Source organism: Suillus fuscotomentosus (assembly GCF_016647785.1).
Source record: "Suillus fuscotomentosus strain FC203 chromosome Unknown F5891scaffold_34, whole genome shotgun sequence".
Lineage (NCBI taxonomy): Eukaryota > Fungi > Basidiomycota > Agaricomycetes > Boletales > Suillaceae > Suillus > Suillus fuscotomentosus.
The window spans coordinates 4,802-253,230 of NW_024539546.1; the positions used below are offsets into that span (position 1 = coordinate 4,802).

The following is a 248,429-nucleotide window of genomic DNA, read 5'->3' on the forward strand; positions in this document are numbered from 1 at the left end:
TCATCAAGAAACTTCCGGAGGGCTGCAAGCTCAACTGCAGATAGAGAATAAATGGTTCCGAGGGGCGGACTAGTTCCTTCCTCTAACTCGATTTTGAGATCATAGGGACGATGAGGAGGAAGTTGGCTAGCTTTGCCCTTATCGAACACATCCGAGAATTCGTGATATTCCGGAGGAATTCCGGACAGGTCCGGAGGATCGGATGAAAGGGAAGCGGACCGGAGGTCTACACCGGTCGGACGAAGGTAGATGCTGAACTGTTCCGATCCTTCCAATTTGCAGGCCCGGCAAAAGGCAACCGCATTGATCAAGGAAATGTTGGGGATGGTTTTATCAGCGGAGGTTCCGGATGTAGTCGGAGGAGGTAAATCTTCCATCGGAGGATGCGGATCCGGAGACGGAAGCGACGTCGGAGGTGTCGAAGGCATTCCATGAGAAGTCATTCGGAAATCGATGCTGCCCGAAACCCAGTCAATCAACGGATTGTGTAGGGTGAGCCAGCTATATCCAAGAACGATAAAACAAGAAGAATCCAACGGAGTAACGTAAAACGTATCGGAGGTAACTACACCGGACGGAAAACAGATAGGCAAATCTATAGCTTCGGAAATCATATTATTACAAGTACCATCAAACAAACGGAGAGAAAGCGGAGATATCGGATATGTAGGAATTTTATTTTTTCGGACGAAATCAGAGTCTATAAAACAGTGAGAGGAACCACAATCAATTAGTGAAGGAAAATCAGAAATATCAGGAAAAGTAGGAATAGAAACGTATGGACAAAGAGAGTTCGGATCGGAAAGAGAAACAGCATTGAGACGTAGCTCCGTTGCACGGGTAGAGTCAACGCAACCCTCATCCCGTGCGGAGTCGGGAGGGTTGCGGACTATTTTTTTGCTTCATCCGAAGCCTCCGGTTTGTCTTCCGGAGTTACTACTGCAGCGCGGCCTTTGGCAGCGCGCGAAGTAGACTTGGTGCATTCCCGAGCCGAATGGCCGGGTCCACCGCAGAATAGACAGAGTTTGTTATCCATCCGTCTCTTACGTTCTTCGGACGTGAGCTTCCCGTCCTTTCCTAACTTGGAGGTAAGGTCCGGAGGTTTAGAAACGGAGGATGATGCGGAAGTAGCGGGTTTGTCGGATTTGTACCTCGAAGGTCCGGACGAGTTGGAATTCGTCCGATCGGACGTGGTTTGCTTAGGAGGAATGGAGGTGGTGGGTTTAGTTTCGCGGGCGACTTCTCCCTTCCGTTCCCAGTATCGAGCGTCTATAGTCTGGGCAAGGATCTTGTATTCGGAAAGGGTGGAAGGTTTACCCATGCGACTGATTTCGTCTTTGATACGAGCCGGAAGTCCGTTATAGAATTGGCGTCTTAGGGCACCGTCACCCCAGCCACGGACTTGTGAAGCAAGACGCTGAAATTCAACAACATATTTATTAATGCGTTGTCCGTCACGCATATGAAGTTGCTCCAATTGCATTTCCGCATCTCCGGACGGATCGTGCGGTCCGAAATTGGTTTGGAGTTCAAGCATGAACGCGGAGTAATCATCCATCCAATCCGGACGATCATCGTCCTCGTCGGCTAGGAGATCCGGTTCGAACCACTCGAGTGCCATACCCTTAAGGTAGGATTGGGCGAAGTTGACTTTTGCCCGTCCGGAACGGAAGGCTTTGGGTTTGCTTTGGAAGTGGAGCTCGCATTGGACGAAGAATGCACGAAGCTTCCGAGGCTCAGTGCCATCGAAAGTATCGGGCTCACGGATCTTGACTTTAGAATCTTCGGACGAGGTCGGACGACGATTGTTGCGTGCGAGATTGTCGATGGCTTGAGAAAGCCGAAGCATGACACGGTCTTGTGGGTTTAACCCGTCAAATTCATCATCGTTGTCATCCGGTTCATCATCCGGATCACCTCCGAAGTCATCCGGAGGGTTTCCACCAGGAGTATCTTCATCGTCCGGAGGTCCTTCGTCATCCGGATCACCTCCGGCAGGAGTGCGCGTAGGGGTTTCCGGATGCGGACGATTCATGAGTTGCGAAATACTTTGAGCAGGACCGCGTGATACACGGCGCTGAGAGAAACTGGTGAAGGCGTTAACTACGGATGTCGGATCGCGTCGGGTGGACGAAAGTCCGACAGCGTGCAAAGCGGCTTGGTTTACTTTAGTAGGAGCCATGATATGAGTAAGTGTACTTGGAAAGGTGTGAGTTCGAATATACTGTTAAGGTCGTACTCTCGTAAGATCGGATCCGAAGGACTTCGGCCTCAGCTCGTACGCTGTGCCCCTTTCCCAAGTACTGTCCCTTATTTCAAAGTACTAACGATAACGCGTCCGAAGGTCCGGACGGGTCTCGTAGTATATCCGGAAGTCTTCCGGATATCGGAAACGCGTATAAGGCTAATCCGGACGTATCCGAACTAGAAACTAACAGAGTAAAGACTACCCGAAGGTAGAGCCGAGGATATAGACTATCGGAATCTATCCGAAGTCTCGGAGAGTGACAAGAGTAAGGAGAACTCAAGTCCGGAGGACAGAAAGAGGACAAACTAAGATGATATTCGAACTGAGGTACTACAGGACATATACACGAGTTTATATACTATGAGGATAACGGAAGTATCAGTAAGCAAGGGTCCGAGGCTATGTACGAAGCATGTGCAAAGGTTATCAAACGCGAGTCGGAAATGAGACATAGGTTAACGGATCAGTAATCATACCGGTAATAAGCATAACCGAAACACCGGGAAGAGGAAATACCGAATAGGCTGTGTTTAACGTTATATGAAACAGGAAATGAATTAGAAAGCTTATCGTAAATCGGATCGGAAGCGGATCTATACATCGGACCGGACCGGATCTCAGGGTCCGAAGTCCGGAAGAGAAGCGTGAATATATGGGATATGACAAGGTCCCGAGTCCCGAATTTCAGAGGTCGGGGCTCGGAGACCCGGAGCTCGGCAACTGTGTTGGGTGTCAGGGTATCCAGACCATTGGAGATAGCATGTGTCAGTATTTTGCGTTTCATGGTTTATGTTGGGTGAATATGGAATCGGGGATCAGGGACTCGGTATTCAGAACAGTGTCAAGTCCCAGGTCACGAGCTCCGAGTCCCGAGTGCCGAACCCCGAGTCCCGAGTCCCGAATTTCGGAGGTCGGGGTTCGGCGACCCGGAGCTCGGCAACTGCTGGGTGTGGGTTTCGGGACTCGGGACTCGGAGCTCATGACCTGGGACTCAACACTGTTCTGAATACCGAGTCCCTGACACCTGATTCCATAATCACGAAACATAAACCATGAAACTTAAAATACTGACAAATGCTATCTCCAATGCTCCGAGTACCCTGACACCCAACACAGTTGCCGAGCTCCGGGTTGCTGAACCCCGACCTCCGAAATTCGGGACTCGGGACTCGGGGTTCGGCACTCGGGACTCGGAGCTCGTGACCTGGGACTTGACACTGTTCTGAATACCGAGTCCCTGATCCCCGATTCCATATTCACCCAACATAAACCATGAAACGCAAAATACTGACACATGCTATCTCCAATGGTCTGGATACCCTGACACCCAACACAGTTGCCGAGCTCCGGGTCTCCGAGCCCCGACCTCTGAAATTCGGGACTCGGGACCTGGGTGTCCGGAACTCGGTATTCAGAACAGTGTCGAGTCCGGAGTCCACAATGTCGGGGTTCAGGGTTTTGTTAAATGTGTATGGCAATAACAAATGTTAATTTGAGCGTATTTATACATCTTCCCCCAGTCTCAAATATCACGTGCTGAGGTCCAGGTGTCGGGACTAAGTACCCCGGCACTCAGGACTCCCATATGTCAAGTCCCGAGTTCCAATTATCGAATACTGAGGCTTGCATCCAAATTATTTAGTCCCACATATCACTTGGGAAATGCTCGAAATTGAGTATTGAGGTCCGGATCACAATTGGTACATGGTATTCATTTGTTGGAATGTATATAGGTCACAATGCTTGCTCTTTGTTTGATCTTTCACACGCTGTATGGACCATCCACACTAGCCCATCCACATGATGGAACACCAGCATAAATATGAACAGCATCCCTCATATACCATGCCCAAGCAATCCGATCCCCTTCCACATCATACACTCCATGTCTCACAATCTTTCCGGAAAACGCAATCATACAGCCAGAATTGTACTTGAACTCCAGCTGAAGGTTTGGCATTGTCATCCGAGCATTAGAATAGTCCCCCACGGTGGTGAGAATGTCGAAGCATTCAGCAATGGACATGTGGTCTCGATGATGGGGGGTTTCCCGATTGGAAATGATGGAGAGGGTGTTAAACACGGATGCCCAGTACTGCAGGGCCTCCGGCATCTGTGGCAGATCCTTGCTTACTGCTATATTTCCAAGGTTTGACAAGGTTCTCAACCCTGCCCAGTACTGCTCAGGATGCATGACTCTGAGTGCCGCGGACACGATGGCTGCTGGCCTTGCAATGGCTTTGAGGATATTCTCGCAGGAAGGTCCCTTCAATGATGCAGATACCTCCGGATTGGACACATTCTTTGGGATTGGTAAGTATGACTGCCAGAATCACCATCTCATCAGATCCTACCTCGTGTCCCTGTTGAAACCATGCTGGAGATAGATTGATGCATCCAGGAGTTGCTCCAACATCTTCCGAGCCCCGGTGTAGAGAATCATGCCTCTCATGGTCTGATATGATAGTTTTCACTAGGAAGTACATAGCACGAACTTGTAGCATCACTCTGTGCGCTACCCGCAGCTATCTCTATATTAGGCGCACCATTCCCGCGCTTCGCGATGTATATGCGCGCGCGTTCCTGCGCTTGCGCGCCCTATGGCACCAGCCATCCAGAAGCATCCATCCACTGTCCACCAAGCTCCCTAGTACGTATATTTCCATTTCCTTTATTAGCATAGTTCCACCTTTATTTTTATCATGGATTCTCACTCATATATATCTTTACATACCTACTCGGTAGCACTTCGGCTCCGCATGACCGCGCTTAGGCGTGCTATATAAGCGCCAGCAGTACATACTATTAGGAACGGACTTTTACCTCCCAATTACTAGTTATCACTTACTTACTACTTAGGAGAATATAGTAGAAGTCTATTTGTCTATACTTCGCATCTCCCTTCTCTTTTCTTGCATTATATTATCACTTGAGTCTAGTCTTTATCATTTTCCGCATATGCGCGCGCGCTTTCCCGCGCTTCGCGCTAATACGCGCGCGTGTTCCCACGCCTTGCGCGCACCTGCGCTTTCTCGCGCTTCGCTGAAGTGCATACCTCTAGATCTTGGCTGCACTCGCTTCCCCTTTAGGGTCGAACGCACTTGTCTCCTCAAGTAACGCAGGCTAGGCAACGCACGACCTTCAACTATTATAGATACAGCTAGGAGCATTATTTGTTCCTCTCTGTATTGTTGTTTCTACACCGGTTGAACAACCTTTGATTAGTTCGCCAATTGCCATCAGCCCTTACACTTTTTTCGAGGCTTGGAGAGAGCAAATAGGTGGCCTCCCTGATTTCCTTCTGTAGGTTCCATTAATATTCGATATCCATCGAGTAACAATGTATATTACACACCTGGGTGGTGTCTGTCAGGGCGTCTGGGAGATACCATGCAATGATGGCACTGGATGCATCAAGAATTATTGCAGGTTCATCGACCAACCTTTTGCCTTCATGGCCAGGAGGACACCTCTCAAGCAACCTCACCTCTTTATGTTCATTATGCCCGGTGTCCTTCGGGGAGATCAATTTGCTATATCTTGCAATATCCATCTGCATCTGAACTGTCATGCAGGAATTTGAATGATGTTACGAACTAGGATAGTTCTAGAACAACAAAGGCTCGACAGAGCGTTCACGTTGTTGAGGTCTTTGTATAGCTCTTCAGATAAGAAGAGGTTCGTAGACTTTAGTCAAAGGAGTGCTTTGACAAAGAGATCGGTTCAGACGTCTTAAGATTGGTGGTCTTAAGTGAAGGAAGTTTTCAGGGTAAAACCTAGTAAGATTGAAGTGACGTTTCTAAGTAAAGTACACGTGCTTAAATAGGAAACTATATGCGCACGGACCAAGGCTACGGTGAGATAATAGTACAGAGGTCGAATGCGGAAGTAAGACCAAGAAAGGAAAGCTAAACTGCTAAGAACGTAAGGCATAATGGCAGATACGTGAGAAGTAAAGAAAGTAGAGCGATTGTAACATTACCCCCTTACTAGGGCTGAAGCCACCGGATTCAATCATCCTGGTTAGCGTAGTAGATAGGATCGTCCGAGTAATCGAGAGCATCTGGACCTTCGTCTGGTCCGGCTTTCATGCGTTCTAACTCATAGAGCGCTTCTTCTTCCCTACATTGGGCGGCATACGCGTCATCCAAATTATTCTCCCAGAGTGCGAGGGTTCGGTAGAATCCATCGTCCTTCCAGGTTAAGGAAGTGGGGGATTCCCCAGTGTAGTGCGGGCAGTAGAGCGAAAGATGGCCTGGAGATAATTCTCGACAGACACGGCAGTAGTATTCGGGGCAATGAACTTGCCTATGCCCGAGCGTCTTGCAGTATCTGCAAACGCGATTCTCATCGGGGTTAGAAGAGGTCGCTCGTAAGGGTGATGGACCCGGTTTAGGGCTAAGTGCTTCATCGGCGCTGGTGGCACGTTTCTTCCCCTTATCAGCACGGGAACGCTGGCCTCATACTCTCTTTCTGGATGGGGCGGTTCGTTGTATAGGATGGTGGACGGCAACATCTTGTCGCTCTGCCTCCGCGATTAGCTCAGCGGAAGTGGCAGGTTGGGTTCTTCCCAACGCTTGTATCGGTACGATTCCATCCGTAAAGGTATGCGAAGATAATGAGTTCGGGATGACGAGCGGGGGATGAATATGGAGTGTAGCCAGTGCGTCGGCTAGATCTTGCACCTCGTAGTGTGAGAGGCACTGATGATTTGGGTCAGCAGCGATTTCTTCGCGGGTGGCGGAAAATGCAGTATAAAGATGAGGAGGATGTTCGATGGTTTCTACGGCGGGAGCGGGGACGGGAATCGCTTGGGGATTTTCCTCTCTTAGGGATGCCATTATGGCTTCCGTTGTCTGCGCAAGATTGTTGACCGCAGCCAATAGCTCATTAGGAACGTTAGCGGGAAGAGTAGGTACGGCGTCTTGATAAGAGGGAGGAGGGATTCCATCTGTGGTTGCGGGGTTCGTAGGAGAAGGCGGGCGAGCAACTCCTGCGGTCTGCTCTGCGACAATGTGGATGACGGTTCTAATATCATCCTTAACTTCCTCAGGAATAAGACGCAAAGCAAAGTTGCGTATGCGCCTCTGCATATGCATGAGACTGTGGCGAACTGTGTTGTCTTCGACGAGGCGGCAGACTCGCTCGATGATTTCAGTGGCTCGGATGATGTTGATGAGGAGGTTAATGGAATGGGCATTTCTTCCGAAGAGAACTCTGGTGAGTTCGATAGCATGTTGGGGGCAGAGGAGTGCTGCCTCGATGAGGGTGAGGTCTTCAGCTTGGGTGATGAAGGTCTCGTATCGTTCGTCATTGGAATCAAGAGGGGCGGTATCGAAGGTGGAGTGGTATGGGAGCGTGTAGGTGGATGTGGGGAAGGGCATTCTGTTTGTAGGTTTTGTATTTGGGTGAGAATGATGTCGTCGAGGTACTGAGTAACCTCAAAGCGCGTTTCTGGCTTTATAGGCTCTAAGGGTCTCTTCGGCATTTTCCAGATTCTTTTCGGGGATCCACTCGTTGCTAGCCGAAGAATACCCTTTCCATGATACCAGATATCGACGGCGATTTCCGTTTCCTTTATGTGCGAGGATTGCTTCTATTTCATATTCTTCTTCTTCTTCGAGAATATCAGGTGGTGGTTCCAGGAAGTTCGGACCGTGTACGTCATTTTCGCGATAGGAGGATAGTTGCGAAGCGTGGAACGTAGGGTGGATCTTCCATTGCGGCGGTAACTGGAGTGTGAACGTGATAGCGGATAGTACAGCCGTGATAATGAACGGGCCGTATCTCTTGGGTGCCAGTTTCCGGGATGGGAGCTTTAGTCTCAGATTGGCAGCGGACAGCCATACCTTATCTCCGACTTTCCATGGTTCGTACTTCTGTCCGAAGGATCTTTCCGCCATTCGTTGCATAGCAATGTTATGACAGGAGATGGCTTCTTCTCTTATCTTTTGAAGAATTCTGACTCGTTCCTCAGCAGCGGGAACGTCCGATTCCGGGAGTAAGTGTGGGAGAGCTTTCGGCTCGTACCCCATCATGATAAAGAAGGGAGATGCATCTTTTGCGGAGTGTCTTCTATGATTGTGAACAAATTCTGCCATAGGGAGATGTTCCACCCATTCAGAAGGATTGTTCTGGCAATACATTCGAAGATACGTCTCGAGTTCCTGGTTTAATCGTTCGGTCTGTCCGTCGGTTTGTGGGTGGTAGGCAGTGGAGGGGGCTAAAGAATAATCTAGGAGTCGTGCAAGTTCGATCGAGAATCTGGATAAGAACTGTGGTCCACGATCGGAGATTACTTTGTCATGGAGACCAAATCTTTTGAAAACGTGTTTTAAAAATAGCTTCGCCACTCCTTCCGAGGTAATTGTTTTATGGCAAGGAGTAATGATCACCCCCTTACTAAGTCCGTGGTCTACCACGACCATGACACTATCAAAGCCAGATGAAACGGGGAGATTGGTAATGAGATCGACAGAGATCTGGGAAAAGGGGCGAGTAGCCATAGTACTGATAGGGTGTAGGGGTGGGGTTACAGGGTGAGTGTCCACCTTCATCTGTTGGCACGTAGCGCAGCCATCGACGTAATTGCGGATATAAGTGCCCATACTGGGCCACCAGGCTTCCCGCTTGACGAGTTCTTCGGTTTTAAAGCGTCCGGGATGTCCTGCGGAAGGGTGATCATGATGCTTCCGGAGTAACTGCGGTCGATGTGCGGGAGGGATATAAGCTCTATCTTTGTAGAACAGAATATTATCGGCGATACGCCAGTCGCTAAGCGATGATTTCATAGGAGGCAAACATAGGCCATTAAGGGCATCTTGCGCGGCAGAGAAGAGGGGGTCGTCAAGGGGTGCGGTGGAAGCAATAGCTGCTCGTAATTCATCATCGATTAGGCGGATAAACATGGAATCAGGAAGGAGGACGGCGTCAGCATTATCTCCCGATCCGTCGCCATGGTCCGGCCGGCGAGAAAGGGCATCTGGAACTGCTAATTTTGTACCGGGAACGTGATATAACTTTAAGTCGAAAGAAGTGAGGAGTAGTTGCCATCTGGCCTGTCTTCTGGATAGGCGCTCTGCTTTTGCGAAATAGAGGAGGTTCATATGATCAGTAAATACAATAACCGGTTGTGGATGTCCTTCGAGGTAGTGTCGCCAATGGGTGAGAGCGCGGATAATAGCCAACAGCTCGCGATCATGAATGGGGTAGTTTCTTTCGGCAGAACTGAATGACTGCGATAGGTATGCACATGGGTGATAGACGCCATTAGTGTCAGTCTGCAGCAATACTCCTCCTGATGCGACAAGAGAAGCATCCGTAGCGATGGCGAATTGATGGTGGGGATCAGGGTTCTGAAGAACAGGGTGTGAAGTGAAGCATTCTTTTAGCTTCTCGAACGTTTGCTGGCACAGGGGCGTCCAGGAGAATGAGACATCCTTCTTCGTTAGGTCGATAAGGGGTCGAGCTATGTCCGAGTAGTGGGAAACGAAGGTTCGGTAGAAGTTGCAAAAGCCCAAGAAGGATCGAACATCTTTTACTGTTTCAGGGGTGGGCCAGTCTTTGATGCCTGCCGTTTTCCCTTTATCCATTTCTATGCTTCCTGGCTTGATAATCATTCCAAGGTATTCCACTTCTTCCGCATCGAACGTGCATTTCTCCGGTTTAACAAATAATTTTTCTTTTCGAAGTTTGTCTAGAATGATGCAGGTTCGTTGTTGGTGTTCTGTGGTTGTTTCGGAGAAGATGAGCATATCGTCCATGTAGATGACGAGCCATCCTTCGTTGAGTTCAGTTCTGAACGTATCGTTCATATACGCTTGGAAAGTGGCGGGGGAATTGCATAATCCGAAGAACATGACCGTGGGTTCAAACAGTCCTTCTTCCGTGATGAACGCGGCTTTCCACCTGTCATCCGGATGAATCCGAATGTTATTGTATCCGGATCGAATATCAATTTTTGTGAATATCTTTGCGCCATGTAACCGTTCAACCAAAGATGACGGGAGTGGCAGGGGGTACGCGTTCTTGATAGTCTGGTCATTCAAGAAGCGGTAGTCCTGGCATGGTCTAAGTTCTCCGCTTTTCTTTCCTACAAAAAAGAATCCGCTTGCTTGAGGGGATTTAGATTTCGTGATGAACCCCTTGGCAAGGTTTTCTTCGATAAATCTTTTTACTGCGCTTCGTTCGTTGTAGGAAAGGGGGTAAATTTTGGACGTCTTGGGAATAAATCCGGGCTTCGTTTCGATACGATGATCGATACCGGGCCTCTCGGGGGGTAGTTCGTTCAAGCCGTTTTTTGCGAATACGTCAGAGAAATCATGGAGATACTTCGGTACCAATTCTTCAAAAGTTTTTTTCTTCTTTTCTTTTTCTTCGGAGGCGAACTCCTGTGCTTTGTTACTAAACTTGGAAGATTCTTCGACTTGTCGAAGATATTCTCCTTCGTCCGTAAGTTCGGTTAGGGATGACGGTGACGTACTCCAAGCGTCTTCTTTTGTATTGAACTTCTTAGTGAAGAAGGTTTTCTGTGGTCGAGAGGTTTGCTTGACATATTTTTGATTTCGGCAGATTTTTCTGTTGCTGGAAGGGATACCGTTTGTTTGGTCCAGTCTATAGCGGGGTTCATGGCTCGAAGCCAAGGGATCCCTAGTAGGATCTGGTCCTTGTCTCCTAACTTGGTAATGTTGAATTTTCCTATCATCATCCTTTGGTCGATTTGAACGATTAGCGTGCAGTACCGTTCTACTGGTCCGCTGCTGAAGTAGCTTCCATCGGCGGTTTTAATGTAAAAAGGGTTTTCGAGTTTCTTGGTTCCAATGTTATGTTTCTTCACGAAGTCCTCGGAGATATAGGTTCCCGATGCTCCGGAGTCAATTACTGCGGTGGTTTCGACATTTTTCTGACGCGTTCGGGATACGAGGGTTATGGGGACACGAAGTTCTTTCTTTTCACCAACTGTTCGTATTAGGCGTACAGGTTTTGCTGGAGATGCTATCGTCGATATAGGTCTCCTGTTTAAAAATCCTCATCAATTCTTCTAGCTTCTTCTTCTTCCTCTACCTTCCTCACTGCTGGGTAGGGGGCTTTCTTCTTCTGCGGACATTCCCGTGCCCGATGTCCGATCTGGTGACAGTTGAAACATTTTCCTGTCCTCATGTATTCTTGCTTGGCTTCGTCGGTGATCCGATCAATAACCATGGCGTCCCTATCTCTGGCTGGGATATATCTTTGATCTCCGCGACCGTTCTTCTTCTGGATTTGTCGGGAAGGAAACCTGCTTCTCCGAGCTAGCAATCTTGCGTAGCAATTATCCAGATCGACTACCGCAGCGATGTAGTCATCGAGGTTCTTGGGTACCCCTCCCGCGTTGAACATTTTAGTTAGAAGTCCTCCGTTGAGGCCGTTTTCGAAATGATAGATCATCATATGTTCTTCTTTGATCTTTGCTTGGGCGAGTAACCTTTTGAAGTCTGCAATGTACGTCTGCAGGCCTTCTGGGCCTTGTTTTAATTCCAGGAGTCGTGCCAATGCGGTCCCGGATGGGTCAATCGGTCCGAAGGCTTTGTCAAAGCTTTCGTTGAACTCTTTCAAGGTTCCATAGCCCTTCTTTTGTCCAGTTGAGTCGATGAATTGGGCTTCTGCGAGGAATTCTTCTTTCCATGACCTAGCATTTCCTTCGTTCATGAACGAGGAGATGAAGATCACTTTCTGAGTGTCGGTTTTATAGATTTCCGAGTTGATATCAATGTAAGCATTGCATGAGAGCATGAATGACTTGGACTTGTCTCTGTCGCCATCAAATGTAGGAGGATGGTTGATCTTGAATTCCGTTGTCTTGGATGAGGCCGACATGTTCAATGGTGGTACAGGAGTACCGAGGTTCAGGGCTTGGAAGGTAGGGGTGAGTGAAGTCAGGTTGTCGCCTTTTTTCTTCGCCTGCACTAGCTGTCTTGCTCAGTCAGGATCTTTCTGTTCTGGTTTCGAGGTTTCTTTGACACGTATGGATATAGGTGTCCTTCTGCACTTCAATCTTTTGTTACGAACTAGGATAGTTCTAGAACAACAAAGGCTCGACAGAGCGTTCACGTTGTTGAGGTCTTTGTATAGCTCTTCAGATAAGAAGAGGTTCGTAGACTTTAGTCAAAGGAGTGCTTTGACAAAGAGATCGGTTCAGACGTCTTAAGATTGGTGGTCTTAAGTGAAGGAAGTTTTCAGGGTAAAACCTAGTAAGATTGAAGTGACGTTTCTAAGTAAAGTACACGTGCTTAAATAGGAAACTATATGCGCACGGACCAAGGCTACGGTGAGATAATAGTACAGAGGTCGAATGCGGAAGTAAGACCAAGAAAGGAAAGCTAAACTGCTAAGAACGTAAGGCATAATGGCAGATACGTGAGAAGTAAAGAAAGTAGAGCGATTGTAACAAATGATAAATAGAATTTTCCGAATCTGCAGGAAGACCCACTGGGATTTTTAGATGCCTTTATGAGTACATCAGCCAAGCGATCGCACACCATCACCAGATCAGTGTCTAGGTTGGGGGAAGGTATGACTGGGCCTCCTCCAGTCTTCTCTGCCTTGAATTTCTGTTCAGTATATTCCCCTGCTTCATAAGTCACAGTCAGGGCCCAAGTGCGCCAGATGTTTATGCTATCAGGAGGGGAAGGGGAAGAACCGTTCATGCTGGATGTTAATCTTGGGAAATCAGATGCTGAATGCTGGATGTCCAGACTTTGGTGTTATAGGGGGTGGAGATAGAGAGGATCAGATAAGGGAGCCATGGATAATTTTGGCTGCTGTCAAAGATGTATTATTATCCATTGCTCAATGAAATACTACCTGATTGGAAGTGTGCTGGTCATCAGATATTCATTTGTCGACTCCCGGGTCCCGGTACTCGGAAGTCGGTACGGTTGACCCATATTTGGGTGGTCGGAATTTGGAGTCTCGTAGGGCAACACAAGCTTCGCACAGCCATGTCAGGAGATCACCTGCTGCTCCGGGAACTCGGTAACTTTGATTTATTACCTCCTCTGAGTACGGTTGACTCACATTTTGGTGGTCGGAACTTGGCTTCTCGTAGGGCAACACAAGCTTCGCACCCCGGATTCCACATTCTGCAAGACAACCTAAGCACCATCAGAGGCCATGTCAAGAGAGCACCTGCTGCTCTCTTCAGAAACATCTCAACTTCGGTTGGCCATTTGACACGGAAAGTATTAACTAAATTATGTGTTGAGTTCCGGGTCCCGGAACTCGGAACTCGGTACAGTTGACTCCAATTCTGGTGGTCAGAACTTGGCTTCTCATAGGGCAACACAAGCTTCGCACCCCGGATTCCACATTCTGCAAGACAACCTGTGCACCATCAAAAAGTATTAACCAACTTATGTGGTGAGTTCCGGGTCCCGGAACTCGGAACTTGGTACAGTTGACTCAAATTCTGGTGGCCGGAACTTGGCGTCTCGTAGGGCAACACAAGCTTCGCACTGCCATGTCAGGAGATCACCTGATGCTCCGGGAACTTGGTAACTTTGATTTATTACCTCCTCTGATTTGGTTGATGTACAACTACCTCAGCTCCATCATGTCTACAATTATGATGCACATGGGCCCACCCATCTATATTGTATACCACCCTCGGCCCACCGGTCTAATACAACATCCCATACAACACCCTCGGCCCACCGGTCTAATACAACATCCCATACAACACCCTCGGCCCACCCGTCTAATTTAATATGTGTCTGGGCCCACCCGTGAATGTGATAACAAGTACCTACCCATCTATCTCATACACATCTACCTTAATACACCCATCTGCATAATATCCAGCTACCTCAGCCCACCCGTCTACCTAATATTCATTTACATCGGCCCACTCATCTACTCTATATATTCCCTGCATGGGCCCACCCGCCTCCATTGGGAATAATTTGCCTCCCGGCCCATCCGTCATAGTCGAGAATATTTTTATCATGGGCCCATGGTCCGCTGGCCCGTATCATATGGGATATTATGCACGTCCGTTCCCTCATATTATATGGAGATAGGTCACTGTAGTATGTGTGCAGTCAACATATGTTCTTTGTATGTGATCCAATTTGATCCATCCTCAGCTAATTTTGGGACATTGAACAATGCAGAGTTGGAGTGGGGGAGCGTTGTGTCCATTGTAGCCGCACCAGGGCTCATAACCTATAGTGAGTTGAGGTGAACGCACATGGGAAGATCGAGTAGAAGAGAATGTATTATCTCAGTCTCAGTAAAAGGACTCTGTACATCGGTAGCTACCTACATCAGCAAACTACCAACTTTGTCTACAGAAAACTTAAATTTGCATTCTAGCTACAGCCAACCACAGAACGCCACAGTTCACACAAAGTTCACAGCATACAGTAGCTACAGCACCACTTACCTCCAGTCACTCACAGAGTCACAGTTTCTTCCAGACTTCGACTACTACAGGACTCAATTACAGTAATTTCAGTTTCAAGTTGCAAGTGTCATGGCCATATACACACTATACTATATATTATCCCAAGTTCAAGACAAACTCTTAATTGACTCGCTGGAATTATTTACATCACAAACTAGTAGTGCACTGAAAATTACGAACCAATGTAACAACATTTAATTTGGACATATAAACGAAATTGTAAGAATTCACATAGTACATATGTCAAACATAAAAGCAAAATGAGGAAAGCGCCAACGAATAAAATTAATCAAGTCAGATGGTGACATACCGCTCATTTTCTAAGTTGTCTGTGATATGTTCAGACACCGGTTCATCCTGGGATACCAGTATAACGAGCTTACCGGTGTGCAGATGTCCTTCAAGTCTGGATAGAGGAGCCTGAGTGTGATGAGCCCAACCATGCTTCTTGAAGACAACTCGCATATATCCTAATCCAAGGTCTGCATCATCCAACCTCTTCCCCACAACTTCAGCTTGGAATCTTAACAAGCTCGACAAAACCTCATTTTCTCATAGTATCGAATCTGCAAGGTCCTTCTGAGCTCGAAAAATGTCGTGCTTTGCTCTTACGAGGTCCATCATTAGGTTTGCTTCACCTTCGCATGAATCTTTGACAGACTGTTGAAATGCCGATCCTTTTGAGACTTTACAAAAATGTTGAAAGAATACTGACTCACCATAGCATTGAAATTCTCAATAACTTCCAATAGATCGGATACACCACTAGTGTGACAACTGGTGTTCAGATTTGAACAACATGGCTGGCGAGAGTCTCCATCACTATTGCAGTAGGCCTGGAGAGCATTTTGCGAGTATGAACCTGAAGCGCTGATTGATAAGGATTGTATAGTAGTAGTCATCGTACTCGCTCTGAAGAATGTTGATCGGCAAATGCCGGGCCCGTATACTATAGTATTAGTATACTATTATACTATCCTGTGACTTGTTTGGGACTTCATATCTTGACAAATTCAGCATGCCCGAAGCTTCAAGTTATTGTCCCTTGTGTGGAAAGAAATTCAAAGATCACTCATCTGTTGCTCACCATATGAGTCAGCCCTTATCTGGATGTAATACCTGGCTTGAGGACCTGATCCAACTCAGGCAATCCAGCCACTCCCCTCCAGAAGATCATCCTATGGAAGTGGACGACATTGAGCCTCACATATCCGAGTCCTATGAACCAGTGGGATTAATGGATTCTGGTGATGAAGGAGAGAGTACTGAGAGAGCGCCTCATGACAAAACACAGGATGAGAGCAACGACGTAACAGACCACTTTCCCAATCTCCCACTCACCTTCGAGGAAGGATACACATTTTTGAGCCTCTTCGACTCCGACGAGAACAGTATATATCGCAAGACTGAACCTCTATTATCCATTCAGCTGTCAGAAAGAATGGCAGGTTTCATTGTGGCTTCTGCACTCGGGATTAAGCATGGGGCATATAGATTCATTTCTAGCCCTCGAAATGGTCAGTGTTTCCCAACTTCAAGGTCATCTCTATGGCTTAAATTAAGAGTATCTAGATCAAGGACTTATCTTTATCGTTCCACTCAGCAAGAGAGTTACGGGGCCGAGCTGAAATATTGCCCAGTGGTCTGCGTTGGAAGTCGCAAGTGATCACTACAATGCATCCTATGAAGTCACCTGTTGTTCTGTACTGGCGTGATCCTCTCGAGTGCATCTCGAGTATCTTCAATCATCCATCGTTTCACGATCGTATGGACTACAGTGCTCACAGAGTATATACTTCTGGCAGAAAGTCTGCCGCGTATATACTGAATGGATGACAGGAGATCATGCTTGGGAAATGCAGGTGTGTGACATATCAAAGGGTGAAATCAATCACTCATGTCTCCTTGAAGTCTGCTTTACCTGCAGGTGCAACCCTGCTCAGCACAATTCTATCATCAGACAAGACTACTATCACTTCATTGACAGGCGATCACGTCGCCCATCCACTCCTCATCAGCCTTGCAAATCTCCACATGAACACACGCTCGAAATCATCGACCAACTCTTTCGTCCTCACTGCGCTTCTGCCTGTTCCAAAGTTTGTTCATAAGAAAAAGCGCATGCGTGGTGTGTTGCAGGATCGTCTTATCCACCAATGCCTCGACATCGTTTTACAGCCAGCTGAACATGGTATCATATTGTCTGACCCCATTGGACGTAGTTGTTATTGCTTTACTACCCTCACAAGTTATATTGTCGATACGCCTGAAGCAATGATGCTCTCGACTGTTGGGGGGAAAACATCTCCCATGACGATGACGATGTATAAGCAGTTTGGAGATAGTTACCGGCATGAACCTCAAACAAGATTGACAACTCTTGCCCAGCTTGCTGTTGTATGCTCACGCACTGATTCAAACGATCTTGAGGCATATTTCTGTGAAGCCCAGAAATTTCGCCTGAACGGTGTTGACAAGCCATTCTGGAGTGACTGGATATTTGCAGATCCTTGCTATTTTCTTACCCCCGAAACGCTTCATCACATCCATAAAGAGTTTTACGACCATGATGCCCAATGGCTCATTGTATCCGTCGGAGAGTCTGAAATCAATTTCCGCTTCTCTGTTCTACAGCCCATCACTGGTTTTCGACACTTTCGTGAAGGGATCTCGAAGTTGAAACAGGTCACTGGTCGTTGTCACCGTGACATCCAGCGATCTATTATTGCCCTTAGTGCAGATGCAGTGCCCCCCGGTGTCCTCGCTGCAGTACGCGCTGTAGAAACAACAATACAGAGAGGAACAAATGATGCTCCTGACTGTATCTAAAAAAATGATGTAGGTCGTGCGTTGCCTAGTCTGTGTTACTTGAGGAGACAAGCGCGTTTGACCCTAAAGGGAAGTGAGTGCAGCGAAGATCTAGAGGTACGTGCTGAAGCGAGGCGTGAGAAAGTGCAGGTGCGCGCAAGGCGCGGGAACACGCGCGCGTATTAGCGCGAAGCGCGGGAAAGCGCGCGCGCGTATGCAGAAACAATAGAGAGACTAGACTCAAGTGATGATATAATGCAAGATAGAGATGTGAGAATGCGAGATGTAAAGGAATAGATTTCTACTATATTCTGCTAAGTAGTAAGTGAGTAGTAAGTAGTCAGTTGAAGGAAAAGTAAGTTAAAGGTAGGAAAAGTGAGGTCCAAAGTTAGGTTGGAAAGTGAGTAGTACTATGTACTGCTGGTGCTTATATAGCGCGCCTAAGCGCTGTAATGTGGAGCCGAAGTGCTACCGAGTAGGTATGTAAAGATATATATGAGTGAGAATCCATGATAAAAATAAAGGTGGAACAATATGCTAATAAAGGAAATGGAAATATACGCACTAGGGAGCTTGGTGGACAGTGGATGGATGCTTCTGGATGGCTAGCGCTATAGGGCGCTCAAGCGCGGGAAAGCACGCGCGCATATACATCGCGAAGCGCAGGAAGTGTGCGCGCATGGCGCACGTTGCGCGGGAAAGCTGCGCCTCATATAGGGATAGCTGTGGGTAGTGCACGGAGTGACGCTACAAGTTCGTGCTATGTACTCCTTGGTGGAAACTGCCATATCATGCCATGAGAGGCATGAGTCTCTACAGCGCACTCATGCAATTCCGTTACCTTGTGCAGTCGACATGCATTGACAAGAATGATCTTAAGCTTATCTCCAGTGCACTGGATGAATTCCATGCAAAGAAGGACATGATTATCACTACTGGGGCTCGCCGGGGGCAACACAATAATATCATTGATAATTGGCATATACCCAAGCTTGAATTGATGCAGAGTATTGTCCCCAGCATTCGCAACAGCGACAGTTCCGAGCCAATGGACTGCAGACATCACCGAACACGCACATATCACTGGAGATTAAGGACCCCGCAAGATCTAGCAACAACAACAACTATGATCCGCAGATCTGTCATCATCTCGACCGAGCCGACAAGTGTCATCGATTTGAGCTCGCCACCAACCTTTTAGATTGTGCTCAAAGTTTTCCAGTGCAAGATGTCGACGTAGACCCCAAAGATGGCGATGTAGACATTGACGCTGACGAAAGTACTATTGAGCGTTTGTCTGTGATCCATTCATCTGGACACTCACGTCCCATCACCAACTATTTTTCTATTGCGAAGGTGCTCCAGCATAGAGATTCAGTACCATTACCTCTACGCTCATTTGTCGTCAAACACACGGCCTTCCATCTTTCCTATGATCCCGCCATTAGGAATGTCACTGTTGATGAAATTGCGGACAGGTTTGGTCTTCCTGATCTGTGATCAGCTATTGCTGATTATCTTCAACATGAGGCCACCTTTAGATACAATCACGTTCATCCGATAGGCGGTCCTAGAAGAGCTGGACCTATGGCCATACTTCCCTTTGATAAACTTCAAGTTTGGATCAAAATTCATCTTCAAGACATGGAATTTCATGATCCTTGTCGTATTCGACCTGCTCAGACACTGAACTGTGCACCACCTGGTGGCCCCTGGACTTGGGTCATTATGATACAGTCATTGTCTGGACTGAAGCAGGGTACTCTTGGCCAACTAGTGGCCTTTCAGGTAAGCCCCTGTCTGTACTGTCTAATGCTGCAATATCATCTGATCCCTATCTCCTCAGGTCACGCTGTAGCACAGCTTCGACTTATCATGCATCCCATTGCCAAACGTGGCACCCCTTCGACATGGAAAAATCAGTTTTTAACCTACGTTCAACGCTTTAATATCTCTGGTGATCGCGACCCGACCACACAGCTGTATTTGCTCAAGAGAGCAAAACGATCTAATGGGACTCATATGGGGGATGTTGTACCTGTCTCTCAATTGAGGGCACCTGTCAATCTCGTTCCGCACTTTGGCGCTATTGCGGACATGCGTCTCACTGCATATAATAGTTTGGAACACGCATCGGAGTTCTGGTTAAATCACTTTTGGGATAAAAATACCTTTTTTTCCTTTATCAGTGTAGTAATGTGTAGATGATCTATCCTCAATGGGACGAATCTTGTTACTTATGGTGCAAAGTGCTGTGCTTGCTAGCATGTCATTGTTCACTCTCAACAACCATGCCACGTGCATGCCCCCAGCCTCGATCTGTAGACTATGGGATGAAGCTATCATCTCTGATGTCTGCACCCAAGATTAACGATGTTCCTATCATGGATGTACTCACTGAAAGGGAACTCGATGGTTTAATTGTACAGGAACCTGATCCTGTCAATAATGGGCACCTCAGTCATGTACTTTCCTTGATATTCAAAAACTTTAGCACTACAATTCCCCTTGCAAACTCGCTTACTGTTTCTTTAAATAAAATACCCCTCTACTTTCGTAATCCCAGGATCAATCAAAAGTTCACCAACAAGGGCGAAACCGAGTCAGTGTCACTGTACGATACTGTGAATCACTGTTGGAACTGGGCGCTTCCGACACATGAGCGGCGTGCTAGCAAGTCACCTGACAAAAGTGGGCAGGATCTCAGAGAGGATGCAGAGGACGAGGAAGAAGAAGACAAAGGGGATGACAACGAGGATGTAGCAGTCGACATAGATGACGACTCACTGGCAGACCTCGGCAAGAACTCGCCTGATGTTGGCACAGCGCTGGCTGGACCAATGCCATCATCAAACAATGATGAGACAAACTTCGCAGGGTTCTTCAATGCTGTTGCCGTTGCCCTCGCTGCAGCAAATGAAAAACTCACCCATTTCAATCCCAGTGGAGTGGTACACACATGGAGCAGTGCGAACTCCACGCGCCCAGTCAAAGATGACGAAATCAAGCGCAAACCTGACCTGGCCTTACTAGATGATGTGGAGGCTAGGTGGGATACGATCAAGGCGGTATGTGAGTTGACATCCCAAAAGTACGTTGATTGTTGATCTACCTGTGCAAAAAATGTGAGCTGATGTTCCTAAGGTACCATCCTACCTCTACTATTGCAAAGACTATCGATAGCAAGGTGTACCTTCTTTTAAGGCACCAGCCCTGGAGACACTTTGTTTTGCTCCTCTCGGTTTGCAATGGATATTGAGATCTTTGTGTGCACCTGTATGACCACTCAGGTGGTATCGTAACCCCTTGCATCAATATTGACCGGGATCCAGACAGATTCTCACATACCTTCTCGTGCATCGTTTTCGGCAGCCTCGAGTGCATTGGGTATGATCCTACCATTAATATCTTTACCAAGACACTTCAGCCTGGCCAGCTCCAACAATCTTCCACCTTCACTCACCCTACCACCGGAGCCACCAAACACGATCCTAACCAACAGAATGAGAACATGCCTACCATCCTTGAGAGTGTGCCAATGGAAAGCGCAGATGATCCCATATCAGAGGGTCCTGAGCCATTGGTTCTGTCCAAAGAAGATTTCCCGCCTGACACTCTTGAAGATCCTAAAGACCCTCCCCTTGAAGAACTCCTCCTCCATGAAGGTCTCCCTATGCTCCTTCCTGTAGATCCCCTCCTCGCACCTCTTCCAGAGCTGAAATAAAAGATCATTGGGTTTTAGGGAGTAAGGAGGACGTGTTGAACAAGGTCACCATGTTGAACAACATGAAGGGGGTCTGTGGCGTACCTGAACTCATTGAACACTGGCTCATCGAGATCGCACCTGGGGAGGTTGACAAAACAGAGAAGTATCGCTATACAACAATGGAGAGTATAGCAGGTACCTTCCGCACTCATGTCCGGCTAGTTTTGAAGCCCTGTGTGCGACCATTGCATATGTTTCGCACAAAGGCAGAGTTAGTGAGTGCGATCCGGGATATTGTTATCAGTAAGTACACGCCATGCTATGATATACAAATTTTTGACTTACCTCTTTCCAGTTCAAAAGACAGCGGTTGAAGAGCGAGGTATTCTGCATCGAGATTGCAGCCTTAACAACACTATGATCGAAGACGATGGCAATGGCTCCCATGGCACGTTGATAGACTGGGAATTTGCTGTGCATATTCTTCAGGGCAATCGCTACCCTATTGGTGGTACGGTCAGTGTTTAACTTCCTGACACTGTTTTTGATAAACTCCTGCTCACAAACTGACCAGGGCACAGTACTGTTCATGTCGCAGAAGCTTCTTCACCAGCTCTCGGATGCCATTCCTGTGACATCTGCACAGAAGAGAACTCGAAAGAAAGCTTCACGTTCGAGACCACAACTGACTAAATTCATCAGACATACTTTTGCTGATGATCTCGAGTCACTCTTTTACGTCTTCGCCTGGATCTGCATCGAATTCAGGGGTCCCCTCGGGATGAAACGGGTTCTCAAGCCAAGGGACCATAGATCCGAATGGCTACCACGCGCATGGTCCACTAACTCTCATGCGGAGTGTGACAAAGCCAAGACAGGGTTCTTTTTCCACTTGGAGGATTTGCAGAAGCTCGAAACACAAATTCATCCCTACTTCAAGAATCTCGTTCCACTCGCGAAGGAATGGTATGGGCTGATGAGGAACAATGACAACCCGGATTCAGTACCCTTTGATGCTGTGCTCAAGATGTTGGATAGGCATCATGCAGAGCTTCCAAAGGACGAACCATCTCCTGAGTTGTTATTTGCCAGAACAATCCTCAAGCGAAAACAGCCAACTGGAGATGCTTCTGATCCCGCACGTGCAGTAGATCTAGGAGTTACTGAGTTACCTGATGACATGACCAGACACATGAAGCCAGCTGGAGGCAACATGACGATGGAAGCTGCAGTGCCCATCAGGCCGTCAAAGCGGAACAAGACTCGATCTACATGATATTAATACAACTGTAGGCGACCATAGATTTTCTGTTCCGAAATGCTTCGTACCTACATAATTATTCACTAGCTACAATGTATGTCTCCATATGTACTTTATATGTCAGAGTCATCCATGCCGAGTCAGAGCCATGTGAGATTCCCGCATCACCTAACTTCTGTGACTCAACGCCGATCAGCACGTTGCTACCTGCAAGCAACTCGACTCATACATCCGAAAATCACCTGCGATGACCACCGAACTACAACACGAAGCCCAAGGATAAAAGTGAGTGTTTAGTATGAATATTGCTCGGAGGCTTCCCACTCTTGTTATATTCCCAGCTCTACTACAAGTAGTTCTATGCCTGCGCAACGTGCTCGTGGTAGTCCCAAGAAACAGAAGACAAAGCGTAAAGCTGCAGATTCTGATCTTGGGAAGACACTCATTGAAGGGAAAGCAAAGCGGTCACGATCGCAGGCTGACACGTCACTACCAGCAAAGCCCCCACAGTCAATCCCTGACTTGGATGTGGTTGACAACTCGAACCTTTGATGTACTAATCGTGCAGGTGCTGGGAAGGGGGGTAGGAATAGTCAGCTTAAGAGAATTGGTGCCTTGTTGGATGCGCCTGGGCGGGCAACCAAACCAAAAGGCTCAACCACCCTTGATTCAAACGCTCCTGTGAACCCTCTCACTCCAATACCACCTAGCAAGGGTCGTGGGAGTCGCTCAAAGGTAACTTTTATTATACTCATAAGAAATGTTACTAATTAGTATGATACTATGTTGAAGGCTCCTCCACTGTATAGCGCCTCCCAGCCAGTGGTAGATTTCAGCGCTCCACCTTCAAGAAAACAAGGCAAAAAAGCCAAGGTTAGCTTCTCTTTTGTAGTTCTGTAGACTAACTGTTTATTTTTTAACTCTTTTATCAAGAACATTGCTGCCTCCAGCGTCAAGGCACCCAATCAACCAAGCTTTGTACAACGCGACGATGGTGAACATTTCGGGTTCTGTCCACCTATCGTCCCTTCTCACACAAAGCAAGTTCTCAATACCTCTTCAATCACTGCCAAGAGCGCTGGTCAGAAGCCCGCCACTACTCACGTTAACATTTTGTTGCAACCAGATCTTTCGAAGACGACCTCAGTTAACATGATGCCACATTCGCAAGCTGACTTATACGCAAATATAGATCCTTCTCTCCAGCCAATTCGTCAGCAAGCACAAGGTGAATCTAGTCATTGCGGTGCCTCCCTCCCGTCCATTGGCCAGGAAGCTCAAGCTGATGTCTCAACATCCGAGGATGACACTCCCTCTACTGATAATGCTGATGAAAGCGACGCTAATGAAGAAAGTGATAATGACGACAGCGAAATTGGTTGGGGAGGAGACCATGGGTGTCATAGCATGCATCCCGGTACAAGATTATTTACTAGTTATATCTGTCACTAACGAGTTACAGGCTTTTCAAAGGAAGGAATATCAGTATCCCAACCTCAGGCTATCACTCGACCCTCTGATTTTGAATTCCATCATTCGTGAGATGAAGATGAGAATGTTGCAATGGGATTGTTAGCAGTCGATGAGATCTCCAGTAGTGACGATGCTATGAATGAGGTATGTTCTTTCTGATTTCAAAGAGTTCGCTAACCACTTCTTGAAGCCTACCAAGCCGGACGATGTCTTACAGCGTCATCACAAGAAAAATGAATGTCCACGCCTCCCTGACCCCGCAATGCTTGGTCTCATTCATTGCCAAGAGACTCAACCCATCAATGCGAAGTCACGCAACTCGGGCGTTAAGGCCAACAAGGTCAAATTAGCCAAGTCCAAGGAATTGACTGAAGGCCCTAAGCTGACCCAACTTGGCTGGTATCCTCCACAGTGGAAGACTTTCCTTGAGGAGGTGAAAGCAGAGTGCTGTGCCCAGCACGCGATCGAGAATGCCTTCCTGGACTCCATCAAGGATTTGCCTCTTTCAGTCACCGAAGCACTCACGACATCACTCGTAGAATGGCTTGAAGCAGGTAATGAGGTGGAAGCGGGTATGTTTTTGCTTTCCTCGATGTATCTCGCTCATGAGGTCAACTAGGTATATGGCCCAATCACAAGACCGATATGGCCAAGCTGGTAAGTATGTCCATTGTCGCTTGTTCAATCCCTCATGCACTATTATTTAGCTATATGAAGACTTATCAACCTGGCGCTCCAACCTCAAGAAGATAGCTATCAGCATCATGCCCTCCATGTATAACCTCATCCCCTCAGCTGAAGTACCCCCTCAAGCTCGCACTGCCTGGGTCGAGAACACTGCCACAGAACTGTTGGACAAGTCTTTGTTTCTTCGTAATGGTGTAGATGAGCTTGGGAAAACTAACAATGCTGCTCACCCTGCACTCAAGGCAGCCGCCATCACTTTCTTCTACACTGGTTCCTATTGTATCGCTCACAGGAGACCCGATATCTTCAAAGAGGAGTTACCTTTGCAGTCTTTGGCTTTGGTTTGCACTGCGGTGTCTTCTTAGATAGATGATCTATAGATAAACACCTATAAAACAAATATCTCCATGGTCAGTGATTCAGACAAATACCAATGACTGATAACATGGTCATTTGTGGGTGGCTAGTTGTATACTACCCAAGGTATGTTCAGCTAAGGATACTTCTGCAAGATCAGTAATACGATGGTCAATCCAATCTATGGACTTTGACAGGAAAACAAACAAACAATGGTCAGCCCGACAGTATGGCAATGACCAAAAGAATATACAGGATTCTTCCTCAAGTTCCCTTTCAACAACAGTGCTTCATACCAACTATACTCCAAAGAAATGGTGCAGAATTACAATGATAAACCCCCTCAGCACAAAACAGGTAGAATCAAAGGTCAAGACTAATCAAATGCTTTATTGTAGAACTCTTAGCTCAATATTGAATGTGCTGTCAAGGAACTCTTCTTTGAGTATTCAAACAGACTCAGGAACGGACGTCCTTGGGTTTACTACCAAGTCCCCTCTTCAACAGCTAAAGCCTAGCAGGCACAGAATATCTTGGCTCAGTATCACTACTCAGATGAGTGAGGTCAAGCTTCACTATCAATTCCTAAAGTCTCCCCACTATGCTACTTCTGAGTCTTAGGTGGACGTAGAGACAACACGAATATTTTGGAAATATATTTCTGGACAAAGACCACCAAAGGTTGGTGAAAGTAAAAGAAAAGAAAAAGAATAATAGAAATCAGAATATAACTGTGGCTGTACCTTGCTTGTTGATTGTTGCACACAGTGAGCTCACAGCTGGTCGTTCAGTATGATGAGCTTGCAGTATTACTGTCTCTTGAGAATGTTCCTCTTAGTCTTAAGACAGTTCTTGACACTGGTACTGACACTTATCACACCTTACTCACAACTTAGTGTTGGATGGGCTGAAAAACACCCTACTATCTGCTGCTGTTCGCTTGTTATTATTTCAAAAACTGGGGTCATTATATACACAATAAATGTGGCTGTGCTACTAGTGTATTCAAGAGTCATCAAGAGTCATAATGAGTCATATATGCAAGGTGAGTCATAGTGAGTCATAGTAAGTATTTAGAGTGAGTCATAGTGAGTCATTGGGTATTGCTAAGTCATGTGACCTGTCTAACCCCTGATGACAAATCCAGAAAGAGAATAAGAAATGTCACATGATATGAATCCTGTGTGTGGCTGTCTTTGCTTTGCTTTGCTTTGCTTGAAGGGTGAAAATGATACGAGCCTAGTATTTAGGGGTTTACTAATGTTTTTCCAGGACAACATATGTGGGAAATATTTTTCACAGTCACCTGACATGCGTGGGATTTTGTCTGAGTCATCACCATGGCTGACTAAGCAAAACTCATCGCAGAATTAAATGTACTAAAATATTCAGGCTGCTGGCATACAGACTTGAAAAATAAAAAGAAAAGCAAAAAATATTCCCTTAGCCTCAGTCCAACTTCAGATAAAAGGAAAAGGATTTCATAATGGTATTTCAGGGTATATGACTCATGAAAGAGTATTAGTCGTCCATGCACCGAACCGGTTTGGTGCAGGTCAGCAGGTACTTTTTATATATATTTTATGTTATTAATAATGCGCTGACGCCAAATTTGTAGTACAACTGTGTCTTTGACGGGCTAGTCAAGAATGGCAGTGGCAAGTATTTTCCGAAGTTTACTGCCAAAGACTACTCCTCTGTCTATTGCTCGATGGTTGTTGAACTCAAGAATGTCATGAAGGATGCGTATCACGGCCCTAAGTTGACACGACAGCTTCATGAGTGGGCTGCAGAAGGATGGTAAGAAACTTTTTTCAAAATAAACGGAAGTCTTTCGCTAATTAAATCCATGCAGGGCGCAATCCTGCGGAGTTGACGGCAAGGACACATCAAAGCATCATCATTTGCGGGTCCTGCTTGATTAGATTCCGACCACTATTTTGCGATCATCATTCTCTCGAGCGTTCGCACATTCGTCATTATTACTAGTAGTATCTGCATCTGTGTTTCCGTGTTATCTGTGATTCAATATATTCATTTGGTTGTGTACATCTTTTACATGTGTGGACAGAACAGTACAGCTTTACAGGTTGGTGTGCTACTGGACAGTAGCACACAATATTTTTCATCACAGTTTCGAAATATTGCGCATGACACAATTTTCAGTAGGTATCTGTAGTAGTCTGTACAGGAACTAACAGAATGAAGTGTTATTGTAGTGAAGTGTACAGAAGGGACCAAGCTGTGCATCTTGCATGCTGTACAGCTCTGTACAGTTCTGTACAGAACAAAGTAGTTTGCTGATGTAGAAGAGAATGTATTCTAATGGTAATGTTAGCTCGTGTATGAGGGAATGAAAAACATAAGGCTCACATCTCAGTCTCGGTAAAAGGACTGAAATGTTTCTATGATGCAAACATTCTTTTAATATAAGGTAAAACGGTAAAACTCAGAGAGAAAAGATATCATTGTGAAACATATGAAAATGCAAGCCTTGGCCAATGTCATACCCAGGTACGTCGAATATGCTCATACCCCTCATTCCTAGTCCGACGCTCCCGATCGCAACATTTGTTATTAACATTCTGGGCATCAGATTCATTATCAAGTATTTGTGAATAGCAAGTGGTATTTATATGGGTGTGTGGGCCAGTTTTTTGCTGGCAGCTATTGTAGCTCTGCCTGGCCCGCATTTTTATGCGTGGGAATATCTGCCCATATGGTCACAGGGTCAAGGGCCTCTCTCCCAAAACAAATCTTGCATAGTGCAAAACTCCAAAACCGTGGCAAGGATGCGCAAATGTATCTACCAGAAATCTACATCCACTAATTCTATCGAGTCTAGAGACAAGTATTTAGTTGAATAGGCATTTGAGACATACGCTAGTTGGGGTCAAGTACGGACCTCACTCTACCTCCTTCCTCAATTTGGAAAATCATACACGAGAGTCAACCTCGGGCTGCTCCAATTCCGTTGGCAGAGTCCAACAGACACAATTCTCGAACATCGTACTGATTTGTACACAGTCTTCATTAGCATGCGTATCCCAAATGCTGATGATAAGACGTGGCACGATAATCAATGGCGCGGTATCCTTGAAAAATAGTACGAAACTCAGCATCACCGTCTTTTGCATGCATACATTAGAACATATCTCTGTGGAATGGCAAAAAATCATACCGTAAGGTGGGCCCATACTATCGCCATGAAGATTTGAGTCGCCAAATTCCTAGCATGATTCAATGAATGCTTTCAGGGAGCACAACAAACGAAGGGAACTTACAGGACAAAGTATAAGACATGATATCGGACGATCATCACCACGTAGGTGTTAGGCTTCATTTTACATTCCTGTCGTTCTTTCAGGTGCTTCCTGAGGACGGTAATGGCGAGAACAACCAAGCAAATATCATAGCATATGACGGGGATGGAAGCGTAGATCGCAGGCATAGGCCCGATGTGGAAGAAAGCCGTGCAGTACTTGATATCTGGGGTTATTATGATTTCCTGCACTGTACAACAGGCATCAGCTTGCAAAGAATTCAATCAAAATAGAAATTTACCTGAGATCGCCGAAGGTCGGCTCCATAAAAATGCATCCACCGCTATATAGAGCGCGACGATAGGTAGGAGCAACCCCAGTAGAACATAAAGTATGAGCTTTGATTGGTTATGTAGGGCGTAAAGACGCCAGACGAGGATGACTGCAAATGTAAAAATGGGAAGTGCGAAGGTGCGAGACTGTATGGATACGACATACCTTCCGCCAAGCAAAAATATGCAGAAAAACCCCATTGCATGAACACAAATATACCATAACCTATTTCAATTTGATGATAAGCAAAGCTAGTTTCAGTTGAATACGATATACTCACAACTAAACAAGAGGTCAGCAGCAGATCAGGCTGGCTGTAAAACGAACTTCTGACGTACGGCTGAATCTAGGTCAACCTAAAACCCTCTGAAGAAAGAATCAATATACTCACTACTTCAGGTATATAAAATAGACCTCCCCCTAGTCCTGGTCAGTCAATGATGGCTCATTTGGTATCACGTCACGTACAGGTGGCGCAAATCCTAGACGTCAGCGTTAACATCCAACGTACCATCCGAAGGATACAAACACCGCGACGTACATTGCAATGACAATACCAAAATATCGAACCTGACATAGCAACGAAAATGGGGAACCATGAAGCACTTTGGCAGGGTGGAGCTCACAACAAGGTATAAATATGTCATCACTGACCATTGCCTTTTCTGCATAAGTGGTCAGCTCCGGAACTTCATATCATTGGGGTTGAACTCTAACCCAAACGAACGTGACCTGCGATATATGATCATGAGTACTTGAAGACAACGAAACAACCCCCTCCTTACCTCTTTCCCAAACTGAAGCACTAGGTGATATTACGCTCAACCGTACTACAGGGTTCATGAAAGCTACTGACCGTAATCATAGGATATCAGGGTAATGATTGCAACTGGAAATGACTAAGTTCAGCACAATGATTCATGTTCAACAAGCTCTGACGAACCCGATATGCTGTTATTCCAGTCAAGAGCAAAGAGATATTCTTCTAGTCCTGACATGAAAATGTGCAGATTGAATGGCGAATTCAGAGAGTGGGGGATGGATTGCCTGCTGATCACCAACGTACGATACTTATAGGGCACATCGGAATCTCATTGACCTCTAAGGGTTGTGAACTTGTGGTATCCTAATGAAAATTGTACGACATACATTGTGCCGAGTTTGGGTCATACTTTTCCATTTGATGTCACAAATCACTGTCCTCGATAACTCGCTACCGACGGAAAGGTCGTAGGTATATCGACAATCACACGGCTGACAACTTGAAGGGTCACCCTGCGTCACCGGTGATTGTTACTGGTTCTTGGGCTAGATACTGTCAGTCCGACCCTCTTGTTAGGTAGCATTGGCGGTGCCTGTCTACCCCGAAATAGGTGGAAAACATCAAATGAAGCCCCATCACCATTCATATAAACTTGATAATGACCTAAGGTCAAACCTCGGAATAAGCGAAGGACTTGCAAATCCCAACATGTTGATGTTCGTGTGGCAAAGTGATCTCTTGCATGGACATAGTTACGATGTTTTCGAGGCAGAAACCGTGATCGGCGAGGTGCCCTATCTTACATGTATGAGAATATGAGTAACTCGATTATCTGCGAAACAGAAATGACAGCCTGGCCCTCAAGGTGGGAGTGGAGAGCAGGGACGCCAAGAGCGGCCTTGATCTACTTGTTCCAAGTAATTTAAGGAACCCTAACAGGGCTGGAGTTTGAACACCGTGGCTTGAAATGTGCCTGCACACCTCGTTCTAGCTCGACCCTAAACTTGAGCTTGATTTTGGACCCCATGCCAAGATCATACACGCGAGGTCTCATGTTGCGGTAGCGAAGTCTAACATATACAATCCTCGAACGATTGTGCTGAAGATACGGCCGGTTTGGGTACATGTCCGGGCGGACTACAAGTCTGTGTCTGGGATCAAATCTGGGTGATTGAAGCAGAGTTTATATGACAAACCTGCCCATCCACTTCTCGACCATCACGCCGCCACACAGCGCCCGCTGCCTGAAGTGCCTGCCGCCCGAAAAATGCTGGTTTTGAGCTCCCTAAGGTTATCAAAGTTGATGTGTATACTCGCGAACGTCCTCAACGATTTCAACTTCTGGCATCAGGTTCATCGCCAAGGGTCCCTTGTGTGGGAGGGGGATGGATATCTGGAAAGTGAGCGTGAAGCTCAGTCACGGTAGGTTTCAAAATTTGTGTGGTGGCTTGTTTGTGCTAAATCCCCATGTTATTCTCGCGATGAGTCTCTATCATCGTATCCCTCTGCATGAGTCCCTCGAATCCTTGCGAGGCCATTTCAAGTTTTAGCGCCAAGGTAATTGAATACATGTGCGAAAACGCGGGTGCAGATTGATCTAAAATGCGCTATCAGTAATTAAGTAGGGCCGTAACCTCCGACTGTCTCATCTTTTGGGTAGAGCAATTATCAATCCGCTTTATCTTGGCTCCGTCGCTCCTTTCCCTTTCCCCAGTAATATCAATCGCGATGGCTAGAAGGGCGGCTTATGTGACTCTACTCACAGCAACTAGCTATTTACCTGGCGTTCTGGTGCTCGATTGTACCCTTAGATCTGTGGAATCTGCGTACCCTCTTATTGTCATGGTCACTCCTACGCTACCCCAGGATGTTCGGAGTGTTCTAGAGCGAAGGGGAATTTCCATGAGGCCTGTTGAATCGCTGCGCCCTCCAGAGGGAAAGCATTCACTTTCGACGCACGACGCAAGATTCGCTGATACATGGACGAAGCTGAGGTGCGTGCAGATCAATTATGGAACTGATGGACCACTCATTGCAAGATAAAGAGCATTCGAACTGAAGGAATATGAAGTATCTGGTTCAGATTTTGTAGTGTTCATGACTTACACGTGTTTTGAGCATAGCGCGTCGTCCTCATGGATGCCGATATGATTGTGATGCGCAATATGGATGAGTTATTTGACATCGATCTCCCAAACAATTGGATAGCTTCTGCACATGTGTGTGCTTGTAACCCACGCAAACTGCCCCACTATCCTGCTGATTGGTATGCCATTTGACTTATCTGCCATTATAATACCTCATATTTAGTCTTCCAGGGTTCCCGAGAATTGCGCATATACTCCGTTAATCCACCCCTCTGGTTTAACTACTCCAGTGCTCATTACAGAAGCAAGCCCGCGTCCCCACACTCAGCTAAACTCCGGCATCGTGGTTCTCAATCCTTCCCTGGCTCTTGCAGAAACTGTTCGCAACCACCTTTACACTTCACCTCTAGTGTCAACTTGGTCATTCCCAGACCAAGACCTCCTGTCAGATTTATTTAGAGGAAAGTGGAAACCTCTTCCATGGTGTTACAATGCACTCAAGACATTGATGTTAATTCACAAACCGCTGTGGAGAGACGAGGAGATCAGATGCCTTCACTACATTTTGGCCGACAAGCCTTGGCAAACCAGGGTATCTGAAGATGATACAGGAGAATACGCAAAGAGTCACAGGTGGTGGTGGCAGAGGCTAGAGCAACTCGGCCAAGAGATGAAAGGGGAACCTGAGGACTGGAAGCTGGTGCTGGCGAACGTTGCACAGTAACAATACAGACAGATACTGACGATATTTTAATGTAAAATAGGTCGGGGTTCACACGTTCAGGGTCGCCATGCGACATGCACTTCGTCAGTCCGGAATCTTGAATACAAAATTACTTTCTGCAAGACGACTCCATAATATTGAGGCACCGACCTTTGTGTACAGGTGCTCTTTGCAAGAGGTGTCCTGATATCCCATGCGGTAGCTCAGTAGACCAGCCTGAGCAATCATGATGCCGTTATCAATGCAGAAACTACAAGTTCGTGAATAAGAAAACCATGTCATTAGTGCTTCAAAAAACTAACCGCTCATCGGTTGCAAACACCGATCCACCTCGCTCTTGTGCCATGATGCCCATCATTTCCTGCAGTCGTTCATTACCTTCAGGTGGATAAATCAGGTTGGCCATAACGGGTTAGAACAAATATCTTACAGCCAACTCCTCCGACGATAAGAACCTCTCTACTCCCGATATGAGCCATCGCTCGTTCTGTGATTTCAACAAGCATGGAGAACACCGTCTCTTGAAGGGAGAAACAGAGATCCGCGGGCCTGATAACATCTTCTGACTCTTCATCAGGTTCGCCTTGAGCCCGGTACCGACGGTCAGATGTGTAGGCTTCGATCGAAGTCAGTATGCCAGACAAGCTAACATCCATTCCTTTGGTAGTGTAAGGTAACAGGACGAGTCGTTTTCCCCTGGTTGTACGCCAGGTCAATGAAAATACCATGAACAGAAAAAAAGTAAAACACTTCTTCGCCTCTTGCTCAATGTTATATCCTGGACTTGGGTCGTTGCTCAGGTTTATCACTCTGGCAAACCTGTCAAGGCAGTTTCCAACAGCTATATCGAGTGTTTCTCCAAAGATCCGGTAGCATTGCCGTGAATATGCGATGACCTGTGTGTTGCCACCAGACACATATAGTACTACTGGATTCTGAGCTCCAGTGACTTGCCGTCCCATTTCAATATCTTGTTTGACAGCATCAGTGAAAGTCGCACACCGTGATTGGATATACCTACGTCCGACACAATGATTGACACCAACAAGGGGCTTCTCGTACAACAATGAGAGGGTGCGAGCAACTAGAGCAACAGACTGCAGAGGTGCACCCATCCCAGGGCCTGGAGGAACATTCAAACACGAAACTTCAAAAGGGATTCAGCTAACCTTTGGTATAACATATACAGTCGAGGTCATGCATCGTAATATTAGCTTTTGCAACTGCATCTTTAATCACCGTTAACGCCCATTCCCGATGGTGCTGGGCAGTATCTCGGGGAAGAAATCCCTCCCCAGGAGGTGTGATGTAAGTGTGCCTAACGTTAGAGAGCACTTCGGTCGATCCGTCGACAGCATGTTTGATGACTCCTGCACCGAGTTTGTTAGCTGACCCCTCTAATCCCAGTGCGACATAGGCCCTGCCTGACGAAGTCGGTGAGTGTTGTTCGTTATGAAACACATTAATCTCAACTTGGATTCTTGAGCGGAGACTCGCGACGACGGCCTGGCATTGTTCAAGATGTCTATCTAGTTCTCGTGCTTCAAGGTCTGGCAAAAGTACAGTCACAGGAAAAAGGAATCGAAGCTATGATACAAAGTTATTAGGCCTTGTAGACTAGAGTATGCAGTACTAGTCGCCGTCGACGATGACTCGGAACGATTGATGCGAATTATGTAAGTAGGTATCTAATACTACCCTAAGTATTCGGAAGAATCGCTGTCAGAGTCCATGGATGACTCGTCAACGTCGATGATCTCTTCAATGCGGCGGCGTTTTTGTGACGAGCGTGTAACAGGCAATTCCTGTTTAATCAAACGCTGAGATGACGAGGGGTTGATGTTGTTCTGTCCCATTTTTCGTGCCTTCAGTTTCTTGTAAAGGTCCTCCTTGAAATCAAGACATGTCAATTTGACGCAGGGAGCACGAAGTTCACCACGCTCATAAGCAGCCTTTATGCCCTCGACGGAACGTGAGTCTTTCGCTTTTCGTTGTGTGGTTTCGCAGTACTTGAATCGAACCTGATAGGCCAAAATTAAAGAGTGACTCGGATGACTTCGAGGCTAATTATACTTACTTTCTCCGAGAGCGTCAGCCATTCCTCAACAGTCAAGGGTTCAACACGATGGGCCCGATACCGGCCCATAAGTCTGTATTTGGTTTTCTCAACCCCAACAAAGAGTTCATGTACCTCCGGCTGAACAAAGTTATGAATCTCCTCCCCTAAGCCAACAAACATGTACCCGGCCATGCCAGGGTTTGTTGGACACCAAGGATTCTCCCACAAGTTCGGGCAAAGGTAGCTTGTTATACCGAATTTTAGGGCTAGAGACTTTGGCGTTGCGATGCTGAAGAGTTCATAAGCTGAAGCCATCAAGATTGATCAAACACATAAGTTAAGAGCCTACTTTGAAATGAGAGCTTGCGACCCTCCCCCAATATGAGTTGTTATAAAGGGTCTTGTAAAGCATACAGTTCCACCATCCGCAAGGTCAGGAATGAGTTGCGGCGCATTTTCAATAGCTCGCTTTCGAGGAGGTGGTAGCTGAGAGGGAGGATGTACTGCAAAAATATCCATCGAAACATCTTGTTCTTCCTTCAAGTTTCGATCACGAGATGGACCAGCTGTCGAGGGCCCCAGTACGACTGGTAATCTGGCGCCATTGGGCGTGCTACGGGGAGTTAGGAGAGGATTTGTATTCACGCCAATCTGCATGGAGTATTAGTTGCTGTGATATGATGATATGTTAGATAAAAATGGTCCTACATCCACGCGTACAATCTGTGCAGCTGCTTGAAGCTCACGCGCCAAGGCTGTTTTTTCGTTATTTAACTCCTGAAGTCGTTGCTCTAGTGTATTAGCCTGAAACACGTGTTAGGCTGTGTCGAATCGATCATTTAGTTTCAAAATCACCCTCTCTTGCTGCCTAGTAACATCCATCTTGGACACTTTCAATTGTTCATGTAACGCATCGCGATCTTTCGTTGCAAGCTGTAGTGCTGCATTCTAACAACGGCGAACGCGTCAGTACATAGAGTATTCTACTAGCAATCGGATCAATATGTATTCGACATACCACGTTCTGCAACTGCGTCATCTCAAACTCGAGTTTCGTGCTTCTGACACGAAGCTGTAGATGATTGGGCGAGAGGAACGTCAAAGAGATCGCGCCTACGTACCTCATCATTTTCACTTTGCTTCAATGCGTCCAGCCGGTCGCGTTCGGTCAGGTCTGCTTCTAAAGCTGTGAGTCTCTCGCGCATGACAGTAGCTTCCTTTTTCGCCTCGAGCAGTTGCCCCAGAGTTTCGACGAGGTACTCATTCAACTTGTTGAATTTGCCATCGTGCGCCATTCCAGAACTGCCGTCGATCAGTTCGGAGGAAAATTGAGCAACACGAAGAATTAGCAAGTGGTCACGAACAAGCCTCAGGGGGTGTACTGATAGTAATACTTCGGCTGTGTGAAGGTTGAATGAGTCGGACCATCTTCCGACTTCCATGAGTCTAGAACTTGAATACTAGGGGGCGCATAAATCCCGCAGGTGCACAATTTTGAGGCTTTATGCATATGCTTTCATCACGCAAGTCAACAGAAAAATAACGCGTGCATGTAATGAATGTAATCTAGTCTAGAAACAATGGGCAGACCTCAAAGACCCGAAAACATTGTACTTTTAAAGCATGAATGTGAGTGGATTCTCAAGGTAACCTTTGAACGCAGTCATCCAGCGAGCGCCTACAGCACCATCGACTGTCCGGTGGTCCGAGCTCAGTGTCACTTTCATCATGTTCACAGTTTTGAAACCACGCTCCTCCTCAGGAGCTGGGACGATTGTTGGCTTCGTGGTGCCAACGGCAAGGATGCACGATTGGGGAGGGTTGATGATAGCAGTGAAGTGTTCGATATCGTACATGCCAAGGTTGGACACCGTGAACGTGCCACCCTATCGAAACAATGAATTTCATTCAGTCGGCATGAAAGTATGTCACTTACCTGATATTCTTGAGGAGCGAGCTTGCCATCCCGAGCCTTTTTGGCGAGAGCTTTCGCTTCACTAGAGATGGTTGCCAATCCTTTAGAACCGACATCCTTCACAATAGGTGTAATCAGGCCAGTGGGAGTTGCGACAGCAACTGAGATATCAGCCTTCTTGTACCTAAGGGCAAGGTGAATTAGATCTGATACATTTATGTCCGCAGAAGTACTCACTGTCGGATGACCTCCCCGAGCCATGCCGAGTTAGCCTCGGGTACGTCATTCAACGCACATGCAACGGCCTTGAGTATGAAATCGTTGACGCTGAGCTTAGCAGCTTTGTCTTTCTCGCCAAGTGTTTTGTTGAAGACCTCCCGGAGCTTCATCGTTTTGTCCATGTTGATCTGGACGGTAAGATAGTAATGTGGCAGCTCTTGCTTGGACTGGGTGAGACGTGAGCCAATGACGCGTCGCATATTTGTGACTGGGGTGTCTGTGTATTCTGGAAGGGAAGCGGCAGGTGCTGAAGAAGTGGCGGCAACCGCTGAGGCTGCTGTCGCGGGTGGTTGGTACTTCTCGATGTCATCTCGGATGATGCGTCCCTCAGGACCAGTGCCCTTGACTTGAGCTAATGGGATGCCGCGTTCCAAAGCGATCTTTTTTGCAATGGGGGATGCAAATATCCGTTCGCCCTTGGCAAGCTCAGGCTTGGCCTGGGATGGAGTAAGCTTGGGAGCCTCCTCAGCTTTGGGAGGCTCAGGCGTGCTTTCCATCTTAGGTGGGGAAGGAGGTGCGGCTGAAGGCTCGGAAGCCAGTTGAGTCGCACCTGACAGGTCGTCGCCTTCTTCAGCCATGATAGCAATGGGCGAGCCGACAGCGACATTTTTTGAACCATCCGGGGCCTAAATGTGCGCAAGGCAATATGAGAGGACGAAAACTTGAAGCTTGAAGCTGACGTACGATAATCTTGGCAAGAATACCATCCTCCTGGGCCTCTACGTCGATGGTAGCCTTGTCCGTTTCCTGTAAACAGACATGAGGAACGGAATGGAAGCGAGGACAAGGTAAGGTGAACGAACAATCTCGAGCAGCACGTCACCGGCGGCAAATGTTTCACCCTCCGCCTTTTTCCAGGAGGCGATACCACCCTCGGTCATTGTGGGACTCATGGCAGGCATGGAGAACTTGGTCAGGGCATGTCTCCGTGCAGAAATGTGCATCTCTATTTATGATGTTAGTTGTGAGCAACATGAAGAAATAAGAATCATACGCCGTGAAAGGACGCGAGCGATAGAAGAGGAGGCCATTGTTGCTGAAGGAGCAGAAACACGATTCCTCGAGAGCGGAAGTATAGTCAGAGTGGGCTGAGATTTTTGAAGTATGTCACAGCCAAATAACGACAAACCCGATCGAACGACGCGAGTTAACTTAATTAATACCGGTCTCCCGACTTTTCCCTTGTACATCGTTCCACGGCAGCTGCTCGCTTTCGGGTTCATCAATTGATTTCCCATGGCATCCGATATCTTACTCCCAGGTCAACCGGTATCCCCCTCTCGTGGTCCAATACCAAAACTTGGAGGAGGTTTATACTTAAAAGATGGGCAAGTTAGAGCGAGCCTAGTTGGTGTCGCACATTACGAAGGATCTGTTGGTTAATTCTCTTGACGATCAAATCATACTCGATTTTCAATGTGTGCAGACCCTGGCAATATCTCGCGTACGAGCACATCCACCGGCAGAAAATTCGGTCGTACTAGGGACCGTCACTCGTCTGTCACCTTTGCAGGCGATGGTATCCATTTCAGTTGTTGATGGTGTTCCTCTACCGGCTGGTGAAGAATTTAATGGTGTCATACGCACTCAAGATGTTAGAGCTACCGAGAAAGACAAGGTGAAGATCAGCGATTGTTTTCGTGGGGAGATGTCGTCAAGGGTGTAGTGGTAAGTTAATCCAGTGAACACGGTAATTAATGATTCGCTCAATCATCGCAGATTTCTCTTGGTGATGCTCGCAGTTACTACATCACTACTGCACGCAACGACCTCGGTGTCATTTTTGCCACCAGTGAAGCTGGTAAGAGTCCTTGGTTCCATCGTGTACGAGTTCTAACCGACAATCTAGGGGCATCAATGGATCCTGTTTCGTGGCAAGAAATGAGGTGTCCTAAGACAGGTCGAATAGAAAAGCGCAAGTGCGCGAAACCTGAGACTTTGTAAATTAGATCTTTGCATTATGTAATCAAAATGTGGCACGGGTCAACCAAATGTTACACAGAAGTGTACAAGTCAAGAACCAAATTGCAAGCATTTCTCCTGTTTCCACAAATTTTCCTTTCTCCTTTGATATTTTCTAGTGGTTGTGTTTCTAAGTTGTACTTTATTTCTTTACAGGGTTCATGACGGCCGTTCTGTCTCCTACAGATGCCCTACGCAGAGATCCAATAATGGCCTCCTTAGAAGACAACCAGTTAGAGTACTCATACTCTTTTTGCCACACTCAATCTGGTTTCCTAACAATGTTCTTAAAACAGCTACTCCTCCACGGACTGGAAAGCGAAGTACAATGAGGTCGCCGATATGCTGGCAGAGACTCGTGCTGAACTCGATGAATTTCACACTTCTAGTAAAGAGCTTGAGGAGGAGTTAATCAAGGAAATAGACCGTACAGAGAAGGCACAACAGGATCTCAAAGTCAAGGTCGCAAAGACAGAATTAGACCGAGACGAATGGAAGGTATTTCTCCACGCGTCTTCCGTACCCAGTCCGCTAATCAACCCTTCACAAAGTCCAAATTCATATCGCTACAGACCACGTACAATACAACCACTACTTCCCTGCAACGGGAGTTAGATACACTCAGGCAGGAGTCTCAGAAATTGAAGATCAGATTGCGCGACCTGGAGTTGGGCAATGATGACCTCGAGAGAAATGAGCGCGTGGTCGCGTCGAGTCTGGCGGACATAGAAGCAAGATATTCCAAGGCGCTGGAGGAAAAGATATTGCTCGAGCATGAACTCTTTGACAAGGCTAATTTGGAGGAAGAACTACAACGTGTCAAGGATGAGCTACGAGGTATGTTATCTTGAACTGCATGGGGATAGAGCACTTACACTTTTCTGCTAGATTCATCTGTAGAAATTTCTATCCTCAAGGATCAGCTGATAGCTGCTCGCTCTAGGGCACCGAGCATTTTGACCGAAACTTCGGGTTCCACTACCGCTTCATCACTATTCCCTCCTCTTTCGACGGCTTCATCGGATGACAATCTGCTTAGTACTCCGCCACCGCCAGATCTTGAATTATCTGATCTTTCTTCCAACGAGAAATCCTCTATTCCTACCCCTACCCGCCCGCCTTCTACCGCTGCCAACTCAAATTATGGACAGTCCGTCTTACTCCAGCGCGCAGGTTTCCAGTTGAGCAAACACAACCCTAATACTTCCTCACCTTCATCAATGACTCGTTCGAACACCCTTCCAACCCTTGCTGCTTCACGCAACTCTCCTCGGACTCCCGCCCTTGTCCCACGGCCTGCCGCTGTTACTGCCAGTTCCAGCGTATCCAACATCACTGCCATACCCATGATGGCATCCAGGAGCAAGGGTGTTCAAATGGTTTCCGAAATGCGTGCTCGTGTCAGGAATCTAGAACAGAAGATTCATACACGTGTTCCTCGCTTACGGATGGGCAGCAATGCTGGGCGGCAGGGAGCGACAATGTCCACGATGGCCTCCACATCTACTATATCCTCTACATTGTCAACCAAGAGTACCTTTACACGCTCTGTGATACCGGACAACAAACTTGGAAGACCGACTCCACAGCGGCTTGGCGTAGACACTGTTTTGGCGAGTGGCGCGACCACTCCCAACCCTGATAATTCAGGATGGGTTCTCATTATGGACGATACTACTCCCTCTCCAAATAAGGATTCTGAGAAGGAACACGGACGCCCATCTAGTCCCTCGCCCCCCAGCGCTTTTCGCTGTGCAGTTCCTTTATCGGTATCATCTCCTATTTTTTCCAAGCCCAGTCAATTTGGCCAAAGCACAATGTCCCATAGTCGTCGACCTCAATCACGCCTCTCCGGAGCAAGCCTCAGCACTACTGCAACAATGAGTTCCATCCCTACTCCTTCGTCTCGCCCCGCAACTCCCACTTTTCTTCCCATTCCGATCTCCCGTCCAGCAGTCACTGGCTACAAGAAGTCCACCGGACCAGGGACTGGTCCGCACGGCGGTGCATACAGTCAACCGAAACGTTCCTCTATAGGTTCTAGCAATGCTGGGTCACCTACGCCTTCTTCGGATTCAGAGTTCCGCTATCGTGAACGACCGTTCTCATACAGTGGCAAAGTCCAGAAGGACTTGAGATCGCCACCACAGCTCCCTTTGTCGCACTCCAATGTTACAGTTCGGGCATCCTCTAGGATCCCATCCTCCGCCAGCAGTACCTCGATATTGTCACAGAGCAGGATTGGTCGACCTGCGGGTATCACCGGTGCATGGAAGAGCGGCGGATTGGAGCTTCCTAGTCAGGACAATAGCGGTTTACTAGAACCTGACAAGAAACCTCGGGGCAGGTCTGGGAGCAACGTGCTTAATTTTGGACGTGGCGGCGCTTCTTGACTTTTCTTCCTGAATCTCTCATTTTCCGTCTGTGATATGCTATGCTGACTTGGGAGTGGCGCACCCTGATGAACGTTTAGACTACACGCATCTTGCATTTTAGGTCTCGAAGACCACTACCCCATGCTCACTCGTTTTCGCGCACTATTCTGCAGGGTGTACCTGCTGATCCATGCCTCGTATGACATTCATGAACACAAACAGAACGAATACCCATTTACCAGCGACACTTCGCGCTTCTCCCCACTTCCGCTGGTGCCATGATACATTACTTGTTTATTTCTGCAGCCGATCTGTGCTCGTATTTTTTTCTTTCCATCTGTCATTTTATTTTTCTCTGCGGAATTGTGTGAATTATTCTTAATGATCATTTACGTAACCACAATGACAATGCTCTCCCCTTCGGGAACGTCCACTGCACAGTGACTGAAGTCTATTTGGACTGTACGCGAGTATCACTACCCACGCTCTGTATAATGTCTACACCCGGTCCATCTGAATCATTTCGCTCGCTAAATTCTCAACAAGTGCTCGAAGAAGATGAGTACACAGCAGCCTTGTCTCACATCATAGCGAGAGACTTCTTCCCTTCTCTCGTGCATCTCGACGCGACCAATGAATACCTTGATGCTGTGACATCGAGAGACCCCCACTTGATCAACGCATCCGTGCGTAGATTACAGGAAGTTAACAGTACCCCCGCCACCTACCGCGGACGACCGTGGCAGACACCGTCCGCAACGCCCTACGGTGCTGGTGCATCCGAGACACCGCTACACACGCCACGCGGGGAGCCAGTGACGAAACGCCCGCGGTACAATACAAGCATGAGTCTAGACAACTTCCAGGCACGGTACACCTCGGAAGACAACGCTAGCTTTACGCAGATTATGGATGAGGAGAACCGGAAGAGGAAGGAGAGGTGGGGTTGGGCATGGGAGGCACAGAAGAGAGTCGAGGATCAGAGGGATAGGATGATTGAGGCGAGGGAGAGGATGATGATTGAGCCTTCTCAAGCACCAGGTGTGAGAGAGAAGTTTGTAATCGAGGCCCCTGGTGTCGCAGGACTCATCACGCAAAGTGGAGAGTCGTCGAAGGAACCTGAAGGTAAAAGTCAAGATGCGAAGGACAATGATAAGGGAAAGGAGGTGGCCATTCTCAGTGAAGCGGCTGAGGAAGGCGAGTCTATGGACGTTATGGCGCCAAGGAAAGATACTCGTCCGGCTGGTGTTGATGGCTGGAATTTCAAGGTGCGTTTGGCTCAGATGATATTTTCAATTTTCATTTTATGGCTGAGGTACTGGATTCCAGGCCCGCAATTCTCTCATGTTCTCCCCTGACGCCGACATGTCTCCGTACCACCCGCGTACATCGAAAGCTAAAGCAAGCGATGATCTCGGTATCATAACGCATGTGAATACACGTCTAACAGAACAAGATGAAGGGGATTCTCAGTCGCGAGCTACATCTGCTCCGCCAAGTCCCACTCGCAGTCGAATTGATGCCGCCATCACTGGCACGCCGTGTAAGTTCTATCCCACGTCGGTCTTTTTTTTTCCTTCTAACCACCTCACTAGATCGACCGCGGTCCCCTATCAATGAATTTTCGCTTGTACCCAGCCTGCCTTCACCTACCGCTGCTGAGCTGGGCCCTTCTGCCGTTAATCAGCTCATGACATGGGGGACCCTCAATGCAACTCCACGGATATTGTCAAAGTCCGATGATCCAGCAGAAGCCTTGCCACTGCCTAGCACGCCTTTCCATATTGCTGCGCCGTCGAGCCGTGAGGCATTATCTCACAGGTTATCCTCACATGCTTCAAAAAGCCTTCGCGCGAAAGCTATTCTCCTTGGGGGGCCGACCCCAATTATCGGACGTACACCAGCCCGAGGAAGTTCCTCAAAGTCAGGTTCTATGGGCCCTCCAAGTTGGACTCCACGGAGAGCTGACGCGCCTGGCAATCTGACACCTGCAGCAAAAAGATTGTTGGATAGAACTACGATAGGTACCGCAGCAGCGAGAAGGGCGGAGGCGATGGGTCGAATGTCTGGCTGGGAAACGAGACAGACTGGGGAAAGGGATCTCAACCGTGTGCGATGGACACCGACACCGACAGCTCGGGGAGGATGAGACCTGACCCACGGAGAAGACAAATGAGCATATATCATGCATGCTTCTGGTGTTGTATCTAGAAGACAATGGAATGTCAAGACTGAGCAGCGTGTTCTTGAATTAGATGATGCTACAACGAACAAATCCACAATGACAACTACAGGAAAGTCGGGAGATGGAATTACGATGGATGTCATGATTCGGATATCTTGCGACGTTTTGTGACTGGTGGTGCATCCTTATCGATGTTCTTGATAGATTCCTTCGCCTTCGGTTCGCTGGGTGTTGGAACATTAGACTTGGGTCTCTTCTTCACTACAACACCCTTCAATGATTTCTTGACATCTTTCTTGGACGTCACCACGGGAACTTTAGGCTTCTCCGGAGTATCATCACTCTGTTTCCGTGGTTGTGCCATAGGCTGCGTAGGTTTGTTGAGGTCATTTTCCCTAGCTGCAACAGCTCTTTGCGGATTCTCAATGTCAGCGACGGAGAAATAATGAACGGAGACATACTTTCTGAAGTCTGAAAGCTCCTCGCCGTCCTGTGCTTTCCGGAGGCGTTCTTCTTCGGCCTGCTTTTCTCTGATGGAATCTAGAAACATAATCTCGTCCTCTTCTAGTGCTCGAAATTGATTTGCTACAATTGGGCAAGTCAAGATCACCATGAAAAGATATCATTCTGACTTGCCTAATTTCGTCTTCTCCTCCCATTCTTCCTGCTTCGCGGCCTAACCCACCTATTAATCCACCAAATGAAGAACAACTGTAGTAACGTACCCTGTTCGCGGCTAATTTCTATTCACGGTTCGATTTCAAGTGAACACTGGAGGCAAAAGCATTGCTACTCACCTCTGCTAGACTTCGACCATCGAACGAATCTTCCACAGGCTGTGGCGGAGGAACCTGTCCGAGCCTAGTATAGCTTCATGTGTCATTGTACTTTGAGTTAAGGCTGTATCTGCTGCGCACCTGGCATATGCTGCTTTCCACTGTTCGTCTCTGCGGGCCTTCGCCTCCTCTAGGTCGTTTTGAGAAATGAATCTTGAGCCGACAGGGCCGCTAGCTGACACTGAGGGAAAACCGTCCTCCATGTGTTAACCTTACCGATAATTGAATGACCCCAGGTGTAACCACATATAGTCGGCATCTCGGCACATTTAGAGCACTTTCGCATCACTTACCAGAATCTGTGTATAGCCGATGGCCTGAAAAACAACTGACCGGCATTCAATCTGCACTAGCTGGTCTCTAGGCCTCATTCTTTTTTCGTTCCTTCGCCCATGTCTCTATCAGCTGCCAGCACTCGAAAACCTCTATCGATTCCGTCAAATAGTAGTCTTGCAGCATCAGTCCGGAGTCATGCACTTGTAGTACCTTCAGCGACGAGAACCGTCGTTACCGCACCCCGTATGAATTTCTGAATGTTAATCGAGCGGTGTCGCTTACGTTGTCCCCTAATCTACGTAGCTTGGGCGCAAGATGAACCTCCTTCTCCCATAGATGATGACCATCATTTATATGATCAGAAACCATCCGACCTCGCCGCTTCTCGTTCGTCATTTGGAGGAGTAAATGGAACTTGGTCCGAGAATAAATCACCTTGGGGGACGTTTGCACGTCCTCGAGAACCTCAGGGAGAGCCTTCGAGTCAAGCGGCTGGCAAGATAGGTGCTGCCCACCAAAATAGACCACCCTTACCATCATACATGAATCCCCGGTCGTACAATGAACCCTACTTTCAGACAGCGTCTCCACTGGAGAAGGGAGCTGTACATTTTCATGCCGAGTCTTCTGCACCTTTCACTTTACCTTGCAATAAAACTCCTGGTTGGGACACGCCATGGGAACCAACACGCGATTTCCCTACGAATGATTATTCCAACCTTGGGATGACTGAAGATCGCTCAGATAATGAATCAGGAGACAGGTCTAACTCTGGGAGATCTAGGACGAAGCGCTTCAGAACTTTCATTCTTACGAATATATATGTGCCATTGGTAAGTGCAGTGCTATCTACTCACTTTGTTGTGTGTATGAATCTGCGATCTAGCTTTTTAGATTCATCAATATAACATTTACCACTGCGGCCCTTGCGGTGGCTATCAGAATACGTATCGTCGAATTGCAGTATAGTGTCATGGGAATCGTAGGAAGTTCTCCGTACGTCAATTCGCAGCTTGATAAGTGACAACTTGATGAACATACGTTTGCCAGAACCTTAGTAATTATATTTGCACCTTTGACTTTGGTCCATGTCATGGTGGCAATATATGCAAGTCTTTCCACCTTGATTTCTCACTGTCATCTCATTCCATTACAGCTCGAATATTTCGGTCGCCCCATGGGATTATGGCGAACATCTGCCAAACTTGCACACACCCTCCTCGAAGTTTGTTTCATCTGTGCATGGTCTGCGGCGTTTTCCCTCTGTTTCGACAATTTCTTCACCTCTCTTATTCCCTGTGCGTCAGCGAAAAGCATAGCTTGGTACGATGAACTCAGTCGGCCAGAGCTAACGCTTCCGAACCTTGGACGAAATGAGGGCGGAGTGGGAGATACGCTTTGCGACTATCAACTTGCATTGATTTGCCTGGTTGGGGTTGGCCTTGTCACGTATTGCATCAATATTGTCATCAGCCTCTTCAGGATTTTTGAGAAGGTCAAGTCGTATGCTGGCTTTCGCCCTACAATGCCGTTTTAGCGCACTACGTGGCTCGTACACCCTTCTATCCTAGATCATATCACGTAGATATTCATCGGATCCGTCATGTCATTTTTCTGTTTGCATTTCATGCTACACTTCATATATTCCTTCATTATCACGGACTACCAATCTAGGCGCTCCAGTGCGGTGTATTATATACATACCTATCTTCATCCACATGTACCATTGAAATGGATTCATTTGATTTTAGAGTAGCATTAAAGATAGACCGTTGAATTGGTTGATTGTAGAGTGCTAAGTGCCACTGGTACTGACATTCAATCTGTCTTCTCAAAAATTCACACGGCAACACATGTTGGCACCCACTGGATCCCTCGGGCCCTTCATTGAATAAGTGCGTATGCCCACCCAGTGCTAGTCTTGTTTCATCGATCATCCTTTGGTTCAGATGAACACCGTGTCCGACTCCGGCGGCGAGCCTTCAGAAGGCGTTCCTAGGAACACGAACACCAAGAATTACATCGTCGGCCTTGGTCTCCTCTTCGCGGTTGTCCTATTATGGACTGCGTCCAGTTTCTTGACGCAAGTAAGCAAATGAGTGCACTTCTGAGCAGTGATATCCATCAATTTCCTGCAGGACATGTATGACGACGGGTACCAGAAGCCATTCTTGTAAGTGTGATTCCCATCTTCGTAGTTGGATACATCCTTACGGTGATGCAGGATAACATACACTAACACTGCATCATTTGTGTTTTACTTGCTGCCATACATCACACGAAGATTATGGGCTGATCGGTGGGGTCCGCCCAAATCCACAAGGTAACTTTAAACGGTATTCCATCACTCTAATTGCTAATCGATACCGACTTCAGGTCAACCATAGATTATCAGCCGCTGGAGCAAGAGCTTGACATTGATGCAGAGCCTGCAGTAATTACATTGTCTATCATTCTTTCACACGACCCCTCTGACTATATCTAGGTGGAGCTGATAGCTCCAATTGATCAGGTCGATAGGTCGTTCACCGTGAAGGAGACCGCAAGGTTGGCACTTGGATTCTGCTTCCTGTGGTTTATTGCGAACTGGGCTTTGAACGCCGCTCTGGCGTACACCAGCGTCGCAAGTTCAACAATTCTGTCTGGTACAAGTGGTGAGTGTGTTTGTACTACTATTATTCATCAGCTGTACCAATACGTCATCCCTGGAAGGCATGTTCACTCTTGCTGTTGGACGTATGTTCCGCGTGGAAACCCTAACATTGATCAAGATTGGAGCTGTGCTTACTGCGTATGTAGTTAATTTCGTTCTCTCCATGTATGATTCGGCTCACCGGCTTGTAACAAGCTTTGTTGGTGTTATCCTTGTTGCTATTTCTGACGGGTCTCCCGATGGCCAACCAGAAGGAATAGGGCCATCAATAATTTACAAGGCTGCCACCTCATTACCAGTTTTGGGAGACTTCTTGGCTTTGATGTCGGCTGTGTTTTATGCTCTCTACGTCGTCTTTCTCAAGGTTCAGATTAGGGAAGAGTCGAGAATTGACATGCAATTGTTTTTTGGGTTTGTGGGATTTTTCAACATAGTTCTATCCTGGCCCATGGGCGTCATCCTGCATCTGGCTGGAATGGAGCGCTTTGAGATACCCACCACCCATAATGCTATTGTTATTATCTTGTTGAATGTGAGTTTCCGTCGTCAGTGTCTCAGTGTTGGGAATTTACATGGTTTAGATGTTTATCACCTTATCGAGTGACTACCTATACGTCATTGCGATGCTGAAGACCACGCCTTTAGTGGTGACAGTCGGTCTTGGTCTCACCATTCCTGTCGCGGTCATCGGGGACTCCTTCCTTGGGAAGCCTGCCGCTGCGCAAGTACTGGCAGGTGCCCTCCTGGTTGTTCTAGCCTTCATTGCAGTCGGCGTCGAGAACGCAAAGCCAAGCGAGGGTGGCGACCTCATTTCTGATGATTTCGTGGACAACGCTTGCGCCCAGCAGTCCCGGGTTCGGCTCGAGCACTAAGATCCTCTGTCCATCTTTGGATACTGTTGTATTTATTTGGAAGCGACATTGTCGCACGGTGCCGTTCATTATGCATAATTTTCTATTGACTGTACTGCTTAGATTAGATCCAAACTTAGAGCACTAAATATATGTTTTTTCGGTTTTCGAGGGTAATACTCCGGGATTCGGGTAAAACGGTGCAAAAACCGCTGATATCGCTAAATTTCGATGGACCGGCAAAAATTGCTTGTCAGAAGGAAGGGTCTATCCGACGGTGTTTCATTCCTCCCTAGTATCTGTTTACACTTATTAGAATCAGAAGCTTTCTGCATCTTACGTCATGTACTGCTTTGATTCAAATCTATCAAGATGGTGGGCAATGAGCCTCACTGCTACACATCTCACTGATATTTATTATAGCCTAGAGAGCGCAGAAAACGTATTTCAGCCCATGAACCTTCCGCTAAGCCTGCCCAGCGACAATTTGCAGTGCAAGAGAATGCGGTTGAAGCGGTCGAAGTAGGTGCCGCGGCAGAGATTTCAGTGCGTCTTATGACAAAATTTTGAATCTAATTCTGTGCTTAATCTCGACACTCGTCAGGGGGAAGTAATATTGCAAGAAATGTCCACAGCAGCTACTCAGCCTCGTCAATCAATAAAAAAGAAAGAGAAACAGCAGCTCAAACACGAAGCTTTCATTGAAAGTACGTTCTATATTTCCAACTATGATTTGTCTTCTCATCCTGTGTTTCAGAACTGAAATCGAAAACATCGCCATACTCGAAAGTGCAGAGACGCCGATTCAATAGACGGCAACGAGAACAAGTCGGCGGCGGACTTGATGCCATTGGCGCTGTTCTTTCTGCCATTGATATGAGTGACTCGCCAGAACAAGGCAGTCCAGCAGCCGAGGAGACAAAGGATGCTCGCGCTCACAAAGTTCAAACCAAAACGCTTCAGATTGGAGAGGGCAAGGGAATACCGCTAAAGAAGAACCAGCGAAAACGTGCTTTGTGAGTTCATACGATTTCCTCACTCTTACTATATGCTCGTATTAATCCGCTTTCAAGGGAACTTGAGAAACTTCGACAGCCATTGATACTCTCAAATCCACAGTACTCGTCAAACCTATTTCAGACGATCCGCACTCACGCGCAGAATACACTCGTGAAGCGTGTTGATGTCCCAGAGGCGCAATAACTTCAATGTACGATAATCTAAATGCACGAGAGTCTACTACTACGTTCATGACTATACCCGATATTCCAAGACTTTCACGGTGATGATGGATGGTATACGACCACTGGTGTAATGCCAATGTCCCCTATGTTTGCCATCCACGTAAGATGTCAGCGACATATATGCTTCTTCATGGGGGCGTTATCTAGCACATTGTTCGGGAAGTGCATGCATAAGGGTTTGGGTGGCGCACGTGAGTATGCTCATTTGAACCAAACCCATCTACATATCAACATTCATTCCAGTCGTATGCACATTAAGGATGTGCGCGTCAGATTTCAAGAACAAAGGTGTGCGATATGAAAACTGAAAGCGCTGACTTCCGACAGTGTCAAGTAGTACCGTGTGCTGTGTTATGGCACAAATTTCCAAGTGTGATCATTTGGGATATATAACCAATCACTATGTCAGCAGTGTGTTCGTATTGATAAAAGGAACGATAGGCTAGATATAGCTGGTGAGCACGAATATGTCTCCTTTTATGATGTTCCCAGACTGCATGGAGAGTACCGTTTCATTTGTCGCCGCTTTACGATTTCCAACGATACGATCTTAGACGAATCAAGATACCTTTGCCTCGTGTCTGTGCACGTTCGTTGTCGTAGATCATGTTCACAGCCCTTCAAAGACTGTGGTCCGGAACCCGTATTCTCCTGATCCGTCCTCGAACACCACAGGGACAATCTGCTATGGCCATACGCCAGGATTCTGCAGCATGCCAAATTAGGTGATTGTGCCTTTATTTCATAGTGGTTGAATGATTGATGTGACCAGACTGGTTGTTATGGACACAACTAGGAACTGATTCCAGGAAACTGCAACCCTTATAGTAGATAACCGTCTAGGCCTGCACTAGTATCTTGCTAAGCATTGCTGCTTTTCTCGCCGCTCGTTTGTCATCTTGGGCTTGCTATGTTATTCCTGAATCTGGCAGCAAGGACAACTTGTGATCTTAACAGCAAAGCCGCTTGCTGATTGAAGCAGAAACGCTCAGCTGACAGCGGGCACATTCTGAGAAAGGTGCACAGTTGACGTTGACATCCCGTGACGTTTTCCCTCCCCTACCGATGGCATGGCATACCTCTTGCTTCTGTTCCCGTCATTTCGCGAAGGTCTCTTCTAGTTCCGTCAAAGTTATTCCCTTTCATCCCTCGCCAAATGTATGCTCAAATACGCAACCTCCACAAAAGTCTTCATGACTCTCGAGTTCACTTGTCACAATGAACATCGATAATCGCTCGGCCCAGCATAACCCCGGAGACTGTACCTTCCTGTCTCTTCCCGTATGTTCACAATGCATTTACTTCACTCCTAACTTTGACCCCTTTCGTCGAACATGGCACATTGTGTTTCAGTGAGACACAACTGGATAGGTTTGTTCTTCAAGTTCCGCTAAGTTCCCAGTGAAAAAACCATATCCATCGGGTCAGCGTAAGTATCTTAATGTTTGCGTTGCCGGATCTGCTTTGCATTTCCATCTCGCTTTCTTTGCTTTTAGAAAAACTCGCTCGTGTATTACCATCTTTGGGCCCTACCCGGGCCATTGACTATCGGACCACAAACCCTGTCACAGCGGCTGTCAGAACAGCGCTGAGGCAAGTATCTGAGTGTGTGCAACGCGGACATGACGCTCACGACCTTGCAGGACCGCCACTGCATGCGCGCGCGACCGACGCCACGACAACATGAGCTCGGGGCTGCTGCATCAGTCCCCCTTCATTAACTAAACCATCGTGGAGTCGTGTATCATTGTACAAGAGGTTACAGCCTCTGCAAAATCTCCATTACATCAATTAGATAAGGTTTTTGCAGATGTGAATTACATAACCTACAAACTCGAATCAAACATTAACACTCGACATCGTATGAAATCCACAAGTTGTCTATTCGCAACACGGCACAAATATATCATGGTATGCATAAATAAGGTATATGCAGTGTGATACAGAAAGTAGCTCAGACTCAGGTATCTGGCTCATCCCCTGTGGGGCTCATTCCAGCACTCCAAACCGTACTGCTACTCCCACCTCCGCTCCTTCTGCTTCTGCGACTTCTCCACTCCTCCCCAAGGCTCCTCGGGGGTTCAGTAAAACCTCCCGGTCTACCTTTGGCAATCTCATCGATGAGCATTTGCTCATGCGCATCCAATGCCGCCAAAGAGTTCTCTGCCTCCGCTTGCTCCAGAGCCTCATGCGTAAGCCCAGACCGCCCATCACCAATGATGCCAAGTCCATACGTTGCTTGATGACTATTGTGTGTCGAAGGTCCGGAGTTGACAGACGAAGTATCGGAATGACCAGTAGTGGATCGTGACCTAAAGATTGAAAAGCGACTGGCTGTAGCAGTCTGAGGGCTCTCGGGGGTCGAATAACTCTTTTGAATGGACACCAATGGAGAAGAAGCAGGTTGCTCAATACCCATGAGTTTCATGGTTGCATGGAGCCGCTCTCTTTCCCGCCGATCCTCCTCATCTTCATGGGTCTCCAATTTGCGTGCGCTGGTCATGGGTGTGGAAGTTGATTTCAGCGTGAGAGGTCGCAAATTGGCTTGTTCGGGTTTCTTCTCTGCGCCGCCGAACAAAGAGAAGTTCTTCCAGTCGATGGACATAGAGCGTCGTTGAGATGTCTTCGGGGCAGAGGTATCGGAAATGGGAGGTGGTGACGATGGCATCTTCTCGGGAGCGGGAGCGGGGGTGGGAGCGGAATCCGAGGCGGCTCGAGAGAAAAAGGTTGATTGTGGTCGAGGTTTGGATGCCTTCGCTGGTGCACTGGCAGTGGTTATTACACCCAGAGAAGGAGACTTGGAATGCATGTTCGGAGACTTCTCATAGTCCACTGAAAGGACATGCTCGAAGCCTTCTTCTGCAATGATTCTGTCGATGATTTTGGACGCATATAAAGAAAGTGCTTTGTTGGCATCTTTGAGAGTCTTGACTTCTGATCGCAGGGCTTCGAGGTCTGCATTTGAGTCTGGCATGTCAGAAGTGGAGACTTTTCTGGTGTCCGCAGATACCCTCTTTCGCCTTCCTTTGCCATCAAGAGCTCGATCGCCATCGATGGTATCTCCGGAGAGAATGTCCTTGTTCTCAGCACGGCCAAGTTCAGCAGCCAGGTCAAGTCCTGGACCAGTAATAGGGAGGTCGGCGAGAGACTCTCCGCGCGGGGGAGAATGTGACGCCGAGTCATTCCTGCGCACATGACGTCCATGACGGTTTGAAGATGGCGAATCAGGTCTGAAACATTGCTCCAGATCATTATCCTCCGTCATCTCTTCCTCGACCCTGTCCAACACGCTCCTGCCCGTACTCCTGAGACTGCCTGCGTCGTCCACCATCACTTCATCGTCATCATAGCCGCCGTCCGTCGTGTTTGGGGCGCCACCGACTTGTTTTAAGAGATCAAATTGGCCGCTTAACGTCTTCTCTCGTAACAAGATCATGTAGCTCTCGTTGTCCTCTTGTAATTGATTGTTCACTCTCTTCAAATCCACAAGCTGTACTTGCAAAAGTATGAGAGTACTTTGCAAGGATGTATAAGATGTTGATAGTGTCGAGAGCTCAAGGTTGAGAGCAGTCATTTCAGCCGGTTCGCTTTCCGGATCGTTGAGGTCCTGCTTAGTAGAATAGTGGTGTTCCTCGCGATTTCTAGGGATGGCAACTTCTGATGCCTCTGCCTCCGCCTCAACGTCGGTGTCAAGGAGATCGGGGTGAGAAGAATCCGTAGTAAGCGTTGCATCGGCAGATCGGGGCGGTTCAGCAGCTTTGCGGGCTTGCGTAAGGGACTGAATCCGTGATCTGAGGTGCTGTTCGTTGTCATAAGATGCTTGTCGCTCTGCCTCGAATGTTGATGTCTACGATCATCCATGTGTGTATGAAGTGCGAGAAGAGATAAAAACGGACCTGCTCATTATATCGCCTTTGCAAATCTCGCTTCTCCCGTTCAAGCTCCCTGACTTGTGCCCGCAGCTTTTCAGAGACTTCGATACGGGCTGCCATCTCCTCTTCCATCCGCGCCTGATCGACGTACATTTCGTTCAAGCGAGATTCTGTCGTATTCAAGGCAGACATGACATTGTCGTTCTCAGCCGTCAGACTGGCAATCATCTGATCCTTATTTTGGACTTGGACGAGCAACTGATGTGGCGGTCAGCGAAGCACTCTCTCTCAGAATTATGAATGCACCTCTTCCTTCTTTTCGGTCTCATGCTTGAGAGCAACATTCAGCGACTCGCGAGACTCTGGTCCCATTGTTGGTGCTGCTTTCGTAGAAGAGCGGCGTGATACTGCTGCGCCCTGTGAATTTGGGACACGAACAGAAGCCAGAGCTGGACGTGGTATAGAAAGGCTCTTCGCAGGGGGAGGCGACGTTGCGATACTAGATGAGCGTCTGAAACCCGGTGGAGTGGCCCGAGAAGTTGGGGCGCTACTAGTATTCATGATGAGTTCAGGGTGGCGTAACGCTGGTATCTGAACACCCTAGAAAGCTATTGGTACATGAATCTGGCTTGCAGGCCAGCTGTAAGTTGATGCGCTGTGAGTATGTATGTGCTTGGTGAGATGTGCTTGGTTAAACTGTTCATGCGAAACCATGTCTTTCAAATCCAGAACGGGTAGGTGGGTGGTAAGAACACCGCCGCGGCACTAGTACATACATGATAGTACAAACGTCTTGTGGCACGATGCAAATCGAGTAGTAAGTGGCTCTCATCGACCACGGCATCTTTCAGTTCAGTAAGTCCGTTATATTATGTGTACGAGATTGACATTTCACTTTCGAACGCAGATGGCTTCCTTGCTAAACGAGATTCCTCGAGAGTCCCTTCAAAATGTAAGTTCACTGTCTCCGTCGTCAAGGGTAACTTAGCTCAATCAATAATTAGTTACTTTCCTCCGTAAGGGTATACGGTGAGATCTAGCACATCGCCCCATCTGATGTCTTTTGTGATCGAACCTCATCCGAGTCAGCTCCACCTCACATCTCAGCGCCTGCACCGCTGCTTTCATCCCTCAGCCGCGGAAATGTTATAGAGGTTCAGGGTCCTGCTTCATCAGGGAAAACCCATCTCTTGTATCATTTCGTACTGCTCTGCATTGCTCCGTCAAGGCAAATGTCCATCGACTTTGGGGGGAATGGATTGGCTGCAGTCATCTATGACACAGATGCATCGTTTGATGTCGCAAGACTCCATCAGTTGCTATTGGCCCGTTTGTCGCTTTTTCTCCCTTACAACATCGAGATGGCACGACGTTTAACTGAGGAATCGCTGCAACGTCTACATGTCTTTCGGCCAACTTCGCTCCTCCAACTCGCCACCAGTCTTTTACATCTTCCATCGTATCACAAGATCTCCATACCAGAACACGAAATAGGCCTTCTTGCCGTGGATTCAATGAGCTCATTTTATTGGACCGACCGTTTCATCGCGGAGCAGATGCGCAACGTGACCCAAAGGGAACCAGAGCCTTCATCAGTGAACCCACTCCAGCATGTGCTCACGGCACTTGGTCGACTTCGCTTGTCTCATGCCCCTTTCATCATATTGACCAATTGGGGTCTGAATCTCACCTCGCAATCCAGTGGACCGGTGACGTTCTACAAGCAGCACTTACATTCATTCCCTGTTTACTCTGAAAACCTTGACACGAGCGCTCTGCCCAGTTCGATGACGGGCGATCTTCCACCAACGCCCATGCCGCTTCCCCTTACGCACCACGTCACCTTATTCCCGGTATCAATACCTCCTTTTGCCCCAGAGATTTCCCTGGGTGATGCCATCCAACAGGAAGTAGATTATCGTAGAAGTATGGTACAAAAGGGGGAAATTACGGGTCTTGTCAGGACTACGGGAAGGGATGAGATTACCCGTTTGACTCTTTGCATCACACCCGAAAACGTTCATATCAGACACTCATGATGCTCTTCGCAACTTCTTTGATTGTTAGTCCGTGATACTAAGGTATTTGACATTATATACGGTTTGACTAGGTACTTCCACTTGTGTAGTGGAAGTAGTGATTAATATAAGTTGTGCTGCTACAGTTATCGATTGCGAGTGAGTTCCATAGCTAGTTGTGGGTAGCGTTAATAAAACAAGGTATAGATATAAGTTAGGTCCAAGATGATTACTTCAATTAGGATAAGATATAGCTGGACTGCATTACTGCAGAGAGGCGTAGATCTTGTCGAGTTCGGCTTGGTATGCGTCCTCAACAGCCTTACGCCGAATGTTGCCTTTAGTTGCAGTGCGAGGAAGGGATCCCGAAGGCACCACAACAATCAAATTCGGGTTCGTGATCTGCTCATGAAGGTAGCGCCGGGAGTGAAATTGGCGAGTTTTGCGGATGATGTCCCGCTTGAGCTTCCCGTGGTCAACACCAGGAGCAGGTTCAACAAAAAGAGCGGGTGACGGACGCCCGGTTCCCACGACAATGCATTCTTCGATGAGGTCACCGCAGGTGGCTCGAATATTATCTTCGATCGCTCTAACATCGTAAATTAATGGCTCTGAATCGCACAATACGTCATACGTACTTTGTATCGCACCGCAAGCTATTTTCGCTCTTGATCCAGTCATCATTGCGACCACGGAATGCATATGATCCAGGCATAATTTCTTGGAATAAATCACCGGTGTGGAAGTGACCGTCGTTACCGCGCAAAGACGCGTCCGGGCAGTCACCAGAACTGGAAAGAATAACAAGCTCCAACATCTGGGCTGACGTCTTGTGCCCTGACTCAATCTGAGTGTCGGTATCAATGGGTAGAAAGCCGTAATATGTTCCCGGTATAGGATGAAGAAGAGATGCATCCCGGCCTTTGCCACCTATAGATAGGAGCATCGCACCACATTCGGTGCTGCCGAAGAGGTTCTAAATCGATAAGGTCAAGCTGAGGATGAAAAAATGCTCAGATGAATCTCACCTTCATGTTCAATCCGTTTTTGTATGCCCAGTCCTCATCCTCCTGAGGTAATGATAATCCGCTGATTAGGATTTGATCGAGACTTTGGAGGTACCCTAGAAGTTTGCGGTTTTGCCGCGAGTTGCGAAGGTGAATGGAAAGGAATGTGGAAAACTGGTTCAGGCGATTGAGCTGGCAGTGGTGGATCATATCGATCAATTCTTCTGAAGAAAACCCAATTTTTGTCGGCTGAATTACGCAAGACCCATGTTGCAAAGCGCCAATGAGCACTAGAATCACGTCAGAAAATAAAGCATAAATGATTCGACGTAGGGCTCACTGAATGTTTGAGCAATGTGACACATGCTGCCCCTGGGAAAGAGTTAGGAAGGGAAGGGCAATGCGGGATAATGTACATACATCCAAACGGAAACATCTTGCCTGGACGGACTTATGGGAGTGCATGTCGCCTTAGCCTTCGCCACAATCGCATCGAGCCAGCGAGCATTACAAGGGACGAGTTTGGGGCTGCCTGACGTAGAGCCACTTGTATGGAAAATAAACACCGCTTTGTCAGGGTTGGAGGTGGCTCGTATGGGAGGAAGGTTATATTCGAAAGATGCCATGTCCCGCTTTTTGACCGCCAGATGGACGGGAAGGGGGAACGATGCAGTCGATGACTGGAATTGGGAATCCAATATCAATGCTTTTGAGCCTGCCCTCTTGAGCAGTTCAAGTACAACGTCAGGATTTGGCAAACGAATGCTGAAGAGCTGAGGGACATATCCAGCTCGTGAAAGGCCATAGATATGGAGAACATCCTGGTATGCCATTCCCGGTAGCCTGCAGTTACTACGTCAGCGACCTAGATTAAAGAGCAGGCTCGACAGACATACCATAAACCTATGACAGAATGCTCTGGTACGCCGTCAGACTCAAGTATGTGACGCCAATACTGAGCAGTGAACTCGACATCATCCTTGAACTTGCTGTAAGTTATTGACGACCAATCATGTACCTGACCAGTTGATAGATCTGATCGGGGCACTCTAAAGACCGGATCGTCTGGGTAAGAAGAAGCACTGTGTTCTAGGACTGTGAGGTGAGATAGGTAAGTAGACATCAAGGAGAGGAGGTGAGATGACTACAGGATATTTGGCCGGAGGGGCTTTTATATACATGCTGTACGAAGGCCCAAGCCTTGCGTCAGAGGATATCCCGGTACGGAGTTGTTTACGAATGCGGGTGATGGTAAAGCGTTGTTAGGCGTGTTGCGGATAGCCTCCAAGTCACGGCGATAGGTCAAATATTGAAACGATCGGGACACTGCAGTGCGAGTTGAACGTATAACCTGGCGCTAAAAAAGGATAAGACAAGTGAAACCCAAGTCAAGGAGTCGAGATCAGACCTGAGAAACGCCACGGGCGACGAAGATCGCCGTGTCAGACCCTGAATTTTGAAAGTAAATTGAAAACTCCAAATTCCAGGGGAAGAGATCGCTAGATTGGGGCCCTAGCATCTCGTGGTAGCTCGGCTCTGAAATGAAACGACAACAATCGCATCGCGCATCGGATTCGGAGTGTGCGATACACTGGATGGGATATGGCAAAGAGCGTTCCGCCATGGACGGAGGTAAGCAGATCACGTGAGGATTTATCTTTGGCTTGTCTAACGGGTCAAGCACAAGAAGAGACTTCACCGCCTGTGTTAAGTACAGCCCGAACTAAACCGCGTTTTGATCAATTACGATATTACCTGGCTCCAATCACTGACCTTGTATTCTTACCATCGTAGCAACTAGTTCTTGTCCCATCACTATGCCGGAGTGAAACCGAATGACTCGTTATGAATTGCCAACTGAAGCGGTAACCAGATTGAATGAAACGTTTTCGGCGGTGGCGAACACGAACCATTCGCTCGCAATCGAACGAAGATTTGAACGGAATGAGTCACCCCGTTCGCTGACTAAGTTGTGTAACAAATGCGTGGTTTACTTGGCAAAGTGTTTAGCGCCTTTAACGTGCTTCAGGGGTTCTGAGCTCTTCAGTCCGACGGCATGGCAGTCCCGCCCAAGGCTCACTCAATCTCTCCCTGAAGACCTGCAGATTGAAATAACCGACAAGGTAACAAGTACCTTGATAATTCTCGATACGTCACACCGTTCGGTACCTTCATCTGGTGAACCTTTGAGCCACTTGGAAGAAACTCTCAAACTGTGATCGCCTCCCTGACTTTGGCAATGCCCCCGGAGTAAATATATCATCAAAACCGAACAAGGTAAAGTTTTAAACAGATCAAGCGTGCTGGCGATGCCAAGGTACCAACGTGCGGTCACGCATCCGCTCGTCTGCCGCTGGGTGTTCTTGAATAACACACTGACGCTCGCTCGCTTCAATATATTAGGCACGAGGAAACCCGGACTGAATCACCCGCTATCACTTGTTATGCCTATGATCGCGGGAGACATCTTGTCCATATTCCAAATGCCCGGAAACAGATCACCGCTGGGACGCTGTGGGTTCACCTGTCCACCCACGTCGTCGAAAAATTCAATTAATTGAACGTGGTCATGAAACTCACATTTTTGGTGGCGTTGGGTGTTTCGACTCTGGAGTAAGGTGGGCCGCCTCCATCGGGCACTGGGTTCATCGGTGTGATTTTTCTTCCGCCTCCAGTGGAATCCGTTGTTCTTTGTGTCGATAAGCCGGCGAGCAGTCATGTCGAATGCGACATCACCCCCCTCTTTCATTCAACTTACGTTGATGTCAAATGTGTATCTGAAAGTACTTGTCACTCTCTGAAGACACGGGTCACCTGTTGATAGACAGTTCATCAATATTGTTTGTACCGCGCTGCGAGAACAGTTGAGGTATGATATATAGAATATTGCCATTGCTTTGGTGGTGGTCCGACTCCGAGTCAGTGACAAAGTTCGTTCGTCGCATACCGGAATTTACCGATTGAAATTGAACAACCTTTTGCTCTGGACGTTTGTTGCATGCTCGAAAGTCCATATTATTGACTCTGCAATTCCTGTAAGATCCCTTGCATTCAAATCGTTTACTTTCAGCGCTCACCAAGGTTTTACTTTCAGTCACGGTGGTCGAGCTTCACAGCCCCCCCAATTCTGGCTGTCGATGCTAGGGGGAGCCAGCCCCATCCACAGGCAGCATCTCAAGCAAGCCGTCCGAATCGGCCGCCACATTGCTCTCGGAACGCCATTTCATTCCGTCTGTCAACTTCACCATACAGCATGTTCCACTCGGGCAGTGACCCACTCCCAGGCACATCCACCAGACTGTCAGACCAGTGCACAACGAAATTTTCATCCCGCCCATGCTTATATTGGAACATCTCATCATCGCAGCCCAGACTCACAGTCTTTTATGAAAGCCAAGCAATCTTCCACCACAGGAACTCTGGACAGTTACCCGCAGGAAGTGGTAGCTGCCATCGATACGTGTCTCGCGCATGGAGAGTCGGTGGATTGCGAAGCTGTAAAAAAGATCAAGAACGTTCCTATCTACTCTCGGTATTTTACCAACAGGGAGTGTGTCAATCGTCTCGCCCAGGACGCGGTCGCGACTTCACGCCCACAACGAGCATTACAAATCCTGAATATTGCTCATCACTTTGGCTGTTACTTGAAACCAAATCATTACGAGGGCGTTGCCTATCATCTAGCAAGCCGAAGCCATTGGGATTTGATCCCCCTGCTAGTTATAACTGCCAAGCACCATTGTGGCCGTGCATCGGTCCGACTCCTCAATTGGAATATGCGCGCTTTCGTAGAGAATCAACGTTACGATCAACTCGACCACGCATTCGAGGAGTTCACAAACGCAGACCTCCCACCAAACAGGCGAACGTTTCATCTCCTTATTTCAGGTCACCTTCGGAACCGAAATTTGAATCCTGCAAAGCAGTACATGGAGAAGATGGCTGTCGCTGGGTTCCCCGTAGACTCTTCTACTCATGCTGTCATCGTTGCTGCCTATCGTTCTCTCGGAGTAGACCTGAAGGTGCAAATCCGTGCCTTCGAGGGTTTACGCGATCTAGATGGGCGGCAGTCCACTGTTGTACTCAACAGCATCGTCCAACAGCTTCTAGACTCGAGGGACGAAGAAGCAGCAGCGCGTTTTATTCTTGCATTCGATCTTCCTGGTGGACGCGGCCGAAATCCCACGGGATCTGGCAGTACCACCGGGCTCGTTGGCGATCCCGCTCCCGTAGACTCCCCTGCTGTAAAGCCCAATGCGGCTACTTTCTCAATTCTATTGCGCTATATGGCAAGAGAAGGCAAACTTTCGCGCATGCTCAAACTCCTGGACCACATGAAACGAGCCGGTGTCCATCCAGATCCCTCCATTCTAGCAGCCCTCATTCAAGGATATCTAGCTACAGGTCATAGTCGTGAAGCCATTAGTATCGTCGCCATGTTGTTGAACACACGATCTGCTGCTGCTGCTGAGGTCTTCTGTAGCATGATGCAGGTACAACCGCTGACAACACTTCCGGTTGATGTCCGGGGTGTTCCCTTGACAGCGCATATATTCAATGCACTAATGAGTGGATTACTTGACGTCATGGGCCTTCAAGCGGTGCGAGATATCTTGCGGACGATGCGTGCTGTTGGGATCAGTCCTGATAGTCACACGGTGGAAATTCTTATGAGTTTCCTCGAACGAGCACAAGGGACTGGTCCTCGTCAGTTGATACGTGTCCTTCGTTCATTTTCATCCCCTTCCCTTCGACCTACCATCCGACACATCCACATCATCCTGCGGAGCATCCTTCGTCGCGAGAAATTCATGGCTCACGGATGTGGGTGGGACACGACTGCTGCCAAGTACTCCAAGAAGCGAACTTACAAGCCAAAGTTCCCGGAGGGACGTATTCTGGACACCACTGAACACTATCATCCTACAGCCGGTCTCAAACTTCCCCGTCGTTTACGGTTGAAATCCTGGTTTGGACCGATCCTGCAGTCGGTCTCCCGGCAGGCTGTTAAAAGTGATCGTGCTACAATTGCACTTAGGCTGAAGCATGAGGCAGTTGCTGGGTCTGACATGGGGACTTCCCAAACTGCTTTCCGAAATATGTTGGATCAAGGGCTTCATCCAACCATCCACCATTACTCCACGCTTATGGACGGGTACGCGAAGATGGGTGACATCCAAGGCGCTAAACAAGTGCTTCGAGATGCACTTGAGGCTGGCATCCAGCCAAATGTGATAATGTACACCATTCTCATCAATGGCTATGGTCGCCGAGGAAAGCCAGAGGAAGCCATGCGGGCTTTCCGTGCAATGATTCGTGCTGGTATTGTTCCTGATGTGCCCTCCATCGACGCAGTTGCCCATGCATATTTTGCTGTGGGAGCATATTCAGTAGCAAGACGCGTCCTACGCGAAATGTGGGCACAAGTTCAACCATTTCCTCCTGAGCTGGAGCATGCCGATCTTCGCACACTAGCCGTGACATTCCGCTCCTATAGCTTGAACCCGGAACATAGAAGACGCAAATTGTCCATGCGTCAACAACGTCTGCTGCACTGGAAGATGAGGACAATCAAAACGGAGTGGATGCGATTTGAGCAGTGGTCAGGGTCACATTCTGATGGGCTTGATAGACGCGATGGATATTTGCATAAAGAGGGATAGGAATAACTCATTTATGCGAGTTGGGATGAATGTTCGTAACACGACGCGCTTAATACATATTACATACAGAATATCCACAAGCATGAGTTACCGAGCATGTGCAAACTTAGAATCTAGTAGTCGGAGTGCTTCTCTGACACCATCTGCATTTACCTCCCGCATTCTTCGACGTCCACACTCGATCAACACCTCTTGCGGAACGAGCCTTGGTGGCGAGGAGTGCTCTCTTTGCTGTTGACGGTATCGCTCATGTGGATCCGTCAGTAGCACCGAATGATGATCTGGTGCCGTGGATCCACCCTGATGAGAATGTCCTGCCATGAGTGTGCTACGTTCAGGCGTGATGGATCCTGGCGCCGGTGATATTACCACCCGTGAGCCAGTGCACTTGGATCTACGAGCAACCACTTCGGCCAATAATGACAGATCTGCGAATGCGACATTTGGGTGCGATTTGAGCTGACGCCAAGCATCGTCGGTCGGTATCGACGTCTCAGCGCGAGGTTCCGTGGACGAAATCATGGGCGCTATGCCACAAGACCCACACTTCATGATGTCACCACAGCAACCACCGACAACGATCTTGTCAGATTGGTTAGTTCGTAGAGGACAGTCGATGCAGGGTGACGTCGAATTGACGGAGTGTCCAATTGCCTGGCAGAACGCCTTTCCGAATGCGTCATCTGAACATGCCAAGCAATTAGCAGGGTCACCTGAACATTTGGCGGATGACAGAGGGACCGAAATCGGAGTCACAGAGAAGACTGGGTTTGCGCTCTGACCGGGCATTCGTCGACGTATTGGGACAGGCGCTTGATATGCCGGGAGGTTCTCGAGTATATTCATCTGGGAAGATGTAGATGCCCCTAGCTGCGTGGGTTGGTCCATAGGTGACATGGTGGCAGAATGATCATGTTTCGGTTTGAGTGATACGTGGCTTAAATCAGTGTCAGTGACGGCTTGCTGCATGGCCATCTCCCTGCAGACGCAAGGAACCTCTGGACTGCACAATACACATTGGAAGGAATCCGCTGAATCTTGTGTATCTAGTGCATCTAATGCTGGGACAGGCTCCGATGAAGAGTAGTTGAGCATGTGTGTGAGGGAGGGTGGGGGTGTGGGGAAAAGTCCTGAACGACCTGCTGAGGAGAAGCTGGCGGTAGTTCCGTCATCAGGAGAGGAAGCCATTGAAGTAGACGGAGGGCTATAGGAGGTGAAATGACTCGACATGCCCTGCGGCGAGTCCGTCGCCTCAGCCTCCATCTTCGCTCGCTTCTTGCTGTTGCGGATAGATCGTTCGGGGGACATGCTAGGTGACACGACCACAACATTCTCCCTGTTCCGCTTTCTGTCACCATCATTTGAATCTGCTTCCCACTCGAGACGAGCGATTTTTTCTTTCAGTATCTGATTCTCCCTTCTGAGCTCTTCGTTCTCATCCTTCATTTTCTTCGCAATGTTCTGGAGTGCGACATTACGCTCAATTTCTCCCTGTTCATAAGAATGGAGGCGAGCCTGTAGCTCAGCAAGCTGGGACTGCTTGCGCTCGCGAAATGCGCGTTGGGCGGCTCTGAAACGAGAATAAGCGGATGGTATCACAGAGAACTGCCTAACCCCTCACCTGTTTTGAACACGTCTACCTGCAGACTCCGAGTCCTGCAATCAATGTCAACAATCTGAAGTGCAGGGCAATAGGGAATTACTTGCCTCATCATCCTTTGGGGCTGGAGGGCCTGCAGAACTCTCCTTCTTGGGCTTTCGCCCGGGTTTGGGTTTGGCTGGGATCACCCACTCCTTTGACGCTGCAAATGGTTTTATTGAAACTAAGTAGCTCGCAATTGCAAATCAAGCTTACCTGTTGCCCATAGCGTCGAGGCCGATGTTGAGGCTGCCAGTGACGGTCCAATAGGTACCATGCTTGCAAAATGAGCGCTAATCAAATGGCAGGGGTCGTCAAGCGAGGAAACAAGATAACTTGGAAGAGTTATGACTTCAATGTAAAGCGTTCTTGCCCGATATTGAACGGCAGCCACAGTGCTCAGCGTTTGCGGCGACCACGAGGAAGAATTGAATGTTAGATTAGATATTGGATCGGTAGATTCGGTATTCGGTGGGGAAGTCCGACGGGAACCCAGTTGGGTGGTAACACACAACTATCGAGTGTTGACGGAACACCGCCTTGGACAGCCCCATGGACGAAGACTGACTACATGGGGTATGCGCATGGGAAAGCAACGTGTATACCTCCGACCAAATACATCAAACAAACATTTACTCCACGACCTCCTCTTCGATTTGCTCAATAACCTCATCAATCCACTCCTCAATCTCCTCCTTTTCCTCTTCGTGATGTTCGCCATTAAGTTTTTGTCCACGACTCCGCTTCTCTTCTGCAATGTCTCGCTTGCACCGTGCGCGCCATGCGTTCCACTCGTCAAGAAGGCGCTTGCGATGAGCGATAAGCTCTGCGCTGACATTGCTTTCTTCTGCAGCATCTTCCTCATCGAATGCACGGCTATATTCACGCAGGTTCTTGCGAATTTGCCGCTGTTGTTCCTTTGTAAGAAGACTGCGGGGCCGCGGTCTCCAAATGAATTGCTTAAAACGATCAAGAATGAGCTTTTCTAATTCTTGTCCTCGGAAGTCCCAAATAGCGTAACCGTTTTCGAGCTGCGTAGCACAAAATAGATCAGTACAACGCAGTGGCCAACGTAAATGCGACAGACCGTGTGTCTCCATGCGCTTGCACTGGTGGCCAAGTATCGCCCACTTGGGTCCCATTCCACATCAGTGACACCATAATGATCGGCAGAACCAAGTTGCTGAATGCCACTTCCCCATTCTTCTTTGACGTTTTGGCCTTCTCGGCGTTCTTCAGTGTTAAAATCCAGATCCCAGAACTCGAGTTCAGACTTGGTCGATGAACCAACTGTCGCAAGAACTACATGTCTACCTCGGGGAGACCAACGTATCGTATTACTTGTCCTTGACGTAAGCGTGCCTTGTAAAAAAAGGTCAAACGACAGAGCTAGGCAATGTTGATAGTACCTACGCAGCAGTTTGAAATCATTCTTGGTACGATCTAGCTGGTAGAAGCTGATGTCGGTTTTGATTGTAATTCCTGGCCCAGGGTTGCCGAGGTTTGGATCGTTGCTTGACACAATAGCAAATCGCTCCCCTTTAGGCTCCCAAGAGAAGTCCGTCACTGTGTCTATATGACATGTCAGTGAATGATCCGTCAAGGTCAGGGGTCTCTGCACCTTTCAACTCGACAACTTCAACGGGATAATCCTTCTCGCGGACCCGGAAAATCTCAAGATTGCAGAAAATCGATTTTTTGGTCTTGGTGTGACGGTCAACCTTGACACAAAGGAAGTCACCCTGATTTTGCCAATGAAGCTTACACTAGAATGTCGATCTTTAATAAAGGACCAACCACAGAAAAGACAGACAACACATGCCTCTGTGACGTTGAATAAGTTCTTTTGTCGTAGCACAGTGCGACTCGGGAAATTAATGAGGGTCACTCGCGCTGGTTGATTGGCAACTTCAGGCGTCCAGTAAGCAAGCATGTTTTCTCTTTTCTTGGCACCCTTCTCGGCTTTCACGGGCTTCTCTGCATCTTCCTTGTCCTTCTCTCCGTGGGGACACCATTCAAAGTCCACAACCCCCTCGATTTTCAAACTCTTTTTGTCATGAAGACCCATGGTTGGTAACTCATAGACACTGATATGCTGTCCTGGCGTTACACGAGCAACGAACTTATCATCGGAACTCCACTTTAAGGCGGGCCACTGCATTTGTTTTTTCATCGCAGGATCCTCATTCTCGTAAGCCGTGGTGGGGAACGTGCGAAGAAGGTGACCGGACTTGATCTCCCAAACGGCAATATTATTGCCCTCGTCCTCCGGAGAAAAGAATTCGGGACCTTGAGGAAGATTAGCGGGGACTGAGATAGGATCATGTGACCAGGTGACGATGTAATTTTCGCATGGAGAAAAGTCGATCAATTTGACGAGGGGATGTGCAAATCGATGTTGGGGTTCCCATGATGGTCCACCCCACAGGCGCACACCCTGACGAAAAAGCGTAGCGAAGTATGTACCAAGCGGTGACCATGAGGCGTAGAGTTCTGTCCAATTCTTTCAAAAAATTAAGTAGAAGCAATGATGACTAGGACGGCCACATACCTTTTTTGCATAGGCAATTTCACACTGCGAGGGCTTCCCATGCCAATGGATTTCCACGTCATCACCTCGGTAAGTCACATATTGATCACGTCCTTGAGAATCAGCGAGCCATGCTCGGAGATGTTCCTTTGAAGAGTGAGTCTAACATCTTGATCACGATAGGGAAGTCAAACCTTTGGACGGTATTCCTCTACTGCAGGTTCAACGTATGTTTCGTCAATGCTTGCATAGCGTTCGACGTCGGTGAATCGATTGATACGGAAAGTATGCTTCGCATCAAAAGGGTGTCCATTCATTGCGCCAGCCGCAAAGGCAGCCGCATCTGGATTTCCAAGGTCAACAAAAATAAAGCTACCATACTTTAGTTCTCAAACAGTATAGCAATAAAGCTAGAAGGAGCGTACCCTTTGGATTTTCCTGCTTTGTCGTCCCATGGTACGAAAATGTCATCTTGTTTGATCACAGCCCCTTTTCTGGAGAACTCCTTGGAGATTTTTGCGAGTAACTTGTCGAGCTTAGACCTGTCGATGACAGGTACGCCATCAACCACGATTATACTGTCGAAACCGTCGTCGAAGTCCACGCGATATCTGAGCGGAAGAAAATGAGTAGAATTTAAATTGAAAACGCAAGAAGCCCGCACTTGGCTTCGATGTCTGAAAAATCAAGCTCATCGTCGATAGAGTTGTGTGAAGTGCCGTTAAGACTGGCCATTTTATCTTGCTCGCTGCTCTCGTCGGCAGTAAAGTCTGCCTTCACAAAAATAAAGTTCAAGCGGAGTATCCTTTTGGGTGAATTACATAATTTCGATAAGAGGTTATCCCTTTTCTCAGCTTGACGGACTATCCTTTCGTAGTAATGAATATTAATGATGCCTCCGAGCCTCTGTGACATCAGTTTCGGTTGGTGGCTGCCTGCACTGAGAAAGGCAGCGCAGTCGATCAAACAACGTTTTGACAGCACCTTGGAGCACAATCGTGCTCTGGATGAATGCTCATCTATGTGTGGGACATCCGAGACACGTTCTACCTGTTCTCATCAATGATGATTAGATGTTTGAACGTTTAGGCCTCAGGCCTCTGAGCATACTGTATTAGGATGTAGGTGGTCCACGCTGAGCACTTACAGTACTAAATATGTAACATACAGTAATCCTCCACCGAAAGCTTCACTATTGTACCACGTGCATCCACTCATAAAATGATGGATCTATGAAGTGAGCCGTGAGCCCTTCATTCCCTCTTCAACCAGCTCGATTTCTTCTAGGCGCTTACAGTATGTCTGTCGAGAAAGATATCAATTCCGTTGATGCGAAGACCGGTGACCTTCGTAAGGTCACTGCGAAGGCCCACGAAGCGGAAATCAAGGTTGCAGCACACGACCTCAATAGAAGAGAGTCGCTCAGTGCATATTTTACCATCCTTGCTGCTGGGTTTGGTTTGATCAGTGACGGCTGTAGGTTTTGGCTTTAAATCGCTGATAAGTAACAGTTGGTCACCTTATCTATCACAGACCAAAATAATCTGATGACGATGAGCAACGTTCGTCACCATCAGGCACTGGTAATAGGAAAGTTTTTGATTTGATTTACTAGGTTATCTTCAAGGAATTATACCCAAATGACTACACCTCGACTGTGTCCACTCGTGTCTCAAATTCCTTGTTAGTTGGTGAGTGGTGGTACTAGTAGGAATGCGGCACGTATCTTATTTCGACATTATAAAGGTGCTGTACTTGGCCAGATATTTGTGGGTTTGATTTGTGACAGGGTGGGACGCAAAGTCGCCCTTGTCTCGACAACCCTGCTCATTGTCATTGGTGCTATCCTTGGTACTGCGGCCCACGGTGCGCACGGAAGCGCCCAGGGATTGTTTTGGTTCTTAACTATCGCTCGAGGCATCACGGGTGTCGTATGCAAATTTTTCATGATGCATTCTCCATGATCAATTTTGTTAGGGCGTTGGAGGTGAATATCCTGCTTCTTCCACGAGTGCCAGCGAAGCTGCGAATGAGACGGCACAGACAAATCGCGGTCCAGGTAAGTTTGTGTCAATTATCACAAGTATATATAACCTTAAGAAGCGAGCAGTATTCATCATGGTTACGAACTTTGTTCTATCCGTGCGTATACTCGTGCTATTCTGACGGAGATTTAAACAATTCGAATCAGTTTGGCGGCCCCCTCGCTGTATCTGTGTTTCTGATTGTCTTGTCAGCTGCTGGAGATAATCATCTAGAGACGGTCTGGCGCGTGTGCTTTGGTATTGGCATATTGCTCCCTTTGACCGTATTCTTCTTCCGTCTTCGGATGCTGAGCTCTAAGCTGTACCGTAAGGGTGCTATCAAGCGTATGTATAAATCTGCTTTGATACCCATTAAGTTTAATGTGATCTTAGGTCGCGTCCCATATGGACTCGTATTCAAGCGTTATTGGCGTGAGCTGATCGGAACTTGTGGGGCTTGGTGAGTCGTTCTCGGATCAAATGCACTGGTTTGCATCTCATCTTACAACCAGGTTCCTTTACGATTTTGTGAGCGTATTGTGGTTGTACTTTTCACAAATCTCACATCTTTCTTCCTTAGGTCACATTCCCTAACGGTGTCTTCTCGGGTACCATTATTTCCAGCGTTATCCACAATGGCAGCATAAAAGCGACGGCAGAATGGCAACTTCTTCTCGGAATAATCGCGCTCCCTGGTGTTTTCGTGGGTGCCTATCTCTGTAATAGATTGGGTCGAAGAAATACGGTGGGTGGCACCTCTTTGATCATAAGCGCACACTGATTTGTATTTAGATGATGCTCGGCTTCTCTGGATACCTCTTATTTGGCCTCATCATTGGACTGGCTTACAACAAGATCACGAAAATTATACCATTATTCGTCATTTTGTGAGCTATCTCATTAAATCCTGTTTTTCCATTCCTGACAGCTTCTCATAGCTATGGGCTTATGCAATCAGTCGGAAACATGGTATATTTGCAATTTTTATGAGCCCAGCGACATTTCGTCTCACATCTCTTAGGGACCCGGTGACATGCTTGGTCTGACGAGCTCGGAGTCATATGCGACTCCAATTCGGTATGTCATTCATAACAATTAGGTGATCCCGTGCAAAGTACAAACTAGTCAACAGCGGCACCTGCTACGGTTTATCTGCTGCTATTGGGAAGACTGGAGCAGCCATTGGCACTCAGGCTTTCACTCCCATACAGAATAATCTGGGTAAACAGTACGTTAAAAGTTTTCCTTGATGTGAATCCCCTCACTGAACTGCCTTCGAAGGTGGACGTTCATCATTGCCGCTATTTGTGGTGTAACCGGTGTCCTGATCACGTATTTCTGCGTCCCAGATATGACTGGGGTTGACCTCGCCGACGAGGACGCCAAATTCATGAAATACCTCGCTGACAATGGTTGGGAAGGCGAGGTAGGTGAAGACAGTGAGAAAGTATTCGCAGACCACCACGTCGCTGAAGCAGGTTCTACTGAAAGACTCTAATTGAAATACATACTTGAAGTCGTTACTCGGCGGTGTCCCCGGACTCCATTCGTGACGGTCCACTTTTTGTCTACAGCACTCAATTTTATGTAAAGTAATCGTTTAGCTACTTCACTGAGTATGTTCTTCCTATATACTTACTATACTAGCATATTCCAAGAGATACAACAAATCCGTTAATTAGTAACGTTCAGCGTGACGGCAACAAAATGAATCGGTGTCACGGCTACCAAACATTTAATTTAACAACGCGTTTTATTGCAGCTGCAGCTGGGCTGGGCTCATGGGGCGTCGCCGAGGCAAGATGGTGGTGTCTACCGACCCAACTATGAGTCCAGGATTCAGGTTGCACTCGTGGATGTCGCACATGGCAAGGTACTGTAAGAATATTTCCGCTCTTTCGCTACCCAGATGGGACAACAATTGAACTAACTATGCGAATCAATTAATCAAGGAACATCCTGACTATGCCAGTTAGCCAAGGTTCGCGGCCCAGAATCGCGGGACTTCTCGGTGCAAACGAACGAGTGCCGCCACGGTGGCGGCACTCGTTCGTTTGCACCGAGAAGTCCCGTTTCAACTTCCAGTGAGCTTCCCGTAACCTGCAATTCCTTCCAGCCTGGGCACGCACTACCACCACATTTCGCCGGTTCCAGTATTCCCGCACCACATTGACCATATTTCTTGGTTCAACCCCTCACATGCACATCCGGCGAATCACGGACTTCACATTCCAGCCTGGTATGTATCAATACCCACTGGCACATCTGCATACACTCTCAGCAATATTTACTAATTTACACTCAACTCTATAATTCTTCGTACATACTGTAGCTCACATATTTACTAGTGGCGTCCTCGTTGAAGCTCACGAATCGCGTCTGCTATTGTGCTAAGCATTCAGCCAGTGTCACCGTCCGTTACTATGTGTGACATCATGAGTGTGACTTACGAAATAGTGGACGAATAGAGTGTAACCTGAGAGCATAGTTTTCTGCCCGCCGACAGTTCCGCAGGGTGGACTAATACTGTGCTTTCTTTTTGAATGTCGTCTCCGCTACTACGGACATCACGCTCTCTGTGCTCATCGTGTCTTCGTTGGCAGCGTCACAGACTTTACTCGTCACAAGCAGCGTTCGCGACCTCGGATGTTCCAATAAGTGACCTTCAGCAGACAGAAACACTATCTGCTGGACCTAATAATGCGCTAGCGAAGGCAACAACGCGAAAGCCACCCAAAGCCCTCGGAGAAACGAAGGCAGGGCGGCTAGTGGATAATGATACACCCTCACAGTCTCGAAATCCACTGGAACCGACTCGTGTCGACCTATACCTCGCCTCAATACACGCTGCTGGCTTGGAACCAACCTTGGATGACATAGAGCGCTGCAGACCTAAGAGACATTCGTCACCGGAGTCGTCTCAATATGCAGAAGAGTATAATAATCTCCTGGACACACTTTGTCGGTCCTTCAGCAAGGACCAGCTAAGGAATTTTACAGAGTTGTATAACCTTGGCCCTATATGGACGCGTAGTTCCAGACGGAAAGTAGAATATGCGGAATCCATTATGGAGAAGCAGTGGAACTGGCCCTCTCTGAAGGAAATCGAGAGAAGGCGGAGGGACAAGACAGAGGTTGTTATAAAGAGTCAGTTTTGTTCTGCATATTGCTTACATGTTTCACTGACTTCCGTAGCATTCTCTGTCAACCCAAGTCAACTTTTTCTCATTCTTGGTAAAGGTAAAGTCTAATTAATTCACGACATTCCTCTTGTAATGGCTATGTTTCCAGATGGGGCCGACTTATTGCAGCTTTCTATGCAATATAACGTCCACATTTCGCTGGCTTCTAATCCACTTGCCTTGCGAGTGGAGGGATTCAGGGGCACAATGAAGCAACTCACAGAACACTTGAGTGAACTGAAAAAGGTAAGGTTGGTGAAATTCACGTCAGTGATAGGAAACTAACCTACCTCGAGGGTATTATTGATGAAATCATTGAACTGCCTTCAAAACAACCTATTCGTCAGGACCTGGTCCAACGCATATCACGTCTTGCTGGCGCTTACGTGGAGAACCTTGGCCACAAGGGCAAGGCAGGTTCTACCACCTGTCATCTAAGCAAGTATTGAAAGTGCAATTAGATCAGGATTTGTGCTAAAGACACCGACAAAATGGACACTGCAAAACGACTCGCTATCCGTGCTTCAACGGAGGTTAGCTGCATCATTATATGAATATCGGCCATCCTGCTAGACTGATGGACGGCTTAGACTCAAGGTGATCATTCTTCACCCCTCCTTTGCTACGTGCCAGCAAAGGCAACGCTCGAGCATTCCGTAGCGCCTTCCTTCATGCCACACACGTACTCTATCTACCCTTTCCTCTCCCCTCGGTCTTTACCTTGGACAATGATGAAAGGTGCATCTTTCCGGGTCCGCAGAGTTGCAGATTGGCTCGGTGGTACTGCCGTCGAAGATACGACGAAGACAGGTGGTTTGGCAGGCGGGCAAGGAAAGATGGTAACCAAAATTGAGTTAGCTTCTCCTTAAGCCAGCTCGGGATTTCTACTGACATCTTCTCGAAGGGAATCTACAGACCTTGAGGCATTGCTCTTCAGTGCCCCAAAGACCCATGGTCACGAGAGAGTCGTCTCCGCCTCGTAAGTGCTCACTAGACCAAGGGCGCTGTTTCTGACGTCACCGAAGCTTTGGACACATCGTTCTTGGATCTGCATCACCGACCGGACATAGTGTCCTTATTCCCCCTTTCAAGGGAAATTGGACATTATCAAAAATTCTCAAATGGTTGCACACTTCAAATACTGCGCTTACGTTTGTTCCCAGGTTTGTCCATTGATGCTACAGCCATCTCAACCATATGTTAATCTGGGCTTCCAGCCTTCCTGCTACATTATTGAATTCGCCACCTTCGAACCAAAAAGTCATTCACCGCGTCTTGTATCGCACGCTTCCAGAGTCCCGGCTTGAGAATAGCCTCCATCAGCAATTAATCAAGCTAGAATTGGAGTTTTCGACGTCAAACATGGGCGAGATCAAAGTAGCAGCATTTGAGCACAGTAACTCAGATCGCGAATTGGCGGGTGACTTGACTCTGGAACTCGATGCCGATCATGACCTTTCAAATTCTCTGGATTCATTCCAGGACTCGACCACTTCAGGAGGACCTTTGAAGTACGCAGAGAAAAACCCTCAAGAGGTGGTTGTCAACGTTTCTGAAGCAACGTGCCTGGAAGGCGTTGAATCCACGCTGGATATTATGATGCCTGATCGGTTCGTTAAAATTCCAGTCTAATGCGATATGGACTAATTTTGGGGTAGACCAATGGATGTTCAATTCACTGTCTCTGAACACGCATATGTTGGTGCAGGTGACCAGCCTCCGCTGCTTGTTGATTATACGAAGCAACTTCGACATTTGTGCGCTTCTCTCAATCATACTTTTCGTACTTGATCTCACTCGCCCCATAATTGGCAGTCTAACGTCTCAAGATCGAGAAGCAACTCAACCACAACCGCCTGTTACACTCAACTTTCGCGGTCGGATCTACTTCCTTCAGACTAGCTTAAGTGTGCGCAAAGTTACTGAGACACCCCAGCTGTCAACAGGCACTGGCGGGAACGCGGAGCAGTCTATTTCTGCGCAAGTCATAACAGAAAGTGTGCTGGACTTGGAGAGCAGCCAGAAGTTTACAACTTGTCAGGTGTGTTGACCACGAGATTCGGGTTTATGGTGGACTCATTTATATACTAGGTTACGCTTGATAACTCGGCAGGTCGTGAAGCTTGGACTCGGTTCCTCGCATCGTGTGACCTTATCAGCACCGTTTCAATCCCTGCTCAGGGTCTTAAGGCAGATCTCTCAGTCCCTTAGCTTACCATCATTGTATACACTAAACTAATCATCAATGCTCTCGAATCATGGATATGATGAATGGTACTGGCATTGCACGAAACTGGTTGTAGTATGGTGGTAAGTTGGTCATGCTCATCTTCGCTTTTTGTTTGCCTTTTCTCTCCGTTTTTTGGCACGTGTCTGTTCAACAGTCAGCTTGTGCAAGATCAACATACGAAAAATTTACCTCTTTTCTCATCCTTGCATCGACCATAACATAATGCCCCTTGACGCCTTTTGGTCTACCTTGGACTCCCTTGTGAGCACCCTTCGCAACCACCACTTTAGTTTCCTTCTTCTGGTTGGCTTTTGCAGTTCCTTTGCGCATAAGCTTCTCTATCTGCTTTGCCTTCTCGCGTTCGCTCATGTCTGATGTTTCATTCACACCTTCTGCCTTCTTCATCGCCTTCTCCAGCCGTTGTGTTGCCCGTAGTTTCTTTCTCCCCTTGGCCTCCGCGACCTTCTTGATTGGACGTGCATCTAGTGCGCGTTGACGCGTTCGCAGAGCAGCAATAGCCTCTTTAGTCACGGGGATATTTGGCTTGTAGTGTTTTCCCTCATCATCCAAGAACCACGACGGCAAACCGTCTTTTGCGTTGAGAGAATAACGGTTGAATCCGTCATTAAGAAGATGTGTTTTGGTAGTTTGGCGATTTACTAATCGCTGAGCAATGGACACAGATTCCGCTGTAGTTAGGCCATACTCTAGAACATGGGTCAGTGGTTATTAAAAACACCAGGTGTGCTCATCGCACGAACTTTTGATATGTTCCTTCTTAGCTTCATCTTGGTTTTCGTCCTCAGCATCCCACATTTCAATGTCGTCGTCGTGCTGCTGGGGCACAACCTCAAAGTCACCATCAGACGAAGCAGCAGGCTAGGTGATCTTATAAGCATAGAACTTAAAATGAGTGACTTCGGACGTACATCATCCTGCCATTCTTCCTCACTGCCATCATGCTGCGCCGATGCCATGTCTACATCCTCCTCCTTCCCTTCTTCACCCTCTATATCATCAAGACCCTCTACACCTCCAAAAAGGTCTTGGCTGAACCATACCTGGGAAGCACGACCCGCTGCGGTTGGCTCCTCTAGCTTCGTCACGAGCTTGACCTTCTTATTTGACTTCACTTCTGTCACTTGAGGTCTTCTCCTCTTTCGGCCTGGCGTCTCGTGTTCCTCGTCGTCACTTTCATCTGAGGAATCGTCATTGTCCCCCTTTGCAGCCTCCATTTGATCCCATCCGCCTTCCTCGTCGCTTTCACTACTTTCGCCATCCTGAATTCCACCCCATTCCTCCAGCATTCTGTTCCCCTGTCTCGCTTCTCTAGCCTTGAATTTTGAGTCGCGTTCCTTCAGTTTCTCTTGGTAAGCATCATATAGGTCATCCATTTCTGCCTCGAGCCGTGACGCCTTTCGATCCCTTTCTTCCTCAGAATCGAGGACCTCATCCTCTTGATCGTCCCCTGCCACCACCTCATCTTCGTCCTCATCCTCCGGCGTGTCATCATCCACCCGTATGATCCCAATCCCGCCTTTGTGTCTCAGCTGCCTTTCAGTGCCCGTCAAATCGAACATATCTTCTTGGCCTACTCCTAGTGAAGCATCGATTTGCTCGAGACCGATATCTAACGGGGCGGTCATTTGCAACTGCATTCGCTGGATTGTCTTGGTCTTTATCTCATTTGCACGACGACGTTCACGTTTAGTACGCGCAGCTGCCTCAACGTTCAATCTTTCGAGCTAATACACGAGTCAGAAAGATGAAAAATCATAGGCCCAGAGGACAGACCTCGTTTCGAATTTGCTGCTCTTCGTCAACTTCCTCGGTGATCTCGACGGTCTCTGTAACATCCTGCGTATCCTTCGCCTTGACATCTAACCCGATCTATGGGTAAACGTGAGTGACCGTAAACAAGTGAAACAAAACGGTACCACTGACTTCTTGACGAAGCGCAGTCCGCCACCTGAGTAGATTCTTAAAGTCACCCTTGCCGAGCACTTTCAAATCCTCACAGCTTGCCTGAACTTCGGGAGTGGTGATATCAAGCTGCAACCACCTGAAGAAACGTCAAAATGGCACGACAGAGAACTAATAGTCATACTCTTTTTCCTCTGGCAACTCAAAGGTTATTTTGTTGACCAGTCCGAGAACAGCTATTGGATCAGCACTCCGGATAAAGTCAGCCGCAGAAGCCTTTTTGAACAAAAGGTAGTCCCCGTCATCGTAACCATCACGTTTCCGACGCTTCTTTTCAGGTTGAAATACATTTGCCTGTGCGTTGTTTGCAGAGGTACCCTTGTCTGTACCGGACGCAATAGTAGTTGACAGGTCCTTGAAAACATGTCTGGGGTCCAAAAACTTGGGGTCGATGTGTTTGGGAGCAAGGAAGTCCCGGCAGACCACGAAAATCTCAGCAGACACATTTCTGTCTTTATGTAAATATCAAATACTCCTACCAAAATAACAAGACGCACCTGGATGACGGAGGCTTTGTAGCTTCTACCTTTCCAAAAAGCTGGTTGAAGACCCAAATCAGATTATTGTAGTCGACGCTTCGGAAAACTTTAGTGACAAATGTCCCGCCTTTGACGAGAAATTCCACAGCAAGTTTCAAACTCATCAGTACAAGTTCTGATTGGCTGTATGCGTCCTGTACCCATGCAGTACCGACGTTCGGTGCACCGTCATGAAGAACAACATCCGCCTTCCAATCCTTGATCTCGCTACGAATGAGGTTACGACACTGCGTAGTGGTAATGTCTGCAGCGAACGTGACCACACGAGGTATAGGTTTTATTGGTACAAGATCCACGCCTACAGAGTGAAATGATCCAATCAAGAGAGTCATTTTCAAGTGTCTGTAAAACACTCACCGACGATAACACTATTTGTCGGCATGTACTTGCTAGCCACCTGTAGCCAACCTCCAGGTGCTGCGCATAGATCAATGCAGCATCGAGCTGATTCGAGGAATGTGTATTTTTTGTTCAATTGAATTAGCTTGAAGGCTGACCGCGCACGATAACCTTGTTCTCTAGATGTGATGTGTTGGATAATGTGATATTTCTGATGATCTAGGAAATGCGTACTTTGCAAGCTTGTAATACTTGTCAAGCCGACCCTTTCCTGTCTTTTTTTGTGCTTTGCCCATGAGTAGTTGGATAGCTAGTACTGGCTGCAAGCACTTATACAGTCAAATCCTGACTTTTTTACATTAAACGTTCGGCAACAATATATGCACATTGATTACATCACCAACTAAAGTTCGTAGAAGCCAACACCTACAGTACTACTAGTGGTACTACTACTACTACTAGAGTACTCTTTGAAATGACGTTTCCCAACTCGTCTACACCACTCCTCCCGCGAAGTTCGACTTTTGTAACGCCCTCGCTCCTTTGGAAGGCGGGGGCTATCCTTGGTTAGCTATTCGGGGACAGCTTGTTGGCATTGTCTAAATAACGTTTGTCGTGCGGCGGTTGGTAATCAGCTGCTACAGGAATGGTTGCTGGCGCATTTGGTTCCCATGGATTGAAGCGCAGGCCAGGTATCACGCCTGATAGTTTGACCGCCTGGCAAACTGCGGCTCATTATGCGGTTTGCAACTCCTCGTGTACTATGACTCTTTTCTGACTTCGAGTGCCAAGATATTCAACGGCTTGGCCTTGTTTATGGTCTCGATGCATCCTCGATTTTCGACGCACAAGTTTGCTGGCCCTGCAATTGCAGGAGGAGGCTTTGTCTTTTCTGGCTCCATCGTAGCGCTTGTTCTGTGGAAGTGCGGCATCTCTCTTATACATAGTCAATGTCTGTGTTCTAATATCGCCATGCCATATCCAGATTGAAGTTCCTTGGACCTATCACTCCCTTGGGTGGTATATTTATGATTGCTGGGTAAGCCGAACAATACTTGCAGTACTTCCAGCACACGCTCATGCCGTCGTGTCCAACAGGTACATTACCCTGGCACTCTAGATCAGCTATTCCTTCAAGTTATTGCTTAGAATCATGATGTTCCCAAGCCTTGGCCTTTCTGTGAGCGATCGTACCACCCTGGTTTGTACGCCAGTAGATGATACTTCGGAAACATGACTACTTTTTCTCGTATCTTTTTCTTGTCGACAAATGTCCATACTCTCACTTCCAGTTGCGGTGTGAGTGTCGAAGTTTGCTTTTGAGCGTGGGGTGCTAGTAGGTTTGATTTAGTGCGCAATTCAAATCACCGGCTAGGGTTTCTTTGACTCTAGCCTTGTTATGCATCGTGTACTGCTGCGATACTTCCGAGTAGATGTGTCCTTTGTGGCGGAAACTCTTCAGGATAGTGGTGTGATCATACTGATACATGTCTCATCAACAGTATCGAAAAGGGGCACTGAGGTTTTGTTTCCACATCTCGTCAGTACTTAATTAATTAATCCTGTTTGCACGCCTGCTCCGGTTGAGTGCTGAGAAACGTTGTTCGCTTTGCGTAGTAACGCGAAATTCAGTGTCACGTGATGGACGCGTTGAGGATAGAAGAGAGACGTGTCAGCTCCGCTTAAAATGTGAGAAATAATCGTAGTGAGTACATCGTCACCCGGTCGACAGTTTTCGCAGCGACCCCTCCCGTGATATCCCCTACCAGCCCGCCCACTGTCACGCACGTCAAAATCTAATTATCTTAAGCGGTTTGAGACACCATCAAAAGTCTTTTTTACGCGTGAGTACTCGTTGCGTTGGGCAGGAAATATGTAGCGCTTAATAAGAGTAATCGGTACACATAGCCTAGCAGTCACCTGCCATGTCAGACACGCGACCTACTCTAAACACCTCGTTTTCATCTACTAGCACGTCATCTACGAACGCAACTCGCACCCTGAAGCGACGTTTGACGTCTACTTCGGACCTCCCTTTTTTCACGCCTGCCGCCGCATCATTTAAGCCAAAGCCATATACACCAAACGGCTCTTCAGTTCCTGTCCCGCCGCCGCCTAAATTACAGCCTTCTATGCGGACGCATTCAACGTCATCCTTAGTTCAACATATGCCTATGATGGATCCTTCCCTGTCTGACCCGAATATATTTTTTATTCATCCTCCGTTCGTTGCCTTTCCAAATGCTCACCTGTACCCTGAAGGCCTCTCCTACTCGCTGATGGCTGCGAATCCGGATTGGTTCTTAGATCAGAACGATTTTGTCAACGGGTTGTCTACCAATCCAGATGCAATCCCTTATCCTCCGCAGCTTGAACCGCCCAGAGGATGGTGTCCAGCCAAGAAAAAGGATCTCAAGGCTTTGGGCCCTGATGGCTGGCCCGAAGGTGAAGAGCCCAGGCTGCGTTGCACATTCTGCAGGAGAACGTATGCAGGGGTCAATGCAAAAAGTATGTGGAGGCGACACGTATATGAGAAACACAAGATTGCCATGTCGAATCGTCGTGAGGGACATGATCGTACTCGTGGTGGCCGCGGATCTGGCAGTAAGCTTATGCCCGAGAGTTGGCATTTCCTGATAACTAATTCTCATTTCAGGGGAACGAAATAACTATCACGATAAGGAAAATTATACTGATGATCATCGGGGTTCAAGGGGACCAGATAACAAATCCAGGAAGTCAAGAAACTTGTCCTCAAGGAATAGTATAACACCTACCCCAGACCCAGAGGATGATGACGATGCAGATGATGATGATTTCCCTGTACCCTCTGCGCCTGTCATTGAACAGAATGAGTTTCCTGCACTTTCGTCTCCTCCCGTCCTCAAACATGCAAAGCCATTGGACGAAGGAGTCACGCTAACAGATTCCTATAATTTGCGGGCAATTCAAATTGATGACTCGAGTGCATCCCCAAAAACATCAAGATTTGCTATCCCCATGTCTCCTTATGACCCGACATTGACACCATCGTTCCGCCATTCTCCACCGCGTCTTCCTTCAGACCAGCCCTGGCGCTTTCCGAGTCCAAGCCACCCCCTTCATTCTGGGGCTAGGGAGTTTTGCTTGTCGATGCTCGCGCGTGCGACTCCTGTAACGAAAGGTTCATCTGTTATCGATTCAAGCTCCCCAAGCACTGGTACGACGAGTGTCATGAATACTCCCTGCAGTACCACTTTCCGCGGAAAGACGCTCGGCGACCTTAGCAGCATATTCACCGAAGGAAGCTCTCCCATCATCTTTAGACCTTCACCACGCCACTTATTTTCTGATAATCGTTCGCCAGTGCCAGTCTTTACTCGCCTTGACTTCCGCAAACGCTTGAATGACTCCTCACTCGGCGGCAGTCTTCGTCGCAAGCTTGGTCATGACCGGAAAAAAACTGCCATGAACAATTCCTTTGACTTGCAGGGCGGCTGGCTTTCTGATAACTCGCTCACATCTTCGGTGAGCAGTGCAGCGATACCAAGCCCTGCCCGCTTAACCAGCGATGATCCCTTTGGGAGCCCGTTCAAGCCGCTTGGATCTACCTTGCGACACCCGCCCGAAAAGAGGGTCATATCGCCGCCTCTATCTAGTCCAGAGGCGGAAAGCCCAGTGATGAGACATTTCCGTCTACCGGACAATGAAACGTCAGAATCCAATGACGGTCTCGTTGGCCTAGGCATTGGGTTGATGGCACCGTTCGATCTTTCTACTTCAGCGGAGGAGAAGGATGAAGCGGAAGTCGAGGGAGTGTTAATTGATGTTGCGGATGATTTGGCACCACCATCAAAGAAACGCAGAGTGACGTTTGGTTAGCCTGAGTGATCTTGTTCGTTTGTTCTACCAGTTTTCGATCCGCTTTGCCTTTGTATGTCGTTATATCTGAATGGTTTCCGCTATTTATCAGCTCCAGAATTTTTCACTTGGCTTTGGCAATTGTTTCAGATTTGTACATGTACACCCGCCCAACCTACCTTACTTGTATACTGTTTTGCCTTGACATGTATTTGTTCCTACGGCCAGTGGCCGGGTTTCGCCCGGAGGGGGATCTCAAATCCACAACATGATTAATGTGATCACTACCCCAGCACCGAGATTTTACTTGGAAAGTACGTCGTTAACCGCTCCACCTAGCGTATTTATTACGCCATTGTGATGAACGAATGAAATACAGTACATTTGGTGCATGAGGATGTGAGAAAAAAGCGGAGATATGAACGAAATATTCCTAATTTAAGGTATTGTTGATCCATTTATTGTACGTTTGCGGAGAGGCACATCAAGGATATCAAGCAAGGACAGCCTAGTCGCACCGATTCCAGGTGCAAAGCATTCCCCCGTACATCCGTCGTCGGTCGTCTTGCCTCCTACCGTCTTTCAAAGTTAAAGGTATGTTTAAATCTGTGTCTTGAGCTGTGATGGCCTCTGTTTCAATTTGCTGACAGCCACAAACCACCCGGGCTTATCTCCTTGCGAAATTGGCAGGTCTATACAAGCACTCGCTTATTCTGCGGACACATTGCTTTCCTCGAGGGCTTCTCTTTCAGGCAACCAAGTAGGATTCAATCAGAATGCACAATATCAAATGTATGTCTTGCTTGTCTACTGTCGATATCAGCTAACACGACATTTAGGTGTTGTAGTCGGTGATGGTGCTGTTGGCAAGGCAAGTTCTCCTTCACATCGAGGCTCTAGCGTCGAGAGATTCATGAGTGATCCAGACGTGTCTTCTCATCTCTTATACCACAAATGCCTTTCCAGTGAGTTTTATGTGCTCTTGTGTTGGAGCAACGTTCAAGTTGTTTCATAGGGAGAATACGTGCCAACAGGTATGATCGGTGGGTGACCTGACAATGCTGCCGTCTCACTCAGTATCAGTATTCGACAACTACTCTGCAAATGTGATGGTCGACGGGAAAACCATTTCTCTCGGCCTATGGGATACCGCTGGACAAGAAGATTACGATCGTCTCCGTCCACTCTCCTACCCTCAGACAGATGTCTTTTTGATCTGTTTCTCGCTCGTCAGTCCACCTAGCTACGAGAACGTTAGAACCAAGGTGCGTCACTCTTCGTTCAAATACACTAACTGTTTTTGTTAACCGCAGTAATCCAGTGGTGGCCCGAGATTTCGCATCATGCACCATCTACTTCGGTGGTCTTGGTTGGCACTAAACTGGATTTGCGCGAAGATCCTGCTACCATCGAGAAACTCCGTGACCGGTAAGTTCTGGCATGCTACCCGAGACCTGTTCTTAATCCCAAATTACCCAGACGCATGCAGCCCATCCAGTACACGCAAGGAGTCTCGATGGCGAGGGACATTGGTGCTGTCAAGTATCTCGAATGCTCTGCGCTATCGCAAAAGGGCCTAAAGACCGTGTTTGATGAGGTTATCCGTGCTGTTTGTGAGCCTGCTTGTTGGTCCTCATCGCAGGACGTGTTTAACCAGACTTACAGTGAACCCTCCCCCGAAGGAAAAGAAGCGCAGTGGTCGTGGTTGTGTTATCGTATGAGAGTGGACTTGTTATTACCATGCTCATATAGATGGATTTTCTTTGTTTTATCATATCACGCCCATTTATGTTGTTGCTTCTGTTACGACCTATATGTTGCATCTGATGGGTTCTTAGTCATGATTGATATGCGGGAGCGTACTTAGTGCGAGTCTAAGTAAGATGTCGAGTGTAAATATTATGGTCCCGGATATGGTTGAGCGAGTTACTTTTGGGATTGTTTTAGGATTGACGTTGTCTGAGGTGGTTCTTCGACGTTTCAACACCTTTGGACCTGCACTTCTTCCATTGCTTCCACTAGTGGACCTTACTTATCAGTTGGTCCAAGTTTGCATGCTGTAATCACTCGCTATCATACTCTTTATCAAGTCCACGTTTCCAATCTTTATCGATGCCTAAAGCACCAGGTTCAGTCGGCTCGGGAACAGGCGGCGCTACTGTACTCAAGAGAAATCAGGTCCAAGACTTTTTTCTCTTTCCCTCCCCAAACACTCAAATCATCTTTTAGGCCTGCCATCAGTGCAGACGACGCAAATTGGTGAGTTTCAATATGTCATTTGAGACAGCATTCTGACCTATATCACTACAAGAAATGGTAAAGTCATGTCTAGATGAGAGCTGCCTTTGCTCAGATAATCATCCACCAGTGATGCCAGACGACCCTGCTCGACGTGTGTTCGCTCGCACAAGCATGCTCGCGACCATGCACAGCCCGGGGCAAACTTACCGGAAAGGCCGGAATGCACATTCGACGAAGGTACGCGTCATCGCTGGTAGATTGCTCTTGTGTTCAAATCTCAGATCAGTTGCAACAACGGAGACCCCATCTACTCCATCAGATAGTCCCAAGAACAGGTTTGAGCGATTGGAGACTCGGATAAGTACGTATATGGCTTGCTCAATTCGTAGAAACTCATCACCAAATTCTCGTCCTCAGAGGAGCTCGAGGCACTTTTAAGCCAAAAGGAGCAGGCAACATCCCCAGATGCTAATCCATCTAGCAGTTCGACTCTTTCGTCTATTCAGAATTCACCTGCTTCCATTCAATCTGTGCCATCAAATTCACGTCCTGGTTCGGCATCCACAATGAACTTCCCGAGCGACCTAGAGTCACTATTGTCACCATCTAATTTGGACATGAATGCTCAGACGGTTAACCCATACTTTTGGAATGGCAATTCACATCTCATTGAAGGTGCAAGCGCCAGGATCGATGCTCCCTTGCTTTCATCTAGCATGGGTACGTGTGGCGACCCCTCTTTCTTATAAATTTAGACTCCATTTCTCTTGGCAGACGTCATCTGGTCACATTGGCCTGTCAACCTCCCTCACCCAGAACTTATTCGTCATTTGTAAGTCGTTTCTCCGATCAATTTCTTCGGCTTATTGTTCGTACCAGGGTCGATATGTTCTTTTTGTTTCACCCGCACGCATCCCGCCTTTTCCACAGGGCTAACTTCATAGCTTCGCTATCATACCCGCCGGATCATCCTGATTTCCCCGTTGCACCTGTTCTACATGCCATATGCGCCGTCAGTGCCATCTACACTGCAGCTGGAGGACCCCGGACAAATGCTGCAGACTTTCCATGTAAAAACTTCATCTTTTAATTGTTCCAACGCCTATTTGGCTGACAATCACCTTTGTGGCAGACGAAGGACAATTTGCACAGCCGGACCTGCCTGATACATTTGCAGAGCAACAAGCAAGTCACGCTAAGGAAACGGTCGAGAAGTACTTGAACAGAGGTCAACACTTGGTGCAATGCGTGCAAAGTCAGTGAGTCTATGTGAGCGGCTGCGTAGTGACTAACTGTCTTTTAGCGTATGTTCTACTGACGTGGTATTATTGGTGTCACTCGAAGTCAGTTTATCTTCTATCGAATGTTCTCTTACTTACCAGCTTGTGGCAGATGGGTTGAGGTTGCTATGATTTACATGCCTTGTGAAATATCGCTAACTGCCTTTGATGCAGTTATTTACTTGCAGTGGCCAATCTTTGCGTGTTGCGATTCCGTTGGGACTTAACATTTGCCCTCCATTTCGTTCGTTACTTGGGAGCTCCCCAACAATGTCGATAATCTCGCCACCTCGCACTCCAATTGAGGACGAAATACGAAGAAATACCTTCTGGCTGGCGTACGCAGTTGATCGCCAGCATGGATCTGGCACTGGTTGGGCGCTCTCTCTTGATGATGACGACATCGCCCAAGTTTTCCCAGTCACAATGGAGCAGTTTGAGTTGGGGGTTAGTACAACACTTGCTTTTCTTCCTGCTAGCTGATAATCTACTCAGATACCTGTGAACTATAACGTGCGCCAGTGGTGTCACGTCAGAGAAGCGGTGCTTTTCCATCCCCCCGATATCACCGATTCCTTCACGTTATATATCAAGAGCACTATGCTTCTTTCTTTCGTCAAAAACTTCAACCACCGATACAGGATCAAATCGAATTTGGGAGACGCGAGATTCCTACCGGCAAGGAACTTTGCAACCCAGGTGTATGGAGATCAGCCAGATATTCGGTCATCCCCTGCCTTTCTGGAATTGGATCAGTTGCTCATGTCTTTCCGGTCATCGTTTCCGAGTAATCTGAAAGACCCATTCAGAAATGGACAGGTGGACACGCACTTATACACGACTTTCCTCACCGCACATGTGTGAGTTGTTGAATTTTTGTGACTACGCATCTAAGCTCATTGTCATACTTTCAGATCAATGATTTTACTTCATGAACCTCACGCCAGTTTAGAGAGGAATTGCACTTCCGCTGCCAAAATGCTCGAGAGTGCCCGTGCAATTCTTGAACTCATATATGCGATGTGGTCCACGAATTATGATATCGGGCTTTTGGACTATTTCTGCTCGGTATGTGATAGCTAACCTGAGGTCACTTATATCTCATCTATTTTGCTAGTTTTGCTGGTATCTTGCCGGTCAATGTTTTGGCCGTTTCCTCCGTGCTGCCCAGGAAGCTGCTTGTGTCCAACAAATAGACACCCTACGGGCAGAGCTCGACTTTGTAAGGTCAGTGGTGCGTTACGCATGGTGATTCCCTGAATAACAAACTCTTGGCTCAGGATGGCATTAAGCAAGATGGCCGAACGAGTTCCCCTCTCATGTACGTTATTCGGATGACTTTGCTTCCGGTACTCAATGTTATATTTTTAGACCGGTATCAGAGAATGTTGGATGCCGTGCATTTGAGTCTTGCGGACGGGAGACCAGTTTCTACTGTCAGCGATCAGCAGCTGCTTGCCAATGTCTCGCAGGCGAGCGCAAATCATCCCGACGTGGCATACTTCCTTAAGATAAATAACATAAATCCCCAGCCTTGACTTTTTCCCCACTTTTTTTTTGAAACCAGTTTGTCTCGTTATTAAGTTATCGCAATAAATAATGTATTGTAAAGTTTACCATGTTTTGCCTCTGTCCATGAAGTACTTTAGCAGCTACAGCTCCATGTACTTTCTTGTTTTTTTTTGAATCTTGATGTGATACAATTACGACAACGATCATGCGTTTCACTGTGTATGTAATTCGTTTAATGACCTTTGGACGTCCTGCCTGGCCAGACAAGCCTGGACGAACAATAGACTATCGATGTCGAACACTCTTCCTGCATTGGCATCAAGCTCCGAAGAAGTGCAGGAGTTGCCTGCTCTGAATTTCTTAGGTCCGCCCGGAACATATTCCCATCAAGCGGCGTTTGACGTTTTTGGTGATTCTGTCCGTTATGTCGCAAAGCAGACCATCACTAGTAAGTCGGTCTTCTCCTGGTCAATCATATCTGTAATGATCTATGGGATTCTCTAGGTGTCTTCGAGTCTTTATCGCCCGAGCTGCCCTTTGGTATCATACCCCAAGAAAATAGTACCAATGGGTCGGTGATCGAAACTTACAACCTACTCCGATGCGAATCCGCCGGTCGAGATAGTTTTGTGAGAGGGGAGACAAACCTATCGATCAAACACTCCCTGGTAGTTCGGAAAAATGTCAAAATCGAGGACATCGAACATGTTTTCAGCCACGAACAAGTGAGATCACATACGTCTCCCTTCTTGTATATAACACATCTTGATGCATCACTGCAGGCTTTAGGCCAATGTAAGGCGTTTTTGAAAGGACACCTTCCAAGAGCGTCGCTTGTGCCGACAGACTCGACTGCGAGCGCTGCTCGTGCATTGCTCAACGCACCGTCCGAGAGCTTTGACCCCTTCAAGAGTGCAGCGATCTGTTCAACGGTCGTGACTTCGCTGTTTCCTGGCCTGGAAGTGTTGCACACTGGCATCCAAGATGGAGAGTGTATGTGATGTTTATGATGCATCGCAGAAATGAGCTAAGATTTTGCAGCCAACATGACGCGCTTTTATATCGTATCCTATGGCGCCGACGCTCGGGTCCCATGGCAAACGCCACCCATCTACCAGAAGCGTGCTCTGATCCGTCTCTTACCTGACAGAGACTCTTTGGCATGGGATTTTTCCCGGGCGATCAAGGCACTCAACATACCCATCTCCCGCATAGACCGACGACCATCCCTATCTTCAGCCACCTTCCATGATGTATACTTTCTTGAAGTGTTTGCCGAAGGGGGAGAAGAAAGTGATATTACCTGGTTCGATCGTGTGAACCAGGCTGTCGAAAGATTAAGGCAAGGGGGTCTGGAATCCACAATTCTGGGCATATGGTAGTACAGATATTCGTGTAGGCCAGAATTACAAGTATATTCGTTTCATGCAAGGTCTACTTGCGCAATATCGTGTCATAATAAATTTTCGAAATCCATCCGTTAAGCACGCGAAGCCGAGAAACAGGAGAGCCTGAAGTTCACAATCTAGACCTCCCACCGATGCACATAGTTCAGGAGGCAGTACCCTTGATTAATTCATCGGCTCTTTCCGAACGAGGTATAAAGCGACATTTGAAGGGCTTGGGTCGGCTTATCGTGAATGTAAATAACTCATCTTCTGAAGGTAACGAGATGACACACCTTATCATGGAGGATGTGTATGCAACTTCAGGTACTATCTCGAGGCCATTCTCATCAATGCCTCTCTCGATCGAGTACACGGATAGAATGCACGCAATGGAAAACCAAATAGTTTCGTAAGCTAGCCAGCGTCCAGGGCACATCCTGAACGAAGTGAATACTTTTGGCTAAATGAAAGTGGTTTGGTAACAAACCGTCGTCCGAACCCGAAGGCTGGCCAAGGAAGCTTGTTGATACCAAGGTCATCGTTCTTCTTCTGGTCTGAGAAACGCTCAGGACTGAAAATTAACGGATCCGGGTAAACATTGGCGTCATGAAGGATTGCCCTATAAATTATGTATAAGTTTCATTATTTTTCATTTCATCGATGTTTGACTTACCAAACGTTGGGCAAGATCGAGGTGCCGTTTGGAATAAAATAACCGTTGTATTCATCATCTGAAGTTACAAGGCGAGCCAACCCCATAGGGAGTACTGGATTCCATCGCAGACATTCCCAAACAACGCAGTCAATAAATGGCAGTTTAGATCTATCAGCAAACGTTGGCAGGCGGTCCATGGCAAGAATGTCATCAAGTTCTTGCTGCGCTCGTGTCTGCACTTCGGGATGAACTAGCATCGCCAGAACGAAGGAAAGCAAGGTAGACACTGTCTGCAAATTCGAATAAGTGACGACCAAAGAACTTATGAATATTTGCAACGAACCGTATCCGCGCCAGCTGAGATTGAGTTAGAACATGTCCAAGTGCAATGAAAAGAATTACCAACCTGCATAGGAGATACCTGCCACGTTTTTAATTATGGTCTCATAGTCAGGATCCGAATTTACATCCTGTTCTAACTTCTCTAGTTCCTTTTGTGCAAAACACGGAATAGCAGTGCCGTTCGCCATGCGTTCCCTGACTGCCTGAAATGGTCGGTCGATCATGTTCTTCGTCATTGTGCGCCATATCAACGCTTGACGCTTGAAATGTGCGCCGGGCATGCGTGCAGGAACGTATTTTACTGCAGGCATGGATGCTAGTCAGTACTATTGATCATGGCTCGTGGAACCGACTTACAAAATGGAAGATAATCTACCAGAAATGAGCCAAAGATGCCTGCCATACCAAGACCCTGCATCGCTTCGTCTGCCAATGTGACGTAAATGTCACCTTTGTCTGAAACCTCATGTCCGTACGAGATTTTCATAACGATAGCCGCGGCTGTTCGGCGCAAGTGGTGAGCAAAATCATCCGGTGAATGGGCTAAATTTCGGAGAGTTGTATAAGTCTCCTTAGTGACGACCGAGTAATAATCCGACGTCAGCAGCCTGTGAAAGTGACGACGGAAGAGGGATCTGTCTGAGGGGCGAAAATTCGCTTTTACATGCCTGTTATAATAGACCACGTACGCTGTTTCCACCTCGGCCCGTACGGCATTGACGAAAAGAGCCAATCCCATCCCATCCTACGGCTTTCAGCCACGTATCAGTGATCGATTCACAGCAGTACTTACAGTTCGACCACCATAGTTCTGACAGGCCTGTGTTCTTTCATGATTACCCAAGAGACAGATCAAGTCGCAGAACGACTTGCCTTGAAGAATATTTTTTGCTCCGCCTTTCAAAAAGTTCCTCTGCTGCCTGTGCCGAGTTAACGACAATGATGGGGTTGCCCAGAACGTAGATATAGATGATGTCGCCTGTCAACGTTGTGGGTAGATAAGTTATTTGATAGACATGTTCCATGTGCCCTACCGTATAATTCTTTCCACTTGGCATAATGAAGCCACTGATAGCTGGACGGCAAATTAAGATTGCCAAACCAACCTGTGGGAGGACCAGGCGGTAGGGGCCTCTTCGCGGCAACTGTGGCAAGTAAAGTGCGTGGTAGGAACCATGCGAGTGCGAAGAGGGCCAGAAAAAATGTGGAAAGATCAGCGAGGGGGAGGCTGAATGACGACGGCATCATATTCTATGATGGAAGGGAAGATAGGCTGACGAGGCAGACGTGAGGATACGAATTGCCTCGCCAGCTGGTATTTTATCTCGGTGTGACGATCTGATCATTAGAGTTCTATGCAACCCTTAATAACTACGTACAGTTGACGTACAGATTAGGCGAAGCATTGCCCCTGATAAACCCCGTGACGTGTCGCTTCTTCTTTGCACCGCTTTCAACTTGTCAATAATGGCCACTAACCCATTAGCTGGCCCATCAGCCCTCAAGGATATCGTCCATCCTCAGTTCCACCAGAACAACTTTCCAGAAGAACTCTATGTAAAAAATGAACTTGGTCTCAAGCTCGACAAAGGTAACTCTCTTCGGTTTTTAATACCATCTCTTCCACTCACAGGTTCTTTCAAGACGATCAAATATGTCGTCTGTCCTTGACCCCAACTGGATGTCCATTGGGACCACTCCACTGTCCTTTACGTCATACAACGCCCTCTTCACAGAACTTTCAGCCCCCAAAGCAGTTACCCACACATCCTCGCGAACGAGAACGTTTAGCTACAGTCTGTAAACATTGGCTACGTGGTTTGTGTAAAAAGGGCGATGCGTGCGAGTTCTTGCATGAGTACAATCTCAGGCGGATGCCAGAGTGTTGGTGGTATGCAAAGTACGGTTATTGCTCAGCAGGAGATGAATGCCTCTATGCTCATCCCAAGGAACGCCGTGTTGAATGTCCTGATTACAAACGCGGGTTCTGCAAACTAGGTGTGTGCCTCTGTCAACTCGTCACGTCGGATCTATTAATCGTATGGTATTGCACGTAGGACCAACATGCCCTCGCAAGCATGTTCGCCGTGTCGCCTGTCAACTCTACCTAACCGGTTTGTGCCCCCTAGGTCCAGACTGCCCTCGTGGCCAGTGCGTGTAATCTATACTCATTCTTCTTGCTTGACTTCTTTGTCATTCCTAGTCCGAAACCTGACTTACCGCCACCAAAATCATACGAACCTCCATCACCGCCTTCAAATCGTGACCTTGGCCCGCCGCCACCAGGATATGGTCGGTATGCTGATTTCGATCGGGGAGCCATGGGTCCGCAGGCGACGTCGCACAGTGGAGGACCGAACGGTAGTGGACCACCTCGTAGAAATCTCGATGAAGTGCTGTGTTTCAAGGTTTGTTTCTATGCGTTTATTTTTAGAGGAAAATATTCATCATGCCCAGTGCGGAGAAAAGGGGCATTATGCCAATCACTGCAGGAATCGTAATGTACCAGGCAATCGCGGTGGTTTAGATCGTGCCAAGAGGTTCGGCATGGAAGATTGATACCAGGCACCCATTGCCTCGTGAATGTACTTTGTTGTGCCTCGGAATGAACCTGTCACCTTGAGAGAAACGACACACATATGTGCAAGCGTCACCAACTACACGAAGTGGCGACTTCCGTCACTCCAGGTACCTGCTGATCAGTGCACCTGAAATAATTCCCTTTTTCTAACAAGGTTCAGACCTTCCTCCTGCCGATGCCTAACCATGTCAAGTACGCCTGGGAGGGGCCATCTTATTTTCGTTGAAATGCAGCATTATACATACAAGTACTAGCACCGAGAAGCATCTTGGCCAGGCCGGAACAAAATCCATATGCGGGATATGAACAAATGTCGTGATATATCATGTCAAAGAGAGTTTCTCCAAGGTAGCCCCATAAATAAGTTGTGCGATTTAAAGCGTCCTCAACTAAGATTTAAGTTCAAGGTGTCATAAACTCCATGCGGCCCGTAGCGCCGAAACTGTCGTGCACTACTGTTTTATACTAGTATCTGGTACGGAAACGCTCTGATCACTAAATGATTAGGACTGCTGCAAGTGCATGTGCATGAGAGCTTGACAGACCATTCGCATTAATGTTTTGGTGTTAGCGATCCTAATTTGGTGGCTTATGTCATTGTTTGGCTGGCGACAACGGGGACCAACTTACAATTATGTAAATATTCGAAGCAAATAGTCTGATTAGGCTTGAATATTTGAATTAGAGCGTACTCCCACCGTTTGCCCCTCGCCTCCGAGCCCATTAAACTCTAGTAGCACAGTTCGGATGTCTCTTGTAGCCACGTTAAATGCTGATTCTATCTGGTTTGCTCATACGCCTTCCCAAGCTAACGCTCGGTCCAGCCCAACCTCATAGATTGTGTCATTGACTCTAGGGCCAGCCGAAGCTAGACTCTTGTAGCCACGTCAAATGCTGATCCTATCTGGTTTGCTCATGCACCTGCGTGTCATATGAAATAACCCAAGTGCGCTGTCAACTCTCACTCTCCGCACAGCTACCGCTTTGGCTGCCACGGTACTACCTATCCTCCGCACGCATCAAGAGAGACATCGAGGTGACTGAGGATTGCTATTGATGCAGTAGTAAGATACTACCTGTAACCTAGGGGGACTTCAATGGGTTGCAAATACAAAAGGCATTTGGCAACCTGTCAGGGCGGATTGAATGGATGGCGTTAACCAGAAGGTCGTTCTCGTGTATGTCTGAAGAAACTTGTGAGAAGCTGGAGTCTAGGTTGCTGTGAAGGGTGTTTAACATGACTCTGAGAATCGCTGGAATCCAGAAACGAGTACAGACAACATGTACTACACAGATCGTGGAATGTTTGTGCGGAAAATTAACGGGTCAAGGGAAAAATGGCGGCCGCCCTCCGTGACGATGACATAAGCTTCAAGTTTGTCACTTTCAAATTCCCAAAGGTCTGTCTGAGTTGTGCATGCGAATCCTGACCGGGACCTTTCTTTTGCTGTTTCCATACGATGGGCTGGCAGAAAACCTTTTCGCTTTCACAAAGATCCAAGGGATGTCATCTTGTCACGGATGAGGTTTACGCCCATATCACACCAGGTATCAAGGACGTGAAGGTACGACTAGTACTATTCACTTGATTCGGTCATTCCAACACCGGATCACATCTTGCACAGGTTGGGATGCTCTTCCTCTTCATGTGAGTGTAGCGTAGCCTGTATTTCGGAAATTATCAAACACTGTCAGCCAACACACGTCAGCCGCGCTGACGATCAATGAAAATTATGATCGAGGTCGGTTCTCAGTGAAGTACGAAGTCTATGAGTTAGTGCTCACCATGTTCGATGCTCCAGACTGTTCGCAAAGGAGAGACATCATGAAGCAGTAGAAGACGACCATGTTGGCTGAACAATTCAACAGATATGGACATGGCTCTGGATAACATCGTTCCCGAGAGTCTTAACTGGATGCACACGGACGAAGGCCCAGAGTAATTATTTCACGTTCACCAGTGCTTATTGATAATTAGACTCATGTGCGTGTGGCCTACAGTGACTCGTACGTCGCTTTATTGAATTTTAAAGGTGCTCTTTCACCAATGTAAATCCTGTTCTTTTAGCGTATCTCACACGAAGACATCCTTGATCGGTGCTACTATCTCGATCCCAATTACCGATGGCCGTCTGAACCTCGGCACCTGGCAAGGTCAAGACTCTTGCATCTGCAGAGTTCACTTAATTATTCACATCCGTTCATGTTCTAGGGATCTACTTGACCGAATTCAGACACGCAGCACATTCTAGGCGGATCGTTGCCACAGTTTTGTAAGCGAATTATATATCCTCGGGGTATTTTTAGCATTAGCTGACTTAAAAGATCAGATCATAAGTTGTTGGCAACATATATATGGAGCAATTGCAGATATTCCACAGTGATTATAAAGACCTATCGCACTAGATCCTGGTTACATACGTGCTTTTTTATCCCTTGTGGGTGATTTGGACAAACTTCGATTGGCTCAAATCGAAAGACTGCCTAAACCGATTGGAATCTATTATGATCTACATAGTCACGCGAGCTGACACCACGACGGTTCCATTGTTCCATTGAACATGAGGTTGGTGCGCCTCGCCTCCTGCGGGAACTTGCGCAGTCATGATTTTGCTCACCATTCGATATTAACGTGAGTAAGATTTTTGAATACAGCAAAAGATCGTACATCCCGTTGTTCGCGCGATAAATTTCCCTTCGGCACACATCATGTAACGCCCGCGCGAAGACGGCCAATTACAATCATTTCAGTCATCATTTGTCACTGTACCGATGCCGGCTCGCTAGAAGTTCTTCGAAGTGGGAGAGATCCTGTACTTCTTACGGTGGCACTCAGCCAAAAACGCTCTAGGGTGACGGGGCTAGCCACAGGAGTGCCGTTATGTACGCTTCAAGCATTGCTTGCCAGGAAGAAATGAGTGCCCCAAAACGCGTAACCCCTGTCATACATATTGACCCGACGCAAGATATACGTATTGTTGCCGATTCTTCCAAGGCTACCCAATTAAAGACTGGGTGGTTCCCAGTTGTCATCGCTTCTTTGCTTGCCTTGTGGCACGCATGTTCTTTCATTCCCTCGTACTGTTTCTTTTCTGCGGTGGACTCGGACTGCCGCAATGCTATTGCCAGTGCATCATTGATACCATCATGATGTCTTCTCCAACGATCTAACCCATCAGCAAGCTCATCACGGTCCACTACGTTCCTCATCAAATGTCACCTTGACGATATGATCATTTTTCTTCAGTGCTCACGCTCTCCCACGTCGAGTTATCTTTTTTTATTTTATACCGAGCTTCAGTATGACACCAGCAATGAAGTACCTCCGTGAGCGCTCCGAGTTGAAAGGAAATAATTGAACTTAATAGTAGAGGGCAGAGTCAATAATTGAAACCCTCCGTCTGGAATGGACCGAGTTGTGGGAACAGCCGGGGAAAGCCCCGCGGGTGACTTTCAGTAGGCAAATTATTCCTTTTGGAAAGGCACCGCTTCTTCGACAGTCCTGGCACTATGCTGTGTGCGTGTACTCACCAGTGTCGACGGCCTGTACACAGGATCCGGAACACACTTATAACAGCTATCAGCACCTGCAGGCATGAACGTTACATTAACGCACTTAATGTTACTATGAGTTAAAATGTATGTTTGCCTGCCATCGTTCGAGTAGGTGACGTACAATCTACAAAGAACGTTTCAGCCTCTTGCTTACCGGTTACATTCTTGAACCTCCTTGTACCTGAGATTATTAAAGGTCCGCGAGGCCGCTCACCCAAATAGTTCATGTAGTAGGAATATTTCAATGATGGTATCTCCATGATGCAAGTGCGAACTCATCGTCGACTATTGCACATTTGAATACTCACTCACTCCGAGCAGTTTGCTTATATTTCCCAACCACCGAAAAAGCAGAACTACTCGCTCCCCACCCACTACACCTTGACACAACCACAAACTCGGGTATCACTACCATTCGAGCACTAGTAATACATTAAGCACCAATATCATCAACTAGTGACTAATGCCGAAGGCAACCCCAGGCGCTAGCGCAACAAATCGCCCTGCACTTCGTAGGAACCAGGTAAGCACACGCCAATCTTTCCGTACTTAAAGTGGAATCTCTGCTATCCTTCAAAGGCTTGTCGGCCATGTCGAAAGAGAAAACTCGTGAGTTTATGATCGGCCGCCCTCGCTTGCCAAAGGTTGAACTCGGACCTCTAGAAATGTGATGCCGCCCGTCCCCACTGTGGCACATGTGTGAAGTGCGTACAATAGCTCTCGGTGTTCGGTACCAAGATAGCCTGACATGGCGGACATAAGGCAATGGCAGTCCCTCATAAGTGTGCCTGCACCGCCCGACTACGCGTAAGTTCTCTACGAATACATGTGGCTCGTGATGTTCACATCTAGATCTCAGGCACCCTGCAGAACCGCAGTGCGTTTATGATCCAGTAGATGGTCTCGCTTTGGCACCAGATACAAATCCTCTCGAAAAAATTCGGCTTCTGGAAGAAGAAGTTTGTACGTTGCATAGCCTACTCAACTATATGTCGGCTGAATCGCTTCCAGCGAAATTGAAGACTCAACTTCAAGAGCAACGAAACAATGGTCCGTCAGGACCATCTCAGCAACTACTACGCCATCTCGGTCAGTTCCGCCCTGGATCAGCATCGTCTTCCTTGAATCATGAATTCGGAAGTCCTGCCACTAGTTCTGTTCAAACACCGTCACTTCCTTACCCAAAAGACCTTATAATTCCAGGTCATATGGACGATTCTGATCCCCGTAACAACAGCAATAGTCCAGAACTTTACGAGGTTCGGCACAAGAGTTCCACTGACACCATTCTTGAAATAATATACTCCGGCTGGAATCCCGATCTCCCTGAGCGCAGTGTTTTAGGAGCACTAGTGAGGTTTGATGCTCTGTCTATCGCGTTCACTAAGGTTTCCATAGTATAGATGTGTTTTTCAAGTGCGATCCTTGTGGTCCTCGTATCCTTCATCGCCCATCCTTTCTTGCAGCCGTACGTCTGGATCCTAGGGATCCTTCCTTTCCACACTCGGCCATACTCCATGCAATAGTGAATCTGTCACTAATTTTAATCTTGGATCTCACTGACAGTAGTGGTAGTGTGCGTCAGCTTCCAGGTGGTCCTCCCGCAATGTGGCAATTTTGCCCGACGGCACGAGACGTGATGAATTTGCGGAGTTCCACGCAAGTAAAACTCGACAGTATATTGACAAAACCATGGCCACTGGCCAAGATATCTTTCCCGTCGTTCAGGCGTGCATCCTGCTTGCTTGGTATTTCTATCAAGAAGGACGATGGGTTGAGATTTGGATTTTTGCAGGATTCCAGACTCGCGTTGCCATACCTCTGCGGTTAAATTATCCAGGAACATTCTCGACTCACAACAGTGGATTACCGGGTGGGTATCTTGCTCCCCCGAGGGACCTCATAGATCTGGAGTCACGTCGTCGCACCTGGTGGACAACAATCATCTTTGACCGTATAGTGTCGGTCGGTGGATGGATCCATGCAATTGATGAGAGGGACATGGGGACCGAGCTTCCTCTCCGAGGGGAGGACTTTGACTCAGAGGTAAGCATTAGTTATCGTTTGTTTGAGAGCTCATAACGGCTCCGTGTTGACCTCACCCTTAGCAATTAATGCCTAGCAATCCTCAAGGCATGTGTACGGAAGACGTCTTTACCACACATTTGCCGAAATACACCGATTCGTTTCTACTCCTGATCAAGGCGATCATGGTGTTTGGTCGTGTCACAGACTTCAATGTCCGAGGAAACTTGCGTGCTCCGACTGCGCCTAGCAAGTTCCAAGACCCTTTCGAATTACCTGGCTTTGCGGATCTCGATCGACTTGTCTACAATGACTTCCTAGCTAACCTCCCAACCATGTTCAAAATGATGAGCGCTAACGATCTGCCTGGTAATCATGGCTCAGTGGACACAGACTTATATATGGTCCATATTATACCGTACGCGTAAGTGCTTTTGCCCTGCCTTCCTCTCGTGAATCCTCACATATCAACTTTTAGGGCTACGATTACACTTCATAACCCTTATTTTGACCTAACCGACTTGAATCGCATATCCACAAGTCGATGTATCAATGCAGCAAGAGCCATTCTTTCAGCCTACTTCAAGTTATCCGAGACTTCTTTGGATATATCACGATTGCACCCATTTGTCGTAGTGAGTTTTTGAGTTGTTCCGATCAGAAGTCATTCATTGTCTATCGCAGATCTGTTGGTACCTTGCCGCAGTCGTTCAAGTTCAGGTCTGCAAACACTTCATAGAAGTAGGGGATGAGGCAAGAGAAGACCAGGTATGGGGAGAAATCAACGTCTTGCGGTACGCTCTCGTTTGAAACCTCGTAGAACCTCCATTGATTGGTATGACAGACGAGCAATGATCAACTACGGAGTGAGATCTCCCATAGGTAGTACGTATATTTCTTTTATCAAAGGCTTCTCATTCACGATGGTGCAGCTCGCCAAGAGAAGTTATTGCAAGGCCTTATGAGAGAAATAGTACGATTGACAAGCCAGAAGCAGCCATTGGAGGTGGGGCTACCCCTGTATCCATTCTCTCATACCACATTGTTTGCGACGCCAACATTACCTGAAAATGCTCAGATGGCACCTCTGCCAAATCCCTCCATGTTACACTCAATGGAGTATGATTCCCCGATATTCATACGTGATTCGGGCTCACTAGATTCATACGGTCGCCCCGCTGAAAATTCACCTCCTATCCTCCCCAGCTGGTCCCCCCACGAGCTACAGCAGCCACTCCCTTCCGAGAGCGGAATAGTGCGATGGAATCACCGCATATGAGTTTACATCTCTTCATCTCGAACCATTACTTATACTGTTGACTGCCTTGGACTGTGCGTATATCCACTTATAATGCATTGAATTATTGGTAGCTGGTTCTCATTACGTATCGAAAGAAATGTCTCGTCGGTACATTAGCATCATACAAATTCGCGGAAGTCCTGTGATTGTCCTTTCCTTCTTTCGGCCTCCAGCATAGCGTCAAACTTGGCTTGCTCTCCTGTTCGATCATCCATTCCAGACGACGGTGGGTCGTTACTCGGCGATGATGTTGGGTATGGGAATCTATTCCGTTCATGACGTTGTCGGATAGTGTCCCATGAAGATACATAACCAGCAGAACGTGCGTTCGCTGCACGTATCTCTTCCCAACGATTTTTTGGTTGAGTTGCTTGGGGTGAAGGGGCTGCGAAAATGTCAGAGTGACATATAGCAGAACCAACACGGTTACTCGCCATCAGAATGAGGTAAAGATGCCCCCCAATTCTCCTCACTGACCATCTCCGGGCCATGCTCTTGACTAGTCCCGGAAGTAGTAGTGTTGTCCAAACGTGCAGCATCCTCTCGTATTCGTGACAGCGTGAAGCCCAACTGCCCATCGCCGCCAAGTCTGCGGTCAACATTGCGTAACGCTTCTATAAAGCCTGCGGGGTTTTCCAGAGCTTCTGTAAACTGTCTGTGGGCCAAGACTTGTCTGACCCCGCCAAAAACCAATCCTATGGCGGTTGCAGCGCCCGAGCCCCATGCAAGCTTTGCGTGGGACCACCTGGGACGCGCCATGGAGTACCCATAACCGAGGGTAGCGCCTGCAGCCCCGACCCCATATATCGCCTGTTCGTAAGGATGCGCGGTCAAATATGAACATGATACCGGAACAACAGACGAACAGGCCAGTGTCTGTGCCCCCCAGGCAGGAATCTGGTTGCTAGTTCAAAATCATGCTTTGTGATGACGCCCTTCTCTAACTCTGGCTGTAAGAGTTCGACGGCGCGTGACCGCGAGGAGAAGGTGGTTTTGAGCCACTGCTGGGGATATGACATCGTTGATACTAATAGTATTGGTGTCAAGGTGGTAATTATTATTGGATTTTAAAATTAGTTAGTTATGTAAAATATTTGGAAACAAGAACCTTGAGTATTTACCAAGTCGTTTACCGTCGGTTTTCTCAAATGGTCGATATCAACGCTCTGTATAGTCACCAGTATGTTACCGTGGTCAGTGATGATCCTGCGTGTTTTTTCCCCGTTTCACATCCCTTCCTGCCCGCGTTTATTGTCTGAATCATATAGGCAGCTCTCCAACTCCCTTCAGTCTTTGTTCCAAAGAAGCGTACCCATCCTGAATCTGTCAAATGCCTTCTGTTGCTGCAGTGTTGCACTTCTGTCGCTTATGCACCAAGTTGGATGCTGCACTTAACGGGGCTTCGTCTGCTCGTTATATTTCTTTTATCAAACATCTGTCACCCTCTGTCACCATCTCGTCTGTGCGTCATCTCGAGCTACTGTATGGTATGGAGAGGTTGTCATGGCTGCTCTCGTCGACCGTATAATGACCGCCTTGCTGACCAGGCCCTATCTCGAACCACGCACCAGGCCATTCCCTGAACCATGAACTAGTCCGACCGGCTCTCGAGTGTATCAAACAGGATCGAGGTCCATGACTGAGCGGGGCTGCCAGAGGCCTCTTCATGAAGCCTGCCAGGAAGGTGACGAAGGTCAAAGGGAAGTGAAAGGCCGATGGACCTGCAGGACATCCATCGCCTGCGAAGAATAGGGCAGGCTAGAGTAACTTACTCTGAGTAATGCCGCCTGAGGCAGCAAGTTTGCTTCCATTTCTTGGTATTGGCGGTCAAATCATCGTGTCTATCTATCTATCTAGTGGTATACTTCGTCTTCATTCATTGCGTTTGCCAGTGCGAGTGCTGGAGTTGGTCTTGATTTTGATTCTTGAAGGTAGTTTTCCCCCATTGTCCTAGTTCTTGTGTGGATAATCAGCAGTTACACTGCGATAATCTGCGTACTCAACGAGGTCGTTGTTCGTACGGCGCTATACCCTGAGTATTGCTTGAACCCCACAGTTTTTGCTTGCCTCAGAACATATGTGATGAACGGCTGAATGATTGTCTCCCAAAAGCGGAGTCAGGGTTGCGGGTGCGTAATCGCCGGTACCCATTTGTGGTTGTAATACTAATTCAACACATTCGAAGTTCCACCAAGGCCGGGCCAGGCTAATGGTCATGTTATCTTATCTTTGATACTTGAGTTCACGGAAATGAGAGGCTGGATGCGGCCCTTGCTCGTTTTCTTAGTTGGTCCAGTTGATAATGCCGCCTGTTCACCCTCAGATACTCGGTAAGTTAGAACATTCTCAGAAGGTACTCGAGACAACGCCATCAGGACATCCAACTCCTGCTAAACTCCCATCTCGCAATCCAACCCGCTCCTTCTGGATTGATTCTTCCCCGGATGCCAATCCGCTCGCTGGCCAAGGCAGCCAAGATCCTCTGCCTAGCGAGGCAGACATCTGCATCATCGGGGCTGGTTTCACTGGCTGTCGGCGTCGCGTACCATCTTATCGAACTCTTGAATAATGCCTCGCTTTCTATCAAACACCCGCTCAGTATCGTGATACTCGAGGCGAGAGATTTCTGTCATGTCTGTCTCTGCTGATTATGAGTTTTTTGTACAGTACTGACGTATTCCAGGCTCAGGAGCGACCGGTGCGTGGAGCCCCGTGTGTTTCTTGAGATTCTCGTGCAGAAAAGAACGTTTACAGGAAGAAATGGTGGACATCTTACACCGGCCGCGTTCACCAGGTTTGCTCAACGTCAGGCATTATTTGATACGGTCGAGGCAATTAAGTCATATGAACTGGAGCAACATACCACTTCTCTACTCGTCAAGATCATAGAGGAGAATGGCTGGGCGAGCGACGTCGACCTCGTAGAAGGTGGACACATAAGTCTCTTATTCACGGAGAAGGAAGCAAAAAACGCGCACAATGACTTCGATATGGCACGTCAAGCACAGCTCAATCTAGATGGTGTGGAATGGCTCTCGAAGGAGGAACTCGAGAAGGTGTCTGTTCTCGCTAGTCATAACCTTCCTAGTCTGATTCAACCTTCTCATTACTAGGAATATGGCGTCCCTTACCCAGGATTCCGCAGGCCAGGGTATAATGTGTGGCCGCTAAAACTCGTCACAAAGTTGTACCAGCACGCTCAAGCACACGCTAGGCAATACGCCTCCCTCAGCTTGCATACTCGGACGCCGGTGACTGCAGTCACGCATGAAACGACTTCCACCTATACAGTCGTGACGAACTGGGGTAGCATATCGTGCTCCCGTATCGTCCATGCTACGAATGGATATGCCTCTCACCTCCTTCCTTTCCTCGCGAGTCCAGATGGAATTATACCCGCTCGAGGACAAGTAATGACCACCCGTGCTTCTGTCGGTACTGATCAAATCAAGATATCGAGCTGGAGTGGAAACAAAGTAAGCCACTCCATCCTAGCACGTCTTTTCGTGGCCAATCTCTCTTTTAGGGGTTTGCATACTGGTTCCCCCGACCCGTAACACGCGACACCGAAAAACCGTTGATCATCATCGGTGGTGGCCAGGAAGCTGCGGCACCCAGTCGTGAGCTATATGTGGATGATGACTCTGAAACGCACCCTCTCGTTGGGAAAGCGCTCCGCGAGTTCTTGCCATCTGTATTCGAAGGTAAATATGACCCTCATTCGGAGCCTGAGATGGAATGGGTAGGTGCTCTTTCTACGTGGGTGAGGACATCCCTGACGAAGGTTTAGACTGGCATCACGGGCTACACGAAGACGGGGGATCCATTTGTACGTCCAAGTAACTCTTGCAAGTACTGTTGCTGATGTACCCCTCGCCAGGTTGGTGCCGTAGCAGACTTACTCGCAGCCAATCCAGATAGAGACCTGTACAAGAAACAGTACATCGCCGCAGGATATACTGGTCATGGAATGCCGCGCGCATTCGGTTGGTAAGTCTTACATTGTGTGGCTGAACTGTCTCGGGCTCAATTCATACATGACATGGTTTCTAGTGCCGAAGTTATCGCGCAAATGATTCTAGCTGAGATTTCTGATAAAGAGTGGAAGGAACCCGATTGGCTTCCACAACGTTATCTGACATGGAATAGACGAGTCGAGTAAGGTCTTATGGAGCACGAAGCACGAAGCTGGAAAGACCAGATGCGGGTTTGATTGTACGGGTTCATCACGTGACTTCTCTGTAGTTAGCTTGTGTAAAATATTTGGAAAACAAATTGTATGTTCTGGTTGTTGATGGAAATGTTCTCATATCAAAAATTGATTGAAATAATAGTCGTGCACGTTATCCTCGCGACTGTCGGTCACCTCTTTTATTGAATTACAGATCCGCCAAGCTTAAGCTTGCCTACAGGACTGATGCTCTAATCCCAGCCACTTAGAATCTCTCGCTCTATCAACAATGTCCGGTTCCATTGGTGTCCAATACAGACCTTTAGGTCGTGATCTAAAGTTACCTCCTCTACCACCAGATTCAGATTCACATGTATCACCACCGCCACCTCCCAAGAATATCGGCCTTGTACTAGATACTCACCTTGATGACAACGGTCCTCAACTACCTCCAATACCAAGCCTGGCATCTCTAGGTAACGCATCTTTTTCGCCCTGATTTCGTTCTAGGTACATATTCACACCGGCCACCAGGATTTGACTCGCCCAAATCTCCCGCAATAGCAGTTGGACCAATTGTCTCATCAATGTCTCCTACATCCCCTACCTCCCAAATAGAAAAGACGAAGAAATCTAGTCCTTTGACCGATCTTATCGAGAGCGAGAAGATTTATGTGGAGTACTTGACTGGCATAATACGAGTGCGTTCCCGAATTCATCACAGACTTGTCAAATTCATTGTTTCTGTAGAGGGTAGCCGCAGCATGGTCACGGTCCAATTTGCCACCACCAGAGCTCGATGTCATGTTTCGCAGCATTGAGAGTGTCTATAAGACAAATCGCACACTCCTCGCGGTAGGTAATGCATTTTCACGTGTACGATGTGGCTAACACGTGCATAGAAACTGAAAGAAATCGGCGCCAATCCATCCTCACCCAAAGCTCTGGGTGACCTCTTGATGCGATGGGTGAGAGTTTAGCACTAGGCAGACTTTCCTGCATTCTGAATGTGCTCCAAAGATTGATGACCTTGACCGACCTTACACGACGTACTGTCAGAAATTCTCTACTGGTTTTGATCAATGGGAGCCTGTCAAGTCAAATATGAAGCTTCCAGGCGTTCTCGAGGCGTTCTCTACGGCTAGCCCTCCCTCAATAGCTGCAATCCAGTCCTCTCAGCTAGCCGACCCATCGTTATGGACCTTGGATGCCCTATTTCTGTTGCCTAAGGGTCGTCTTTTATATTACAGGAAATTATACAACAGACTGCTAAGGAGCACCGTACCGGGCAGGAGCGACCATCGATTATTGACAGGTGCTCTTGAAAAGTTAGACGATCTATTGGAGACTTTGGACGGAAGATGTCAGGTCAAGGTTGGCCACAGTCCTCCCGCTTCCTCCGTCGCACTGCCGCCTGCCACATCTAACGAGAAGGCTGGGCCTATCGCTTCTCCAGCGATGTCTCCAGTGACAGATTTTGATGCAACGCACGACCAGCTACTTTCAGGTCAATTTGGGAGAGGAAATGTCAGCGCAGCTACATCCGTTCGTGGAAGCGGTTCGTCAAGCGGGTGAGCACGGACAATGATGTTATGCCGTCCATCATGTTGACATCAATTAGAGAACGATTTTCCCGGGAGACGGGGATGACATCCATTAGTCGTAACTCCACAGCAGCCATGCCTACATCCATCGCTAACCTGGAGAAACGATTGGCGACGGATATGACACTCGACATATTTACCATGGAGCCCAAGGTTCGTACATTCCCATGATGTGTCGTGGTGATCGCTGATCGCTGATTGCTTTACTTTAGCTCGTTCGTCTGCAAATGTCTCCGCCAACGTTGCCTTATGCTAGAGAACTTAAATTGTCGGCCAATGTTGTCGTCCATTTTACTCCTCGTTCGACAGGCGTGAACGTTGTTCACCAGCACGGCTTTGTCTTTATTCTATCAGATCTATTCTTGATATGTGAGGAGATGTCCTTGGACGACAGGATTGCAGCGGGTGTCGACGGTCCTGATATGCAGCTTTGCTACCCTCCACTTTCTGGAAAAGTCCTGAAGGTGACCGAGGTACCTGATCAAGGTGCGTAACGTGATCATCACACCGAATAAAATCTTAAAATATTGGCAGATAACGTACTTCAGATTTCCATCATGCGGAAAGAGACGCTGATCCTTGAGGCCATTTCAATGCAATCCCGTGACGAGATCATCAAGGAATTCAAAGAGTGTATCGATTTTGCAAGGACCAGTATGTGCATGTACCTCTGATTGCAACATCCCCTGCTGACATCTTGAGAAGTGTCTGGAATTGCTTCAGAACCAGTTCCCCCTTTGCCTAAAGGCCCCCCTGTATTACCAGTTGCTGATCTTCCTCTTGCAAATGAGGGATTTCCTTCGCGTGAGCAGGCTAATGACACTCAACAGGGTGTTCCACGGGAGCAGGTTGCCAGTTCTAGTGTGTTGAATGGAAGACCTGAGCTTCCTGAGCTCTCCTCTGCACCTAACTTCTCGAGGCCTCGCATCACATCACAACAGAATTTTGCCCCTCGCAAAACAAGCTTAGGACAATTTGCTCCAAGGCAAGTCGTGGGGGGGAATGGGAACATCAATCTTAGCGAAGCTGTTGCTATACCCCAGACGCAAAATTTCCAAGGCGAACAGAGGACGCCGTCATTGCAGGATGCTCCTTCTGGTGTCCCTCACCCTATGCGCAAGCCATCTGCTGGTCAAGGAGCTTCTACACATTCGCCACCTTCCTCCTTCGGTCTGGGTCAGGTCATGCCACCAGCTCGGAGTGCAAGCACGACCAGCTCTTCGCATCCCTTCCCTGATCAGGACCCCGGCATGGGAGGGGCACCTCATAGAGTGCACTCTCCTCCTACTGCTCAAGGATACCCACAACAACAACCCTTAAATCATCAATCGTCAGTCAATTCATCACGTCACACCTCGACGCAGTCTCTTCACCATCAACCGCCTCTCAATCATCAACCGTCTCTCAATCACCAGTACCCGTCAATTCATCAACATCTTCGCCCTCCACAAAGCGCACCCCCCCAAGCTCAATCTATGAACTTTTCTCAACAACCCCATCACGCTCAGCCATTTCCTTCTCGGTCTACGGGTCCTGGAGGTCCTCCTCATGGACTTCCTCCCCCTCGACCACCGTCTGAGCCGCAGCCGTCCTCCGGGAGACTCCATAAGTCAGCATCATCGCGGTCCCTCCGCTCTCAGTATGACTATACCCCAGGTCCAGGTCAAGCACCACCACTTCCTTCCTTACCTGGAGGGCTGCCGATACCATCACGACCTTATGGCCAACGTACAGATTCTATTAGTTCTGTGGGCAGCGGCAATAATGCTTCGATAAGACCCATCCTACCATCGCAGCAGATCAGTTCTAGAGCAAACTCGTTCACCGAATCAATATTCCACGATAATAGTCCTCCAACTTCACCGATTGAAGAGCGAAAGCCTCTGGGTCCAGCCAAGCCCACGATAACGGAAATGAAGTGCAGGGTCTTCCACCAGCAACAGCACGCGCAATGGAAGTCATTGGGCTCTGCGCGACTGACTCTCTATCATCAGCAGCCAACTAATGTCAAGCAACTCGTTGTCGAAGCGGGCTCAAAAGACAAGAAGAACATCCTCATCTCGACGATAGTGCTTACGGATGGCGTGGAACGAGTGGGAAAGACTGGTGTTGCCATTGAACTCAGCGATGCCAAAGGTGCACGGACAGGCATCATCTATATGATCCAACTTCGGAATGAGCAGGCTGCTCAAGAACTTTTTGATAAATTACTTGCAGGGTCGGACAGGTCGAAATAATTAGAGATATCATAAGTCGTTCCACTGGACCAGGGTCCGTGTGCCTATTCCCGTGTTCTCTTCATCCCTCCGTTTATCATACCAGGTTTTCTTTTACTTCTTCATCCCATTTACCAATGCTGGTTGGGATCCATTCCATTTGAAATACCCTAGACAGGTTATGCCATATACCTCCTCGACGTTGTAATCTATCATGATAAAAGGAGTTCTGCACAAAGAGAGACGTGATCACTTCCGCAAACGCCAATCTGAGGAAGACCTGCTTCCATGTCAGTGGTACGATGTGGGTTGAGGTAGCCTGCAACATTGATGCTGTGTTTGGGTGTGTCTACGAAGAAAATGTAGTCTAACAACATCAGATTCAGCAAGCGAAGGGGGACGGAAGAGACGAAGAAACCTAGCGTCGTCTTCCAGTAGTTTGTGTAACTAGTCCACATTGGTTCATGAGCTCCGAGTCTGGTCGGGGGCAAAGAGACTCGATCGCCAAATGTGTACAAATCACCTGGGGTGCCGTTGTCTCTCTGTGTCCTTTGACCTTCATCATATGCGCTCCGAAGCTTGGCACCATTGATGAAGAGTGATGTCAATTCAAGGTCGGACAGCAGTCCGTCTGATGAAGTGGCTACTCTGGAGTTATTGATGACCCTATCTGGATCAGCCTCTGAGCCATCTCCCTCTTCATCGTCTGCCTTCTTGGCAGTTGATACTATAGTGGGATCGATGGTTATATGAATTACACGAGACATATGCAAACACTGAGACTGGGCCTCAGTAAGCGAATCGCCGACGAGCAAGGAGTATGCCGGGTCATCGGGAGTGAAGTTGAAGTCTAGAATCACGAGGAAGTCAACACACAGTAATTCACTTCGAATTTAGCATGTTTACCGCCGGCGATGATGCAGGGCCAATGGTCAAGTTTCATAGACTGTCGGAAATGAAGGACTTCTCGAATGAGAATGCCGGCCTGCCTGTGAGCCAGCTCAGCGATATGTTCGACTGGCGAATGAACCGAAACACCTTGCCCTTTCGTACGTGAATCTGAAACAATAAACCAATATTAATGTGGGTTCAGTTGAAACATATAAATTGCACCAACGCAGGATGCCAAAACAGATGGGTGGTTGCGATGATGACACCTTGGTGATCGGCCCCGACTTCAGCTAATGCGACCATGAAACCGATATTTTTCGTAATGCGACTCGATCCGATACGTGTAGCGGGATGGGAAGAATCCTCATGCACTTCTTGCTTGTCGTACTCAATTATAAGTTCGTCCACTCGGCTGTATTTGTTCTGCTTGTAAGCAATAAGGCAGCCATGCTGCTTTCCAGGGCCTGCAGCATAAGCAAAGGAATACCCTGCTTGTTCTAGAGTAGAAGAAAGCTTTTCTAGGCGATCCACTTCCTGTGGGTGGCAGCACTCGGCATGGAAACTTGAACGTCTGAGATGGTTTGACGACTAACCTGCAAGCACATTATATCCGCAGAATGGGACAGAATCTCTGCATGTATCATAGGCTCCCTGTGAGAGGTTTTAAGGGCTTTTGAGCTTGTTGGAAATAGGTTCGAGCCTATCCTCGACCATCACTGAGCCTGAACACACACTGGGCGTGAACCAAACCACGCACGAATCAGACATTGAGCAAGAAGCTAAAGTATCGATGCATCATGGTTCCGAAATACAAGATGAAGATCCACAAACATTCCAGGACATGACCTTCATAGTGGACCGAGGTGCACTCTGAGTGCTTGGCAAAGATTTCCATAGCCTTGGAAGAAACATTGGAGGGAGATGAGCTTGATTCTGGGCATTCTGTTGCTGCAATTTCTTTGCTTCGCGCTGTCTACGTCGTTCCTGCCGCAAGAGCCAATTGCTCAGGCGTTGGCTTGTAATCAAACATACGCTTCGTCTCCATGAGTGGCCTTGAAGAACAGGCGCGAGAGAACGCAGGAGACAGCGTCATTTGTAGTCACATGCCAGTGTGTGAGCCTGAGCAGTATAAAATTGGACCCAAGTAAGTGCTGACGTAAAGAGCACTGTTCCGCTCAGAAAAATCTCGCATTGAGTGAATGCAGCGGCGACTGTTAACGGCGTCCCGGCTTTGTACAAGGGCTCTCTCTCGGAGACGCATCGGACTATCAAACCTATCGGTCCAACTGCAAACCGGCGCCAATCGCAAGCTCCCCTTCCTTTCCCCTTGCCGCTTCTTCCAATCATCCATCTCATCGATGCCACCTCAGTCTCTAAATGGTTCAGCTGCCCCGCACGATAACTTTGATGCTTATGGCAATTTCGACCTGATCAAACGTGTCAAGCTAGACTACACTGACGTCGTCGTATCAAGATGGCAGAGCCGTGTTACTGGTCTCACTATTGTGCATCTCGATTATGAAGGTATGCATCGTGTCATCTTGTTCGACCTAATCTTAATATTCTGGCTAGCGCCTATCGTCAACGGCTACTTCGTTGTGGGTACCGAAAGTCGGTGTCATTCCATCTTGTCACTGACGTCGGGGCTAACTTCGTGACAGTCTTCGATGACAGCGGCTGCCCGCACACTTTAGAGCAGTAAGTGGAGCGTCTAATGGATTTTCAAATGTAGCTTAATATTTTTGGAAGTCTCGTCTTCATGGGTTCGGAAAAATACCCATACAAAGGCATCATAGATCATTTTGCGAATCGCGGGTTTTCTCATGGAACCAATGCATGGACAGACACCGATCATACTGGTAAGTCTTTTCTGCAGTGCCGTATTCCTTCCTTCCATCGATCTTTTTCTCCCAGCGTATACCGCTTCAACTGCTGGAGAGCAGGGCTTCCTTCAACTTTTACCGATATATGTGGATCACATCCTCTATCCCACGATGACCAAGGCAGCCTTCTTGACTGAGGTCGGCAGTTTATCAAAGCTGTTGTTCGCGGACATACTGACACGCGCGCCGCGATTAGGTTCACCACATTAATGCAAAGGGCGAGAATAGTGGTGTTGTGTACAGTGAAATGCAGGGCCGCGAAAATACGTCGGGCGATCTTATGGGCCTACGGTTCGTTATTATGCTATACCATTGTTTTTACTGCTCATGTTCACCTTTCAGCTCACAACGTCTCTTGTACCCCCTTGGGAGTGCCTATCGTAGCGAAACCGGTGGACTCATGTCAGCACTTAGGGCACTCTCTGTCGAGCAAAGTGAATCAATCCCTCTTGGCGTCCATCCTTCACTAACGTCCTTCTGATCTTAGTCAGGGATTATCACGCCACTTACTATGTTCCGCATAATCTATCCTTGATCGTTACCGGAAAGCTTTCCACCGGAACAAAGTCTTTGTTGGCTGTAGTGCAGGACAAGGTTGAACCTAGTATTATTTCACATGGTCAAAACCATGGTCCCCGCCCGAGCGGTTGGAAACGACCCTTCTTAGAGACCGCTAGTGCCAACCGGTCTCCCATCAAGAAAATCACGAAGGAAACCGTCGAGTTTCCTGAGAAGGACGAGAGCCAGGGCGAACTTTTGATCATCTATACTGGTCCCTCGCCCAACGACTTCGTGGAGCGAAAAGTCTGTGGTCTTACAAACCTTCTGATTTGGAGCTTACAATCTCGCAGGCTTTAGACATTCTTGCTACATACCTTACATCATCGCCTGTTGCCCCTTTGAACAAGGAGTACATCGAAATCGAGTCACCGCTCTGGTGAGTATCTGGTTCATAATTCGGTGCGGTATTAGACTGACGACATTCCTTGTAAGTTCGTACATCTACTTTAGCGAAGACACTCGCGCGACAATGGTTGATCTACCGATCTATATTGGTTCAGTCCCTGTCGAAGCGTTGGATAATTTCGACGAGAAGCTTGTCGCAAGTTTCAAACAGATTGCCTTGGATGGTATAGATATGACGAGAATGTCCATGGTCATCAACCGGGATGAACGCCAGGTAGGTTGCCACCACCAGGTCGTGACCAAACATTGAAGTTATTGACGCCACCTAGCTTCGCAGCAAATTGGAGTCAGCTAAAGGCGACACCTTTTCAGGTGCCATCATAAGTGACTTCTTGTACGGTGCTGCGGATGGTTCGGACATGCACCCTGCCCTAGATGAAATCAATCATTATAGGACTTTACGGACATGGACTAGCTCACAATGGGTGGATCTCGTGCGCAAGTAAGTCATGATAGATGATGACCTCGACATAGCTCAACCACCATTAGATACATTATTGATCGCCCTTACGTTGTCGTCATTGGCAAACCTTCTGCAGCTCTGGCAGAGAAGCTCGAGAAGGATGAAAAGGCTCGCCTTGCTACTCAGCGGGAGACGCTGGGTCCAGATGGTCTTATCAATGCAGAGCGGGTGTTGGAAGCTGCAAAAGCTGAACATGAGAAGCCAATACCGACTGACGTTTTGACGTCGTTCCCTGTTCCGGATGTGAAGAGCATTTCCTGGATACCTGTTCAGTGCGTTCAAGAGCCTGGAAAAGGGCGGTCAAGTGCTGTGCAGAATTCTGGACAGTCTCAGCTTTCCAAGCACATCCAGTCTGATGGGTCGCCACTTTCTATGTTCGTACAATACGACCATGTCAAGGTAAAGGCTTCATAATCTCCTTTTGATCCTGACGCTCAAGACTGTCCAGTCCGACTTCGTTGCTGTCCATGCTTTCTTCTCGTTGGCTAAGTTGCCTAATAGGCTACGGCCCTACCTCTCGACTTATCTCTCCGTATTTTTCTCGCTCCCTGTGCAACGCGCTTCAGGAGAGGTACTCAGCCATGAAGAGGTTGTCAACCAGCTCGACGATGGCACAGTCTCGTATGAGGCTGTTCTCGGTATATCTGACCAATTTTCCGAATTAATGCGCGTCAGCTTCAAGGTCGAGACATCCCAGTACGAATCAGCCATCGCATGGTTACGTGATCTCGTATACAATTCGATATTTGACAAGGAAAGGTAGAATCTCGTGGTATCCGTCTAGTTTTTATGTCTCATGCGGTGTAGACTGCAAATTTCTGCTGCCAAGCTGGCGCAGTCGCTTCCGGAACTCAAGCGTGATGGAAACAATGTTCTGTCCTCTGTATGGGCCGAGATGCTTTACGATAAGAGCTCGACATCGCTCGCTGGCGCCATCCTTCCCCAATCAGAATTTGTGCCGAAACTTATCCAGAACCTTCAAGAGGATCCTGATACAGTGGTCGCGGACTTTGAGGAACTGAGGAAATACCGTACGTATCATGAAAGCATGACATGGAATTCATTCACAACATGACCAGTGACGGATCCCACTGGAGTACGGATATCAGTCACGGGTAACGTTTTGGACATACCCAAGCCAAAGAGCGTTTGGTCTAAACACTTTGGGGACCTTCTACCGGTACGTGTTTCTTTATCTAGCATCGGCGGCATCATTTCATGATCACGCAGGAATCCAAACTTGCTCCGTTGAAGCTTACGAGTCACACGCTTAGTGAATTGGGTAAGAATCCTGCAACCAAGGTGCAAAGAGCTTTTGTTTTACGGCTCTGCAGCATTCTTACCGGTTCCTGTTCTTAGGCTACCGTGGTGAGCTTGCCAACGATCGAAAGCTCGTTCGTCAACCACACTACGAAAGCAATACGAGGCTTCGATCATCCTGAATTCCCCGCTCTCCGGGTAGCTCTCGAGGTTCTCAATGCCACAGAAAGCTTCCTCTGGGTAGGTGAACACATCGTGAGCGGAACCGAATTTTACTTATTACATGTGTAGCGTTCTATCCGAGGCTCAGGTCTTGCGTATGGCGCCTACATTACTGTAGATAGAGAAGCTGGCTTACTCACATTCTCCCTCTACCGGGTATGCGGCTCTTGGGCGAACGATGAACTTTTTTGCTGATGATCTTTCAGAGTTCCAACAGCCTGGAAGCGTTCAAACAAGCAAAAGAGGTCGTTAGCGGACTAGTTGATGGGACCGTGTGTTTTATGTTTTCCTGATCATAATATTTACTGATCCAAATCAAGGTGGCACTGGAGGAAACCGCTCTTGATGCAGCCAAAAGCAGCATTGTCTATGGCGTCACCAAGAATGTCGCGACGGCTGGCCGAGCTGTACGTGTGTTTATTCGAGCTTAAATCATGCTAACAGTGGTCATAGGCTATCAACTCCTTTACTAACCAAGCTCTTAGAGGAGTTCCCCAAGACCACAGCCTGCAGATGCTAGAGAAGTACCAGGAAGTGACGAAGGCTGATGTACTTGCTGCCCTGGAGAAGCATATTTTGCCTGTGTTCGACTCGAAGCGATCTATGGTAACAGTGGTCACCGCACCTTCCAAGGCGGACGAGATTGCGGCCGGATTGACTGGTTATGGCTTCGAAGTTGAGAAACGGACGTTGGAGGTCGAAGCCGACGAGGATGGGAGTGGAAGTGAGAGCGATGGTGATAGTGAGAGCGACTCAGGACGATGAACGATAATTATACGATGAATCTACACAACATCCCTACTTACTCCCGTACTCTGGCCAATGATATCATTACTATTCTAGGACAGTCATCTGGGACTTCGGATCTGAGAGAGCGTTTTGAAGTTGGGGTCCAGTGCTGCCCAGTACTTCAATCATTTTCTGCTGCGCCTCGCCTGGCTTCATCTCTACTCCTCGCAGAAAGTCGTTGTCAACCAAAAATCGAACCGCTTGAGACAGGTTTGATACGGTGATGCGAATTTCAGGAAGAAGCAACTAATGAAATATATCAACTCGCAGTCCAACAGATAATGGACACAAGCACTACGTACACTCCTAAGCAAGGTAGGTCGTGACGCAAATGGATTTCGCGGCGGGGGCTTGGGTTGAGGTTGAGGTGGCCTTTTTATGGGTTTGGGTGGCGCTTGTGATTGCAGTTCTTGCTTGAGCTGTGGTGTTGAGACCAAGACTGCCTCTGCAGCTGGAGGACGCTTAGAAGACACAACTTCGGGAGCACCATCATCCGAACTAGAGTCTAGATCAGATCTATCCTGTTGTTCCGTAGGAATTGATGAGGAAAGAGGTGCTGCTTGGGGTTTCATCGGTGATGATGTATCTGGAGTCCTCGAGACAATGAAACTAGTGTGACTGCCACGACCCATTCCTCTACCCCTCCCTCGACCCCTTGGTTGCTGACCCCGAAATGACGAATCATCTCTTCTCCGCTTCCTTCTCGCTTGTAAGCCAATGTCTTCAGGTGTCAACTGGCCTCTCGCGATGGCTTCCTGAAACTTCCTCTTCTTGTCTTCCACCTTCTGTGTAGTAGGAAACCGGTTCTTGCGCTCTGCTATCCAACCATCGATCGCCTCTTGGGAGTCGAGGATTAAAGATGTTCCCTGAATCGCAATAGGTTTGCTAAGCTATGAATTAATTCAAAGTCACCAGGTAGACGGAATTCAAGTGAAACCTACCCTTTTAGACTTGGGTCGGTATCCCATTCGTCTTTTTTCTGCCATCCAGGGGGAAAGATAAAGTGGCGGTCCATCATATGTATCTCAACTGATTTCTTAGAACCAGTAAACACACAACCTTGACGAGTACAACGACAGTTTCCATGCTGGTACCAACTAGCATGCGCTTGGCCACTGGTGGAGTCTGGCCTTCTATCGTTAGTCCGCGCAGGGACATTATTGCTAGCTTCACGGGATACATTTCGCGGAGCACTTCCACCGATGGTGTGTTGAAGCATGTAAGTCGACGATAGGGTATATCCTTGCGCATTTATCGGAGGCTGCATAGCCTGCATATATGCCTGATAATAATGAGGAGACATTCCATGCTGAGCATACGGGTTAGCCAATGCCGCTGTTATGGCGTTTCCGGCCATCGCAACCTGGGAGGATGCATATGCGTACGCAGAATGCTCAGCATCCTCGTGCTGGTGTGCATTCTGAGGGTGACGAGACGAGCCAGCTTCGAATTGCCGGTGAGGTAGAGGAATCATGACAATCGATTCAGACTTATCACAAAAATTCAAAATCAAAGCGCGTTTTGCGCCCACGTGATCACAGTCTAACCGCTTCGGCCAAAGCCGGACGTTTTGACTTTTCCTTCCAAGTTGTAAAACGTTGCCTTTGCAAATCATGTCTTTCACTCGCCTTGCCCTTTGCAGCGTGACTCGCGCACGACCCGTGCTTGCGTCGTCCTCGAGACAGACCTGGGTATTTCGTGCGAACTACTCGGCAGCAGCAGGGTTGTCGAAGGAAACCATACAGACACGGGTACTGGACGTACTAAAGGGCTTCGAGAAAGTGGACGCAGCCAAGGTCTGAATGTTTTCTCCGATGACACCTTTTTTCCTGTTAACAGCAGTCTGTATTAGCTCACAACTTCGTCTTCATTCACGGATCATCTCGGGCTTGACAGCTTAGACGCGGTTGAGGTGGTTATGGCGGTTGAGGAGGTGCGTGGCCACGTCTATATTCACAGAGAATTCCATCAACACGTACTTCAACAGGAGTTTGCCATTGAGATTCCGGATGCGGAAGCCGATGAGATAAAAACCGTACAGCAAGGTGCGCTTCCGTTGCCCATTGTATACGGGCCGTCTACTAACTCTTTGTAAACGTCCCTTAGCTATTGACTATATTGCAAAGACACCAGAAGGTCAGGACATCATTTATCTTTGCAATGTATTTACTGACCTTCTTTGTAGCTCAGTGAGGGATTGGTAGCACAGTCATTAGCCAGCTCCTCTACGCGGCCCCACTCATTTATACAACTGCATTTTTTTCTATAACCGAATGAAACAATGTTGTGAAGCAATGTTGTCTGCACGTCGATTGACTTGTGATCAACATGTTTGATGATGACTGGTATCAACAACTGTCAAACGTATTGTTACTGTTATGCATGGACAGGGAGCTTCCGGTATGTAACCATATTTTCTGTCAGTGATGTGTAACATCCCCCATGCATTTGTCATGTTTATATGTAAGCACACTTAGGCGCCACCCAATCCTCAGAACGGAACATGTAGGGAAGAGTCCGGGTCTTGTTAGTGTGAATGACGTGAGGGTGTCAGGATTGAAGGAACCGAGGAAGATCCGAGTAATAAAAGGGTACCAGAAACCGTTCTCAAGTGCTCTCGCCTACTTATCAAAGGTTCGAGTTCGGCTGAGTGTTCGTAACTTCCAACATGTTATCCACATCTACATACCACATCCACATCACCTATTTTCCCGTGCGAGCACGATGTGAACCAGTGCTACTCATTCTCGCAGATTCGGGAACCCAGTTTGAGTACGAAGAAATTCCCCAGGTGAAGTGGGTAGAAATGAAGAAGGCAGGCCAAGTTACACCTGCGATGTTTCCATACGGTGGCGTACCTATTCTCCGAGTAACAGACAAAAGCTCCAAACAAAGAAGCGAATTTCTGCTTGGAGAGACTTCAGCTATCCTGTCTTACCTTGAGGAGATCGTGACACTGCCAGGAACTACGGTAAGTCTTATGCGTCCCTGAATAAACTGCACCAGCGCTAAAGCATCGATCATCTGACAGTTGAATAAAGACCTCCCACTCCAAACCCGTGCACGCACACAGATGATCAAGGAAGCATCTTTGTTCTTCACCAACAGAGTATGGGGATTGAGTGTGGAAGAGGTGATTAAAGTCACTGTGATGAGAAGTGAGCTGAGAAATAAAACCACAGGATTGGCTAGCACCACCATCACGAGATAAGATTTGGAAAGCCATCACCGTGCGATACCTGCGCAACACAGAAGCTGCACTCGGAGAACTGCAGAAGGAGATGAGAGTAGTGCCAGAAGAGATGGGCCCACTGACTGCGCTTCATGCAACAGTGGCAGCAGCCATCACATTTATAACGCAAGTGTTTCCATCTGTCAAGCGGGGGCTGGTACCTGGAGGGAATTTTCCGTTGTGCGGGCAATTATGGATAGCAGTCATGACTCGCCCAAGAATTGTTGCATATTGGAAGGAACATGCGATCGCCGAGAAGGCATGGACGATAACGGAGTACGGGACAGCAGAGTGGATTGCAAGGGAAGCAGCAAAGTATGACTCGCCGAGCTTGCTGGCCAAGTTATGACAGTATCAATGGATTCCTCAACTAACGTTGAACGTCCTATTATCAGATTCGCCGAGTCCACTACGCACATGTTTATAGGAGACCTACTGGACGCGTATCTTAATGTATCCCGCTAACGTAATTGTGTATCCCGCCTCAGCAAATGATTCCGTCGCTATGGCATAAAGTGCCCCACGGGCCAAGCGGGAGTATTTTATTATCAGAATATTATACCTGGAACATAGCTGGTGATGGAGCCTGCGAGAGAGAAAGAGCATGATGACCGACGTGCACTATAGTTCCTTGATTAATTTTTAGCAAACGTTCAAGTCTGTGATGAACGTTTAAACAAAGTTTCATTCGAAAGCTCGGAGATTGCCGAAAGGAACTGCATAGTTCTGGTCACAGTGGCTGAGACTTGCAAGTTCCCACATTCGACAACGACCTCAAGACCTTCAAGGTAAGAATCCTATCCGCCGTGTAGACGCTCCTGAACACGTATTTCTATCCCCTAGGTGAGCACGGAATATTCATGTCGCTAATTTCAAAGCTGAATCCGGCGCGTTTTGATAGACTTTGTAATGGCCACCTTCTCATCGACACCCATCGTTATTGATGGCAAGGGTCACCTCCTTGGTCGACTGGCCTCAATAATCTCCAAGCAGATTCTCTCTGGCCAGAAGATTGTTGTCGTGAGGTGTGAGGAGATCAACATCTCCGGCAGCTTCTTCCGCAACAAGGTATTTGGTCATTTCATTAAATTAGTCAATGAACGAGACGCATACACTTAAACATCTAGCTACGCTACCACAACTTCCTCCACAAACGCCATATTGTCAACCCCAGGAAATCTGGACCTTTCCATCACCGTGCTCCTTCCAAAATTCTGTTCCGTGCTATTCGTGGTATGATTCCCCACAAGACTCCTCGGGGTGCCACCGCTCTTGAGCGCTTGAAGCTCTTCGAAGGTGTTCCACCACCATACGACCACAAAAAGCGGATGGTTGTTCCTGAGGCTTTGCGTGTGTTGCGGTTGAAGCCCGGCCGGAAATACTGTACTGTTAAGGTGGGCTCAGTCGTTCAGTCGTATGACTTGGATGATAAACAGGGTGTGATTTAGCGTCTGTCGCACGAGGTTGGCTGGGGCTACAAGGATGTTGTGGACCGTCTTGAGGAGAAGAGGAAGATCAAGGCTGAGGCCTTCCACCAGCGCAAGGTACGTGAACTGGGCAAGCTTCATTGAACAAGACTGACTCAGACATAATGCATAGATTACAGCACTGAAGTTGCGCCAAAAGGCAGTTTCGGATGCGTCGCCATCCTTTGAGAAACTGACGACGCTGGGGTACTAGTTGGATGAGAGACTACTTCATCTTCTATGTGCTTGCGTTACTTTATGTTATGATGGTTCCCATAAGACATGCATGTAACTATGCGATCTCTGCTGAGCTGGCGTTTTTTTATGACGATGATCCTCCACCAAAAACACTTGCAACAGAGATGTAGTTTTAGGCATGCATATGATACAAATTGAAGGATAATAATTGACTTTGACAACAGTTTGGGAGAGACGACCTTGAACGTCATAATGAGATGTGGCTGTGTGATCGGACGGTAGCGGCACCGAAAAAGGTATCGACGACGGTGGCAAGTTTTGTTAATAAGTTTCGTTTCTTTGCATCTTAACCTCCATCATCATCATTTAAATAAGTTCGGTTTCCTCATCTCCACCCCCTTTCACTTCTCTCTCCCCCCTTTCTTTCAGCTCACAATGTCTGCTGAGTCTCCAGTTCGACACGCCTCTGGTAATCTCATCTTTTTATCTAGGGGTGATCTTTACAACTCATATTTGAATGTCACATCAGTTTCTCCCCCAGGATCACGTTCATCTTCTCCAGATAATGCTCATGACACATTGACTCTTCGTGCTCTTGTTAACACAAAGGAAGCTGGCGTAATCATAGGCAAAGGCGGGAAAAATGTCGCTGATCTTCGTGAGCAGACTGGCGTCAGAGCTGGCGTCAGTAAGGTTATCCCTGGCGTGCACGAGCGCGTCCTTACCGTTGGCGGATCTGTTGAAGCCGTTGCAAAGGCAAGTCAACACAAATATATACTCGATTTAGCGCTCACACGTTGTGGCTCATGTTTCAGGCGTACAACCTCATAATCTCCCAACTTGTGGCATCCAGCCCATCACCCATCTCCCTGTCATCATCATCGCCTCATACCTCAATCCGTCTTTTAATTTCTCACAATCTTATGGGTACAATAATAGGCCGCAGCGGTGGCAAAATCAAGGCTATTCAGGATGCTTCGGGCGCGCGCATGGTGGCGTCAAAGGAGATGCTCCCACAATCAACTGAGCGCATTGTCGAGGTACAAGGCGCACCTGATTCGATCGGCCGTGCCATCGAGGAGATTGGCAAGTGCTTACTGGAAGATTGGGAGAGGGGTCAGGGCACCGTTCCATTCCATCCTGGCGCTGGTGATGCCACCTCAGGTACGAGACGATCAGCTAATGGATATTCGGCTGGAGCTCGCAAGTCCAATGGAGATGTAGCCCGACGTTCACCACCACCTTCGCCCCATTCGCCTACCGTTGCACAGTCAACAGCCAATTTGCGTACACAGAACATCTCCATACCATCGGATATGGTTGGATGTATCATCGGTCGAAGTGGAAGCAAGATTACTGAAATTCGGCGGTTGTCAGGATCCAAGATTTCCATTGCCAAAGCTCCACACGACGAGACAGGCGAACGGATGTTTACCATCGTCGGTACTCCGGAGGCCAACGAAAAGGCCCTTTTCCTGCTCTATAATCAGCTCGAGAGCGAGAAGGAGAGGAGGGTCGGCAGAGAACAGCAGCAGCAAGAGGAGTAATTTGGCATACACACAATTCGGTGTCTGTTTTCGTATTGGAGACTGCTCAAAACTTGAACCTGCGTCTCTATTCGCACACGCGTACCATATGTATCATGTCCCGTCACCTCGCCACTTCTTGTCTTGCTGTTGTCGGCATACTGTCTCAGCCATACTCTGTTTCGTGCATCGTCTCACGCCATCGGTACAACGTGCTGATACTGTCCTCTTACCCGCCTGTGCATTCGTCTCCTTCCGTCCAAAACCCTTACACGTGTTCATATCTTTCTCTCGCCTTCTCCCTTCGCCTTCTTGCCTCGCTCTCATGCTTGTGTTTGCCCTCTTCCCCTCTCGTAAAAACTCGTCGCTCCCACTGTCATGCGTTACATACAGCATATTGTAGTACACATACTCACGGACGATAAATCTATGCACGTATAAGTACCTGCTGTTATACATACATATTGTTGTTCATTATCAGATCACGTGTAAGCAATTTTCGGTGGGTATGTACTAGGCAGCACTATTCATCGATTGCCACATCCTCTCGTGTCACTTGTTCCGAAGAATAAGTTGCGAACCTAGGCAGCCATGAAACATGGAGTAGCCTTTCGAAAATTCTCGAGGACATCCTCGCATCGGAATTTAATGCTACGGTGGGCAAACCAGTTCATTTTGGTTACGCTGGCGTTGAAAATACCATAGGAATCTTGTGACTTCCCTCTTCGAACACGAGCAAATTAGAACAACATTACCCAAGGCCAAAGACACTGCCAGGTTGGCAGAGAAGGCAAGACCATATTTTTATCTCTTGCAGTCCGCTCACGCGTCAATAGATCATTACGCTAGGGAAGAAGAACAACGAGACTTCGTATCGCCAGGCTCAAGCATTCATCTTGAAACCTCCTGTCCTCCCTAAGCTTTTCACTACCTTTGCCGAGCGTTATGCAAACAGGCCAGGGGGCTATACGCGGATCCATAGGCTCGATAATCGATTCGGAGACAATGCACCCATTGCTCTCCTTGAGCTCGTCGACAATCCCCATGACTTCAAATTGGAGATGACTGCACGCGCAGTAGGGCGGGAACTCTTGAATGAAAAGCTTCGGTGGGACTCACCCCGCGGCGTCGTCAACAGCGGTGTTCAAAACGCAGATATTACCGTTGCAAAAGAGCTGAACTTGGGCGGACTTGACAGCGGTGAACTGCGGCCAACGACGAGACGTAATCTTCAAAAAGTCATGAAATATCGAGGACGAGAGGCATTAACAGAAATAGGTGCCAAGGCTTCAGCTTATATTGTAAGATCTCAATTGTTGTCACTGTTCTTCATCCTGATTATATGCGAACACGCAGGAAACCATTTTGGCCAAGCCGGTCGCCGAAGCCAAAATGCAACTTCGAGCTGACTCCAAGGAGAAGGAGAAAGCTCGGAAACGAGGGAACCCCAACTTTGTGGGCAGCTTCCCAGTTTTGCCAGCCCGTGCAGGTGTTGCATTACCTGGAGAGACTCGGCCTGCTATGCGGCTCGTTCAAGGGGCACTCGGTCGGCCCGCTCGTTGGAAGGGCAGGCGTGCACTGGCATAATATATACCTCATGCATGTTTGATTACAATCTTAGGTTCTAATTCATGCATAATATTCGAGCTTGAGTACAACTCTTCAGTCTGCTCCAGATAGTCTGATGCGTGTTCATCTTGTGTGGCATAAGTGGTATGTGATCTTCACCATAATTGTAAGGACTCCTTATCCTTTACGCCGCAAACTAACACTTCTGATCAAAGGCGCAAGCCATTTCCGAGTATCGTTGGTGCGCGGAGATTCTACCTTTCACATTCGAGACACGTGCATGACTTTGCATAACGTTTCACACTTTCACATTTCACATTTTCACATACATCATGTGTCACGCCTCGTTGCACATTCTCAGAGATGGGCCATGGGCCTCAGCGCTCAGCTTTGTCTCCGTTCGCCTCACTCCTTCGTTCACGTATTCTCAGCTTGGCTATTGAACCACTCACGAAAGTATATAGTCCAGGTATGGACCCTTGTAATCGATAGCAGAATCACTTAGTGCTTTCTTTGCTCCAAGCAGACTTGGATCCGATGACTCCCAAGAGTCTCTGCCTCACTTCGTAAACCGCACTTAGTGCCTTCAAACGCGCCTCCTCTGTCTTCTCGTACTGATCATCATATATCTTCGAACTCATTGCCGGCCCTACACAATTGACATGCTGTGCACGATGCATAAAGTCGTGCGTGTCGTATTCACGTTGAACCGTATGTTTGGTACTCAGTGGCCTTTCATTCGCATGGTATTCTCTCCATGTAGTATTAGGCCAGCGTCCCGCACCCGTATCCAAATGCCCAATAGTTCGTACAGCAATGCACTGTGGAAACGCAGACAACTGCATAAACATAGATGGCTGCATGGTTTCAAGCTTCATCGCTACCAGCTAAGCAATTCATATACGATCACCGTGACGACAGCACTTTTAGGTAGCTGACTTTTTCGTCAAATACCACGACTTCAATATAATGACTCGTGAACAATACTAAAGACGTATCAGGAAAGAATTGCTAACAATACAGGACTGTCAGACGCTTTACTTACTAATGCACTCAGTCATCAACTTGACATCATCTCGTCGTCTCCCAACCCACCGGCCCTTCATGTGAAAGCACACACCAGCTCATCATCTTTGCCAGCATGAGCGAATGCATTAGTGGATGCTATTGCTCATGACTCTCACTAAGGTCATTCGACCTTATCCCATACTGTATGCTACGTTTGGATTGGACAGTTTTGTCTTATACTCCCCTTCATTGAAAGCCCATTGCTATCTCTGCTTACTCACATACTCTCCAAACGCACTGCAGCTGATCATACTCTCGCGCTGCCTCTTTATGACTTGCATGCGCCACCGGATCATCCTTACGTGCGGACGCCGTACGCATACTCAGCGCTGGTACAGCTCTATGCGAGATCACGCCAACTGGACTCTGCGAGTGTGCGATTTGCCCGTATGGGAAGCATATCACCATGGTGCCAGTTCGGGTGTGAGTGTCTGGAAACGCCACATCATCTATTTGCCAAGTGTCGTCGTTTCGCAGAAACGCGCAACAAGTCGTCGCAGGAAGTGGTTGATATAATTTTCATGCTTCTCTGTGAAGCAAAACCCACTGTTCGAACAACGGATGTTTATCTACACTCCGCACGGCGCTTGTTCGTGGACGGCGCTTCGGTGTGGCCCTTGCACGAGACTCGCTATCACTTGGGAACTGTACCTGCGATTCAACCAGCAGATCAGATAACCACTGTTGGCGACAAAAATAGCGCACGCGTGGCACGTTGCAAGTATTCGTTTGGCAGGGCAAATCTGGGGGATGTACAAGCGTATTACGAATCCAGTGGTCGAAAAGGCTGAGCGTGTGTGTGATTTGCCTATACATTTGCGGCATTTGCAAGTCACATTCATAATGGCTATGATCATGTGTATTTCGAAGAGCTGACGAGGCACATCTTTATGTAGTACCTGAGTTACATCAGTGACAGTAGCGTAGTCACCCAATTTATTTATCGTTTATCGTTTATGACTGAGCTTCGGAGCTCCGTCGGAACTTCTGGAAGGCGGCGAGGAGAACCGAGTTTCCACAAACACTTTTTCAACACCTATGTGTTTGTCAAAAGCGGCTTCCAACGGTACGGGATGAGAGATTATACTGAAAAACTAGGTGAAGTGAACCGCCTGAAGCAGGACGAAGAAACGCACAGTTTGCGGTCGAATTTGCCCGTCATGATGTTCCACCCATCTTCCTCAGACATGATCATCATCTCGTTTGCAGTCTCGGGAATATCAGTCTCAAGCATGAGCATCTCTATCCATCTGTGAGGTAAGGTCCTCGGCTCGTGGTATGTACCTGAGAACTGTTTCAAACGATATAAGTGGATGTGTTTGCGACGGGCTCACTACAGTCGAGTGCGACGTCAAGTCCTCCGGAGAATTATTTCATGGACCTTCTGACTAACGTCCTTGACCTTATCAAAGTCGATAAATTCGCAACCCTGCTCCTTTGCACGCTCCAGACGCTCTGGGACTTGGTCTATTATAGCGATGCTGCGAGATGCTCCCTTCAATCTTGCTTAGCGAACGCAGCATTGTCCAATGGGACCAAGACCTGCTCGGAGTTAGGTTGGAAACTCGACAATGTAAATACATTAAACCATATTCTGGGTCTTCTGACGGTGTCACCTTCCTGCACCCAAAATATCGCCCTTCTCAGGGGTTATGATCTCCCTGTGGTAGATGTAAATCTGGTTCACAAATAGTTGTGCCTGTCACTTTAACAACCAGGTCGTCCGATTCTGTGATGTCGAGGATAGGCATATCGATGATTCGAACGTCTGTCGCGCCGAATCATGCGAGGGCTTTCATAGTAGTTGAGCCATCTTCGTGAAGTTTGTATTCCAGTTGTACGACAGTAGGCAACTTTGCAAATTGCTTGGCATATATTCATCAGCAAACGTAGATGAGCCTATCCCACGCAGACTCACCAACTGTATTATGCTGGCGGTAACTTGCATGTTGTGTCAGGAGGTAGAAAGGCATGTTCAGGAGATGGTTTGTTGTAAATACGTGTCCTTGGTCATGATGCAATGGACTTCATACATATGACACTGGCTATGATCATTCTCACGCGACAGTCCGAGCGTTCAGCACGTATAGCCCGTGACATTATGATGGGGAGATTATCATGTCCGGCAAATACCATGCATGTTGCAGTGCACCTGGACCATCGGCGTGTTAATCCGGCCGACATCTCCACTTTATCTCAAGCCACTGAAAAACTTCACGCACTGATTTGTACAGAGCCTGAAATACAGCATTCACATCTATATCCCTGCCCAAAAGATCCGTAAAATTCCACTCGCCGTTGTCGAACCGGAGCAGGTTGATTACCCTTAATATGTCATCAACACAATGTCGATTGCACAATTTGGAAGGATGACAACAATAAACATTTGATTGCTTATCATCCTACGGCGTGAATTTCAATTGCAAGATGAGGTGTGTACCAGCAACAATAAAGAAATAAATTTACGTTACAAGATTACGTGCAAATGCTGATTGGTATCGTATGAAGGCTTCTGCCCCTCAGGGTATAGTATCTCATCAAAAGGGCTTGCTTCACTGGTTATTAGAGGTAAGACCGAATAATTGACAGGGGATATGGTAATTACTTACAGCATCGTTCCAAACATTGAACCGATAATCCCGCCATACTCGGTCAACGGTGACGCCGCTGGCGGCCGAACCCGTGGACCCACGTAAAGAAGCCCATGAGGGTGGGCTAGCAGCAAATAGATGCGATATTTCGCACTGAATATCTCGCCAGCTCCGTGCACTGTATACAATACATATGAGAAACGAACGATAGACTTGCCGTGCATACACACCTCACGTTGGCAACCTTGGAATGTGATTTGAGAGCATATTTATACATGGAACCAGCCTCGAGGACTAGGGTGAGGCTTTCTCCAGGGTGTAGCAGAACAACTGCGCTAGTGTTCCGGCCATAATCACGCAGTAACTGGATCGTTGCGCAGTCATGGGTATCGTTCGTGAAGTCGAGTAGGACTTCGTATGATTGTGTAATTGCAGGCATATTGTGATGGCGTTAGAAACGGAAAGTTACGGGAGCTCAGGTTTGTGTCGATAAGTAGAAGTCTTTGGGGATGGGGAGTGGAAAAAGACGAAAGGAGGACCAGACAGAATAGCAATATTAATTGACTTGAGGATGACACGCGAAGACACTTCACTCGGAGAAGCGTTGATGCGCTGGCCTCTTTTGTTTGCCTTACGGCACGCGGTATAGTCGTGCCCAAACACTGCCGCAGTGTTTAGACGTCGAATTTGAACTATCAAAAGATCAGGGCAACAAAAGCACGGTCCTGAATGAAGAGATGTAAGTTACGGTGAGTTTATGTGGCCTGGGTAGCATGAAGTTCCTGAAGTAAGGCAACGGTGACTCAAGAACAAATAAGTAGAGTCAGGCGTGTTGCCACGTTTTGCTTGTTTTATTGTCCTCGTGCGGAGGAATTGCGCAGGTATTGCGGCCTCCGATGCCTTGCGAACATGCCAGTCCAGGATCGGAAGCAGGGAAGGACAGATCCATGCTTAAGTGGTGAGGCTTGCGGATTGATGGATCGTTTTCCCTCCAAATGTCAAGCTCGGGATAATCTGCTGATCAACTTGGCTCACACCTTTTTCAGCAATTTATAATCACCTTAGTACTAGGACTAGTACGGTAACCAATGTTAATTCCCTTCGAAACTTTTTTACATATTTCAATGGTACTAATGAGCTTAGTTCAATTTCAGCCTTCCTACATCTTGGAAACCCTCATAATATGTCGACAAAAGGTCTTTCTATACGAGACTTACCTTACGACGTTCGTTTCCTCATCTATGAAGCCATCTTGGCTAATCACCTGTGTGTGAATCAAAATCGGCAACCCTCCAATAACCATATTCGTGTCCTTCATACCTGCAGGCAGATCTTCTATGAAGCACGCGCAATATTCCATAAGTATGTCTCCCTGCGAAACGATTGGGACGTGGATCACTACCTCGCTTATCTGGATTCCGAGCCCAAAGCTGCGCCCATAGTCCGTTGGGCCGATGTTGCCAACGATGGACGTGTCTCGGAGAGCATGCATGGTCAGGTATGTAACATTCTCTTCTTCTGCCTTGAATAGGGGGTCGTTAAATTAGCTATGTCGTCATTGACTAGACTGGCCCAGCCTCCCGGTTGTATCTTGTATTAGCAAAGTTCGTATCGCTCGAGAAAATACGAGTATTCAATGTTCGTCATTATCATCCCCACATGATATCCTGTAGGTGAGGCGCTAATAATATTACCTGCTGGTCTCAATACTCAATCCAGTACCATACCCAAGGTATCGGTTGAACTTCGAGGGTGCCATGTTTCCTGCCGCAAAAGGTCCCCAGCCCCTCTTGCAGGCATACGAACTTCACCTGGATCCATCCACAAGGGCGAATCCTTTCCAAACGATTCCTTCGAACCACATTCGTTCGCTGCGTTTATCAGGAGATTGTCGTTTCGAGAAAACACCTTTTCCCGCCCTGCGCCATCTCACCATTCGGGGCGTCACAAGCAATGCCTTTGACCAGATACGCTTCGACACTAGTTTTCCCAACTGTCAACTCGATTCCTTCATCCATGCACAAGGTCATCGACTTGGTTTCGAAATCAGAAATGTTCATCTGGAATCCCTCCTCGCGGGGCCCGGGTCATGCCTTCGTAAACTCGTCCTATTGGGCAGTAGCCGGCTCTCGAGTGCAACCATCGCTTCATGCCTCCGCAGTTTGCCCACGTTAGAGTACTTTGCTCTCTCATTGGTGACTGTCAACGAGCTGCGTGAAAACTTTATTCTAGCTCTGGGTCCCTCGCTCCAAGTGCTCAAGTTACAAATAACTCATGCGTGGTATGCTCTACCCCTATTTGAAGAAGAGCGAGTTATTTGTGATACGATAGAGGAGAGAATTCTGCTTCGGCACTTGCCCCATCAAGTGGTGCATGTCTCATTTCATAGTCAGTTAATGACCGAGCATGGCCGACAAGATAGGTGGAGGAACATTGCCGCTGCACAGCACATATCACTAAAGATAGGACCCTGGGAAGACGAGGAGGAAACATAATTTTGGAAGTGGAGCAAGAGATACCACGTCTAATATATAGTCGTAGAAATAGATCAGTCCATGTAGAGGAATGTTCGTTATAGAGGTATATCACAAACTTCACACAAACGTTCATGGGGGAGGAATACTACATATTCCGTAAGAAATCCACAAAGCAATGATGGAATCAGAGAATTTCCTTCTGCTACAAGAATGTGGTGGTTTTGACCATCTGTGGCGTTGGGCGACCGAAGAACCCTTAAGCTAGTAAAAAGGAATCAGCTTATAATGATAACGCTATTCGGGAGAACTGACAAACCCGCTCATTCAAGTCGACCACAGATGGCGATTGTGATGAGCGACCTAGGAATCAATACACACCGGGGTGAGCCTGTGTGGGTGCAGATTGCCCAGCCGGACTATCAGGGCCGTAGTAGTTATTAGCATATGGTGCAGGCTGAGGGCTCTGCATGCTTAAAGGGGCAGTTCGCGTCGATTGCTGCCGCTCAAATTGCGGCTGCGGTTCGGGGGGATAGGTCGGCGTGAGATAAGATTGACCATCGGCGTATCTTTCTTTCTGTAATGGAGCATTCATGGTTGATGCCGTACTTGCATTTCGCATATGACCGCGGCCGTCCTCGTACTCGGTAGATGCTCTGTAATCCCAAGGATCACCACGATCAGACATCGGAATATTATCCGTCAGTGGTTTTGTGGTATCATTGAGAGCGTCGTACTTCTCATAATCCCGTCTTTGGGCGGCCCCGTAAGATGAAACAACAAAGAGCAGATATGCCTGTGGAGCAACGATCAGCTGTGTACTGGAGTATCAGATGGTAGGTAAGCTACCTGCACAAGGGCAAAGAAAACCCAAGCACCGACCATCAACCCAACGTCAACCCAGGTGATGATGCCGCAGACGGTTTGACCCTCGGTAGTATTGCTACCGTTGGACGCTGTAGGATAGTATTTGTTCTCGCAGTTGGTCAGAGAAGTCGAGTGACGAGTGGCTGAGAGTATGACCCACGCCGCGGCAATTGCAAAAGCGGCAAGGGTGATGAGAGAGTGAAGAGTGGCATAACGGCGGAAAAGTATGTGTTTTTCCTAACGACGCAAATTTCAGCGTCGGCAGCTACATTGAAAGAACAACATACCTGGAATACACCTAAGAAGCCGAGAACTTGAATTGCAGCGCCCACGTAGCATACTGCTGCAAGAAGCGCTGGCGCGTATGAAGGAGTTGCTGCTCCAACAACTACGCAGAGACGGGTTACATACTAATAGAAATCAGAAGTTGGAGCAACTCACTGGAAGGCGTTCCAACAGAAAGTGTGCCAATGATAATCCCAAGAGCAAATTGTTCGATCAGCGTAGTATATATACCAGCTTTGACCAAGGGGATTGCGCAACAGCAGTACTCTCTAGCTTTCATTTTCGGCAGCACAACCCGGGGACGATGAAAAATGACCTAGAAGGTAAACGCTGCTTGGTAGGATCAAGTTACCAATATTCTCTGGCTGCTTTGCACAATTGTTAATTGCCTTGGTGTTTGGTCGAGAAGAGAAAGGAAGCGAGTTACCTTGGTGCGCACCTGTGCGCAGTGACTTGCGCTCATCGCCACAGATCGCTCCGTCCTGTATAGAATTCTCCCACGCCATCCTGCCACTTTAGCTGAGCTCCGGACAAGTTCTCTATCTTCTCTCAGCTTTTGCTCGAATTACCGTTGCGTCATGGTCCATATATTCTCCGTTTCTTTGCTCGCCATGTTGGCAGGTCTTGCTTCTGCAAGTTCTCCTCCAACACAAGAAGTTATGAACCAGCCGGTGCACACAATGGAGAGTTGGTCATGGTCCGATTGTGGTGAGACCTGTTTGATAGAAGCGCACATAAGCTATATGCTAAGTTTCTTCAGGCTCCCCAGCACACGTTGTTCAGTTGAAATCAATAAGCCTCTCTCCCGACCCACCCAAGCCGGGCCAAGACTTGACTGTCACAGTCGTGGGGACTGCTCAACAACGAATTGAGGTTGGTCTTGTTAATATCACAATGTCGGAAAATCTCATGTCTATTCGCAGAATGGAGCCTATGCCGACGTTGTTGTAAAACTCGGACTCATCAAACTTCTCTCGAAGACTTTTGATGTTTGTGACGAAGCGTAAGTTGGTTGTTGTTTTTGTCCTGGATTTTGATTGAAGTCAGATATAGACGCAACGCAAATGCAACTATCCAGTGTCCAGTCGAAGAGGGTGATTACACTGTAGTCGAAACGGTTGCATTGCCAAAGGAGATTCCTCAGGGTGCGCACAAGTCTATGTCTAGTATAGTTAAGCCAGTTGCTGAATTTTTGGCAGCCAAATTCACTGTCGCTGTGAGAGGTTACACTGCAGACGAGGACGACATGTTGTGCTTGGATCTTCAAGTCAATTTCATGAAGAGCCCATTCCCAAGATTCGGGTGGTAGATTGCAGTTACCTTCATCTCACAACGATATCCTTTTGCCTGTACTACAATATTTATTATGTTTAAACTGAACTATGTATCAGTCTTGTTATCAACGTTCTGTTTTTGATAAGCTCCTAAGGCCTAAATAGTGAATTAAGTCATGTGATGAATTTTGCCGACACATCTAGCAAAGATCAAGCGCGTTTTCATCCATTCTCGCTATTCGACATCATGCCAAAGAGCTCCAAAAAGAAGAAAGAGAAGGCAGTCGACTTCTCGGTGAGTTTTCACTCATCCGACCCTTTCTATTCATTAAACTTGTCGAACAGAAAGCTAAATTGAAACTTGGTAAAGGCAAGCAGCTACCAAGCAATGCGGTGGATACTTCATTCAAAGCCCGTAGTGAGTATTTGATTTGGTTGCATTTGTGGGTCGGGATGTATCTTATGGTTCAAGGCATTGTACTTCCTACCCAGAGTATTGCTATAGAGAAGGATGCTACACTTCCTACCACCAGGAGGAAACAGTCATTCGATGACCTCGTTTCGCTCATGAAACACTACAATGCAAATACCCGGAAAGGTATGTATCATTCGTTCGCAGCGAAAAAAGCTTACTGAATTCACAGATGCCATCTTAAGCTTCCGGGAGTTGTTTGAATTGCATCCTGACATTGTAGAATCCTCAATGACCGTACTACTAGGTGCTTGTGTCCGCTTGATTGGAGATGAGGTTTGTCCAGTGACGCGTTTATGGAAATGAAATTTAAGTATCTACAGGATGCAGGCGTTCGAAAGACACTGCTTTTATTCTTGAGTTGGTTGCTACCTCTTGTTTCGAAGGTGATGTACTACATGACTTATCGTGATCACTCAAATGTTTAAGCTGTTTTTATGCAGGAGGATCTGATCCCTCATGTTCCACTGCTCATTCTTTTCACTACATCAGCCCAGACCCATATCTACCCAGAAATCAGGATCGATGCCGTGCGATTCTTAGACTTGTTTCTTGAGATAGTTCCAGAAAGCGTGGTCGATGGCTGGACCCAAGGAAACTCTGGACACGGCAAAAGAGTTTTAGAGGGATACTTAGGGATATTGAGCGCAGGAACCAAATATGGTGACACCGAAGGTAGGGGTTACAAAGGTTTTGCAAACTCATGTAACTTCTCATCCCACAAAGGTGAATTAAAGGCAACATCAACTGCTAGTGTAGTTCTTTCGTCGCAGGTATGGCTAAACCATCAAGCATGCTACAGGATCAATGCTGACATGCATTGCAGTCGAAGCTCATCATACTGAAGTCACTTTCGGCATTTCTCACTCATGCGGTATCACAACAACTGCGACTGTCAAATCATGCAACTTCTAACCTGGACCCGGCCGCAGTCCCATTACCAACATGGTTCCTCGCTCCTTCTTTCCGCTCTACTCGGCCATTCATTGCTTACCAACGACTGTTCCGACCCGAGTCGGTTGATCGTCAACCTCAGCTGGACGCCGAGCACCCTCGCGATGACTTTATATGTATGCCGAACTTCGCGACTGACCCATTAGCCACGGCTTGGTCTTTAAATGACCTTTCTGATTTATCACTTGCTCAAACTGAATCATTGACTCATCCAAATAGTAATACTTCCTCTCTCATCGTGCGTCACCGATTATTCTCATCATTCAGTCTTCCATCAACGCCACATGATCCATAGCACCTGGCTCGAACGCTGTACTCGACTTTACTAGCTTCGTATCTTGATTGCGCTCCCATTGTCTTTTCACCTAGCGCGAATCCTCCTGAAGCAGAGCTCAACCTTCTTACCGTGACGGCGCGAATCATGAAGACGCTCTATGGATCAATATTGCAAGACAGGTTCTCGTTGAGCCACGCCGAGGAGGAAACCCTTTGCGACGAGCTAAGTACCTTGCTCGGTTATATGACAGGGTACTTTCCGTTCAGGCCTGCGCGCCGAGAAATCAAGGTAATGATTCGTCAATCTGGGATAAAGATTCCCCAGCTGATTGCAATCAGGTGGAACATGCATTCCAAGATCTGAATATAATCTACTGCGAGCTCACAGCACTATTGGTTCTCGTATCCTTCCGCCGACCATCAGGAGATATGTCACGCAAAGCCCGTTTTCCAACTTCTCGATCAAACGCTTTTTTTTCTCATGTCAAATATGAGGGCAAGTTAACCTTACAAGCCGGCCTGGTCAGAACATACGTCACTAGTCTTCTGCAAGGGGAAGACCACTCTGGGGCACAGATTTCAAGGCCGCTAATCCCGACGATGTACACCGCGCTGCTACCCACGATATGGGCTCTTCTAAACCAGCCGAAGGAGAGCCACACGCGGAGTCAAGGCGAGGCCCCCATAGACACCGTATTATCCGCGATGCTTGATCAAGCGATTAAGACGACATCGAAGTCTGCTGTCAAGGCGCTCACTGTGGAGTTTATAGCTCGGATTCTTTTGGTATGTGTTTTCCCTCACCCCTCTATGAAATGAATGAGTGACATCACTCCAAGCTCGAAACAGAGTCAGACTATTGCGGTCATTTCGATGTGCGCAATACAGGGGAGCAGGAAAAATTCCGAGAATGGATATTACACCTCCCAAAGACGCTTTGGGAGATAGGTCCTCACAACCTGGCTACTTCCGAGGTAATTTTTTAAGTTGAGCTTATTGCCATTTTTTCAGCTGACCGTCCTGGTTCTAGATAGTCATCAAATCATTGTTACGTCTTCTCCAGCGTGGCTCCATCATGATCAAACATGAGGTGCGTCCTTGATCGGAACGACGGGCAATTGACGAACATATGATCCCGTTCCTTTGTGTGTTTATAGGAAATCATCGGATTGCAAACCCGCCTCACGCCCTTTTTCATGATCACGCATCCTGTTCGCGGTCGGCTTCCTGGCCCGTTCACCAAAATCCCTACTTCTTCACTACTTATCCGAAGGTTAGCGGTGGACCTTGTAGTTACGATTCTCTCAGTCTCAACGAGATCGGAGGGGGAGGAGAGAGAGAATCTTATGATCGCAGTGGGTAGTGCAGTATCAGGTACCCCCGAAGAAGGCTATTGGCAGCAACTTGTGACAGCAACAGGGCTGTCGTGAGACCTGCAAAGCGGCTATGTTTACTTTCGGCCTACAGTGGTTTTTTGCATCACATGATCAGACTGCTACCCATAACATCGTTTGAGACCGCGGGGATACTGCGCCTTCCCGTTGGCGTGATTCGGTGTCTTTGCAACGTTTTTTCAAGGGAGCCTGTCAGTCACAGCCTTTCAGCCAGACTATACCGAATGGACCAATCATATTACCTACATTCATGTGGTAATTGCAATGCTTGGACAACGGCAGCGACGCGGAAATGAAAGATCATATTCGATTAATCTGATTCCTCGATTCTAGGACCGAGGGCAGAAGTATCGGGCATGAGTGACTATTCGCCTGACTTGGAGTGTCAAAATGTAGCCTAGCGGCAGTGCGGATGCGAAAATCGATGGCGACTGATTTCGGATGCCGTGTCATAAGATGGCGTATACTTGTGACACGAGTCATTCAACAACGGGATGTACAGGTTACATAGCAGGCGTCTATATTCCACTTTATGTTACAAACTGCACAATAATAAGACCTAAACCAAAGCTAAGCCTATCAAGAAGAAAAGCGCTGCAAGACCCAAGCAAGCAACAACCACTCATTCCAACCCATCAACTAGGTAAATAGGAATCATCCAGTGATCATAAGTACATAGCACGTGTGTGTGGGGTATATGGGAATGAGTAAAATCGATAGCGATCCCAAGCTCTCTGCTAGCAGAGAGGCGGCTGGCGCGAAAGCCATCGGAAAACATATATACCTTGGAGTATTTGACTGCAAGAATAACGAATAAAACATAGAAGACGTTATGGCCATTCGGCGCGAAAGCATGAAGGCGTAACGGGAGCGAGATGTTTAGCTCCATGACCAGTCGATGTCGATGCGTCCCAACGACTCATTCGCAAGTTCGCTGAATGCAGAGGGTGAGAAGTCAAGGTCTGTAAGCGCACAGCCCGTGCACCGGTCAGTGATCGTGACTGTCACACTCTTGCCCTGGTCTGAAGATAATGTCAAAGCATGATCGTTAAGAGACAGAAGGGACTTACAGCTAGCAGTGACTTGCTGGCCGCAGACAGGGTTGTTGTTAGGGTTCACACCATTATAGCCACTAGTTCACCAAAATAAGACCTCGGCTAGGAACAGAGAGTATGATACTTACGGGTAGGCGTCGAACAACAAGTGCGAGACAGCAGCGATGTGATCACTGTCGGTGTTTGTGATACCACACGCTCCAAGACCAGTCGCGTAGTATGTGCCTACCATAAAAAATAAGCCGAGAACCAGACAATGATGATGAAAAATTTACCCTGCCCAGCATTAATGCCGCTCAGGAAGCCACCCGGCGCACCACCACTGGATGCAGAAGTAGTCTGCGCAGCCTTGCTGGTGGTACTTGAGGAAGGCGTGGGCGTGGGTGTGGGCGTAGGAGTGGGCGTAGGAGTGGGAGTAGGACTGGAAGCTTCCTGGGTTGGCTCCGAAGCAGACGAGTAATGCGAAGAGTGGGAAGAGGAGTGGGAAGGGGTGACAACAGGTGATGGAGCAACGTTAACCGGGGCGCTTGTAGCAACAGCAGACGGGGAGGTCGATAGCGAGGAAGAAGATACAGTGGAGTTACCAGATGGTTTAGGTGCGCAACGTTTGTTCAGAGAACGTTTACGTGTGGGAGCTGACGGAGTATCGACTTGACCACCAGTGACTGCCTGTACGTCAACATGAGTGAGAGCGCGACGATGGTTAAAAACATCATTGGAGATGTGAGGGGAAGTGAGGGCAGCAGCCGAGAGTACAAGGGAGAGAAAAGCAAGGCACTTCGTGATGGGGGCCATTGTAATGAGCGGGGGAGAAGACTCTTGCTGGTTCGACTAAAAGGATCGACGGGTGACTTTATAGTAGCAGTACCAGCTATTAAAAATAAAGATTGTGGACAAGAAAAGACAGCCGACAACCAGGGAAAGAACGATGAAGAAGAAGCAAGTCAAACACCAAGATAATGTGTAAAAGGCGAGAGAAGTACCTTGAGTTAATATACATCCCACATATTATATTAAGTAATCATTTTAACAAAAAGGTTATGTATTTTTTTCTAGGTATCCACCCTGACCTAAAAAACTTATTGCCGGTCACAACCACCCTATTTTTGTCAGGTACCAACAATGACAAGGTCACGCTTGTAATGCCCTAAACAATGGCATGTAACCTCGCATTGTTCTCAAACGCTAATCCATTATTGGTCTAGCCCCTGTACAATACAAGGAAATTTATACACCGGAGCTAGCTTTGGCTGCATACATCTTCACTAATCCCGCACCTGCAATGCCCTCAAGACTCTTCGCGTAAGCATCCACCTGTCCTAGTAAGAGCATGCTCTCCAACCGGCTCGGCTCAGGCGGGATCCTGAACAACCTGCTTACATCTTCTTCAGGCAGGGCGTTCAATCCCTGCGCCACCCGCCGCGCATTCTCCTCTTTCCGTTTCGCAACATACGTCTCCGCACGAAGCTTCTCCCGTGCGATTTGCCTCGACAAATACGCGACATTGCCTTCTTCTGTCCGGTAATTATCGATCGCTTCGGCGACTTGTTCCAGATTCTTCGTCAGTCCCACATTGCCTATATCAAGCACTGAATAGGACGGAGGTAACGCTGACGTCGTTGCCACCCCCGGATGAGCATCCGAAAACGTTGAAGTCGAGGGAATCGCAAGCGTGTTCAAATACGAACTCAGAAGCGCATTTGTCCTAACTCTTAACGGGATCTCTTCAAGTATGGAAGAAAAAGTTAATCGATGGCTAATCAACCTATAAATCTCACTCAGTTAAATCGATCGAGGAGCGTGATCAAAACGAGAAAACATACCCGGCTGTACTAAAATTAGCTCTTCTGTAGGCATCCATGAATGCTGGCTGTCAGCTTGAATGCACGGAATGATGCATTTCCGCGTGCTGTCTGTGAGATATCTAACCTTGCTGTCAGCATGTGGCGTCTGCATGTCGAGCCACGTGACATTACCATGAACAACAACAACACCGCCATGTCTAAGCCTATCTTGGTGGATTGCTTGTGTATCTATCAGTGATTGATTGAAGAAAGCACCAAGCGAGGTTGCTTGGTAAAACCCTACGACGTTGTCGTCTCCTTGAACCTCTTTTAGCGATCGCAGCATGGATTGCTGGTAGCGGGCTACCATCAACAACGTTTTATTAGTGTTTACGATCCGTGGAGATAATAACGGGGGACCCACCAATGGATTTTGTCGCCTTTTCATCGTCGTCATTGTGATGATTCGGTAATGCAAACGAGTTGGACACCTCGAGGATGCCATCAAGATCAAGGCCTAACAGAAGCCCATGCGCGGTTGTTGAGAACGCCTCGCGACTGTGTTTCAAAATTTTGGTAATAACCTGCGATTCAAAGTCAGTATAGCATAAATAGAAGCTCGACGCGCAACTTCAAAAAGTAGAAGTAGTAGAACCGTCCATAGGTAAATGATGGGGACATAAGGGAGAGAGGATCCACAAAATTACGCACTATTCCATCAAGCTGGACGCATGTAAGAGGTATCTCAGCCTCGATGTCGATCGCCTTGGACATGGATGCAGGGATGGCTTCATACGTGGGGGCTGCAGGTGTTGGTGCGGCCTGAGGGGCGGGAAGTGAGGCAGCCAAAGCTGCAGCCATCGATGGAGCGGCCATTTTGGTTTCCTATGTAAACGATTCTGATGGTCTATGATTTGGACCGAGATGCTACTGTAGTCTTGCTTCAAACGACGGTCGACGGCAGCCGAAAAATGTTGCATAAATGAGTTTACGTAAGCAACGGTGGTGAGTTGTTCCGCCGCGGTGAACGGCTTACTAGTAGGCATTACTTAGTGCCAGCCTCTACTACTTACCACTCGATGTCCGTCTTCGGGATGTCTCGCTCAGGGAGAATAACGCTGTTGCTTATTATTGACGTTATATTCTTCTTCATTGAGCTCATTGCAGGTAAGTTGACATTCTGTAGTCTTACACTAGGATCCTCCTAAGAGAGAAACTCGCAGGTTATGCTGTTGGTTCGCTTGCCCTCGTCGCCGACAGTTTCCACATGCTGAAGTTTGGATTCCTTCAACTTACTCTGCCATGTAGCTAAAATCCCTCAACAGCGATGTGATAAGCCTTGTGGTTGCCCTCTACGCCATTAAGGTATGATGTCAATCGTTTCAGGCCATTGAATAATTCATAACCTCTCTTTTGTCTTTGAGTTGTCACAAAAAAGTGCCAACGATTCTAGATATTCTTATGGGTGGCACAGAGCCGAAATTCTCGCCGCTCTTGTCAATGGGGTTTTTCTCCTTGCACTTTGCTTCTCTATTGCGATGGAAGCCTTAGAGCGTTTCTTCAACACTCCAGGTGGGTGACTCCATATGCCATCAGAAACATTTCCTCACCATTTGCTCCCGCAGAAATTTCCAATCCTCGTTTGATTGTGATCGTAGGGTCCTTCGGTCTGGCGTCTAATATCGTTGGCCTCTTCCTCTTCCATGGTCAGTTTTGACGTCATCACCATGCTGATCGCTGCTCATACATTACCACGCCATGTTTAGAACATAGTCATGACCATAAGACCTCTCCGACCCCAACACGTTCTTCGAGCATCTCTCAGTTAGGACAAGTTGTAAACGATGATGTCACTTCCCCGAGAAAGATACCTGGACGGTCTAATAGCCATGAGCGCTCTGACTCCTATTCCTCGATGTATGGTCACCCCATTGCGACGCGTGCGTCCGTCGTGCAAGCTGCTCAGGACATAGCATCCCCTTCTCCGCACACGAGGCGATTAAGCACCTCTAGCCACGTGTTCGACGAGCGCCTCCCACTCCTCGGATCCGAAATAACCGAAGCGCCGCCTTCCAAGAGTAACACAGCCCACCATCATGGTCACGCGCATGGCTCTATGAATATGCGCGCCCTGGTATTGCATGTGTTAGGCGATGCCCTAGGGAATGTCGGAGTCATCGCTACCGGCTTGGTCATCTGGCTTACGGAATGGAAATACAAATTTTACTTCGACCCTATCATTAGTCTTGTGATCACAGCCATTATCTTTTCGTCTGCTCTGCCATTGGGTAAGTGAATTTTCCTACCTGTATCTTTGGCATCAACTCATCTGTCTCAGTCGAGAGTGCGTCTTTCATTCTCCTCCAAGGCGTACCGCCGGCTATATCACTGGAGGAAGTCCGGGAATCCATTCTGAATGTAGATGGGGTTCTTTCTGTGCATGAATTGCATGTGTGGCAACTCTCAGAATCCAAAATCGTCGCCTCAGTACACGTGATGGCATCACGAAACCATGACTTCATGCCTGTTGCAGCAGAAATTAGAAAAGCTCTTCATTATCACGGCATACATTCTAGTACTATTCAACCCGAGTACCATACTCGCAACCCAAACATGTTTCCAGAAGACCAACTGAGGGTGGGTGCCCTGCGTCGGATTATACTTATCCCCATTTGGCTGATCACCCTCAAGTCATCCATGGACTCATCGTGTTTGATACTGTGTCCAGCGGATCAAAACTGTGATCCGGTAGAAAACGCTTGCTGCCGTGAGTCCTCCATCTATCTGTCATACTGTCGCTTACACTTACCCTGTGTTGCCAGCTCCGCCCGTACCAAGCGTTTAAAAAACGTTTACCCATGCGTGTAGCACCAGTACCATGACTATTTATGCGTTTCAGACCCTTGTATATATCGTGATATTGCACGCCACTGGTGTGCGCGGAATCGGTTCTGGCGAGTATGTAATGCATGGCCGTGTAAAAGCTAGACGGCAAGGCGTAATTAGATTTTCGCAAGATAGATTATCATGAAGTTTCGTCTACATTATTACAGCTTTTTACATCACAAACACAGGAAAATTGGTGACGAAAGCAGGGGATGATCCCAGACGCTGCAAAATAGTTGCACTAGTAGACGAACCATGCTTCTGTGCTCGGAGGTCAGCTGCAAGCCGCCTCGCGATAGCGGCACTTGGTTGACCAAGTACAAAGCGCTGCTCTTCACATACTGTTTGCACCGCCCATTCGATGTGTAGTGCGGCGGTGAGGGCGGATGAAATGATTGTCACCAGGAGCTGTGTGTTCATACCCTTTTCTGTTGCCTGCTGTTGGTCTATGGCGGTAATAAGGTAGGGAAGAACGTTGTACATAAATATCGGAAGGAGGGGTGGCGCCGATGATAGCTGGCGCGGCATGGCTAAAACGAATGTCGCTAGGCGCCTGCACGTTTCCATCTCCCCTAGACTGGAAGCGACACTGAGCTCTGACCAGAGCAGATTAAGGAATGTAGAGGGTGAAGTGGCGGAAAGACACCGTGTAACGTCAATGCGAGGAGCCTTGTGGCGCCGAGCTAACGCGAGTGCCTCGTGGATCTCTTGCTTTGGGAAGTCCATCCATCTGGTGGCAGGGCTGATCTGATGATCCTCCAACGCCTTGCAAGATGCTGTGTCAGGTGATCAATTTAGCTGGCAGTTGTTTCAAACTTGTTACTCACGGTCTTTGTTGACTCCGAGGGTTTGGAAGCACGTGGCTCGTATAACGCTGATGTCCAGAACTGGACTCTGGGGGAAAGCTTGGATTCGTCTACTAGATAATAGTCTGAGACAGCTCGGACTACAAAGACGGCGGACAACGATGGGACAATGGGGAGAACATAAAATAGTTTGTACGATTGCGAGGTGAAGGGGAGCTATAAGCCTGCAGCGAAAATGTGTCGACGATGAATTCATTGATACTGGTATTGCACTTACGCTCTTTGCCCAATTTCAAACAACATAGCATGGATCACGCCAACGAGTGTCCACCGGAGCAACGGTCCAAGGAAGTATGACATACCGGTCTGCAGCGTGTCGTTATCAAGTCGGCTTTCGTGACGAGCCAGGGCAGCCTGCGAGAATAGTGTGGCGGAGATTTGCAGAAGGATTTGGGGTTTTGTTGTACTACAGGGAAATGAGACACAAATTTCATTGCAACGGCAGGAACACATTACCGGAGTAAGGCGTCATCAATCCCTTCGCTATTACTATCAAAAATCGCCTTGTACCAAGTGGCAAATGCGGATTTGTGTTCTAGGCTCAATTCATCCAACTGATAAACTCTCGAAGTGCATCGGAGAAGTTCTGTGCGGTACATCTTTCCGTCTTTGATGATTGGCGATGAGATCTTGACAAAGAATGTCAAGGAACAATCGTATTCCGATGACAGAAAACATACCCGGAATTTTGCCAAGACCATCTCTGCAAATAGAACTATATCGCCCAAATGGCTCACTGCAGTTTGTGGATCACCTATGAGTCGTTGTTAGCACGAATGTTGTAAGCTTCGGTGGCGAACATACCAACTGTTTCGCAATCATACTCCGAGATTATCTCCAGTGCATTACAAATCAAGTTTGAGATCTTGAGATGCAGTGATAGTATATCTAAGGCGAAATCATGGTGGTACAATGTCCGCGTTAGGTGACTCAAGTGCTCGAGATCCAGGGACGTAGAGTGTGACGTAAATCGCTGAAAAGTGCCTGATTAACGGACGGGATCAATCATGAATGGCCTCGCAATTACTTTCTGAACCACAGCAGCAAGATAGTAGTGGCTGCCAGGTTCTTGGTGAATTTTCTCCAGCAGTAACGAAGTGTCTTCTGGATCTGAATCTAAAGTGAGTTTTGAATCAAGATAAGTCTGCAGGTCCCGTCATCATCAGGAAGGAAAGTATGGTGTGATAATTTACTTCTATGGAACAGCCATGATCAAAAGCTTCTGACTGTAAACGTGTCCTGGGGTCGTTTACCATCATGGGGTCCATGGAGACCGCAAATGCATACTCGATAATTCCAACAGCTAGAAGTTGTTGAATGAATTCGCGAATGAGTGATCTATACCTTCAGAATGAGATGTTCGCACGAAGGACGCGGAACAACGATCAAACATACGTTGTGTTGTTATCCTGACTGGAATCGAGTCCTTTGCCTTGTCGGGCTACAGCGTCACATTGTGCCAATAGATCAGACCGTTGAGATAATGATAACAATGCAGCATGCATTGCAGCTCGCTGATAGAATCGTAGTTCATGCTAAGCCTTTACGACTTTCAAAAAAGATTTCGCTTACCCAATCTGCCTCTGTTGTTCCATGAGCTTCAAGACTTTTTTCGAGGGCAAATAAAAGCCGCGGAAGCTATAGATCATGAGTTGGTGGTAAGCTGTAATGATACTCACGGTGGCCTTGCACTGAGACTTACACGACCAACCACAAACGCTCTCCATAGAGAAAAGGAAGATTCATGATCATCCTTAGCAGAGCTTTGAGCGACGCAAGTCAGAGCAGCCACGAGTAGCTGCGTACAAAAGACATTCGGGGCCCATGACGTCCACCGCAATGTACCTGTCATTACTGCAACAGCTTCTAAATCACTTCCCGCTCCAAAGTCACAGGTACGGCATGCCACCTGTAAAAGATGAGTGGTGCTCGAGTTACAGCCCTGAAATACGTACAAGGCTTTGCAATAACAGACCACAGGTGACGGTATCAGTTTCACCATTGACACCATGGACGTCATTTTTTCCCATAGTCAACTGCATAGCGTGCAACATTTGTGCATCCCTGATGGCTTTTGCGTCATCTCCCATGAGCAAGCTCAAGGATAATACGAAGCCCTCTAATACCTGCCGGAGTTCCTGCGAAAGGCGCAATGACTGCAGCACATCATTCGCATCCCCGAGATAAATCATAGCTTGAGCGGCTGTTAACTGCGACATGTCAGTGACACAAGACAGTAGCAGGATTGCGAGTTCAGAAGCTGATACAATAAGCTGATGGAAGTTAGAAGGGGGAAGAGAGTGGGCAATCCGCAAAAGAGCCAGCGCATCTTGTACTTTGGAAAGTACAGAAACCTGGGAGTCCGCTAAGGGGATGATGGATCCTGCGGGTGATGATCCCGATGTGTAATGCGTATTAAGAGCTAAGCGGCAAAGCATATCCAGGGTAGACCCATTCTGAAGTTCTGGGTCCCGAGCAGCGCGTATGAATGTGGAGACGAAGACCGCGTTCGAAAGTAATCCGTCACTCAGAGCAAGCTGAAGGTATTCGCGAAGAGTAGGGTCTGCGGGGTACAAGCGATAAAGTTCAAGGATAGTATCTGTTCAACACGTATTCAATGCAGAGCCTGGATCATCAGTATGCAGACCACATACTGCTAATAGCGGTGCTAAAGTCGACACCGACATGATGTTGCTGTACAAGCAGTTTGCATAATCCCAGCCACTGAGAAGCTCCGGTACACCATTATAGCATGTAGTAGTACTACATGATAGAAACTACTCACCTGTTGCGGAGATACCCCGCATTGAAACGAATTCCTCGTCAACTCAGCGAGCGACATGTTACAGGTAAGAACTACTGTTGCCGCCCTTTAGTATTTGCTTGGTTTGTTTTGTTCTTTCACGACGTGTTCAGCGGAATACTGCGTCAATGTAGAAATAAAGCAGCGTAAGGATTCACGCGCAGGGACGATAGCCTACGCGACCTTCAGTAGCAGATTGAGCTGAGGAATTTGTGGCTGTGGACTATGACTTCCGAGTTGCCGACGCAGCACCTAGTTCCTTGTAATTCTCATCAGTTCACATCTCCATAGGATTTGATATATTGCCATATCTCAGAGACATAAGAAAAAATGCGGCCGTGGTTGAAGGTGCCCTTTGTTTGCAACTCTCAAGTAAACACGAAATGGTGAGAGAGCTTCACTCATGACTGTCATCGTATTCCAAACATTTGTAGTGATTCTACAAACTCGTCGCGTACAATACGTCGTCACAACTCGATCGTCAAAACCCCGAACTACTCTTGGCGGGTATAGATTCGTCACTCGTTGATTCTGTCGTCGGTGACGAGAATGTCTTAGACGCCATTTCCGAGTATCTTGGCTACCTTGACCTGACCACCAATGCTGGTCAACAAAGTTTCCTCGACACCTTCGCTCCGGAAACTCCGCATACTCGGTTTCATGGAAAGTGGCTTAATTCTCAACACATGCCACAGTGTCTCATTTACGATCTGTGGTGATGTCTGCCGAGTTGCACAAACAGATGTGTGTTGAATATTCGATGGTCTTGCTTCAATGTTTTTGCAAGACAATACTGTATTTCACAGTGCGTCTCGCCTATACGATTGCCGCGTATCAGAGAAACGGCAGCTCAGATCACTTTTCCCCTCGATGCCATGACTATTCCATGCATCACTGTAATTGGCACGCGACCCATATTTTGTTTCGTCTCTGTCACCGAAGCGCTCCGTGTTGCGGTTGCAAATGGCCAGTATCCCGAAGCTGACAACCGTGGAACGGTCATCAAGTGTGTCAGCTCTTAGGGCACACCGTCGAATCAGAGAAGGCATGGAGACACCAGAGTACAGGCGCGTTAGTTTTCAGCATCTTCTCGCACTCAAAGACCTTGTGAAAGTGTATAGGCTGACCTTCATTGTCTGACCGACGTTGTTTGTGTGCCTCTAAAAATGCTTCCTTGACCAGAGTCCTCCAGTTGTCCAGATGTGGCCTGTTGTGATAGTTAGCTTCTTCGTTCGACTGGTGTATTTACTACTCGGTATGTTCACGAGAGCGATGATAGTTCCTGTTTCTACCAGAGCTAGTTGTGGCTGTTGTCGCCGATATGTTGGCATTTACTAGCATTACTCTTTCTTGTTTTCGAATGGATTTTTTTCGCTTTTTGCGCGCTCATTACGCTGCTTGACCCAGGGAAGGAGGATTGTGTCGACCAAGAGTTAGCATAGTTAACAGCTTAAAGTAAAAGTATTTATCATAAATTTAAGAACTAGGGAAAAGGTGAAGGATTGGGCAGGAGGTTGAGCGTTGCCAGTATGTGTTGTCGCGCGGTGTTACCACAATAGGAAGCTGCGAGTTTCACAAGTTCCAAGAGCATCCTACATAATACATCTTGGCAACGTAGGCCATCAGAGAACTGTGAAGAAGATATCGTCCTTTTAAAATAATTCCCTCACTAGACTTTCGCTATCAGCCTCCGGGTTTCTTGTGGTGTAAAACGCAAGATGATGGACAAAACGCGAACGAGATTGGGCTGAAACAACGGATTATTAGCACGAACATATTAGGTGTTCTGCACTCACTCTCATCTCCTTGTGCTCTAAAAACTGCAATATCACGTTTCGAAGGTACTCCAGGTTAATGTCTTCATCGCCTTTGGACGGGGTGGGCGATGTTGGTCTAGGGGATGCAGCTCGCAATGGAAGATCAGAGCCGGACGATACCGACACGCGAGAATCAGTGTTCTCGGTCCGCGAGGTCCAATATCCCACTCCTGGATTGCGCTGACGCTCAAGTAGAGCAGCCGAGTTTTGCACCTTGCGGAGTTCTTCTCGGAGCGTCTGCAAGTGCTATGAGACAAAAGGGGAGTGAAGAGCTCGGAGAGTCATCACCTTGGTGTGACCACGCAGTTGTACTTCATGAGCCTTCAGGTTTTCAAGCTGGCTCTTGTAACCTTCGGCTTCTGCTTGAGCGTCCGAGATGCGAAGCTGGAACGACGCCTGTATAGCACTTGTCATAAAGAGCATTCTGGCGCATAGTACACAAACCATACCTCGGAATTGTTCATACGGTCAACCTGTAGCTGAAGTTCCAATGCACGACGCTGGTGATTCTGCACCTCAGCTGTTAGCTTCTCGATTTCAAATTTCAGTACCCCTGTAGTGCTCTCTTTCTCTTCTCGTAACTTTGCAGAAGACTGCAGAATCGTCTTCAACTCGTCCGTTTCTCTACTTTTATCGGAGAGCTTGCGACTCCAGTCCGCTTCGCTCTCTGTCCGCTCCTTCTCTGCGAGGACCAAGTTCCTCTTGATTTCTGCTAATCTGGCCTCGTACTTGGCTTCCATCGTGGAGATAAGCTGCGAGACATCTTCCTGTGGAGCGCCTGGCTCATGCGGTCGCGTTTCTTGTTCCCCTCGAAGATCTGAGATTTCCTCGGCGAGAAGAGTAAGGCGATCCTGTGCTTCCCTGAGCTGGAACTGTAGTTCAGTGTGTTGACCCTGGAGGGTCCCGACGTGGTGCTGAGAGGATTCCAACTCGGCCTGCCGAATCTGGAGTTGTTCGAAGAATGTCCTATTCTCCCTAGAAAGATTATTGACAGATGCTTCCAATGTAGCGATCTGTGACTTCTTAAGAGTCAATTCCGTTGAATGCGACATCTATATTGCAATTTCTTAGATCATTGACGAAGTTGCGACCATCTATACGAACCTTCAGCGCTGCAATTTCAACTTCAAATTGTGCGCGGGTGGTAGAAAGCTCCTTCTCACTGCGATCCTTGACAGCAGCTACCTCTTTGTCGAACTGGGTCCTTAAGCCTGTTACCGCTTTCTCTCGCTCTGCATTGACTGTGTCGATTTCCGACTGTAGCCTTGCTCGTTCAAGCCTCTCTTTGTCTCGCTCCTGCCTGTCCTTTTCCTTAGATTCCCCGATTTCCTTCAGCGCATCGTCTCTATCCTTCTCGGCTTTGACAAGCTTCTGACGCACAGTCTTGAGGAGGCTAATTGCCTTGACGCGTTTCTCTTCCTCTTCTTTTGCTACTTCTTTTGCTTTTGCAACTTCAACTGCAAGTCGTTCGATCTCGGCTGTTTGCTTCCCTGTTTCTTCTTCCATAAGAGAAGCTGAAGTTTGGGAGGCTGCAACGAGGGCTTCTGCTTCGTTAAGCTGTTGACGAAGCTTGTGAATCTGGTCCAACTGAGACCTGGTTTCAAGCCTGTGAGTATCTCTGAGCTCCTCGATACGTTCCTCTTGACCTGTTTTAACGAAAGTCAGCATTCTCTTATGGCGATACGAACAGTTCATTACGTGTCAGTTTTCCGTTGAGACGCTGTAGTTCATCTTGTGTAAGCTACTTAGACGGTTAAGAAACTAGAACCGAGCAAACATTGTGGCACGTTACCTCAATCTTCATGTTCATGTTAGACAAATAGTCACGTAGTACAGTTGCATCATCAGCATCCTCCAAAGGAGTCAATTCCCGAATGACATCATCTACAGCCGACCGTTCTGCATGAAGTTTTTTAAAAGATGTCGACATATCTTGAAAGAGTAAGCATGTACCCAACATACAGTCCAACCAACAACGTACCTGAAAACCGTTGTTCAACGAGTCTTAGACGTTCTTGAAGAGCTTCTACGTCAGCTTCGCTGCACTTTGACGAAGGCACAGTAGAAGGGATTTCTGGAGGTTGTTCCGTCTTTTCACCATCGCCATCGCCGTCTGAAGTAAGTACTTCTATTTGAATGGGAATATCGGCGTTTCCATCAATGTCTCCAGAATCCGAGTCTTGAGTTTTTGACACGTGCGAAGCAGATGAGTCCCTATGGATAGGAATATCGGTGTTGCCATCGATGCCTCCCGAATCCGAGCTGTGAACTTCTGGTACATTAGAAGCAGATGCATCTGTATGAACGGGGACATCGGGAGTGTCATCAATGTCTCCAGATTGCGAGTCTTGAACTTCTGACACATGCGAAGCAGATGCATCTGTATGAATAGGAACGTCGGCGTTGCCATCGATATCTCCAGAGTCAGAACCGTAAGCTTCTGTTACATGGGAAGCAGATACGTCTGTGTGGATGAGAACATCGACGTTGCCATCGATGTCTCCAGAATCCGAGCTGTGGACTTCTGACGGAAGTGCTGTGTCTGTAGCAGCGGGAAGATTATTAGGCAGCTGGAGATTTTCTTCTATCCCGATAGATGCTGATACGGGTTTTGGGGAACTGACAGAGTATTCTGTCACAGGTGCCTCCTCTACGTTCGGTGGCAGCGGAACCTGAACTAGAGCTTGAAGAACCTCTGTTGTTGAGGTAGCATGAGGACCTTCTTCACTAGCATCTTGGAGGTGATTTGCAGCGAGGGACAATGGTGAAGGATCTGCCGGGAGGTCGCTGGGGTGGGTGTCAAATACTTGCGGTGGAGGAGCTGCTGTTGGAAGTAATGCAGGGGAGGCTGGCAGAGGAATAGATGTGGGGGAGAGTGGATGCTGCGTGACAACAACTGCATTCGAAACCGGCGAAGCTCTCGACGATATAGCCGGCGATGTAGTATTAGATGCATCTCCGACTGAGAATGACGCGCGTAGACGTTCTTCGAGAGTAAATTTGCGTAGCCCAGGATCACTCGTACTGTTACTCTGAGTCTTTGAGATAGACGAAGAGACAGGACTAGATGATCGTGGACTCCAGGGCGCTGTGATGCAAATGATCTGCGCATGTTAATCAGTGCAGCGTCCGCGAGTTGATTTGTGGACTGCGACTGTCGCGTAGACTGCCCGTCAGGTGAACCGCTTGTGAAATGGTTATCATCGCTGTTGAGGTCTTGAGACCGACGGGGCTGCGGCTGCGCAAAGCTTTCCACTGCCTGCCGAAACTGTGAAAACATTAGGGACACCAGAAGTACTCAAACCTAACTGCAGAGGCAGTGGTGGCCGTCGCACTTGGTCCTGGACAATGATCGGCTCTCGAACAAGTCTCCCACGTGAGCGTGCCAAAGGAAACGTTCAGATTGCATATTTTAAGTTTGAGAGTACAACTTGCTATAAAACGAACAAATATTATACATGATTTTACGATGAAGATTCATTCGATAGTGTCTCTGCTTCCTTTCCCTTTCCATTCAACTGGGTGAGAGATGTAAACGACCCATTCAGTGAAGTTGAGCTCGGTAGTGACTCTGCAGTAGATGGCACCGGGGCCGAGCTAGCTAATTGCCATGAAGGTATCGACGGTCTACTGGCCAACAAGGGTATTGGTGTCGAAGGAGAGCTCGTCAGTGGAGTAGACCCGCGAGTAAGTAACAGAGCCTTGAGGGATTTGAGTTCTTGCTGCAGCTCAGAAAGAGACTCCTTTTGAGACTCTTTGTTCTTCTCAATCATCTGTGTTGAAATATGAGAGACGCAAAAATGACCGACATCGCCGGCCCTACCTTGGGAAGCATTTCTCGGATATTTTCCACTTCGTCACGAATTTCACGCATCTCGTCCCGCGTCTTTGACTCGCCTTCCCTCATTTCAACCACTACCGACTCAACGTCTTTGGTGACTTTGTTCACCCGTTCATTTTGTTCATACACCGCAGATTTGACGGCTTCGGTTTCTGCCTGGATTTCTTTCAAGAGGGCCTCTGCAGCATCAAATTGTGCTGTCAGTCCATCGCGGTCTTGTTCATATGCAGTCGCTGCTGGAGGAATAAGGTGTGGTTGAAGATGTTTCTAGGGCCAAGGTAAAAGCAAGAAATACGGAGTGATTCAAGTCGTTCACCTTGAACAGCGAAACGGCACCATACACCACTGACCCTGATATCACAGCAGTTATCTATAGTGACTATGTCACAACTTGCACCACAAGGAGAGTGAAATGACGCACGAAATAATCGCGCCAGTCCCATTGCTGAGAAGGATAGCTAGCTGGCCCATATGTTACATACGGTGATTGGAAATTATTCTGAGGCTGTGCCGCAGGCTGCGAGTGCGTAGGTTGGCTCGCCGCCTGCTTCATTGCCTCCTCGATCTCTGGTCCACTGAGGCCTTTTGCTTCAAGGAATTGGACACGCTGGGCAAGCGGCGCTTGTTGAGTCTGATATACCCAATGAGTGTTGTACACTTCAAGAAATTTATGACTTGCACACCGTAAAGTCTGAGAGGAATGAAACGGCACTACGGACGAGTTCGCGTCTATCAGTGTCTGCCATGGTGCTAGTAACTTATAAGTCTTTGAATACTATGCTGATTAGGAAAGTCTACTCCTTACGTGTTCTTGCGCTCCGAATTCATTCTCCGATCGTCTCCAATTTTCCCGCAGGACGTTGGACCAGAATTCTTTTGCAACAAGTATGTTTAGGTTGGCAGCTCAGCGGGGAATAGCGAACAAATTTGCTGGCTCTTCAAGAGGTATCTCATGCTCTGCCTCGTGTTCTCTACATGTCTAACGTTTCCTGGTTATCAAGCTCTGAGGGCTTCTTCACTGTATGCTCGTTGCCGGTGCTCAACATGGAAACCAACGTCTGGCCCTTTTCTGCCTTCGGCTGTAAGCTGGGGTATGATCATGCTTATTGGAGCAAATTTTCTCGTGTCTGAGATATTCTAACAGGCAACCGACGTGGCTATGCTGAAGCCGCTGGCAAATTCTCTCGCGACAAGCCCCACATGAACATTGGCACCATTGGTAAGGCTACTTTTTTTTGCATTCTGACGCGCTTTAACTTAGTTTGATCTTCAGGTCACGTTGACCATGGCAAAACAACGCTGACTGCAGCTATCACCAAAGTTCTCTCTGACAAAGGCGCTGCAAAGTTCACGGACTACTCGCAGATTGACAAGGCGCCTGAGGAGAAGGCTCGTGGAATTACTATCAACTCTGCGCATGTTGAGTATGAGTCTGATGGGCGCCACTACGGACACATTGATTGTCCTGGTCACGCTGACTGTTTGTCCTTCCTTGCCTAAATACGTCCCCAGTTTTATGCAGCTAATCCTCATAGATATCAAGAACATGATTACCGGTGCTGCACAAATGGACGGAGCCATTATTGTCGTATCGGCAACGGATGGTCAGATGCCTCAGACCCGTGAACATTTACTTCTTGCTCGCCAAGTTGGCATTAAGAAACTGGTCGTCTTTATCAACAAGGTTGACATGATTCAAGACCCAGAAATGCTCGAGCTTGTTGACATGGAGATGCGCGATCTGCTGTCAACTTACAACTTTGACGGCGAAAACACTCCCATTATCATGGGTTCAGCATTGGCCGCTTTGGAAGGTCGGGATGACAGCGTAGGGAAGGAAAAGATCCTTAGTCTTGTCCAGGCTTGTGATGAGTGGCTTGACGTTCCTCCTCGTCAGTTTCTTTTACATGCGGTTCTTCATTAGGAGAGTTGATTTTTTTTTTCATAGGTGACCTGGAGAAGCCTTTCTTGATGCCTATCGAAGGTAACATCAATATCATTGTTCTCAGGGCTTTGACATATTTACTCCCCTCAAAGATGTGTTCTCGATTTCTGGCCGTGGCACTGTTGCTACTGGACGAGTGAGCTTCACGTTAGGAACATGTATCCTCTGAGCTCACCTGTTGTACAGGTTGAGCGTGGTATTGCAACTAAGGGTGCTGAGGTCGAGGTCGTTGGTCTTGGCAACACTTTCAAAACCACATTGACTGGTATCGGTACGATCAATACCAATGCGTTATCAAATTTTGGATCTCTCATGAATTTGCAGAGATGTTCCACAAGGAACTTGACCGAGTATGAGACACTCTATCTTGTGATATGCGTCATGTTTATTTTTATCCATTTTTCAGGGTGAAGCTGGCGACAACATGGGTTGCCTCCTACGTGGTGTCAAGCGGGAACAAGTCCGCCGTGGCCAGGTTATCATTGCCCCAGGCTCGATGAAGGCTGTTAAGAAGTTCCAAGCTCAAATTTACGTCCTCACTAAGGATGAAGGTGGTCGCTACACCCCATTCATGAGCAACTATCGTCCTCAGCTTTTCCTCCGGACTGCTGATATTACCGTTGCTCTAACCTTCGCCGAGGGTACTCCTGACGCCGAGGAGAAAATGGTATGCACTATGCCGTTTTCTGATCTATTGCTTACACTTTTTTGTAGGTAATGCCCGGAGATAATGTCGAGATGGTTTGTGAGCTGGTCCACGATGTTGCCGCCGAGGCTGGTTCCCGCTTTACTCTTCGTGAAGGTGGCAAGACAAGTAAGTTCTGATTTCGTATGCTCCATCAAGTCCTAGCTGAACAACCACGATACAGTCGGCACTGGTATCGTCACGAAGATCCTGGAGTATGCATGAATGATACTAGATTATTATATACTATTCTGTCGTAATCCTTGCTTTTCTTCACTTGTAGTGTTGTTGCATCCCCCCTCAGCATCATGTTCAAAAGTAGACTCAGCTCATTATGCACTCCATCTGTCGTTTATCTACGTGGCCGCCTTGTAGCCACTATTGGCGATTTTCCCTACGGCTGTCCGCCACCCCTGATCAGGAGTAAACGTCGGTTGTTTGAAGGTTCTAAAATGCAATGCCAAGATTATTTGTCTCACACCTCACACCCCCACTTGCATCAGCTACCTTACGCTCGCTTGCCTCAGTAACTTAATTATGTTCTCTACGATCAGACAAGCTGCTCGTGCGCGAACGATGTCCTTGACGACTGCGAGGACAAGTCCCTCGAATATCATGCGCATTCCAGGTTGTCGGACTATCGTTAGTGAGTGAAACCCACCACCCGCCGAGTGAACCCTTATCTGACAGTCTCGCCTAGCAAAAAAGTATACCGAGGAGCACGAAGTCGTAGCTTTTGACGATGAGACTGGATTGGGTGCTGTGTCTATAACGCATCATGCGCAGGAGAGTCTTGGAGATGTTGTGTTCGTGGAGCTTCCTGCCGTAGGCACGAAAGTTTCAAAAGGCGGTAGGTACCCGTTTCCTGTGAACAGGTGAACAACGCGCTAAAACTCATTTGTAGACCAGATTGGTGCAGTTGAGAGCGTCAAGGCAGCCTCGGATATAGTTAAGAGACACTGATTGCTTTTTGGCCCATAGCTCATGAATGTTCATTTACACAGTATGCACCAGTATCCGGCATAGTCACTGAGGTGAACGAGGCCTTGAATTCTGAACCTGGACTCTTAAACCGCTCTCCCGAAGAAAAAGGTAATCTTTTTTACATCCGATTGAGTTATAGCAGAATCATTAACATGAGGCTTGCAGGTTGGCTTTGTAAGATCAAACTTTCTGCTCCCGAGGAAGTGAGTGGTTCACACGTTTCTGTAAGGATTCTAACAAGCAGCTTATTGTAACAGATCAATACACTGCTCACGCTCGAGAGCTACAAAGCGACTTGGGAAGCGTGAATCGCAATACTGAAGGAGTGACTATCTACCTTCTATTTGGTCTGCCTGCAGGAGACTAAGTTTGACCAACAATACAAGACCTGGCCTCAACTGCCATACCTTTGTTATTACTTATATTATCATAGATGTTTAGAAATCATCAGCTCTTGCAATGCATTCTATCTCGAGTACCAGTATGGATTGTCAGAATGAGATGGTAAGGTAGTTGATGAAATTCATGATGATGGTTCGTATTTGTATTTCTCTCCACGAGCTTCCATACGTTCCTTGGCTTCCCTTAGGGCCCATGTTTGTATGCTGTATAGATCAAGTTGACTGATGAACGAGCTGGCTCAGCAGAAGAGATACGTCGCCCACCTTGTGTCAGGCTTGTAGTACAATAATACTGCAGCCATTGCCATAGACCCGAACATCCCTACATACCAGATGTTTTCCCACTCCTCTTTCACTCGCTTTTGTCCTGGTGCAGGAGGCTGAAGCGCTCATCTCGTCAGCTTCCCAGAGGTCCTGAATAAACGTTACAAACATCACCTTTTCGCCAAAAAGCAAACCGCTAGGCTCGTTGAATTGTGGTGGGCCATGGGATGCAAATCGCCTGCCTGCTATGCGGCGTGGTACTTTCACTTGAAGCGCACGCAAAGATGAGGTCGGGGGCATGAGGAATATTGACTTGAAGTTGACCGACTCCAGTGTCCCTCGGGTAATTTCGAGGTGGATTGGTCTAAATAGATGCAAACACGGCTTCATGGCCGCCTACTTCTGGGCACTTCTGAAATTTTGTGCCTTCATGCAGTATTTGCCTAGGCCTCAATATTAATCTTTATGATGTCTAGAAAGCAGCATTAATACAATCCACAATACTGAAAATTTCAGCAGCCCAGAGAAGTTAGCAAAAGAAATAAAAGTCCTCAGTTGTCTGAGGTATCCTTGTAATTTAGCGCTTGTTTCGTGACTGGATTAATCGAGAAAATAGATGATGATCCTAGACTACGTGTAGTCTCATTTGAGTATTATCTTTCTGATTGATGCAAGCCTAGGCGCCAATGCAAAGCAGGATCAGATGCCATATCTGTTATAATGTATGGCTGATCCGCACGAATGCATCTCAGACTTGGAACAACATATATTGTATCGTGAAAAGCCATCGATAGCATAGTGGTGCAGCAGAATCGGAATAGATAACTTCCAGGCAAGCCCGAAAGATGTTGTGGTATAAGTTTCGGAGGCGGAGGTGACATGCAAGCGGGAAGATTGTGACATAGACATCGACGGTTCGAACAACAAGAGCGACTAAATTTACTTCCGGTCAAGAATGACAGATATTTTTTGCATATACCTGTACCCCGAATGGGTCCAGGGGCCAGGAACTTCGTTACCAGGAGTCAGACCATATACTTAGCAGAAGGAAGGCAATTCTTCATGTTCAGAGTACGCACAGGTTGTAGTTACGCTCAACAAATTCAATGGACATCGCGGCATAGACTTGGTCAAAATAACGTAGTCGCAATGTCATCTTACACAGACAACAAAGTCAAAGCAGAAAGCTATTGGGCTGCGTATTACCCCCACCGCACACCACAATCACGATTACTCTACACCGTATATCAGTATTTGAGAATACCGGGTGTTATCGATAGAACGAACCTATGTTAGTCGAACGCATCAGCGTCTTCAAAGATGCATCAGGGAATCGCTGGAGAATGCGACAGGGAAATGTCTCTGGACGACTAAATAACAAGAGCTCAGCATACCACTCTCGGGGCCAGATGAAATTCTACAAACACTGTGAAACCAGTGGTGAACTTCGGAACGACTGGGATGTCCATTCCATGTTCATCAAGAGCATTGTGGACCGAGAAAAAAGCCAGGAAATTTGCCATCGCGATCCAGAGTGAGGCGTCTACGACATGCCGTCCCACACTGCCGGTGACCAGTTGCTTTCAACAGTGGGCGAAGGAAAGCGAATAGATGCTCACCAAATCCGGCGACCCCAACCGAAGCCTAAACGCATATTGTCGTTGTTGAGAGACCCATCTGCTTGGAAAAATCTTTCCGGTTTGAATTCGTTAGGACTGGGGTATTTCGTTGTATCGTGTGTCATTGCCCTAAAGGTTTCGTTATTTGGATATATCCAGGATAAGGGTAGTGGGAACTTTCCATGCATTTGGAAATACAGCAACACCTAACAAACTGGTCGTCAGCGGCTATTATCAAATCAGCACGAGACACACCTTTAGGGATGAAATAGCCATTGTAGATGTCACTGGTTGTTGTTGCGTGTGGAACACCTGCGAATATTGTCAGAGGATATTTGGAAATGATCTGTGCTTAGGACGAACCCATTGGAATCACTGGGTGCCACCTAAGTGTTTCACGCAAAACAGCCTCTAGGTAAGGCAATGCTGGTCTATCATTGAAATTAGGGAGTCTATCTTTGCCAACGACTCGATCAATCTCCGCCTGCGCTTTAGCTTGTACCTCCGGGTTGAGCACCATAGCAAGAAAGAACACAAGTAACGTGGCAGTGGTCTGAGTCGAGGGTTGCAGACTGATTATGATTGGCAAATGAAGACCAGAAGAAACTCACTGTCTCAGTCGCCGCTGAAGACAAAAATAAGCATCGAGAGAAAACAATTCGTCAACTTGCATACCTGTGAATGCAACGGAAGCAGCCTCCTTAACTGCAGTTGTATAGACGTCGTCCTCTTGACTGGTCTTGTTCAAAGCATCAGCTACCAAGCACGGCCTCATGTCATTGGCAGACTATCAATGATTCGTTAGTTCGATGTACCTCCACTAGTGGTGTACTTCACCATCCTCTCTTTGACATATTGAAAGGGTATCTCCTTCACATCATGGCCTGCTTGGATACACTTGAGTGATGCTTGCTTAAATGTGGCACCGGGAAACCAAGCAGGTAGCTTCAAAACTAGAAGGGTGATTTAGTTACTTATATGCAGTCACAGCATGTGCGAACGTACGGAAAGGGAATGTTTCCATCAATGTCATAGCAGCTGGCGCGAAACCATCGACTATAAGTTCCCCATACTTTGTAATGGCGTGGGCAACGTGGTCGTCCTCGGCTTTGGCTTCACAGTCGTATATTATAGACAGCATAAATGTCAAAGTAAACCTGATAAGAATCAGCTTCAGCGCGAGACCGAGCAAATTGTCGCGACCAACATCTGAAAATGGTTTGGATAATTGTCAGGATCCTGTAGAAGACTGGACAGCATCTTGTGGGCGGAACGGAGTTGCACGGCTTGATGAGCAGGTGTAGCAGCTTGATGAAATACCTGATGAAAGATTCGTCGGTGAAGGCGCCACCTGCTTGTCATCAGACACCCATCAACATATCAAAGAATAACCCAATTATGTACCTGTTTCCATATGGCATGAACCCCATGTTGAAATCTGAAGCGAAACTGACAACGTGTTAGTGGTTAATGCCGACTAACAATCCAGGATGCAACTCACGCTTCGTAAACAATTGATTGGGGTCTATCTGAATATATGCTTGAACGCCGTTCAAAGAGGTCTTTAGCGACCTCCTCAGAATTAACGACCATGACAGGCTTGTTGAGGAGACGAGCATAGATGATGTCACCTAAAGAACAAAATGAGCTGTCATGGACGGATCCTAGCCATGATGTACCAACCATATGTGGATCTCCAGGCATTGAAGGTCAGCCAAGGCCGAGCGGAATCAAGACTGAGAACATTTCCCAGTACTGGAAGGGGAGTAGGACCAGGCGGCAGGGGAGGATGCGATTGATTGAGCCAATATTTTCGATTGTAGCTTAAGACAGCTACCATCAAGGCTGACACTGCCAAGTAAAGTCCGGGTCCATTATCGAGCATCGTTGGATGAGACTTGCTATCCAATAGGTATTCAAAGGAGGAGGGTGCATTGAAGACTAGGTCAGCTTGAAGTATATATCACATCCGGCTCAACTGAGCCAAACAATTGATCTGATGCAGGATGTCAAATGTACTATATCAAGTAAGCTGGCATGTGAACTGCCCCCGAGGACGACGAGGTCCACACTACAAAGAGTTCCTCTGCATATTAGCGCTGATTGTACGTCAAGATTTATCTTCGTTGCGGCAAGAGCGGAAGCGGGTTTCAAACATTCATGAATGCATCATGGGCTTAAGGCGCAAATTGACAGCAACGAATGAGAATGATCTTATATGAATCAAGAGTAGGCAATTACTAATTAGCAAAGGAGCTGTGACAGAGCTTGATGATTAAAAGGGCTCGCCTTCATCTAACATGACACGGTAAGCCATAGTACATTGCGATGTTTGAATTCTGGAAATCCCATTGAGAACAGAAGGACAAAGTCTGATGTTTTTCGAGAGCCGCGCCACAGATCACTCGGCTTGTCTACGTGCTCGCAAAAATGTCCTAGCAAAGTCTGCCAGATAAGACCGAGCATGTCATCTAGCTGATTGGACCTGTACGGCATGGATCTTCTGGATCACATTCTCGATTGGGAGGCGTTCTGGCGCCTGTAAGATCTTCGAGACATCGTTCAACGGCATAAGTCTTGCTTTGGGTACTTACAAGAGGAATGTGCTCGAATATTGCGCCGGGTGGAGTCAAGCTAGTTCTCGAGTTCTGTTTCCTTATGACGAAGAACCCTTGTGCATGCCCCTAATTGATAGTCATGTGAACGCTCGGCGTAAAGCATCTGGGCAGAAATAGCTCCTCCACGACGACATCGATGACCCCCAAGCTGTGATGCTTCAGAATATTAATATAGCAAGACTGCCAACCAAGCGGATCTATATCTAAGGCACGAACTTGAGTCTATACATATACGAGAGATGTCGGATCATACGCTCACCTTCATACATTGAGATGGTCGCAAGAAGTCGTAAGCCGCCGAAAGTTGTCGCATATGCTGGCCGTAAACCATTCTACAACCAAAAGTGAAAATCGAGATAGGACTCGGAAGGTCAGCGCTAGCTGCGCAAAGAGTGACCCGTTACCAGAAGCACGCCGGTACTGTGTATCAAACCTAGCCAACTATCTGTAGTGGCACTCGTGCCACATGTGGCGGGGTAGGGGTATTCGCACCTAGGGCGATGTGCCCGCAATGTAGCGGCGGAGTGCATGACAAGATGGCTTGAGGTGCGAGTTCACACATGACAGTTACGCGAATTGCTTCCGCAGAACCGAGTTCCGTCCTTGGATCTATAACATGAGTAGTTCCTATAATTAAGAGTGATATTACCAATGATCACGGTATAGATTTGGACAAAATGACGTAGTCGCAATCTAGTTCCTCGTCTTGCCAGTCACCCTCCACATATCCAGGTGAACTAGGATCGAGATCAAAGCTAAATTCATTGGTCAATGAGGTGCAAGGGATGTAAATAAAGTGAACACACCCCAAAGATTTATAGAAAGCAGACGCAGCATCATTGGCTACTATTTATGAGGATAGGGCAAGTTGAAGCTGTGTATCGGAGCTTACCTTTAAAGACGGTCAACATAACATTCTTCATTCTCCATCGTGAGCCAATGTCGAACAGAGAGCCCATCAAGAGCTTTCCAACCCCGAGTCCTCGAGATTCTTCGGTCACTTGGAGCTCATAACTTTCATCGATCAATGAGCTAGGAGCCTCCAACCTGTAGCATTGTACCCACCAATACACCACGTCTTGTTTGGCTTCACGTTCAAAGCGGAAGATAGTATATGCGACTATCCGAGATTCTGACGGAATTGATTCACCACCTGAGGGCGTATCATCGCGTCGCTCACATAAGACGAGCCGAGCGTGTGGGTGAAACATCTCTTCTTTCTTTGAACGAGGATCCCAGCCAAATGAAGATGTCGTGTAGCTGAGCGGGGTGAATCATGAGATACTCGAAGATGAAGCATGGCATGAGCTCACAACAGGTGCATATTGGACTCGAAAATGTTCCATATTCGCTCGGATTCAACGTCGGACAGCTCTGAAGAAGTCTTCACGGCGAAATGCAGTCTAATCGTATGGTTATGTGAACAAACATGTCGCAATTTACAAGGTAGTTTGCATAAGACATACCTGGTGCCATTCAACTCTCTAGGTGTCGAGATGCAGGCTTCGAGCTGTGCTGAAGTCGCCTAAGCTATGGTTCGAGTGAGGTTTTCTGTCAAACAAGACGCGGAAAACCTTGTTGGCTCTATGAACTGCACTAGACCTGCATCCTATGCGAGGTCGCTGAGTGACTGAACGGTCGCGGTCTGACAACAAAAAACGTCTCATATCAACACCGAAAACACACCGCGAGCAGTTCTTCACGCACCAACTCGTAACCAAGTTGATGAAAGGTTACTTGTAAGCAACTTACGTCGTAATTGGTCGGTAATTTCCAATTTGGCAATATTAGTTTGCGGAGATTTTTGATTGCAAGTTCGTTCTACATCGCAGTCGCAGCTCGCGTACCGAGTCTCACTCACTTCACTTTGTGCCATACTCGCGGCTAGCAGAACAAGCAAAATATGAAGCTTGACGCAACAGATCTGCGATACATCACCTCGGATGAATTTCGAGTACTAACTTCAGTAAGTAAGGGGGTCCTTCGTCAAACTGATGATGGCCGTATCTCAAAACACTCGAACGCAGGTGGAAATTGGATCGAAGAACCACGAAGTTGTCCCAACTCCCCTCATCGTACAAATCTCCGGCCTTCGAAATGGGGGCGTTAACAAGCTGATCGGGAGTTTGGCGAAACGCAATTTAGTCGCTAAAGTGCAGAACTCGAAGTGTTAGTACATGCCCTTTTGTTTAGTCTTCCTTGTAAGCCTGACTTTCGGTGATAGATGATGGATATAGATTAACGTATGGCGGACTTGATTACCTGGCTATGCGTGCATTATCCAAGCGAGACTCGATGTACTCTGTTGGAAACCAGATTGGTGTCGGGAAGGAGGCTGGTGGGTTCGCTTTAGCGATTCTCAATATATTCACCTATGGAATGACTGATCACACGGCACAGATGTGTACATAGTTGCAGACGCGGAGGGTAATCAATTGGTCCTTAAACTACACAGGTAAGCTGGTGACGAGGCTAGGTTACATGAGCTTTACACTCATGGAATTAGGCTAGGCCGTATTTCATTTCGTGCCATCAAGGAAAAAAGAGATTATATGGGAAAGCGCAAGTCGGCGTCGTGGATGTATATGTCGCGATTAGCGGCGCAGAAAGAATGGGCTTTTATGAAAGTCAGTTAGCTGCAGGACTTATGACGCAATCTAATCTACCGAGAGCGTGGCGCTGACGGAATGACTGCAGATCCTTCACGAACATGATTTTCCGGTCCCCCGGCCTGTTGATCAAGCCAGACATTGCATCCTTATGGAAGCAATCGATGCATATCCGCTGTAAGCACACGCTCGCATCGCCACTCTCTTTGTTCTCATGGTAGATTCAGACGACAGATCGCTGACGTTCCGTCGCCGGGCAAGTTATACTCGACGTTAATGGATATCATTGTACGATTTGCGCGGGCGGGGCTTATTCATAGCGATTATAACGAATTCAATATCCTGATTCAACGAGAGAGTGGCGAACCGATAGTCATTGATTTTCCGCAGATGGTCAGCACGTCACACGAAAATGCTGAATGGTGCGCAATCGCCGTACTCGACCTTGTTTGACACAGCCTAATGTGTTCATCAAGGTACTTCAATCGTGATGTGGAATGTATACGTACCTTTTTCCGCCGACGTTTCAAGTACGAAAGTGCGTTGTACCCCAGGTTCAAGACTGTCAAAGCCGAATCAAATGGCGAACATGATGGTTTCCGATTGGATGTAATGGTTGCAGCTAGCGGTTTTGCGAAGAAGGACCAAAACACTTTAGAGGAGGTGAGGACCCTTGCAGCTGACACCTTTTGAGGCCTTATGAATAACGCTGTAGTATATGGAAGCTGTCCGAGCAAATGAACCTCAGGATGACGCAGATCAAAACAGCTCCGATGAAGAGGAGGAAGAGGAAGAAGAGGAAGAAAGTGACGAGGGCGAAGCTGACAACGTTCTGGACAGCCACGATGACACCGTCCAGGGTGATGGACACAGTGAATCGGAGATGCAAGAGCATGAGGGCATGCAAACTCCTCTAAGCACCAAAGTGCCATCGTGTTCACAACCTGGGCCAAGAACTGACACGTTCAACTCCCCGGACCCAATTTCGCGGCCCAACAGCCGCATGTCTCGGTTGTCAAGATCACCGCCACGCTCCCGGTCGCCTTCGCCTGATAGTTTGGCAAAGATGGCTGCTTCTCTGAGCCTACAGGACGCTGCTTTTCGGGAGAGGGTCGCATCTGACCTCGCCAAGCGTTCACGCCAGCAAAAAAAATACCACACAAAACGTGGTGCACAGAGAGCCGGAAGACCGCAAGGAAGCAAAGCCAAGCAGGACACGAGGGTCAAACTTGACAAAAGCGGAATATGGGAGTAATTTTCTCAAAGAAAATCAGATTGATTGTCTTTCGGGGTTGAAGACCCTGTGTCGAATTACGAGTTGAAACGGATGATCCAAAGCTGTTCGGGTTCCTATCACATTATTAAAAGGGTTGTTCACTTTCGAAATTCCGGATCGTCGTAGCTCATAGTGGAAAAAGTCCCGCTCACCCCCTATGGCAGTAACACGAGGGCGGCTATACTGTCTTAAGGAGTTAGTAGTGATCGGCGGAACTTGGGGAATGATTAATGATGAGTGCCCTTCGTACGTCCTTGAAAACGTTTGTGGCACGCAGTCAGCATCGAAAGTCTAATATTTTTTTGGGTCGGCATGGGACCTTAGCATGTGACGGGTGGCGCATGAGCCCACATGGAGGGCATGGATATGAATTTCAAACGGGCTGAAATGAAGGCAGCGCCGGGGCCGCGAAGACGGTTGTGATGTACCCGTGCATTAGGCTGAGGGTTCAATCTGAGGTATTAATTGCCGATAACTAAGGACCAGCAGCGGCTGCCGATTACGAAGGATGTCGATTAGTTCCGCTGGGGGAAGATGAGATCCTGGTGAAAGAACGAGAAGGCGATGAGACATTATAGGCGTTTCCCGAGGTAGTCACATTTGGGAACAATATATCTACTGTACACGTTGTTGAACCTTGCAGATGGGAGGTCTATTATATACTGGTGGCCTCGTAAGCAGTAGCATAAGTAATAGGGAATGCCGTGGTTCGATTATGTACGATACAGGTGCGATGAACAAGCGATTAAAGAAATACATAAGGTGGTTGTGGCGAGTGGAACCCTGGAATGCAGCGAAATAGGGGACTATGATCTTGCCGAATAGGCCAGGGAATCCATGATCATCGGGCCTGCGGAATTGATGGCGGTCCTTGCGTTTAAGGCCATTCCGGGTGAATCCATAGAGTGACGGCGTACATCTGCTTCAAGGGAAATGGAGGAAGTAAGTGCTTGGGTGCCGAGCAGCTTGTGCAGATTATTATTCTACGAAAAAGCTAGTTTAAATGTGACTTTAGAGGTGAATAAACGAAAAAATGTACCGAACGTTCCAGCTCTAGCAATTTGAGCTTTGTGTGGGTAGCATCGTGCTGTAATCCAGCTACCATACTCTTTGTAAAAATAAAATGAGCGGTTGGATTAAAATGTAAATATAAAATGAATTGTTACCTTGGCCGTCTTTGAATTGAGGCCCCGGTATGGCTCGAGGCGTTGAAATGGGATTGGATAAAGGCCGATCCCGAGCAGTTGGTTGTGTAACCGATCGATGTGCGCCTCGAGAGAGGCGATGTAAATGGTACGCCTGTGTGGTGCGCCCATGGTTGACCTGAAAGCGAAATGAATGGGTGAATGAGTTGAAGTGAATGAATGAAGGACGGACAATTCCTGAGGAGAAAAGAGTTGTTTCTCAAGGACATGGTTCCATATTTTTCGTCGCTTGGAACCGTCCTTCTTTGCGTAAAGGCGGGCGTATGGATGTGCGATAGTGAAACGAGATGCTCTATGTGAATTATCACGAGATGGGTGTTCGACGGAGGAGGTATCAGAAGATTGGTCTGTAGATACGGGGCTCTCGGATAGTCTAGATTTTATGAAGGAAGACTGGTCTTTCTGTTGTGGAAAGAGATATGGGGAGTGGGTTGAATAATGGTAAGGGGGCGGCGAGTCATGATACATGGGGTAGATGGAGATTGTAGAATTCATTGTAGTGAAATAAATATTGAAGGTAGAAATATTATATATAACATTGGTGTGGCCGAACTGGTCTAAATTAAGATCGCCAATCTTGTTACTTCAGCCGCAGTTTTTCCGGGAGAGGCTTCTGGCGCCACGATCCGGGCCCGCGGCGCTTAAGAGGTGATAGCACGACCGCGACAATCTAAATTCAAGTCCGCGAGTACCCGTCTTATATTCTCACGGTTAACCCTCGGACAACTACGATTTGAGGCTAGCATCTCGTACAACGTTGATCATCATCGTTCCTCGCAACTGAATTAGCCTTTGAGACACAAACAATTCTTGCGGTATTACGGCTCATGATCTGCGGGTATCCATAAACGTGTGTCACCAACTCGAGTACCCTGAACCTTGCCTCTCATCGACCAATATTCATTTCCCATTTCACCTCGGCACCTAGTTTCCATTTAACGAATCTAATCAATTATATACCATGCCCACTCAGCATATGCATGTCATATATTTCTCTCTATTTAGCCTCCCCCTTCGCACTTCTCCAACCCCAACAATCATGTATCCCATCCCATCTAATCCTCAATACCATCAACAATTTACTGACCCCACTAGCTTGCATCTTGCTCCATCTTCTGACTACAACAACACTACCGCTAGACGTGACCCCTACGGCCTGCCCGAAGATCCATCGATCCCCTTGAATTATTCCTACCCGTCCATTCCATCTTACGACTACTCAGACACACAGGTACAACCAGAGTTGCATTTGCATACTCCAGTCCCAGTCCCCTACGGCCCACCTCATGTGCCACACTTTTCTCGTCAAATCACACCACCATACGTGGAGCAAACGTACTATGACCACCACGTCCCATACCCCGCTTCTTTAAATCAAGCACACCCGCAGTCCACAACCATCAATACCGATATCCTCAATTATTATGCAAACGCCCCTCAACTTCTGTTCCCAACCCCCTCGGAACTTCTTACAGACCTTTCAACACCGTCGGCTCAAATCCCCCCCACTCTCTCAGCCTCCTCGTCCTTGTCTCACCAGACACAGCGCGAGCAGTCTCAAAGCAGTGAACGTAGCACTGAGCCTCCTACCTCCGCTGCGCCTAACACGAGTAAGACAGAAAGTCAACGCAAGGCACGACAACGTGCCGTTGCCGAAGAGATAGGTTTTATTCCTACCGATCCGTAAGTTGTTTTGTTTCAACAAATTCACCTCCAGACCTTGACCGATATTTTCCAGCGACACTATTTCGTCACACGAGAAAAAACGTCACTATCTGGAGTGTCTCGAACATTATGTCTTGTATTTGCACGAGCAACTGCGTCTCGTCAACACAGCTCCGCTTGACCTCGAGCGCGTCTCTACCTATCGGGGTCTGAGCTCTCGCAGCATCAGAACATTGCTCGTGCATATGCAAAACACAAACCGCCGCCTTCATGAAAATACGCTGGAAGAGGAGCAGGTGGTAAGTCAACCCCTCCTTCCATTCCTCTGTGGGGCACTCACGATCACTCTGCAGTTTTTGGATCTCTCCTCTGAAGTAATGGCGGCGCATGGAGCAGGATTTCCCATGAGACGACATTCGGTTGATGTCATCGATCAGACGACTAGCAGCTATCCATCTGACTCCGCGAATATCGGTGCTACTACTAGTAGTACCAGAGATGGCGATCGCGTATTTTTAGGAACCGGTATATCGTTGAGCGGTGTTGACCAACGTCAGCTTACCTCCGACTAATATAACGGCGCCTTGTTCTGCCTTCTGGATACCAGTAAAGGTCGTTTTTGGTTCCCGTTCATTCTGCCTGTTCTTGTAACACCTCCGTCGCATTGATTTCTTTTGTATTTTATCGTCCACTTATGATTCAGTAGTTACAGTTTGTGTATGTATTTAGACATGAGCATTGCAGGCAAGTGAGGAAATCTGAGCAACTGTTATGATGAACTCGATTGAGCAGGTCTCCGATACGGGCAGTTGCGCCTCATGGAGCTGATTAATGATTATGCAAACAAGTCGTGCTACTTGCAATGGTACCACACCTTGCCCGGGCCGATACAGGACGAGTGACGCGAGCAATATGGCCCGACCTCTCGGCTCTGGTAAACTACCCACACGCGCAAGAACTGGGCCCCCCAGATGCCGCTCCTACATACCAAAGTCTGCTTAATTAATGGTAAAGGATTTCCAGCTACCCAGAATCGCACGAAGAGCTATTGATCAGGCGTCTTTAATCAATCTGGCGCGCGTAGTTGGCGGCGCATGCTTCGTCATGGTCAGGGGTCGGCACCTGTGAAGACATCCCCCATCACATTCACTCAGTTCCAGACATTCATCGTTGAGCAAGTAGAACTGTCCAAGTAAAGCGTTCCCAAAGTCGCAATGCACCTGCGAATCTACATAAAAAAAGGCCGCCGAAGGCGAACCGACAGATTGAATTTCATAGCGCTTGGGGGACTATTTCCGTTTATGGGACTCGTAGCATACGCTTGACAAGTGGCGTTCCTCGGTCAACTCAAGCGCGTATGGCTCCTCCATTACCTACGTCTGCAAGCTGCGGTTCTGAACTGGGTTCATGGTTACACGTACATGCCAATCATCCGAAGCAAGGCACAGAATGCACACTCACCTTCCCTTCCCTTCCCTTCCTACTTCCGAATCCATGTACCCCGTCAACAATTAATCGCCAGAAGGACCGTCGGGGAGCATCAATCACTCGGATTATAGTCGTCCAGAATACCTAACTCGTCCTGTCCTCCTCCCCTCGGACTCGGTACTAGACACCAATCAATCAGCAACCAAGTCGCCGGTCAACGCCACACCTGGTCAAGCCCTGGACACTCAGCCCGTCGGAGAAAGGGGACGACAAGCGCTATGTAAAAGATGAATCCACGTCCCATATTAACCCATGCGATCAAGAAGCCGTGGTATCGTGATCTGAAAATCTCATTATTCATAAAGCCGCTGAAGACCACTGACCTTCCTCACCATTTTCAGATGTGAAACATCTCGAGGGTCGACCATACATACTCGAGGAACGAAATCCAACATCATATTCAAGTCAGCGAGCCTCCGCGAGCGTTGAGCAATCGCTAACGGCATCAAGAGATAGTACTGCGTACATTGTCCAGCGAGCGGCCTTCTCTCCAAGGGCTCATTTCCGTGGAAGATGAGTCTGACAGCAACCTTCATATCGACAGACTCGGACCAGATTTCATCCACCTTCGAGTTGTCAGCGGGGCACCCGCTTTTACGTCGTAGACAACTTTGGTCCCATCATTTCTAAAATTGGCAAATGCGTCAAGCGGTGCGCTCTCGAGAACTCCCATAACCAGCCGTTGTGACCATTAATCGCGTATATTGACCCAGTATCCGCTTATCTCGACCGGACTTTCTGACTTTCCAGCTGAGATCCTCTGGCAACAGAACCCCGTGCAGTACTCAAAATTTGATCCTACCACAACACTGGCATTCATACAGGTTGACATAGTTCCCCACCATCATTCGAATGGGTGGTGCTACCGTCTTGAAAACTGAACGGGACCTTTTGTTTTTGTCCAACTTCGCAGATAGAAGCGCCCAACCGAATAAAATGACAGGGTGTTTTTGATATGAAAGTCGTTGGTTCGCTAGTAATATCGGCAAAATCAATTTGCGCTACCACCTCGCAAAATACTTACTTGATACTGGTTTAAGCGCCGTACCACATCTTCGACGCAGGTGGTCAGGTACATGCCAGCGACGGTGTCACGCACAATCACGAGAAGCGAACATGGTTCAATTTAAAGTGGAAGGCGGCAAAGAAGCACAGCTCACCCAGATCGTTCAAATCAAAACGCAATCTGCACAGATCACTCCAACTTCTTTGTGCACTAAGAATTAAAATATTAATGGCCCACCGATTGCTGTTTGCGATACGATGAAGAACGGCATTCATACGAGCCACTCATCAGTAAGTAATCGTCAGATGAACGTCGAGATACACCATTGACAGCCATCCTCTTCTAGATTCTTCTCGCGTATCGCATCATGCTGTCGCCATATGGTGCATTATGCGAACATTCTGCATATGCACCATCAAGGACCGTTTCACGCATCACAGTTGTGAGTCTAAGCGTATTCTGCACAAAATAACGCATAACAAACGTACGATTACACCAACGGACATCGGCTTCGCAAGTGCCGACAGCAACGAAGTCTCTGATAAATAAGGCGAGAAAGAAGAAAAGCGGTGATGAGATCCTGATAACAAGTAGAAGAGGGGAAATGCATCACATATAGATTATCGGTATCAATACTTGCAAGCGTCATTGACACCAGTCTCTGCCCGCGAAACCTGCTATTGACGGGAAACACAGAATCATCAACGGGCATCTAGTATAGTTTGATAAGACGACGTCAACTTCGAGCTGTTGACGGACAATTAGCATCACACGAATCATGACACCCCTCGCTTCCGAGGCGATGAGTACGATACATACATACTTATGGAGGAGAGGACCCTAACTGCGCCATCTACGCATTTGGTTCGTCGGTTGGAGCAAATTTATGCTTGCCTCGAATCGCCACTTCCGTCATCCCTTTTCCGCTGCCGGTAACGCCGACTACAAGGCCGTTATCAGAAATCAAGAAGTCTGCGTTCAAACCAACTGAAACGATACGCACCACGGCCTAATGGGTTGTCGGGCGTCTTGAAGATGCTGGTGCCTGCCACACCGGCAATATGGACGCCCTTCTTCTCAGACTTCTTAGCAAACTTCTGCCACGTCGCCTGTTTTGCGAGTTGCTCCTTGGCTTTTGCAGCTTTGACCTCGAGTTTTTTCTCGTTGCGCTTCTTCTTCCGATCCCTCTCCTCGTCCTCTGCTTTGGTTAGCTTTCTTTTGCTCGGCGCTGATACTTTCTCCTGGTGATTTGCTGGTAGTGCCTTGATTTCTGATCCTTTTATCAATTCCGTCGTATTGTAGCCTTTGAACATGATGCTGTATACAGGGTTCTCTGCGGAGCCACCGACGCTGGTAATGCGTGCAGGATACCAATTGCCATCACCCGAGTATTTGGCAAGACAGTCGCTTCCTGCAGTCCATGTGTGTGAAGGTGTTGAGTTTGCTGTTTTACGCACAGAATCTGTACGTGATGAGGAAGCGGCTTGGGCAAGCGACTGTTGGGTGAGAGAGATAAGTTCTTGTAGTTCCGAACGGAGGGAGAGGAGTCCGGCATTTTCAGTATCTGTTTGGAGTGCGAGCTCGACCTGAGAGAGCTGAACTTGATATGTCTCGAGATCCGTAGTGTCCATCTTCAAGGTAATGTTGGAGTAGTTGGAGAGGGGAGGACCGTGCGTAGTATACCTTTTGTCTGGGGTTGGGGTTTATTAGGGTTAAGGTTACAGTATAACTGATTATCTCAAAAAGTCATCTCTTCCCCGCAGATTAGAAGCTTTCAATCTTGGCGAACTTTGGGTATATGAATGGAATCAATACATTGCATAAGAATGGTACAACTTGTAAATGCATACGAAAAAAATCCGCAAAGTAATTGAGATATTGACGATAAATAATATCAGACCCTACTTATTCAATGTCCTGGTATGGAGGAAGCTCATCACCATCTTTGACCTCGCTGCGTACATTTCCGCTGTCAGTGCCAGCGCTAGCAAGAACACGTTCTCTCTCTTCACGTTCAAGTCTTTTCTTCTCCTCCTCGGCAGACTCATGTTCAGAAGTAGAGGATGTCCCCGCTGCGGATACCCGCTCGCGTTCCTCGCGCTCAAGGCGACTCTTCTCTTCTGCTGCGGTCTCGTGTGACTGTCCATATAGATCATCAAATGGTGAGTTTCCCGGGAGACCACCACTGCGTGGTCCCGCAGCATCTGAGGCACGGCGTATGTCACGAAGAGAGCCGCTAGCAGGGCCTGGACCAGATGAACTCGCAAGTACAGGAACACCAGTTTCAGCCACCGTAGGTGCATCTTCCGGGATTACGATGGGAGGAAGCGAGTGATCCTCCGGGATTGGCGCAGGAGATAGATTGAGTGTCCTCGGGTCAATTGGAGGAGAGTGCGACGCGTCTCCGAACTTTTCTGCGGCTTGAGGTGGAGGTGTGATGGGCACACCTGGATGACCAGCGTTTGCTTCGGGGTTGGATGCGAGACTGTCCAGTTCCGAAGCGTGACTCTCCCCAAATGATTGAGTGTTAGCCCGCGAAAGATTTGCGCCGGGGTGTGTGGCAAAGTAGGTACTCCCGGGAGTATAATTATCCAGTGCGTTTTGAAGCGCAGCACGAGCAGCGGCTGTTTCCTGAGCTCCTGTATAAGGACTTGAAGTTGAAGGGGGAATTGGTGGCAAGGCGGCAATAATAGGCTTGGAAGCCTGCGACAATATGACTAGTTTTTCTCCAAACTGCAAAAGATTGTGTCAGGACACCTTTATAACATCACAAAGTAATTTACCTCGCGTATAGCGTCCCACTTCTGCGATTCGCTCTCACGAATTGCCTTCCGCTTCAAGATCTCATGTTCCTTTTCGAGGGGCTCGTCGACATGTTCAGCCTTGGCGAGTGTCTGTTTTAGTTCAGAAAGCTTCTGCTCCGTGCCCTTCTCTAGATTATGCTCCATACGAGAAATTTGGGTGCGCAATCCAGCACGGAAGTTGCGCTTTGGACCAAGGACAGCCTCGGCATCGCGAAGAGCTTTGAACGGCGCTCGTGCATTGTTAAGCTTGATCGCAACAGATGATGCAAGAGATCCCTGAACAAAGTTCAAGTACGCCAATCTGTCCGTTACTAAATGTCGAACCTCTCATTAGCTCAAATCACGTTATTGGGAAAGAGGTGGCCTACCATCCTTAAGATCTTCTGGCTGTGTCTGACCCCATGTGTACAATTCCTTGCTTTGCACCTTCGCATCCCTAGCAAGGGCATCACAATCGATTGCAACACCCTTTTCAGATGTGATGATTCTTTGCACTGGTGTGGTGGTGGTATATTGTTGTCCAATTGTGCGAAATTGATGCTGCAGTGCCTCCAAAGCAACTGAACGATGGCCGCCCTGAGCTGCGGATTGATTGGCAGATGGTTGGTCGGCGGTGGTGCCGGGGATATGGCCAGCGAGAGGGGTCTGGTTGATAGCACTCTGTGCCTTATCGGCAAACGATGACAAGAAACTTGACACTGACATGAAGTGGAATAGCCTAAGGTTGTGAGAATGAGTGGTTAGAGAGAGACTTAATCGCGTTTGGAGCTGTTGTCATAGGGTCTTTATACAGGAGACAATACGCAGTCACATCAATTGCGTCACACGCAGCGTTACGCAGTTGCACTGCCAAAGGTTGCACAGCAATGCACAGCTTCAGGTACGGACAGTGATTTCAATATTGTGTATCGCGATTCGCAGCAGCAGCACGAGCTTGAAATGAGAATATTCATCCGGACACCATACAAATGAATCAGGCATATCCAGCAAATCTATTTATAACTTTGCTCAATCGATATAATAGCAAACTTATGCACCCACTCAAATGACAAGCTTCTTCGCTGCCTTGCCCTTCTTCTCAGAATCCTTGTGCGAAAGGAACTCAACCTCGGTTGCGAGAGGACCGGCCAGTTTTTGGGTCTCGGGATAGCCTAGTACATTAATCTTGAAGTGCCGTCCAACTGTCTCGATGCGTTCACGTAACTTGTCCTCATCTCCAGAAGGCGCAAGGCGCGTCCAAATTGATAAACGGTAGAACTGCGGTCGGGTAGATACGATCACACCGGTGATAAGCGATTGAGTATTGGGTTCAGTTGCCTCCCCGCTTGTAAGATGGGGATCGAAGGTTTCACCAATAGCAGCAAGCATCTTTATGCAGCAATCAAAATAAAAAGATCAAGAGATGAAAGGGAGACGTACAGTGTAAAGCCACATTTTATCAACCTGACTGCGATTCTTCTCTTTGGGCAGCTGTATACTCCACTTGCCTCCATTCTTGTTGGCTTCATCTTCCCATGCAGGTATGATACCCTCCTGAAAGCGCTGTTAGGTAAACAAAGACACGGTTATGCGAAATACGTGCCTTGAAGAGGTAGTAATTTGCTTTCTGGGGGAGCTGTGAAGGAGGTACAATATGATTGTAGAGGCTATGCCTTGGTAAGCTTTCACTCTTCGACATAGGAGAAAAGGACTTACCCCCAAAACTCTTCAACACTGTCGAAGCTGACAACTCTTTTTATATCCTCCATCCATCCTTGTGCAGCTGCAGCACTGGGAGTCTGAGGAACGGGAGTTTGGGGGAAGGAAGAAATGGGAGTTTGGGGGAGGTTACGGCCTTTAGTAGCAGGGGAATCGAACCAAAGGGTCCACGGTGAGTATAGAGGATGCTGTATAGGAGAAAAATGAACACTCTAGAGCGGTGAGTCAATTCGGTTGCTCACCTTTACATTGAAGCTGGTAGGGTGACTGAAGACGGTGCGAATGTCGTCTGCCTGCGCTTGCATATCTACTTCTTGAATTTCACCAGGTTCTACGTCTGCTCCAATAGATTCTGAATTCTCAGCAAGAGCCGCGGCGATAGCAACCTTGTTAGCATGCTGAAAGGAGGCAGGTAGAGCAGTCATGGTGAAGTGAGCGGGGTTTGCAATCCTGTTGCTTTTGAGTTTCAAGACTATCAAAGTCTGTTAACAAGATTGAAAAGATATTGATCAAAGGATCGAATGAAGCTTGAAATCAGTTCTTTGAGTTGGCGAAGGCTTCCGGGGGTCGGTTGTTGTGTGTGATCAACAAGTTTATTTACTTGTTCACAAAATTAATTTCCCGGTCATTGCCGTATTCCGTGGTACCGCCGGCACACCGGGAACCGTCACGCAAGCCAGAATAATTTCTGTTCCTCCTCTGTCATGGATCCGTTCCATGCTAAACTCGTAGCTGCGGCGACGGGGTCAACGATGACCGCACTTACAAGTATGTTTCAATCATTTCTTCATCCATTAATATTTATTATATTCAGTGACTCCTTTTGACGTCGTGAAGACCCGTCTTCAGACTCAACCCAGGGTGCCTCTCTTTTCACCACCACCACTTAATAAATGCTGTCAGCCGGCACATATACCTTGCGTACGCAACATGTCCTCGTATGCACGTCCGCTAGCCACAGAAGAGGTTGTCTGCATTTTCGATCATGGCATATACCGCACAGAGCGTGTGAATGGGTTCTTGGATGCTGTCCGCCATGTATGGCGAGCAGAAGGTATGAGGGGATTATGGAAAGGTGTTGGCACAACACTGTAAGCTAACTTGATTCATTTGTTGGTCACAGTTCTCATCATGCAATAGACTCATCGGCGTTCCCTCATCATCGATATACATGCTCACTTATGACCATCTTCTACGAAATGTACTCCCTCCCCTTATTCCCTCCCCTATGTTTATCCCTCTCGTAGCTGGTATTACGGCTCGCGCTTCTCTTACTTCCCTATTTTCGCCACTAGAGCTCATACGAACCAACCTGCAATCGACCCCAGCATCCCCCGACAAACCACATACACTTCCATCTGTCCTCGCTTCCGTGCGTTCAATCGTCCAGAAACAGGGCATGTCCTTCCTATGGCGTGGTGTTGGTCCTACCTTGTGGCGTGATGTGCCTTTTAGTGGCATATATTGGGCGGGCTACGATACTTGGAAAAGATTTTTCGAGAGCCGAGGAAAGAAGGGGGCATACGTTGCCTTTGCATGCGGTGCTATCAGTGGGACAACCGCGTCATTAGTAACTTCACCCTTTGATGTTTTGAAAACCCGACGGCAAGCTCTTCTCATGACTGGAACCATGTCATCACAGACTTCAGCTACGATACCACTATTGGCTCATATCGTTCGCACTGAAGGCACCGCTGCCTTGTTTGCTGGCGTTCTTCCTCGTACAGCCAAGATTGCACCAGCTTGCGGGATCATGATTGCATGTTTTGAGGTATGGTCACTCTACGTTGTTAAAACATGCGGCTTACCAAGTCATTCTAGGGAGTTGGCAAGTTTCTGGAGAAGGAGCAAGACTAGCTAGACCTATATTATATTTACATGGAGCATTAATGCATCGTCATCGTCATCGTCATCATCATCATCATCATCTACATTGATTCAATGTGTTCTAGATGTTAACTATTGGTATATGTGTAGCACTTCGTACATCCCTACTCAAAATTGGAAAACCGTCCCGATCTCAATCATCCCAGGCGGTTGAGCTGCTTCTTTGCGCTACTGAGTTTACCCCCAACAAGTTCAACATCGTTATTAAGTTCATCCAACAACTCGTTGTGCACCGCAAGCTCAGCACCGATTGCTTCCCCAAGGTGCCTTTGGCGTTGTAGTATATGCGTGAGTGTAGCAAGTTGACCATCCTGCTGCTCCATCTGAGTGTTCTGCAACTGCACAAGACCCTGATCGTCAAGCGGTCTCGTCACCTCCGTCTCTTGAGGTTTCTTAGCCCCAAACACTCGCGTGACTGGTTTGCTGAGGCTCAGCAGTGCAGCCCGATCCGACTCGGGAGCGATAGCAACATTTGTGAAGCCCTGTGAGGAAGGGGCTGCCGTAGGACGAGAAGCCTGTCGAGTGACGGTGACCATCTTTCCCAGCTTCTCGCAGTCGTCCTGCAAGCGTGCGACCATGTCTGTACGGCGTTGCAGCTCTCCCTGCGCCATAGCTGCCATGCCGAGTTCCTGGAGACCCTGCTTGAGCGTACGCACTCGAGAAAGGGTTTCCGCGAGCTTCTTCTTCGCTTGAACATTCGCAGTATGCGATGCACTGACGTCTCCCCGGTCAGAGAGCGCATCCCGCTTGTTTATATCTGCGCGGATGTCACGAATCTTGGCCTGCAGCTCGAGGTGCTCGTCGAGCCAGGAGGAAGAAGAGAACTGTTTAGAGGATGTGCTGCCTTCAGCCATGGTGCCCAAGCGGCCGACTGGCACACCAAGGAAGTCGCGGAAGGCATAGCATTCTCGCCATTTATCATCCTTTGCGCTGATTATGGCGCGCAAGTATGTCTCGAGACCAGCCCTGCGCTCCTCGGTCATGCTACTACTATCTCTAAAAGGTCCGCGGAGGATGGCGAGGGAGTTTTTGGGTGGTAGAGGTGCTGGGGATGAAGAGCCTGTAGACTTTGTGAGTTCTGTGTGTAATTCCACGAACTCGGAATAGCGTCTCCACATTTGCCATGAGCGGACATGGGCTTGAATTTCGATGCGGTAGACAATGTGAGGCTTAGGATCGGGGCGTTCTTCGTGCCCGCGTACGTAGACGGCTTGGATAGCGGTCATGGTGGTTGGTAGTATAGTGCCTTGTGTACAATGAGGCCGTCGCATGCTACAAGTTTACACACCACGGGCCTTCCGCACGTCTGCTGACTACTATTCACAGCTGCTCTCACAAAGATGGCAACATTATTGTATAACCTATGACATCTACGGGTACAGATCATGCAAAAATACAATTGCTAGTCAGATCCAGCTAACTGAGAATTTGAAAGCACATGAGATAACGAGACTCTGCAACGAACCCCTCGTTCCACTAACTCTGTGCGCCATCATCATGAAATACCATCTGGAGAGAGCAGTGTGCTTGGAGCAGCGGACAGGGCCGCAATCTCCTCAACTGACTCGCCGATACCCACCTCACCGATAACGTACCGAAGAACGTCGCTCAGTGTGATTATGCCAAGCAGGCGTCCTTTCTTTCCGCCTTTCTTCTCCTCCTCCTGTAAGATTATGATTGGTATAGTGAGTGTGTAGTCAGAACAAAGCCTTACATCTCCTTCCACGACGACAAGTCGGTGGACTCTACGTTTCTTGATTAGCTCCAGTAGTGTTCCCAGCGAATCGCCAGCTGTACAAATGACAACTCCTGGGAAGTCCGGAGAGCGTTGGTTAAGGGCCTCTGATATCGTAAGGTCGAGGGATTGATACGCTCCTAGACGCACAAGAGTCTGCAAAAAGATAAGATTTGGTATCCACATAATAGGACATGACGTACGATCACATCTACTGTTTCGTACAGATTCACGACAACACCGTCCTGGTCGATGATAGGGACTGCAGATATGGCACGCTCAGAAAACATATGGACGACGTCAAATACAGGGGTATCGAGCGTGGCGGTTGCGATCGGATAATATGGATTCTGAGTTTCCGGGTTTTCCGGGTCTGGGGGCGGTGGATTTGATGAAACATAGGTACCGATCTTGAGTTTCCGGAGCGAGAGATGGAGTTGCTGAATTTCCCTCGTGCACTAGAAAGGTAAGGTGAATGAAAATCTTACGTGAAGGCAGGGCGTTGTGTTACATTTATAGAGATAAATTTGAGAAGTCTATACTGTGTGAGGACCGAAACGATGACTTCGTGACCTGTTTCTGTATCATAATCGAGGAGAGGTAATCGGCGAGCATGTGTTTGAATTAAGACTCTGGCAGCCTTGTAAAGGGTACTATTTGGATGTTCTGCTAGCATTGGAGGGGTGGCTACACCAAGGCTCCTCTCGATATCTAAGTTAAGAGCAGAAGATGATCAGTTTAGGGATACGATACCGCGGCAGCCCGTATACGTGCCTCGTATTGATTCTAGCCTAAAAGTCTCCACGTCTGCTGCTGCAGCTTCATAATTTGCTGTGTCGTAATAATATTGAATGAGATGTATTATATCTAAGACTGTAAGCATCCCAGCAAACTTTGACTTTTCGCTGTTCCATAATGGTGCAGAGACCACACCTGTGGTGACAGTGAGGAAAGGTGAATAGTAGCGATTAAAGGATTACCATTGAGAAGCAAACATTGTAAAGCTTTTTTGACATTCAATTTAGTGTCAAGGACTATGAGCCTGAAGCTAACAGGGAATGCATCGTAAGAAGTTCTTCCTTTGAGGAGGTTACGAATGGCATGTAGGGCAGCGTCGTGAGTTTCCTGAGATTGAGGTGGAGGTATATGAGAGGGGGCGCGTCTTCTCGTCGATCCCTTTCTTTTGAGCGTCTTCGGAGAGGGAGCTACGGATGGTAAGAGCGTCGTGTTCATCGCAGAGGTTAATGCTTAAGGTGTATTTCCCACGCTTCATTAATAATTCCTGGACCCGTCTAGGGTATACAGCCTGAGGCTGTACAGTCGACTCCCTCCTAACGCATACCAGGTATAACCCATACTCCCTCATAGGACATACATTTTTGGATTTCCAAAGTTAGGTTTCAGGGCTTTTGCTCTCTTGAATACCCCATACTCCCTAATAGGCCATACATCTGGGGCTATCCCAAGAGGTATGCGTTAGGAGGGAGTCGACTGTATACCCTAGACTAGTGTTGCCGCGGCTCCGGCTTATTACCGGTTTTAGCCGTGGCCGAAACTATGAATAGCTGAGCCGGCACGTGATTCTAGCTTATATAATTTACGGTCTGGCTCGGCTCAAACATATTTTTAAACTATTAAGTCAAAAAATAGCAGAATATTTCGATCCTGGAATATCCAGGACATCCGGGACATCCGACCCATGGCTGACTTAGCATCATGTGTAGTTCCCACGTACCTGATACAACAGCGACGTGTAGTTAATGACCAAAATAGGTAAGTATGCTCCCGTGCTCACTGCGTGCATTGCTGAAACCTTCATGCTTGCTGTTGCACACAGCGAGCTCAATTATTTTACCATTTTCACACATTTTTTTGTAATTCTTTCACTGCATCATGTCACATGTCATTAAATATCAAATATTTGTATTTTTAGATCTCCTAAGTGTACATAATTGAATGAATACTATAATGGGGTCCTCCACCTCATCCCTTGGGCCTCAAACCATTCTAAAAAGGCTCCTGAGAGTCACCTGAGAGTCAACAGTGTGCCAGGAAAGAGTTCTACCTGCAAGTGCTAGCTGGGTACTAGTAGCAGCCATGGTCACGGTGTCAGCCATGAGTCGTGACACACACGGCGGCGCTGTGGGTCACGTGGTATGTTGTGACCGTGAGATTTCCATTATACATGCAAGTGGGTCAGATGGGTTGGATGTCCCAGATATTCCAGGATCGAGATGTCCTCAAAAATAGAATGTCAATGAAAATTTTAGAATAATCAAAAATCAAAGACTTGATGGCCAAAAAGGAAAAGCTGTAGCAGTGCTCGTTGATCTAACAAACTCACATTGTGCTCTAAATCTATGATAAATGCATAACATATAACACAAATGGATGACTTCCTGTGGGATTTAGAATTCCAGATACATGATTCAAACCCTATGTGCTGAGGAGCTGCTGTGAAATGTAAGCAACTTCCAACTCCGCACATCAAATGCAGCCTGTGTTACGCACTTAAATAGATCTGTTAGGTGGAGCCCTAAGAGGGTGTTACGCACTCAAATAGATCTGTTATGCGGAGCCCTAAGAGGGGCGTCGTCCGCTAACGTTCGTGACGTAACCGGAAGGGTCCGGTGTAGCGACTGAGACTGGCGACGTCGAGTCGGCAGATATCAGAGACGCGCGTGTCACGTGACTTCTAAGACGGGTGTCTTCAAAGTCACTGACAATCTCAAAGTAAGGACAGTCTTGTCCGAACGATGAGGTGGTCGATCGAGGTAGACTTAGGCGCGATGAGCACCTAAGAAAAGATACTAGAGACTGAAGCTGAGGGGGCTTCAGAGGGAAGTATGTTCGAGGGAAGATTGAGTAGATTCAAGTTAGGGAATCTAGTACAGAGTGACCGACTACTTATACTAAGTGGAAAGGGTTAAGGGCAAGGCTACCGTACTGTAGGTAAGGGCAAAGGGGAAACGGAAAGGGTATAGGTACGCTGGTAGCAGAGCCTGATTAGTGATGTAAGGTCGAATGCGGAATGAGACCGAGAAACGTTGGAACGATCCAACGGTAAATGATACAATGTGCATCATGCACGAGTCAAAGGAAAGATAAGACAAGATAAGGAAAGCCACATTGGTGGCACGAGTCAGAACGAGTCATAGCCCGAAGGCACGTGCGCACGTTGGTGCGATAGGAGGGGGATGAGGGACGGGAACGGTCCCGAGGATCCGGTCAACGGATAGTCGGTAGAGAAGTGCGAGCCGGAGGCATACGAGGGCGAGGACGAAGGGGAAAAATGATAGGGGGGCCATGTAGCCGATGTTACTTGTAACATTACCCCCGTTTCAAGGTAGAGTTCCACGAACTCTTTAGTCGTCGTCCAGAGGAACGTAGTCGTCCTGGTTGTTATACCATGCGGGGTCGAAGTCGAGGTCTTCGAGCCAGGAGGCGGCTTCGATTGCATTCTCTTCGCGTTCTTGCTCAAGGCGAGCAGCGTCCTGGTCATACGCAGCTTCAAGCTGCTGCATGTCCCTGTAGAACCGGTCGGAAGAGGTTCCACGGCGAAGGATCTTTCTGCCGTCAAGTCGAGGGCAGAAGGGAGTGAGATGTTTTGGGGCAAATTGCCCACAAATGCGGCAGAAGTATTGCGCGCAGTGCTTCTGTTTGTGTCCATAGACACGGCACTGGCGGCAGACAATGTTGCTGTGGTAGACCTGGGTGGTCTCGGTGGCATCACGACGCGCGTCGTTGATGGCGTCTTCCTGGGCTTCCTCGCGAGGATAGTGCCTAGTGAAGTTCTGGGTGCGCGGTCGATGCGCGTGGGAGAGGGGTAGTCCTAGGGACAAGATGGATCGTGCACGAGCACGGTGATTTCGGCGTTGCGGAATGGGAAGGGGTTCCGGAGAACCAATAGAGAGGTGTGGGACCGTCTCGGTGGGTACCCAATCGTCGGGGTTGAGAACAGGTGATGCGGGAGGGCATTCATCCAACTCTGGGATGATGATAGAGATGGTGTCAGCATCGAGGATGGGGGAGGGGTTACGTGGAGCGTAGAGCTCGCGTTCGTATTCGTTATAGAGACGGTCGATCTCGGGGTTGGTCAACTGGGTGACATTGGGGATCTGCTCTGGTGATTCAGAGCGGGGTAGTTGGGGAAGGAAGGGGGTCGGAGCTCTGTCATAGACAGCACGCTCGACGACTGCAAGCGGGTCGGGAGGGGGATTAAATGCCCGCTCCTCCTCGACGGCCATGACGGCGGCATGGAAGTTCCTAAGTTCAAACAGATTTAGCAAGGCTCGTTTGATCTTGCCTTGGTTGTATCTGGTCGAGACGGTGGATAGGGAAGTCTCCCTAGCCAGGTCAATCCTGGCGATGTCGCCGGTGAGGGCATCGGTGGCCCTGAAGGCCTGAACGAGGTTCATGGTTATGTCGTCGTTGGTGCGGTTGAGATAGTTGTCGAGTCGGATTGCATACTGGGGATCGCAGATGACTGCTTCCCAGTAGGCCCGTTGCCTGTCTTGGACAACTGAGCGAAGGGATGGTCGTCGGAAGACGGTGTAGGAGGGCCTATCATGGCCATGCGTTGGCTGGCTCGTCGGGTCGGGGTCGGAGGCAGACGCATGAGAGGTAGCGGATCGGTGCGAGGAAACAGACGACGCTGAGGCCGACATAGTGGAGCGTCTTTCCTTGAGTAGTGGCGTAGGTGGGGTATTGGGTAGTGGGTCTCTGTTTGTCGACGGGTGTGGATTTCTTGGGGCGGTGGCGATTGCGGATTCGTTGGCGATGGAAGGCTTTGGTATCGGTGTGGATGGGTTCGCTGGTGGGGTCAGCCCTGGTGTAGTGAGGGCGGTAGGAGAAGTTGCGGTGGCGGTTGTTGATCAACATGAGATGGCGATTGAAGCGATCTTGAGTCGCTTCTTATACGCCTTCAGGAGCTCCGCTGCGGACTTCAATTCTGTTTCGGGGAGCCACGTTCGTTCGGAGGCAGGATAGCCAACCCAAGACACGAGGTACCGGCGACGCGATCCGGTACCCTTGTGTTGGAGGATAGCTTCCACTTCGTAGTGTTCCTCTCCATCGATAAGATCAGGAGGAGGTTCGGTGAAATTCGGTCCATGCACGTCTGTCTCCTGATAGGAGGAAAGTTCCGAGGCATGGAACGTGGGGTGGATACGCCAGCTGGCAGGCAGCTTGAGCTGGAACGTGATGGGGGAGAGGACCTTCTGGATTGGGAAGGGTCCATATCGTTTCGGGGCGAGTTTCCTAGAAGGGAATCCGGTGATCAGGTTCGTGGCGGATAGCCATACCTTATCACCAACGTTCCATGGCTTGTAACGCTGGCCATAGGAACGATCAGCCATGCGTTGCTGCGCGAGGCTGTGGCATGCAAGGGCTTCTTCGCGGATCTTGGCGAGTGATTTGACTCGGTCTTCGGCGGTTGGTAGGGTAGAGTCGGGGAAGAGATGGGGGATGCCTCGTGGTTCGTAGCCCATCATGAGATAGAAGGGAGAGGCATTTCTGGCAGAGTGTCGTCGGGAGTTATGAACAAATTCGGCCATAGGCAAGTGCTTTGCCCATTCGGAGGGAGTCGTTCGGCAGTAGATCCGGAGGTAGGTTTCGAGCTCTTGGTTGAGCCGTTCGGTCTGGCCATCTGTCTGAGGGTGATAGGCAGTGGAAAGTGCGACTTGGTAGTCGAGGAGTCGTCCTAGCTCCTTTGCTAGCTTCGAGGCGAATTGGGGTCCTCGGTCCGAGATGATCTTGTCATAGAGTCCGAAGCGCATGAACACTTTCTTGAAGAAAAGTTCGGCTACTCCTTCCGCTGTGATGGTTTTTCTGCAAGGGCAGAGAATTACCCCCTTCGTAAGCCCATGGTCTACCACGACCATAACAGAATCGTAGCCGGCGCTCTCGGGGAGGTCGGTGATTAAATCAACCGAGACCTGAGCGAAGGGCCGGAGGGCCGAGGAGGGTATCGGGGTGAGGGGAGGTGTCGTGGGGTGGGTGTTAACCTTCATCTGCTGGCACATGGCGCAGCCATCGACGTATTTCCTAATGAAGGAGCCCATTCCGGGCCACCAGTAGGATTTCTTGACGTTCCATTCGGTACCGGAACGCCCGGGGTGCCCGGCAGTTGGGTGATCGTGATGTAGAGATAACACGCGATGCCGGAGGTCGGGGGGAACGTAGGCACGATTCTTATAGAAGAGAACACCATCGGTGAACCTCCAATCGGAAAGTGCAGACTTCATGGGGGGTGCGCACACCCCAGAAAGGGCGTCCAAGGCTGTTTTCACAGTCTGGTCGGAGGGATCGTCAGAGAGTCGTTGAAACTCGTCTGCGAGTTCAGCGTCGATTAGACGGGTGAACAGGGTGTCGGGGAGGAGGATACGATCCTCGTTATCCTGACCAGCTATAGCGTGGTCCGGACGGCGGGACAAGGCATCCGGTGCAGCGAGCTTTGTTCCAGGAACATGGTGAAGTTCCAGATCAAAGTTGGTGAGCGTGAGGTGCCACCGGGCTTGTCGTCGGGTGAGTCGTTGCGCGGAGCGGAAATAGATCAGATTCTTGTGATCCGTGAAGACAATGACTGGGTGAGGGTTTCCTTCGAGGAAGTGCCTCCAAGCCTGAAGGGCTCGGATGATGGCAAGGAGTTCTCGGTCGTAGATCTCGTAGTTCCGTTCGGCCGCGTTGAGGGACTGGGAGAGATAGCCGCAGGGGTGGTAATCCCCATTGCTATCCGTCTGGAGCAAGACTGCTCCGGTCGCGAAGAGCGAGGCGTCAGTTGCAAGTGCAAACTGTCGCGAGGAGTCGGGGTTCCGCAAAACCGGTTCGGTGGTGAAAAGCTTCTTCAGATGCTGGAATGAAGCCTCGGTAGAATCGGACCAAGAGAAGGGGATCTCCTTCTTGGTTAGATCGAGGAGAGAGCGTGCGATGTCGGAGTAGTGGGGAATGAAATGACGGTAGAAGTTGCAGAATCCAAGAAAGGACCGCACGTCCTTGACCGAAGAGGGTTGTTGCCATTCGCTGATGCCTTTCAGCTTGGCAGTGTCCATAGCGACCTGTCCAGGTCGAATGATCATACCGAGGTACTCGACTTCTTGAGAGTCGAAAGTACATTTCTCGGGTTTGAGGAAGAGAGACTCTTTGCGGAGTTTCTCCAACACTCGGCGGGTCCTTTGCCGGTGTTCGTCCAGGTTATCTGAAAAGATCAGGATGTCGTCCATATAGACGATTAACCATCCTTCGTTCAGTTCTTCTGAAAATGTCTGGTTCATGTAAGCTTGGAAGGTGGCAGGTGAATTGCACAATCCGAAAAACATTACCTTGGGCTCGAAGAGCCTGTATGAGGTGGAGAACGCGGCTTTCCACCTGTCGTCGGGATGAATGAGGATATTGTTATATCCTGATCGTACATCGACCTTTGTGAACCATTGCGCCTTGTTGAGTTTCGCAAGCAAGGGTGGTATCAAAGGGAGTGGGTACGCGTTCTTGATCGTCCATTCGTTGATATATCGGTAGTCCTGGCAGGGGCGGAGAGAACCGTCCTTCTTGCCGACAAAGAAGAATCCAGCAGCTTGAGGAGACTTCGAGGGTTGGATGAAATCTTTGGCGAGGTGTTCGTCCAAAAATGCTTTGACAGCGTCGGTTTCCTTCGGTGAGAGCGGGTAGGCTCGAGAAGACTTCGGAATGAAGCCTTCCTTCGTTTCGATTTTGTGGTCTACTCCCGGTCGTGAGGGAGGGAGTTTGTTTAGACCGTCCTTTGCGAAGATATCAGCAAAATCATGAAGATAGGAAGGTACCAGTTCTTCAAATGATTTCTTCTTCTTCTCCTGCGCGTCCTCCATAGCAAATTCTTGAGCTTTGTTGGAGGTCTTCGTGTAGTCCTGCTGAGAGGCGAGGATCCAGAGGTTCCGGAGAGGTTTTGCTCGTCTGTGGAGAGCCTTCTTGATTTCTTTCTTTGAGGTCCCATCCTTGGTGAGCGGAGTGTCGAAAGAGATGTTTTCGATGATCCGGACGGATGTTCCGTCCGAAGCATATTCCACTAGGACTTCATCGTCAGTGAGGGGATAAGTGGAGATCTCCTCAACTTTATCCGCAAGATGGGTCTGTCCGACCCAGACGTCGTCCATGGTGTTGAAGTCGGTATCTTCGAAGGGCACGATGATTGGCGCCGTCTTCTTCTTGTTACGCTTCTTGCGTTTCTTGATTTCCTCAAGGCAATGTTGGGTGCCTTTGGGGAGTCGTTTGAGGGGCGAAAAGTCCTCGTCGTCGAGTTCTTCTAGGACAGCCTTTTCTCCACGAAAGAGATATGGCTTGGCCTTGCTTTCTTGTCGGGAGGCGTTGAGTTCCCTCTCCACCTCCTTTGACCTATTGGTCGCAGGCAGGGAGATCGTGTTGGCCTTCCAGTCGATATTGGGCATCATGGCACTAAGCCAAGGTTTTCCAAAAAGTAGGTCATCATGCTTGGAAAGTTTCGTTACGTTGAACTTTCCATACATAAGTCTCCGATCGAGACGAATGAATAGCATGCAGTATTGGGTTACCTGTCCTGCCGAGGACGGGCTTCCGTCTACTGTGGTGATCCGGAAGGGTTTCTTGAGTAGGTGGGTTCGGATCCCATTTCGCTTGACGAAGTCATAGCTAATGAAGGTCCCACCTGCCCCTGAGTCGATGATGGCGGTCGACTGAACGGTTTTGGCACTGCAAGAAGAGAAAAGTGTCACCGGGACACGAAACTCGTTGGATTTACCAACAGCTTTAGTATACAATGCGCAGATAGAGGGAATTGACCGTTCGACAAGCCCTCTCTTTAAAAATCCTTTCTTTTGACAAGGTTGACTTCCATGTCTTCCTCGTCAGAAGACTCGTCAAGCTGGCGGACGCCAGACTTGCTTGGCTTCTTGCCTTTGTCTTCTTCGTCGTTCTTGTCTCCTCGGCGCACCTTCGGGTGGAACCGGGAGTCGTTTGCTCGATGGCCCTTTTCCTTGCATTTGAAGCAAAGGCCTTTATCGAAGCACTTCTGTCGTTCCTCGGGCATGAGGGAACGATCAACGTCCATAGCATCAGGATCGCGTTGGCGAACCTGAGGCTTGGGGACGTGCCGGTGCCCGGAAGGGCGTACCGATCTGTTGTTGGACACAACTGCTCTTGATCGCTTGTAGTTGGCTTCCAACTGTGTCGCGGCAGTGTACCATTTATCGATGGTGTTGGGGACGACCTCCTTCGTGTAGATGGCGGTTCGAAGTCCTGGTTTCAACCCTCGTTCGAAGAAGTGGATGAGGGCGACGTCCTGCTTGAGACTAGCAGTGGACGACAGGGTTTTGAACGTTGCGATGTAGGGCATCACGTCGCCAGTTTGGGTCAAACCATGAAGCTTGGTTAGAGCCTCAGTCATCCGGTCGACCGGGTGGAAGGATTCGGTGAAAGCCTTCCTGAAGTCCTTCCAGCTGCCGAAGTCGACGGGGGTTTTGTCGAAGGCTGCTCGGTAGAAGGTGTCAGCCCAGACGCGGGCGTCTCCATCGTTCATATACTGGAGTGCAACAGCGACCTTGGTTTGGTCGGAGCTGTAGATCGTCGAGTTGATGAGGAAGTATGTCTCCACCGAGTACATCCAGCGCTCGGCATCATCGATGCTTCCTCCATAGTTCTGTGGTACTCCAGCCTTTAGTTCAGGCCTGGATACGACCACTGTTGGTTGTGGGGTGGGGCCTCCGGACATTCTTGTTCCAGGGTTCGAGTTGAGGTTGCCGTACGGTTGTTCGTCGGGAAACTCGTCGGAGGACGTATGGTCTTCTTCCGATTCTTCTTCTTCGGAGTCCGGAGTGTTGGGATCGCGTTCCCAAGGGTACTTCGGGATCCAGGTAGTCGTGGTGTCTGTCGGTTAATGGCCGTGCGGATGGCAGGGCGCAAAAAGGGGAAACTTGAATCTTTTGTTACGCACTCAAATAGATCTGTTATGCGGAGCCCTAAGAGGGGCGTCGTCCGCTAACGTTCGTGACGTAACCGGAAGGGTCCGGTGTAGCGACTGAGACTGGCGACGTCGAGTCGGCAGATATCAGAGACGCGCGTGTCACGTGACTTCTAAGACGGGTGTCTTCAAAGTCACTGACAATCTCAAAGTAAGGACAGTCTTGTCCGAACGATGAGGTGGTCGATCGAGGTAGACTTAGGCGCGATGAGCACCTAAGAAAAGATACTAGAGACTGAAGCTGAGGGGGCTTCAGAGGGAAGTATGTTCGAGGGAAGATTGAGTAGATTCAAGTTAGGGAATCTAGTACAGAGTGACCGACTACTTATACTAAGTGGAAAGGGTTAAGGGCAAGGCTACCGTACTGTAGGTAAGGGCAAAGGGGAAACGGAAAGGGTATAGGTACGCTGGTAGCAGAGCCTGATTAGTGATGTAAGGTCGAATGCGGAATGAGACCGAGAAACGTTGGAACGATCCAACGGTAAATGATACAATGTGCATCATGCACGAGTCAAAGGAAAGATAAGACAAGATAAGGAAAGCCACATTGGTGGCACGAGTCAGAACGAGTCATAGCCCGAAGGCACGTGCGCACGTTGGTGCGATAGGAGGGGGATGAGGGACGGGAACGGTCCCGAGGATCCGGTCAACGGATAGTCGGTAGAGAAGTGCGAGCCGGAGGCATACGAGGGCGAGGACGAAGGGGAAAAATGATAGGGGGGCCATGTAGCCGATGTTACTTGTAACAGAGGGGTGTCGTCCACTAACGTTCGTGACGTAACCAGAAGGGTCCCGTGTAGCGACTGAGACTGGTGATGTTGAGTCGGCAGATATCAGAGACACGTGTGTCATGTGACTTCTAAGACAGATGTCTTCAAAGTCACTGACGTTCTCAAGGTAAGGACTGTCTTGTCCAAACGATGAGTAGTCGATCGAGGTAGACTTAGGTGCGATGAGCACCTAAGAAAAGATACTAGAGACTGAAGCTGAGGGGGCTTCAGAAGGAAGTATGTTCGAGGGAGGGAAGATTGAGTAGATTCAAGTTAGAGAATCTAGTACAAGGTGAATGACTACTTATAATAAGTGGAAAGGGTTAAGGGCAAGGCTACCGTACTGTGGGTAAGGGCAGAGGGGAAATGGAAAGGGTATAGGTACGATGGCAGCAGAGCCTGATTAGTGATGGGAGGTCGAATGTGGAATGAGACTGAGAAATGTTGGAACGAACCAACGGTAAGAGATATAATGCGCAGCACACATGAGTCAGATAAGAGATAAGAGCAGATAAGGAAAGCCACATTGGTGGCACAAGTCAGGATGAGTCATAGCCTGAAGGCACATGTGCATGTTGGTGCGATGGGAGGAGGATGAGGGACGGGAATGGTCCCGAGGATCCGGTCAATGGATAATCGGTAAAGGAGTACGAGCCAGAGGCAGGCGAGGACGAGGATGAAGGAAAAATGATAGGGGGGCCAAGTAGCCAATGTTACTTGTAACACCCTGTTCCAGACCAAAATCTGGAAGGGGGGGTTCCCCCCTTCCAGACTCAGATTGTCGTTCTAAATGACATTTCAATGTCCACAACAAGCGTCATCCCACACAAACAAACATCTGGTAAGTCTGTGCACACTACATTCTGCACCATGCATGCTCCCATTCATGCCAGGGCTTCATTTACAATTTTTCAAGGTGATTACAGTGCATTGTCATGTGATGTGGTGAGGGTAAGAAAGGACTCAGGCATTGTTACAATGTTTTTCATATGTCCAAGTCTCTCGGATCTCTCTTTTATGCTAATTGGTGATCGCTTCAGGTGTATGCTACATTCTGCACCATGTGCAACGTGCTATGCACCTGGCAATAAAAAGTGTATTGTCAGAATTTCCTTATTTGTATTTCAACGGTTTGCAACCGATTTCAACTTTCAAATGCAGCGAGTGTCTTTAAATAGGTTGCTATGATAGAGTCGTGATTTCAGGGTGATTGCAACCGAATTGCAACCGAATTGTGATGGAATTGGAATGGAATTGTAGTTTTTATTTAAATGGAATTAATCTTTCAAACCTCCAATTTTGTCCCATTTAAATAACTGTTGCAAGCATCATTGTCAAGCTCATTGTCAGGCATTGCGACACATAACGATCATGATCAGAGCATTAAAATTTTTCTATTGGATTGCAAGCCTATTGTACAAATTTTTATCTACAATAATTAGGTCTTGTAAATACAGCCAAGGCAATAATAGTGATAGCAATATGCTCCTGGCTATACCGACAATCAGAACCGGAAGGATATCAAGGAGCAAAAAAATTGACTTAATATATAATAATATTACCACCAGGGGAGACCAGGAAATAGTTATCTGGTATTGAGGTTTGGAGGTCATGGGGGACAGCATCAGCTGCATTATTAGAAGGGCGGTCTGAATGTTGTAGTTGGAAAGGGTATGGCCATATTTGAGCTGCTTGCTGGTGAAGATGAGATGCTGTTGGCAAGGGGGGACATGCCTTCATGAATCAATGGTGGAAGAAGACTGCCTGTTAGCATCTTGACAAAGATTTGCATGCCTCCACAGAGACGCAAGACTGAGTGAAGGAGAATGTTGTTGTTGGAAAAGGTGTGGCTGTCTTTGAATTGCTGGTGAAGATGAGACACTGTTGGTCAGTATGGATATGCTCCTGATCCTGGATCTAAGACTTGCCTTCAAGAAGACTCCACCTCCGACATGGTGAGGGTCTTGACAAAAATCTGCATGCCTCCATGGAGACGCAGGACTGGGTGAAGGTACCGGACTCCTTCTGGATGTTGTGGTTGGAAAAGGTATGGCTGTCTTCGAATTACCAGTGAAGATGAGATGCTGTTGGTCAGTAGGGATACACTCCTTATACTGGATCTGAGACTTGCCTCCATGGAGACACAGGACCGGGTGAAGATAGTGGACTCCTGCTGGATGTTGTGGTCTGAGAGTGACAGATTCAGACCATCCTCGAGCTGCTTGCTGAAGGCATACACAATTTCGTCGTGTTTGGATAGAGAGCCTAGCTAGAATAATAATATGGTGAGTCCTCGTAGTCGAATGATTTTAAAAACAAGACTCACATTTCTTGGGCTCTTGTAATGTGAAATGACATTCTCATGGTGAGCAGGCAATCTGATAATTCAGAGAGATGGCAGCCTCCATGGATAGGATCGCCCTCGGACATTTCAAAGATGTATATGCAGGTCAGAACCCCAGGGCGAAGGTTCGTGAGAGTGGGCATTATGACCAATTGTCATTGTTTGGGGTGGGCGAGGGAGCTATGGACAAGATGTGCGAGACGATGCGGAAAAGAGATAGACATTTGTTAGTCGGCTGTGCTTTCAGTGAGGAATTTTCAGGCAAAATGGACGGATACGAGGAACATGCCACAAAGCGGGATGTTTGAAGTGGTGATTGGTTTATTATATCAAGATTATGTAATATTAGTAATACCAATGGAATTGCAAGACTCCGGCTGAGCGCTGCAGCAGCTGATGATGCATGTCCTAATATCACTGTAATCTGAATCCAATAACTCTGTCAATTCCAAGGAGTTGCATATTCTAATGTTACAGTATGATTCACAGTCCATTGACAAGTAAGTAAACCGATGACGGGCTAATACAACGAGTAGGCACAGGATTCATAAGACTATTTGTGAGTCTGCCGAGTAGTACGATCGGAAGCCATCGCTGGTGTGGCTGCCTTCCTCCCTCTATTTTTCAACTTCTTAGACCTCCCTCTAGTACTGCTTGGATCATTTGCCACCTCCTGGAGTACCTTGCCTGATGAACTGATGGCTGCAGCTCCCACAACATGAGGTGTTGCAGCATCCTCCAAATCTGCAGCAGTGCCGTCATTGGTGGCCACATTGTCGACAATGGGGCCAGGTAAAGTTTCTGTGGTGTGCTGCCGCTGTGTGGAGAGGCTAGGCTGTGAGATTGACTCATTGACATGTCTATCCAAGGCAGCAGTGGCTGTGGGAGTTCCTGGACCTGTTATGTCTGCCGCAGTTTCTGATCCATCATCTGAACTTTCCATGTTAAGCACTGCAAGTGCATGATCAATCACATCCATGAAATCTTCATGTACAGCAGAATCCAATGCCAAAGGTCGTGCAGCTTTGAAGATGTAGTTGTTGATATTACTTACAATCTGTACAATGCACTTCGTCTTCCACTTGGTCACTAGAACTTTCTTGTAGGTGAAAAATAAATTTTTGTAGCTAATTGTTGACCTCTTGACAATGCCCGCACTCGAAAATTCAGTGTCTGGAGACAGTAAGAATATTGCCTACAGTAGTGTGTGAGTGCGACTGCCAATAAAACTATGACTAGCTTACAAGAACTGCAGCCCAAGCTATGGAGCCCAGTGTGACCTGCTAAATGCTCCATTTCATGGAGTTGGTATGTGCACCACCGCCACTGGAAGTGTGATGGAGGGATGTGATACCACGCAATGAAGCTTTCAGAATCTGAGGATGTTCCTGGTGAGACAGACAGCCAAATCAGAGAGCACCACTAGACTTACTTGTACCAACAGTTGCCAGTTTCTGAAGACAGTCTTGAGTGATCGGTCCTCTTTCAACTCTGGGAATAGCACTGGAGGGAATGTTTTGTATGCCAGGTTTGTTGAAGACGTGACCCCAAAGAGTTGTTGGATCTCAGGGACATTAGCTCTATCGTAGCTAGTGTTGGTGAAGTATTTTGAAGGGAGGTCAAAAATGTCGCCAGCAACACCCCGAAGTTTCTTGATCTCGTTAGCACAAGCATCTGGGATGGATTTCATCACCTACAATAATCATATTATATTGTGCAGAAGTCCAGGAATGAGAGTTCACTTATGAGATCGCTGAAGTATGAACTTTCCATCACTTTGTGTAATGACTCGGGGAAGTGACGATAGAGCTCGTCCAGAAATGCTGACTCTTGAGTAGATGCAGTTGTATATCGTTCAGTGCTGTCAAATGGAGTTGGCAAGTCTGGAAGGCGCTTATTGAGGAGGTCGCTGCTGGGACACATATTACAGTGACCTATCTCCATATAATACGAGGGAATGGACGTGCATAATATCCCGTATGATACGGGCCAGTGGACCATGGGCCCAGGATAACAATATCCTCAACTATGATGGATGGGCCGGGAGGCAAATTATTCCCGATGGAGGCGGGTGGACCCATGCAGGAAATATATAGAGTAGATGAGTGGGCCGATGTACATGAATATTAGGTAGACGGGTGGGCCGAGGTAGTTGGATATTATGCAGATGGGTGTATTAAGGTAGATGTGTATGAGATAGATGGGTAGGTACTTGTTATCACATTCACGGGTGGGCCCAGACACATATTAAATTAGATGGGTGGGCCGAGGGTATCATAAAATATTGTATTAGACAGGTGGGCTGAGGGTATTATAAAATATTGTATTATATGGGTGGGCCCAGACGCATATTAATTAGACCGGTGGGCCGAGGGTGGTATAAAATATAGATGAGTGGGCCCATGTGTATCATAATTGTAGACATGATGGAGCTGAGGTAGTTGTACATCAACCAAATCAGAGGAGGTAATAAATCAAAGTTACCAAGTTCCCGGAGCATCAGGTGATCTCCTGACATGGCTGTGCGAAGCTTGTGTTGCCCTACGAGACGCCAAGTTCCGACCACCAGAATTTGAGTCAACTGTACCGAGTTCCGAGTTCCGGGACCCAGAACTCAACACATAATTTAGTTAATACTTTTTGATGGTGCACAGGTTGTCTTGCAGAACGTGGAATCCGGGGTGCGAGGCTTGTGTTACCCTATGAGAAGCCAAGTTCCAACCACCAGAATTTGAGTCAACTGTACCGAGTTCCGGGACCCGGAACTCAACACATAATTTGGTTAATACTTTCCGTGTTAAATGGCCAACCGAAGTTGAGATGTTTCTGAAGAGAGCAGCAGGTGCTCTTTTGACATGGCCTTTGATGGTGCTTAGGTTGTCTTGCAGAATGTGGAATTCGGGGTGCGAAGCTTGTGTTGCCCTATGAGAAGCCAAGTTCCGACCACCAAAATGTGAGTCAACTGTACTCAGAGGAGGTAATAAATCAAAGTTACCGAGTTCCCGGAGCAGCAGGTGATCTCCTGACATGGCTGTGCGAAGCTTGTGTTGCCCTATGAGACGCCAAATTCCGACCACCCAAATATGGGTCAACCATACCGACTTCCGAGTTCCGGGACCCGGGAGTCGACAAATGAATATCTGATGACCAGCACACTTCCAATCAGGTAGTATTTCATTGAGCAATGGATAATAATACAGCTTTGACAGCCAAAATTATCCTAGGCTCCCTTATCTGATCCTCTCTATCTCCACCCCCTATAACACCAAAGTCCAGACATCCAGCATTCAGCGTCTGATTTCCCAAGATTAACATCCAGCATGAACGGTTCTTCCCCTTCCCCTCCTGATAGCATAAACATCTGGCACACTTGGGCCCTGACTGTGACTTATGAAGCAGGGGAATATACCGAACAGAAATTCAAGGCAGAGAAGACTGGAGGAGGCCCAGTCATACCTTCCCCCAACCTAGACACTGATCTGGTGATGGCATGCGATCACTTGGCTGATGTACTCATAAAGGCATATAAAAATCCCAGTGGATCTTCGTGCAGATTCAGAAAATTCGTTTTATCATTCAAATTCCTGCATGACAGTTCAGATGCAGATGGATATTGCAAGATATAGCAAATTGATCTCCCCAAAGGACACCGGGCATAATGAACATAGAGAGGCAAGGTTGCTTGAGAGGTGTCCTCCTGGCCATGAAGGCAAAAGGTTGGTCGACGAACCTGCCACAATTGTCGATGCATCCGGTGCCATCATTGCATGGTACCTCCCAGACGCCCTGACTGACACCATCCAGGTGTGTAATATATATTGTTACTCAATGGATATTGAATATTAATGGAACCTACAGAAGGAAATCAGGGAGGCCACCGATTTGCTCGCTCCAAGCCTCGAAAAAAGTGTAAGGGCTGATGGAAATTGGCGAACTAATCAAACATTGTTCAACCGGGGCTCAGAAGATGTTGGACCAACTCCCGGATGCATCAATCTATCTCCGGCATGGTTTCAACAGGGACACGAGGTAGGATCTGATGGGATGGTGATTCCGGCAGTCATACTCACCAATCCCAAAGAATGTGTCAGATCCGGAGGTATCTGCATCATTGAAGGGACCTTCCTGCGAGAATATTCTCAAAGCCATTGCAAGGCCAGCAGCCATCGCGTCCGCGGCACTCAGAGTCATGCATCCTGAGTAGTACTGGGCAGGATTGAGAACCTTGTCAAACCTTGGAAATATAGCAGTAAGCAAGGATCTGCCACAGATGCCGGAGGCCCTGCAGTACTGGGCATCCATGTTTAACACCCTCTCCATCATTTCCAATCGGGAAACCCCCATCATCGAGACCACATGTCCATTGCTGAATGCTTCGACATTCTCACCACCGTGGGGAACTATTCTAATGCTCAGATGACAATGCCAAGCCTTCAGCTGGAGTTCAAGTACAATTCCGGCTGTATGATTGCGTTTTCCGGAAGGATTGTGAGACATGGAGTTTATGATGTGGAAGGGGATCAGATTGCTTGGGCATGGTATATGAGGGATGCTGTTCACATTTACGCTGGTGTTCCATCATGTGGATGGGCTAGTGTGGATGGTCCATACAGCGTGTGAAAGATCAAACAAAGAGCAAGCATTGTGACCTATATACATTCCAACAAATGAATACCATGTACCAATAGTTATCCGGACCTTAATACTCAATTTTGAGCATTTGCAAAGTGATATGTGGGACTGAATAATTTGGATGCAAGCCTCAGTATTCAATAATTGGAACTCGTGACTTGACATATGGGAGTCCCAGGTGCCGGGTTACTGAGTCCCAATACCCGGACCTCAGCACGTGATATTTGAGACTGGGGGAAGATGTATAAATACGCTCAAATTAACATTTGTTATTGCCATACACATTTGAAAAAACCCTGAGCCCCGACATTGTGGACTCCGGACTTGACACTGTTCTGAATACCGAGTCCCGGACGCCCAGGTCCTGAGTCCCAAATTTCGGAGGTCGGGGTTCAGCAACCCAGAGCTCGGCAACTGTGTTGGGTGTCAGGGTATCCAGAGCATTGGAAATAGCATGTGTCAGTATTTTGTGTTTCATGGTTCATGTTTCGTGGTTATGGAATCGGGCGTCAGGGACTTGGTATTGAGAACAGTGTCGAGTCCCAGGTCACGAGCTCTGAGTCCCGAGTGCCGAACCCCAGGTCCCGGGTCCCGAGTCCTGAATTTCGGAGGTCGGGGTTCGGCGACCCGGAGCTCGGCAACTGTATTCGGAGCATTGGAGATAGCATTTGTCAGTATTTTCCATTTCATGGTTCATGTTTCGTGGTTATGGAATTGGGTGTCAGGGACTCGGTATTGAGAACAGTGTTGAGTCCCGGGTCATGAGCTCTGAGTCCCGAGTCCTGAACCCCAGACCCAACAGTTGCCGAGCTCTGGGTCACTGAACCCCGACCTCTGAAATTCGGGACTCGGGACCCGGGGTTCAGCACTCAGGACTCAGAGCTCATGACCTGGGACTCAACACTGTTCTCAATACTGAGTCCCTGACGCCCAATTCCATAACCACGAAACATGAACCATGAAATGGAAAATACTGACAAATGCTATCTCCAATGCTCCGAATACAGTTGCTGAGCTCCAGGTCGCTGAACCCCGACCTCCGAAATTCAGGACTCGAGACCTGGGACCCGGGGTTCGGCACTCGGGACTCAGAGCTCGTGACCTGGGACTCGACACTGTTCTCAATACCAAGTCCCTGACGCCCGATTCCATAACCACGAAACATGAACCATGAAACACAAAATACTGACACATGCTATTTCCAATGCTCTGGATACCCTGACACCCAACACAGTTGCCGAGCTCTGGGTTGCTGAACCCCGACCTCCGAAATGCGGGACTCGGGACCTGGGCGTCCAGGACTCGGATGTGAGATTTTTGAATGCATAGAATATGTTACATCTTGTATACAATGAAGACTGAATGGGACTACACTCCTTTGCCTTTCCTCAATTTCTCTAACATGTCAGTGTACATCTTCACCTCTCCCATCTTGGCTTTGATGCCCTGATCTTGCTCCTCCATCAATGCTTCCATGCGTTCTTTAATGAACCTCAGTCCCATAAGTGGTGGAGTCGAAGTGTTTTTCAACTTCTCTGGAAGAACCAAAGCATCATCCTCAACATTAAGCTGAAACAGATAAGTCATAAATCAAGGTAATTCAGCTAAGATCTTACCGCCCAATACTGGTAGTGAGAGACACAGGAAGCCATTATTTCATCCCACTGCCATGGTTGACCAGGGATTGTGGTGTTTCCCATCCACCATGGACATGTATATGTGAACACAATCTGGGACGGATGTCCTGCAATTGGCTCATCATGAAATGAAAGGAGGTGGAATGAAAAGACGTTGTCCGGAACCGTGTTCCAGGTTAGCATGGGATACAACTTAAGGATATAAGCGACAGGGACCGGAACCACCGACACGATATTCTGTGAAGCAGAGTACTGCAGGAGTGGTGTGAAAAAAGTCTGCTCAAATTCTTAGCATTGACCAACAAAGTCATCAGGGCAGTGGTAACATACATTCATCTCCCATTGCAGCCCAGCTTTAGAATACTTGATCTGGTCAGAAGATACACCATTGTTGGCAGCTTCCGTCCAATATTGAGAGATGCATGCATGGACGCGCGATCCAGATTGAGATCACTTCCTTCATAAACTATACTTCATAATACTTTGTCAGACTCATTTAAAGTAGAAGTAGGATATATCACCTTCGTAATGCAGTGCGAGGCTGCCTCCCACATGTTGTGGATATCCTTGTGGTTTTTGAATGTGAACTTCTCCTTGCCCACAGCACAGCGGTGACATAGCTTGATGAACTGATCAGATTGTTGGTTGTTAAAGCCAACCTCGAGCATGATCTCAGCAATTTTGAATTTGAGCCGAGATTTGAACGGACGCCAAGGTTGGCCATCAGGTGGGGGGGCAAGGAATTCTGAGGCATGACACTCAAAGCTATCAAAGCTGTATACCTTGGCCTTGATGCCGCTACTCAGATGATACTCAATCTTGATGTTGTCTTGATTGAAGGTGGGGACTGCAGCCATGACTTCCAGTTCATTAAGTGCAGAAGGGCCTGTATTGAATAGGGTACATGGCCCAAGTGTTAGTGAGATCAATGAAAACAATTAAGTGTCGACGACTCACCTGGACCGGTCACTGGATCATCATGACTGAAGTCCACATTGAGGAATTCTGCGTGATTTTGTGTTTCAACTGTGAGTTTGTGAGTGCCGTAGATAGCATAACAAAAACAAAATACTATGACATACTGGGTACAGGGATATGAATAGCTGATTGAGGTTTGTCAAGTCTCAATGACAAATCCGACACTGTATTTTGATACAATTAGCTTCGACAATACATCAAGACAAAGATAAAACAGATGCATCTTGCTCCTTGCGAATCACATCTACAACCACCTGATCCCGCTGTCTTTTGGCTGCCTTCGTCTCGCAAGCTTTGTGGTGGGTGGTCCATCCTTGTGGCTTGATATTCTGGTAGCATAAATTACAATACTTTGTGCGCTCTGGACCCATGTAGTTGACAGTATTGTACAGCTGTATGTAAACAGAGTTGAGGTGGGGAAATAGAGCAAGGAATGTGCTAGAATGCAAAGAGTGTACTGCAGGCGCTGATAATAGCTATGATCTAACATTACAAAGGACTTGAAATATATTGAAACTCAGCCATCAGATTACCTTATCATTTCAGGAGGCATTTCAATTGATTTCAATGGCATGCAAACAGTGTGTCAACATCACGTCATTGCAACCACTTTCGGAAATTTCTGACAATGTCTACATTCAATATACATATCACCAATCTCTCTCTAACTTCCTACAAAGCCCTGAATATTTCATTATGCAGCCCACTAGTCAAAAATTCACATACCCCCCCCCCCCTCCCCACTTCCGCTTGGTTATGGCATGATCCCACCAAACTCATATTCAGCTCCCTTCTTGCCTAGTCAGTCCTATGGTGTGCTGTCAAGGGTACCATATGAACCTGAGCAATCAGATGGCGAGGATGATGATACAATCACACGCCAGGTTCTGTTCCCTGCCCTTCACACAACCTGCACCTGCCCACAAAGTTGCTGGTAGCCGCCATCCCAATGTAGTGTCATCCCAAGCTAAAGGGAAGAGGAAGGCACTTGCCACAACTGAGCCACCAACCAAGAAAAGATTGGGTTGTGGTGGTTGTGCTTCAGGTACACCAAATTACAATGATGACAATGTTGCTGCCCTGCTTGATGCATGCATGAACTGTCTTCCGCTTGGCACAAAGGGTTGGCTTGCTGTTGAGGAAGAGTTTGCTGCATGGGCAGATAGCCATGACTGTCCCACTTGTCCCACAAAATCTCTTGAACTTAAGTTTAAGCAGGTATGTACTCTTATATACTGTGAACTCTGATACTGATATTCTACTTTAAGTTGGTTTGCACTACAAAGCCAACTGGTGATGCTGAGTGCCCTCCTTACATTGAATGTGCTCATGAAATCAACGACTGCATGAATGAGAAGGCTGGCACCTGGGATCTTGATGACGATGAATTTGCCGATGAAGTTATTAATATTGGGAGTGACAAAGATGAGCCTCAGCGAGCCGGGACACCAAAGATCTCTGTCAAGACTGAGACATGAGAGCCCGCACTTAGTATTTCCTGTTGTTTTGTTGACACACCCACTCCTCGACCTCGCACCTCACACAGCTCAGGTCTCGATCTTCTAACTTCAATCACTACTTCACTTGATCCTTGACTTCAAGCTGCTCAAGATGATGAGTGTGCTGCTTGGACTTTGCAGACCACTCAACTTGTATCTACGTCCAACCAGTTGCAAGATGTGCACATGATCATTAATATGCTTCTTGATCAGCTCTTGCAGTGTGAATGCAAGTGTGCTAATGCTGAGCATTGTGCGGACCATCTAGAGATGCAATTGGAAATGGCTCAACTTGTGAAGAAAGGTCCAGATCACCGACTGATGCCACAAACACCATGACCATGATACATACACTGTGAAAGGAAATATACTGATGGGGGAGCATGTACAGTGGCTCAAAAAAGTGTCCCAATGTTTGTAGCTTTTCATGTAATTGCTATATCATGTGTCAAGACGTGGGAATATGACTAAGCTATAGGGAGATGTCGGAAAGGTCTGCATCCCAGCTTCATTTCGGTTCCCTATACCGTGGGAAACTAATGACATTATGTGAAGATATGAGTATTTTAATTTGATGACTCATTGGGACACTTTTTTGACTTTGAGTTTTACTAATGTAATCTCTATAATTCTAGTACTGTGTGTGACCTCCTTCTGCTCCAATCACTTCTGCCACTCTTCTAAACATATTCTCTATCAATTTTGGGTATTTCTCTTTGGTGATTCCATCATACTCTGCTGTAACACTGTCTCATAGTTGGAATAGCCCCTACAGTGAATCTTGATATGCTACAAGTAATTTCTTGAGTGATTCTCAGGGGTATTCAATATGATTGATGTCTTGGGTCTATGTTGAACATGATAGAATAGTAATATCATGGTTTGCAAGCTATTGGTGGCTTATTTAGAGGTATACTTAGGGTCATTGTCTTATCACAAAACAGTATCTTCTTCATTAACTCATAACTTCTGCATGCTTCTTAGCAGACACTCCTGTCAAATGAGTATTTACTACTCTGTATTCATCCTCCCCTTTGCTTCATAGAAGATTCCCACTCCATTTTATCTCATATAGTCCTATACCATCAAGTTTTGTCTTGAAACTTAAGGTGTTTATTTAACTTTTCTTTATCTTAATGATTGTCTTATCTATTTTAATATAAATTCCTTGCCATATGATTTCATCCTATTGATTTTAACCTTATCTAACTAGATAAACCTCTTTCAGCTATTAGCAATCCGATATTTGTACTTGAAAGTAGCATCTTGTCTTTTATTTTTATAGGTTGGAGACAGAGGAATCTGTTTTTCTTGATTATAGCTTTAAGATGGGCTGTCTTGAGAGTCTGTCTGACTATTTGAGTAGAGATAGTCATAGGAATGATGGAAATAATCAATTTCATCACTTTATTAGCATCAGCAGTCTTTCCAATTAGAATATAGTGATTAAGAGATCTTAAGTCTTATAGAGCAACCTTCTAGATTGGCTACCAAATAACTTAAAGACCATAATATTACTATTCTATCATGTTCAACATAGACCCAAGACATCAACCATATTGAATACCCCTGAGAATCACTCAAGAAATTACTTGTAGCATATCAAGATTCACTATAGGGGCTATTCCAACTATGAGACAGTGTTATAGCAGAGTATGATGGAATCACCAAAGAGGAATACCCAAAATTGATAGAGAATATGTTTAGAAGAGTGGCAGAAGTGATTGGAGCAGAAGGAGGTCACACACAGTACTAGAATTATAGAGATTACATTAGTAAAACTCAAAGTCAAAAAAATGTCCCAATGAGTCATCAAATTAAAATACTCATATCTTCACATAATGTCATTAGTTTCCCACGGTATAGGGAACCGAAATGAAGCTGGGATGCAGACCTTTCCGACATCTCCCTATAGCTTAGTCATATTCCCACGTCTCGACACATGATATAGCAATTACATGAAAAGCTACAAACATTGGGACACTTTTTTGAGCCACTGTATAATCTGGGTCTCACATCAGGTATCTGACTTGTGTTTGACAAAGATTTAGCTAGCTTTATTTAATGTATAATATCAATAACATGTATCATAATTGTAGATCACATGATAAAGAAATAGATAGGCAGACTATATTTGTGGGATCTCCCAAAGCTACAATATTGACAGGTCTATGGTATTTAATTGTAATTTACTAGCATAGTGGTATGTTATTGGCAGATGTATCTATCATTGTATCACTAGCTTCCAATGGGAAGATGTCTAATCACTGACAGTGTGCCCAGAAATGATATTGGCTTATAATACCTTATCAAGATGCTGGTCTTCAACTAGATATGTCTGGTTTTAGATAGGCAGACTATATTTGTGGGATCTCCCAAAGCTACAATATTGACAGGTCCTATGGTATGTTATTGGCAGATGTATCTATGTCATGAGTTCCAAATACAAATCATTATTCATTCCTCAATTCTAAGTCCTTTAAGTGCCCAGTCATAGCGCCGGTATCTAAGAAAACATTTACCGTTGAAGAAGTTCCTATTATGGCATCTATTGTAGAATTACCAGAGTCACGTGACTTATCGGACAATGCCGAACCTGATGACTTCATACCATGCAACACTCTTGGAATGTTCCAGAGTCTTACTGCAGCTGCAGCACATGTTATGACATCATAGTTATATATAGAATTGTATAATACCTTTAATTATTCTGATTGGTTAGTTAGTTCATACTCAGTTTCAATCTCAGTTTCAATATGTGTATATAGGTAGCTCGACGTAGTCAATAGTTCTTTAGTTCAAACCTCTTGTATCTCCTAGTGAGCAATCCAAGACGTACCTGCTGCATCATCCTCTTTGTGATTATCTTGTTGTTTGAGTTCTAGTCTCTGCCTGTTACAAGTAACATCGGCTACTTGCCCCCTTATCATTTTTCCCTTCATCCTCGTCCTCGCCTTCCTCCGACTCGTACTCCTCCACCGACTATCCATTGACCGGATCCTCGGGACCATCCCTGTCCCTCATTCCCCCCTATCGCACCAATGTGTGCACATGCCTTCGGGCTATGACTTGTTCTGACTCGTGCCACCAATGTGGCTTTCCTTTATCTCTTATCTGACTCGTGCGCGCTGCACATTGTATCTCTTACCGTTGGTTCATTCCAATGTTTCTTGGTCTCTTTCCGCATTCGACCTCCCATCACTAATCAGGCTATGCTGCCATCATACCTATACCCTTTCTGTTTCCCCTCTGCCCTTACCTACTGTACGGTAGCCTTGCCCTTAACCCTTTCCACTTAGTATAAGCAGTCGGTCACCTTTGTACTAGATTCCCTAACTTGAATCTACTCAATCTTCCCTCGAACATACTTCCCTCTGAAGCCCCCTCAGCTTCAGTCTCTAGTATCTTTTCTTAGGTGCTCATCGCACCTAAGTCCACCTCAACCAACTACTCATCGTTTGGACAAGACAGTCCTTACTTTGAGAATGTCAGTGACTTTGAAGACATCCGTCTTAGAAGTCATGTGACACGTGCGTCTCTGATATCTGCTGACTTGACGTTGCTAGTCTTAGTCGCTACACCGGACCCTTCTGGTTACGTCACGAACATTAGCAGACGACACCCCTCTTAGGGCTCTGCCTAACAGATCTATTTGAGTGCGTAACACTGCCCTGCATTAATTCATTTAAGGGGTTGTGACAATCTATCATTGTATTGCTAGCTTCCAATGGGAGGATGTCTTATCACTGACAATGTGCCCGGAAATGATATTGGCTTATAATACCTTATCAAGATGCTGGTCTTCAACTAGATATGTCTGGTTTTAGATAGGCAGCTTCTGATTACAGATGTTGCCATCAATGACAGTGTGGTATGGGATGGTATTGGATTATCATGTCATATCAAGATGTTGATGTACTATCAATCATGCCTGCAATTACAGGGGTAGCTTGCAATGGTAGGCTATATAATAACTAATGTTAGAGTTTGGTATTTCACCCTTTGTCATTGTTCATTGTTCGGATAGTGCTGACTTCATATATATACCTACATTGTAGACTGTCCTCTTCTTGTCGTCTCCCGCCATGTCATAGACACTTCTTACAGTATTGTTCTCCAGCTTCTATAGGTTATGAGCCCTGACACATGCTTATAGCTGCCACATACCTTGAGCTCGAGACTTTGCTCACGACTTGACTCCCTCGCGCTTGTTTTCATCTTATCTAAACACACAATGCCTGCCATTTTCCAGACAACCCAGGTACCCTCTGCAACCTCTTTATTGAGGTTTGCTGATCTTGATGTGCACGTGCATGTACCTGGGCTTTCACGCCCACTGTAGAGACTCATGCCTCTCATGGCGTGATATGGCAGTTTTCACCAAGGAGTATACAGCACGAACTTGCAGCACCACTCTGTGTGCTATCCACAGCTATTCCTATATGAGGCACAGCTTTCCCACACAATGTGTGCCATGCGTGCACCATTCCCGCTGTAGAAACAACAATACTGAGAGGAACAAATGAAGCTCCTGACTGTATCTATAAATGTTTGTAAGGTCGTGCGTTGCCTAGTCTGCGTTACTTGAGGAGACAAGTGGGTTCGACCCTAAAGGGGAAGCGAGTGCAGCGAAGATCTAGTTTAGGTACGCGCTGAAGCGAGGTGCGAGAAAGCGCAGGTGCGCGCATTAGCGCGAAGCGCGGGAAAGTGCGCGTGCGCATGCGGAAATGAGAAAGAGTAAGTTTAAGTGAGGATATGATGTAAGACAAGAGAAGAGAGATGTGAAGTATAGACAATTAGATTTCAACTATGTTCTACTAAGTAGTAAGTGGGTAGTTACTTATGAGTTAGTGCCAAAGTGAAGTTCAGTGGAAAGTAAAAAGTAGTGAGGAGTAGTATGTACTGCTGGCACTTATATAGCGCGCCTAAGCGCTGTAATGTGGAGCCGAAGTGCTACCAAGTAGGTATGTAAAGATATATATGAGTGAGAATCCATGATAAAAATAAAGACGGAACAATATGCAAATGAGAGAAATAGAAATATACGCACTAGAGGGCTTGGTGGACAGTGGATGGATGCTTCTGGAAGGCTGGCGCTATAGGGCGCTCAAGCACGGGAATGCGCATGCGCGTATACATCGTGAAGCGCGGGAATGGTGCGCGCATGGCGCTCGTTGCGCGGGAAAGCTGCGCCTCATATAGGGATAGCTGTGGGTAGCACACAGAGTGATACTACAAGTTCATGCTGTGAACTTCCTAGTGAAAGGTGCCATATCGCACCATGAGAGGCATGAGTCTCTACACTGCACTTCGTGATGTATATGCGCGCATGCTTTCCCACGCTTGAGTGCCCTATAGCACCAGCCATCCAGAAGCATCCATCCACTGTCCACCAGGCCCTCTAGTGTGTATATTTCCATTTCTCTTATTAGCATATTGTTCCACCTTTATTTTTATCATGGACTCTCACTCATATATATCTTTACATATCTTACTCAGTAGCACTTCGGCTCCGCATGACAGCGCTTAGGCGTGCTATATAAGCGCCAGCAGTACATACTATTACTTTACTTCACTTTGGCACTCACTTACTAGTTACTACCCACTTACTACTTAGTAGAACATAGTAGAAATCTATTTGTCTACACTTCACATCTCTCTTCTCTTGTCTTACATCATATCATCACTTAAGCAAGCTTATTCTTACTCTTTCTCATTTCTGCATACACGCACGCACTTTCCCACGCCTTTGTGCCTTGCGCGCACCTGCGCACTTTCTCGCGCTTTGCATTGGCCAACCAGTAGCGCCTTCAGCGCATATCACTAGATCCTTCTGCACTCGCTTCCCCTTTAGGGTTGAACGCACTTGTCGTCTCAAGTATAGCAGACTAGGCAATGTGCGACCTTACAACATTTACAGATACAGTCAGGAGCCTCATTCGCACCTTGCTGTATCGTTGTTTCTACCCTGCTTCACCTTGTCCGCCATCATCTGTGTCTCACTGCAATTCAATGCCAAGCTCATTGCCCAATCACGCTGAATCATGATGGCATCTCTATCTCAATGCATATGCAGAACTTGAACACTTCATCCAGTTGGTCATACCATCGTCACGCATCATCATCATCATCACCACCACCACCACACCTACCTGCTCTCCACTATACCGCATGCGGACTTGTTCAAGAGGGTGTAATTGCTGGAGCTTGTGTACTCACAATTCTGGGGGTGTTCATTGCCTATATGCACATGAAGTACCACTAGGGGACCATAGCAAGACCATTGTATCGCATATAGATGAACTGGCAATCATGCATAGTAGAGTCCCATTGGAGAAGTTGCTTAGGTGTTGTTCACTTTCTCACTGTTTTGTAGTTTATTCATGTGCTTATACTGTCTTCCTCATGATGTCTCGGTTGAAGGGGTGTGTTAGAGTTTGGTATTTCACCCTTCGTCATTGTTCATTGTTTGGATAGTGCCGACTTCATATATATACCTACATCGTAGACTGTCCTCTTCCCACCATGTTGTAGACACTTCTTACAGTGTTGTTCTCCAGCTTCTATAACTAACACTATGCCAGGGAGTGATACTGAATTATGTTGAATTATTATGCCTATTCAAGATGCTGCCTGACTACTGAGTGTATCTAGCTTTAGATAGGCAGCTTTCAATATTGGAAGCTACCATTGATGAAAAAGTGTTAGGGCTTGGTATTAAGTTATCATTGCCCTATCAAGTTGCTCATTCTCTACTGAGGATGTCTAACTTTAAATAGGTAGATTCTAACTGTGGGCGGCAAGATGTCAATCTATTTGAAGTCAGGATGTGGCGGAGGTCCGAGCCCCTACTATAAGATGTGGCACCCGAAGGCTTGCACACCTGGCTTAATTGCATGTAGTATAACTTTGGTATGTTTCTGATATTACAGTATTGACCATTGGTAACTGAACAGCATCCCCCAATAGATGATCTTTTTGCTGTCTCCTGATCAACAATTCCCAGGTTCAGGTGTCAGTGCCACCTCGTCAATCTCTTACTCTGCTGTCTTTTGAACTGTCAAGCAGTTTTTTGTCGCCCAATGGGTGCATCCACATGTTCAAGCCATCATGAAAAACATGAATGACTATGTTTTTTAAAACATCAATAAGACTGCTCATGATGCAGACGATGCTCAGGCTACGGGTATGGAGGATTGTACTGATTTGCTACAGTGGGTGATGGCTAGCTTGGATGATGATGACTCAGATTCAGATGACGATAATGCAGCACAGGCAGCACCACCAGCCAGCATTGGCCCATATGGCATCTATGATAGTGCACTGGCACTGCCCACTGCACCAGCCCTGCCCACTGCACCTCCTGCACCCAGCATTACTGTTACACCCAGTGTCACCATGTCTGCCACTCATATCCCCACATCTGTCACGAGTTCCAAATACAAATCATTATTCATTCCTAAATTCTAAGTCCTTTAAGCGCCCAGTCACAGCGCCTGTTTCTAAGAATGTATTTACTGTTGAAGAAGTTCCTATTATTGTGTCTATTGTAGAATTACCAGAGTCACGTGATCTATCGGACAATGCCGAAGATGTTGACGTCATGCCTCGCGACACTCTTGGAATGTTCCAGAGTCTTACTGCGGCTGCGGCACATGTTATGACATCATAGTTATATATAGAATCGTACGATACCTTTAATTATTCTGATTGGTTAGTTAGTTCATACTCAGTTTCAATCTCAGTTTCAATATGTGTATATAGGTAGCTCGTCGTAGTCAGTAGTTCTTTAGTTCAAACCTCTTGTATCTCCAAGTGAGCAATACCAAGATGTACCTGCTGCCTACTTCCTCTGCGTGATTATTCTTTGTTTGAGTCCTAGTCTCTGCCCAGCGTTAATTCGTTATTGGGTTGTGACAACATCCCAGTCCATACCTGCTGCCATTTGGAGCAACAACAGTAGTCATCCTGGACCGATATTGCCTGCACCTCAGACTGCACCTGCTACTGCACCCGCTCCCCGATCCCGCCCTGCTGCTATTCAAGTAGTAGTAGCATCTGTGGAAGATGTGTCTGGTGAGTGTGAAGATACGAAGGTCACAGTGCAGAAAAAGGGGAGGAGAAAAGGCAAGGCAGTTGTGGCTAGCACAGACATGACCCCTCACCTCTCTTCCCGCAATGGTTTTGCATAATACTGACTTGGATATCAGAATTCTGGGTGTCATGAATTGTTAGTGCAGTCATACTATGTACTTACAGCTAGTAGTCCTTTCATCCATTGACAACATGCTTCTTTGCTTGAAAACTGTCTGCCACTAGTCACTGTTTCATTCGATGAGCTCCCACGTTCACCCTCACCCAAGGATTTCATTGATATTGTCCCACCCGCACCTGCCTATGCTCACAATGCAGCTGTATAATAATTATAATGTTATAATAATAAATATTAATCAATTAAAATAAGTTGCCACATCATCGGAATCTGAATTTACATGTCAATCTCTGACCACATTAATCACAGCAAGTCTGAATCATCACAGCCTCAATATCTCCTTCCTTAAATTGTTTCATGTTGTCTCTGAATCACCCTTGCACTCTCTCATGCTCCCCTGATATGGCAAGACCCCTGGACCAGGAGGCCTTCAATGGTCCACCTAACATTCAAGGTCCAGAAATTCTAGCATGTGGAGCGACTACATCAAGTCCTTTGCTCCTAGCAACTCTCCAGGCTTGGTATGTTCCATCCCCCCCCCCAGCAATCTGAATCACACTCACCATTCAGCCTTAGACTGCCTGACTGCTATCAATGTTTTACAACTAATTATTTGCCAGTTCTCTTGATGATTCAGACCATTGTTCCCCCACCTTTCTACACGCCGCCCACCCCATGACGAATGATAAAGTACAGGTGTGTCCTGCCTTTGTCTCAGAACCTATGGAAGCTGATGTTACTATCAGTCCAATCAGGATACCTACCTCCCTGCCTTCTTCAACATCAGGTACAGGGCTTTTGCCTGAAGCAGCTCAAAGCCTGCCATCCAATTTTGAATATTTCCCCTCAATCAGCTCCAGCATTTCCTTGTCGACCAGCAGCCTAGAGCACAACTGCATGGAGCACACCCTTACAATCACCGCCTTCATTGCATGGATCTTCATCCCCACATGATGACACACATATCTTGCGCACATCTAGTGCCTCACTTTCTTTTGGATGCATGGATATTTAGTCCAAGGAAGAGCTTCGGGGCCCACTTGATTTAGATGAAATGGACAATATGAAGTTTGCAATTGAGTTGAGTCTTGCAGAAGCATATAGTCAAGGCGAGGTTTGAAAGTGCGAGTCGCCAAACCATTATTGCTACTGCAGATTCAGAGTAGAATATATGCCTGACAGTGTGATTTATTAGCTGAAACAATCTCAAATAAGATGCTCATTGCAATGCCTAACATGAACATCATAACACCACAAAATGGTTACAATACTCATTTTAAATCAAATTGTGATTGCCATTGGAATCAGTGTCATAAGGCCATCTTATGATTAAAATCGCAGTTTCAAACTCAATTGTGACCGGAATGGGAATGTGCGTCGTAATGCACTTATCAAAATGCTGATCAGAATCAGGCCAGACCATTAAGGCATTTTAATCAATCAAAATGCAGTAATAAAAGTTCTGACAAATTTGAATTCTCACTCGTGCATGTGGAGCATTGCATTCAGTAGTAGGCCTTGGACAGCCTTTCGATTCATTTTTGCTATCGTGCGACAGAGAATTCAAAGGATGATGTCATATCATGATATCATGGCAACACAGTTGGCTTTCATTAGCTACACATACAATGGACACCAGGACACTAGAAATACTATAAAAATTAAACTGGAGGTGAATTGTCGAGTGAACGAGGTGCTGAATCAGAAATTACGTCCAGAATAGCAAATTTCAAGAACTCAAGTATGTAGCTCTGTCTAAAAATTATTCTCCAGTTCAAGGAGTACCTTGAGATCGACACTGACACGAGGAGGACTCCACAGATATATCACACCATTTGAGCCTGGCAACTTGCATCTCACATCATTGACCATCGAGAGCTGGAAGCAAAAATTCCAACAACACAAACAACACTTCTTGTTCAATGCAATGGCACCATTGATGGTTGCCTAGAAATCCCAAGCTCAAGAGTCAGATCATGCGACTCGAAAATGTAGAGCAAAGACTTGCCAGTTCGAGCAAGTTACGCAGAGCCATGACATGTTCATCAGGAAGAGGGATGTTGTGAGCAGCATGGCAGCGGTTAGAAGCCAAGAAATATGAGACAAGGCTCATCAATGTAGCCTCTGCATGGATGGTGCCGTGGAAGGCTTGTGGAAGATAGGTTTTCATAAAAGATTTGACCACAGCTTTGTGAGCCTCTGAGTCCGATTCATACCTCTTGAAGTATTCTTCGTAGATATCATCCAAGGTGGCAATTTCAAAGCCACAATGTGGAACATCAAGCAAACCAAGGGTAAGTTTGCCATGAGTAAACTGGGAATTTTTGGGCGAACAAAGTGTTCCTATGGCAGTATGCCATGCAGCGATGGCCTTCAAGTGCCATAAGACACGCTGTCCAACAGATTCACTAGGTTGTGGTGATAAATCATCAGACTTGTTCCAATCATACACATCTATGTTCAAATAATTGGTTTGGCGGCAACATGAATGAGAAACCACTTGCTCTGACTACCTGAAGGATATATGATAAATAATATCAGATTACGATGTAGATATTGAAAAAACAATGCACCTTCCAAATTGGGAGGCAGCTTGCCAAATGTCGAGGCCAGTGTAGTCTTTGTCAAGAGGGTCTTTACAATGTCGGCCTTCCAATAGATATATCAAAACAACATCAGACATTGGTCTGAGACTCTGGCAACTGCATCCTTGAATACAAGCATGTTCTCCTTCTCCTTCATCCTCTGGGCTTCTGCAGCTTCAGATTCGAGTAGCATGATGAGGCGGCCAAGCAGCCAAGCCCAAAATTGTACAGTCTTGCTTGAGAATTCCAGCTGCATGACCTGCTTGTCTGTCGGACCTTGCTTATGCGTCCTGAGGCCTTTCTGAGTGAAGCTGTCAGGTGGTATGGAAATCAGGCCAAACCATGTGGGTGCATCAAACCAGTGAGTGTCTGAGAGTTCATTGGCCTCCGGCATCCAATCACATAACTTTTGGGCCACATGGACGTCCCATGGCTTCTGGTCCAAAAAAATTTGCGTGAACAGGTTATGAAAACAACAACTGACAATGAATCTACATAACACAAAGAGGTTGGCTGAGTCTTGGTCATCCTCGAAGGATACCAAGGCCGTCCAAACATCTGAGACATGTTCTTTGAGGGATACATCACCATTTCTAAGAACCATAAGCGGCCTGTAGAGAATATGGACAACATTGAAGTTCACACCTATTGTTGACAACTTCTTGAAACAATTTGTGAGATTTAGTCACTTCTTCTAACTTTAACTTGGACAAGGGAGAAGAGGAGTAGAGATTTTGGGTGACTATTAATGCCTGGAGCTTCATGTTCACCCCATCATGAAAAATGGCACCTGTCACTGAAATAGCTTTCTTTTCTTTAGAGCTGGAAATGTCATCGTGGGTGATAATATTGGCAAAGTGGCGTAAGAGGGAAGGGACATGTTTAGGATCCACCGATGGCAGACTATGACGGCCCATGTTTCGTAGCATGGTTGTAACAGCTCGAATGCGCTTTTTGACAGTGGCAAAATCCACCTGTGGGTGAGGATCCATGATTAAGGAAAGTGATAGCTATTCCTTGCTACTGCTAAGTTACAGATACGGTCTGACAAATGATACAGGGCCGGTTTGCTGTTCTCGTGTTTGTCAGCATCACCTCCTGAGTCGATTGTTTGTGCTTGCTGCTGTCACAAATGTGCATCACTTCTAGCACGAGACAGATCTTTGGTATCTTGTATTAGTAGCAGTTGTTTCAAGGGTTTGACTTTAGCGAATGGAAATGCACTAGCAAAGCTCATCTCTCATCGTCCCTCTTGAAACCCTGGAAATACTTCTCTCTGAAATCTTTATGCACCAGAATGTGTGTGTCCCTGCTCTCCTCTACTTCCCTTATGTAATCAAAAGACAGAGGTAGGTACTCAGCATGCGCAGTCTTCTTTATTGTGATCAACTATTCAAGCATATCAATACCACAGGCATTCTGAATATAATGCCTATAACTTACCCTCTGCCCCCAGCTTTCAAAATCCTGCAAACTGTTTGCTATAAGTTCCATCCCCTTGCACAATACCATATTGATATCAGTGGGGAGTATTCAGCGCTTACCATAGGCAGGAAGAACACGAGATGTCCACCTGGGTGGAGGAGATACTGTGCAAGGAGAACAATATTTGTGACGAGTTGAGAAAGCTCATAGGGCTTCATTGGGGGTATGTAAGGTTCGTTTCTATATCAAAATGTTCTGGTAAACCAGAGGAATTTGGGGGTCAAGAACTTACAGTCATGGAATGGCTGATTGGAACTGATCTTCACAGATTTTTTTTGCACCCGAGGCATTTTGCTCCTGCACGAACACCATCTGCAATAATCCCTTGTGAGCGGAACTGATATCATCGATCAAAGAGGTGCATACATGGTGGGTCAGTTATGATGGCGTGAAAGAAGCTGCCACAATGCCACAGGTGGTTTGTGACATCGAATGTGCAAAGATCCATGATGCAGGAGGCTACGCTGTATTGTGAAGCAGCCCGAATGATGCCTGGAGTTTTATCTGTGAGACAGTGTTAGTGCACAGGAATACTTGCAACGCTAATTACATGCCCTTTCCACGCATCTGTCTCCGGTTGATGTCTGAACCATAGACAAAAGCACCGAAGTAAGCTGTAGTCTGATGAAATTATCAGGCTGAGATGGGTGAAGCACAGTTGACCAACATATGCCATGCTACCAGTGCCAATGAATGGGTCATAGATCAATTTTCCAGGGGATGCCTAGTGGTCGTGTAAATTCGATCACAAGCAAGCGCAGGACAAACACACTAGTGTCTGATTCGCCATCAAGAGGGAAATCTCTGCCTCCATGCTGGTGTTTCCAAAGTACTGGCATTTCTTAATGTCGAAGGTTCCCATCAGTGAGCATGCAGTTCCATGTACGACCTAAAGATGAGTGACAATTCAGCTAACAAACAGGTAGAAGGTGTGCAAAACGCACCAACCTGCCGAAGTAGACTTGGGTGAATTCCCCATCCTTGTGCAGTTCACCATCAGGTGCTTGGCCACTCTCATCTGGTGATTATGAGTTTAGAGTGCACGACAACACTACGAAGGTGTGGGGAAGTTGGAACATACACTCCTCAAAAACTGTGAGAGTAACTTCTGGGTTCTTCATCTCAATCTTACCCAAAAAATCCATGTACAGTACACTATCTCATAATGCATAATGTCAGGACCACTCAATTGTTATGCATTATGAGATTTATGCATTAGGACATATATCATGCTTCATGACTGTTTGTGATGTTGCATGACTCCACACAAACTGTGACACAGTTACAGCGCATCTACCTAACAAAAATAAGAATCTAATGTAGTTTGTGTTCCATGAAGCAGCTCATTGTGTCGTAAGTAAGCCCTAAAAAGACAGATTTGCTTTACAAACTCAAGTGGAAGTGTTTCAGAGTCACCATTTCTGAACTGAAGACAGGCTTCTTCAAGTTGCTGACACAGTAAGAGTGTTTCTGTGCGAGAAACTACTGGTTCAGCACTCGCCTCATCATCGGAATCCACCTCAATAACCTCGCCCAAGTTCTCTGCCATCTCCCGCTTCACTGTAGCAACAATGGACCCATCCCCACCTTCAAACCCAAGGGAATCTCCAACCTCTCATTCCTCAGCTGGCTCAAGAAACTCATCCAAAGACAATGTCTCATCAAAAATGTGATTACAGACCTTCAAATTTTCAACAGAGGCAGTGACTTCATCCTCGAGGGCTGTGAGTTGAGCTGGAGGGGGCTGGCACACGGGAATTTGTATTTTTAGACCAGTCCGTCGAGAAGCAGCTTGTGCAAGCTGTTCAACTGCACTTGCGGCAGTACTGGAATCCCCTTAGTGCCTCCGAAGTCCGGTTCGGTCAGGTTCATGGCCCTATGTCTGCGAACCCTGAACTTGACCATTGGTCAGGTTCAGGCATGGTGGCCGAACCTTGGACCGGACGCCTTTGAACGCGTTCGGAAGGGTTCAGTTCAGGTTCAGAACACATTCAAACTCTCAAACCGTTGTTTAAATTGCAAAAAAAATTAAAATTGACAAAAAATGAGAACAAAACCTGCTAGTACGAATAACTACTAAAACTCTTCCTCGACGACAACGCAGTTATCGTAAGGAGCAGCAAACTCAGCCTGGGATGTTGCAGAAATGTGGCCTTGACGGTATGCACTCTTGAGCAACTGGAGAGCCTCGAATGTTGCTGGCTGCAAACAGCTGCGACGTGCGGTCCCAGTAATGCCGCCGCTTGAAAATGCACGCTCGGACGCAACTGCGGATCCCTGGATGGCAAGGTAATCCTTCGCGATGCGGGAGATGGTCAGGTACTGGATAGAATGGTGCTTGAAAAGTTTTTTGATGATATTAGTATGCAAACAACATAAATTAAACAATAAGACGTACCCCCCACCAGCCCACTACGTTGTTGACATCCTCAAGGGGTGCATCTAGGTAGTCCTCAAGTTCTTGACGAGGCCTTCGTGTAGTTGTGTCGTTCATGACACGCGATTTGACAGAGCTGCGCATCCAACTATGGCCATATGATCCTTGGCAAGTGAGCGAAGATGGGACGGTGACAGATGGCTCTGCAGGAGCCTGTGAGACAGTACTGCAATGATGATATATATCAAACTATGTAAGATTAGTATACAATTGAGGTGTGGGAAAGGGTGACCAGGCAAAGACGTCCACGAGTCAAACGTCATAGAGATTTTGCTATCGATGTGCTTGAGCTTCTCTTTCACGCGCTCGACTACCATATTTGCACGTTTGAGTATTTCGTCCCGAGTTTTGGTATGGTGGGGAATGTCTCGGTCTGAAAGTGACGGCCGGACATACTGGAGAAGGCGACGGAAGGGGCCCTTATCTACAAGTTGAAAGGCCTACATGTATAAGTATCTTAGAATTATATCAAAAAAGGAAGTCGCGCACCTCATCCTCGGCAACAATGAGTTCGATGATGTAATCCATAAGTCTGGACTTCGTGAATGCTGGAATTTTGGGAGGAAGAGAGGCGTCCAAGGTTGCCTGACTCATTGTCTTGAGGTCAGTCTTGAGGTCATGAGGTATTGCATGATTGTGCATTACAAGACCGCGTTCTTTGCAGCGGTCCCGATAAACTGGGAAATGGCACTTGGGATTGCGTGCGATGTGCGTTCGTCGAGTTGAGATACCACCCTTGAAAAAGCACTGGTGTAGTGCGACATTGTTGGCCTTACATACCTCACACCACCACCCATTTTCATGCTCCTGAGTGTGGGGGTTGACACAACCTTTCTCAAAGGTAAAGACCGTAGTCAAGTCAGCGCTGCGTTCGTCCTTCTTGAGAGATTTCCGGTCTTCACGATCCTGGTCGCCAAGGTTTTTCGTTCTCTGGTAAGCCTCCTCATTCTCGTTCTCTTCTTCATCGTCCGTGAAATCCTCGAGTGGTGGGGCTTCTTCTTCGGCATCCTTGTCCTCATCAGTACCAGTAAATGCTCGCTTGGGTGCAGGGGCACCTCGAGGAGGTCCTGGAGCTGACCGTTTGGCTGAATTGCTGCTGGCAGTCTCACAGACCTTCTCCGTAGGTTTGACAGCACGACCCGAATGACGTATGAAAGAGCTGAGAGTGCCATTGTGCGCAGGAGGGGGAGGGGGAGGAAGCATCGGAGTGTCATCATCGGCATCATTGTACCAATCAATCTCGCTAGCATCTTTCAGCGAACCATCAACACGACGTGCGGAGGACATGGTGGCAGCAGTAGCGGTAGCAGGGAGTGAAAATGGCCAACTTATACAACAAGTAAGTATATTGTAACTAAATTCAAAATGATTGCGCACCATAAAGCCCTGATACACGAACATTCCGCACCAGAAAACGCCGGAGTGTGAACAAATGCCAGAACAGCAGTGTGGTGAATCAAAAGTGCGGACAGTATGTCCTGAAATAAATGGCATTAGAAGTTAGCAACGACAAACAGTGAACGTGTTGTGAACGTACCGGCACCTTGATAAGTCGCATTGCTGAAGAGACCAAGAGAAGAACACGGATGAGGGCAATGTAGTTACTGCAAGTAGGCTAGAAGGGGGGGAAGACAGTAAAGTGACGGGCAAGCACAATGCTTAAACAGAAAACCTTACCAAAAACATGAGGCTTCGTTGCCGGTTTGAGAATCTAAGTTGGATAAAAATACATCAGGTTCAAACCGGTCCGGACGCGTCTGGACCGGTTCACGTGCTCCAGGAAAATACCGGACCTCGGACCTATTAGGGGGTTCGGTCCAGCAGAAATACCGGACCTGTGACTGAACCAATGGTCCAGTCCGCAAAGGTTCGAGTTCGAACCTAGGTTCGGGACCGGACTTCGGAGGCACTAAATCCCCTCCTGCATCCATCACAGCCTTGAAGGCAGGCTGCCAGTTGGCATCAACATAATGAGTGCCGAGGATCTCTTTCATGTGCACCTCTGCTTCCAGCAATGTCATTTCTGTTGTTGTGAAATCTCGAATAACACGCCAAGCGGCTGGGTCTGCGTGCAGCAAAGAACTTGGAGGTAGAGTTTTACATTGTACCTAGTCACTAGAACACTAAAAATTACGGTACCCGATTGAAGACCCATCCAGCCAAAAGTACTATCTCATAATGCATAATGGTCACCCAGGTCTATGCATTATGTGGTCAATTAATTGGGAACCACGTTGGGACTCTAGAAAGTTGATGCATTATGAGATAGTGTACTGTATGCGAAGCTTTCGATGATCTGACGCTGACGACATTGGCTGATGGTAGAATTGTATCCTGGGACAAAAAATTTGAATGATGTGTCTGGGATGAATTGTTCCCATTGCGGGCGAGCTCGACTGTTTTTTTCATGCAGCATCTCGTAAGATGCGCCTTCGGCATAGAACTCATGAACAGACTTGATTAAATATCTTTTGAGCAGACAGTTAGTGAATATTATAAAGACACACTTTATCAGGGTGCATCTCTGAGCCAAAATATGTGCATGCTCTTCCTTGTCTAGCATCAGAATCATGAATGGTCATTTGATGGCATTGTCGAGGACGTTGGCGTAGCGATCAAAGCCTATCGTAAAGCCATGGAGCTCAGATATCGAGAGGAGCTCTGGCACACGGAATTCCTCGTGTGATTGAGCGAATACGAAGAGGTACTCCATTATTTGATAATCTGTCGGGAAGGCGTCATTTCCAAAACAAGTTTATCTTTGAGGTGTTGTTTGGCAAGAGCTTTTGATCCAAACATCATGCAGAGAACATAAGCGGCAGGTACACTTAAGGGTGATTCTGACAATGTTTCATATGCCGTGATGATTAGTCCGTATTACCACCCATTGACGCCAACACGTATTCCAGCTTCGTCTATCAGACGGCATCAAGGTCATTCCAACAGTGGTTGGGCTGGGGCCGAGCGTTAGCTCGGTTTGGACGCTGACGAGATTGCCGCTGGGTGGGCGGGAAACAAACTAAACAGGCGGACTGTCAGATGACCATTATATGCGTTAAGGTAGGCGGCTAGATACGATAATAAGTATGTATGTACGGGTATTCGAGATATAATCTAATGTGACATGAAAGGATTATATTGCGACGATAATGGGAGTGGAGGGTGGGCGAAAAGATGAGAAACGAGCGAGTTGGACGTGCGGAACAGAGAAGAAAAACGATGAAAAGAGGAGCCGAACACTCTCGCTCAGCTGGACGTGTGGTGCCGATTCTGACTTCCGGGCACTCTGGAACCGGCACCTTTCACATGGCCCTATAACCAAGTCATAGGCGCGGGCATCAGAGGACTGGTGAGCCGCAGATATTGTCGTATATGCCGATATATGATCATATATAGAAAAGGTTTTCGTTATATAAAACGTCGGAAAACCACCGCAATCAAGCACCCTGGGGAGACTCATGAGTTCTCTGATGTATGAACCTGCTTTCTAAGTCTTTTTCGGGGATAAATCGTAACGAAAGCATCGTTTACAAGGCTCCACTCTTGCGTCCCCCAACCACCCAGAGCAGAAATTGCTCGTGAATCATCCCATCCAAACCACGCAACATGAGGAAATCGGCTGTGAGCAAAGCTGGACACACGTTGGCTTGCCGCGACTGAAACCAGGGACAATCCAACCCAGAGTTCACGAAGCGTACTAGATGACGGTCCTTCGTTCTGATGATCCAAGTGTGCGCTAGTGGCAGCAGTATGAGACAATACACCCTGGGTGTTGGTGCGTCTTTCTTGATTTTCGTATAACGTTCCCAGATCTTCCGCCTCTACTCCCTCTCTACTGAAATCCATTTTCGGATCATCATCAAACCAGTCTTGGGCGTTGAACCACATTCCTAGTGAAGAGAGTTTCTCACACCGGCTGGCTAGGAGCGCAACTTCGGCCAGAGTAAGTCCCTCTGATTCCCATGTTTCGCCGTCGTCGTCGACACGTTTGTCCGTCTATGTGCCACTTCTCAACCACTGCAACCCTAGTTCCTCGATATCCTTCCAGGCCTGAGGAATAGTCTCCAGGTCATCTCTGCAAAGCGCCGGCAGCCGTCCGCCAATGGCACGATCTGCAGCCACCGTATCCGTGACATCGATCTTGAAGCTACGCAAGTCATGGAGTGCGAATAAAGGAGATATCATAGAGACTGGAGCCCCTTGGCTGAGGTACCGACTTGAATGGGTTTGAAAAAAAATATTCTGCTATGAACTTGAAGTTTTTGAGATTGATGAACTTCAGCCGATCTTCGTCGGTCCGGTTGGGAGACAATAACTCCGCAATTGAGTAGAGGGCAAAGACTGACACGGGTCTATCCACCCACAGCGTAAGGTCCTCTATTGAATGGGAGCCAATCATTTCCAAAATCGCAGTGGTATGCTTCAGAGTTGCCGCGCGCAGCCTAAGCTTCTTGAGGGTGCTCAGAGAATGTGATACAGGACAGGGCAGAGCAGATTGAAGGATGTATGTCGAACGAGGAATGCGAGTTGACGTATTGCTCCCAGAGGATGGTATCGGCTGTCTCAGATTCGAAGTGTGTTTGTCCATACGATATGCTTGGCATAGCGACAGTCTACAAGAATTGCATCAGAAAAAAAGACGAGAAGCACATGCAGTCAACGTACTAATTGAATAGGCATTCCGCGGTATCCTGTGTCCCGTGTTTTATCACTGTCTTCCGGCTTTGGGCGTACGATCGATGGCCATTGGGCCGCAACACGCGCAGCACCACTTTTCGACATCCCGCACTAATGTCGCACTAATCCCAGGATTCGTACATAGCTGCATCACGAACTCAAGCGCCAGTCGATCATCGGGACCACCGAAAAAGGGTAAAAATATGTGGCGTGCACTCCCGGGACCGGTACCAGAGAGAGAAGTGCCTGGATCGATGAACAGGGCAACATCCGTATTGCTCTCTGCCAATATTTTACGCACGAACTGCGAGTGCATCGTGGCTGCCGAATTTCCCGTACCTATAGGTTCGATCTTCGTGCTGTGTGTGGACTAAATGGGTCCTGTCTGTGAATAGACGATGGCGGGAACCATTGCAAGAGGATGAGCTCGGATCCATGTTGCATCGCATGATTGGAGACAGTTTTTGACATGTCCTCATACGGGACAAAATAAAGCGAACGCGAAACGCGTATGTTATTGAGCTCTCCAAAGGTGCGGAAGGCGTCCAGAACCGGATCAGCACGGATGAGGGTACGCACTGCTGAAGACATCCTGATTTCCGAATTCCAGTCTGGCATCTCAATCAAACGGAGAGCGTTCACGCATGTCTGAGTTCCTCGAGGATTTGGCAGTGCCAGTTGGGTGGCCGCCAGCATTCCCGACATGTGGTCGAATTTGTCGATGACAACAGTGAAGCGGGAGCGCCATGGTCTATCCTCAGTCACGGGAGACTGGGGGTCATCTATATCTTCGTCCCTGTCTCCGATTGACCAACGTGGAACCTCTCCAGCTAGCGCATGAACCCGGTGTTCAGGACGATGAAAAACGAGAATCAAGGGTGTGATTATGAAAGTCAGGACTAGGGCTTCGAGGACGAACATCGAGAACACTCTTTGGGTGAGAATGCCAGTAGAAAGCCCAATGTTGAGAATGATTAATTCCACGGGACTGAGAGACTGTCAGGACCACACAATCTAGATGAAATCAGAAAACTGACCCTTTGCAACACATCAACGATCCAATCGTGCTTGACTCTCGCCAATTCATTCCGGAAATCCGACTGGTGATCGTACAGTGTTAAGCAATCCAAGATCGGTATTCAACCCGGAGAGCGTGAAGTACTGTTAAGTAATGAGCCATATCGATCGCAGCAGATCCAGCGCCCATACCAGAGGTAAAAACACGATCGTCACCACATCTTCAAGTTTTTTCATCAGCGAGACGGCAAGGGCTCCTTCGCGGGGGACAATGACACCCGCCAGGAACGCACCTGAACATGAGGTCTGCATTGCTTTATCACAGCAGTGCACATCACTCACCGAAAAACGCACTGATCCCCACGATATCCGTGAAAAACGCACATGCCCAAAGCACTATCAAGATAACCATCATGAAGAATATCGTAGGGCCGTTCTCCAAACTTTCTGTGAACCTAGCGAACTGGAGCAGCGCGATTCTAATGGGCCACATGAGAAATGCTGTGAATGCCACGAATGCCAGTAAGATCCACAGAGCTGTAAGCCCGGTGGTCCCATTGACAAGAGCTACGGCCAGTGCCAACAGACTCCAACAGAATACGTCGTTGCACATGCTAGCCGTCAGAGCAACGACGCCAACCGTTGTGTCTAGGAGCTTCGATGCGGTGAGGATGCGACGAAGAACGGGGAAAGAGGTGATAGAGAATGACACGCCGGTGAAAAGCATGAAGTGAACAAACTCGACGGACCAATGAAGTTGTGGTAGAGTGGCACAGAGATGGCAGCACCGAGACCAAAGGACAAGGCCGTGGTAGATAGTGCAATGAACAGCGATGAGCGAGCATTACGCGTGATGATACTTGCGTCGACTTCAAGACCCACTATGAAGAGAAAGAGGCAGATGCCAATGTTGGCAATGAGTGAGAGATATGAGAGGGATTGAGCGGGGAAGATGTGCCAGGTATTCGACCCATTGCACTTGGACCTACGATGAAATGAGTAACTGTTAGTACCATATGAGGGATGACCTCACTCCACCAAAGACTTCAGCAATGACTTTTAGCTGTCTGATCTTGCCCAAGGCCAGTGACAGCAATCGCCCAATCAGAATAATTATACCTATAATTATAATGGATTTAAATTGATACCGTAGACACACTTGGAGCAAAGGACGCTTGCATATTCGAATGATGCATAGCCTCAGTGGATCAGCAGTGGTAAACGCTGTAGGATCTACTCCTACAGTACCCTTTAATCATGCGCGAATGATGCATCATAGAAAAACCGCATACCTGGCCCGTGGTCTCCCTCTTCCAGATTCGAAAAAGTAAAGCATCCGAGAGCATAGACATAAGAGAAAGATAGATACGAGTGATGGAATCTCACCTTGACTAGTCTACACTTGTAATACCAACCGCAAGAGCGGAGTTCCATCACCACCCCAACATGACGCAGGCCGACTTATTGCAGACGTCCCTCTATGATCTCCCGTGAAGTTGCCAAGATGAAACTACGGATCACTTGTGATAACTTTTGGCTGCGGCGCTGGAAAGTCTGCTGCGTGGCTAGATGCTGTTCGATGGCGCTCGTTATGTAATAATAATATCACCCGGAGTGGCTCGGCTTATGCCGGATTACGTTCCTGTCTGCCCGTTCACCCAAAGCTAAGCTACACTTCTTTGCTAGAGTACTCACCACACACACTTAGCTATTGCTCATAAAATCAACCTAATTCATTGGTCATTATGGCCACACAGGTCGTCGTCAACATCAGTCACATCGCCGACAACTCCCTGGGTAGCTTTCAGACCTCAAGAGATAACTTCAATTCACAGCCTGCGCCAGATGCTCTTCTCTTCATATTGCCTTTGCTTATCGTGCTCTCCACTTTCCTTTTCATTCTCCTCATCTTTCTAGTATGTGTTATATTCATTCGAAGACGACGCGGTATCGTCTTGCGAGACAGTGATGGACCTACCGACATGAGTCGAGAGGAGCTTATAGACGGGGAAGGAGGCTTTGAAGGCGTGGAGTCTCGCTGGCTCGAGAGTGTTTCTGAAAATGTTCGACGTTCATATCTCAGAGCAAAAGGTCCCTTTTGTTTCTCAAAATTTCTTGATCCCATATTCATGCAACCTTTCTTCGCTCAGATTACCAATTGCAATATGCTCCGAACTCGGAGCCTACAGATATCACGTTATCTCAATTCCTTTCTATCCAGGAGAAGGGTGTCTCAGCATGGTCCTTTGAGCCAGACTACGAAGCTATTAATTCACTTTTGGTTCATGCTCGCACGGAAATCACCTTCCTTCCCGATCCTGCATCCGCCTCGTGCGTGCAGTCAAATTTACCCCTACCCAAATTGAACGAGGTCTACTATTGGGAAGTCAAGATGTTTGATCTTCCCGAAACTACTACAGTTGCCGTTGGACTGGCCACCAAACCCTACCCACCTTTCCGACTTCCAGGTCTAAACCCTTTCTCCGTCGCTTACCACTCCAACGGTGACAAGTGTTACAATTATCCCTTCAATGCATCACCATTCGGTCCTCTACTCAAAGAAGGCGATGTTCTTGGCATTGGTTACCGTCCTCGCACAGGAACCGTGTTCTTCACTAGGAACGGTCGTAAGATGGAAGATGCTTTCATCGGCCTCAATCGTTACAATCTATTTCCCACAATTGGAGCAGATGGTCCATGCAGTGTCCATGTCAACCTCGGCCAAGCTGGCTTCGTCTTTATTGAGGCGAACGTAAAGAAGTGGGGTCTGGCTCCGACCGTGGGAACTCTGGCACCCCCACCTGCCTATGGGAGCGAACGAGGCAGTATCTTACTGGATGTGGGAGGTGGCGTACGACCCAGCGTCCCAATTATTTCTCCGCCAAGCACTTCTTCCACGCCCCGCAGACGCTCTCACCGCTCTCGAAGACCGAGCAGTGCAATCTCAGCATCAACTATTCCTGTCGCTTCTTCACCACTTAGAGGTACTCCCATATCATCACATACTGGGGATGCTAGCGGTCCTCCCCCACCGATTACACCCATCATCGAAGAGCCCGACAGCACAGACCCCTCAAATGGTCAAGAATATATGTCTCCAACAGATTTACCTTTCCACACGCCACCAAATCACACCCTTCCATTGTACCCTACGCCAGAAGGCGAGAGCGAGCGGGAGGACGGAGAGGGCACCCCCTCCCAGTCACCAACCTCCTCGCGTTCACAATCGCCAGAAAGTGAAGGTGCCGCAGGTGCGAGCAGCCTTTTTAGCATCCCTCGCTTTCGGCGCGAATCCTTTACTCACTTCCTGGCCGCGATGCAACACGCAGGTTCCGACTTGACCATTCAGGTGCATCCACCGCCTGATTCGCCCCGTTCGCCGAATCCGCCCACGCCTAATCAGCGTGATATTCATTTGCAGGCTTTCACTAGCTCTGCATCGACAGAAGGATCGGATGACACGTCGGAAGCGAGATCTCCGACGTTTATGAGGCGCGATCCACCAGCATATTCACCGTTGGATGCATTCACATATGCGGAGGGCGTTCATATTGACTTACCGGCCGATGTGATCGCTGCAGCTCTGGAAGGGGGCAGTATTCCTCCTAGTGCAATTGGTCAGGGGAACAGCGAGCGGTCAGAGAGGCGTCGTAGCAGACGAGACAGACGGTGACACGCGAGGTTTTATATGACTGGATTATGATGGTGAGTCCCAAGGGCTTTGACTCCGAATTATACCTGAACGCGCGAATATTCCAGTATCATTTGTGCTGTGTAATGCTCTGTAAATTCGTTGCGAATGTCAATCTTTGCTCTACATCTACTACCCACATATCTCATGTATTACGCATGGACACTTTTCGCTTTCACCTTACAATTTAATTCGACACAACACTCAGCATTTGGGGTGGGGTTACTTGCGATGTGATGTTACAAATGTGGCAAACAGTAGATATCATTTATTCGTGTCAATCTATGTGTGTATCATTCGTGATTGCTCTAAGGCTCAAGGCGCTTGGGGTCCCTTGGGAAGAGGGAGGCGCGTCTAATGTTGTTCAGCTTTAAGAACAGCATGAGTACCCGCTCGAGACCAATGCCTCCTCCGCCATGGGGAGGGCATCCCATACGGAATCCGTCGATATAGCCCTTCATGCTCTCAGGATCAACACCCTTTGCCCTCATTTGCCGGCAGAGGAATTCAGGGTCGTGGATGCGTTGTGCCCCGGAAAGAATTTCCTCGCCACGCATAAAGAAGTCATAAGAGTTGGTGAGAGTCTGGATGAAAAGAGTAAGCGCCACGCCAAGATAAATGACACGTTTACGTACTGGGTCATTAGGGTCAGGCATGGTGTAGAACGGACGAAGCTCGAGGGGGAACTTGTCGATGATGAAGTAGTCGGTATCATACTTTGCTTTTACAAGCCGTCCAAGCCTCTTCTCGTTCTCCGTGCTAACCCACAGATGTCAGCGTATTTATCATTGAGATTTCAAAACGCCCACTTGATATCATCCAAATTTCCGCGGTCGACACCATCCTCGACGAGAAGGTCCACTGCTTCTCTAAATGTCAAAGTCAAGTCTCTTCTCTCCATTTGAATTCTTCCGCCTCGAATTGCTTGCCGACCACTGCGATCTCTTTCGCATACCTCTCTTTCAGACCCTTGAAGATAGTCTTGAACATTCCGTCAAGAAGCTCTTTGACCTCGTGATAGTGCTCTTCGATCGTCATCTCCAGATCAAGGCCGATGAACTCGGTAAGATGTCGGTGGGTATTCGAATCCTCAGCACGGAAGACCGGTCCGATCTCGTAGACCCGCTCAAAATCAGCGGCGATAGCCATCTGCTTGGCCAGTTGAGGGGACTGCGCGAGGAATGCGTCGCCTGGGATATGGTCAAGTTAATGATACGAATAAGTCAACGCAAGTAGCAAACCTTTAAAGTACCCAACCTTGAAGACAGTTGCCCCTGATTCGGTAGCTGCTCCCTGCAATTTCGGGCTGTGGATCTCGGTGAAGCCGTTGTTGTTGAGGTAGTCACGGAATAGGTCTCCAATGGCATGTTGAAGCTTGAAAATTGCTTGATTTGTTTGTGTCTACAAATTGAGTGAGCAAACAATCATTGAATAAAGATGAAGCGAACCCGGAGATCGATGATACGGTTGTTCAAGCGGGTGTCCTAATAAAACTCTACTGAACTGCCCCTCGACTTCAGGGGCAGTTTCTGATCTGGATGCATCCTCAAGAGAAAATGGCAATCGACCTTCAAGGCCTGCAACTAACCAGAGCTGATGGAGGATCAGAAGTAAGGTCAGGTGGTGCAAGGAGAAAAGATAAAATACATACTTCGCTGACTTGGATTTCAACGTCATCAATTGAGCAACTTTTAATGGATTCTGGCGACTTTACTACTGTCCCATGAACGAGGACGATGCTCTCGTCGGAAAGACTAGCAGCCCACTTGACCATTTGTTTGCTGACTTGTTTATCGTCGACAGCGAGCATGGCCTGGATTGTGTCGGTCCGTTGACGAAGACTTAGAAACGCCATCTTGTTTGACTGAAGACGTGAAGTTTGAATCCGAGCACGAAGAAGGACGTGTTCGGAGTCATTCTTGGCGCTGAGAGTCGCGATGTCAGTGCGCTTACGATTGGGGCGCGACTGGGACTGGTGCAGAGGAAGCTTTCCATAGTGCCCTGCCGCATAGTCCTGCGATCGTCGATGATATGAAATAAATACATGAAACAAGGACATGCATGCGATCAACGTACGGGCCCTTCTGCAGCTTCTCTGACCTGCTCAGCCTCTTTAACCTTCGCGGCTTTCTCTGCCTTCTTTCGAGCCTTTTCCTCCTCTTTTGCTTTCTTTTTCAGAGCACTCTTGGTCAGACCTTCCTCGCCCTGTTCAACAACGTCGGTCATGATGATGAATGAAAGTCTAGTCGAGTCAACCAAAAAGTTCTGATCTTATCTCTACGTGATTTGTATGCAATTGTTGTGACGCTCCAACTGTAACCCTAGCATGAGGTTAGGTTTGAAATTGTTATTGGGCCTCGGCCGTGTGTATTAATTGATGAAATATGATTACATGCCAGAATTTGACTGGTGACGGGTTCTTAGGCTCTTAGCTAGCCCCTACCGACGAATGCGCATCAGTCCTCTGTTCCGGTACTGCTAGAGGCTCCACATGATCAACAGCAGTGCTTTGAGCCATCATGCATCATGTTTCGGGTTAAACCCACGTTCTAATCGGCGCTCTACCGCCGAAATCGGCTTTCACCGCCCTCGCCATCACCATAAAAGTTTACTTTCCTTAATCTTCCAATAACCGCTCAAATCCTCTTTCTTGACTTTCCCTCTGTGTTTTAGTTTTAAACCTTAGACTAATGCTGGCCATTAACGCTGTCCGTCGTGCGCCTGCAATTTTGCGCAGTGCTGCACCTCTTTCGACTTGGTCAGCTGTTCCAGCCGGCCCTCCTGACCCAATCCTCGGTAGGACTAGCTTACCTGAAACCTGACAGTGTTGATTGATCCGTTCGCATAGGTATCACTGAGGCATTCAAAGCCGACAAGGACCCTCGTAGAATCAACCTTGGTGTTGGTGCATATAGAGACGAGGACGGCAAGCCGTACGTTTTGAACGCAGTCAAGAAGGTACGGGATAACAAGTGCCTCTTCTCTGCAGCCACTGACCGTGTATTCTTCGGAAGGCTGAAGAGAGGATTTCTGCTGCTAAGCTCGACAAGGAGTACCTCCCAATTACCGGGTTGCCTGGCTTCACGAGCAACGCAGCTAAACTAGCGTATGGCGCTGATAGCGTGCCACGGAACCAAAATGCGGTGAGCAAGCTGTGGTTGATTGTCAGAAGTGTCGTCATGATTGGTAACATCGCAACTTCTCAGATTGCCGTGACTCAGTCTATCTCTGGAACTGGTGCTCTCAGAATCGGTGGTGCTTTCCTAGCAAGACACTACCCGCACTCCAAAACCATTTACGTTCCTTCGCCCACGTGGGGCAACCACATACCTCTTTTCAAGGATTCTGGCCTGGAGGTTAAATATTACAGGTACTTTGACAAGAAAACTGTCGGTCTGGACTTTGAGGGCTTGAAGGAGGACTTGCAAGTACGACAGCTCGATTCGTATAATTGTGTCATACATATTGACGGTTTTCAGACTGCCCCAGAAGGCTCCATTGTGTTGCTGCATGCTTGTGCACACAACCCTACTGGAGTTGACCCCACTCAGTCGCAGTGGAAAGATATTTCGGACATCGTTGCTGAGAAGAAACTTTTCCCTTTCTTTGACATGGCATATCAGGGCTTTGCTTCGGGCTCGACTGATCGCGATGCATTTGCTGTGCGATACTTTGTCTCGCAAGGCCACCAGATTGCTCTCTCACAGTCGTTCGCAAAAAACATGGGTTTGTATGGAGAGCGTGTTGGTGCGTTCTCTCTTACGACCGCCAATGAAGAGGAGAGAAAGCGGGTGGACAGTCAATTGAAGATCATTGTGCGCCCGATGTACTCGAACCCTCCCCTGCATGGTGCCCACATTGCCAACACGATTTTGTCGGACCCTGAACTCTACCAAGAATGGGAGGGTGAAGTGAAAGGCATGGCGGACCGCATTATCAACATGCGTGAACGCTTGTACCAGCTGTTGAGCAATGATTTCCGGACACCTGGAGAATGGAGCCACGTAAAGAGTCAAATTGGCATGTTCAGGTTAGTGTACTACTATATATTACCCTTGCTGGTACCGACTGGTTTTCATTTTTAGCTTCACCGGACTTAATAAGGAGCAATGCAAAGTCCTTGCGGAGAAGGCGCACATTTATATGACTATGGATGGACGTATTTCGATGGCAGGATTGAATGGTAGGAATATCGAGTACTTCGCTAAAAGTGTGGATGCGGCAGTTAGAGGTGACTTGTAGAACTGCCGAGAAATAGATGTTCCTTTTTGGGTTGTGTTGATCCCCTTCGTACGTCGCGTGCTAAGTCCGAGGGCAATTGAATTCCAATTGAATTACATATTTTTTTCGAGGTGCGGTTTAACTCTTTCTGTGTTAACTCTCATGTCCAGTCCTTCAACTCCTACAAAACTCATACCAGGTGCTTGGTTAGACCAAGGCATCTCTTCATCCACTACTTCCTCCTCGGTACGTGATTATTGTAATCTCAAAGTAATTTCCGTCTCATTGAGGTTCTAACCAGGGTCAGACCATCATACGAAACGTTGACCAGGTGATTACTGCCTCGCCCGGGCAAGGAACCCCTGAAATGCCCACGACGAGTACAGCGGGCGACCGTCCCCTGAGTATCATCGTGCCAACACCAGTCTTTGTGCCACCATTGGCGTATTGCCCGTTCAGCACAGATTTTTCACTGCCCCCCCTGCCAGCCTCGTACATTGGAAAGAATTTCACCCCAGATGAGCACACAAGCTCTAGTATGCCATCTACGCCTGGTCTTGAGCATACCCCATCTTCGAGTCACTTCTCATCCGATCCAAACAACATGACATCTCCAACACCTAGCAATTTCGCAACGATGCCCATTACTCCCGAGGCACATGATAATTGTGACATTGCTGCCATAAATACGTCTCCGTCAAAAATATCTCACATAATTAAACCTCAGGCCAGCATGACGCTGATGATGGACAAACCGCCCAAACTACCAGATAATCTATGGGTGTCTGCTGGATCCAACTGGCTCAGCGACCTCGGTGGAAATACAGAAACAGACCGCATATTCCGCAACGCTCTTTTTGGTCCAGTTCCTTCCCTAAGCCCCCAAAGCAGCCCACTCACCTCGAGTGTCGCATCCCCCACTTCCTCTTTCCCCGCAGCACTCTTACCGAGGATGTCTGCATCCCTCAACAGTACTCCGGTTTCGTCTCCCTCTGCACCGTCCTCTCTCAATTGTATGTCTTCAGCCTATTCACCAACTACAGCACGTCTGGCGTTGGCACCGACCTCGACTTCAGCCTTTCCATCTAGCATTGATAGTTTCGAGCGATGGCGTGAAGATGTTACAGTCCAGACGAACAGACGAGAGACCATGCCAGAGACTCCCTCTGCATATGATGACACTGGTTCTAGTGCAGAGCACACCGAACGCATGAGCCAGCCTCCACCTGGCTTAAATCAGAGAGTGGTGAACTCCAATGCGCCGCCTGCAATGAAGTCAAGAACATTCATACAGAAGGCGAAGACGATTGGCGGACGCGTCAAACGCTTCGTAACGCGCGGCAAAAGAAGTAAATGGAATGCCGTCATCGAAGCCGGCGCTTTTGATGTTACCACTCACACAGGAAGCGATGACTCGGATGGGAGCATCGTAGTCATTTCCGCGTGTCCTCCGTCGTACGACACACGCCTTTCTCCACGCATCTCACCACAGAGTCCTGAACAGCGCAGGAGGTCTATGCCTATGCTCTCTCCGCATTATGTCCTCGTTAGAGAGCGTGTCTCAGCGATCGCTGAGGGGGTCGTTGAGGTACCTCGTACAGCGACCCCCGCGGACGCGAGGGGACTTCCGGGGTCCATTGTCTCGAGGGTTCCTACTCGCCGTTTTTCTCTCGCGGCGTTCTCAAGTCTCGCATCGCTCAAACGACCATGAGAGGGATTTGTAAAATATTTTTATTCCATTGTATTTGAGGTTAGATGCATTGCAAGTCAATGTTCGAGCTTTCCTATCGGCGAACATTTCTTCTAGATTGTAGTATTCCTTTGGCTCTTGACTAGTAACTTTACGACCCCCATCTTGGAACGGCTTCTTGATTTCGTAGTCCATACTCGAATAGATAGTATGGGCATGTCTGTAGTTCATGACATTGGCATTAATGACTAGATTACAGTAATTTTCAATGTAACATCATGTTCATATACCCGATGTCGACGGCACCCTGAGGTGTGTCTGCTCACTGACGACAACCTCTCGCACAGACCAGAAAGAGTTGAAGCATCACTAGCACTCACGCCGATGTCCGAGAACATCGAATCAATGCAAAAAGAAGAAACACAATAAAAATACTCGCAACCCTACTCTGCAGCGGAATCGGGGTCAGAAGTTTCATCCGGATTCTTTGCTGATCATATTTCCGCCGGGATGAAATCCGCCGTGGTCAGCTTCAAGTGCACGAGACCAGCCTCCAAGTCGAGGTGTCGAACTATCCGGTTGAACAAAAAGTACATCAATGGATCAGTGCCAACGTTTTTTATGACACAGGAGGTGCGGGGGACCTAGAATCAGGGTCGCGGGGATGGGATTCACTGCGATCGTGATCCTAAACAATGTGAGAGGCGTCAGCGGTGTCAACGAGTTGGAAATGTTATTGCTTTCCTCTGAGCGAGATGATCTCCGAAGTCGCTGTGCCCCAGTCGTTCGGGACCCTGTGTGCGATACAACCAGCAGACAATATGCGCGTCAAAACATGCGCTTACTACCCTTTGCCATTTGCTTCCAACGCTAACGTCAACACTGTCTGTGCTCTTTCATAAGAGCGCCGATGTCACGTAGTACATTTGGTCAAAGGAAGATACAGACGAAGAATCATATGCGTTATGTACCAGCAAGGCACTGGAACCTACAGGACCAGCTTCGACGCCTTTTGGCCGGTTTCTATTGTTGACGAGAAAAGTTGACTCAACTTTTTCTTCACTCTTGTACTCATGCTGCAATACAGTGGCGACCAGTGATCCATTGCGTGACCTGAACGGGCACCGCGACAGAAAATCGCAAAAGATTATATCCACGCAGTCACGTTCTGTTTAACTGGAGAAGAATGCGAACGACTTGAAGGTGATTATTACGAGTTTGTCGTCGAGTAAGTACAGTGAATATCATCTACCCAACTGGCGTTGGGGCCACGGCACAGATCACTCTAGAGCACGGAATGCGCAGATGCTGTCCAATAACTTAGATAATGGGGACATGAAGATAAGGAGAGGACGTACACTGGAGATCATGAGTCCTTAGGGCTCTCAATCATGGGCGGCACCTTGACCTCCGACCAGCTCCCCCCGCTCATGCGTTTCGTCGTCTCTGTTGCCAACCTCTTAGTCTCCATTCTAAAACGCTTCATTATTGCAGAATAGCATGCTTTGCATGCATGATGAGCGAGCTTAGGCTCTCCGCAAGCTGGACAATTGACGATATCTTTAAAACAGTCAGTCAGTTGGGGGAAGGATATGAATAGAAAAACTTAGGGCTTACTCCGCTTGTCTTTAAGTCCTTTGTTTGCACTGCGCATCGACTTTCGCGAGTGAGAAATTTTACTCTTTGGAACTGCTAGGACAATGGGAGGAAGCAGTTCAAGTAGGGACTGCAAGCCTGGTAGAGCCCAACTGAATGACTTTTGCCGCAGGTCCAAGTTGGCAGCTAGAGAAGCAGCAGCTGGCAGCTGCGCCCATGACGACCTGAACGTAGAGATAAATGAGCGCGTTTGGTGTAGAGCTAATGAGGCCATGACGGTGTAGAAAAGCTTTTGTAACTTTTGATGACTTCTCGATTTGTACTCCAAATTCAGACAGTAAATCAAACACTCTTGCTAAACAGCAACCGTCATGTTCAGATTCACGCGCCCATTGCTGCAACAAGTCACTAAGAGGACGACTGGTATCGTCGGTCTTGCCGTCCACCAAAATCCGCTCCCAGAACTCTCCAACACTTATAATTCGACGCTCAGCGTCCTTGCTTCAATACCGCCGACCTCCGTCTACAGACAGGGCGTCGAGGCACTCACCAAACACAAACTCAACATTGTACAGGGTGCAAATGGAGACATTGGAAGTGTAGAGAAACAGCTGGATGAGGGGCAAATCGAGGAGTCGTTGGATATTGCTAAAGATGAACTGAAGCTGGCCGAGAATATGCTCGAATGGAAAGCGTGCGTTTCGAGATTTAGCATGTCTTTCTGCGCTTATTGATTTTATTCTTTAGCTGGGAGCCTCTAGAAGAGAAGCCATTACCTGGTCAATGGGAGTACTTTGGCAATACATCGAGCCCGACATCTTCGTAGTGTCATTCAATAGCTCGGGATTTGTCGGGGGCAATATCACACTGCTGGACCACGTCCGGTAGTGGTCGTGGAGGGAACTTTCGCAAAAATATATTGATGGCACATATCCAGACTCGTTTAAACCATGCTACTGCGTGACTCTACTGATTCTTCTACCTGGTCTAACTTGTCAAAGGTTTCCGAAACACTACCGCATATCGCTCTGAGAATTATCACAAACTGCTGCGATGTATCTGGGGCCCACAATTGTCTTCTTCTTCTTGCGTTCCGGGAACACCTTGGTCCGATATAACCTGGTTCGCTTCGTCAGCGTATCACTCAGATTTCCACCTGCTCATACACTTACCTTGCCATTCGCAATCTGGATATCCTCCAAGCCCCAGTCCCTGGATGCACCTTCCTTCAGGTGGCTCCCTGAAGCCAAATCCTTGGCTTCCCAAGCTCCCAATACACCTGCAGCGTTCGATTTACGAGACAACTCAGAGATTGAGCAGCAGCCAACTCTCAAAGGGAGATCTGGTTGTGCTAGCAAGGCCCGACACAGCACGATAACAGTCGCAGCATGACTGACTAGAAGAATGTTCTTATGCTTGACGCCAAAGCGCTTTTCTACCTCCGTAATGAGCAAATCTAATACACCATTGGCGCGCTCATGCAAGGCTTCGACGTCCTCGCCTCTTCGTGTGGGATACCAGATCGAGGACCACGAAGGGTCGATCTCTGAAAAGTATGTTTGCATGACTGTAGCGGACGATGGCCTAGGGTGCAAGCCAGTGCCAGGAGCGACAGGGGAATACCATTCCGACAATCCTAACCGACTATGAGCTGATATACGTACATCGCTACTTGGATTTGCCCACCGTGTTCGACATAGATGGGCACTTCAAGAGCTTGGGAGGTCGGCTTGGACGTTTGCAGACACCGATCTAAGGTAGTCTTAGCCCTGAGAGAATTAGGAAGTGATATGCTCACAGTAAGGGGAAGATAATATGATGGTGGGGCGCTTCTCTTCGGGAAGAGCTAGAAAGTAGGCAGCAAGTTCCTGTGCTTGAACCTAAGAATCATGCATGAGTTGATGATCTTTGTCAACGGTCCGATGATACCTCTCCATAAGCAGCCAAGGGGGGATCTCTTGGAAGACCTGTAGGACTCTTCCTGTAGTATCCGCGGGTTAAATTATAGTTTGGCCTGACCATCATCCGCTCACCAGTTAGTGTTGATCCAGTTTAATCTGAACCCTAAGACTTGGTGAACACCAGATGGAATAATGAGGAGATACACTGACCATGTCTGGCAATGTAGATCGTCTCAATCATATTCTACTATAGCTAGTGGGTATACCGAAGAGCTGGGAGTACATTGATAATTCATAGTACTAGCGGTCGGAGTCTAACCCGAACCGAACAAAATGTCAGAAGACCGAAAAAATTCGCTGACAGCAGGATTTGAACCTACGCGGGCAATGCCCAAGTGATGATGAGTATTCAAATCACTCGCCTTAACGACTCGGCCATATCAGCTTGTATTCCGTGAGGACGTCGAACAATATGACCTCACTCTCACTAACGATATCAAGAACAAATCTCAAACTTTTACAGCTTTTGGTCTCTCCTTACATCTCGTAGTACTTATTCGCTGCTCGGGAGCAGCATTAACCACCTTCCATGGATTCTTTAATCCCATTCACGACATCGGGATCACTGGTAGATTGCGTGGACAGTACGTCTACACAGTCAACTGCACGGCAACCATTCGACCTGAAGTCTCCATGATCACTTTACCCCCCAATTATGATATGCACTCTTTCGCCCGTCCCAGGAAAGATGTTGGTCGTCCTCAGAGACGGGCGAAAATTACACGGTGTACTACGCTCTTATGATCAATTTGGTAAGTTTGTTCTCGTTAAGCATACGATAGGTCCGCTGACTCTTCCAACTCGCCCGCTTTTTCAGCTAACCTCGTCCTCGAAGACACCGTCGAGCGAATATTTCATGGTAAAGCATTCGCAGAACACTGGCACGGCCTCTTTCTCATACGCGGGGAGAATGTCGTGTTGCTTGGCGAAATTGTACGTATTCGAGCGCCGTCCAGCAGGTGCATTTACGTTGTTGATGTCTCTTGGCAGGATCTCGATCAGGAGGATGATGTCCCATTACAACAAGTGGATTATTCCGTTCTTGACCCATATCATAAGAGGGATATCGCACATAAGAAGGCACGCGAAGATTTCAAATCCAAGGTCTTATATGAGCAGAAAGGGTTCTGTAAGGAGGGTGGCGAGGGCGATGGCTATTGATGGACTATCGTACTAGTACTGTTTATTCATTCCTCATGCATACCGCCTATGGGCGTATTGGTTTATTGAGTCCATCTAGCATAAGTGTGCGGTATCACCGGGTAAATGCCAGGGCTACAAAAAGGACGAAAACATCATTATCAAGAACTGCAAAAAAGCGAGATAGGACGTCAAATACTCTGACAACAAACAAGAAAAGATGTCTTAAAAATACAGTGGTCTGAATTACGATTTCTTCTTCTTCCCCTTTTCTATAGTCTCCCCGTTAATCCGAGGTTTGCTAGTGCCATTAAGTGGCGGATCTGCAAGTGAGGGCTTGGACGGCGCCTGAGAGGCATTCGTTGATGGTGGGTATAAAATATCTTCGATTCCTTTCCTTATTTCGCGTTCGCGAGTGGTGAGATTGGAGAGTATCGTTTCCTTCGTTTCTTTATCAAAAACAACCTCGGCAACGCGTAGTTTCTGCCACCTAAGCCCACAGTCAGATCCCCCACGTCAAAATTCATGAAATCAACGCTCACCCTGCATGTCGCTCACACTTTTTCTTCCCCGTACACCACCACTCCCCATGACCGGTCGTGACGTCATCTACCTGCATGATATCATCTGATGCTTCCTCCTTTGCCTTCTCTTCATAGCTCTCCAACACTTCCGCACCAAAATCATCCCACTCCTCCTCACCAAAACAAAGCCTCTGATCCCACCCACACTCATCCACCTTTTCCGCCCGCTCAGAAGCAAGTTTCACCAACTTCTCCCTCCACAACACCATATCCATCTCACGTTTCATCATCTCCCGCTCCCTCACCACATTCTCGAGGCGTGAATTCAAGCATACAATTTCACGGTTCGCCTTACGCTTCTGTGCAGAAATAGGCGCAGGTGATAGCTTACTGTCGATCTCCATCTTCACGTCTGCACAGACGACAACGCCCTCACGCTTTTCTGCGTTCTTGACGCTTTCCCAGAGCTTGTCGCGTTTGCCACCACTGCGCTCCCATTGCGAAATACGCATCTGCATGTACTTGATGCCGCATTCGTCGGAGCAATACTTCGAAAATGCACCTCGAGAGGGCTTGTGGCACGCAGTCGACGATGATGGGTCTGTATGCTTCAACCCGAAAAAGCAGCGGCGCTTATACGTCGTTTGAAGGTGCAAGTGGGGGTTAGCTGCAAACGCATCCAAAACAACTAAACAAGTTGAATCTCTGCGTGATAGTGATGACTCACTTTGGATGCACACCGGGCAGATGAATTGATCCACAAGATCGACCTCAAGATCGGGCATGTTGACGCACTGTGTATGATACCATTCGTCACAGCTACACCACAAATACATTAGCTCTGCTCTTGAAAAGAGGGAACACTCACCGATCACATGCAATCATGACTCGATCTTCGTCATATCGTGTTTTGCACACGCAGTACAGCTTATCGTCCTCTCTCTCGCTGTCCTCGTCTTCCAGCTCCTCCTTTGTGTCGACAGGCATGACAGACGCAGATCGTGACCGTGAGGCAGCAACATGCTTTGCAAAGAGACTGTTCTTGAGAACATCTTTCGGCGTGGGTTCCTTGGCTTTGGTCTTTGGAGGAGGTTTTGCGCGCGCTTTTGGTGGAGGCTTGGGTTTCGGAGGAGGCTATGATACGAAAATGGGTCATCTGAAAACTACAAAATAAAATGAAATATCACCTTGGGAGCAGCCATCCCTTTCTTCTTCCCGGCCTTTGCTGGCTCTGCCTTCTTTTTGATAGGCGCCGCAGGGGGAGGAGGCATGAGCTCATCATCTGGAGGAGATGGGCGTTGTGGAGAAGGCGACGGCTTGGGTTTTAGACGCGCAGCTTTGTGATTTAATGATGGGCGATCCTCGATGAGACTCAGGAGTTCCTCGTCTACATCCATAGAAGAGGGGTCGGGTTTGTGTATGGGAGAGTGGAAGGGACGAGTAGGGGACACACGAGTGGAAGATAAATATAAAGGGGATTGCGGGCCTTCCGTCGCGGAGGGTGCAGTGGCGTGGACGGGAGAAGGAAGGCGCGTCTCTTGCTCCTCCACCTTACTTGGTTGGGAGAGCGAGAGCGTTGGAGAATGTACCTTTGTCTTACCACGATACATTGGAGGCAAGTTACGTTCCGCGGTATCATCGGGCGAAGGTTGGATGGTCGGGGAGCCGGATGTGGAGGTAGGTATAAATGGCTGTGGCTGCTCGTCCTCGCCTTCCACAGCGTCTGGACTGGTATCAACATCTTCGTCCTGCTGGACTTCGTCCAAATGCATCTGCTCAAGCTGCTGTCGGCGCTCGAGTTCCTGCTGCTGTTGAAGTGAAAGTTCTTCTTGCTGTCGTCGCAGGGCTTCTGAACGTTGTTTCCACTGGAGTTCCTCTCGTTGGCGTTGTTCCTGTTCCTCTCGTTGCTGCTCCTCTCGTTGACGCTGTTCTTCCACCAATCGTTGGCGGTCAAGCTCCTCCCGCTGCTCACGTTCGAGGGCTTCCCGTTCCTTGCGTTGAATCTCTTCAGCTAATCGCAATTGCTCGGCTGATTCTCGCTGCTGGCGTTCAAGTTCCTCCAATTTTCTGCGTTCGAGCTCTGCACGCTGGCGTTCGGTTTCCTCCTTCTGTCTGCGTTCGGTCTCCTCTTTCTGCCTGCGTTCTGCCTCTTCTCGCCGAACCTGTAGTTCGAGATCCTCAAGACGCTTGCGCTCAAAGTCTTCCCGTTCTTTCCTCTCAGCTTGTTCACGCAGCCTGCGCGCACGATCTTCCTCCTCCCGGATCTTGCGTGCTTCTTCTCTCTGCCTGAGCAAAGCCTCCTCTCGTTGCCGATGCAACATCACCTCGCGCTGCATCCGCTCGAGCTCTTCTTGGCGTTTATGTTCCTCGTCCCGGCGGCGCTGTTCACGCTCAATGCGTTGACGATGCTCAAGCTCAGCACGCACGGCTTCTGCTCGTTCAGCCTCTGCACGTTGGCGTAGCTCAGCCTCTATACGTTGGCGCTCAGCCTCTGCGACACGTTGACGCTCAGCCTCTGCGACACGTCGTCGCTGGGCATCTTCCTCCTTGCGTCGGCGTTCAGCCTCCCCTTCTTGACGTCTGCGCTCAATCTCCTCTTCCTGTCGTTTCCGCTCGACTTCTTCTTCCTGTCGTCTCCGCTCGACTTCTTCTTCCTGTCGTCTCCGCTCGAGCTCCTCTTCCGCCCTCCGTTTCTCGAGCTCTTCTTGGCGGCGTCGCTTCTCGATTTCCTCCTCTTGCCGCTTTCGAGTGAGTTCTTCACGCTGACGCTGCTCGGCTTCTGCACGAATGCGTTCGTTCTCAGCCTTGGCCTTCATTTGGACCTCTTCTTCTTCGCGCCTCCTCGTCTCTGCCTCCCTCTGCCTCAGAGCCATTTCCTCCCGCCGGCGTTGTTCCTGACGCATTCTTAGCTCCTCTACCTGCCGAGCAGCGGCCTCTTCTTGCTGTCGAAGAAGTTCCTCGCCCTGCCGACGCTCACGCTCTTGACGTTGCAATTCCCGCTCTATCTCCTGCCTCCTCTGAAGCTCCTGATCGAGCTGTCTCATCAGCTGTTCACGATATCGAGGGTCCATATCATTTGGGTGGAGGAGGGGATCGCGCACGGGATGGAGAGAAGTATCACGTTTTGGGCGATGTAGAGATGGCTGGCGATGTGAGGATCTGTCACGACGTTGGGAGTCTTCCCGGGGGGATTGATGCAATGTGTCTCTCCGCCCGCGCATGTCTTCTACTTTCCATGCAGAGTCTTCCTGTGCGCGGAGGACACTCTCACCCTGCCAGCGCTCGAGCTCTTGTTGCCGAGGGATCTCTTCACGCTGTCTGAGAATGATTTCGTTTGCATGGCGCTGACGGAGCTCAAGTTCCTGACGTTGACGGATCTCCAGTTGGCGGAAGTCTAGCTGGTGGGGGTCGGATTCTTGTCTGTGCCGCAGCTCGTAGTCATCTCTATCGTGCTGGCGTTCCTGCCTGAGGGGTTCTTCACGCCGTCTGATGTCATCAACTTCCTCTTCATCCCATACCGCCCTGCCGAGGCGAGGGACGTCAGAGCGCATTGCGGCGTATACGATGGGTGACATTCGGGTAGGAACGATAGGAGAATGGCGTGCTATTGTGGGGGAACGATGTAGAGGCGGGTGATAGTGTGGAGGTGTTATGCCTGGGCCTGACAAGGGTATATTGGAGGGAGAAGATAAATGAGGGATTCCGGGGCCTGTGAGACTTGAGCCGAGAGCGCTTGTTGTTGGACTCGGGTTTGGGGCTGAGCGTTGTGGTGGAGTTGGAGAGCGAGATTCTCTTATTCTCTTGTGCGGACGAGGTGAGTCGTCTGTGATGTATAATGGATAAGGGCGGGGAGGGGGTAAGCTGACTGGACTTGTACTAGATTCACTTGTTGATGAACCTGCGCTTATGCGCCTTCGTTCTTCTGATGCCGCATGAACGAGAGCGTCAAGACCTGTTCGAGGATGTGACATTGACTGTGTAGGATTGAGAGATAAAGGGTGTGATAAAAGAGGAATACTGACGAAAGGCGAACGAACTGGATTTAGGAGAGCGTTTACCGAAGAATGAGAATGAGAAGAATCTGGACGTGGTGAAGGATGGTGCAGTAGGGCATCGATAGTTCTTGGTGGCATGTTGGGTGAAGTTAATTCTGGTATGTAATTATGAGTTGGGGCCTGTCGTGCGTGTTTACCACGAAGATGTGGAGCTAGAATAACAGGCTGATAGATTAATGGTGAGGACGACGACTGTTGCTCGTCGTCGTTGTCATTGTTGTCGTTGTCGTCGCAGAGTAGCGATGAAATGTCCATTCGTCTTGCAGCCATGACATTGAAGAAAGAGAGAGAACGTGAGACTCTTTAACGTGCTTGTTTACGAGAGTTTAATTGCATCAAAAACAAGCTTGTACGGACATCAAAGCTTGTACAACGAGACATTGCGAATTTCGCCCAAACGGTGACCATGAATAGTCTCCACTACGAACGTACCGCACCCAAGTCCCATCGAAAATCTCTCTTCAGCCCATTTATGACGGTCTCAAGGTCATAGTTCTACAACCATCCAAAAAAAAGGCGGGTAAAACTCGTCGAGATGCTTTTGAAGGCTATAAAATTTTAGTTAGAAGGACGTTCGTCTTCCGACTGCACGAAACTAACCTGTTTTGTTTTAAGCGTAACCCTTTGAATTCGAAGCAGACTGGTTTTTATACGTAGCACGTGTCATAAACTGTACAGTGGCTTGAAAGGACCCCAGTTCGTGTTTACGGGGTCATCACAACTAGCACTCTAATCTCATCCCTCACTCTGACTGATCCTTAAAAAACCGGCCATGTCGGTGGCCACAAGAAACCCTTTTGCACTCTTGGACGGCAGGTTTTGATTTTATCATTTCATTCAGTCACTTACTTTCTTATACTAACAGAGGACAGGCCATCCACTCCTCCTCCCCCTTCAGCTGAGCCTGCGACACCAGCGCCAGCTCCACAATCACAACAAACTCGTACTCGTGGACGCGGAGGCCCTGCCTCTCGTGGGGGTAGATACTACCAGCGTGGAGGCGCTGCACCCCCTGCTGCCCCTCCAACTGATGATCAGCCAGCTCCAGAGCCAAAACCAAGGCGATGTGAGTACTCTCTTTCTTTCAAATACATATCTAATAAATAAAAGTCGATGGCGAGCGCAAAGAAGGCCGTGGAAGAGGCCGTGGTCGTGGTGGTGACCGTGGCGGACGTGGTCGGCCATTTGACAGGCACAGTCAAACTGGTAAAACGTAAGTCCCCCCTCATGCTCATTCTTCACCCACCCTTATCCTCTCACCTAGCGACTCTGAAAAAAAGGTCCACAACTCTTGGGGTGGCGATGATGGAGAAGCAGAACGCAAAACAGAGGAAGCCGCTACCAACGACGCTTTGGCAGAGAACGCTGCTGGTGGTCTAAATGACTGGGCTGCCCCAGCAGCTGACCCCTCTCCAAATGACTGGGCTGCTCCCGCAGATGCTCCTCCTGCAGATGACTGGGCTGCTCCCTCGGCAGCAGAAGGTGCCGAAAAGCCTCAATCAGGTGAAAGGCGTGAAAGGCGCGGTGACAGAGAGGAAGAAGAGGATAACACTCTCACTCTCGACCAATACCTTGCACAACAGCGCGAGAAGGAAAATGCACTCGTCCCAAAGTTGGACGTCAGAAAGCCCAATGACGGTGCAGATGATGATGTCTTCCAGGGTGCTGCACCCTTGCAGAAGGACGATTCTGAGTATTTCGCTGCAAAGGTACTTCTCTGCTTATACCTGTTGATCGTATCTCACAAATCTCCACCAGGTTAAATCTGCTCCAAAGGCTCGCACCAAGAAAGATGAAAAAGTTTTCATTGAGATCGAAGCTCGCTTCGAACGCCCAAGCCGTCCTGGTCGTGGTGGTCGTGGTGGAGACAGGGGTGGTGGAGAGCGGAGCCGTGGCGAGAGAGGTCGTGGTCGTGGGGGACGCGGACGTGGTGGCGCGAACGGTCATTCCGCTCCAGGTGCATCTGCCATTAACGTGGACGACGAGACCGCATTCCCCTCACTCTCATAGGGGAGTTGTACGCGTATAATAGGCGCCCCCAAGGTTGCAGAATAGCTCGATTGACGACTTGATTTAATGTGTACTGACTGAAACTGACACCGATGCTGATTACACCCGCTCGTATACATATCACTTTCTCTGATTCGTTTTGTCTTTTTTTTGGTATTTTTTCCTCTCTCAGTCTGTCTTTTTCGAGGTTCATGCAATATTATTTTGCCATGATGCAAACGTTTGATGTGATCCCACACATGTCACCGTGCGTCCAATGAAAAAATCAGCTCCCACCGCACTTAATCAATTTCCACCCGAAATCAACCGATGAGCTATGAAACCGCCCACTCATTCACTCACCTCACGCCCCATTCTAGTCTCGCAGACGCGTTATGGCCGTCTGGGAGAACTTCCTCAGGGCTAAGAGCGACTCGTAGCGCATAGTGTCTAACTGTGTTTTCCTGTCCTCAGGTAGACTATGGGTCAGTAGTCTGGGCCCAGCGCTCCACACCCGTGCATATTATGATCTGTAGTCAAATATATTGTTGTTATACACTGGCATCGCCGCCGATCGCATTATGCATGCCCCCTCTATAAAAAAGTAACAAACGCACTCGCATAACTCACGCTCCAATCATCAAACGACACACACCGATTGCTCTGCTCATATCGCACCCATTTCATTCTCGCCTGCTTGCCTTTCTCTTCCAGCGCACTGAGCGCGCCCATCAGCACCCCGATGGGATGTCGTCCGCAAATCGTATTGTGCGTGCGTTCCAGGTACGCTACAAAATTGGTATGTGCAGTAGACGCAGGCTGTTGGGCGAGAATATCCATCGCTTCGTGGTCCAGATCGGAAATGGACGCGTGGATGGGTCGCGAGGGTGCGGGGCGCGGACCGCTACGGCGTAGATGAACACCTGGGACATCGCTAGGAATCGTCTCGGGATAATAGAATGTGTATCCATAATGCGAGTGCCCCCTATGTATCGCACCGCACATCAAACACTATTCAATGTCAATGCACCAACACCACCAAAACAAACGCACCAATGACAAAAATCAGAAGAGATCACAAAGAGTGTATCGTCCCTTTCAAGGTACGGCGCTAAGATCTTCCCATACTCTTCTTCCTGCTCCTGATCGATAGCACCGACCATGACCGGCACGATCTTGATATTATCGATGGACCTGCAAACCAGGCTCGAAACGGATGAGGGGAGGGAGAGATAAGGTACAACTTACTCCTCGAACACTTTGTATACGTAGGGCAGGTGCATCTCGATACTGTGCTCACCTTGATCCCTGCGTGGTTGAAGGTATTCAAATCGTTTGGTCTTGTAGAGTTCTTCGATGACTTGGGTGTAGGGTTAGATTTGGGTGGCTAGCTGTTAGTATGAGCTGTACCTTCCCTGTCTAGTGTGAGGTTTCCCAGTGGGGTCTCGTACGTCTCACATTTCGAGAGTGCGCATCCACCGAGATAGAATGCGTGTGATGGGCCTAGGATGAATACTCGGGAACTGCATGATAGTGTATCTCATCAAGGGTGTTTATTATTTGGGAGTGAGGCACTCACATTCCAGCAGTGGATATGCTCTTGTACGCCCAAGCAGCTGCAGGGCCGGAGTAGGAGTAACCAGCGTGGCTAGTAGCTCTAACTCAGGAACAAAGAAGAGACAGGAACGAGAACATACGGAGCGATGATCGCTTTACAGCTTGCGATGGGCGGCGCAAAGTCGTCCTCGTCAGTAGGCTTAACGCCAGCCAGCCAATTCGAGAGCTCCGTATCGAGAGTGTCCCCTGTTGTTTGAGAGAAGATATCCAGTGCTTAAGTAGGTGATCTGGCGGAGCAACGAACCATCTGCTGAATACCACAACTTGGTAGCAAATACAGCTGGTCTGTTGGACGTACTGATTAGCTACGAGCGTATGCAACGAACGTTTTCATGCCTAGATTTGAAAGACATGCTGGGTGGTTCAGGTGAAGGTGATAGCTCCTTTGATCAATGAGCGATGTGATTATGTACCTCATTAGGCAATCTCAGGTTATGAGCAGCTAGACAGGAATAGCACAATATCCTCATGCACATGTGACCGATCTTACACAGATTGACGATACATGATCATTCAGCCTGAAGCATGCTTGCATGTCGAGATTATCTCCAGCATATGGAATGAATACATGGGAATGGCGTGAATAAGAAACGACAACAACAAATCACTCTTCTGACCGCAGCCGTGCTGCAGAGTTGGTCACCTTCACTCCGAGAGCCTTTGCTCTAAAAGACGCATCAGTACATTAAAGAGCACAAGACCCAGAAGTAATCAAGACTTACCGCTCAAGAATGATACTGCGGTTGCGGCTGCTGACGTTGTGTGCGATCTCTGCCGCGTAGCTTTTGTTGTGCATCAGAAGGAGGTCAATTTCCTTGACATTGTTGATGAGGAACTTCTTAAGGCCATTGGGGAGAAGGTGACGAGTCTTGTACAGAGTGTAAGCATGTGCATCTAGCAGCGGAGGAGCATCTCTACCTTCTTGTTGCTCCCGTAACCAATTTTGGGCATGGGGAGCTGACCCTTGAACCGACGCCTCACTCTGTTGTCAATACCCTTGGGTTTCCGCCATGCTTCCTTGACGCTGTGGTAACGGTCGGACTGGTGGCGCCTGTGTTGGAGAAAATGAGTCCTGGTTTATGGAGTGCTGCTGCTTTGTACACACTTGAAATGCTTGGTGCGCTTCTTGACGATGGGGATCTTGATGGCCATGGCGGTCTGAAAGGAATGGTTAGTGGTCGACTTTCAGCGGAGATGCTGGATTCCAGGGTGACCACATCATCAACACATCCGAGTATGAATCCATCCATCCATTGACTTCTTTGGGCTCAAACTCTCCAAAATCGAATATTATCGACATCGGACTGTGCTGTAGACTTATTCGACACTAGCATAAAGAGACTCACCGACGAGTTTTGGATTTTGGGAACGACGGCTTCCTTGTCCACTAGTTTCTGCTCAGCGAAGTGGGGGCTCCAAATAGAACCAAACAATTTGGTGGCTATGCTAAACTTCCCGGGTACTCACTCTGGGCCACATGGCACTGCTTGCCTCTTCCTGCATTCTCTCTCTCAGTTTATACCAACTATTTCAGATTACACCAGTCTCCGCGTAATATAGAAAAGGAACGATCATCATAGTTCCGCCACGGCTACCTAGGGAGACTACATTCCTCATCCCTCTCGGCCAGAGCAAATAGAAGGAATGTGATCTTTCTAGGCTACGGTGTCAGTTTTATGTGGATGTACGCACGGGCATGTCATATGAAGAACGTTGCTTGCACCGGATGCCGCTGTGTGTGAGAGGTCGGATCTTCTCTTGTGTCTTTAGTATAGATAGCTATGCTCTTCTCACGTATTTAATAACGCGCACCTCCCATCAGCGGCACCGCTGCACCGCAGATGAAACCCCAAAATTTCAGACCAGTCGGTGGCACACCGAGTCCGACGGGCGTCTATGCTATGCAATGCAAGAACCATTAATACGCCTTTGAACAAGATTGGAAAGTTTATTTAAATCACAAAACGAAGCAGGTTATGCGCGGACAGGCCCTAGGGTAGAGTTGAAAGCGGCCCTGAGACCGCAGCAGTGCTGCATCCGGTGCTAGGACGTATCCTGTGCATCACAATGCAGGACATCAGCTAGAATTTACCGCTTGCATTGATCTTCAAGATGTTTTACAACCGCAACGGGTCCCAGCTACTGGAGTCACTGGCAAAGGTCATCATGGTGTGAGTGCACGAGTAGTCACAGACTCACCACGTATGATCATTGGCAGATTGTCATTTCATGTTTGGATGCTGTATTGAGATCCGTCCTAATAGCTTCGCATTCGCGTCAAGTACCTGTTTATGAACTTTGGTCAATAAATGTACTAGTACAATAATAGACGTAAGTGTGTGGGGTAGCTTGGATCGTAACTGGGCCGGAGAAGCGTGAGAACAATGCCGGTCTAATATCTTAGTGGCGGATGACAACTAGTCCGCCATGCCATATTAAAGGACTCGATCAAGTGATTCCGGCGCTCACTTTGTTTCTCATCCTTGCACATCCTTGTGTCTTGCAAGGGATCATCGGTGCATAATTTCATGCTTGCCGCAACTCCCATCGATTTTGCCTTCGACGAAGATGATCATTGGCTATCCACAGCTCCTCCTTTGCTATACAGGTCGACAAGTGTCGGAAGTAGCTGGGGAGTCACATCGATAGGTCGCGGCTTTGATTGGTCTGCGAAAGATGATAAGGAAGTCGAAGTCATATCGCAACCTCAATGTCCATTGGAGAAAAAGCCGCCACAGGATGTTCCAAAGCTCGAAGACTCTAAGTCCGCAATGCCCACACGACCGCCTCTACTGGTTTCTCCAGTATCTGTTCGTTTGCTTTCAGAAACTCAAATACCCTCCCCAAACTGTGAACCATTGATGTTATCTCCATCTCCATCTACTCCCAACCTAACGGACTCTCCGATATCTGACTCTCCGTCTCGTTCGCTATCGCGCTTGTCATTGCATTCGACAACCCCACTTCGAGCCAAATGTATCTGAAGCACATCGTCCCCCACTTTCCCGTTCCCCTACCTTGTCACGGGCTCGCAGGAGGTCTTCGCAGCAGCGGGTGTCCCTCATCGCAGGTCGCGTTATGATAGCCCCAATAGAACCGCCTTCACCGCCTCCTACAATGCCAAAGATTCTACATCGGTCAGGAAGCACTGGAAGTATATTGTCTTCCGTTGCGATTACCTGTCCTCCGACCCCCGCTCGTGAAGCCTCCTCATTACCTGATGGCAAGGCCATATCAGACTTTTTTATCGAAGGTGAGATCGGCCGAGGCGCGTACGGCCTCGTCAAAAGAGCACGCGAATACAAAACAGATGGATCCCTTGGGGTGAGGTTTTATCTACTAGACTTTCGCTTTGATCCTTGCGGTCTGACAATGGGATAAGCCACCATTGGTCTTGAAACAAATAATCAAGTCTCGCATCCTTGCTGACTGTTGGAAACGACATCCACGGTTTGGCACAATACCAATAGAAATCTTTGTCATGTCTGTTATATCATCAACGTCGTACACCTTACCCGCAGTACGGCCATGGGATCCATCACGGCGACGGCCTCCCGCTAGAACCGACGGAGACCCGACACGTTTTCAGCCCGATTGTGTCCACATGGACGACGATGAAAGGTGGCAAGAAGGAAAAGAGATCAAGGGACATCCAAATATCTGCCCTCTGGTGGATTTCTTCGAAGACAACCATTATTACTATCTTGTCCTACCGTCTTCCACGCCTGAAAAGACGTCCAATGAGCCTCCTCCAACAGATCTATTTGATCTCGTCGAGACTTACCCTCAGGGACTTTCACCGTTTGATATTCGCAGCTATCTTGGACAGCTTGCAGATGCCCTATGTTTCTTGCACTCTCATGGGATAGGTTAGCAGTTCGTCTCCAGAATCTCTTGGTGATATACTGATTTATCATCAGTTCATCGAGATGTAAAAGATGAGAACGTTGTCCTCGGACCGAATGGCAAATGCGTTCTAATAGACTTCGGAAGTTCGGGACTTGTGAAGAAGAACGGATGGGATACATTCAGTGGGACGTAAGTTTTCTCCATGCTCACGGCTTCTACTTGTCGATGCAGTTGCTTACCCAATCAAGATTGGACTATGCGGGCCCTGAAATTTTACGTGGGGAGCGATATCACGGGAAGGAGCAAGACGTATGGGCGTTCGGTGTTGTGGCATACGTCCTTCTCGTAGGAGAATGCCCTTTCGTCACGGCAGCTGAGGCCCAAGAGGGATTGACCTCGCCGTTTGCGAACGCATCTATTGCACTGGATGAGCGTTGCGGTGATGATAAGGAGAAAGATGGAGAAGAGGAGGATGGTGGTGGAGCAGCAGGAGATGCTGCAGCTCTCGTCAGAGCTTGCTTGCAAGTGGAAGTGAGTGCGAGACCTACGTTTGAGAACATTCTGCAGTGTCGATTTTTGAACGGGGGAAAGGGTTGGGGGATGGAGCTGCCCTGCGGTAATTATCAACACCTATCTCCACAACCGAGCGCATTTCCAGCACGTGTCGCTTGATCGAAGGCAACGAGGCAGATATTTCGTCTGTCAGACTCCCACTGATCCTGATGAGGATCTGTTCGGCCTATCTTGGACATATCTCCACTTACGTCGTTTCTTTTTATCTCAAACCATCAAATCTCACCGTATCAGCATCGATCTGCCATGATGCCTCTAATATTGATCTGTTTCAACTAGCTAGCACGCATTACTATCGATAGGCTGTACTAGTAGCACATCGTAACCCTCTTCTTGTAGATTAATCATATCTGCGAATGTATCAAATTGATCGGGACATTCGAGTCTGTTCGAGTCTGCTTCAGGAGTCAGCGCTCAGCGGCAGTGTAAGATGTGACTCGGCCAGTCCGGCGCCACGCGGCCGGTGCCGAGCGGAGTCACGGCGGCATATCAAATCACCAGATTGATAAAAATTTTCCTTTGGGAAGGTATAACTATCGGCGAAATCAACAGGCTCTCTCTTTCTTTCCTACCACCACATCCCATTCCTCTGTTTTTTTTCTCTCTTTCTGTACACTTAAGTGAGTCTTTTCTTTTCCGATCTTTCAAAAGATCCTGGTTACTAGCGCGATGCATCCCCTGATGTCCTTATCATCATCGCGCGATGGTATTCTGCGATTTTACATCGCCTGGTCTCTGATTACTATGATCACTGCCAATCCACCTTGTTGAAGGATCAATCACTAACGATCGCTCCATCGGACAGAAATCCTTCAAAATGGGAAAGGACAAGATTCACGTTAACGTTGTCGGTATGTATCTCACCATCTACATCTAGCTCATTGATCTGATCCATCACAGTCATCGGCCACGTCGATTCTGGTAAATCCACCACCACCGGTCACTTGATCTACAAGTGCGGTGGTATCGACAAACGTACCATCGAAAAGTTCGAAAAGGAAGCTGCTGAGCTCGGCAAGGGTTCCTTCAAATATGGTGAGTGACTAGATAATCTAGATCTCACTAACGTCACTGATAACGATCTTTAGCATGGGTGCTTGACAAGCTAAAGGCTGAGCGTGAGCGTGGTATCACGATCGACATCGCTCTATGGAAGTTCGAGACCCCCAAGTACATGGTTACCGTAGGTTTTTTGACAACTTTCCAAGTAATATCTACTTATGAATTTTCCAGGTCATTGATGCCCCAGGACACCGTGATTTCATCAAGAACATGATTACTGGTACCTCCCAGGCTGACTGTGCCATCCTCATCATTGCCGGTGGTACTGGTGAGTTCGAGGCTGGTATTTCCAAGGACGGTCAGACCCGTGAGCACGCCCTTTTGGCGTTCACCCTCGGTGTCCGTCAGCTCATCGTTGCCGTCAACAAGATGGACACGACTAAGGTATGCATCGACACTTCTAACAATACATCCACTTACACTTAAAATCAGTGGAGCGAGGACCGTTTCAACGAAATTATCAAGGAGACTTCCACTTTCATTAAGAAAGTCGGCTACAACCCCAAGGCCGTTGCATTCGTCCCCATTTCTGGCTGGCACGGTGACAACATGTTGGAGGAGTCCCCCAAGTCAGTTTTATTTGTGTTAGCTAGTTTATCGCATTCTCATGTCTTACACAGCATGCCATGGTACAAGGGCTGGACCAAGGAGACCAAGGGCGGTGTTGTCAAGGGCAAGACCCTCCTCGATGCTATCGATGCCATCGAACCCCCTGTCCGTCCTTCTGACAAGCCCCTTCGTCTTCCCCTCCAGGATGTCTACAAGATCGGTGGTATTGGTACTGTGCCCGTCGGTCGTGTGGAGACCGGTGTTATCAAGGCTGGCATGATCGTCACCTTTGCTCCTTCGAACGTGACCACTGAAGTGAAGTCCGTTGAAATGCACCACGAGCAGCTTGTTGAGGGTCTCCCCGGAGACAACGTCGGTTTCAACGTCAAGTCCGCATTTGTCATTTGTTCCCCTGATTTTCACGCTTATATATATCTTTAGAAACGTTTCGGTCAAGGATATCCGTCGTGGCAATGTTGCTTCTGACTCCAAGAACGACCCCGCCAAGGAAGCTGCTTCCTTCAATGCTCAGGTCATCGTCCTCAACCACCCTGGTCAGATCGGTGCTGGCTACGCTCCAGTGCTTGATTGCCACACTGCCCACATTGCTTGCAAGTTCGCCGAGTTAATTGAGAAGATCGACCGTCGGAGTGGAAAGTCCCTCGAGGCATCTCCCAAGTTTGTCAAGTCTGGTGATGCTTGCATTGTCAAACTTGTTCCCTCTAAGCCTATGTGTGTCGAGTCCTACAACGAATACCCACCTCTGGGTCGCTTTGCCGTCCGTGACATGAGACAGACTGTTGCTGTTGGTGTCATCAAGTCGGTCGACAAGACTGACAAGTCTGGCGGAAAGGGTGGGTCTTCCAGCTATCCTTCTGCGAATAAACTTACTGATTGGTGTTCTCTTTAGTGACGAAGTCTGCGGAGAAGGCCACCAAGAAGAAGTAATAGATGTAGAACTGCCGTTTCCATATTTTTTTCTTTCCGGCCTTCTGCTGTTTGCTGTCTCTCTGGTGCCGCCCATACGGTATTCATACCTGCAATGTGTTTACTATCATCATTTGTATGCACGGTTAACGAAGCTGGCAGCGAGGTCATGACCAGTGGCCTCGCTCGCCTGTTTACTAATGTCGCGGAGATATTGTCTCGAATAAGAGCGAAGGGACTTAATTGTATCAATATTTTTATCCATCATGGGTCCCCTCTTCCATCGCAATCAACGTGTATCGAAACTTCCCAGAATCTGACGGGTTCTTCGTTGAATTCATATCTCATTAACATTGCCTACGATATTTATCGCGGATCTAGCATACGTGCTCGACTTGCTCTCCTTTGTCGACTTTGGGCCCAAGATCTCTCCCGACGGTTCGGTCAAACACCTCCATCATGAATGTAAATAAGGACCGCGTGAGGGCAGCATCCCATCGACCTTTGGAAGATTCATCTCTGATGAACGCGTGTTGCGCCTGCACTTCCAGAAACTGTATTTGTGGTGAACATTCTAAAAATGCACGTGAAATCGTGTAACTTACAGAGCAGGGCACCCTAGCATCCTCAAGAGTCTTGCGGATGAGATCACGACCTTCGCGAGGGACATGCGTGTCCTAGCGGCACTAAGTTCAAACACGCGCCTCTTCTCCTAAATGGCTTCACGTACCTGTTTCCCGAAGATCATCTATGAAAAATTTCAGCATGGTGTCACTGCCCTTCTCGATCGCAATCAAACATACCACGAGTTCACCTTTGCCTGTCATATCCCCCTTGAGAACACGCGCAAGAGAGTTGTCATTTTTGCCTTTGCCAAGGGTTGCACTGTGAACATCAGTCGCAAAGAAGCAGACCGAGGATAGTACACGGGGATCAAAAGCAGCCTTTACAAGGGTTAACGAAAACTGTTAGTAGCATCGTCGCCTTATCGCTTACCCGAAATGCCTGTGATCTACATATTCAAAGATGTGGTACTGCAGGCAAGGCTGATAGACGCACCAAATGCCCTCCTAAGCACATTCCTGTCGCTGAGGGACATTTCAATGTCTAGTATGTAAACGGAAGGCACGTTGACATACCTGCAATGCGACCGTTGCAGTTTGACAAAGAAACCAGAAGATCGACGGAGAGCGTAGCATCCTAGACCACACCTCATCGGAAGTCTGTCGACAACAACAGAACCAGGAAGCTGACCTCGTCGTACGCAGTTACGTCTTTCTCGATCTGACACGAAAATAGATGAGAATGCAAAGCGTGACGATATGAAGTTGCTTGCCTTATACCTGTTCCCCCTATCAGTTCCTGATATTGACAATGATAAGCAACGAATGGAAGTGGCAAAGATGAAGAAAACGAGACATGCCTTCCGTATCGTACGGAATGGCCTCTGGTCCCTCAAATTCATGATAGCTTGATGGGCAAGCGACCACATATCCCTGGCTCGCGATCTGACCAGCGAACCTTTCCACTGGCCCTGTCACTTGATAGATTTCACTGACGAATGTGAACAATTGTGCGTGAGTTCAGCCCACCGAAATCAAACCCACCTGAAGCACACCACACCTATTCTCGTCCGCAAGCACTGGATCAGCTTCAAGAGAATAAGAGCGGTGATGACATGCGACTTACCGGGAAACTTTGCTTGTGGGTAATTTGGAACAACAGGAGAGACCACAAAGATACGGATTGGACGCCCGTTGTCGAGTTTGCTAGGCACGTCGTGGAATGTTTTGACGATGAGCATGGCTGTAGAGAAGTGCTCAATGTGGCTTCAGGTAGGTCGAGAGAACAGTTCAACCCACGTTCGATAAAGTGTGTGAAGCAAGCGAGTTTGAGGATTTCCCCAAGTCAAACCTTCAGTGTCTTCAAGCACAGTCACCATCAATGATCATCCTCAGCGAAACTTGTTTGCCTCGAGCACTATCCATTGCACATGCATGGGCCTGCACTTCGAAGGCAGTTGCTGAACTTCCGAATCCCGAGGCAGCACTGCTGTGCAGTGTGGATCGCATTATTGTTGTGCCTGCCTAGACAAACGTGCGATGAAAAGTTGCTACAAATCATGGCAGTGAAACTACAAGCTGTTTCATTCTCACTCCCATCCATTTGCACGGTATAATCATGACAGAAGCTGATGCGCGCATCCGGTTGTATGAGGCTTCCGATGACAAACGGGTCAAGTTCAGCATCGGAATGGCCTCAATGGAGGGTCTCGCAGTCGCGAATCGAAGTGGTATGTGTTGTGACTGTCGTCCACTTTTTCGCGATGAGTTGACCAAAAAATCCTGTAGCTTTTTTCCACCCATTCACGCTTAGTACCTGGGTGGCCCTGTCATGCATCATGATCCAGTATCTCAACTGGTGGCCTAGACCGGAGTACGGGTTCCTAGGTTATTTGCAACCTTTTCCAGCTTTTGGATGTTGGGGCGCCGTTATACTCTACCTCATGGATTGGTATGTTGATACGCACACTTTACGGACCGCTCAATAATTTAACTCGATAGGTTCAACCGCCCACACTTCGAAGATGCGTCTCTTGACTTGTTGCGAAGACCAGATGTCGCGGACATCGCAAACTATTATCGGCGATCTCCCTCATCAGGCCTTTTCATCCTCGAATATGCCGGAAAGTTCGTCGGTCTCATAGCTATCGACGCGTCCAAGGACTCTCAGTCACAAAGCACGCTTATGGACAAGGGAAAGCTACCTTCATCCCTGAAGTCGAAGCATACAATGCCTCAGGGAACATCGTCCGTCGCCACAATCCGTCATTTTTATATCGAGGAGCCATATAGGAAAGCTGGGATCCAAAAGGACCTGCTCGCACATGCCATACAGCATACATTCAAAGCGGACAATACAGTCAAGGAGATCAAGGTGACCACTACTTCCCTGATACTGTATGCTCAAAAGTGCATCTACGACGCCGGGTTTGCTTTGGAGAAGCCTATTGGCAAGTTTGGTGTTTATGGGTGGAAACTTGACCTGCTCGTTCTCGGAGGGCACAGTGGGAAAAACAAGATGTTGTTTCGTAGAAGTTAATTATTTACAAATGTCGTAGTAGTTAGAAGGAAGTTCAAGGAACGGCTATATCGAGGACTTCACTTCCAGCGACTTGAGCCATATCATGTTGAAGCAACTTGGACTCACCACAAAGGGAAGATGTCTCTATTCTCTTCCATCATCAACAACCCAATAGGATTAAAACCACATCAACCACTGATTATCCTTCAGTCGTCTTCCGCACAGACATGTTATCCCATCTTGAGGAATCTGATCTCAAATTTCAGACCGACTACCCAGACTCTACTGTTTTGCTTCCTGCATCCACCGTCAAGCTTGATTAATGTCGATGAGGCTCCAAACATCATTGCGTTCGACTTCACTGGGCGAATTCCCGGCTATGACGATCCGCGGCGCGGCCCCCAGGACGAGATACTGACTCGCATCAATTCTGGTGAGTATCAGCGCGTTTGATGAGCACGATGATCAGACTGGTAAAATCTTGTAGTACCTCCGGGATCACTGAATGTGATCATCGACTCTGTGGATACATTGAGATCTGACCTCGGATCCACGCCAAAAACTTACAAGTTTATTCGGACACTCCTCGGGCTAATTACAACGCGTTCTGGTGTGTTTACAGCACGACTGATATATATGTGCCTACTTATGTTCCTCAAGAACCTTCGATCCTCACATTACACGTCCAGCCCAGCCCTCTTCTCGAACTACTGACTCAAACTTCCCTATCACCAACACTTATTCATCTGACCGCGCATCCCCCAGCCATCATTACGCACATCGCCTCTGCATATCTTACACATCCTCCACCAGTTGGTCCGGCAGATAAATTCTGGAGTATCTTCATCCCCTTCTCTGAGCGTATACATGAAAGTGAGCGCCTGGTCTACGGCCCCGAAGGCAATGGGACGAGTGCCGGTGCATGGGTAAGCAAGGGCACAAGGGAATTTGTCGTGGAGGTCCTTGTAAGGGGTGGAGTTAAGCGCGGTGTAGAGAGGACTGTCGAGGGCTGGAAAGGAGATGTACCGTGCGACCTACAAGCTCTTGGCAGCCTTAAAAGCATTTGGACTAGGAGAAAAACGGAGGAGGTGAGCGCGAACGCCACCTTGACATGAAATCTTATACCTGACCACACTATAGCCACGACCTGATCCAACGCAGAACGTATCATTTAATCTAAATCTCACGCCATCACAGGAGAGATCGCGAGCCCAAGTCCCCCTACCTTATGCACACGAAGGTGGCGCTTCCTTCATTTCTCTATGCTTTACGTCATTTTAATCTCGACTTCAGGCAATCCTGTTACAACAACTGGGGCGATTCTGTATGACCCTGATTCTGCCGACGATATCGATGACGATGATCCGGATGAGGACTTGGATATATAGACTATCTCTATACGCGTACGCAGCACCCGTGACAATGCAAAAAACTGTCGTCATCGTGCTTCCATGACGTCGAGAAAGAACGGAGTAGATGTGAGACAACCGTTGGTCCTGTTGGCAATCCAAGATCCAGTCTCCTTTTTTATTTTCTCTCCTGTATACACCTGCGACATACTATGTCCAGCTCTGATATCTCTCTCGTCGCGGTTTGGCCTGACCAGCGCCAATTCATCATCGTGGATCGCATGGCATATCACGAGCTACCTAACCGTACAGTAATGTGGCTTCGCTTCGTTGGCACCTGGATTCTCGGCAGTATCTTCAGTCCGTCCAGTTTCAGGTTATTCAACACACTGCATGCGAATGACCCTTGTGGAGAGGTTGAGAGCAATGGATCAGCCGCCATCATCCCTTGTGTTCCAGGAGAGGATCGTTTCTTTTATCTACATGTCGAGGGTGAGCTGTGCTTTTTCATCGCCGCTGTCCTAGCTGATTGTCTGTAATCAAGCTTGGGTTCCATATCCAAAATTTGCGGATGATACCGGTGATGATGCTCTCGTGGCAGTGGGTGTAAACGCTCTTGGTGTTCTGAGTCTTCGTTTATATTGGCACTTCTAGGATTCCGAGTCTGACTCTAGCTCTGATGAAGCTGAAGAAGCGGACGTCCTACACACTCCCAATTTGCCGAGTTCCCA

The 248,429-nt window shown here is 47.8% G+C and overlaps 96 protein-coding genes and 1 non-coding gene across 97 annotated transcripts; 54 read left to right on the forward strand and 43 right to left on the reverse strand.

Moving 5' to 3' along the window:
* Positions 1–16,811: 16,811 nt before the first annotated feature.
* On the forward strand, positions 16,812–17,519 carry F5891DRAFT_954106 (uncharacterized protein; the record flags this gene model as incomplete). The annotated part of the gene is made up of 1 exon (XM_041375234.1): positions 16,812–17,519. One exon carries the CDS (start codon positions 16,812–16,814, stop codon positions 17,517–17,519), a length of 708 nt encoding a protein of 235 aa, XP_041224664.1.
* Positions 17,520–18,324: 805 nt separating this feature from the next.
* F5891DRAFT_1129043 (uncharacterized protein) lies at positions 18,325–19,706 on the forward strand (the record flags this gene model as incomplete). The annotated part of the gene is made up of 5 exons (XM_041364351.1): positions 18,325–18,510; positions 18,588–18,981; positions 19,003–19,203; positions 19,236–19,286; positions 19,345–19,706. The coding sequence occupies 5 exons, from the start codon at positions 18,325–18,327 to the stop codon at positions 19,704–19,706; spliced, it is 1,194 nt and encodes a 397-aa protein (XP_041224665.1).
* An 83-nt stretch (positions 19,707–19,789) lies between these two features.
* Positions 19,790–21,222, forward strand: F5891DRAFT_1189904 (uncharacterized protein; the record flags this gene model as incomplete). The annotated part of the gene is made up of 2 exons (XM_041367229.1): positions 19,790–20,566; positions 20,917–21,222. 2 exons carry the CDS (start codon positions 19,790–19,792, stop codon positions 21,220–21,222), a joined length of 1,083 nt encoding a protein of 360 aa, XP_041224666.1.
* A 50-nt stretch (positions 21,223–21,272) lies between these two features.
* On the forward strand, positions 21,273–22,480 carry F5891DRAFT_1189905 (uncharacterized protein; the record flags this gene model as incomplete). The annotated part of the gene is made up of 3 exons (XM_041367230.1): positions 21,273–21,507; positions 21,560–21,720; positions 21,779–22,480. The coding sequence occupies 3 exons, from the start codon at positions 21,273–21,275 to the stop codon at positions 22,478–22,480; spliced, it is 1,098 nt and encodes a 365-aa protein (XP_041224667.1).
* A 345-nt stretch (positions 22,481–22,825) lies between these two features.
* On the forward strand, positions 22,826–24,990 carry F5891DRAFT_1189906 (uncharacterized protein; the record flags this gene model as incomplete). Its single annotated transcript, XM_041367231.1, has 9 exons — positions 22,826–22,996; positions 23,045–23,200; positions 23,258–23,338; positions 23,399–23,882; positions 23,928–24,003; positions 24,064–24,082; positions 24,129–24,510; positions 24,558–24,595; positions 24,646–24,990. 9 exons carry the CDS (start codon positions 22,826–22,828, stop codon positions 24,988–24,990), a joined length of 1,752 nt encoding a protein of 583 aa, XP_041224668.1.
* A 1,523-nt stretch (positions 24,991–26,513) lies between these two features.
* Positions 26,514–26,907, forward strand: F5891DRAFT_1189907 (uncharacterized protein; the record flags this gene model as incomplete). Its single annotated transcript, XM_041367232.1, has 3 exons — positions 26,514–26,537; positions 26,601–26,782; positions 26,838–26,907. The coding sequence occupies 3 exons, from the start codon at positions 26,514–26,516 to the stop codon at positions 26,905–26,907; spliced, it is 276 nt and encodes a 91-aa protein (XP_041224669.1).
* Positions 26,908–27,714: 807 nt separating this feature from the next.
* On the reverse strand, positions 27,715–29,148 carry F5891DRAFT_1039596 (uncharacterized protein). Its single transcript, XM_041361952.1, has 6 exons — positions 29,120–29,148; positions 28,547–28,778; positions 28,267–28,495; positions 28,164–28,212; positions 27,888–28,110; positions 27,715–27,823 (listed from the first exon to the last, which is right to left on the reverse strand). The coding sequence occupies exons 2-5, from the start codon at positions 28,776–28,778 to the stop codon at positions 27,919–27,921; spliced, it is 702 nt and encodes a 233-aa protein (XP_041224670.1). The 5' UTR covers positions 29,120–29,148; the 3' UTR covers positions 27,715–27,823; positions 27,888–27,918.
* Positions 29,149–31,069: 1,921 nt separating this feature from the next.
* On the forward strand, positions 31,070–32,152 carry F5891DRAFT_1129044 (glycosyltransferase family 8 protein; the record flags this gene model as incomplete). The annotated part of the gene is made up of 4 exons (XM_041364352.1): positions 31,070–31,335; positions 31,387–31,411; positions 31,465–31,607; positions 31,660–32,152. The coding sequence occupies 4 exons, from the start codon at positions 31,070–31,072 to the stop codon at positions 32,150–32,152; spliced, it is 927 nt and encodes a 308-aa protein (XP_041224671.1).
* A 56-nt stretch (positions 32,153–32,208) lies between these two features.
* On the reverse strand, positions 32,209–33,665 carry F5891DRAFT_1129045 (glycoprotease family-domain-containing protein; the record flags this gene model as incomplete). Its single annotated transcript, XM_041364353.1, has 8 exons — positions 32,209–32,248; positions 32,313–32,402; positions 32,455–32,530; positions 32,583–32,848; positions 32,903–33,122; positions 33,174–33,275; positions 33,322–33,576; positions 33,626–33,665. The coding sequence occupies 8 exons, from the start codon at positions 33,663–33,665 to the stop codon at positions 32,209–32,211; spliced, it is 1,089 nt and encodes a 362-aa protein (XP_041224672.1).
* Positions 33,666–33,730: 65 nt separating this feature from the next.
* Positions 33,731–35,620, reverse strand: F5891DRAFT_415571 (uncharacterized protein). Its single transcript, XM_041371741.1, has 7 exons — positions 35,333–35,620; positions 35,230–35,283; positions 35,067–35,159; positions 34,920–35,015; positions 34,561–34,862; positions 34,230–34,500; positions 33,731–34,173 (listed from the first exon to the last, which is right to left on the reverse strand). The coding sequence occupies exons 1-7, from the start codon at positions 35,504–35,506 to the stop codon at positions 33,847–33,849; spliced, it is 1,317 nt and encodes a 438-aa protein (XP_041224673.1). The 5' UTR covers positions 35,507–35,620; the 3' UTR covers positions 33,731–33,846.
* A 125-nt stretch (positions 35,621–35,745) lies between these two features.
* Positions 35,746–37,512, reverse strand: F5891DRAFT_1039626 (dihydrolipoamide acetyltransferase). The gene is made up of 6 exons (XM_041361953.1): positions 37,400–37,512; positions 37,209–37,351; positions 37,090–37,152; positions 36,364–37,031; positions 36,148–36,310; positions 35,746–36,097 (listed from the first exon to the last, which is right to left on the reverse strand). The coding sequence occupies exons 1-6, from the start codon at positions 37,434–37,436 to the stop codon at positions 35,828–35,830; spliced, it is 1,344 nt and encodes a 447-aa protein (XP_041224674.1). The 5' UTR covers positions 37,437–37,512; the 3' UTR covers positions 35,746–35,827.
* Positions 37,500–38,398, forward strand: F5891DRAFT_1039630 (uncharacterized protein). The gene is made up of 5 exons (XM_041361954.1): positions 37,500–37,779; positions 37,832–38,023; positions 38,065–38,073; positions 38,125–38,206; positions 38,255–38,398. The coding sequence occupies exons 1-5, from the start codon at positions 37,642–37,644 to the stop codon at positions 38,347–38,349; spliced, it is 516 nt and encodes a 171-aa protein (XP_041224675.1). The 5' UTR covers positions 37,500–37,641; the 3' UTR covers positions 38,350–38,398.
* F5891DRAFT_1039632 (uncharacterized protein) lies at positions 38,399–41,176 on the forward strand. The gene is made up of 4 exons (XM_041361955.1): positions 38,399–38,605; positions 38,664–38,865; positions 38,919–39,204; positions 39,256–41,176. The coding sequence occupies exons 1-4, from the start codon at positions 38,529–38,531 to the stop codon at positions 40,758–40,760; spliced, it is 2,070 nt and encodes a 689-aa protein (XP_041224676.1). The 5' UTR covers positions 38,399–38,528; the 3' UTR covers positions 40,761–41,176.
* F5891DRAFT_1039633 (nuclear protein DGCR14) lies at positions 41,177–42,985 on the forward strand. The gene is made up of 3 exons (XM_041361956.1): positions 41,177–42,010; positions 42,072–42,285; positions 42,338–42,985. Exons 1-3 carry the CDS (start codon positions 41,237–41,239, stop codon positions 42,889–42,891), a joined length of 1,542 nt encoding a protein of 513 aa, XP_041224677.1. The 5' UTR covers positions 41,177–41,236; the 3' UTR covers positions 42,892–42,985.
* Positions 42,986–44,365, reverse strand: F5891DRAFT_1039635 (N-terminal domain of NEFA-interacting nuclear protein NIP30-domain-containing protein). Its single transcript, XM_041361957.1, has 6 exons — positions 43,845–44,365; positions 43,725–43,788; positions 43,653–43,670; positions 43,564–43,603; positions 43,389–43,512; positions 42,986–43,337 (listed from the first exon to the last, which is right to left on the reverse strand). Exons 1-6 carry the CDS (start codon positions 43,964–43,966, stop codon positions 43,067–43,069), a joined length of 639 nt encoding a protein of 212 aa, XP_041224678.1. The 5' UTR covers positions 43,967–44,365; the 3' UTR covers positions 42,986–43,066.
* F5891DRAFT_954218 (uncharacterized protein) lies at positions 44,156–45,576 on the forward strand (the record flags this gene model as incomplete). The annotated part of the gene is made up of 4 exons (XM_041375242.1): positions 44,156–44,282; positions 44,343–44,872; positions 44,926–45,035; positions 45,090–45,576. 4 exons carry the CDS (start codon positions 44,156–44,158, stop codon positions 45,574–45,576), a joined length of 1,254 nt encoding a protein of 417 aa, XP_041224679.1.
* A 245-nt stretch (positions 45,577–45,821) lies between these two features.
* Positions 45,822–47,720, forward strand: F5891DRAFT_1039639 (uncharacterized protein). Its single transcript, XM_041361958.1, has 8 exons — positions 45,822–46,126; positions 46,178–46,212; positions 46,264–46,362; positions 46,416–46,473; positions 46,525–46,693; positions 46,752–46,830; positions 46,888–47,224; positions 47,274–47,720. The coding sequence occupies exons 1-8, from the start codon at positions 45,989–45,991 to the stop codon at positions 47,562–47,564; spliced, it is 1,206 nt and encodes a 401-aa protein (XP_041224680.1). The 5' UTR covers positions 45,822–45,988; the 3' UTR covers positions 47,565–47,720.
* Positions 47,721–47,815: 95 nt separating this feature from the next.
* On the forward strand, positions 47,816–48,973 carry F5891DRAFT_416064 (ribosome biogenesis protein SLX9-domain-containing protein). Its single transcript, XM_041371743.1, has 5 exons — positions 47,816–47,918; positions 47,967–48,089; positions 48,148–48,250; positions 48,301–48,559; positions 48,617–48,973. The coding sequence occupies exons 1-5, from the start codon at positions 47,916–47,918 to the stop codon at positions 48,744–48,746; spliced, it is 618 nt and encodes a 205-aa protein (XP_041224681.1). The 5' UTR covers positions 47,816–47,915; the 3' UTR covers positions 48,747–48,973.
* A 1,678-nt stretch (positions 48,974–50,651) lies between these two features.
* Positions 50,652–53,421, reverse strand: F5891DRAFT_1110747 (uncharacterized protein). Its single transcript, XM_041363712.1, has 3 exons — positions 52,966–53,421; positions 52,684–52,917; positions 50,652–52,634 (listed from the first exon to the last, which is right to left on the reverse strand). The coding sequence occupies exons 1-3, from the start codon at positions 53,218–53,220 to the stop codon at positions 50,748–50,750; spliced, it is 2,376 nt and encodes a 791-aa protein (XP_041224682.1). The 5' UTR covers positions 53,221–53,421; the 3' UTR covers positions 50,652–50,747.
* A 145-nt stretch (positions 53,422–53,566) lies between these two features.
* F5891DRAFT_1189918 (uncharacterized protein) lies at positions 53,567–54,698 on the forward strand (the record flags this gene model as incomplete). Its single annotated transcript, XM_041367233.1, has 3 exons — positions 53,567–53,611; positions 53,664–53,688; positions 53,749–54,698. 3 exons carry the CDS (start codon positions 53,567–53,569, stop codon positions 54,696–54,698), a joined length of 1,020 nt encoding a protein of 339 aa, XP_041224683.1.
* A 243-nt stretch (positions 54,699–54,941) lies between these two features.
* On the reverse strand, positions 54,942–56,807 carry F5891DRAFT_954443 (uncharacterized protein; the record flags this gene model as incomplete). Its single annotated transcript, XM_041375259.1, has 6 exons — positions 54,942–55,266; positions 55,316–55,653; positions 55,706–55,974; positions 56,025–56,056; positions 56,105–56,536; positions 56,581–56,807. 6 exons carry the CDS (start codon positions 56,805–56,807, stop codon positions 54,942–54,944), a joined length of 1,623 nt encoding a protein of 540 aa, XP_041224684.1.
* A 2,263-nt stretch (positions 56,808–59,070) lies between these two features.
* Positions 59,071–61,347, forward strand: F5891DRAFT_954329 (uncharacterized protein; the record flags this gene model as incomplete). Its single annotated transcript, XM_041375247.1, has 1 exon — positions 59,071–61,347. The coding sequence occupies one exon, from the start codon at positions 59,071–59,073 to the stop codon at positions 61,345–61,347; it is 2,277 nt and encodes a 758-aa protein (XP_041224685.1).
* Positions 61,348–61,390: 43 nt separating this feature from the next.
* On the reverse strand, positions 61,391–63,440 carry F5891DRAFT_416171 (uncharacterized protein). Its single transcript, XM_041371744.1, has 4 exons — positions 63,203–63,440; positions 63,055–63,149; positions 62,969–63,003; positions 61,391–62,917 (listed from the first exon to the last, which is right to left on the reverse strand). Exons 1-4 carry the CDS (start codon positions 63,261–63,263, stop codon positions 61,435–61,437), a joined length of 1,674 nt encoding a protein of 557 aa, XP_041224686.1. The 5' UTR covers positions 63,264–63,440; the 3' UTR covers positions 61,391–61,434.
* Positions 63,196–66,285, reverse strand: F5891DRAFT_416175 (translation initiation factor eIF-3b). The gene is made up of 9 exons (XM_041371745.1): positions 66,181–66,285; positions 65,942–66,127; positions 65,711–65,888; positions 65,538–65,663; positions 64,809–65,489; positions 64,608–64,752; positions 64,400–64,558; positions 64,074–64,348; positions 63,196–64,017 (listed from the first exon to the last, which is right to left on the reverse strand). Exons 1-9 carry the CDS (start codon positions 66,249–66,251, stop codon positions 63,619–63,621), a joined length of 2,220 nt encoding a protein of 739 aa, XP_041224687.1. The 5' UTR covers positions 66,252–66,285; the 3' UTR covers positions 63,196–63,618.
* Positions 66,286–66,422: 137 nt separating this feature from the next.
* Positions 66,423–69,225, forward strand: F5891DRAFT_1039699 (major facilitator superfamily domain-containing protein). Its single transcript, XM_041361959.1, has 17 exons — positions 66,423–66,637; positions 66,687–66,753; positions 66,804–66,992; positions 67,050–67,078; positions 67,132–67,207; positions 67,263–67,447; positions 67,494–67,575; positions 67,627–67,658; positions 67,708–67,885; positions 67,934–68,000; positions 68,053–68,068; positions 68,121–68,285; positions 68,333–68,427; positions 68,479–68,509; positions 68,562–68,617; positions 68,673–68,768; positions 68,822–69,225. Exons 3-17 carry the CDS (start codon positions 66,815–66,817, stop codon positions 69,036–69,038), a joined length of 1,503 nt encoding a protein of 500 aa, XP_041224688.1. The 5' UTR covers positions 66,423–66,637; positions 66,687–66,753; positions 66,804–66,814; the 3' UTR covers positions 69,039–69,225.
* Positions 69,226–70,083: 858 nt separating this feature from the next.
* On the forward strand, positions 70,084–72,933 carry F5891DRAFT_1129062 (uncharacterized protein; the record flags this gene model as incomplete). The annotated part of the gene is made up of 12 exons (XM_041364354.1): positions 70,084–70,687; positions 70,736–70,780; positions 70,832–70,968; positions 71,019–71,135; positions 71,184–71,255; positions 71,313–71,575; positions 71,597–71,701; positions 71,748–71,885; positions 71,940–72,332; positions 72,381–72,479; positions 72,538–72,763; positions 72,814–72,933. The coding sequence occupies 12 exons, from the start codon at positions 70,084–70,086 to the stop codon at positions 72,931–72,933; spliced, it is 2,319 nt and encodes a 772-aa protein (XP_041224689.1).
* Positions 72,934–73,047: 114 nt separating this feature from the next.
* On the reverse strand, positions 73,048–76,109 carry F5891DRAFT_1129063 (Spb1 C-terminal domain-containing protein; the record flags this gene model as incomplete). The annotated part of the gene is made up of 10 exons (XM_041364355.1): positions 73,048–73,095; positions 73,142–73,659; positions 73,714–73,831; positions 73,882–74,697; positions 74,747–74,842; positions 74,897–75,014; positions 75,060–75,383; positions 75,433–75,772; positions 75,832–75,992; positions 76,048–76,109. The coding sequence occupies 10 exons, from the start codon at positions 76,107–76,109 to the stop codon at positions 73,048–73,050; spliced, it is 2,601 nt and encodes an 866-aa protein (XP_041224690.1).
* A 118-nt stretch (positions 76,110–76,227) lies between these two features.
* Positions 76,228–77,372, forward strand: F5891DRAFT_1039710 (uncharacterized protein). The gene is made up of 5 exons (XM_041361960.1): positions 76,228–76,379; positions 76,449–76,555; positions 76,606–76,736; positions 76,799–76,852; positions 76,912–77,372. The coding sequence occupies exons 1-5, from the start codon at positions 76,289–76,291 to the stop codon at positions 76,931–76,933; spliced, it is 405 nt and encodes a 134-aa protein (XP_041224691.1). The 5' UTR covers positions 76,228–76,288; the 3' UTR covers positions 76,934–77,372.
* A 156-nt stretch (positions 77,373–77,528) lies between these two features.
* Positions 77,529–80,050, forward strand: F5891DRAFT_1039712 (uncharacterized protein). The gene is made up of 3 exons (XM_041361961.1): positions 77,529–77,657; positions 77,722–78,417; positions 78,470–80,050. The coding sequence occupies exons 2-3, from the start codon at positions 77,946–77,948 to the stop codon at positions 79,672–79,674; spliced, it is 1,677 nt and encodes a 558-aa protein (XP_041224692.1). The 5' UTR covers positions 77,529–77,657; positions 77,722–77,945; the 3' UTR covers positions 79,675–80,050.
* Positions 80,051–80,120: 70 nt separating this feature from the next.
* On the forward strand, positions 80,121–81,591 carry F5891DRAFT_1039715 (small GTPase Rac1). The gene is made up of 9 exons (XM_041361962.1): positions 80,121–80,247; positions 80,344–80,445; positions 80,493–80,524; positions 80,580–80,618; positions 80,669–80,687; positions 80,737–80,918; positions 80,975–81,081; positions 81,133–81,266; positions 81,319–81,591. The coding sequence occupies exons 2-9, from the start codon at positions 80,430–80,432 to the stop codon at positions 81,372–81,374; spliced, it is 585 nt and encodes a 194-aa protein (XP_041224693.1). The 5' UTR covers positions 80,121–80,247; positions 80,344–80,429; the 3' UTR covers positions 81,375–81,591.
* Positions 81,592–81,594: 3 nt separating this feature from the next.
* On the forward strand, positions 81,595–84,845 carry F5891DRAFT_416472 (uncharacterized protein). Its single transcript, XM_041371746.1, has 17 exons — positions 81,595–81,831; positions 81,883–81,912; positions 81,965–81,969; positions 82,022–82,131; positions 82,181–82,255; positions 82,312–82,614; positions 82,669–82,726; positions 82,774–82,964; positions 83,027–83,149; positions 83,198–83,237; positions 83,287–83,296; positions 83,349–83,621; positions 83,670–84,034; positions 84,089–84,242; positions 84,292–84,401; positions 84,455–84,495; positions 84,546–84,845. The coding sequence occupies exons 1-17, from the start codon at positions 81,766–81,768 to the stop codon at positions 84,710–84,712; spliced, it is 2,121 nt and encodes a 706-aa protein (XP_041224694.1). The 5' UTR covers positions 81,595–81,765; the 3' UTR covers positions 84,713–84,845.
* Positions 84,762–86,316, forward strand: F5891DRAFT_416578 (uncharacterized protein). The gene is made up of 3 exons (XM_041371747.1): positions 84,762–85,134; positions 85,191–85,679; positions 85,728–86,316. The coding sequence occupies exons 1-3, from the start codon at positions 84,978–84,980 to the stop codon at positions 86,066–86,068; spliced, it is 987 nt and encodes a 328-aa protein (XP_041224695.1). The 5' UTR covers positions 84,762–84,977; the 3' UTR covers positions 86,069–86,316.
* On the reverse strand, positions 86,238–88,316 carry F5891DRAFT_954468 (cytochrome P450; the record flags this gene model as incomplete). The annotated part of the gene is made up of 10 exons (XM_041375260.1): positions 86,238–86,316; positions 86,368–86,511; positions 86,562–86,693; positions 86,748–87,019; positions 87,073–87,086; positions 87,136–87,372; positions 87,429–87,710; positions 87,761–87,816; positions 87,921–88,050; positions 88,106–88,316. The coding sequence occupies 10 exons, from the start codon at positions 88,314–88,316 to the stop codon at positions 86,238–86,240; spliced, it is 1,557 nt and encodes a 518-aa protein (XP_041224696.1).
* Positions 88,317–88,501: 185 nt separating this feature from the next.
* On the forward strand, positions 88,502–89,985 carry F5891DRAFT_1039745 (uncharacterized protein). The gene is made up of 5 exons (XM_041361963.1): positions 88,502–88,662; positions 88,716–89,069; positions 89,129–89,222; positions 89,275–89,479; positions 89,529–89,985. Exons 1-5 carry the CDS (start codon positions 88,539–88,541, stop codon positions 89,628–89,630), a joined length of 879 nt encoding a protein of 292 aa, XP_041224697.1. The 5' UTR covers positions 88,502–88,538; the 3' UTR covers positions 89,631–89,985.
* Positions 89,986–91,031: 1,046 nt separating this feature from the next.
* F5891DRAFT_1039748 (uncharacterized protein) lies at positions 91,032–92,173 on the forward strand. The gene is made up of 7 exons (XM_041361964.1): positions 91,032–91,217; positions 91,278–91,300; positions 91,348–91,394; positions 91,522–91,591; positions 91,721–91,806; positions 91,865–91,929; positions 91,983–92,173. Exons 1-6 carry the CDS (start codon positions 91,113–91,115, stop codon positions 91,927–91,929), a joined length of 396 nt encoding a protein of 131 aa, XP_041224698.1. The 5' UTR covers positions 91,032–91,112; the 3' UTR covers positions 91,983–92,173.
* Positions 92,174–93,465: 1,292 nt separating this feature from the next.
* On the forward strand, positions 93,466–96,559 carry F5891DRAFT_1039753 (uncharacterized protein; the record flags this gene model as incomplete). Its single annotated transcript, XM_041361965.1, has 13 exons — positions 93,466–93,474; positions 93,680–93,730; positions 93,787–93,816; positions 93,871–93,911; positions 93,970–94,014; positions 94,067–94,170; positions 94,219–94,564; positions 94,606–94,732; positions 94,783–95,253; positions 95,316–95,656; positions 95,711–95,867; positions 95,917–96,026; positions 96,142–96,559. 13 exons carry the CDS (start codon positions 93,466–93,468, stop codon positions 96,509–96,511), a joined length of 2,202 nt encoding a protein of 733 aa, XP_041224699.1. The 3' UTR covers positions 96,512–96,559.
* On the reverse strand, positions 96,560–97,579 carry F5891DRAFT_1039756 (uncharacterized protein). Its single transcript, XM_041361966.1, has 3 exons — positions 97,399–97,579; positions 96,967–97,342; positions 96,560–96,917 (listed from the first exon to the last, which is right to left on the reverse strand). Exons 1-3 carry the CDS (start codon positions 97,549–97,551, stop codon positions 96,652–96,654), a joined length of 795 nt encoding a protein of 264 aa, XP_041224700.1. The 5' UTR covers positions 97,552–97,579; the 3' UTR covers positions 96,560–96,651.
* A 77-nt stretch (positions 97,580–97,656) lies between these two features.
* On the forward strand, positions 97,657–98,625 carry F5891DRAFT_1039757 (uncharacterized protein). The gene is made up of 2 exons (XM_041361967.1): positions 97,657–98,019; positions 98,080–98,625. The coding sequence occupies exons 1-2, from the start codon at positions 97,863–97,865 to the stop codon at positions 98,169–98,171; spliced, it is 249 nt and encodes an 82-aa protein (XP_041224701.1). The 5' UTR covers positions 97,657–97,862; the 3' UTR covers positions 98,172–98,625.
* A 209-nt stretch (positions 98,626–98,834) lies between these two features.
* Positions 98,835–100,694, forward strand: F5891DRAFT_1129076 (FAD dependent oxidoreductase-domain-containing protein; the record flags this gene model as incomplete). The annotated part of the gene is made up of 7 exons (XM_041364356.1): positions 98,835–99,074; positions 99,271–99,588; positions 99,646–100,008; positions 100,059–100,274; positions 100,323–100,371; positions 100,429–100,522; positions 100,586–100,694. The coding sequence occupies 7 exons, from the start codon at positions 98,835–98,837 to the stop codon at positions 100,692–100,694; spliced, it is 1,389 nt and encodes a 462-aa protein (XP_041224702.1).
* Positions 100,695–100,818: 124 nt separating this feature from the next.
* On the forward strand, positions 100,819–104,640 carry F5891DRAFT_417017 (uncharacterized protein). The gene is made up of 9 exons (XM_041371749.1): positions 100,819–101,179; positions 101,238–101,404; positions 101,454–101,558; positions 101,606–101,671; positions 101,724–102,274; positions 102,325–102,460; positions 102,520–102,793; positions 102,842–102,961; positions 103,013–104,640. The coding sequence occupies exons 1-9, from the start codon at positions 100,993–100,995 to the stop codon at positions 104,542–104,544; spliced, it is 3,138 nt and encodes a 1,045-aa protein (XP_041224703.1). The 5' UTR covers positions 100,819–100,992; the 3' UTR covers positions 104,545–104,640.
* Positions 104,641–104,735: 95 nt separating this feature from the next.
* On the reverse strand, positions 104,736–106,182 carry F5891DRAFT_1129078 (endonuclease exonuclease phosphatase; the record flags this gene model as incomplete). The annotated part of the gene is made up of 7 exons (XM_041364357.1): positions 104,736–104,890; positions 104,942–105,373; positions 105,430–105,512; positions 105,562–105,582; positions 105,641–105,948; positions 106,008–106,114; positions 106,149–106,182. The coding sequence occupies 7 exons, from the start codon at positions 106,180–106,182 to the stop codon at positions 104,736–104,738; spliced, it is 1,140 nt and encodes a 379-aa protein (XP_041224704.1).
* Positions 106,183–106,581: 399 nt separating this feature from the next.
* On the forward strand, positions 106,582–111,059 carry F5891DRAFT_1039771 (Metalloenzyme, LuxS/M16 peptidase-like protein). The gene is made up of 21 exons (XM_041361968.1): positions 106,582–106,938; positions 106,987–107,025; positions 107,076–107,112; positions 107,164–107,273; positions 107,329–107,435; positions 107,494–107,588; positions 107,640–107,731; positions 107,785–108,101; positions 108,149–108,234; positions 108,291–108,477; positions 108,533–108,705; positions 108,753–109,125; positions 109,175–109,485; positions 109,534–109,757; positions 109,806–109,906; positions 109,957–110,028; positions 110,086–110,226; positions 110,278–110,364; positions 110,415–110,480; positions 110,529–110,615; positions 110,662–111,059. Exons 1-21 carry the CDS (start codon positions 106,614–106,616, stop codon positions 110,971–110,973), a joined length of 3,342 nt encoding a protein of 1,113 aa, XP_041224705.1. The 5' UTR covers positions 106,582–106,613; the 3' UTR covers positions 110,974–111,059.
* F5891DRAFT_954131 (uncharacterized protein) lies at positions 111,043–112,300 on the reverse strand (the record flags this gene model as incomplete). The annotated part of the gene is made up of 3 exons (XM_041375237.1): positions 111,043–111,243; positions 111,300–111,882; positions 111,939–112,300. The coding sequence occupies 3 exons, from the start codon at positions 112,298–112,300 to the stop codon at positions 111,043–111,045; spliced, it is 1,146 nt and encodes a 381-aa protein (XP_041224706.1).
* A 166-nt stretch (positions 112,301–112,466) lies between these two features.
* F5891DRAFT_1039780 (acyl carrier protein) lies at positions 112,467–113,591 on the forward strand. The gene is made up of 5 exons (XM_041361969.1): positions 112,467–112,793; positions 112,850–112,930; positions 112,985–113,042; positions 113,104–113,133; positions 113,183–113,591. Exons 1-5 carry the CDS (start codon positions 112,611–112,613, stop codon positions 113,188–113,190), a joined length of 360 nt encoding a protein of 119 aa, XP_041224707.1. The 5' UTR covers positions 112,467–112,610; the 3' UTR covers positions 113,191–113,591.
* F5891DRAFT_1039783 (uncharacterized protein) lies at positions 113,592–114,880 on the forward strand. The gene is made up of 4 exons (XM_041361970.1): positions 113,592–113,968; positions 114,029–114,130; positions 114,180–114,613; positions 114,665–114,880. The coding sequence occupies exons 1-3, from the start codon at positions 113,666–113,668 to the stop codon at positions 114,576–114,578; spliced, it is 804 nt and encodes a 267-aa protein (XP_041224708.1). The 5' UTR covers positions 113,592–113,665; the 3' UTR covers positions 114,579–114,613; positions 114,665–114,880.
* Positions 114,881–114,992: 112 nt separating this feature from the next.
* Positions 114,993–116,116, forward strand: F5891DRAFT_1039789 (60S ribosomal protein L13a). The gene is made up of 5 exons (XM_041361971.1): positions 114,993–115,017; positions 115,131–115,297; positions 115,357–115,623; positions 115,678–115,773; positions 115,829–116,116. Exons 2-5 carry the CDS (start codon positions 115,139–115,141, stop codon positions 115,907–115,909), a joined length of 603 nt encoding a protein of 200 aa, XP_041224709.1. The 5' UTR covers positions 114,993–115,017; positions 115,131–115,138; the 3' UTR covers positions 115,910–116,116.
* Positions 116,117–116,203: 87 nt separating this feature from the next.
* On the forward strand, positions 116,204–117,928 carry F5891DRAFT_417166 (cytoplasmic protein). The gene is made up of 3 exons (XM_041371750.1): positions 116,204–116,362; positions 116,423–116,649; positions 116,709–117,928. Exons 1-3 carry the CDS (start codon positions 116,329–116,331, stop codon positions 117,438–117,440), a joined length of 993 nt encoding a protein of 330 aa, XP_041224710.1. The 5' UTR covers positions 116,204–116,328; the 3' UTR covers positions 117,441–117,928.
* A 27-nt stretch (positions 117,929–117,955) lies between these two features.
* F5891DRAFT_1039796 (ribosomal protein L17) lies at positions 117,956–119,080 on the forward strand. The gene is made up of 4 exons (XM_041361972.1): positions 117,956–118,075; positions 118,125–118,209; positions 118,256–118,720; positions 118,776–119,080. Exons 1-4 carry the CDS (start codon positions 118,011–118,013, stop codon positions 119,004–119,006), a joined length of 846 nt encoding a protein of 281 aa, XP_041224711.1. The 5' UTR covers positions 117,956–118,010; the 3' UTR covers positions 119,007–119,080.
* Positions 119,081–122,292: 3,212 nt separating this feature from the next.
* Positions 122,293–123,410, reverse strand: F5891DRAFT_417410 (uncharacterized protein). The gene is made up of 5 exons (XM_041371752.1): positions 122,878–123,410; positions 122,666–122,825; positions 122,523–122,611; positions 122,381–122,458; positions 122,293–122,321 (listed from the first exon to the last, which is right to left on the reverse strand). Exons 1-3 carry the CDS (start codon positions 123,084–123,086, stop codon positions 122,609–122,611), a joined length of 372 nt encoding a protein of 123 aa, XP_041224712.1. The 5' UTR covers positions 123,087–123,410; the 3' UTR covers positions 122,293–122,321; positions 122,381–122,458; positions 122,523–122,608.
* Positions 123,411–123,738: 328 nt separating this feature from the next.
* F5891DRAFT_417381 (uncharacterized protein) lies at positions 123,739–125,317 on the forward strand. Its single transcript, XM_041371751.1, has 3 exons — positions 123,739–124,145; positions 124,214–124,316; positions 124,367–125,317. Exons 1-3 carry the CDS (start codon positions 123,831–123,833, stop codon positions 125,140–125,142), a joined length of 1,194 nt encoding a protein of 397 aa, XP_041224713.1. The 5' UTR covers positions 123,739–123,830; the 3' UTR covers positions 125,143–125,317.
* Positions 125,318–125,551: 234 nt separating this feature from the next.
* On the reverse strand, positions 125,552–126,553 carry F5891DRAFT_926592 (uncharacterized protein; the record flags this gene model as incomplete). The annotated part of the gene is made up of 4 exons (XM_041373882.1): positions 125,552–125,917; positions 125,971–126,225; positions 126,276–126,376; positions 126,430–126,553. Coding segments are annotated over 4 exons (846 nt in total), but the record flags the coding sequence as incomplete, so codon positions are not given.
* Positions 126,554–126,851: 298 nt separating this feature from the next.
* F5891DRAFT_954383 (ML domain-containing protein) lies at positions 126,852–127,582 on the forward strand (the record flags this gene model as incomplete). Its single annotated transcript, XM_041375252.1, has 5 exons — positions 126,852–126,981; positions 127,034–127,146; positions 127,197–127,276; positions 127,327–127,418; positions 127,473–127,582. The coding sequence occupies 5 exons, from the start codon at positions 126,852–126,854 to the stop codon at positions 127,580–127,582; spliced, it is 525 nt and encodes a 174-aa protein (XP_041224715.1).
* A 212-nt stretch (positions 127,583–127,794) lies between these two features.
* Positions 127,795–130,679, forward strand: F5891DRAFT_954305 (uncharacterized protein; the record flags this gene model as incomplete). The annotated part of the gene is made up of 13 exons (XM_041375245.1): positions 127,795–127,842; positions 127,893–127,965; positions 128,020–128,145; positions 128,192–128,295; positions 128,343–128,405; positions 128,463–128,694; positions 128,746–128,792; positions 128,846–129,211; positions 129,269–129,538; positions 129,589–130,035; positions 130,089–130,223; positions 130,280–130,339; positions 130,407–130,679. 13 exons carry the CDS (start codon positions 127,795–127,797, stop codon positions 130,677–130,679), a joined length of 2,244 nt encoding a protein of 747 aa, XP_041224716.1.
* A 461-nt stretch (positions 130,680–131,140) lies between these two features.
* Positions 131,141–132,715, reverse strand: F5891DRAFT_1039830 (RlpA-like double-psi beta-barrel-protein domain-containing protein-containing protein). The gene is made up of 4 exons (XM_041361973.1): positions 131,974–132,715; positions 131,827–131,923; positions 131,714–131,775; positions 131,141–131,665 (listed from the first exon to the last, which is right to left on the reverse strand). The coding sequence occupies exons 1-4, from the start codon at positions 132,491–132,493 to the stop codon at positions 131,523–131,525; spliced, it is 822 nt and encodes a 273-aa protein (XP_041224717.1). The 5' UTR covers positions 132,494–132,715; the 3' UTR covers positions 131,141–131,522.
* An 86-nt stretch (positions 132,716–132,801) lies between these two features.
* Positions 132,802–134,457, reverse strand: F5891DRAFT_1039836 (translation initiation factor 3 subunit 3). The gene is made up of 6 exons (XM_041361974.1): positions 134,194–134,457; positions 133,907–134,066; positions 133,675–133,845; positions 133,587–133,622; positions 133,522–133,564; positions 132,802–133,463 (listed from the first exon to the last, which is right to left on the reverse strand). The coding sequence occupies exons 1-6, from the start codon at positions 134,356–134,358 to the stop codon at positions 132,926–132,928; spliced, it is 1,113 nt and encodes a 370-aa protein (XP_041224718.1). The 5' UTR covers positions 134,359–134,457; the 3' UTR covers positions 132,802–132,925.
* Positions 134,458–134,487: 30 nt separating this feature from the next.
* F5891DRAFT_417536 (cation efflux protein) lies at positions 134,488–136,433 on the forward strand. The gene is made up of 8 exons (XM_041371753.1): positions 134,488–134,649; positions 134,706–134,757; positions 134,808–134,847; positions 134,907–135,054; positions 135,108–135,188; positions 135,249–135,770; positions 135,821–136,249; positions 136,305–136,433. Exons 1-8 carry the CDS (start codon positions 134,562–134,564, stop codon positions 136,325–136,327), a joined length of 1,383 nt encoding a protein of 460 aa, XP_041224719.1. The 5' UTR covers positions 134,488–134,561; the 3' UTR covers positions 136,328–136,433.
* Positions 136,434–136,539: 106 nt separating this feature from the next.
* F5891DRAFT_954192 (mediator complex subunit Med5-domain-containing protein) lies at positions 136,540–140,076 on the reverse strand (the record flags this gene model as incomplete). Its single annotated transcript, XM_041375239.1, has 14 exons — positions 136,540–137,144; positions 137,196–137,398; positions 137,452–137,640; positions 137,691–137,863; positions 137,915–137,988; positions 138,039–138,207; positions 138,262–138,378; positions 138,428–138,578; positions 138,630–138,748; positions 138,807–138,872; positions 138,937–139,143; positions 139,190–139,833; positions 139,889–139,958; positions 140,020–140,076. The coding sequence occupies 14 exons, from the start codon at positions 140,074–140,076 to the stop codon at positions 136,540–136,542; spliced, it is 2,844 nt and encodes a 947-aa protein (XP_041224720.1).
* Positions 140,077–141,458: 1,382 nt separating this feature from the next.
* On the reverse strand, positions 141,459–146,457 carry F5891DRAFT_1147261 (uncharacterized protein). Its single transcript, XM_041365043.1, has 14 exons — positions 146,379–146,457; positions 146,117–146,326; positions 146,012–146,065; positions 145,678–145,962; positions 145,425–145,627; positions 143,836–144,641; positions 143,647–143,786; positions 143,553–143,595; positions 142,959–143,500; positions 142,304–142,906; positions 142,143–142,250; positions 141,834–142,091; positions 141,678–141,784; positions 141,459–141,654 (listed from the first exon to the last, which is right to left on the reverse strand). Exons 1-13 carry the CDS (start codon positions 146,439–146,441, stop codon positions 141,707–141,709), a joined length of 3,393 nt encoding a protein of 1,130 aa, XP_041224721.1. The 5' UTR covers positions 146,442–146,457; the 3' UTR covers positions 141,459–141,654; positions 141,678–141,706.
* Positions 146,458–146,501: 44 nt separating this feature from the next.
* F5891DRAFT_1039864 (translation elongation factor Tu) lies at positions 146,502–148,810 on the forward strand. Its single transcript, XM_041361975.1, has 12 exons — positions 146,502–146,640; positions 146,697–146,786; positions 146,840–146,914; positions 146,969–147,175; positions 147,231–147,587; positions 147,644–147,679; positions 147,733–147,776; positions 147,827–147,911; positions 147,965–147,990; positions 148,047–148,307; positions 148,355–148,454; positions 148,510–148,810. The coding sequence occupies exons 1-12, from the start codon at positions 146,583–146,585 to the stop codon at positions 148,548–148,550; spliced, it is 1,380 nt and encodes a 459-aa protein (XP_041224722.1). The 5' UTR covers positions 146,502–146,582; the 3' UTR covers positions 148,551–148,810.
* Positions 148,811–148,862: 52 nt separating this feature from the next.
* F5891DRAFT_954423 (glycine cleavage H-protein-domain-containing protein) lies at positions 148,863–149,617 on the forward strand (the record flags this gene model as incomplete). The annotated part of the gene is made up of 6 exons (XM_041375257.1): positions 148,863–148,971; positions 149,026–149,175; positions 149,230–149,273; positions 149,330–149,417; positions 149,475–149,512; positions 149,567–149,617. The coding sequence occupies 6 exons, from the start codon at positions 148,863–148,865 to the stop codon at positions 149,615–149,617; spliced, it is 480 nt and encodes a 159-aa protein (XP_041224723.1).
* A 215-nt stretch (positions 149,618–149,832) lies between these two features.
* On the reverse strand, positions 149,833–150,274 carry F5891DRAFT_954485 (ESSS subunit of NADH:ubiquinone oxidoreductase-domain-containing protein; the record flags this gene model as incomplete). The annotated part of the gene is made up of 3 exons (XM_041375262.1): positions 149,833–149,914; positions 149,975–150,090; positions 150,149–150,274. 3 exons carry the CDS (start codon positions 150,272–150,274, stop codon positions 149,833–149,835), a joined length of 324 nt encoding a protein of 107 aa, XP_041224724.1.
* Positions 150,275–151,244: 970 nt separating this feature from the next.
* F5891DRAFT_1129099 (cytochrome P450) lies at positions 151,245–153,433 on the reverse strand (the record flags this gene model as incomplete). Its single annotated transcript, XM_041364358.1, has 12 exons — positions 151,245–151,344; positions 151,400–151,537; positions 151,594–151,722; positions 151,845–151,905; positions 151,957–152,146; positions 152,261–152,380; positions 152,431–152,546; positions 152,599–152,750; positions 152,801–152,944; positions 152,998–153,042; positions 153,095–153,224; positions 153,277–153,433. 12 exons carry the CDS (start codon positions 153,431–153,433, stop codon positions 151,245–151,247), a joined length of 1,482 nt encoding a protein of 493 aa, XP_041224725.1.
* Positions 153,434–154,866: 1,433 nt separating this feature from the next.
* On the reverse strand, positions 154,867–155,675 carry F5891DRAFT_1129100 (acyl-CoA N-acyltransferase; the record flags this gene model as incomplete). The annotated part of the gene is made up of 6 exons (XM_041364359.1): positions 154,867–154,966; positions 155,018–155,054; positions 155,104–155,225; positions 155,277–155,471; positions 155,525–155,614; positions 155,641–155,675. The coding sequence occupies 6 exons, from the start codon at positions 155,673–155,675 to the stop codon at positions 154,867–154,869; spliced, it is 579 nt and encodes a 192-aa protein (XP_041224726.1).
* Positions 155,676–156,028: 353 nt separating this feature from the next.
* Positions 156,029–158,075, forward strand: F5891DRAFT_1164677 (RIO1 family-domain-containing protein; the record flags this gene model as incomplete). Its single annotated transcript, XM_041365363.1, has 9 exons — positions 156,029–156,177; positions 156,239–156,380; positions 156,436–156,549; positions 156,612–156,666; positions 156,718–156,838; positions 156,909–156,997; positions 157,048–157,242; positions 157,297–157,483; positions 157,536–158,075. The coding sequence occupies exons 1-9, from the start codon at positions 156,115–156,117 to the stop codon at positions 158,073–158,075; spliced, it is 1,506 nt and encodes a 501-aa protein (XP_041224727.1). The 5' UTR covers positions 156,029–156,114.
* Positions 158,076–158,447: 372 nt separating this feature from the next.
* On the reverse strand, positions 158,448–159,845 carry F5891DRAFT_417937 (uncharacterized protein). The gene is made up of 4 exons (XM_041371754.1): positions 159,474–159,845; positions 159,263–159,419; positions 159,136–159,204; positions 158,448–159,079 (listed from the first exon to the last, which is right to left on the reverse strand). Exons 1-4 carry the CDS (start codon positions 159,794–159,796, stop codon positions 158,903–158,905), a joined length of 726 nt encoding a protein of 241 aa, XP_041224728.1. The 5' UTR covers positions 159,797–159,845; the 3' UTR covers positions 158,448–158,902.
* An 843-nt stretch (positions 159,846–160,688) lies between these two features.
* Positions 160,689–161,352, forward strand: F5891DRAFT_918750 (uncharacterized protein; the record flags this gene model as incomplete). The annotated part of the gene is made up of 3 exons (XM_041373750.1): positions 160,689–160,984; positions 161,040–161,265; positions 161,320–161,352. Coding segments are annotated over 3 exons (555 nt in total), but the record flags the coding sequence as incomplete, so codon positions are not given.
* Positions 161,353–163,963: 2,611 nt separating this feature from the next.
* On the reverse strand, positions 163,964–165,231 carry F5891DRAFT_417990 (uncharacterized protein). Its single transcript, XM_041371755.1, has 4 exons — positions 164,464–165,231; positions 164,280–164,402; positions 164,074–164,207; positions 163,964–163,998 (listed from the first exon to the last, which is right to left on the reverse strand). Exons 1-2 carry the CDS (start codon positions 165,089–165,091, stop codon positions 164,314–164,316), a joined length of 717 nt encoding a protein of 238 aa, XP_041224730.1. The 5' UTR covers positions 165,092–165,231; the 3' UTR covers positions 163,964–163,998; positions 164,074–164,207; positions 164,280–164,313.
* An 18-nt stretch (positions 165,232–165,249) lies between these two features.
* Positions 165,250–167,010, reverse strand: F5891DRAFT_1147288 (Eisosome component PIL1-domain-containing protein). Its single transcript, XM_041365044.1, has 3 exons — positions 166,633–167,010; positions 166,244–166,575; positions 165,250–166,193 (listed from the first exon to the last, which is right to left on the reverse strand). The coding sequence occupies exons 1-3, from the start codon at positions 166,967–166,969 to the stop codon at positions 165,366–165,368; spliced, it is 1,497 nt and encodes a 498-aa protein (XP_041224731.1). The 5' UTR covers positions 166,970–167,010; the 3' UTR covers positions 165,250–165,365.
* Position 167,011: 1 nt separating this feature from the next.
* Positions 167,012–168,542, reverse strand: F5891DRAFT_1039901 (cap binding protein). Its single transcript, XM_041361976.1, has 5 exons — positions 168,205–168,542; positions 167,960–168,150; positions 167,847–167,910; positions 167,684–167,797; positions 167,012–167,632 (listed from the first exon to the last, which is right to left on the reverse strand). Exons 1-5 carry the CDS (start codon positions 168,385–168,387, stop codon positions 167,306–167,308), a joined length of 879 nt encoding a protein of 292 aa, XP_041224732.1. The 5' UTR covers positions 168,388–168,542; the 3' UTR covers positions 167,012–167,305.
* A 70-nt stretch (positions 168,543–168,612) lies between these two features.
* Positions 168,613–169,954, forward strand: F5891DRAFT_418204 (mitochondrial carrier domain-containing protein). Its single transcript, XM_041371756.1, has 4 exons — positions 168,613–168,730; positions 168,777–169,053; positions 169,103–169,733; positions 169,784–169,954. The coding sequence occupies exons 1-4, from the start codon at positions 168,667–168,669 to the stop codon at positions 169,817–169,819; spliced, it is 1,008 nt and encodes a 335-aa protein (XP_041224733.1). The 5' UTR covers positions 168,613–168,666; the 3' UTR covers positions 169,820–169,954.
* A 32-nt stretch (positions 169,955–169,986) lies between these two features.
* Positions 169,987–171,075, reverse strand: F5891DRAFT_1189963 (PX domain-containing protein; the record flags this gene model as incomplete). The annotated part of the gene is made up of 1 exon (XM_041367234.1): positions 169,987–171,075. One exon carries the CDS (start codon positions 171,073–171,075, stop codon positions 169,987–169,989), a length of 1,089 nt encoding a protein of 362 aa, XP_041224734.1.
* A 111-nt stretch (positions 171,076–171,186) lies between these two features.
* On the reverse strand, positions 171,187–172,909 carry F5891DRAFT_1039904 (uncharacterized protein). The gene is made up of 6 exons (XM_041361977.1): positions 172,565–172,909; positions 172,359–172,517; positions 172,096–172,295; positions 171,788–172,042; positions 171,564–171,740; positions 171,187–171,512 (listed from the first exon to the last, which is right to left on the reverse strand). The coding sequence occupies exons 1-6, from the start codon at positions 172,815–172,817 to the stop codon at positions 171,345–171,347; spliced, it is 1,212 nt and encodes a 403-aa protein (XP_041224735.1). The 5' UTR covers positions 172,818–172,909; the 3' UTR covers positions 171,187–171,344.
* Positions 172,910–185,215: 12,306 nt separating this feature from the next.
* Positions 185,216–186,352, reverse strand: F5891DRAFT_981248 (uncharacterized protein; the record flags this gene model as incomplete). Its single annotated transcript, XM_041377088.1, has 3 exons — positions 185,216–185,857; positions 185,907–185,942; positions 186,095–186,352. 3 exons carry the CDS (start codon positions 186,350–186,352, stop codon positions 185,216–185,218), a joined length of 936 nt encoding a protein of 311 aa, XP_041224736.1.
* Positions 186,353–191,470: 5,118 nt separating this feature from the next.
* Positions 191,471–191,761, reverse strand: F5891DRAFT_914672 (uncharacterized protein; the record flags this gene model as incomplete). The annotated part of the gene is made up of 1 exon (XM_041373687.1): positions 191,471–191,761. A coding segment is annotated over one exon (291 nt), but the record flags the coding sequence as incomplete, so codon positions are not given.
* A 1,060-nt stretch (positions 191,762–192,821) lies between these two features.
* Positions 192,822–193,306, forward strand: F5891DRAFT_914838 (uncharacterized protein; the record flags this gene model as incomplete). Its single annotated transcript, XM_041373689.1, has 2 exons — positions 192,822–193,127; positions 193,178–193,306. Coding segments are annotated over 2 exons (435 nt in total), but the record flags the coding sequence as incomplete, so codon positions are not given.
* A 10,283-nt stretch (positions 193,307–203,589) lies between these two features.
* Positions 203,590–205,223, reverse strand: F5891DRAFT_1234458 (uncharacterized protein; the record flags this gene model as incomplete). Its single annotated transcript, XM_041369611.1, has 5 exons — positions 204,851–205,223; positions 204,690–204,798; positions 204,324–204,641; positions 204,194–204,269; positions 203,590–204,125 (listed from the first exon to the last, which is right to left on the reverse strand). Exons 1-5 carry the CDS (start codon positions 205,195–205,197, stop codon positions 203,590–203,592), a joined length of 1,386 nt encoding a protein of 461 aa, XP_041224739.1. The 5' UTR covers positions 205,198–205,223.
* Positions 205,224–205,356: 133 nt separating this feature from the next.
* Positions 205,357–205,848, reverse strand: F5891DRAFT_1234460 (uncharacterized protein; the record flags this gene model as incomplete). The annotated part of the gene is made up of 3 exons (XM_041369612.1): positions 205,357–205,594; positions 205,649–205,702; positions 205,750–205,848. 3 exons carry the CDS (start codon positions 205,846–205,848, stop codon positions 205,439–205,441), a joined length of 309 nt encoding a protein of 102 aa, XP_041224740.1. The 3' UTR covers positions 205,357–205,438.
* Positions 205,849–206,236: 388 nt separating this feature from the next.
* Positions 206,237–206,835, reverse strand: F5891DRAFT_1189973 (uncharacterized protein; the record flags this gene model as incomplete). The annotated part of the gene is made up of 5 exons (XM_041367235.1): positions 206,237–206,311; positions 206,358–206,414; positions 206,463–206,579; positions 206,635–206,708; positions 206,772–206,835. The coding sequence occupies 5 exons, from the start codon at positions 206,833–206,835 to the stop codon at positions 206,237–206,239; spliced, it is 387 nt and encodes a 128-aa protein (XP_041224741.1).
* A 5,734-nt stretch (positions 206,836–212,569) lies between these two features.
* On the reverse strand, positions 212,570–215,173 carry F5891DRAFT_1129110 (Sodium/hydrogen exchanger family-domain-containing protein; the record flags this gene model as incomplete). Its single annotated transcript, XM_041364360.1, has 11 exons — positions 212,570–212,740; positions 212,917–213,143; positions 213,176–213,792; positions 213,842–213,876; positions 213,918–213,965; positions 214,014–214,114; positions 214,164–214,560; positions 214,596–214,806; positions 214,850–214,940; positions 214,995–215,070; positions 215,114–215,173. 11 exons carry the CDS (start codon positions 215,171–215,173, stop codon positions 212,570–212,572), a joined length of 2,034 nt encoding a protein of 677 aa, XP_041224742.1.
* Positions 215,174–215,566: 393 nt separating this feature from the next.
* F5891DRAFT_1234483 (SPRY-domain-containing protein) lies at positions 215,567–217,711 on the forward strand (the record flags this gene model as incomplete). Its single annotated transcript, XM_041369613.1, has 2 exons — positions 215,567–215,912; positions 215,972–217,711. The coding sequence occupies 2 exons, from the start codon at positions 215,567–215,569 to the stop codon at positions 217,492–217,494; spliced, it is 1,869 nt and encodes a 622-aa protein (XP_041224743.1). The 3' UTR covers positions 217,495–217,711.
* A 42-nt stretch (positions 217,712–217,753) lies between these two features.
* F5891DRAFT_1039921 (uncharacterized protein) lies at positions 217,754–219,769 on the reverse strand. The gene is made up of 9 exons (XM_041361978.1): positions 219,589–219,769; positions 219,164–219,526; positions 219,028–219,105; positions 218,961–218,996; positions 218,754–218,913; positions 218,446–218,702; positions 218,322–218,407; positions 218,148–218,271; positions 217,754–218,096 (listed from the first exon to the last, which is right to left on the reverse strand). The coding sequence occupies exons 1-9, from the start codon at positions 219,736–219,738 to the stop codon at positions 217,821–217,823; spliced, it is 1,530 nt and encodes a 509-aa protein (XP_041224744.1). The 5' UTR covers positions 219,739–219,769; the 3' UTR covers positions 217,754–217,820.
* Positions 219,770–220,202: 433 nt separating this feature from the next.
* Positions 220,203–221,754, forward strand: F5891DRAFT_1189979 (pyridoxal phosphate-dependent transferase; the record flags this gene model as incomplete). The annotated part of the gene is made up of 5 exons (XM_041367236.1): positions 220,203–220,308; positions 220,361–220,470; positions 220,527–220,940; positions 220,992–221,536; positions 221,598–221,754. The coding sequence occupies 5 exons, from the start codon at positions 220,203–220,205 to the stop codon at positions 221,752–221,754; spliced, it is 1,332 nt and encodes a 443-aa protein (XP_041224745.1).
* F5891DRAFT_418380 (uncharacterized protein) lies at positions 221,605–223,695 on the forward strand. Its single transcript, XM_041371757.1, has 3 exons — positions 221,605–221,802; positions 221,865–221,979; positions 222,035–223,695. The coding sequence occupies exons 2-3, from the start codon at positions 221,896–221,898 to the stop codon at positions 223,442–223,444; spliced, it is 1,494 nt and encodes a 497-aa protein (XP_041224746.1). The 5' UTR covers positions 221,605–221,802; positions 221,865–221,895; the 3' UTR covers positions 223,445–223,695.
* A 663-nt stretch (positions 223,696–224,358) lies between these two features.
* Positions 224,359–225,334, reverse strand: F5891DRAFT_1279018 (uncharacterized protein). The gene is made up of 3 exons (XM_041370342.1): positions 225,041–225,334; positions 224,782–224,983; positions 224,359–224,731 (listed from the first exon to the last, which is right to left on the reverse strand). The coding sequence occupies exons 1-2, from the start codon at positions 225,291–225,293 to the stop codon at positions 224,790–224,792; spliced, it is 447 nt and encodes a 148-aa protein (XP_041224747.1). The 5' UTR covers positions 225,294–225,334; the 3' UTR covers positions 224,359–224,731; positions 224,782–224,789.
* Positions 225,335–225,390: 56 nt separating this feature from the next.
* On the forward strand, positions 225,391–225,845 carry F5891DRAFT_954111 (Ndufa5, NADH-ubiquinone oxidoreductase subunit; the record flags this gene model as incomplete). Its single annotated transcript, XM_041375235.1, has 2 exons — positions 225,391–225,713; positions 225,767–225,845. The coding sequence occupies 2 exons, from the start codon at positions 225,391–225,393 to the stop codon at positions 225,843–225,845; spliced, it is 402 nt and encodes a 133-aa protein (XP_041224748.1).
* A 212-nt stretch (positions 225,846–226,057) lies between these two features.
* F5891DRAFT_954503 (histidine phosphatase superfamily) lies at positions 226,058–227,161 on the reverse strand (the record flags this gene model as incomplete). Its single annotated transcript, XM_041375263.1, has 7 exons — positions 226,058–226,138; positions 226,192–226,655; positions 226,706–226,771; positions 226,818–226,899; positions 226,949–227,000; positions 227,053–227,083; positions 227,131–227,161. The coding sequence occupies 7 exons, from the start codon at positions 227,159–227,161 to the stop codon at positions 226,058–226,060; spliced, it is 807 nt and encodes a 268-aa protein (XP_041224749.1).
* A 114-nt stretch (positions 227,162–227,275) lies between these two features.
* Positions 227,276–227,365, reverse strand: F5891DRAFT_t84. Its single transcript has one exon. It is a non-coding gene; the product is annotated as a tRNA-Ser (tRNA).
* A 144-nt stretch (positions 227,366–227,509) lies between these two features.
* On the forward strand, positions 227,510–228,141 carry F5891DRAFT_1129117 (Sm-like ribonucleoprotein; the record flags this gene model as incomplete). Its single annotated transcript, XM_041364361.1, has 4 exons — positions 227,510–227,564; positions 227,664–227,732; positions 227,798–227,913; positions 227,971–228,141. The coding sequence occupies 4 exons, from the start codon at positions 227,510–227,512 to the stop codon at positions 228,139–228,141; spliced, it is 411 nt and encodes a 136-aa protein (XP_041224750.1).
* Positions 228,142–228,261: 120 nt separating this feature from the next.
* F5891DRAFT_418462 (uncharacterized protein) lies at positions 228,262–231,423 on the reverse strand. Its single transcript, XM_041371758.1, has 6 exons — positions 231,290–231,423; positions 229,832–231,261; positions 229,513–229,778; positions 229,372–229,463; positions 228,663–229,311; positions 228,262–228,610 (listed from the first exon to the last, which is right to left on the reverse strand). The coding sequence occupies exons 2-6, from the start codon at positions 230,978–230,980 to the stop codon at positions 228,367–228,369; spliced, it is 2,400 nt and encodes a 799-aa protein (XP_041224751.1). The 5' UTR covers positions 230,981–231,261; positions 231,290–231,423; the 3' UTR covers positions 228,262–228,366.
* Positions 231,424–233,368: 1,945 nt separating this feature from the next.
* On the forward strand, positions 233,369–234,949 carry F5891DRAFT_1039953 (uncharacterized protein). The gene is made up of 5 exons (XM_041361979.1): positions 233,369–233,511; positions 233,565–233,765; positions 233,810–233,912; positions 233,964–234,408; positions 234,458–234,949. Exons 1-5 carry the CDS (start codon positions 233,472–233,474, stop codon positions 234,707–234,709), a joined length of 1,041 nt encoding a protein of 346 aa, XP_041224752.1. The 5' UTR covers positions 233,369–233,471; the 3' UTR covers positions 234,710–234,949.
* Positions 234,950–235,210: 261 nt separating this feature from the next.
* Positions 235,211–236,689, reverse strand: F5891DRAFT_1039956 (MEMO1 family). The gene is made up of 8 exons (XM_041361980.1): positions 236,642–236,689; positions 236,550–236,590; positions 236,386–236,491; positions 236,268–236,336; positions 236,099–236,211; positions 235,937–236,048; positions 235,742–235,882; positions 235,211–235,673 (listed from the first exon to the last, which is right to left on the reverse strand). Exons 1-8 carry the CDS (start codon positions 236,656–236,658, stop codon positions 235,283–235,285), a joined length of 990 nt encoding a protein of 329 aa, XP_041224753.1. The 5' UTR covers positions 236,659–236,689; the 3' UTR covers positions 235,211–235,282.
* A 220-nt stretch (positions 236,690–236,909) lies between these two features.
* On the reverse strand, positions 236,910–237,457 carry F5891DRAFT_954368 (ribosomal protein L32e; the record flags this gene model as incomplete). The annotated part of the gene is made up of 4 exons (XM_041375250.1): positions 236,910–236,970; positions 237,028–237,173; positions 237,224–237,356; positions 237,411–237,457. The coding sequence occupies 4 exons, from the start codon at positions 237,455–237,457 to the stop codon at positions 236,910–236,912; spliced, it is 387 nt and encodes a 128-aa protein (XP_041224754.1).
* A 1,235-nt stretch (positions 237,458–238,692) lies between these two features.
* Positions 238,693–241,103, forward strand: F5891DRAFT_1039979 (kinase-like protein). Its single transcript, XM_041361981.1, has 5 exons — positions 238,693–239,115; positions 239,276–239,629; positions 239,688–240,174; positions 240,226–240,343; positions 240,403–241,103. Exons 1-5 carry the CDS (start codon positions 238,834–238,836, stop codon positions 240,824–240,826), a joined length of 1,665 nt encoding a protein of 554 aa, XP_041224755.1. The 5' UTR covers positions 238,693–238,833; the 3' UTR covers positions 240,827–241,103.
* A 155-nt stretch (positions 241,104–241,258) lies between these two features.
* On the forward strand, positions 241,259–243,286 carry F5891DRAFT_1110897 (translation elongation factor EF-1 alpha; the record flags this gene model as incomplete). The annotated part of the gene is made up of 9 exons (XM_041363713.1): positions 241,259–241,347; positions 241,533–241,578; positions 241,628–241,762; positions 241,816–241,910; positions 241,961–242,173; positions 242,222–242,358; positions 242,410–242,727; positions 242,780–243,192; positions 243,249–243,286. The coding sequence occupies exons 2-9, from the start codon at positions 241,545–241,547 to the stop codon at positions 243,284–243,286; spliced, it is 1,383 nt and encodes a 460-aa protein (XP_041224756.1). The 5' UTR covers positions 241,259–241,347; positions 241,533–241,544.
* Positions 243,287–243,502: 216 nt separating this feature from the next.
* F5891DRAFT_418731 (dienelactone hydrolase) lies at positions 243,503–245,227 on the reverse strand. The gene is made up of 12 exons (XM_041371759.1): positions 244,955–245,227; positions 244,873–244,888; positions 244,689–244,819; positions 244,602–244,627; positions 244,520–244,549; positions 244,405–244,465; positions 244,325–244,353; positions 244,262–244,270; positions 244,069–244,209; positions 243,996–244,013; positions 243,871–243,942; positions 243,503–243,819 (listed from the first exon to the last, which is right to left on the reverse strand). Exons 1-12 carry the CDS (start codon positions 245,067–245,069, stop codon positions 243,643–243,645), a joined length of 825 nt encoding a protein of 274 aa, XP_041224757.1. The 5' UTR covers positions 245,070–245,227; the 3' UTR covers positions 243,503–243,642.
* A 219-nt stretch (positions 245,228–245,446) lies between these two features.
* Positions 245,447–246,367, forward strand: F5891DRAFT_954100 (uncharacterized protein; the record flags this gene model as incomplete). The annotated part of the gene is made up of 3 exons (XM_041375233.1): positions 245,447–245,558; positions 245,617–245,779; positions 245,830–246,367. The coding sequence occupies 3 exons, from the start codon at positions 245,447–245,449 to the stop codon at positions 246,365–246,367; spliced, it is 813 nt and encodes a 270-aa protein (XP_041224758.1).
* A 120-nt stretch (positions 246,368–246,487) lies between these two features.
* F5891DRAFT_1129124 (uncharacterized protein) lies at positions 246,488–247,737 on the forward strand (the record flags this gene model as incomplete). Its single annotated transcript, XM_041364362.1, has 5 exons — positions 246,488–246,782; positions 246,837–246,959; positions 247,010–247,437; positions 247,490–247,589; positions 247,643–247,737. The coding sequence occupies 5 exons, from the start codon at positions 246,488–246,490 to the stop codon at positions 247,735–247,737; spliced, it is 1,041 nt and encodes a 346-aa protein (XP_041224759.1).
* Positions 247,738–248,429: the final 692 nt, after the last annotated feature.

Bases quoted from the DNA above. Each gene is read 5' to 3' on its own strand.
- F5891DRAFT_1039712 (XM_041361961.1), top strand. From the start codon at position 77,946: ATGCGGACGCATTCAACGTCATCCTTAGTTCAACATATGCCTATGATG. The intron at 78,418-78,469 runs GTAAGCTTATGC...TTCTCATTTCAG, and splicing joins TGGTGGCCGCGGATCTGGCA to GGGAACGAAATAACTATCAC.
- F5891DRAFT_1039830 (XM_041361973.1), bottom strand. From the start codon at position 132,493: ATGGCCCCCATCACGAAGTGCCTTGCTTTTCTCTCCCTTGTACTCTCG. The intron at 131,924-131,973 runs GTAAATTTTTCA...TTTTTATGGTAG, and splicing joins CGGCATTAATGCTGGGCAGG to GCACATACTACGCGACTGGT. The intron at 131,666-131,713 runs GTAAGTCCCTTC...CATTATCTTCAG, and splicing joins CCAGCAAGTCACTGCTAGCT to ACCAGGGCAAGAGTGTGACA.
- F5891DRAFT_1147288 (XM_041365044.1), bottom strand. From the start codon at position 166,969: ATGTCAGTGTCAAGTTTCTTGTCATCGTTTGCCGATAAGGCACAGAGT. The intron at 166,576-166,632 runs GTAGGCCACCTC...TTCGACATTTAG, and splicing joins GCCAGAAGATCTTAAGGATG to TAACGGACAGATTGGCGTAC. The intron at 166,194-166,243 runs GTAAATTACTTT...AATCTTTTGCAG, and splicing joins AGTGGGACGCTATACGCGAG to TTTGGAGAAAAACTAGTCAT.
- F5891DRAFT_417937 (XM_041371754.1), bottom strand. From the start codon at position 159,796: ATGAATTCTACAATCTCCATCTACCCCATGTATCATGACTCGCCGCCC. The intron at 159,420-159,473 runs GTCCGTCCTTCA...TTTCGCTTTCAG, and splicing joins CTCTTTTCTCCTCAGGAATT to GTCAACCATGGGCGCACCAC. The intron at 159,080-159,135 runs GTACATTTTTTC...GCTTTTTCGTAG, and splicing joins TGCTAGAGCTGGAACGTTCG to AATAATAATCTGCACAAGCT.
- F5891DRAFT_418204 (XM_041371756.1), top strand. From the start codon at position 168,667: ATGGATCCGTTCCATGCTAAACTCGTAGCTGCGGCGACGGGGTCAACG. The intron at 168,731-168,776 runs GTATGTTTCAAT...TATTATATTCAG, and splicing joins AACGATGACCGCACTTACAA to TGACTCCTTTTGACGTCGTG. The intron at 169,054-169,102 runs GTAAGCTAACTT...ATCATGCAATAG, and splicing joins AAAGGTGTTGGCACAACACT to ACTCATCGGCGTTCCCTCAT.
- F5891DRAFT_1039789 (XM_041361971.1), top strand. From the start codon at position 115,139: ATGGCCACCTTCTCATCGACACCCATCGTTATTGATGGCAAGGGTCAC. The intron at 115,298-115,356 runs GTATTTGGTCAT...TTAAACATCTAG, and splicing joins GCAGCTTCTTCCGCAACAAG to CTACGCTACCACAACTTCCT. The intron at 115,774-115,828 runs GTACGTGAACTG...CATAATGCATAG, and splicing joins AGGCCTTCCACCAGCGCAAG to ATTACAGCACTGAAGTTGCG.
- F5891DRAFT_1039715 (XM_041361962.1), top strand. The intron at 80,525-80,579 runs GCAAGTTCTCCT...TGAGTGATCCAG, and splicing joins GTGATGGTGCTGTTGGCAAG to ACGTGTCTTCTCATCTCTTA. The intron at 81,267-81,318 runs GTGAGCCTGCTT...CCAGACTTACAG, and splicing joins TGAGGTTATCCGTGCTGTTT to TGAACCCTCCCCCGAAGGAA.
- F5891DRAFT_1039956 (XM_041361980.1), bottom strand. The intron at 236,049-236,098 runs GTACAGCTCATA...CCTACACCCAAG, and splicing joins CCTCACACTAGACAGGGAAG to TCATCGAAGAACTCTACAAG. The intron at 235,883-235,936 runs GTAAGTTGTACC...CCTGGTTTGCAG, and splicing joins GTATACAAAGTGTTCGAGGA to GTCCATCGATAATATCAAGA.
- F5891DRAFT_1039864 (XM_041361975.1), top strand. From the start codon at position 146,583: ATGTTTAGGTTGGCAGCTCAGCGGGGAATAGCGAACAAATTTGCTGGC. The intron at 147,176-147,230 runs GTTTGTCCTTCC...TAATCCTCATAG, and splicing joins TTGTCCTGGTCACGCTGACT to ATATCAAGAACATGATTACC. The intron at 148,308-148,354 runs GTATGCACTATG...ACTTTTTTGTAG, and splicing joins CTGACGCCGAGGAGAAAATG to GTAATGCCCGGAGATAATGT.
- F5891DRAFT_1039771 (XM_041361968.1), top strand. From the start codon at position 106,614: ATGCAGCGGCGACTGTTAACGGCGTCCCGGCTTTGTACAAGGGCTCTC. The intron at 108,235-108,290 runs GTGAGTATCTGG...ATTCCTTGTAAG, and splicing joins GAAATCGAGTCACCGCTCTG to TTCGTACATCTACTTTAGCG. The intron at 109,126-109,174 runs GTAAAGGCTTCA...AAGACTGTCCAG, and splicing joins TACAATACGACCATGTCAAG to TCCGACTTCGTTGCTGTCCA.
- F5891DRAFT_415571 (XM_041371741.1), bottom strand. From the start codon at position 35,506: ATGGCGCACGATGGCAAATTCAACAAGTTGAATGAGTACCTCGTCGAA. The intron at 34,863-34,919 runs GTAGGACCATTT...TACTCCATGCAG, and splicing joins CACAGATTGTACGCGTGGAT to ATTGGCGTGAATACAAATCC. The intron at 34,174-34,229 runs GTAAGTATAATT...TTGGCCTATCAG, and splicing joins GGCTGACGCTCTCGGAGAAA to GTTCGATTCAAGTACTGCGA.
- F5891DRAFT_1039836 (XM_041361974.1), bottom strand. From the start codon at position 134,358: ATGGCCGCTCCATCGATGGCTGCAGCTTTGGCTGCCTCACTTCCCGCC. The intron at 134,067-134,193 runs GTGCGTAATTTT...TTTGAATCGCAG, and splicing joins GCGTCCAGCTTGATGGAATA to GTTATTACCAAAATTTTGAA. The intron at 133,623-133,674 runs GTAATGTCACGT...CAGCAAGGTTAG, and splicing joins CGGTGTTGTTGTTGTTCATG to ATATCTCACAGACAGCACGC.
- F5891DRAFT_1039904 (XM_041361977.1), bottom strand. From the start codon at position 172,817: ATGAACACGACGCTCTTACCATCCGTAGCTCCCTCTCCGAAGACGCTC. The intron at 172,518-172,564 runs GTAATCCTTTAA...CTGTCACCACAG, and splicing joins ACAATGTTTGCTTCTCAATG to GTGTGGTCTCTGCACCATTA. The intron at 172,296-172,358 runs GCACGTATACGG...CTCTTAACTTAG, and splicing joins TAGGCTAGAATCAATACGAG to ATATCGAGAGGAGCCTTGGT.
- F5891DRAFT_1039796 (XM_041361972.1), top strand. From the start codon at position 118,011: ATGAAACATGGAGTAGCCTTTCGAAAATTCTCGAGGACATCCTCGCAT. The intron at 118,076-118,124 runs GTGGGCAAACCA...AAAATACCATAG, and splicing joins CATCGGAATTTAATGCTACG to GAATCTTGTGACTTCCCTCT. The intron at 118,721-118,775 runs GTAAGATCTCAA...GCGAACACGCAG, and splicing joins CCAAGGCTTCAGCTTATATT to GAAACCATTTTGGCCAAGCC.
- F5891DRAFT_1147261 (XM_041365043.1), bottom strand. From the start codon at position 146,441: ATGGCAGACACTGATAGACGCGAACTCGTCCGTAGTGCCGTTTCATTC. The intron at 143,596-143,646 runs GTAACGTGCCAC...CCGTCTAAGTAG, and splicing joins ACATGAACATGAAGATTGAG to CTTACACAAGATGAACTACA. The intron at 142,251-142,303 runs GTATGGTTTGTG...AGTGCTATACAG, and splicing joins ACCGTATGAACAATTCCGAG to GCGTCGTTCCAGCTTCGCAT.
- F5891DRAFT_1110747 (XM_041363712.1), bottom strand. From the start codon at position 53,220: ATGAATACTAGTAGCGCCCCAACTTCTCGGGCCACTCCACCGGGTTTC. The intron at 52,918-52,965 runs GTGCATTCATAA...CCGCCACATCAG, and splicing joins AGACCGAAAAGAAGGAAGAG to TTGCTCGTCCAAGTCCAAAA. The intron at 52,635-52,683 runs GTCCGTTTTTAT...GGATGATCGTAG, and splicing joins AAAGGCGATATAATGAGCAG to ACATCAACATTCGAGGCAGA.
- F5891DRAFT_1279018 (XM_041370342.1), bottom strand. From the start codon at position 225,293: ATGGCCTCATTAGCTCTACACCAAACGCGCTCATTTATCTCTACGTTC. The intron at 224,984-225,040 runs GTAAGCCCTAAG...ACTGTTTTAAAG, and splicing joins AGGACTTAAAGACAAGCGGA to ATATCGTCAATTGTCCAGCT.
- F5891DRAFT_1039699 (XM_041361959.1), top strand. From the start codon at position 66,815: ATGTCTGTCGAGAAAGATATCAATTCCGTTGATGCGAAGACCGGTGAC. The intron at 67,448-67,493 runs GTATGCAAATTT...CAATTTTGTTAG, and splicing joins CTCGAGGCATCACGGGTGTC to GGCGTTGGAGGTGAATATCC. The intron at 68,769-68,821 runs GTACGTTAAAAG...CTGCCTTCGAAG, and splicing joins CAGAATAATCTGGGTAAACA to GTGGACGTTCATCATTGCCG.
- F5891DRAFT_1039745 (XM_041361963.1), top strand. From the start codon at position 88,539: ATGGCCACTAACCCATTAGCTGGCCCATCAGCCCTCAAGGATATCGTC. The intron at 88,663-88,715 runs GTAACTCTCTTC...GGTTCTTTCAAG, and splicing joins TGGTCTCAAGCTCGACAAAG to ACGATCAAATATGTCGTCTG. The intron at 89,070-89,128 runs GTGTGTGCCTCT...TATTGCACGTAG, and splicing joins ACGCGGGTTCTGCAAACTAG to GACCAACATGCCCTCGCAAG.
- F5891DRAFT_1039630 (XM_041361954.1), top strand. From the start codon at position 37,642: ATGGCATCCGATATCTTACTCCCAGGTCAACCGGTATCCCCCTCTCGT. The intron at 37,780-37,831 runs GTTGGTTAATTC...CAATGTGTGCAG, and splicing joins TCGCACATTACGAAGGATCT to ACCCTGGCAATATCTCGCGT. The intron at 38,207-38,254 runs GTAAGAGTCCTT...CCGACAATCTAG, and splicing joins TTTTGCCACCAGTGAAGCTG to GGGCATCAATGGATCCTGTT.
- F5891DRAFT_1039626 (XM_041361953.1), bottom strand. From the start codon at position 37,436: ATGGCCTCCTCTTCTATCGCTCGCGTCCTTTCACGGC. The intron at 37,352-37,399 runs GTATGATTCTTA...CATCATAAATAG, and splicing joins CGCTCGCGTCCTTTCACGGC to AGATGCACATTTCTGCACGG. The intron at 36,098-36,147 runs GTAAGTGACATA...TTGTTTCGATAG, and splicing joins TCGCTCCTCAAGAATATCAG to GGTGGCACGTTCACGGTGTC.
- F5891DRAFT_1039632 (XM_041361955.1), top strand. From the start codon at position 38,529: ATGACGGCCGTTCTGTCTCCTACAGATGCCCTACGCAGAGATCCAATA. The intron at 38,606-38,663 runs GTACTCATACTC...TTCTTAAAACAG, and splicing joins TTAGAAGACAACCAGTTAGA to CTACTCCTCCACGGACTGGA. The intron at 38,866-38,918 runs GTATTTCTCCAC...CCCTTCACAAAG, and splicing joins TAGACCGAGACGAATGGAAG to TCCAAATTCATATCGCTACA.
- F5891DRAFT_416171 (XM_041371744.1), bottom strand. From the start codon at position 63,263: ATGGTACCTATTGGACCGTCACTGGCAGCCTCAACATCGGCCTCGACG. The intron at 63,150-63,202 runs GTAAGCTTGATT...AACCATTTGCAG, and splicing joins CTCGACGCTATGGGCAACAG to CGTCAAAGGAGTGGGTGATC. The intron at 62,918-62,968 runs GTGAGGGGTTAG...TTCTCGTTTCAG, and splicing joins GGTAGACGTGTTCAAAACAG to AGCCGCCCAACGCGCATTTC.
- F5891DRAFT_1039635 (XM_041361957.1), bottom strand. From the start codon at position 43,966: ATGGAGGACGGTTTTCCCTCAGTGTCAGCTAGCGGCCCTGTCGGCTCA. The intron at 43,789-43,844 runs GTGCGCAGCAGA...AAGCTATACTAG, and splicing joins TGGAAAGCAGCATATGCCAG to GCTCGGACAGGTTCCTCCGC. The intron at 43,338-43,388 runs GTATGTCTCCGT...GAATCCGCAAAG, and splicing joins GAGCTTTCAGACTTCAGAAA to AGCTGTTGCAGCTAGGGAAA.
- F5891DRAFT_417166 (XM_041371750.1), top strand. From the start codon at position 116,329: ATGTCTGCTGAGTCTCCAGTTCGACACGCCTCTG. The intron at 116,363-116,422 runs GTAATCTCATCT...ATGTCACATCAG, and splicing joins TCCAGTTCGACACGCCTCTG to TTTCTCCCCCAGGATCACGT. The intron at 116,650-116,708 runs GCAAGTCAACAC...CTCATGTTTCAG, and splicing joins CTGTTGAAGCCGTTGCAAAG to GCGTACAACCTCATAATCTC.
- F5891DRAFT_416578 (XM_041371747.1), top strand. From the start codon at position 84,978: ATGTCGAACACTCTTCCTGCATTGGCATCAAGCTCCGAAGAAGTGCAG. The intron at 85,135-85,190 runs GTAAGTCGGTCT...GGGATTCTCTAG, and splicing joins CGCAAAGCAGACCATCACTA to GTGTCTTCGAGTCTTTATCG. The intron at 85,680-85,727 runs GTATGTGATGTT...AAGATTTTGCAG, and splicing joins TGGCATCCAAGATGGAGAGT to CCAACATGACGCGCTTTTAT.
- F5891DRAFT_417536 (XM_041371753.1), top strand. From the start codon at position 134,562: ATGTCCGTCTTCGGGATGTCTCGCTCAGGGAGAATAACGCTGTTGCTT. The intron at 134,758-134,807 runs GTTTGGATTCCT...ATCCCTCAACAG, and splicing joins GACAGTTTCCACATGCTGAA to CGATGTGATAAGCCTTGTGG. The intron at 135,771-135,820 runs GTAAGTGAATTT...CATCTGTCTCAG, and splicing joins TTCGTCTGCTCTGCCATTGG to TCGAGAGTGCGTCTTTCATT.
- F5891DRAFT_1039783 (XM_041361970.1), top strand. From the start codon at position 113,666: ATGTTATCCACATCTACATACCACATCCACATCACCTATTTTCCCGTG. The intron at 113,969-114,028 runs GTAAGTCTTATG...ATCATCTGACAG, and splicing joins TGACACTGCCAGGAACTACG to TTGAATAAAGACCTCCCACT. The intron at 114,131-114,179 runs GTGATTAAAGTC...ATAAAACCACAG, and splicing joins GGGGATTGAGTGTGGAAGAG to GATTGGCTAGCACCACCATC.
- F5891DRAFT_1039633 (XM_041361956.1), top strand. From the start codon at position 41,237: ATGTCTACACCCGGTCCATCTGAATCATTTCGCTCGCTAAATTCTCAA. The intron at 42,011-42,071 runs GTGCGTTTGGCT...ACTGGATTCCAG, and splicing joins TTGATGGCTGGAATTTCAAG to GCCCGCAATTCTCTCATGTT. The intron at 42,286-42,337 runs GTAAGTTCTATC...CCACCTCACTAG, and splicing joins CGCCATCACTGGCACGCCGT to ATCGACCGCGGTCCCCTATC.
- F5891DRAFT_1039921 (XM_041361978.1), bottom strand. From the start codon at position 219,738: ATGACCGACGTTGTTGAACAGGGCGAGGAAGGTCTGACCAAGAGTGCT. The intron at 218,997-219,027 runs GTCGAGGGGCAG...GAGTTTTATTAG, and splicing joins GATCAGAAACTGCCCCTGAA to GACACCCGCTTGAACAACCG. The intron at 218,914-218,960 runs GTTCGCTTCATC...CTCAATTTGTAG, and splicing joins ACCGTATCATCGATCTCCGG to ACACAAACAAATCAAGCAAT.
- F5891DRAFT_417381 (XM_041371751.1), top strand. From the start codon at position 123,831: ATGTCGACAAAAGGTCTTTCTATACGAGACTTACCTTACGACGTTCGT. The intron at 124,146-124,213 runs GTATGTAACATT...GTCATTGACTAG, and splicing joins CGGAGAGCATGCATGGTCAG to ACTGGCCCAGCCTCCCGGTT. The intron at 124,317-124,366 runs GTAGGTGAGGCG...TACTCAATCCAG, and splicing joins TCATCCCCACATGATATCCT to TACCATACCCAAGGTATCGG.
- F5891DRAFT_418380 (XM_041371757.1), top strand. From the start codon at position 221,896: ATGTCCAGTCCTTCAACTCCTACAAAACTCATACCAGGTGCTTGGTTA. The intron at 221,980-222,034 runs GTACGTGATTAT...GGTTCTAACCAG, and splicing joins CATCCACTACTTCCTCCTCG to GGTCAGACCATCATACGAAA.
- F5891DRAFT_417017 (XM_041371749.1), top strand. From the start codon at position 100,993: ATGTCCGGTTCCATTGGTGTCCAATACAGACCTTTAGGTCGTGATCTA. The intron at 101,559-101,605 runs GTAGGTAATGCA...ACACGTGCATAG, and splicing joins CAAATCGCACACTCCTCGCG to AAACTGAAAGAAATCGGCGC. The intron at 102,275-102,324 runs GTGAGCACGGAC...GACATCAATTAG, and splicing joins GGAAGCGGTTCGTCAAGCGG to AGAACGATTTTCCCGGGAGA.
- F5891DRAFT_418731 (XM_041371759.1), bottom strand. From the start codon at position 245,069: ATGCTCATCGTCAAAACATTCCACGACGTGCCTAGCAAACTCGACAAC. The intron at 244,550-244,601 runs GCAAGCAACTTC...TTTTCGTGTCAG, and splicing joins ATAGGGGGAACAGGTATAAG to ATCGAGAAAGACGTAACTGC. The intron at 244,354-244,404 runs GTATGTCAACGT...AATGTCCCTCAG, and splicing joins CTGCAACGGTCGCATTGCAG to CGACAGGAATGTGCTTAGGA.
- F5891DRAFT_1039710 (XM_041361960.1), top strand. From the start codon at position 76,289: ATGACGTTTCCCAACTCGTCTACACCACTCCTCCCGCGAAGTTCGACT. The intron at 76,380-76,448 runs GTTAGCTATTCG...GTTGGTAATCAG, and splicing joins GAAGGCGGGGGCTATCCTTG to CTGCTACAGGAATGGTTGCT. The intron at 76,556-76,605 runs GTTTGCAACTCC...TCGAGTGCCAAG, and splicing joins AAACTGCGGCTCATTATGCG to ATATTCAACGGCTTGGCCTT.
- F5891DRAFT_1039780 (XM_041361969.1), top strand. From the start codon at position 112,611: ATGTCTTTCACTCGCCTTGCCCTTTGCAGCGTGACTCGCGCACGACCC. The intron at 112,794-112,849 runs GTCTGAATGTTT...AGTCTGTATTAG, and splicing joins AGAAAGTGGACGCAGCCAAG to CTCACAACTTCGTCTTCATT. The intron at 113,043-113,103 runs GTGCGCTTCCGT...AACGTCCCTTAG, and splicing joins GATAAAAACCGTACAGCAAG to CTATTGACTATATTGCAAAG.
- F5891DRAFT_416175 (XM_041371745.1), bottom strand. From the start codon at position 66,251: ATGGCCAGTCTTAACGGCACTTCACACAACTCTATCGACGATGAGCTT. The intron at 66,128-66,180 runs GTGCGGGCTTCT...TCTTCCGCTCAG, and splicing joins TTTTCAGACATCGAAGCCAA to ATATCGCGTGGACTTCGACG. The intron at 64,018-64,073 runs GTCTGTCGCATT...TGTGCTACGCAG, and splicing joins CAAGCGCATGGAGACACACG to CTCGAAAACGGTTACGCTAT.
- F5891DRAFT_417990 (XM_041371755.1), bottom strand. From the start codon at position 165,091: ATGGACACTACGGATCTCGAGACATATCAAGTTCAGCTCTCTCAGGTC. The intron at 164,403-164,463 runs GTGCGTATCGTT...ACGGCCTTGTAG, and splicing joins CGACAACCCATTAGGCCGTG to TCGGCGTTACCGGCAGCGGA.
- F5891DRAFT_1039639 (XM_041361958.1), top strand. From the start codon at position 45,989: ATGAACACCGTGTCCGACTCCGGCGGCGAGCCTTCAGAAGGCGTTCCT. The intron at 46,363-46,415 runs GTAACTTTAAAC...TACCGACTTCAG, and splicing joins GGTCCGCCCAAATCCACAAG to GTCAACCATAGATTATCAGC. The intron at 46,474-46,524 runs GTAATTACATTG...GACTATATCTAG, and splicing joins ACATTGATGCAGAGCCTGCA to GTGGAGCTGATAGCTCCAAT.
- F5891DRAFT_418462 (XM_041371758.1), bottom strand. From the start codon at position 230,980: ATGCAGCGCGAGGTGATGTTGCATCGGCAACGAGAGGAGGCTTTGCTC. The intron at 229,464-229,512 runs GTGAGTGTTCCC...TTTGTGGTGTAG, and splicing joins GTCATGATTGCATGTGATCG to CTGTGACGAATGGTATCATA. The intron at 228,611-228,662 runs GTGAGCGTTGAT...CTGTGGGCTTAG, and splicing joins AAGTGTGAGCGACATGCAGG to GTGGCAGAAACTACGCGTTG.
- F5891DRAFT_1039748 (XM_041361964.1), top strand. From the start codon at position 91,113: ATGGGCTGGCAGAAAACCTTTTCGCTTTCACAAAGATCCAAGGGATGT. The intron at 91,395-91,521 runs GTCGGTTCTCAG...ACAATTCAACAG, and splicing joins CAATGAAAATTATGATCGAG to ATATGGACATGGCTCTGGAT. The intron at 91,592-91,720 runs GTAATTATTTCA...CTGTTCTTTTAG, and splicing joins CACACGGACGAAGGCCCAGA to CGTATCTCACACGAAGACAT.
- F5891DRAFT_417410 (XM_041371752.1), bottom strand. From the start codon at position 123,086: ATGCCTGCAATTACACAATCATACGAAGTCCTACTCGACTTCACGAAC. The intron at 122,826-122,877 runs GTGTGTATGCAC...TATTGTATACAG, and splicing joins TCCAAGGTTGCCAACGTGAG to TGCACGGAGCTGGCGAGATA.
- F5891DRAFT_1039757 (XM_041361967.1), top strand. From the start codon at position 97,863: ATGCCTTCTGTTGCTGCAGTGTTGCACTTCTGTCGCTTATGCACCAAG. The intron at 98,020-98,079 runs GTATGGAGAGGT...CTTGCTGACCAG, and splicing joins TCATCTCGAGCTACTGTATG to GCCCTATCTCGAACCACGCA.
- F5891DRAFT_1039756 (XM_041361966.1), bottom strand. From the start codon at position 97,551: ATGTCATATCCCCAGCAGTGGCTCAAAACCACCTTCTCCTCGCGGTCA. The intron at 97,343-97,398 runs GTTCGTCTGTTG...CCTTACGAACAG, and splicing joins GGGGGCACAGACACTGGCCT to GCGATATATGGGGTCGGGGC. The intron at 96,918-96,966 runs GCGAGTAACCGT...ACATTTTCGCAG, and splicing joins ATCTTTACCTCATTCTGATG to CCCCTTCACCCCAAGCAACT.
- F5891DRAFT_1039979 (XM_041361981.1), top strand. From the start codon at position 238,834: ATGCTTGCCGCAACTCCCATCGATTTTGCCTTCGACGAAGATGATCAT. The intron at 239,630-239,687 runs GTGAGGTTTTAT...CAATGGGATAAG, and splicing joins AAACAGATGGATCCCTTGGG to CCACCATTGGTCTTGAAACA. The intron at 240,175-240,225 runs GTTAGCAGTTCG...ATTTATCATCAG, and splicing joins CTTGCACTCTCATGGGATAG to TTCATCGAGATGTAAAAGAT.
- F5891DRAFT_1039901 (XM_041361976.1), bottom strand. From the start codon at position 168,387: ATGACTGCTCTACCTGCCTCCTTTCAGCATGCTAACAAGGTTGCTATC. The intron at 167,798-167,846 runs GCACGTATTTCG...CAGCGCTTTCAG, and splicing joins CAAATTACTACCTCTTCAAG to GAGGGTATCATACCTGCATG. The intron at 167,633-167,683 runs GTACGTCTCCCT...TGCTGCATAAAG, and splicing joins ATAAAATGTGGCTTTACACT to ATGCTTGCTGCTATTGGTGA.
- F5891DRAFT_416472 (XM_041371746.1), top strand. From the start codon at position 81,766: ATGCCTAAAGCACCAGGTTCAGTCGGCTCGGGAACAGGCGGCGCTACT. The intron at 82,727-82,773 runs GTAAGTCGTTTC...TGTTCGTACCAG, and splicing joins CCAGAACTTATTCGTCATTT to GGTCGATATGTTCTTTTTGT. The intron at 83,622-83,669 runs GTTAGTACAACA...TAATCTACTCAG, and splicing joins TGGAGCAGTTTGAGTTGGGG to ATACCTGTGAACTATAACGT.
- F5891DRAFT_416064 (XM_041371743.1), top strand. The intron at 48,090-48,147 runs GTGCGTCTTATG...GACACTCGTCAG, and splicing joins GTGCCGCGGCAGAGATTTCA to GGGGAAGTAATATTGCAAGA. The intron at 48,251-48,300 runs GTACGTTCTATA...CCTGTGTTTCAG, and splicing joins ACACGAAGCTTTCATTGAAA to AACTGAAATCGAAAACATCG.
- F5891DRAFT_1039953 (XM_041361979.1), top strand. From the start codon at position 233,472: ATGTCGGTGGCCACAAGAAACCCTTTTGCACTCTTGGACG. The intron at 233,913-233,963 runs GTAAGTCCCCCC...CCTCTCACCTAG, and splicing joins CACAGTCAAACTGGTAAAAC to CGACTCTGAAAAAAAGGTCC. The intron at 234,409-234,457 runs GTACTTCTCTGC...AATCTCCACCAG, and splicing joins CTGAGTATTTCGCTGCAAAG to GTTAAATCTGCTCCAAAGGC.
- F5891DRAFT_1039596 (XM_041361952.1), bottom strand. From the start codon at position 28,778: ATGGGGTTTTTCTGCATATTTTTGCTTGGCGGAAGGTATGTCGTATCC. The intron at 28,496-28,546 runs GTAAATTTCTAT...CCTGTTGTACAG, and splicing joins CCGACCTTCGGCGATCTCAG to TGCAGGAAATCATAATAACC. The intron at 28,213-28,266 runs GTAAGTTCCCTT...GAATCATGCTAG, and splicing joins CATGTCTTATACTTTGTCCT to GAATTTGGCGACTCAAATCT.